The sequence below is a fragment of the Sceloporus occidentalis genome, unplaced genomic scaffold (genome assembly GCF_023333645.1).
Source record: "Sceloporus occidentalis isolate IW3139 unplaced genomic scaffold, rSceOcc1.0.p SCAF_117, whole genome shotgun sequence".
NCBI classification, from domain to species: Eukaryota; Metazoa; Chordata; class Lepidosauria; order Squamata; family Phrynosomatidae; genus Sceloporus; species Sceloporus occidentalis.
In genome coordinates, this window is record NW_028317097.1 from 2,587,057 (window position 1) to 2,875,414 (window position 288,358).

The 288,358-nt window shown below is 38.7% G+C and overlaps 8 protein-coding genes across 11 annotated transcripts; 4 read left to right on the forward strand and 4 right to left on the reverse strand.

Annotated features, from left to right (window-relative positions):
* Positions 1–12,188: 12,188 nt before the first annotated feature.
* On the reverse strand, positions 12,189–48,913 carry LOC149282407 (carbamoyl-phosphate synthase [ammonia], mitochondrial). The gene is made up of 38 exons (XM_089498278.1): positions 48,770–48,913; positions 46,993–47,102; positions 46,361–46,505; positions 46,117–46,206; positions 43,886–43,942; positions 43,509–43,601; positions 41,901–41,990; positions 41,206–41,334; positions 40,968–41,074; positions 40,337–40,478; positions 39,900–39,977; positions 39,663–39,761; positions 39,187–39,282; positions 38,674–38,863; positions 36,908–37,065; positions 36,427–36,555; positions 35,487–35,631; positions 34,881–35,091; positions 34,298–34,496; positions 33,799–33,975; positions 33,415–33,533; positions 26,898–27,039; positions 24,654–24,719; positions 24,171–24,234; positions 23,386–23,567; positions 22,272–22,466; positions 22,091–22,158; positions 21,699–21,774; positions 20,517–20,594; positions 18,923–19,030; positions 17,385–17,474; positions 14,799–14,969; positions 14,637–14,711; positions 14,349–14,447; positions 13,751–13,810; positions 13,496–13,608; positions 12,849–12,978; positions 12,189–12,287 (listed from the first exon to the last, which is right to left on the reverse strand). The coding sequence occupies exons 1-38, from the start codon at positions 48,893–48,895 to the stop codon at positions 12,189–12,191; spliced, it is 4,506 nt and encodes a 1,501-aa protein (XP_089354404.1). The 5' UTR covers positions 48,896–48,913.
* Positions 48,914–61,246: 12,333 nt separating this feature from the next.
* LOC149282408 (glutathione S-transferase LANCL1-like) lies at positions 61,247–74,037 on the forward strand. Its single transcript, XM_089498257.1, has 9 exons — positions 61,247–61,324; positions 61,724–61,841; positions 62,382–62,589; positions 66,887–67,034; positions 67,621–67,767; positions 69,372–69,554; positions 71,406–71,582; positions 72,262–72,334; positions 73,961–74,037. Exons 1-9 carry the CDS (start codon positions 61,247–61,249, stop codon positions 74,035–74,037), a joined length of 1,209 nt encoding a protein of 402 aa, XP_089354383.1.
* A 26,711-nt stretch (positions 74,038–100,748) lies between these two features.
* Positions 100,749–109,983, forward strand: LOC149282409 (myosin light chain 1/3, skeletal muscle isoform-like). The gene is made up of 7 exons (XM_089498232.1): positions 100,749–100,963; positions 106,278–106,305; positions 108,336–108,479; positions 108,906–109,079; positions 109,174–109,251; positions 109,333–109,375; positions 109,728–109,983. Exons 1-6 carry the CDS (start codon positions 100,847–100,849, stop codon positions 109,359–109,361), a joined length of 570 nt encoding a protein of 189 aa, XP_089354358.1. The 5' UTR covers positions 100,749–100,846; the 3' UTR covers positions 109,362–109,375; positions 109,728–109,983.
* A 7,830-nt stretch (positions 109,984–117,813) lies between these two features.
* Positions 117,814–125,954, forward strand: LOC149282410 (long-chain specific acyl-CoA dehydrogenase, mitochondrial-like). Its single transcript, XM_089498284.1, has 11 exons — positions 117,814–117,929; positions 120,323–120,493; positions 121,013–121,150; positions 121,453–121,617; positions 121,696–121,762; positions 122,254–122,418; positions 122,706–122,807; positions 122,917–123,030; positions 123,915–124,042; positions 125,474–125,560; positions 125,861–125,954. The coding sequence occupies exons 1-11, from the start codon at positions 117,814–117,816 to the stop codon at positions 125,952–125,954; spliced, it is 1,347 nt and encodes a 448-aa protein (XP_089354410.1).
* A 6,740-nt stretch (positions 125,955–132,694) lies between these two features.
* LOC149282411 (KAT8 regulatory NSL complex subunit 1-like protein) lies at positions 132,695–152,435 on the forward strand. Its single transcript, XM_089498279.1, has 11 exons — positions 132,695–133,731; positions 138,395–138,530; positions 139,265–139,456; positions 143,334–143,443; positions 145,555–145,666; positions 146,509–146,666; positions 146,886–146,934; positions 147,383–147,492; positions 147,672–147,834; positions 149,209–149,430; positions 152,271–152,435. The coding sequence occupies exons 1-11, from the start codon at positions 132,695–132,697 to the stop codon at positions 152,433–152,435; spliced, it is 2,454 nt and encodes an 817-aa protein (XP_089354405.1).
* A 134-nt stretch (positions 152,436–152,569) lies between these two features.
* LOC149282412 (ribulose-phosphate 3-epimerase-like) lies at positions 152,570–162,828 on the reverse strand. Of its 4 annotated transcripts, none has more exons than XM_089498251.1 (6): positions 162,707–162,828; positions 155,329–155,408; positions 155,066–155,205; positions 154,777–154,911; positions 154,316–154,402; positions 152,570–152,692 (listed from the first exon to the last, which is right to left on the reverse strand). In XM_089498251.1, exons 1-6 carry the CDS (start codon positions 162,826–162,828, stop codon positions 152,570–152,572), a joined length of 687 nt encoding a protein of 228 aa, XP_089354377.1. The 4 variants fall into 4 exon arrangements, with proteins under 4 accessions (XP_089354377.1, XP_089354378.1, XP_089354376.1 ...); XM_089498252.1 differs by having other exon boundaries at positions 154,882–154,911; positions 155,015–155,205; XM_089498250.1 differs by having other exon boundaries at positions 155,015–155,205.
* Positions 162,829–167,632: 4,804 nt separating this feature from the next.
* LOC149282413 (protein unc-80 homolog) lies at positions 167,633–235,126 on the reverse strand. Its single transcript, XM_089498243.1, is given in 64 exon segments — positions 167,633–167,892; positions 169,638–169,850; positions 171,338–171,449; positions 172,579–172,660; positions 175,947–176,003; positions 177,497–177,638; positions 178,258–178,437; positions 178,934–179,099; positions 179,569–179,753; positions 179,947–180,153; positions 180,261–180,384; positions 180,890–181,015; positions 181,692–181,815; positions 182,764–182,964; positions 183,126–183,359; positions 183,425–183,538; positions 183,740–183,910; positions 184,930–185,026; positions 185,576–185,717; positions 185,904–186,038; positions 186,361–186,629; positions 186,908–187,088; positions 187,265–187,366; positions 187,664–187,753; positions 187,897–187,991; positions 188,093–188,276; positions 188,424–188,510; positions 188,634–188,734; positions 189,133–189,276; positions 189,814–189,945; positions 190,109–190,295; positions 190,991–191,122; positions 191,227–191,408; positions 192,295–192,433; positions 193,293–193,400; positions 193,898–194,098; positions 195,029–195,126; positions 196,068–196,271; positions 198,671–198,836; positions 199,240–199,373; positions 204,554–204,689; positions 205,191–205,403; positions 206,427–206,599; positions 208,989–209,085; positions 210,591–210,697; positions 212,127–212,335; positions 215,804–215,902; positions 221,756–221,922; positions 223,062–223,210; positions 223,446–223,593; positions 224,860–225,021; positions 225,376–225,729; positions 226,828–227,096; positions 227,175–227,315; positions 227,415–227,631; positions 229,107–229,241; positions 229,344–229,605; positions 230,142–230,281; positions 230,512–230,585; positions 231,210–231,333; positions 231,440–231,735; positions 231,830–231,986; positions 233,559–233,607; positions 235,035–235,126. Coding segments are annotated over 64 exon segments (9,978 nt in total).
* Positions 235,127–241,385: 6,259 nt separating this feature from the next.
* LOC149282414 (microtubule-associated protein 2-like) lies at positions 241,386–271,160 on the reverse strand. Its single transcript, XM_089498280.1, has 12 exons — positions 270,899–271,160; positions 261,530–261,643; positions 258,814–258,891; positions 252,410–255,961; positions 250,236–250,442; positions 249,918–250,052; positions 245,850–245,908; positions 244,902–245,049; positions 244,414–244,754; positions 242,788–242,869; positions 242,160–242,272; positions 241,386–241,601 (listed from the first exon to the last, which is right to left on the reverse strand). Exons 1-12 carry the CDS (start codon positions 271,158–271,160, stop codon positions 241,386–241,388), a joined length of 5,307 nt encoding a protein of 1,768 aa, XP_089354406.1.
* Between the last annotated feature and the right edge of the window lie 17,198 nt (positions 271,161–288,358).

The window sequence follows — 288,358 nt, forward strand, 5'->3', positions numbered from 1 at the left end:
ATCAAAATTCCAATTTGAAAAATGCACTCCTCCCAAATGTGGCCTTTTAGTCCCCAAACAACCGACAAACCCATGCATGGGTGTTTTTACTGTACTCAGGAGATATTGCTGAACACATATTGAGGTATTGTTTGGCAGCGACATATAGCAGGAGCTGCATCCTTAAAGTAAAACGTGTGTGGGGAAAAAAACCACAAAAAATAAAGTGTTTAATAATACCTCTGCAACAACATAATGTTACTTTATATTAAAGAAGCTTTTTTTATTTTATACTCTTAACTTTAAAAAACAAAAACAAAAAGATGAATAAATATGGCTGTTCAGTACAAAATATACTGACAAACGCTCTATTAAGAATTTATTTCCACCAGTCACAAGTCTGAGCTGACCCCAAATAAATCACAAAGGCAGAGAAGAGCTGAGCCAAGATTGGTTTACCTGAGGTCACCAGGGACAAGAGAAGATTTAATTGTTTATACAATGACTGTCCATCATATAGTCCCTTTGTGCCACTCGAGTGTCTTTGTATTTCTTACTGAATTTGTGCAGTTTCATTTATTTTATTTATTGAACCAACAAGTAGAATTTGTATAGTCCCTGTTTTTGATATGATTTCGCTGCTTTTTCTTTCCTTCTTTCAAGATGATCTGATAAGTACCCCTTCTTTTTAAACCTCTCCAGTAGTTTAATAGATGTTTCTATTTTCTTTTTTCCCTACAATTACGGTATGTTTTCATTCTAATTACTTAACACAATTTAATATATATATATGGTATATATATACATAGTTTCAAAACAATTTGTTCTTATATGAAAGATGCATTTTAAATTTGTACTTCATAAATGTCTGTCTGTTGTGATTGCCCACTATGTTATTAGTACCTCTTAAGATAGAAAGGAACAAGGAGGGATATCTTGGAAGTTTCAAATACTAAAGGTATTGTTCTCCTCCCGGCAGAAATACATCTATGCTCATTAGTGCAGCAGTTGCTGTGTCAGTGTCTATAAGACATGTTGATTTGGCCTACAGCTGACGTGTTGGGATCAAATTAATGTTTCAGTGGTCTGATCACAACCTATTGGCACAGCAGCTCTGAGAATTAAGCAATCCTGGCCATTACGTACAGCAGGGGTACTGTGAGAGGCAAGTGGGAGTAGTTGAATGCTAGCCCATATAGTGCCACCCATGCATATTACTCAGTCCTACTTATTCTGCTGGTTAAATGTCTTTAATATGAACTATCACAACCAAAGCTTTTAGCGTATGTAGAGTCACTTCAAACCATGTGCTTTTTGTGCCTCGGACAGTGTAATTGTTTTGAGGATACTTGGTTTCAAACTATGGCACCATTTAAACATATGGAAGCTGATGCGTGTGAGAAGGTGGCAGAAGTAGCAAAGCAATTCATTTCCTGTCTTAATGTTAGGTCTCCATTTACAACCCCACCATTACAGAGCCTGTCAGAAGAAATCAGCTTCAACCCAAGAAGGACATAATGACAGGAGAGAAATAATTACTTGGATGTGTATATAAATATATATAAAAGTAGATGTATTGAGAGGCATCATTCCCATGAACTAAGTAAATAGAATGCAGCGATACTATGAGCGACTCCTAAAACAGACCCCATCCATCGCTGGGTAGACACAGAAGCTGTTACTGTGGCAGACGGCATGCGGCCAGCAGAAGGCTTTGCATTAGATAGATGAACTCTTTCGAAACAAGAAAATTGTCCCACTTATAGAAGATAATGAACAGAAAAGTGATACAGCGGAAGCAATTAATCCTAATCACTTAGAAGACAATGCAATTCAATTATCGCTTCTTTTAGGAGTTAAAATCCTCCAATTAATGTTAATAGGATTTTTTTCTCTCGTGATCACAGATAGCACAGCACACTTCCAGCCTTTTTCATGAAGATAAGGATAAATACAGACAGCCCTGTGTTTCCTCTGTAATTCTGCCTCCTCCATTGTTTCAAATGAAGTGCCTGTCTTTGGTTTTGGACTAAATTCAGGTTTTTCATGTATATATAACTATATATATATATAAATTGTATTTATATGCATGCTTAGAGTAAACAAAACATATCTCGAGAAAAAAGCACCTGTCTGGAGTTGCATGAACCAGACCTGCATAAAACAATTTTGCTCTGATTTTTAAGCACATTTAAAAAAACAATAAGAGCAACACTAACCCACCACGTGCCCAGCAGTCATACGCTGTGCACTTACCAGCAGCTCCAACATTACCAAAAAGGTGTAGCTGTCATTAATAAAATTATATGGAGCTACACTAGGTGAGGTATCCTGGGGGTTCAGAAGCACCTGATGCTTCAAACAACCTCAACCTTAATACTAGAGGACCAAGTATTCCTCTCCATCAAATTTACCACAAATAATCTTACCCAAAAAGGTCCCCGACCTACACTGAAGAGAGCTAATAAGAGCAAGAAAGCCGTGGCCCACTCATGTACAGCTAGCCACAGATTTAATATACATATAGTGAGCAAGTGGCAAATGCTCTCTACCATACACTTATATACAACCAATATAAAATACATGTCAATATAAGCATGCCAAAAATAATCATGCTCTAAGTCTTTTGAAGTGCATTTTATTGTCCTGACTCTACTTTTTAATGTGTATGGGTTTTTTAATTACCATAACCATACATCTGTGGCTCAAAGGTATTCTCTCTGGTGAGATTTAACCAGTTTTGGAGGTGCAACCAAGGCATGCTCCATGGTTTTGGCACCAATGTACCCTTCTTCTACAGCCTTAATTCATTTAGTTGCCCTGGACTCTGTCATCTGCAAGGTTTAGAGAACACGAGCCGTTCTGTCTGATGTGTTTTACATGGGGCTCCACTATCACAATTTCTGTCCAGCTAATTTATGTAAATAGTTTTATGCGTATAATAGTGGTTGTGTGGCGTTTACAAGGGAAACATATTATCACTGAGGGGCGACCGCCATAATAACAACTTTCATTTGTGTGTTTGCTGAGAACATCATGTTTATTTCTACATATTTTGGGACTTTGCCTGGGTTTTTTACTTCCACTCCAGATATTCAGCTGGACGGTACCGATGAAACAATCCGCCGATATCTATCAATAACCAGGTGAATTTGTAGTAACCGAAATGCAATGCTGAATTAGGTTTATCTTAAAATATGTGCACGATATAAGATTATAGATACATTTGACATTATAATACGTATTATAATGAATGCCAAAAGTCCTAAAAGATAATAAGCCTATTTTATTCAGACATAACACAGCAACAGCAGTCGGAATAGAACGACGGGATTGTAAAGTACAATGTCACACAGTTTGGGGCTGTCACATAGAGTTGCATAGAACAAGGAATCTGTTTTATCACTGATGCCGCATGCGCACGTGAATTTCTATATGGACTGCAGGGAAAGATGTTGATGTACTTTCAATGCAACCCTTGCTAGGTTCGCTATAACCAAATTGAATTTAAATCTAAGTTTTTATTTGTGATATGTTTGAAATCCATAAATTGTACAATTGCTTTTAGTAAAACCTAAGATTTCTTTTCTTCTTTTAAAAATAATAATTTGGATGCTTAGATGCGCATGGAAAGTGTGTCATGATGTTAAAAAATGTTTCTTAGTGATATTTTCAGCTTCTTAACTTTTGTTCTTCATAGGCTACACATCAATGGCTGATTTGACCCAAATTCAGTGGGGTTAAAACTATCTGCGGTTGCATTTCGTGTCCTTCCTGGTTAGTAGAACAAATTAGCTGTGTGTGAGAGTATATGATATGAGCTGGCATGGCTCACAAGCAAGTGGTATACAGCGAGAAACAAAGCAGAAGAACACAGAACAAGCGATCTGAGTCAATGGCGTCCCATTAGCAGCGTTGTAATGCGGGGTGTAATTAGTCAGCTTTATCTGGTTGATTGTGTTAGAGCCTGGCACCTGCAGCTGTGGGTATCTGGCACAGCCCGCCGAGCGATAGCACTTTGGGGTGTAATTACAGAACATTAGCTTTATTCAGCTCTGGATTGTCCTCAGTATAATATCAGCTTCCATTATCAGAAAGGACTACCGCATAGTTCAAGGGCTTACAGCAGCTGCTTGGAGTAGTGAACAAGGATCTGATCCTCTTTAATTTGGTTGGGTTTGGGAGCCGGCCTTGATGAAGATTTTTCTTTTTGTTAGCCTAATCATTCAACAGTGTTTTAATTTTTCTTGGTAGCTTTAATCTGTGCACCAAACGTATGATTATACAAGCATAATGCAGTTCCATATACCTTGAAAATAAAATGAATCTATGAATCAAGCTCACCCTTGTATTGTCTGATGGGGTTAGAGGAGACAGGGTATCCTGCTAACCTCAGTAACTACAAGGATACCAATCACACCTCACATACAAGTCCGTAAAGGCTTTGAAAAACTACAAAGGTTATCTGTTCTCCTGTGTATAAAAAGTAGCCTCGCATAGTTCTAGACTGCCCTAGGCAAACAGTTCCTTGGACCCCCACTCCACCCTCCCGGGCATTTAATCACTGCCTCCGCTCCCACACCAAAAAATATATTTTCTGCACTGACTGCAAATTAGGTGTTGAGTGTGAGTCAGTGCAGTCTTCCCTCCTTCTGACTGTGACTTTGAGAGGTCCTCTCCCCCATAATCGTTCGCAGAGTCCCTTTTGTCCCCTCATTCACTAAGCCATACCTCTTTTCCTTCCTCTCTGTAGTTATAGATCAAATAAATAACACATGTAAACAGCACTTACATGTATAGATTAACTGAATAAGACATATAAACCCTGTATTTGCAGGTATACATAAATAATATATGGAAACATAGCATAGCAGATACAGATCAACAGAATAACACACAAAGATCACAGGTTGCATACACCAAAGGCCAGCCCTGGCGTCCACATTCCCCACATAGAACCTGACCAGCACCCAGATTACAGTCCAGAGAACTTTGTCCCCAAACAGCCCAGCATGAGCCATGTTTGTCCCCAAACAGCCTGCCCAGTGCCATCTTTGTCCCATGACAGTCTGCCCGTATGCCATCTTGGTCCCCAAGGCTTAAACGCCCTGCTTGTGACATCTTTGCCTTTCCCTAAATCACATCTATGATACACATATCCATTAATGCATTCTCACAAATCATTCAAGCAATTCATCCACACAATAATTCATGTCACACTGGTGTTCCGTCACAGAAGCCCCAGAGGAAGTGCCTGGTAGGAGCGGAGGTTGTCTGCTCACATTGCACAAACATCCAGCGGCTGCCAGAGAGCAGGATCCAGGTCCCCTGCAAGTCTGCGGGGTATCTGGATCTTAGTCTTGTAGTCAGACCTCTATTTGAAGTCTGATTATAAGACGACCTTGAATATAAGATGAGGGGCATTTTCAGAGCATCACGCAAAAAAAGGTAAATAGCTTTGTTGGAGATCGTCCCTGGCTCAGTAAATGGATGGGACCTGCTGGAAACTCTTCTCTCTCCCTCGGGCACTCAGGCCTTGACAGATGCCTGAGATGGAGTATCAGACTCGCCACCCAGTGCTAGGGAAGATGGCATCACATCCACATCTGGGCTCAAGTAGGATAGAGGCCTCCTGGGTTTGGTGCTTGCCCTGTTTCTAGGTCCTGTAAGCGCTATCGACGCCATGAAAAACCCCTGGATCGAGCAGCCACTCTAAAGATGGAAAGCAGCATCTCTACATCATCTTCCATTATTCTTAGCTGAACACCAATCTCCTAATCTTCTTTTTCAGGTAATAAACACCCCAGTGTATAGTGCAAAGCCGTTATTTATACATGCTTGCCCTTTTTTCCTGACAAATAGGCTCTCTCACCCTAGTGCTATCATAGCCATTGACCCTGTTTGACCCCAACCTCCAGTAACAAAAAGGCAAAGGCAAATCTTTGTCACGCACTTTCTGTGTGACAAGGATCCAAACAAGTATGGACACTGCTGGTACATGTACTGTTGGCTACCAGCAGGGACAGAATTTGGGTTGTGTGACCCGTGCCCACGCACAGGGTGTTTCACTCTAGTGGGCCCTTCCTCTGCGGCTCTGCCAGAGTTTGGGGAGATTAAAATACCCCCCGTCTTCTCACTACAGGGGGAGGCAGCAGCCTCTCGCCCTCACTGCACGGATGTTGCACGAAGTCAGTCCTGTGGATGCAATGTGGGTACTTGGACAAGTCCTTATGTGTGTGTGATTTCGGTGAGGGGGTAAGTCATTATGTGTGCACCGTGAGTGCTGGGGCAAGTTCTGTGGATGCAATCTGGGTGTTGGGCTGGTACTGTGGATGCAATCTAGGTGCCAGGGCAAGACCTGTGGATGTAATTTGGATGCAGAGGGAAATATATGTGTGCAGTTTGGCTGTTGGGCCGGTCCTATAGATAGATTCTGGGTGCTAGGGCCAGTCCTGTGGATGTAATCTGGATACTGAAGCATGTCCTGTGTGTGCAATCTCAGTGTCAGGGCTGGTCTTTGGGACGTGATCTATACCTGCATGCTTTCCATGCATTATTTGTGCGATTTGTACCTTCAATGTTGAGTTGACTGGGTAGCCTTAACCTCTGAAGGTATTGCACTAACTATAAAATGTAAACCTCAAATTTAAAGGAAAAGGGTAAATCCTCATAGCTTCAAATATCACATTAAAATGTCACTTAAAAGGAAATTTAAAAAATAATGAACGGCTAGGCATTGGGATTTCTAAACATTTATCTTTTCAACAAAATTAATGGATTCTTACATTTGTGATTTACATTTACAATTTTTGTTTTTTTAAATAAAGCTGTAGTATTTAGTATTATGACAGTGGAAGGGTTAAATGTGCTTTGTGCTCAATGGAACCTTTCCCCCCAGCTATCATTGTGACATCATATGTTACACTGGATATCCACATACACAGAGAGTGCAAACAGTTTTGAAGGACAATCCTAAAATTTTATCCTAAAATAGCAAAGTGATCTGCAGATTTTTTTTAATCCAGGCCTTTCAACCCTATTAATCCCAATTAGTAGTTTTTGTTTTTTTCTTGTTTTTTTTCTTTACATTTTAGTTCTAGTCAGAGTTAACCTCTTAGTGCCAGGGGGAAGGGCAGAGACTTCCTTCAATAAATGAAGAGTTTTTTTCTCTCCTGTGTGCTGAAGAATGACACTTTGTGAGTCCAGAGGCAGCTCCATCTTTAAACCATCCATACAATATTTCCTATTAAATAAAAAAGCTTTGTTTGTTCTCATAATTGTTGCTGTCTGAGTAATTCCTTCGAATTACTATCACCTTTAGTTAAAATTGTATTATTCCCAAAAGTCTGCAATGACGTGCTAATGAACCTTATTTTTAGACTAGCAATTTGATTTTATGTCATTTAAATTTGGTGTTACTGTGAAATAGACATCAAATGTTTTATTTATTTATTGTAAAAATGCATTTAAATAATTTAACACATCTATAAAAACTAAAGCATATACAGTCATTAGCTGAATGTGTTCAATGACAATAGCAAAAGGAACATCTTTGTCACCCACTTTCTGTGTGACACAGATCCAGATGGGTATTGGCAATGCCGGCACCTGTACTATTGTTCTTGTCTCGTCTACCGTTTGCCAGAGAACTCGCTGCAGAAGCTCTTCTCCCAGTAAAACAGTACAAGGGGAAAAACCCCAAGTAATGTCCACCAGAGTTTTGATGATCCCAACAGTGAGGTGGCTCCAAAATAAGTAGATAAATATGTTTAACAGGTAGTTCTTGAGTATGCAAGGTGAGAAAACCGTGTCTGGGGCACAATTAGCTAAATTAGTGAAACCACAAAAAAAAACAGATGTAGTCAAGCTCAGAATCACAAACAGAGCGGGAAGTCAGGCAGGCCAAAGGTCATACACTAGATGGATAGTCAGATGAACAGGGGTTCAATTCCAGAGCGGGTAATCAGACGGACCGGGTCATACACAGGACGGAAACAAAGTCAAATTGTGTTCTGCAACACTGCAATCAACTTGATATCAAAGCAAGGACCACACCAAGGTAAAGAGACTGGAACTTCCTGATTTTTAAATCCTGCGCCAGCTGAAGCCACGCTCCTCCAGCAGGGGAAGCGCTCGCGAAAGAGGATCGCTTGCCTGCCACTTTCCCCTTACCCCGACGCAAGGTATGTCTAGCAGGAACCCTAGAGCGGGTGACAGCTCTGTACCTGTTCCAGCCCCCAAAACAGAGCCAAGACACATTACATGAAGTGGGTGGCTGAGTTTCTTTGCCTTTTTATATAAAGAGCTTTTTTTTATAAAACAGCTAACTCAACATCCAAATATAAGCAAGTGTCTCTCATAAACCCAAAATCTTTATGCATGTCATTTTCATGACATGATAGAACCACAGAATTTGACCGCAGATGAGAACCATTCGGCCCATCTAGTCTGTCTATTTTTCTGATCTAAGGGATTCAAAATGCTTTCAGTCCTTGGTCTGGTTCCATAATGAGGATAACTTAATGTCTACCCCATCCCTGTTTAACTCCACAGACTGTAATATCCCCACCAACTCTGCTGGGACACTTCCATTTATCTATTACCCTCTCAGTAAAGTAGAACATCCCTACATTACCCCTAAGGCTCTGACCCTCTAGGTTTAGACTATGACCTGTTGTTCTAACATTGTTCCTCCTTTTAAATAAGCTTGCCTCTTCTACTTTGTTAATTCCCTTTTAAGTATTTAAATTCTTCTATTGCATCTCCCATCTCTCTTCTTTACTCCAAGCTATATATATATATATATATTAAGATACCTTAATCTTTCCTGAATTTCTGCCTTGCAAAGCACTAAATCTGCTGCACAAGAGGGACCCTATGCACCAAGCAAGACCCCATTTTGGCCACCAGCTCACCCGTTCATCTATTATTTAAAATGATTTTTTTAAAATGACTATTCTCATAATCATTGTTTATGAATATTTCCTTGAAAATTATAAAATAAGGTAATTACCTTCAGTTAAAATATATTATTTCCACAAGGCTGCACTGATGTGTGAATGAATATACTGGGAGGAGGTCTACGCCAGGTACCACTCATCAGGGGGGCGCTACACAGAGGTCCCAAATCTCCTCTCCTAATTCTGCTCTACCTTGTCCGCTGACCATTACACGTCTTCTTTCTGGCAGCTCTACCTCTTCTCTTCTTCTTCCTCTATCTTTTACTTCTGTCTTCTTCCTTCATCCGTTTCTCCTTGGTATCAGCTCTGCTCCTGTCCGTACAAAGTTGTACCGTATTTTCTCGATTATAAGACGATTCCCCCAAAATATAAATATAAATTTAGGGGGGAAAATGACTGAATATAAGACTACCCTATAAGAAAAAGGTTTTACTAGTAAATATTAATTCACATGTAAACTATTATGTGTACACACCATACTCGGCCACCAGGATCACACTCAATCACACACACCACTGTCCTTCACACACATGGTATATGGCCCAACAAACCATGTCCAGCCACCCATACCGGTATATTTCATTAAAAAAAAAAAGTTTCAAAGTATTATACAACTACATGCATATATCAAAGGGTACCAGTAGGTGGAAACCCTTCATGAGGACCAAAATCAGATAAAACAAAGATGGACAAACAGGTTGCAACAACCTTCCAGCAAAGGTAGTGGAGTGAAATGCAATATGAGTCATTTGATTTAAAATATCTTGGAAAAGTGTAAGCTTCTAAGCTAATATTTTAAAGGGAATAATCTATCAAATATTTCATTTTTAGATGTAAAAGCTTGGCAGTTGTAAAATGGTTTTAGCCATAGATGTCAGAGTTCAGAACAGTGCGACTTCTTGAAATCTGTTTCTTAAAACAATAAATCTGGGTGACAGTTAGTGAGACTGCAATGCTGGCACCTTCTTACTTTTTCTTAAAAAATAATTCCAGTCAATTATTAATTCATTAATAATAATAATAATAATAATCTTATTGTTTTGCTATTATCTGCACTTACTAAATGAAATAATATACATGTGTAGTGCAGTACAAGTGTAAAATATTCTGTATTGCATTGCTGGCAATCAAATTGTAATTTGTCAGAGCTAAAGTGGATTTAGTCTTCTCAGCGCCTATACTGTGTGTTAATTTTACCTTTTAATGGTGCAAGTTTTGATCTACTGCAATCCATGGCCCTGTGGATTCCATTGAGCCATTCGGTATTGATTTGCATTTTGCTTTTTGGGTAGTTTCTTTCACAATGTGAGACCCTTTATTTTATTCAAGGCTGATTTTCTAAAACAAAAGGTACCAGGTTACATGAATTTGGGCTATCAGTCAGCATTGCTTAGGTCCCATGTTTGCTCACTAATGTCCCACTAATGTAGATTACCAAGGAATACACTGATGTCCTTTAACTGCAACTGGTTACAGGCTGCTCATACAATTCCCGTTTTCTGTCAATGGAAAAAGGTTTTCAACCTGGCACGAACTTGCGGAAAATCAGCTGTACCCTTATTAGTCCAATTCCTTCTCTCCTCATCAGCCATTCTTTTCCTCTCCAAGTCATTACTCATTCCAAAACCCACTTCCATATCCTTCATATTCCCTTATCCCTTTTCTTTACCCTTAATGCATACTTACTCTTTCCAGAAATCATTGCTCATCTAATCCCTTTTCATGTAAAAAACATTCCCAATTTTTCAGCTCAATTTTGCTATATCTAACCGTGCATCCCCTACCTCTATGCTTTTAATATCCTATAAATATTACATCCCCGTAACGTATTTCAACAACCTTCAATATATCCTTATCCTTTCCATGTCTCTCCAATATGTCTTCTTTATCTCCGCAGAAGCTAAAACTCGTTTTCAAAATATCACTTGCCTATTACATATCAGAACTCTCCCCCAATAATACAGACATGTTCAAGGTGGACTTTCATGTCCAGTTATTAAGACAAAAAAATATTAAGGATTGGCCATGGTTTATCTTATGTGTTTACCACTAGAGAGCACTTATTTCTCAGTATTCCTCAGTAAATGGACAGCAAATGGGGGTCAGCTAATGGACAGTTTAATACACAGGTATGGAGGGCACAGTAATTCCATGCATAAGGCCCAGAAGATTGTTAACTGCATTGTAATACAGACGTCCCCTTGACATGTATACACATTCTTTTTGTATTCAAAATTAAATGGTTTCTACCGGGGAGATGTAACTAAAACTACAGACCCTTAAGGTACATGAAAAAGTGATTTATTTACCAGTTACCATGATAAAAACAAGTGAATAATAAAGTCAGTCCTTCCACTGAAAAAGTCCAAGATGTTTTATTTTGAAAATTACATGTAATTACAAAAGTCTTCATTTTGTTACTATTCATCACTCAGCAAAACAAAATGTTGAGGTGCCTAATACAGTAAATCATCCCCTTTAGAATGATCACTATCATGAAATAGTTAATACATTCTTAAAATATAGATTAAGGAAAAAATAATCAAATAAACCAGAGGCTCTTTCCATTTATTTAGCTTTATTTCATATAAACCGAAAAGTGGATAGAGGTTTTCTACTCTTGGACTGTACACATAATACTTTTGTTGAACTTTAACTGCTAGTTTATTCTTTCTTTTCTTTCAATTAGAAGTCCGACTATATTTTACGTTGGGAGGCCAGTTATTTGTGCCACAAGTCTCTGTAGCCGCTGTAGGGTTATGATGCTCAGATACAAAAGATAGGCACACTATATGAGTCAGATAGCTCTTATCTGACATTATCTTTTATTTCTGAAAGACTAACATCTGATTTTTGTTTTTATTCTAATATAGTTTACAACATAGAATGTTTGAGGGTTTACTAATGCCTCCTTTTTTTGTATGTGAATTTCACATGGAAAAGTTAAGATGAATGTATTAAAACTTTTTTTGTTTTTAGTTCTTTCTGTTGAAATATATGCACTTAAATCTGGACTTCAAAATGCCTAGTCAGCCCAATGCCATATGCTTAGCTGACTGCACATTATTACTTTACTGTTGCATATGAAAAAAGAAGTTGACATTACTATTCATGAAAACAAATTAATAATCAAACTAAAAAATGTATCTCTAATCTAATAAACATAGATGGAAGTAAACAGAAGACAAGGTGAAAGCATTTAGTTTGTCTCTCCCGATCTCAAAGCTGCTCCATGATAGCTGCGTTTCCCTACTTGGATTTAGCGGCACCAAACTGTCTGAAATGGAAAAGGCTCTTGACATCCAGGTCTCCGGAGTATTTTATGGCTTCAGCAAACAACTTAACCACCTAGAAGATATACATAGAACGTAAACTTGTAAACAAGTGTACACTGTTTTTCTTAAATTGTGTGTATGTATTGCTTTAAAGGTTAAATGTGCTTTAGCTGGTGTACACTAGACAACCACTCAGGTTTTCTTCCGTAACTCCCCTACTATGTGTTACGGTATATTATTGATTGCCTGTTTTCAATTTACTGAAAACACCCAAGGACAAACAATAGCAACTCCCTGAGAGCATCTTATACACTCTAATTGACAAAATCAAGGGTATAGGTAAGATCAATGTGGAAGCATGTTGTATGATGAGGATATATATGTTATTGGTGTATGGTAAATATGGAGTTCGAAGCATGCCCTCCATGTATATGCATGGTGGCAAAATAGTCTAATTACAGCGTCAGTTCCAAAGGCAACTTTGGGGTGCGCCACATGAGGTTTGTCCATATATATATATATATATATATATAGTGGGACACACATTTTCCTGATTACTGTTTATTAAATAATAAAGGAAGCAAGAGGTGTGCATGTTACATGTAACATGTGATTTATATATCAGATATCCTACCTGGAAGTTGGTGAGAAGGGCAATGCCACAGTCCACTGCAGTCCTTCTTATCAGAAAGTTATCATGCACATACTTGGTGTTGTTATTTGGAAGATTAATCACCATGTCAATGTTGCCTTCTTTGATCAACCTGTGCCAATAAAGAAACGTATAAGTGACCGGAATGATTATTGATAATAGCGCATGCCCTGTAGGGTCAGGTCTTATCATTTCTCTTCAGTCTTTCAAAGCTAATAAGCTCAACAGCTGATGGCCTCCTGACATCACAGCATCCACCAGGATCTCAGCCTCTTAAAGTACGGTAACAATGATGTCACATAATAAGTGTACGAAATGGAGGATCAATAATGGTTAAAATGATTCAAGCTGTGCTAACTAGTAGGAGCAATAAAGTAATACACTTCATTGGCTTGAAAATGGCAGTGAGGTACAAATGTTTGCTTCATCCAAACAGTGCTATAGCGTCCCTGCATTAATCGCCCAACTAACGGTTGAATATAGAATATATATGGTAAGGAATGTACAGAAATATATTTTCTGCCTTTTGCATGTGACAAAAATATTGTTATATTAGTAATGTTGTTTTTTTTAAGTACTTTAAGCTTTATTTAGTTTGTAATCAGTGGTCATTTTTTTTTTCTTCTTACTTGTAGATGGCGTGAGGGTTGCTTGCGAGTGACTCCTGGGATGGCCATGGAACAGGTGTGGCAGAAATATCATTTGCATTAAGCCAGCTAGCAGTGGCCTCTGTAGCGTACAGCTGTAACATTGAAGACAATAAGAAGATCCAACGTTTTATTCAGAATGAGAGATTACACAAGTAGCGCTAAGTAAGGTGAGAAGCAATGAATACGTTAATCAGCTGCAAAAAGAAAAAGCTTATCGAAATTTGCATAATTTACCTTGAATCCCTCATCTTTCAGCTGCTGAGCTGTGCCAAGGAAATGGGGACGGAATGAATGCTGCAAAAGAGAATCAATGAAACACCTTGTAGATTCATTGTGAGAAGCTTTCAAACATAATAATCAGTGACAGGAATTCATATCCGCAGGTGAGAGTAATAGCAAGGTCAATTTACATCTCTAATCGGTGGAGATCCCCAGACCTCTGAAGTATGGATCCATAATTTTATTTCAGAGTACAAGCTATAGCTCACATTTGCCAAAGGAATTGGAACCTTATTTCCCTATTCTAGCCCAGAGCAACACCATGTTTTACCGTTAATCTTACTGTTATTTCTACAAACAATGTACAATAACAGACATGTTTTCATATTAAATTATATATAATTTTACTGCAGGTGCCCTTTCAACAAAGTAAATGCAAATATAATGCAGGAAGGGACAATAGGCATCAGATAAGTGGTGGTAGAATCTATTATTTTAGAGGGTAATATGGTAGGGCCCCCAATTATACTGTGTAAAACCTACAGTAAGGAAGACACTCGTCTTATAGTGTTACCCTATTATACCAAAGGTGCCAGGAATTTCAATCTCTAACCTGGATTCCAATCAAAATTCCCTTCTGGGGCAGCTTGAAGCCGGTAGAGATCATGGCCTTCAGGAAAGCAGAGTAGATGTTTTGTCCAAAGCAGGCCACCTTATTGGATAAAAGAAAGCATACACATCAAAATCACACTCTACTCTACGCTTTAGTATAAACAGCTATACCTTTAGTTCAATTGAATGCAATTAACTTAAAACAATATATATATATATATCAGTTACTACCTGGCTTACCACTTAACCTAAGCTATAATATATTGTCGTTCTAAAACTGTAAATTTACCTCGCCAGTAGAGGCCATTTCACAACGCAGGACTGGATCAGCTCCTCGGAGGCGGGGCCAGGAGAACATGGGAGCCTATAGAAAAGCATGCACAGTCAATGCACTTTTTCTCTTACCATTTGTCATTTTCCCTTCCATGTTCGTTCCTCTCTGAAAACTCACCTTGATCCCAACATAGTCTGCAGGGATAATGGGACTCTCCAGGGTTGGGAGAGATGCCTCATCCATTTTTTCTCCAACCATAACTTTTGTGGCCACATCAATAAAATCAACTCCTAAGGTCTTGGACACGAAGGGGAAAGATCTGGAAGCTCTCAGGTTGCATTCAATCACCTAACAGGGAAAGCAAATACATAATAAATTACAAAACCTAGATGGAGATGTCTGTAATGAACAAGCTAAACCTTTTTAATCCTTATTTTTCAGCAACATCCTTTTTACTAGGAAATACACTTACTAGTGGTCAAGAGCCACATAGCAAATAAAGTACAATTATCAATAATATCCAACAAATGTCATATAAAATGACAATGACAATGGCACACAGGAACTATTCAAATTAATGGTCAAAGTGCACAGCAATGGCTTAGAAATGCTTGTAGAACACAGCAAGAAAGGACATCCTTATATCTGAAAACCAGTTGATTTTCCCGTTATGAACTGACCCCACAGGAATGAACATGGGCATTTATCGTACTCTAAAAAAACCAGCCTCTTTTATTGCTTATTTGCCTGTTAATAGCCACCTTTTGATGTAATATTTATCCTCATTTACTACCCTGCACCTGTAAATTTGCCAGTAATACCCACTTCTTCTTTCCCAGTCATACCACCTTTCACATGAGCAATGATTATAATGTACGTTTTTATAACATGGGGCACTAGCAGCTATGATGCATATATATATATATATATACCGCATATATAGTTCAGAAAATGCAGAATGCTGAATGTAAGATACAATGTATTATTTTATATTGTTATTACCGCTCAGGGCTCAAAAAGAAGAAATGTGCTCAGTTACTGGATTTTTTAAATTCTATACTGAATGTTTTTTCCTGTAATCACAGTCCCTTCTTTCTGCTAATCCATTAGGTTGTCACACTCAATTGAATAAATATACCATGAAAAATGGATCAAGTATGCAATGTTCTGTATTGTAAAAAAACACTTTTTTTATGGCACAGACATTGCTTTTACTATTAAGCTAAATAACAAATTAAAAAAAAATTATTCTACCAGGAAGATGATGAATGCAGTTGTTGTCTCGTTTCTTTAACAATGTTATAAATACCTATAATAGTGGCTTAGCGTTCTTTTTATTAAAACTACTGTGTGTTCCGGCCATTCAAAAGGAACCTTCTTAAGACACTTTCGTCCTTATATTCCTGCAATGCTTTATTATTGCATTATCCAGATTGCTCTAATTATATTAAAATTGGGCCTTTAAAAACATCCAGTGCTAAAACAAACAAGCACCCATAGGACTCTGATCCGTGTCTAACACCAACGCACATCCTGACAGGTTACACGTTCTCTTTGTGACAGCACCCTGGTATTACGGTTTTATACAGTCTGATAGGGGCTCTTTTCTTATCAATGCCTTGTCAAGTTGCTCACAGAAAAGTGATTGACATATCAATAGCATAGAGATGGAGCACAGAAAAGGCTGGTATTATGCAGGCAGCCCACATACAGCTGTCTGTGTGTTGTATCAGGGGTAAGGGGGAGGAAGAAACATAGATGGGCTCCCACTTGAAATTAAACTGTTTTGTAAATTGAGTTTATCTCAAAGGCTGCCAGATCACAGCGGATAATTCTTTAACACCTGAATCTAGGTTTACAGGCTGGCATTGTCTGTTACAGAGTAAAGGAGAATAACACACACAGGAGCCTGCTAGGCAGTGATACCAAAATAAAGTATGGCAGGGCTGTTAAAAACCAACTACCCTCGCCAGCTTACTCACATTTGGAAGCCGGAGGGCTAAATGCAGCTTAAGTAAAAACAGGTACAGTGCCTATAAGGGACAAATAGGTCTATAAGGTGCCCATCTGCTCCTTCCATATTTCCAGTGGACCATGGACTACTGCAATATTACTGTAGAAGAATATTGTAATATGGATGGCAGCATATCATTGAGTGTTAGGCCTGGAAACAAGTGCCGTTAAGCTAATAATGTAACAACGTATAACCTATGAACTTTTTCTGAAAGAATCTCAAGCAATGTTGAACCTGAGTCCCATTCAGCAAAGTTCTGCATTATACTTTCCATAATAAACATCCTTTCTCTGAGGGTTAAGTGATGGCAGCTGTAGGGTGGGAACATTTTGGGTCAACTGGTTCTCCTTGCTTTGTCTACAATAAAGCACTTTGACTCCAACCAGCTGAGCAGCTGCTACCAGATTCAAGCCACATTGAAACTCCTGCACCGTTTCTACTGCTCCCCATAGGCTTTTAACAGACATGGGGAGTGCTGGGTTATGTCATCATGGGAAAGCAAAAGAGACATCTGTGCCAGAGGATGCATTGACCTCCATGCTCCACACTAGACCATCAGAGACTGACAGTCCCCGAGCAACCTTCCAAGGGGGAAGTCTATAATGATTATTTTATTACCTGTATCATAATCGGTAAATAAAGGCAGTTCATACATCTCACTGAGTTTATCTGTGTGGGTTTTACAATGACCTCTCTCATGAAGAAGTAAGGCCAGAATGCTGTATGTCATTGTGCATCCATTCACTTACCAGGACATCATTTCCTCTGACAAGGAATTGCACATTGAAGGGTCCAGAGATATCAAAAGCAGTTGCAATTTTCTTTGTAGCAATTTTCACCTGCAAATTACAGAAGATATTAATGTTGCAGTACCACTTTTCAATAATTTCAAGAATTGAAACAGAAATATTTCTCAGCCACACAAGGCAATGTATAATCTCCTTTTGTTTTATAGATTGAGCTTTTTAATGACTTTGCTGAATGAGGAACATGCTCTTCGCCTTACAAAGCACATCAGTAAATCCACCGGAATCCATAATTCACACCCCTGTCTTTAGATAGTAATCAAAACCTTTTTACTCCATTGATTAAATAATGCAGCACTGATTCTTCATTCAGAGCAATTAAGGAATTTAGGATTTTGTTTCCTTTGTATTTTTTAAATTAAAGATATGCTGAAATTTACAGAATATCCTAAAAAATTAGAGCTACAGAACAAGTTCTCGGCTAAATACTTGAACAATAATTTCATCAATTCAACCGAGAAATCACAAGAATAAATGAGATTTAGATCTCATCCACCGAGAGAAATCATGAAATGAAACTCACACCCTTCACGTTATCATTTGCTTGAAGAGTCAATAGGTAAAAATACAATAGGCTTTATTCACTAAACTGTGTTGTAAGAGAGTCGCAGATACATTTCAAATTTGATTAAATTGAATAGCGAACCATAATGCAAGAAGGACTGAATTGGCCCTGTATAATGGATAGTTAAATTAACTCTTTCAGCTCACAAATACTTATGGTTTAATGAATAAGCATCTACAACATACTTAATTATATTCTTATATTTGAATAAGAAAACGGCTGATAATGTTTTTTGGCAGGAAAACCCTCTTTCTTAAACACAAAAGCAGTAAGCAAACAGCAGTCTTCTTTGTGAAATATAGACACAGCTGGTAATAACATAGACATGTAATATATACTATATATACATATGTAATATCTATCTTTTCAAGTTATTTTTTGTTTTGTATTGACTAGTATTTTATTTTTGTATTTCTGTATACTGTAACGGTATCATTAAAATGGGAAATTTCTGAGTCATCAAAATCGTATTATTAAAAGAGAAGACAAGTGCTATGAAAAGTAAAGCCAGCATTTGTTCGTTTTTGTCTGCTTCGTCTCATGGTGTATAATTTAGTAATCATTGTCCCTGTGATTACGATGACTAGCTAGTGCCACACAAAAATAGTTAGAATGAAATAGTTAGAAGACAATACGGCGGTAGAAGGACTATAGCTAATTGTTAAAATATGTTTTTTTGAAAACTGCTACTGCATGATGAGATATGTTACTGTGACATGACTTGTGACATCCTGATAAGGGATGTCCAAGGTCTTTAAAGGTTTTGTAATCCACCATCAAAATAAATGAGCCCAGTTATACGTTTAAGATGGGTCTATAAATATCATAACATTTGATAACATTTGATAAATATCATAACAACAATGATAAGCAGCTATGTTCAATTGAATGATTGTAACGTAATGTAAACTGTTACCTTCTCCAGTGCCCCCTGGCTGATAGACTGTGTTGGGATCATGAGGGTTGCATCCCCAGAGTGAACACCTGCATCTTCTACGTGCTCAGAAATAGCGTGGGAGATTACCTGTTGTAACGTTAGAAGGTTGGAATTAATAAAATTACAAAAATCATAAAAAGAGACTATGTATCACCCGACATATAAGCCACATATACTAATAAACAATAAATATGTCTATATCACTAATATATATATATATATATATATATATATATATATATATATATATATATATATATATGAGATGTGATTGTATTTTGTGTTGGGCGATGTGTCTAGGCATTAACAACTCTTATTTCGATGTTACCCTACTGTGGTATATTCTGGCCAAGGATAGGGTGATTGGCTTGCGTAGTGCTCCTCAGCTCTTAATGGGCCAGTTGGAGAGTTCAAAGATCTGTGCAGACCTCCGCAGTAGTAGCTCTTCAGTGCCACCTAATGTGGATTGCCAGGATATGACATGCTAGTGAAAAAACACTAGAACTAAACCAACTTGTATATAATGTTGAATAATAATTCAAAGTTATTTTGGTGCTATGTCTGGCAAGTGGTCTTATCACCAAACCAACAAATGGCATGGTCTATTGGATCCAGCAGAAACATAATACTGGATAAGATCACTTCTTTCAAACTCTGCAGGAGAATCAGTTTTATACATAACCCTGAACGGGATAAAAAGCAACGTTTCTGGTTCTCACATTACTGTTTGGACTATCATCATTGAGAAGATAAGAAAAATAAATGGGATCAAGTCTGATCCAAAAGCTTTCAGTGGGAAGAAGTTTCCTTCCTTCCTCACAGAGTGGTGTATTCTTGTTTGGGACACCTAGGCTTGGCTCAGGGGCTGATGGTCTGAGGGGTGGCAACCACTATGCCATATTATTAACAGGGAGATCACTCTATTGGAAGACAAGGCCACAGCTCAACAGACCAATTGGGAAGATCAGATATATTGTACCCATTTATACTACAGAGCTGACACAGTCCACATAGAGTCTGTTCCCTTGTGAGTCCTTCTGAGGCAGAGAACCAATGTATGATATCATGTACTGGTGCTAAGCAGAGAGGATACATAGTATTGTATTTATCAGCTCTAAGGCAATATGGTAACTTTGGAGCAATTACCCAAATAGATCACTATCTTTGCTCAATGCTGCACTGGCAGATTGTTCCCCCAGAACTGCCTTAGCTTCATGTTGAAAATATGTTTTTATATTTCTGAGAGGCCGCGAGATTAACAGCCTCTCAACAGAAGTGGTAGATGTTATTACAGTGAGGGGATTTAAACTTGGATGAGGTAGGCATATGGTTATCCTGAATTTAAGATGAGACCAAGAACTGATTAATATTTGAGCTTTTACATCAAGAAAAAAAGGACAGACTTACTTGCCGTCAAATGTTTCTATGGCTCAGTGTTTTTTGTTTTGGTTATAATATCTGATTATTCTCATAAATTCTCATAATGTTAACATTATGATAAAAATGATACAGAAACGTCTGTCACCATGCAGTCCTATGCTCATTCTTTCCTCCAGACCAGGCAAAGACTTACTCGTCCTTCCTTTGCAACAGCATCCATCTCCACTTCTCGGGCTCCTTCAATGAACTTGGTGATCACTACTGGGTGCTCCTGTCAAAATAAGATTTGTGCCTCGTAAACATCCTAATTTGGCTTGACAAAGTGTTATTAGAAATCATTTTTTATTTTTCTCTAAAACCAGTCTAGCTTTTAGAGGGCCTCAGTTTGTAATTGCTGTTGGACTAAGACAGAAGAGATCCTCAGAAGGCTTCGTCAGTGAATAACCAGGGGGAAAGCTGCCTACTTTATGTCTTAGATCCTTGCAATAGTTGATCCTTCTGTCAGTTTTGTACAGCTGTGTGCTTGTACCAGTATCAGTCTTTTACGAAGATCAATCGTTCATCTGTGTAAATACCCATCTTTCCTTCTTACCACCTTGAGAGCATTTAAAAAGCTAAGCCAAAAGCTTTTATCTTCTATAAATCGATACCCCACTGGATACATTTTAAATGACTAAAACCCAATGCTTATGCCAGAAGACTTGAGTGATAACAAAACAAGAAATACTGCCTAAAAGTTGGCACGTGTATTAATATTCCCTGCTAGACTGCCAATTCATTATGCATGATGTATGATAACATTTTGATCCAGAGACAGTTAAATCAAGAAATGCAAATATCAGAATGTGCATCACATACTCTAGGCGAGATTTTAACTATGTTTCTACAATACATTCCAAGCTTATCCTCAAGACTGACCTTATATAAGGTCTGTCCAACAATTGTACTCCAAGGTTTTTCCAGGCCCCAGCATTTGGAGCCACTCCAGCCATATTTTGTAGGCTTTGATTATTTATTCTGTACAACTGAATTAACCATGTAATACATAAATTACATTTAAGTAATGTTTCTACGTAAAGACACTTATTTAGTAGATTTGAAACTAAGGTTGTATTGTATTGGTTGTACAAGTCTATGTAAATATTATATGTAAAAAATGTCCAACACTCTTAAAACCCAATAACAATTAAGACCAAACAGGCAGGGTCAAAACCTGCTCTTTCCATAAGCTATGCTTCTTCTTCATGAAAGTGACTAATGAAGATCCAGTGCTTGGGATCTTCTATGCTCCAGAAAATCCAAATGATAGCTTCTCATAAGCTTACTTTAGGTATAAGTCACTACATAATCTGAACAGGAGAGACTGCGCATTTACCTGTGAGACTCGTGTGGCTTCAGCTAGGAAGTTTTTCAGTTCTTCTTCTCCGTAGACTACATTCATAGCAGAACCACTGGGAGAAAGTTAATATTGGGTTAATTCCAGGAATCTGTCAGCTCTAGTTGAAAGTCCATTTATTAAATTTTTACATTTGTGGTCTCAAAGCTATTTTGAAAACCATTATTTACTAATATTAATATCTAATCTAAAATACTTAGACTACAGTATCATAGACCAATGTCCAATCTACAATAGACATCAAACCTATATTACCCAATTGGCCATTGGACTACAAATTCCACAACTTCCTATTAAGAATTATGAGAATTAAAGATAGGCAGGAGTTTTTCACCCCTCATTCAGACTTCATCATTACTGCTGTGAAGTACCTGAGTACATAGGAAGGACGGAGCAAACAGGGGTAGCCAACAGTCTTTGTAAACTGGAGAGCATCATCCTAGGCAAGAATAAAATATTTTGTTTAATGTATGCCTTTCTTAAATGATCATATATACAGCACAACTGACCAGCTTTGATGCGGTCTGGATACTTTAACTAAAGCAACCTTACCATGGTATTTACAGCTTTCCATGGTGCCTGGGGAATCTGAAGTTCATCAAGAACAGCAGAGAATATTGATCGGTCCTCAGCCCTGTCGATCTGCAATGGGCTTGTACCCATGATCTTCACACCATTCTTGTAAAGTGGCACAGCCATGTTATTGGGGATCTGACCTCCCACTGATATGATGCAGCCATCGCATTGCTAGTAAGAGACAGAACAGGTAAGGGCATCTGGCAATGATTATTAAATAAAACATTGGCTAACTGTTGGAACCAAGACATCTACAAGTTTCTTATATCCATGTTTCCTTCAAAAATAACCAGCTCCATGAGTGTAAATTCACTCAAGTCATTAGTAGATATCAGCATTTGAGCAATACTTGCTAACCCCCGTTGTTTTGCTAACAAACCAAATAGTTTAAATATACACAACTCAGTCGACCTTAATCAGAACTTGACAGTTTCTACCGAGTTAAGTGAGTAGCTGATAATAAACATAGCACTGAGTAAGGAACGGTGTTTTATCCTTGGAATGTGGTAAAGCTAATGGCTAGATTAATAATCTTGATAATGTACATTGTTACTAAATGTGATATTTTTTATGTATATGTATTTAAAATTAGCAGATTGGGCAAGGGTCAAATATCCATTAATAGCATTTTTTTAATCATCTTAAAGCAACTCCCACTAGTCAACTGCTTAAGCTGTAAATCATATTATTTACTGCATATTTATAATAATGGCAATAATAAAAATTCCTGACCACCAGAAAGTCTTTTTTTTTTATGTAGTTGTCAACAAATTACATTTTGGCCTCAGTAGTCAATATCAGTACACCATGAGGAGGAAGAGGGATGGAAGCTGATTGCATAACAAATTCTATTGAGGGAGACTACATTAATCATTTGGAAAGGTGACTTAACAAGAAACAAATGCGTTTCCAGAATAGAATATATGTTCTAGTCGTGAGCCAGAGAGGTGATCTTTGTAGCAAAACCTTTGGCTCAACCCTTTGGTACTCTTAGATTTACACTGTATCATACATAGTAAATTCAACCAGGGTTTTCAATGTGCGTGCTAATCTTATAATATCGCAAGGTTTTATTGCTTTGGACAACTACCTCTTGTTGGAAGACATCTAGGATTCTTTCTAGTGACAGCTCCTCAAAGTAAAGTTTGTCGCATTCATCAAAGTCTGTGCTAACGGTTTCTGGGTTGCAGTTCACCACCACCGTCTTCTTGCCGAGTTGGCGCAGCGTACGGATGCTGGAGACCGCGCACCAATCAAATTCCACGCTGCTGCCTAGGGATGAGAGATGAAGGTATCAGAGAAAGTTCCCTGTAATCATTGGGGATTGTGCATACATGGACAATAACTTGTATCTTTTTGCTTTGCTTTCTAGGGAAATAGCTTCCTGATCCATTCTGTAACCATTTGTCGAGATTTTTGGTTTAAACACAATGGGGTGTTTTACCAAAGGAAAGCTGAGATTTGTTCCAAAAGGTGAGAAAACTAGGATATCAATTTCTACTTAACACCAGCCTTAAAAAGGCAGCCTGAAACAATCAGCTTCCACCAAACAGGGGACAATAATTTAACATAAGAGGTGAGAAAATGTGTACCATTGTACACTGCTCCAGAACATGATGGCACTATATAAATAAATAAAATTAATAATACACATTCTGGAAAGTTGTTAAGATGACTGCATTCATAAATTGGGTTTCTAATATACTGTTTACATTGCTTATTTTAACCTGCCAATGCCATTAATGAACTGTAAAGTATACGGTATTTGGAAAATTGGCAGACCTGCTAAAGTACAGAGACTTTTCCTTCCCCTTTAAAAACCTGAGTATTGTATAAATGAAATGTGTGATGAAGAAAAAAAAAAATGGGTTGTACCTATGTGATACGGGCCACAGCCCAGAACCATCATTCCGTGGTCATCAAAGTTTATATCATGTTCCTGAAAGGAATAGATGAGGGATATTAGCAACAGCAAATGGAAGAGATCATAAAAACAGCGCTGCATGTTATACACCATATTTTATAACAGAGAAAGGTGCTATTAAACATTATGATTTCATTATATTTGTCAATGTTAGACGCAAAGTATCACATTTATCTAGCAGCACAGCCATTAATCTTAGTTTTACAGAAGGAAAACCACTCAATTTTTATTTCAACATTAATGAAAAGGTTCGGACTTTCTAGATTAGGACAACTTCCAGAACAGACCTAAGACCTTCATGACAAAGTCAGCCGTAGAACCACTCTAGAGTCAAGTACTATTGACCTTTCTAAGCTGTTTTCAATTTATCTACGTTTTGGAGGCCTACAAATGTTTCAAGTATAAAGAAAAGCTTTGCAACAATCTTCTGGTACCTGGCCGTTGTAGGTGAGGTAGAGATAGTTTGTTATCGCTGGATACTCGGCAGCCAGTGTATCAATCTGTAGAGAAAAATAAAGAAATAATAAGTTGGGCCAAAGTACACGTGACATAATGGAAATAAAAACATAGTGGTTAAAGTAATCCGTGGAATAACATATGGATACATGAAGACAACCGTTGTTCCTAAAAATTTAATTAAAAACTTTTTTACAATTCGCCATTACAGGAGTCATCTTGTTTCTGCTAAGCTTACAATCTAAGTAAATCAGACAGCGTGGTTTGGTTGTGTAGCTGAAAGGGTCTTTTGACAATGTGCCCGTCCTGCCGTCAAGAGCTGTTGCATTAATTAGCTCAGGGAGGTATTCTATTACCTCATGGAAAATGACAGGATCAAGTATACAAATGTATCCGCGTTCTAGCAGCGCATACCAAGTAACTTCATTAAAAATGAGATGCTTCTCATGAATACAAAATGACTTTGGTAATGATGGGGCACTTAAAATAAAGTATTAGCCCATAAAACAATGTTAGCTCCTCGGGAGACGGCTGCGAGGCTAGTTTTCTAGAGCCAGATGCTGCACGTTTAAACCAGGTCAGCTCCTGATGTTTCATGATTACAAGTTTTTATATACTGTTTAATTGCCACTTCAGCGGAACGCCAGAGTTTCGACAGGAGCTTTAGGAGAGCAGTTCAGATATTGCCTTGTGGGGGAAATAAGAATGCAGAAAATGAAATTGTCTGATAAAGAGCAGGTTAATCTGTTGGACCACTGTTGAAAATCAAAATTGCAATATTATTATCTCCTTAGCCAATCGGAACGGGCCATTTATGCACTTGTGTAGCCATCTTATTGGCTTGGACAATTGTTCCCTGAGCATGAGAATTCCAGGAAGTCGGAAGTCTTGCTTCCTGCCATTCATGTTGTCTCGATAAATATACTCATGGGCATGTTTCATTATACAGCCAGAATCAGCATTTTTATTGCTTCTAAGAATCCGCTTTTTAAGCATTATACGTGACAATTTCAGAAGCCAAGTCACCATATCCGATAACATTTTGAATTCAGGGAATCCCCTACACATTGCTAAAACTGTGGATCAGCTGGCCAAGTATTTCTAATTTAAACAGATGTATGTACACTTTAAGAGTGACGTAACTTAAAGTCCTTGGTCCCCACCTGTGAGTTCTGTTAAGGGGCCCCTCCCCATGAATATACGCTGTTTTGGATCTAGTTGGTTGTCTTTAAATATGTTATTGATCATATTAAATTAGTACTTATGTGCGCGTATGTTAAAAGCAAATAGGGTTTTGCTCATAATATGAGCCAGTGGTATGTTAACGAGCACCTTGTGTATGCTCGTTAATAAAATATTGCAACAGCAGATTAGGGCTAGTTTCAAGGCGCTCACTTCTACACCAAGAAGCCTTGAAGAGGACACCTAACAACCAGAAGCACCAAAGCAAGGGCTCCTTGCCGCTACATTTTGATGGCATCACAACAGCTGCGAGAAACTAACAACTGGAATTCTAAAACACATCTGTAAAGGCACTGCGGCCTCTATAAATAAATCCGTCTTTCCATCTTTTGAGAGAATTGTAGAGAGGAGCTCAGAAAAGGCTAGGACCTAAACCTGAAGGAAAGAGAAATATAGAGTAAGACGTAAAACAGAGATGGAGCTAAGTATTTCATGATTCTGCTCTCAGTGGAAGCTATACCACCTGAATAAATTATGATATAAAAAATTTAGCTTTAGACTGGATTAATTGCTTTACCAGCTCAACATAATTTGGTGGAGCATCTATCTTAATAATGCACTTGAATTTAAATATAATCCAACCAAACTGAATAAATATGATTTTAATGGTTTCATGGTTTTAATATTGCATTTTGTTCAAAGCATATAAAGGCACCAGCCAAGATCAAGGCATCTCACGAGAATGATAAACATTGTTACTGAGTTCACATACATGACTGGATAATCAGCTCAAGTACAATTCACAGACACAAACTACAGATGTAACTGTTATTTATTAAACCTACTTTATTATTTAAACAAGTATTTATATCAGGGATCACCTTGTATGAGATTCATGGATATCGCAAATGCTTTGGCCAACAGCATAACAATATTAACTTTAATTATGGATTAGAATACGGTGCAGTTAGGTTCTTCTATTTTATTGGTTCTTAATATGCCTGCAATTTTACTATATACCGTATCTTAATGCTCCTCACCTGTTTCACCCAAGGCTTGACATTCTTTTTCAGTCTGAATTCCCTGGCTTGAGCTTCATTCAGACCTAGGCATTTCCCAATGTAACGGTCAGAGAAACCAATCTGTTTGGCTCTTCTCAGAGTCTCTTCGGAAACAGACTCACTAGGGTGAAAAACATATTGTAAGCCTTAGATACAATACTGTGTGGTCATTGTTCATTATTGGTGAGCCCAAAAGACATCATCGATATACATAATGTACCTAGGAAAGGAACTATGTCTGTGCTGTTGTCTACAAACCTCATATAACTGGAATCTCAACTAACTTAAAACAGCTATGGTGGCTTCTCAGCCCCAGTGTTATAGATTTCATTTTCAGTGTTGCTTAATATCACCCCTCTTCTCTCTTAAAGTTTCTGTACTCCTTACATGTCGTGTTCAATAAAACATGATAAAAAGGAGGATGAATAAAATTCATGGTAATGAGCATGCTTTCACCTGTCAGACGGGGAGCTGTGGGAATCAAGGGAGGCACTAGATATATGCTTAATGCATCCCAAACACCAGGGGTGAAGCCAGTGTCACAAATGCCATGGTGCGCTTTTTATCACTAGTCATTCACCAAAGGGCTAATCATACCATGAAGGATAACGGAACACAGCAATACTGGGTGGTTTCAGAAATATCTCTTTGTAGGCAGATTGATGTCCAAACTTAAATGCTTACAGCTTCTGCCTATTAATTATACATATAATGCAGAAACAACTTCCCTACAGAATTGAGGACTTCTTGATGGCAAAATCCTCAACAGATTTATACACGTGTGCCCTGGGAAGAATGGGTCCTATCGACTTTAACTATTCATTTGTTTAAAAAAATATTGAAGTGGGTCATATAGATGGTACTTATCACAATCAGCACCCAAAGGCAAACATTATGGTGTATTCACACCCAGGACTCTGACATATTTATCCTCACTCGAATAGGGCCTGAAAGTGGGTGCTCCTCTAATGTTGGGCATATATGCATATATTGCCCATGTCCTGTGGCCCTTGCTGGACTCAGCATGATGGAAACTGTACATAACAGGACATGCATGAAACATGATGGGTGTTCTACACCAAGCTAGCTGGGTTATGCATGGTGGGAGCTCTAGATATAGACAGCTGGACTGAGCAAGATGGAATCTGTTTACTACAGCAGCAAAATGGAGGCTCCACACCAAAGCAGCTGGATAAAAACAAATATTTTTAGTGTGTAGTTTGGCATTACACAGAGGCGGGCTGGTTCAAGCAATACAAAGTAATGTTAAAAAACAAAAAGGAAACTTTAAAACATTGTCTGTAATCTAGGACTTCCATCTTGTGGTGACAGCCAGGAGGTGGTTGCCCTTGATATAATGACATTGGCTATGTGGCTGAATTCTCCGCAGCTGAGCCTCATGAAATAAGCATGACATCATTATGGAAAAGGTCCTTCAAACTCAACTATGCTGCTTCTGCGAAGCCCAGATTTACATCATTGAAATGTATTCATCATTTAAATCTTTGCGCCTGTTTCAAAAGAACGAGCAACCTATTCTTTAACCCTGTATCAAACAATAATATTTTACCAATAAAGACATTTTGCTGGTAAAACCATATGTTCTTTGGCTCAGCCAGGACAGAAATTTGACAACAACCAGAATTAATCCAGTTATATACCTCAGTGACCAAGGCAACCTTGTGGGCCATAGAAAAACCACATTGCTCTTAGAATACATAGCCACTGACTTGGTCCCATTAGCAGAACTCTGCACAGATGCAGGTAGCTTAGATGGAGGAACTATTCCGAACTGGAATATACACAACTATCGAGAGGCCAGATGAGGTTTAGGCTAGGTTTCCACTTGGGTTTTTGTCCTGCGTTTTTTTTCTTGATGAAAAACGCCAAGAAAACTGCCACTGCATTTTCCTGCGTTTTGGCGTTTTTTTCTGGAGTTTTTTCTGGCGTTTTAGCCTTTCTGTGGAAATTGCTTTTTTTGACCTTAGGCAGTTTTTCCAGCCTTTACAAGTTAGAAGTTTCACCCAGCTAAAAGAGATTAGGATAAATGGCAAGTATCTGCCCCCTGATGTCATTTACTTGGTAGAGTTCTACTTAAACGCCCCGGCGGACCCTTTTGTCACTTTTCTGTGGTTTGTAAGGCATGCTTTATTCCGAAAGTCCTCTAGGAAGATTGGCCCCAAATGATGGTGCAAATTGTTTGCTGTTGCTTTTGGCACGCAGGATCCAGTTGATGCGTCGCGTATGTTTGTTTGTAATGGCATGTTTGTTCCAAATGGTGTAGAATTCAATATGAACTTTGTTTTGTGTGAAACTGTTTGTTTCCAGCCTATTTCTCGTAGGACACACAGATACTGGGTCCATCCTCTGCATTGTAACTGTGGAAAAAACGCCATAAAAAACGCCAAGGCAATAAACCCACATGGCTTTTTCATGGCTTTTTTTCTCTCCCATAGACTTCTATTGGAGAAAAACGCCAAGATTTCCTTGCAAAAAACGCCAGAGTGTCAACATGCTGCGATTTTGAAAAACTGCCACAGAGCCCAAAAAAGCAGAAAAACGCCAAAGAGGACTGAAAAAACGCCAAACAGAAAAACGCCAAGTGGATATGGCATTGTGCGATTTCCTTTTGAAGAACAGCTAACATCTGGCTGCAGCGTTTTTTCACAAAAAACCGCCAGGTGGCGCTATTGGCGTTTTTATGGGCGTTTTTAGCAAAAAAAAAACAAGTGGAAACCTAGCCTTAGTGCAGTTTTTTAAAGGCCTTCTCATTGTTTTCACAGCCAATTTTTTTAATTTCAGTATACTGCTAATCTTAAATGGGGCTTCTCTCTTCTTGGAAGGATTTCCCACCGGTTCTAATTTTATTAAAGTAAAATTTTTTAGCCCTTTGTTATGAATATGTAATATATCCCGGTATTCATTAAAAATGCATTGCTCAACATTAAGGTAGCCACATCAGCCATGTTGAAATGAATAACACATGCATGTGTGTCGTCATATCTGTTGACTAATTAAAGATTAACCAATTAGTAAAATTACAACTCTGAAGATGCAGGGTGCAGCCATATTGTTTTTTCTTGCCAAGTCAAATTTGATGATAACACATTTACATAGTAAATGAAGTTTAAAAATGGCACTATCCTGGCAGAATTTCAAAGTTGAGTAATTCCTTCTGGATTCTGAATCCAGTCATATTTTCCCATGTGTTTAATTTAATAGTCTAATTCAGTATTCATGTGTTGATTATAAACCATTGTATAATGTAGTGTTTTTTTTGTAATAATGTCAGTATAAAAGATAATAAAAAATGTAGTCTTAATAACGTTAAGCAAAACTAAATTCAGTTATCAAACCACTAAATTTTTATCTTTTTATCTTTTCAGTAAAGTGTAATTTGTTTAAGATATTTAGTTTCAAAGAATTCCTCTACATAAAGTGGCCAGGTTAGCATATCTAATTGGTTTCCCATGCTGATACTTCATTTTACCACAAGCTAAACCAAATAACAAGGAGCAGCGTGCCAACAGGGGCAAGGACAACATAATGGGGAGGAATAATAAGATATCTGGTCTCCTGGAATTCATATAACATGGGGTTTTGACGCATAAATATTTGTGATATGTAAATTCAATTATATGGTTTTATTTAGTGTACTGAACTGTAAAATGTAGGATTTTTCCAAAATTTTAAAATCTGCTTTAAAATGTGTTTTTCTGCTATTGGAAATGTTCGAATAAACTGTATAATACAGCCACTATTTTCAAACAAGTTATGCTATTTCTGGAAAAGCTCCAACTGTTCCATTCATGCCCTTTCCATAACACGTTTTAATTATTTTTAAGTGGTGTGGGGGCACAACAGATGATGTGCTTAGGGGCATATATAAACCTGGCCAGTGTATTATCGTTTCAAGGTATTTTTATTAATAGAGTGTTCTTCGTTAACAGCATTCTAATACTAGATTATTTTTTTATCCTTACATTGAGCTGACTCCGCACCATTGATTTTTCAGTGTGGGTAGGACCCGGTATCTCTAAACCAGAACAGCTCTGGGGGCAGAGTAACTGCCCCCCCCCAGCTAATTACTAGCCCTCCCTTGGGAATATAGTGCCCTATTCTTGCTAGCTACTGATATACTCCCATTAAATCACAGAGTATATAAGCACACCGCTTTCTCTTCTGTCCATTCTTTTAGTAACTATTGAATACGGTTAAATGTGTACACATAAAAAAAACCCCACTGTTTCTTCAAACTCACTTCATTTGTGTTACATTCTTTGAGTCTGGAGTGTCCTCTTGTGGCCATACAAAAAATGGGAAAAATGAGAAATGGAGAAAAAAAAGAGCCAGAGGAACAGACAATAACTTAACAAGGGAGGATCGGAAAAAATCTCATAAAATATGAGAGGGCAAAAGGAGTCAGCAAGCTGCCTGGGATAATATACAGCCAGTCACACAGATTTACTGTTATCTGTCCCTCTGCTTTTTATATAGACACTAAAAGACACCTTCAGATTTATGAAGAAATTATCATCATCTTAAATGGAGATGGAGAAAAATGTACGGATGGAAAGAACATTCTACAAGCTGCTCAAATAGATTTGTAGACTCTGTATATAATAAAGAGAAGATGGCGTAGCATCAATATTACACTCAAAGCCTGTAACCCAACCATGCAGCTGTAACGTGCAAAAAATGAACCTCCAATGAATCTGTTTCCTACCAATGAATATAATTAAAATCCAAATTAAACCAAAGGGTTGGGATTTACTGTCCTGAGAATGATAAGCTCAGAGGTTCCTTATTCTCGGGGGAAACTGTAAACAAAATTTTTTGAATCGTGTGATAAAATTGGCCCTAGCACCATACATGAATATGCATTCATCATTGGTGAGGTTTTAGGACAGATTGTCCCGTTAAGAGAACTCTAACTTATCAAGAGGCAAATATACTTGGAATCTGCAGCCAAGTCGGGTTTGATAAACGCACAAGTTAAGTTACTAAGATGTCATTACATCTGAGAGTAATATCATGGAGCCAGCCCCAGTAAACCCCGAGTTCTGCAGTTATGCTGAGCATAGGCCGATCTACAGATAAGAACTAAAAGGTTAACCAGCCAGGGTTTTGTCTTGATAACCATGCATTGAATAAGTAGCTTAAAACATGTTTTGACCTTAATTTCCACAGGAGCCATAACAATGCTTGGCCATGCCCATTTTGTGGCTTTTTAGGGGTTAATCGTTTATGAAGAGGCTGCATATTCTCTGTACTTGCATACGTCACTCAGCCAAATCATGGAAATTTACAACAGAAAACGTTCAAGTGAATTGCTTTCCCCAAGGCACACTTAAAAATAGTTAAAATGTAATATATACACTTTCATTAGCTAACTTAAGAGTTAACACACTACTTGGCAAGACAGTATTTGTTTGCATCACAATCCGCATATAAATGTCTCATGTTGATGTAATCAAACGTATTAAAACAATATCCATGATACCAGACATCCAATAACTTAAGCAGCCTGATCAGTTCATCCTCAGCCTATCTTGGGTTTTATCCGCCTGGCTAGCATTCATCTTATTGTCTGCCAAGTACTGATGAGGTTAAGTGAATTATTTGTGCTCTCGCACTAAATCAGTTCAAGAGAGTTTGTCGGCTACCCACATATCTAAATCCCAGCCACCTGTGCGTGCATCTGCTTATTTGAGAATATAGTTTGCTATAACCAAGAAAGGCTTATTTTTAACAGATTTAGATTCTTGGAGGGCTGCCTCTTGTTGTACATTTTTCAGCTTTGCCTTCTGTGGACTATTTAGATGCTGTTGGAATTATATTGGCGGCATACAGTAATCAAAAAAGCTATATCGATGTAACATTAAAGCATAGTGTTGACTTTATTAGTTATCTTGCTTGGGTTCTGGGTTGTGAAATAAGCCGACATAGGCACATCTACGACATGCACCCAAAGGTACATCGCTTTTTGATTCATTACCCATGGTTACATGGGCTTCCTCATTTGTATACGCCTGCTGTTTCTGACAACAACATATCTGACATAACTGTGAAACAAATAATGACACGCTGAAGTTCCTTCACATATACCGTATATGTGCCATGCGGGCACGCTTCTCTCCATAAGCATCAGTTGTGGCAAGCTATGGCTGTGGAACTCTAAGGTCTTTGGAATGCTCTGCTTACCTATACTCCTTGTGAGTGGCTTTTTTATGAAACTTGCTAATGTTTTATTCCACTAGAATGTAGTCCCCTAAGTTTTTTTTTACTTAAAAAACACTTATGTTTGTAAGAACATATTATGTAGAAATGTGATACTTATGTGATACATATAATTAATTTACAGTGTTTCATTAATATTTTATCATTTGTTCCATCTATACATATTGCACCTTTGTGAGGATTGGAGTGTCCTATGTATATGGGTGGTGAGCCACTCTCATAAACTGTCAAAGCTTTACAAGTTCATAACTTGTACCTTTTGCTTGATTTGAGAGTCTTGCCCATGTTCAGGATGCCTTGCATCTTATAAAGGAACCATTTGTCGATGGCTGTAAGGTTGTAGATCTCATCTATAGGGATGCCAGTTTCAAGGGCCTAAAACCAAGCAAAGCATTGGGATGCAGACACTTCAGCAAAAGAAAATACAACCCACAGACTCTTTTTTTTTTAAAGAAAAAAAGTGATATTCTTAACTATTAATACTGGAGAAATTTTAAATCCTAACATGGCATGTCTACATGATGTAGATATTTGGAGTTTATTTCTGTCCAAAAGTGTTTTTTCAATTACCAAGACTCATGGCTCCTATATTTGTGCTTAAGTATACCAACTCCCTCTCCATGGACCTCTCTGTCATCACCTTAGCCATGCTGTAGACGCGGGTGCTAGTTGGTTCAGCCATTTCTTTTCTTAGATTCACATCTTCAGACCATGATTTATTCAGTGGAAGATTGGAGGTGAAGCCATCCACCGAGGGGTGACACATTCTGAGGGCCTTTTGGAAACTTTCCTCAAATGTACGACCAATAGCCATGACCTGCACAGAGACATCAAAACAAGTTTAATCTTTTATATGTGATAAGTAAACAGCGACATGAGCATACTTGCATCTTAGTTAGGTTATGTTGCATTAAAGGGAAACCTATAGAATTAGAATTCTATGACACACATTTGTCAAATATTTGTATATTGCCTTTGTCAGTTGTGCAGTGTTAACCAAATATTTTCGTAAAACAAATCTTTTCGAGAATAATATATACCAGGCATAGTCATTTTCCGATATATCTGGAAGGGGAACATAGAAGTGATCATCATGAACTGATATGGATTTTTATTTATATCACATTGGTGTTCAATACCTCTCCAACACTCTTCATGGAGCTACCGATCAATCCAGAGGCTCCGTGGAAACGGTCCAAATCAAATCGAGGTATCTTGGTTACCATGTAATCCAGACTGGGTTCAAAGCAGGCTGTGGTCTTCCCTGATACAACATTCCTTATCTGAGGCAGCGGGATGCCCAAGGCAATTTTAGCAGCAATGAAGGCCAATGGATATCTGTGAGAAGAACAATAGTTTCTACCTTCATCTAAATGTATAGCATTGTTTTACAATATGGTTTATTTATCCAACGATATGTAATGTACACCAAACATAACATGCCCTATATTTCATTCATGATTACAATCACAACTGGTGTATAGATTTTGATCTTTAATAAAAAAATATAACTTCATAAACACAATGAGGAGCTAATGATTTAATCACAAGTATACTTAATATATTACAAAATGTGTAAGTGAACAGTACACTTTACCACAAGTGAGAATACCTGTGACCTTACTGTGATATTATTAATTGTGATACTCCAAAAAAGTAAGCTTTACTCCCTTGACATTACCCAATTATGATGAAAGGCCCAACTCTTGACCATAATATTACCCAGTAGCCTTGGAAGCCAAAGCAGAGCTTCGGGAGAGCCTAGCGTTGACTTCAATGATGACGTATTCCAATGATGTTGGGTGCAGGGCAAACTGAATGTTACATTCTCCAACAATTCCCAAGTGGCGCACGACCTTGATGGAACAGGCTCTTAACATCTGGGCTTCCTCATTGGATAGCGTCTGGCATGGAGCCACCACAATAGAATCCCCTATTCATTAGTAAAAAAACCGAAATGATGCATTAGATACACAGCAGTTAACCATTGCAGCCAATTACAACACAATATTTAAATCAATTTAAAGGAAGACTATTTTAGACTAGGAAATAATAACAGTAAATCTTAAATGATAAAATCTCAGGTTTAGAATTGCATGTCACAAAACAGAAAACAAGCAATCAACTGGCTGGATACAAAAGTATATTCAATTTTTTATGTGCATTTATTATACCTTGACAATTCAGATTATTATATCTCTCTAGGATCCGGGTGGGCAAACTACTACTCTTCAGCTGGGAAGCAATCAATGCTTTGGGGTAAAACAGATATACAGGTTTATGTTTGGCAATTAAGCCATAAGATCTTTGCAAGTAGGCCAGCAATACCTGTGTGTACACCCATGGCATCCACGTTCTCCATATTGCACACTGTGACGCAGTTATCGGCAGCATCTCTTACCACTTCATACTCAATTTCCTTCCAGCCAACAACGGAACGCTCCACTAGAATCTGGTTGGTCATTGCTAAGGCCTGAAGAAAAGAAGGATGGAAATAAGTTCAGAGTTTGAAATTGCTTCTCAAATAGACAATTATATAACGACAACATACCAAACTGCATGGTAAAGAAAACTAGGAGTATTTTTTATAAACAATCCCTAGTCAAAATTTTTAATCATAACATGCATTATTCTTGCTGTAGGTATATAATTCCCACCTCTTACATATGTGATATCCCACAAAATACAAAAAGTTGTAGTTGTAATAATTTTTATATATTTATTTAATTTCTTTAGCCCCTAAATTACTATGCCGGGGTTAGTTCACAGAAGAAACTCCAGAAACCCTACTTTGTTGATTTTATTAATTTATATAACATTGCAACTAACAATAAGAACAAAAGTTACAGGCTGGAGAAAAAAAACCCACTTATTAGAGTAATTAAGTTAGTATTTCCTTTGAAGAACATTTAATTCAAGATTCTTGCAATTGCTTTTTATATTTACAGTATTGTTTTTACATTAATCCTGCTCTGGCCTTGCTTTACCCCTAAAGTATTTCCTGATTATTACTATGACCCCATACAACATTATTATTTCTAAGTACTTCATTCAGTACAAGCTCCATCCGTTTCAATGCTCTATTTCATATTTCTATATATTCGGATTTACTTTATCCATTTTAGTTTTTTTCAACTCCGGATATTCTTTTAGCATTTGCAGTCAGTACGGGTGCTTCTTGTCCATTAAGTGAGTACATAGAGTACTTAAATTGTATGGTAATGCTTGGGAGCTAATTTTTCAGTCCTTAAGGGCTTGTTTTTTTTACCTTTGTTGCCAAGTCAGTGAGTGTTTCCTTGTCTGGACATAGTCCTGACCCCAAACCACCCAAAGCATACGCAGATCGAATCATGACAGGATAGCCAATTTTGTCTGCTGCGTCCAGTGCATCGTTCACCTACAAATACAGAAATAGAGAAATAATTCCTGAATTTCATTACAATTACGTTACAGACAATCATAATTGAATCTTGGTTTATTAGTTTATTGCCAAGAAAGTTCATAAAAAACAAAACAAGACAAATAGAATAGCCGGTGAGATTGGAGAATGTTTCTGAGCTGTGCTTGGTTTACGATATAGACTTACAACACAAAATAAATGAAAACGGTAAACCAGTCCTGCATAGTTATTATCGCTTGCAGTCAAAGTGTATATGTAATGAAAATCCATCTATAAAACAACTATATGATCACTAATGTATCCGGTTCTGATTTTCTATTAGCCATTGTAGGACAAGAGAGAACGTTACCGATTCCACAGCGAAGCTCGGAGCAATGCATTCATTAATCTCTGTCAATTTGTCAGAGAAAAGCTGCCTGTCTTCTGTGGCCATGATGGACTCCACAGAGGTTCCGAGAACCTTGACCCCGTATTCTTTCAGTACTCCTCGCTGGAACAGCTCCACACCTATTCAGGGATCAAAACAGATTTCAAAAGGAGCATAAGTCTCCATACAAGATTACAGGGCCCTCCTCACCTGTTGTATCCGTAAATCAAATTGTTATGTTATATACTACTTTTTACCGTCTACCCATTGTACAGCGCTACGGAATATGATGGCACTATATAAAAAAATATTTTATAATAATAGAACACGGACCACTCTTCCAGTCTTACAGAAATAATAAATATGATGATTATTGAGTATTATAATTTATTGATTTATATAACACCATCATATTTACTTTTGATTTATACAGCACCATATTTACATATAGCCTCCCAGCAGAAGCAGTAGAGTTTAACTCAGTATGGGACTAAGTTTCTATATTCTGCAGCACTGTTCCCGATAACACAGACACAGAAGTCTATAGACTATACTATACTGCTCGGGGGCTTAGTATGAATGGATTCATCTATATCTACTCTCTACCTGCAAATGAAGTAAAGCAAGCATATTTACAAACCAGTACGTGATTCAATAAATACATGTATACCATTTCTACTAGAGTAGGGTATTATTACTAAAGCTGCCTTTTTTTGTGTTCATTGCCCTGCAACTAAGCAGTGCTTGAGTGCAAGGTAAGAAACGGAAAATGAGAGCCTTTAGTCCAAACGTATATTTAAAGTGATTTTTAAGTGTTCTCGTTCAATTTTAAAGTGTGTTTACACATGTCACACTATTAGGGGTTTAAGTGGTATTTTTCATTCTGCTGACATAAAATAGTATGTTTGCTTTAAAAGACTCTCAAAAATGGCGTTTAGATTACAGGTTTCATAGAAAAAGCAAAGCGCAATGTGGCATATTGAAGGTGATATAAACCCCATCATTAGCAAAGTAGTAATTTATGGATATAGGTCTGTTTCTCGTGTAGCAGTTTGTAGATTACTTTTTATCATTATAAACAAATATGAATTTAATTCGGACCGGGCTTTTATACTCGAATATAAAAGCATTAATGAACACCCCTGCAGAAAATATATATTTCAAATGCTGTTCCTTGGTATCTTAAAACCCTCATATAATCTGTGAAATGGGCATTTCCTTGTGTGTGGGAACAGAAATATTCAAGATCACGATTCTTCCTTGGCTGCCAACATGTTAGTGAAAGATCATCAGGGCTGTAGTTTAACAGCCATTTGAATGCAATTATCTACTCATCGAATGTGTTACAAACTGAAAGCCCTATATGTAAACCTAAATCCTTTTATAGAACACAAAAAAAGTAATCCCTGCTGGAGAAGAAGGCAAAAATAAGAGCGGACACCTGAAGCCCATGGTCATTGTGGTTATTTCATTGGTGAATGCTGTGCAGGGTCTTCTTGAAGGGCCATTGAAGTTCTACAAAATGTCATGTTTGCAAAGGTTTCCGAGAAAGTATGGTGTGTTTTAAAACATTACAGTTGAGAATGTTGGGTGCCTGCTTTAGTACACTCCGAGGAGGAAACACTGTTCTAGGCTTACTCACTCTAACTGCTCTTGACATTATCAATGGTGAACAGAATGTTTTGTCTAAATTGTGTTGTAAGCCAATAAAATTACAGGCAAGCCCCAGAAGTTAGTTGCGTACATACCACAATTCAGGGCAGTCTGGCCACCCATGCCCAGAATGATACCATCGGGTCTTTCAGTCTTGATGACCTCAGTGACAAACTGCGGTGTAATGGGCAGGAAATATACTGTGTCAGCCTGCTTAATGCCAACCTCATTGGTCTGCACCGAAGCGATGTTGGGATTCATGAGAACCGTTTTTACATTCTCTTCCTGTGAACAACATTTGTGTTAGGAAATCAGAGAAACAAATGTATCATACAACAAACAATGCATTAATTGTAAGTGTAGTTGCAACTGTTAATGACAAAAAATTCCAGTGATTAGTCTGATGGAGAACGCAACTTTTTCCCAAAGTGTTTTTTTTTATTTTTGTGGTAATGCAACTTTGAGAAAAAAAAAAGTTATTCCAAACTCTTACCAAAACACTGTTTGTTTGGAATAGGTAAAGCATGCACGGTTTCTGTTGATATCAGATTGAAAGTATAAAACCTTTATCCCAAATAGAAAATGATAGTCCGCATCACTGGTCTCACCTTCATAGCCTTCACAGCCTGAGATCCAGAATAGTCAAACTCTCCCGCCTGTCCGATGGAAAGACCTCCAGAGCCCAATATAAGGACTTTAGACACCTACAAATTGGAAGATTTAAAGACCTATGAACAACTGAACATGGAAAATGAGCCAAGCCTTGAGGCAAAAAAAATGAAATTAATTTAAATTACTTTCATTTAAGACAGATGAGAGATGTGATTTTATCAATTTCAAAACGCTCATTAGTTGAACTTTAAAGGAAATTACAATGAAAACAGTAATAAGTGTAATAGTTAAAGGATTTGAATGTAATAGTTGATTTTGATTAGGGAAGAATATATTTAAAACAGACAGGGACATGAATTAACTGACAGATTTAATTCTGTAAAGGAACACCGGTATTTTCACTATGTCTTTCATTCTACAGTTCTTGTTATATAAATTACCCTAGACTGGAAGACTGGAAGAATGATCATACCTCAATCCGTTTAGATTCCAGGCCTGGTTTGGGCATTACTGAAGCCAGAGTAGTGCCTTTACCCTTCTTTATCATTGACATAAAAACATCAAAAAGGAACTGAAATAAAAAAAATAGAGAGTGAAATGTAGAAGAGTAATTGTGTTAGAGACAAATGCAATGATGGATACATTATATTTTGACCGCAGTATTCCCCGTGGCAGTAAGTGAATGATACCTGGAGATTTAGGCACGTACCTCTGTGTCAGTGGGTCCAGGGTTGGCCTCGGGGTGGAACTGTGCTGTGAAAATTGGTTTGGTCTCATGCATAATTCCCTGTTAACAGAAATACAGGTTAAGCTTAAAAATAAATCTAATGCAACAATATTATTTTATGTTGTGTACCCTGAACCAAAAAACAATGTCATGTACACATCTCAAAATAGAGAAGTTAACAATGTTCCTCCCACTGGTGATGTATCCATCATCATACTGGAGATGGAAGAATTTGGTTTAGAGGTGGAATTTAGGTTTTTTTCAGGATGTAGTCACATTTGAGAGTGGTTTTGACTGGATTGTCCAATGCACAGAGAGAAGACACTGTCACTAGTCATCTGCCTTCAACTACAAGCTACTGGGTTGGCCATGTTTTTGTTTGTTCACAGCAGATAAAATGGTGTGATTTGCCTTCTTACCTCATTGCTCTGATCATTGATGTTTACAAACAGTGGTTTCCATCCTGCAGGCAGAGATTTGCTGTCTACACCATAGGCATGGTTCTGGGCAGTGATAAAGGCTTGACCATTCATTGTGTTCATAACAGGCTGATTCTGTCCCCTGCAGCACAATTCACACAAAATTATGTTTTGTCTAAAAGCACTTTTTATGATCATGGGTATAAAAAAAATAATTAACATCTTCCTTAAAACTACATAATGTTCATTACAGTTTCATTTTGTGACTCTGTAGTAAAAGTCTGTTTATATCAGGAAACCTCTGAGGTCTTGAAAGCTTATGTCACTCTAAACTAAGTTAAATGAGAAGTACTGTGATCCATGTTTTTAGCAGTGGTAAAGAACCATTGTACAAACTGGCAAATGTATAAATTTGATATAATATTCAGTTAGAGCTACATCCCTGGATAAGAAACATAAAATTTCAGCTGGAAATATTCCCTTTTAATGTCTATAATTTCACAGTGGGGGTGCTATGAGGGACCTATAGAAATACTGATGTATAACCAGTTACTGTATATTCTAATGATAAACCTAATGCACCTAATCTCCAGTGTTTGGAGATTGTGTTCATCTGTGCTTTAACCTGTACCTGTTTGCCATGGGCAGCCGGTAAGTTTTGCCACCTGCTGCTAAAGCTGCAATTTCATTTCCCATGCAGACACCAAACACTGGCTCAGGTCGATCACTCTTGAAGACCTGAAGATAAAAAACCCCAAAGCTTAGCATTCTTAGGACTTGGTCATATTTAATATTGTTGCATGACCAGTCAGTTATGCTTGTATACTGTATGGAACTAGTGCCAGTGAAGGCCATAACCATTGACTTACCTTTTTGAGGTTTTGAATGAGTGGCTGTGCAAGCTCTGGGTTTCCTGGTCCACTTGTAATAAAAAGCCCATCGTATTCCATTTTGGAGAAGTCATGGTTCCATGGAACAAGATGTACTTCTGCTCCCCTCTGCATTGAAATGGAGAAAACATTGTTCAACAATGTAGTTACTCCTACAAGCATTTCCATGGAGTCTTTAGCTCAGCAGAGGACAACAAGTAAATGCGGTAAAGAGCTAAAATACTTATTCCCAGTCTACATTTATTCAGTTCAAAGTGTGGACCAAATAATAATAAATACAGTGGTGGGTCTGAGCCAATTTTCCTACACAAGAGAGCGAACAAAGGATTTGATTTAAGTCGTCTGTCTCTAACTGCACACATATAGCCAACAACCAATATAGATTTCTTACTCTAGCAATGGAACTGAGCCTTGGTGCCTTGCATTGTAAATACATCATACAATCTAATTTGGGATTTTATATGTTCCTATGAATGTTGTATTTAAACAAAGTAGAAGCTAAAAAGAAATTACTTAACTTTTTATAGCCACCAATGTTAAATACCAGCCTCAGAACATTGAATTTTTTTACTTCAATCCAATTAACTTGTATTTTAAGATAGTTTTAGGTTTGTTAGACGAGTTTGAGACGAGAAGAAATGTTTGTAACATATTCCAAATAGAAACATATTTACCTTCACCAGATGGCGGATGATGTTATGCTTGACACCACAGTCCACAGCCACGATTCTCACTGGATTCCCTTTGCCATAAACTTTGGTCTCCTAGAATTACAGAAATAAATGTGAAGTAATGTAATGATGTCACTTGCAAATATTCTTTTCACATATAAGATGAGCTTATACGGTTTAAGAGTTCTTGGCTCTTTCTACTGATACATTTCTTTGGCCCCAAGGGACGGTGGGAGGCAGCCTTGATTAGAACTGGCACATATAACACATACTGGATGGAACTAATAAACTCTTTCTCCAAACCTAATCCCGTAAAATATTTTCCGAGGGGTTTTATTGGTGTGAACAGTTCCTTAATGAAAGAGGCAGAAGCAGATGTTAAGAAATCAATTTTTGGCTCTAGCTGAAAACAAATGCACCTCACGCTGGTTTTTATTAAGTGGCTGTTTGTCACTAAAGCAGACAGATTACAGTGTTTGCTAATTACTGCCATTGGTAAATTCCATTATTGTCAACTTTATTTTACTAGATGGCTTTTTAAGCCTGGAAGACGCTGCTATAAAATATTCCTCCTTTTGTCTCTGAGATCTCTTGAAAATGTGTTATGTTAACACCTCACAACAGCCAGCCTCATTAACTAAACATAACCTAGTGTTCTTATTGTGATCATTAGAAAACAAAAGCAGACTCTGTGCAACTGATTTCATATTCATATGCAGCTTTTATTATTATTTTATCATTAAATCACTTATCATTTGTGGTAATATGAGGATCTCATAATAATGAGGATCACATGAGTCTCTGAAATGTTGAAAGTTTATATGATGCTACATGTTACTCAATGAAGGTTGGCCAACTATAGGTAAAAAAAAGTATTTGTCATTCTAGCAACACATTTTATCAACAAAATTATATATATATATATACATACATATTAGTACTTAAATTAGTATGCAAACAATATCAATGTGATGATAACGTGTAAGAGTTTTAATATATTTTTTTATAAATATATATATATATATATATATATATATATATATAAAGCTATGTATCCCTGTTTAGTTTGTATCAAGGGGATATGGACACATTTTTACAGCTAGTTTATCTTAATTGAACCTAATTTAATTACTTTAATCTCAATTGGCTGCCCAGAGGTTTGATCTCTTTAGACAAGCAGTGATTTTAAAGTAAAAATAGAAAGTTCTGTGTTACATTCGCTAAATATGTACACAAAGTTGAGTGGTTGGTACTTGTCTATGTGTCCTAGGAGTTGAATCACTTATTAGTGAGAATAGTTTTTAGTGTTCATTCTTTTTTTTTTTCCTTCTGGATTTTATATGGCTAATTGTCACTTGGACATGGATAAGACACTTGACAGTGACAGACACAAATACTAAATAAATCATAGATAAACACTCACAAGAAATAAAAATAATAAAGAAAAAGGTGTTGGGTAAGGAAAATGTGTAACAATTTTTTTTCCACAGGAATATTAATACTTGATCAGTTCTGAAACTAATAAAACTTGTGTGACCCCTTTATGCCTGTTTCTGAAGGATAGTTTCTCATGACATATGAACATACAGTATTGAAAACACTTTTACTAACCTTTGTTGATACTTCGGCAATCAGGTTCCTTATGTTAGGATCTACAAACTCCACAGGCTGTCCTTCAAATTCAATTTTTCCCAGCACTGTGCCCTACAAAAATACATTCAATAACTAAATCACAATTTATTTGGAAATCAGAAGTGGTGGGTTCTTAAAGTTGCAGCAATTCCCCATCAACTAAACAGATCTACAAATAACCAAACCGACAATTCTTGTGTGGTTAGCAAATAATAAACCAAATTAGACATAACGGACAAAATAAACCAAATCTGCCGAGTTCTAGAATAATTGGCAGGAGTAGGATCACTATTTCCCTTTTGATATACTTTTTTGTTAGTCAAGTAGCATATACGTTCTCATCGTGATCATCGTACCTTGTCTCGAATCTTTTTAGCCAGCATTCTTGTGTCTATTCCACAAAGGGCAGGGATCTGATGAAAAAGACACACCAGGAACAGGTTAATGTAACACGGTGACCAAAACATCAGAATGCCAAAGTAACTATTACCCTTCACATCTTTTCAAATTGGCCATTTCCAATATGCCGAAAGAATAAACTTTATTACGAGCAACACAGGTATTCTTATCACCTCCTTAGAGTTACTACATCGGAGCCAGTCATGTTGAATTACAAGCACGGTAGATTTGGCATGGTCTGAAATGTCAGACGATTATTTAAGAAGAGGGGATTGCTTCAATGATTTAATACTCTGAGCTAAGGTTATGATTTTACCGCAACTTGCAAGGAAATTTAGTGCTTCTTAAATAGTGCTATTTAAAATATTACATGGCGTAAATGTGGTAAGAAAACCTGTTATTTCAAAATGTTTGCAAAGTTACTGCTTTAGGCTACAAAAAATTATTAATTATAATCAGGCAAATCTTTTTTTTTTAAAGTATGGTTTCCATTCAGTGGATCCTCCTGATTAGCTGCAAAAGTGTCAAAACAATTTTAGATTGACCCAGGAGGGGAGCTTTTTTGTTACTAGTATCAGATTAAAAATATGTTTTTTTAAATGACTGTGCTGTTTTCTTTTTTTTTTACGTGGTTCAACATTTTCATAATATAATGTTTTCAGACACTGGTCATTTTTGTGTTCTAGCTCTGTTATTTTAGCCCAATCTACCAAACAAACACTCTGTCTACTTATCATACTGCTTTGTGATAAAATAGCTCAGTATTAATCACCCAACCAGATGCTCTGACTAATCGGAGTCTTTGGAGGAAAGGCTTTCATTGTACAAGCAGGGCTTCATTAGCAATTGCCATAAAGGATCAGCTCAGTGTGGTATTTGAACAAGCAAAGTGACTTTACTGGTAACAATTGCAGAGCCCATGTCTGCAGAAAATGCTTATTGGGGCAAAATTGGATAAAAGCAGGTTTTTGTCAATGCTGACTTCCATTACCGTATAAAGTACTGTGTTTTATGTTAAAAGAGAAAAATATTTTTCCAGGGGACCAGGGGCATAACCAGGGCCGGCCCTACAATGGGGCCGACTGGGGCAATTGCCCCAGGCGGCACTTCAGAAGGGGCGGCACTTTGCCGCCCCAAGCGGTTTTTTTTGAAGCGGAGGAGAGAGAGAGGGGCACCGAGTGGTTTTCGCTTACCCGCTCGGCGCCCCTCTCTCTCTCCTCTGCGGCGAGTTTCCCTGTTCGGTCTCGGTGCCGGCTTGTAATGCAGAGCGCCGGAAGTGACGCGAATTTCCGGCGCTCAGCATTACAAGCCGGCACCGTGGCAGCACAGGGAGACTCGCCGCAGGACTGTTTAAGGGTAAGTACCGGGGGGGTAGATAATGCCGCCCCCCCGGCGTCGGCGGGGGGCGGCATTTTAAACTTCGCCCCAGGCGGCGTTAAGTCTTCGGCCGGCCCTGGGCATAACAATCATGTTCGCTTGCGTCGCAACTGCGACCTGGCCTCCCGTGCAATCACTTGTCTAGCTTGTTTACCCCTTTAAAACCGCTAGGCAAGTGTAATACCTGCAGCTAGCGGCACAGAGAGTGTAGAGGTCATCTGATCGTTTGGGGGCAAAGATGGCACAGACAAGCTATTTAAGAACAAAGATGGCACAGACAAGCTGTTTAGGAAAAAGATGGCACAGACAAGCTGTTTAATAACAAAGATGGCACAGATAAGCTGTTTTGGGACAGAGATGACAGAAACCAGCTGTTTGGGGGGAAGGTAGACTTCCCCTTTAAAGATGTTTCCATAACTGATTAAAGAAATGCTCCTTTGTAATTGTGGAGGAAAGAAATTACTTTTTATGGAAATAATATTAATTTAAAAATCAAAATATTATTTGTTATTTAAAGAGAGAATAATAATTGTGTTCTAGCCTACGAAACATTGACTTTGTAAACTATACTGTAAAATCTAATCCACCAGATGGCAATATTGTAATATTATTCACATAATGACCATGTTATATCTAATACCGTTTGTATCCTTAACTTTTGTTGGTGGTATCTTGATATGACAAGTAAATGTTTGTACTTTCACCAAAATAAAGTACCAAAGTGTAATAATTCAATATAACCAAAGAGCATAATGTATCTCTTCATCCAAAGGATGTGTCCCATTATCTCTTCATAATAAAAGTTACAAACCTTTTCCTCGTGCAGCCATTCTGATAGAGACTTGACAGCTCTCCAGTGACTGTACTCATGGCTGTAATCGAGAACCAACAAGCCAGAAACCTACAGAGACAGAAGAAGGGATAATACAATCACTCTACTACCCACGTCCCAAAGGTACTGGGTCTGATGAATTAAAAAAATACTCTGACTACACAGCAATTTCTGTAAACCATCACTCATATAAAGACAAAAAGCAAACATCATGTAGTAGTACCTGAATATTCTCTGACTCAAGGAATTGCATGAGACCATATGAATCCACCGCCTTGGTGTCTGGTGCTCCTCCATTTCCAATGATTGGGTTGGTAAGGGTGAGAATCTGGCCATGGTAGCTTGGGTCTGTGATCGCTTCCACATACCTGGGTAAATCAAGTGTTACTGTAAATAACTGCTCCCAAACCTAATCTTTCTTATAGGTTCTCTTGATGAAGCCAACTTTAATACAACTAATGAAGGATCTTACAGGTGTGATCAGTTAAATGTTTAAGATTCTTTTGGATGGGATGTATCAGTCTGAAAATAAAGACTCATGCAGCACTTTTATTTCTGAGGATAGTCCAGTCAATAATTTGGTGAGTGACTCCAAGTAAAATGTACCAGTGCAGACCGCAAGATGTTCTACTGCAGCATAACCCAAGCTTAACACACCTATGATTCCCGGAGCACTGTAAATCCCAATTTATGAAAAATTATTGCTACGACTGAGACTGGGATTTCAGGGATCATTTAAAGGACCTGGAAGCAAATAGGAGTAGAATGTCACGTGTCCGTTTCAGATAGTAGCACACAGGCATTTTGTCACTTTAACCCGGGAGACACGCCGAGATTTGGAAAAGACATACTAACCCTGACAAGCCAGTGTTAAAAACGACTTCTCCAGCTACAGAGGCTGGATGCCCAAAAGAGTATCCTTTGATCCTTGTTCCATCTTCAAGCACTAAATTAGCAGTATGAGCCTGCAACACAAAATAGGGTTAGAGTAACAGCCACAGCTTTGCCTCTTCGCTCTTTCCACTACTCCGTGTCTGTTTTACCTTCTGATTTGAGTGAGAAAAGATCTTGCCAATTGAACTGCCTCAACGTCTTCATACATTAGGTCAACTAGGTTCGGTGACAAGTCTTGCCCGGCACTATGTAAAACCCATAACCTTTATACACAATGAAGGCAGTGGATGAGTTCAACATACTGCTGGGCAGTGCTTTTCAAATTGCAATGTGTAGAATCCATAGGTGTACTGTTTCTAAAGGCTGAGGTGTCAGGTTTATTGCACCTTTAGACCTAATATTCATTACAGTGGCTGCAGTCAGAATCCAGATTCTTTGCTTATTGCAAGACATTGGTTCGCACTCCCTTGCAGCGCATGGTAAGGCTTATTTACTATCTCAACATCATTTTGATAGATTGTGAGGGATTTGTACCTAACACCAATACTTTAATCATCTTTGTGAAAGAAGCAAAAAAACCAGTGTTAGTATAAAACAAAAAAGCTAAAGTGAGAAGGAATTACTCTCTACTAAACCGAGACATCTTCTCTCATATGACACACATGAAAGTGTACACTACTTAACAGAGTTTAAACCCACCCATTATTCACTAAATTGAACTTTGGCTCGTGAAAAAATGTATAATAATTAACCTTGAGGTTCTAAACCGTGAACGACAAGACAATTGTTAAAAGCTGAATAAAATGAGTTTGCCCTGCATAATGCATATGCCATCATTAAGGTGTCCTTCATAATGCAGAACAAGGTTGATGAGCTGAAGCTGGAAGCCTCCTGCAAACTCTTGCCTTAGTTAAAAAATGCCACTGAGTCTTCTGGATCTGTATGTCTCAACATGCTCAGCCATTTTTCTATAAGAGGAGGGGAGGCCTATGGATACATGGAAACCATTGATGCACAAGTTGTGCAACAGCTAGGGAGCTGCTTGAATTAATTGCTATATATCCATTACATTACATGTATATAAAAAAAAACTACAGTTTAATTTACATTTAATTTAAGACCTTGGACATAATAGACATTTTATCCAAAATGTCACTTGAAAGAAACAAATGAGTTCATGCGTATTGACTACTATTGAATTCATAACATGATGTGTATATTAAACCTGTTTGAACTTTGTACGGTTTTGGCATCAGGATATGAACATTTTGGATGTTTTCTAACAGATAAGAGCCACATGGACATTCACTTTGATAGAGCATGCAAATATTAAAAAAACAAACAAAAAAAACACAAAGTCCATCCAACTTAACCTTGTTGACAAAAACAAATAAAATATTCATTATTTTTAAAATCATAGATCAAATGGTAAATTATTTACCCCTGGCATGTTCAGCACTTATTATTGCCAAATATCCTGTAGTTTGAACAAAAAAACACTTGTTTTGTTATGAAGCTCTATGTGTAATAAAAAAGTTTATGGTATGAAGTGTCATCGATATATCCAACACTGCTGCTACTACTTCAATGCAATGCACATTTCAAAAATGATACTCAATGATTACGCCTATAGCACACTACTAAAGCAATATACAATAAAAATGTGTTAAATGATACAAAATAATAGGGGATTACTCATTGTTACTATACGCCTTTACAAAAAGAAACATTAATATACCTTTACACTCATGAACCGGACTCCAGCCTTTGAAAAGCCCAATTGACGATGGGCAGATGTGTTGAGAACCCCAGCCCCATCTTTTAAGGCCCTGACAGCCTTAAACACGGACAAAATCCTGGTCATCTTTAGGATTCTGTGGGGCTGTTCCGCTCTTCTTTTGCAGTAGAGGCACGTTGACCGAGGGGCAGGAAAGGAGGCTAAAAGCTGGGTCACCTTTGCTGATATATGCACAGATGGGGGCATTTAATACATTGAAATTTGACTCCACCCTCACTTTTGCTCCTCCTTTTGCTGTAACAAAACTGCAGCATGATTTTGACTTTGCTGTGATTTGGTTGCAACACAGGTAAACCATTATCTGTCTCGTGAGATGTTCAAACACATTGCATTACTAGCCTTGTCCTTTTTATTTTTTTTAGCAAAGTATGCATTTGCTTATTTCGGACATGTGGCATTCGTATTATTTGTTCTTTATCATGACCTAACAGTAAATCAGGACTTTTTTTTTTACCTTTAAATTAACTGAGAACACATGATGAAGAGTTATCCAAATCACGTCTCAAGGACCAAGAGATCCAGAGATTAAGTGGAAAAAAAAGCCCAATCTACGTTTTAGAAAGACAAACACAAAAAAATGAAAGGATTGCAAAAACATAGATATTATTATATTATTATACAATTACATTAATATTATATTGCACAAATGTCCTTTTACTGGTTCAAATAATACATTTTTTGCGCACCTTTCATTTTTCATGTGTTTGATTGAGATACAGAGATTACCTGCACAAGTGCGTTAGTAAACCCTGGGAATCCTGTTGCTAAACGCAATATTTTAGCCACTCTAGTTGGGGAGCAACAACTTTACTCATTATTATCTTTTATTTATATAGCGCCAACAAGTAACGCAGAGCTTCTTGCAATACATACATTCAAACGGTATAAAAAAAACTAGTAATGACAGGCTGAGACAATCCACTATGGCTCTTACAAGCCACATTTTGGCACTGGCTTTTTTTTTTTTTCAAATTGAAGCACTGAAACTCCGAGCTTCAATAAAAAAAAAATCAGCTTCTCACAAAAATGTCTAAAAGGATATTGCATTTATGTTATTCAAAAAGTATGTTGTACTATTTCACCTACTGAATTTAACATTTTGAAGCTAAATGCACATTAGAAACACCATTCCTAGCATTGTTGAATGTCCAGATTCTTCCCAGAAATATTTAATAAAACTTTGCCTCATATACTTTTTACTAGTCATTAGTCATGTGACCCAATAGCTGGCAATGATAGACTGTTGTCAACAAATCTTAAATGGCTTCTTAAAATTTTACAGTACTATACAAAACTTTAGGCAGATGTGTTAATAGTTTATTTTTATCATGTAACAAACGGAGGAAACATCTAAATCAAACCAATATCTGATGTGACATTTGCCTTCAAGCAATCAGCATTAATTCTTCTAGGTACACTTGGACACTGGATTTTAAGGAACTCGGCAGGTAGGTTGTTCACCATCTTGGAGAACTAACCACAGTCCTTCTGTAGATTCAGGCACCCTCAGTTAATTCTCTCTCTTCATGTAATCCCAGACAGACTCAACGATCAGGTCTCTGTGGGGACCATACCATTACTTCCAGGACTCCTTATTCTTTTTTGAGCTAAATATAGTTATTGATGGCTTTGGCTTTATATTTGGGGTCGTTGTCATGCTGCAGAATAGATTTGGATCCAATCAGATACCTCCCTGATGGTACTGAGGAGACCATTAATTCTAACCAAATACCCTACCACCATTTGCAGAAATGCAGCCCCAAAGTTGCAAGGAACCCCACCATCCTTCACTGCTGCCTGCAAACACTCATTCTTGTATCGGTATCCATCCCTTCGGTGAATAAACTGCCTTGTGTGACAGCTAAATATTTCAAATTGTTATTTATCGGACCAGAGCAATTACTGCTGCTCTTCTGCACCCCAGTTGCTGTGTTTTCATTATTAGTTGAGTTGCTCGGCCTTGTATCCACGTCGGACGTATGACCTTTTGACCGCAAGCTTTACAAACTTCTGACCAGACTTCTCCACACAGTAAATTGGTGTACCAGGGTATTCTGCCAATGCTGAGCTGATGGCACTGCTGGACATCTTCAGATTAGGAAGGGACGTACGCATGATGTGTGCTACATATTAAATTAATGATCACTAGCACCTATTTGGTATATCCCTGACTTTGTGCAAGCATACCTAGAAGAACTGATGCTGATTTGAAGGGCGGTCACACCAAATAATGATTTGACTTTGATTCTTCTTCTGTTCGCTCACTTTGCAGCATCTCTATTTTTGAAAGCATTCTCACTTTATAGCCTTTTTTCACACCTGCCTAAAACTTTTGCACAGTCCTGTATGTGAATTCTTTTGGGATGATTAAACCACCAGAAAAAAGAAACGGATAACAGATTTGTATAGGTTTATTTGCTTAATGTATTAGAGAGTGTTATTAATTTGGAATGATGCCTTTAAACCATCTTGCAAGTAGGACCAGGTATTTGGAAAGTGCAAAGGGGTCGACTTGCCAAGTTTGTGTAGTACTTTACAGAGGTACTTCTCTCTCGCAATGATCATTTCAATCGAATTTGGCTTTTAGTGACAAATCATTTCCAGCATTGTCTACACATTTTTTTCTTAAAGACGTTTTTATTATTTTTTTACTTTGTATAGATAGTTGTTTCTCGTATCACAATATTTTTCTACACTTTTTTATTTTAAAAGCTATAGAAATCATATCAATTGTAACAGTACAATTTAAAAACACATTTCTGTTCATAAAAACTGTCCTCTTAAACAAATATTACCTTCTAATTTTTAAGGGTGAACTTAGGTTAAACATATATCACATGTAGTTAGCATTGCATACAGAGTAGACTATAACCTATCCATATAGTCAAAACCCCTTAAATTAAACAGCTAAAAGGTATGTTTGCGAGGTCCCATCATGTTTTTGTGAGGTTTTGCAACAGTTGTAAAAAGATGGTCTGAGGCTACTGGTAGAAATGGAGGGTGTGTGTATGTCGAGGGTGCTAAGTGTTGATTTGGAGACTTTCCATAATAAACCTTTACAAAATGGATAAAAGAAAGCTGAATCCACAGGAGAGTTTGGAAACCAGTACATTGTGCAATCCAGTTTGGGGTTGTTGATCATGCGGCGTATAACCTCACATGACTGGGTGATGGAAAAATTTATTTTTTGCAAGAAAAGACATTTACTAGGGCAAACTTTATTATGTAGAAAATACTTTACAGTTATAATTGGCCTATAGTTGGCTTTTTTTTAAGAATGAATGGATCCATACGGGTTGTAATCTTTTGACTCACCTGAATGAAACTACTGAGATACTGTCATGAAGGTTCTCAGGTTTTATTCATAAAATAATATGAGCTGGACAATTATCTCGGTTTTTCATATTAGGTTTAGTCCTTGGCTTGAGGTAAGTGGGCTACAGTAAATTGTTATGAAGTCTAAGGAAGGACCTCAAAATATAGAAGGAGATGAGGGCCAAGTGGTGAGCTGTGTGGGGCAGGGTAAGCAACTTTGTGCATGGACAAATGTCTCCCTCAATGCCCATCCATGCCAAACCCTTATGTCTAGTGGTCAGATTGCTTGATGCCACATTATTCCAAGAAGTATCCGCTGTGCCATCAATGTGTTCCAGGTGAAAGTGAGGCATGGAGTTTCCCACAGAGCCATTTGTAATGTCTCTTGGGTCCCATGCAAATAACACCAGATATGTCACCTTTTTATTCCTTGCTCGCTGTTACACAGGCTCCATCATTTGCACATAGTTCCCACTGTATACATGGCTTTGAGCACAGCTCAGAAGAATGAGCCTGTGTTAAGGAATCAAAAAGTGAAGTGGAAGGGTATTTCCCCTATGGGCAGGCCACTTTCAAAATGGAGGCAATAAAAAACTGGAGTGTAACAATGAACAAAGACATGAGATGATTACATTTTGTATTCTGCCACCAAATTATTGATATCCATAAGTACTTTGTATCACTTCTACTGTGAAAAACCCAATCCATACAGTGTCAGACATGTAATGGAAGCTTATTTTTTGGCATGCTTCTATTGCATAGAATTTGTACAGCTAATGAAAATAATGTTTACTCACAAGTAGATTTATGCACTAAACAGCGAGTCCTATGTGAGTTGCGGTGAGATTAGATTCAAGTTTACCACCACCTTAGCGATTAACTATGGAGGGTACGTTTGTCAAACAAACAGGACAAACTGGCCCTTTACGATGCATAGGTAATGCAGTAAATCCACTGATTAGGGATGAAGTCCCAGTGTTCTAATTTTTTTTTTACTTATGACCAAAGCTACCAATATGATTTCAAAAGTTGGTGCCATAAACACTACTGTACCTCTTAATTTGTTACTGATTTCCAAATTGAATTGATAATCCATAATATTAGAGGCCAGAAGACACAGGCCATGGTTTGTAATAAAAGATGAATGTCCACGAAGTATTTATTTAGGGCACCATTTAGCCTCGACCTTTCTGTCACATGACGAATGCTGGCATGAGATCTAATAATGCCTTCTGGCACAAAGTAAAAGAAAATTACCTGTTGTGGATCTGCTAGTGGTCAAAGTGCTACTGGTTTTGATAAGAGATTTAAGTATATAAGGATTTTATTTTTTATTCAACAGGAAAAAATATAGGTGCTTTTCCTGAATAACCTCCAAGCTAATTCAAAGCTAATTACATTTAGTCTTTTCTATTTTAAATGGGTCTCCATAGTTGTAGTGCTCCTGTTGAAGTCAATGATAATTGCAATATTCCAATAGCATATACCGGTATTTAATTGGTTGCTGCTATTCTGAGGATTCAGGTGGTCCACAATCTCCCACCTGCCCAGGAGGCTAGGCAAGAGGGTTTAGATGTCTGTCTCCCCTCTCAAACCTCTGAATGACTTCCAGGAGAGTTGGCAGTCCTTAATTTGCTGTTATAAAATGATGTGCTTGTTATAACCCATTACCAAAAGCCAACACATTGTGCACCTACAGGAGGTTTTTTAAAATATGTATTTATTTCAATACCATAACAGCTTAGGTAAATCACACAATGTCCTGCAATATCATAATCAAAACAATTCAATCATATAGTCAGAAATACAAAGTAAGAACACCAATGCATTATATATCCAAAGTGCATAGTACATTATTTGTTATATAAAAAAAATAACTGGGGAAATGTTGTGGTGTGTGACAAGGGATGTGTGTGCCTGGGTATGTTAGTGTGAGTGTCTGGGTTTGTGTGTAAGTATGTGTGTGTGTAAGTGTCTGGGTGTTTTAGTGTGACTGTGTGTTAGTATAAGTGTCCAAGTGTGTGTTAGTTTATGATAGTGTCTGTGCTTGTGTTTGGATGTGAGTGCCTGGATGTGTTAATATGAGTTTCTGGGCGTGTCTTAGTGTGTTTGTTTGCGTGTGTGTGTGCGTGTCTGGGTATTTGTGTTAGTTTGTGTCTGTGTGTGTTAGTGTGATTGTCTGAAAGAGTTAGTGTGAGTATCTGGATGTGTGTGTGTTAGTGTCTGGATATGCTAGTGTGAGTTTCTAGGTTTGTGTGTTAGTGTCTGTGCATGTTAGTATGAGTGTGTGTGTGTTAGTACCCCACCCTAGATCAGCCTCTAGATCCAACCACTTGCTGGGATTTACTATAATTTCTGTTGCACTCTGAAATCTTTTCATTTCTCTTTGTGACGAGTCTCTCTGATGTGATGATGTCATCCTGGTGATACGTGATATAGCATCTGCAATGAAAAGAAGACTATGCTAGTAGCTTTCAATAGTATCAGTTCCAATGTAGGCATAAGAGGCTGTTGATGGTGCCTTATATGTGTGGGGGGTACGAGTTGTAGGCTGTAGAGGAGTAGAAATTTGGTGGCTATGGAGGAGTAGAAATGTGGTGACTGTGAAGGGGGGGCATTTAGTTGCTGGCAAAGCAGGAGGCAGGAGTGTGTATAGGTAAAATATAGTGTATATGTATGGGTAAGGGAGAATGTGTGTGTTTGTAGGTATAACTGCGCAAAGTGGTTTTACGTAGAGAAATTTGCTCAATTGAACCAAAAATGTGCACTATGAGATTTTGGGGGATAGCTACCCTTAAACATCAAAATAAACCCCCATCTGGAGGATTTCAAAAATACCCTACTTACCTTTCTAGGTGGCCCCTCCCTAACACAAATCTAACAGTAACACACTTTCTTTCTACTTTTTCACGTGTCAGGCACATTTTGGGCTACCTGGAACATTGAAGAAAACACAACAAAAACCCACTTCTCCTCAGCACCACCTCCCAAATGATGAGTGTTCAAAGTGGTTCAAATTTATTACAGTTGAACCTTGAATGTCCACCTCATGATTTTAGGGGACTACCCTAAATGGCCACCAACTAAATATTCCCTGAAAGCACATTAACTGAGTATCTTAAATACCTATTTTACCCATTTCTAGATGGACCAGCCAGGAATTTAATAGGAACACAGGGTTTTGAGTTTTTCCCTCTACTTTTTTTTACATTTTGTTTGTATATCACGATGAAGGCTGCACACTCCTCCTTTTTTTCTTACACATTGGCATTGGCTTTGCTGGAGTTACTTCTAGGTTTGGGGGCAATTGTTTTTTTTTTTGTGTCTCTCCTTACCTTGGTTTTGGGTATAAGATTAGGGTTTGAAATTAGCAAGCAGATAATTTAACAAAAGAGTTCAATTGAGTTTATTCAACAACTGAAGATACATTACATACAAGGTAGACTGCAACGCAGAGCACAACAAGAATATCAGCAGGTTAACCAAATACATAAAGTGATGGTATTTGTATACTGCAAAAAAACAGTATACCTAAACCAGAAATCACATGTTAGATTTCTGTGCATGATATGTACAATTAGCCAGAGTTTTCAAAGGCAAGGCCATCACATTGTGCAATATTAAACATCAACCAGTGTGCCTTGCTCTGGCTAAATCACTCAGCAGTGTTAAGTGGGTGGCAGTGTGACATCATAACCTGCTTTTCCTATGTAACCTGGAGATGGCAAGATATCTCACAATGCTCACAAGAAACTACCATTTTGCACATGCTCTATGACTGTGTTAACTGGAAAGTGGACTCTTCAGTAGAAGGTTCTCAAGAAGGGTCCCAATAATTTCAGCATCCTAGATATCTATCCAAGAATGGGGTAGCTTTGTTATACAAGATGAATCCACCTGTACACAGAGTGGGCAAACCCTGATGTACATTATTGCAATTTCTTTCTCAAAGTGCTTCAGTCAGCTCATTTTACTCTTACTCTGTTTCAGCTGACGTCAGCACATTTCTTTTAGTCTGATTGGTTATTTAATATATATTTTATAGGAGAACCCACCAAATCACTACCAGCCTACAATTTGAATGCTGATTTGCCTCAACCCTATTGGATGCTATCTGTTTCCTTCTTCATTGTCCAAATGCAGAATGTTACGTACATTTTATTACGCAATAGGCACTTGTTCAAAAATTAAAACATTAAACGCAGATAGAATAAAATCCTTTTAATAAAACAAATATAAAGAGTATGTGCCAGAAGGAAGTTTATGATATGAGTAAGTGGAACAAACATTTAAAAAAATAGGAATTAATTTTTGTCAGTAAATTCAGACTTATGTTCTTTTATGCATTTATATTATTTTTGTTACAGGTGTTGGTATTTCATTGTTGATGGTCTAGACGAGGTTCTGGTGATCAGCAGTTGCTGCATCTCCCAGAATTGTTCTCCCCATAGGATTTTTCCTCTAGATAAAATATTGGAGCAGTGACACAATGACTTTTTACGTTATTAGGTTTATCAGTAACAACCAAAAGAAATCTTCTATTTTGAATGACCAAGAATTTAGGATCACATTTCTTAATGCTCTGAAAATCCTATTTAAAATGTATGATAGTGACACATAAGATTTTTAGTTGGAGAATTCACTTTACTTAGATTTTGTTAATTTTATGTGTCCCCTTTGTTTTGATGTACTGCTGCTAGAACATAATAATCCTATCTACATGAACACATCTGTGAGACTTAAAATATAAGCATTGCTGTAATTCTGTTTAAAGGGCACAAAGACCACTTGAGATAATTAACAGAATAGCCTAGTATGGCAAACCATGTGAGTTAGAATAAATGGTCAACAACAGCAGCAACAAAGGAAATTAGATGATTTGGCAATTAAATAAATCTAGTATTTTAACCCTTTGCAGTCTACAATAATTTTTTAAGATGAAAAATGGTAATTTTAATTCAAGTTCTCAGCAAATACTTATATTATTTTTTCTTCACCGTGTTTTTTTTGGAGGGGGGTAAGGCTGTAGTGGGTGGAGACTATTATATTTGAAACACATGTGATACTATCTGGCTCTGTGACCTTGCACAGCAGAATGTACTGTACACCTTATCACTAAAGTTCAGCCAAATTTCTTCATCCATCGGCTGGTTGAGTGTTACCTTTCCAGCATCTGTAATTAGTTTTTTTGAAATTCCGGAGACTGAACAGTCTCCTCACCCAGTTATTTATGCATAAACAGGGACAACTAAGTCCTACTTGCTGGAGAAACCTGCCAGTGCTAGCCCTTCATAATGAATAGTGAAATAGTTAAAACCACAACTCTCCTGCCTACTCTCCCTTTAATGAATACAACCCTGTGAAAGGCTGTCCTGCTTAAAGAGGACACTTGGGTGCTATTGAAGTGGTCAAATGCATTCTTGGTTGCTCTTTAAGAGAAGATACATTTTATTTTGTTCCAGAAGTGTGTATCAGATCAGGTGCTAAATAAAACAAAAGAGTGATACTAAGTAAAGAGGAAAAAGTGATTATATGTATATGAACACGTCTGTTTAGAGGTGCCTTCTATCCAAAACACGGTCCTCTGGTGCTTTCCTCAGCTATGAAACATCCAACATGAGTAGTTAGGAAACACTTACAATTGCATACTACTGGCATAGACATGTTGCTAGATGAAATGTAGCTAAAAGGATGCAATGATTTGCAAATTAAGTAGTCCTCTACGCCAATGGCACATTAATTACAGGGCACTAATATCTATTAAACAGGGGGAGGGCCTTATCTTGAATCAGCCAAATTGACTATTAGAGAGTTTGGCAGAAATGTTCTTGGCTTCCAACAATGGCTAATCTGAGGACATCCAGAGGTTCAAAGTCCTTCCCATTTATCCTGCCCCTGATATTACATAACATTAGAGGGTTGTTCACCAGGTCATATGGCAAGAGACTGGGTGGAGAGAGTACGGGTAGTAAAACACAAATGGGGTGGGCATAGAAGGATAGGGAGTGAAGCGGAGGTAGTAAAACAAAAATAGGGTGGGCATAGAAGAATAGGGAGTGAAGCGGAGGTAGTAAAGCACAAATTTGGTGGGCATAGAAGTATAGGGAGTGGAGAGGAGCTTCTTTTCCTGTGCTTGGAGGACAGAGTAATTCCAATGTTCGGTTTTGGAGAATGTGCTAACTTTAAACTACAGTACAACAGAATATATTTAATTTCTCATTAAAAAATATGTATTTTGTGTACCAATTAACTTTAATTGAGATAATACTCCCATTTCTTAAGTATCTACATGATTATTTATTTAAAAGGGTAGTGTTAATAAAGACTTCCTCTCTTGTATTCCTACACCTATGAGCTATTGCATTTTAGAAAACCTTACATGTGCTGGAAAATCAAATCTGCCACCCCGACTTATGGCAAACCTGAAGAAAATAAACGATTTGGCTGATCTAAGCGGACGCAGACAAAAAATGTTTAATCCTTCATCGGGGGAGCTGGCATGGAGGGCTGGGGGAACTACCCCCTGAGCTGATCTGATTTAAGCATTCCAGGACACTACGCACTTGCTTGTCCACGTATACAGTATCTACCAGGTTGCCTAGCGTAACAAGGACTTGAGACAGCATTTACACCCAGTCTGGGTCTTCTCCTTTACATGTTTTCTATACATTCTCTTTCTGCATATGTTTTTTTGGCTGTATAGTGATCATTGTCCTTTATTCGATAAATAGTTATGTTTCTTTTGCCCAACGGTAACAAGTCTTTTTAGCATTACTTTCACCATAAAGACTGTTCATATTGAAAGTTCAATAAATAATGTGCCACAATCTAGAACATTGTGAACAGAGCTGGTCTTAGGCGTTGTGGCGCCCTGTGCGGACTACTCCTCTGGCGCCCCCCCTCACTACCCCCCCCTCTCTGCTCCTTCAAACTACCCCCCCCTCTGCCCCTTCAAACTACACCCCCCCCTGCCCCTCTTCCCCGCAGTGCTGCAGGGGACCAGTAACCTCCTCTCTGGCAACCAGTGAACGTCTGCGCGCGGACAACCTCCGCTGCTACCTGGAGGATTCAGGTGTTGACCCAGAGTTCCCAGGTATGCCCATTAGTGATACCTATTAACGTAAAAGAGAACACATATTCCTCGCTGTACGTTATTATAAGTTTCAGGGCTATAGAGCGCTGCGATACGTTCATACCCAGCAAATAATGCTGCACTCCCTCAAAAGAGGGACATCAGGGGACGAAAGAAGGACAGATCCTTCCAATGTAAAAATAAGTTTGAAAAAAGTGTGTTATACGTAGCAGGGTGTCAGTCACACCTTGGCCGGTTCACTATGGGTAGCAAGAGGCAGGTACCTTGCACCAAGTGAGCAGGGCACATAGCGGCCTCTAGTGTGCATATGTACACGGGGGGGGGGGCACTTGGATTTATTTGCCCTCCAGGCCAAAATGTACTAGTTCTCCCCTGTGATATATGCAGATCCGTGTATAGTGTTCACATGAGCAGATATATACGTGTGCCCACGTACTGTAAAGTCAGTGGCACATGCGCAGTGGGGCCGTGAAGAGTAGAAAGCGAGTGGTGCGTGTGGGCTTGAGCGCAGTGTTTACAGCGTAAACCTTGCGCGGGTCCGTGTGCGATGCGTGTGCACCGTTCGCCAGTAAGAGCGCTGCTTTTTCCCGTGACGTCGTGTAGTGGGCGGAGCAGTTGTCAGAGGAAGCTTTGTCGCGCGGGGTGTGCAGCCTCTCCTGCTTCCTTCCTCCCCGAGACTCACCTGTCAGCGCTGTGAGTTGTTAATGTGATGCGCGGTCCTCCTGCTGCCCCCACACCGGGCAGGGCTGCGCCCTCTGACAGGGGCACATAGCTGCAGTTAATCACCCCTGGACCCGTATGACGGGATAGGCCTGGGTCTGTGGCGTTTACGTGTTCCCCGTACCTCCTGCATTAATGGCCCCCGGGAAGCAGAAAAGCAGCGGAAGGGAACGGAGTCGTGTTTTGTTTTTTGTGTACTGCAAATCACAAATAAATTGTCATTTCCACGCGAAGTAGTGGTTTTGTGTGTGTTCAGCATGCAGCCTGCTGTATACTGACTCGTAGCATTCACTGCCTCATTCTGCTGCATTAGTCTTCACGCAGTAATAAGACCCCCTCATTAAATCCCTCTGGCTGTGAAGCATGCAGCGAATGCATGTTGGCCCTCGGCGTGTTAGAAGCAGTTGCTAGGGGTGCATAGACACCATACCCGATTAACGACGCGAACCTATGTGAACTGCCGTTTTAAACCGTTCTGGACTCCAGAATATGAGTATTTTCAAGTCAAAATGGCTTCACACCCGGGTGACACGAACGCTTAAGTAGAGATATGAACACTGGGTGTTTTGGAACCATGCCTCACTTTATCAAGATATTAGTGGCTGCTGGCCCATTCTGTTACAGAGAAAAACTACTATCAGCGAGTGGCGTGGACTTTCTTTAGGCAAAGATTAAATGCTGAATGCCGTATCTGAGGGAATATGTATTGTCTAATGTTTGGATGCCTCTCTCCAGCGCTCTACACCTCGTATACGTAGGCCGGTGTAAATATGTCAATTGAGACATTGGGGCATAAAGTTTGGATATTGACCTTATCGTTATAGCAACCAGTGGAATTGTCCAATCAGCAGGAGCGTTCCTTTGGATGCTGTGGCGGAATATCTTTATGCATGACAACATATGTTACTCTTTGGTGGAATGGACACAAAGTATAACTTCTAAAACTGAAGCTACTGCTAAAATGTAACAAGATGCATCCCTTTGTTCTAATAGTACGAGATATCATAAGCCTTTTAACAATAGAGAAATAGGTACTGATATTTGACCGCCGTAACATATGCCAGAGGTTTACTACAGGAGGGTCTCGGAGTACACCTGGGCTGCCCCATGTCCATCTAATCATTAAGATGAAATTCGGTATGGAGCTGTAGGTCTCTCTGTTGCCACATATTCTTATGCTAGTCTCCGATATCGTTCATATGAAGGATACACAAGAAGTTGCTCTCTAGTTATGACTGAAGACTAACTCTGTAATCAGCCTTCTATTTACCTTAGGGCTTCGTTCTGTCATGGAGGAAAGATGTTTCCAAAATCCCTATCCGGATTACAACCACCAGGCTTCACCGGCATTCAGTTCTACGGGACAGGTGAGATTTGCAGACATTATGGAGGTAGTTGTGTAAAAAAATAAAAAAGTTCTGCTCTAAAATTTAAAACGTGGTCTTATCTCATTAACAACAATTCAAATTGCCCCATTATGAGAAGAGGGGGTGATAGATATGTTGCTTTGGGATACAGAAGACACATTCATCTCTTTTTTTTGTCTGTGGAAGTACGAGGTATATATATCTCTGGTATTTGTGGGTCAATTGGAAACTGCGGTCACGTCCCTCTGGAATTTTAGGTTCCGTGGTTGGTTTGAAATGTTTGTCACTTACACCACACAGAATTCCTTATTGGGTTATGTAGATGTTTGGCCGCTGCATCATTGTATTGTCAGATGAGGTGGGACAGATACTTTTTATCTGTTTTCTGTGTATTTATAGCTGACCTCTGACTTTGTACACCTCCTAAATGGGAAGATTAAGGAGCTTCTTCAACACTTGGAAGTGGGACTGAAATCTGTAGATGCTGGAGACTGTACGGCTTATACTGGTTGGGCAGGTAAAATATCATTTGGAATCCAACTGTTTTTCTTAATAAGATTTTAAATATTTCCTTCAACCTTGTTTTGTATTTTGTAAAGGCACACTTCCAACGAGAACAGCAACTAATTATTTGAAATAGTTATGCCCCTCTTCACTACATGATTCTAAAAGTATCAATGAACAGAAGGCAAAGAATACTATAAAACAGTAGTCCTCGCTTCTGGTTCTTGATTTCTGAACACACATATCAGTTCAGGTCTAAAAATGCCAGGAGTGGTCTTTCATTTGCACAGGGGCTTTTGCCCACAAGTGCCACTAATGGAAGTGCTTGGCCAAACTGGCCACTTGCATAGTCTTCAGAAGTGGGAACCACTGAGCTACAGCATTGCTTGACAGACCTTTCTTTTTAGGAGTCATATAAAATGTATCAAGGAGGAGGTACTTTAACACCTTGAACATTATTGTTATCATGAAGGTGACTGAAATCTACATGTATTTTCTCACTCAGCAATGAATTTATATCCATTCATGTTTGGTTTTTGCTCATACATTTCAGGGATTGCCCTGTTATACCTGCGTCTCTCAGATGTGTATGGGGAGCCAACTCTCCTACAGAAAGCACAAGACTATGTCACCAGGAGTCTGCGCTGTCTGACCAGACGTGATGTCACTTTCCTTTGCGGGGATGCAGGGCCGTATGCCGTGGGGGCAGCTGTGTTTCAGAAGATGGGTTACACAAAGGAAGCAGAGGATTGTATCCGGAGGTAATACATCTAGAGATGCATAACCGCTTTGTTTCTACGGCTGCACAATGTAATGCTGTTATATAAATTACTAAATAATGATTGTTGTTTTTTTTGGTAAACAAATCATCACATCGGTTTACTGAAAAAGTAAACTGTAAAGTGACAGATGTATAAATTAAGCAAGTGTCGTGTTACTGATTTATACTTTAGGTGCTGTAAAAGATTTTAGAAATATGAAGTACAAATCGTTGGATAGGTCCTCTAGTCTTTACTAAAAAAAACATGAAGCTGATAAAAGAACGATGTAGATATCTCCATCTTGACCTTCTATTGTTAGGCTACTAAAAACAGAGACTACCTGTATAGATATACATCTATATACAGGCCCGGACTGGGACAAAAAATAGGCCCGGGCATTTAAGCCTGAGCAGCCCATATTTATTTATTTATTTATTGTTAAAGCCCACCCTTCATGTACCATCTTTGCATTTAATCATTCACACAAATCATTAACACATTCATTAATGCAGTCTCACAAATCATTCAAGCAATTCATCCACACATGAATTCATTAATTGTCATACGCATTCACACAATTCATCCACACATTTATTCATTTATTCTCATACGCATTCACACTACCCCCTCTCATCATCTTATCTGCCCCTTCTCACTATGTTCCCCCTTTTCACTATGTAACCCCCTTCCCCACTTCTCAATATGTACCGCCTCTATCTATCCCCTCTCCCCCTTTCTCACTACCTAACCCCCCTCTGCCCCTTCTCACTGCAGCCCCTTCCCTCACCCTATTTACCTTGTTGCCAGAGCAAGCAGCAACTGCGACCGCGCCTGTGGCAGGGCAGGACTGACTTAGGGGCTGATGGAGCTGCAGCTCCAGGCTCCTACCTTAACATAGGCCCAGTCAGGACCGGACTGACTGGGCCTATATGGCCGCATTAAGGCAGAGCCCCTTAAGCCCGCCGCAACTGCAACCGGGTCCGCCACTCTAAGGCAGAGCCGGCCTTAGGTGTTCTGGCGCCCTGTGCGGACTACTCCTCTGGTGCCCCCCCATCCCAAAAAAAGAAAGGAATAAAAACTTGTAACAAAACTCCCCTTTCTCACTATCTATCCCCCTGTATCTACCACCTCTGCCTCTTCTCACTGTTATCATTATATACTGAGGCAGACATTGACGGTGGTACAGCATAATACTTATCACTATATACTGAGGCAGAAATTGACGGTGGTACAGCATAACACCTACCACTATATACTGAGGCAGACAATGACGGTGGTACAGCATAACACCTATCACTATATACTGAGGCACACATTGACAGTGGTACAGCGTAATCCCTATCACTATACATTGAGCCAGACATTGACAATAGTGCAGCATAACCCCAATCACTATATACTACGCCAAACATTGTTGTGGTGTAGGCCTACCACTTCATTGTCTGGCTTAGTAGTAGGGATGCACCGAAACGAATTCTGGACTGAAACCGAAAATGCAGCATTTACCTGTCCGAAACCGAATATGACCTCCCCACACCATAAAAAAAACCCCTTTTATTTAAAGTAAGTAACACACCAAAATAGGACAAAACAATTAAAAAACAATATTATATGTATATATATATGATTGTTAACAGCAATCACATTCCTATCATGCCCAGGCATACCCAGATTCCAGGATGTACTCGCAGACTTGGCATGATAGGAGTATGATTGCCCTATCTACCCCTTCTCACTCCCTTCTGCCCCATCTACCCCTTCTCACTCCCTTCTCCCCTATCTACCCCCTTTCCCCCGTCTCACGCCCTTCTCCCTATCTACCCCCTAACTATCTACCCTCTCCCTCTTTGAAGTTCACTTACCTTTCAGGAGTCCTGCGGTGAGGGTGCAAGGCCTCTGCCTCCCAGCTCTGCCACTGTATGGAACAGTATAGAGTGATGGGAGTTATGATGTACTTTTAGAGCATAATTAGATCATGAAAAAGACATTGGAAATGGTACAGCATAACACCCATCACTCTCACACACTTACCAATCCACACCTATATACCAATCCACACCTATATACCAATCCACACGTATATACCAATCCACACGTATATACCAATCCACACGTATATACCAATCCACACCTATATACCAATCCACACGTATATACCAATCCACACGTATATACCAATCCACACGTATATACCAATCCACACGTATATACCAATCCACACGTATATACCAATCCACACGTATATACCAATCCACACGTATATACCAATCCACACGTATATACCAATCCACACATATATACCAATCCACACATATATACCAATCCACACATATATACTAATCCACTCTCACTGAATATTTTCCTACCTTTCCTCTTTTCTCCTTACAGCTCCTTTTCCTCCTCTTCGCTCCTCTTCTTCAGTTCTTCTGTCTTCTCTGTCTTCTTCCGGGTCAGAGGGCACGGACAGCGGTGGGCGCGGCTTCAGTGTTGTGCGCCGGGATCTAACAACAAACCCCGGCGCACAGCAGCTGTTGCCGCGCGGATCACAAGGGAGCGGTATCGGAGGTCTTTAGCAGACCTCCGGCTCCCTTGAGTGATTTTAAGCCGTGTTGAACCCGGCTTAAAATCACTCAAGGGAACCGGAGGTCTGTTAAAGACCTCCGATACCGCTCCCTTGCGAGCCTGCTCCTCCAGCGGCGGACATTACTGTCCGTCTCTGGAGGGGTGCCGGGTGCCGCAAGTTGGCACCCCCTGATGAGCGGCACCCGGCGCGGACCGCCCCCTAGAGTGTGACGCCCTGTGCGGTCGCACACCCCAAAGGCCGGTCCTGCTCTAAGGGGCCGGGAAGCCCCCACCAGGGCCGGCCTTAGGGGTTTGCGGCCGCACAGGGTTTAAATTAAAACATCGGGGGGTTTTTTCAACTTTATTTAACATCCTCCATGTTAAATAAAGTTAAAAAAAACTATATTTAACATGGAGGATGTTAAATAAAGTTAAAAAAACCCCGATGTTTTAATTTAAACCCTGTGCGGCCGCAGACCCGTAAGGCCGGCCTTGGTGGGGACTTCCCGGCCCCTTAGAGTGGCGGACCCGGTCGCAGTTGCGGCGGGCTTAAGGGGCAGGTGCCCCTTATGCCCTGCGTTAATGGGGCCGTAGGTAGGGTAGGGGCCTGGAGCTGCAGCTCCATCAGCCCCTAAGTCAATTCGGCCCTGCCGTGGCCCGGCCCGATGGCCAGTCCGGGCCTGTCTATATAATACAAATCAGTTTTGCATATTCAACAAATTCAACAGATAATATTTGCCACTGTCTTTCCTCATTACAACCATAGCCATTTTTCATCCTGGAATGGCCATTGGGCACCCCTGGCAAATGCCCACTGAGGGCCACTGCCCTTTGCGCCTCCCACTTAGCGCTCGTGCGGCCAATCCAGAGCTTTTTTGTATACCCATACGGTACAAGATTTTGTGGTTTGTGTATCAGTAGGTGGTAGCACGTGTTATTTATTGGCCACTGGCCTTAAAGTGCCAGGACTGATTGTCATCTTCAGTCTGTTCTTTTCCTTGTGAGTGCTTCTCTGGAATGCTTTACACCATTGATGCATTATTTAGCAGACAAAAAGAAATTCTACTGGAGGAATGATTCTGCACTTAGTTGTTGGGGGGTTGTTGATGAAAGAACAGAATGAAATCAAAACAGTGCTTGAAACCATCCTGTTTTCTTGATAGGTGGAGATACAGTACCATATGTCTGGTATATTGTCTGTTCTAAGTATATTAATTTTTAGTGCAATCTCTCCGTAGGTGTGCAGAGGCCTTTATCAGCAACCATCACTCCTGTGTTCCAATAGCACATCATGTTACATTAAATTTTAGTTTAAAAGGCTAACTGATCATTAAAGCCCATTTATAATTATGTCAGCACAGGTACAAGTCTCCTTGTTTTGTATGAAAATAGCTTTGTGACAGGTATTGTGTATATATATATATACAAATAGTAGAGTTCATTAAAACTGTCCTTGCATATTTCATCACATCTGATATTTGGCCTTTCCAAATATTTAAATAGAGTTCCCAACCTTTCGCATAAACAACATATGAAAGTTAAACTTCAACAGATATTTTTAGGAACTAATTAGTTAAGTAATAATATTCGCATATACATTCCTGAAATAACCATCAACATTATTGTTCTCAAATTGAGTGTCAACTGTAGAAGAAATTCTCATGCACTGCTATCTTCTCTGATGGATAGTTATACCTTACGCAGGCTGCTTTATCATGACTTCTTCTTTTTACAGTCTTCTCCAAATGCATGCCTCAGTGGTAAGGGTGGACTCCAGACTCCCAGATGAGCTCCTGTATGGACGTATGGGGTACCTATATGCCCTGCTTTTTATCAACAAACAATATGGAATGGAGAAGATACCTTCCAGTTACATCCAACAGGTTGGATACACTCAGGAAATGTCAGTTTTGCTTGTTTTTTTGGGGGGGAAATTATGTCACCTTGTCATAATTTGTTCCCTTTTAGTAATATTTTCCTTATTCTTACACCCCATGTCCTTTTATAGTAAATATTGATTACTCACAGAGATAGGCAGCAAAAGACTTTGACAGACATTTCACCAAATGACCCGTAAGCACCATTGACTTCCGCAAACCTGAGACACTTTTCTGTCTGTTCACTAAAGGGAGAGTTGCCAGGAGAGTTTTCAAGTAAGCGTCTGCTGCATGAAGAACTTGGCTGGCCCTGTATAATGCATAGTTAGTATCTTCACCCACTGAACTATATTTCACAAGGCCAGCTCAGCTCTTTTTGTTGAAGTGAAAGTGTTGGTACTGCAACTCTCCTTCCAAATCTATAATAGAGAGATCTTTTCCTATCCCTAGCGGTAGTGTAGTCTAAAAGACCAGGTTTTGTTTTCTAAAGAAAAAAAGGCTATTTAATTATGTATATAGGTTCGTGGCTCACATTCAGAGCATAAAGGGAGTCTCAGGAACCTCATAATCCAAGAGTTTGTTCTCTTGTCAGGTATGTAATACAGTACTGGACTCAGGGGAACGGCTGTCGGTGCACAGAAACTTCACTGCTCAGAGTCCACTGATGTATGAGTGGTACAGAGAATATTATGTGGGTCCTGCCCATGGCCTGGCCGGAATATACTACTATCTAATGCAGGTAAGCAGTAACCTCTAAAATATAAGGCAAATATTGAAGCTACAGTTGACTATCCTGTTTTACATTACCTATTCTAATAAGCATTACAAATTAATGTGAATTTGTTTTTTCTTAGTTTTTCTAGGGTCTTGTCCCATAGCCACATCAAAAGACACCTTCTCATGAACCAATAAATAAGCACACCACCCTCATACCTTGTGTAGTAACAAGACAGACACGAAAAGGCAGATCCAAAAAGTTTAATAATTATAGGGAGGGAAATAAACGGCTAAGGATGTAGTGAGGTATCTGTGGATTGGTTCTCTCAGAGAGCTGCTTGCAGTATGCCGAGAGCTGCATCTGCCGAGGCCGCAATGTCTGGCTTGTAGTGTCTAGAAAATGCATGCACGCTGGCCCATGTTGCTGTTTTACAGATCAGGTCTACGGAAATGTTTGCTTTTTCTGCACAGGTTGTTTCCTTAGCTCTTGTTGAATGTGCTATTAGAAGCTCTGGGGGGTTTCTTATGAGTATTCTCATATGCCAGTCATATAGTTGACTTAATCTATCTGGAAAGAGTAGGGTTGGATGCTTTTTCAACCTTCTTTGTACCCAGATAATTGATGAAGAGGTGTTCTGACCTCTCATATTACGACCCAATTCCCCCTTCTAAATATGGGAGAGATCATTATGTTTTACAATGTAGTGACAAACTCATGACTAAGCATGCAAGTGTGAAACATGTCAAGCAATTGTTCTTGTTAGGCCTGAAATAAGAAGACATAGAGATCCCAGGTAGCATCTGAATTCATTTTTCTCTTGGTGTCTTATTCTTGATCGCCTCCTCAAGTAGATCAACCCAGATCTCTGGCAACAGTAGCTGCTGTAAGAAGCTCCTTGTATTAAAAGGTTAAGCCAAATAAGCTCGTATCATGCAGCTGTCTGTCAATGGACATACATAGTATATGCAGACAACAAATAAATATCTAGACCTGGAACTGCAGCAATAGGACCCAGCAGTTATAGTCTAGGAACGCCACCAAACTGATGTAATTTCACCCCCCCGTGTCTTACATTCCAGCGCGGATAACGGACATCTGGTCCCAAACTGACACCCATCCTCCTAAGAGGCTACCGGACAAGACCCTAGATTTGGCTGCCGCATAGGTTTTTTTTTTGTGATATGTCTGTTCTTTTATCTGTAAAATCTGAAACGATTTCCACCTCTCCCAGACCTTCAGAGTGTGATTATCATTAGGTCATTGTCTGACAAGTGTTGGAATGTCATTCACTGCGTTCATAGAGAGAACAATGCTCTACTGTTGAGGATTAAACACAGTTGATACGCAGGCTAGGGTGGATGACATAGTTTGCAGACAATGTTCCATCTAATTTTTGTTGTTGGCGTGCGCAGAAAATTTCTCTTGTGCAAAAATTTTCACGGAGCAAAAATTGTGTGCGCAAAATATCCGCGCCGCATAAAGTTTCCAAAAAATGATTTCTTTCTTTTTTGTGGAAAAACTGTTGTGCGCACAATTTTTGTGCGCTCTCTTAAAAAGCTATGTGCGCGCGCACAAGCTTAGAGAGAACACTGTTTGCAGACCTAATATATTTCTGTTGCCCTCAGCCTGAATGTGGTGTCAGCAGCGAGAAGCTTCAAAGCCTTATCCGTCCCAGTGTAAATTATTTCAGCCACCTCAAGTTTTCATCTGGCAACTACCCAGCCTGCGTTGGGGACCATAGGGATCTACTGGTACACTGGTGTCATGGCGCTCCAGGGGTTATTTATATGCTAATACAGGCTTTTAAGGTATGGTTTAAATCATTCTTGACAGGAAACATTTTAAAGATTGGCTCCTCCTCCTTTTATGATGAAGTTTGGGAACATGCTTCTTTTGTGGTTTTTAATACAACCAGGTTGGCCCCAAAAATGATTGCCTGCCACCTAATTATAACAACATTTTGTCAACCTCAAAAAGGTGACGTACTACATGAGGACAGCGTGTAGCAATTTAATTGTGATTAGAAGGATATTCTAAAAGGGCAATAATACCTCATGGTGTTTTTTTAACAATATACTTTCATTGACTGCCCTGTGAAGTTCATTGTCATAGTGGCTTTCTGTGCTCTGTGTAAAATTTGTTTCATTTCCTCCTTGTATTAACCCCTTGATGACAATTGACATGCCAGGCACTGAAAACCAACCCCAGGACAACCTGTGGTCGCTCTGGAGAGCAGCCACAAGCACCATAGCAAGAGACATGTTGCCTCTCGCAAGACGGCCCACTACAACATAAACAAGATCCCCAGAGGGTCCGCCCAGACCCTCCCAAGAACTCTGAGCTTCCCCTACAGGTTAAATACAGACACTGCATTCAACCATGCAAGTCAATGGTTGGGGTGTTGTTTGGCAGAAACATATAGCAGAAGCCATATATTCAAGCCTACAGTACAATGTGTGTTGAGAAAAAACACAAAAAATACTACCACAAGGTTTCACAAAGGCTGGTAGTAGAATTAGTGCATTGAAAGAGTTGTCTACTTTTAATCATATAAGGTACAGTGGGGCAAAATAGTATTTAGTCAGCCACCAATTGTGCAAGTTCTCCCACTTACAAAGATGAGAAGCCTGTAATTTTCACCATAGGTACACTTCAACTATGAGAGACAGAATGAGACAACAAAGTCCATAAATCACATTGTCTGATTTTTAAAGAATTTATTTGTTATATACCCTTTGTTGGCAATGACAGAGGTCAAATGTTTTCACAAGGCTTTCACACACTGTTGCTGGTATTTTGGACGATTCCTCCATGCAGATCTCCTCTAGAGCAGTGATGTTTTGGGGCTGTCGCTGGGCAACACGGACTTTCAACTCCCTCCAAAGGTTTTCTATGGGGTTGAGATCTGGCGACCTTGAAATGCTTCTTGAGATCCAGGACCTTGAAATGCTTCTTACGAAGCCACTCCTTCGCTGCCCGGGCGGTGTGTTTGGGATCATTGTCATGCTGAAAGACCCAGCCACGTTTCATTTTCAATGCCCTTGCTGATGGAAGGAGGTTTTCACTCAAAATCTCACGATACATGGCCCCGTTCATTCTTTCCTTTACACGGATCAGTCGTCCTGGTCCCTTTGCAGAAAAACAGCCCCAAAGCATGATGTTTCCACCCCCATGCTTCACCGTAGGTGTGGTGTTCTTTGGAGTACCTTGGTTTCATCTGACCATATGACATTCGCCCAATCCTCTTCTGGATCATCCAAATGCTCTCTAGCAAACTTCAGATGGGCCCGGACATGTACTGGCTTAAGCAGGGGGACACGTCTGGCACTGCATGATTTGAGTCCCTGGCGGCGTAGTGTGTTACTGATGGTAGCCTTTGTTACTTTGGCCCCAACTCTCTGCAGGTCATTCACTAGGTCCCCCCGTGTGGTTCTGGGATTTTTGCTCACCGTTCTTGTGATCATTTTGACACCACGGGGTGAGATCTTGCATGGAGCCCCACTAAATGAGTTTTTCCTGAAGACTACACCTAAACAGCAACGCTACAAAAATGTTAAAACAACTGTTGTCATGAAGGGTACAAGAAACCATCTCTGTCCTTAAGGGGTTAAATAACTGTTATTTGTTTATTGATACTTTTCACTGACTTTCCTTTGTAGGTCTTTCGGGAGGATAAGTACCTAGCAGATGCCTTGCACTGTGCCGAGGTATCTTGGCACCGTGGGTTACTGAAGAAAGGATATGGGCTTTGCCATGGCACAGCGGGAAATGCCTACAGCTTCCTAGCACTTTACAACTTAACCCGTGATGTCAAATACTTGTACAGAGCATGCAAGGTATGTGCATAGGAGCTAAACACTAAAAAAACGCAAAAAAGCCACCACGTCAACCTCTTGTGCTGTAACAAGCATAGTGCCCACAGTGAAACGCTAATGTGTCCCCCCACGTTCCAGCCACAGACAGCCTGTACCTTTTACAAGATTTAAAGAAGAAAAAAATGAAGGACTTCTGTCAACAGTTTATAGTTCATTCGATCCAATATTTCAATGATCCAGTTGAATTTTGGTTCCGACATATACATTATACGTAACATGACATATTGAGTCCAAACATAATCCTTAAGAAAAATAAAATAAAAATTGATTTTGTTACTTACAAAACGGTCTCGCATAATGGTGAATATGGGATTGTTGTAACCCCAAATGATTGTCTGAATTTATAATTTTTGGAACAAAATTAGTGCATTTCTTCAGAAATTGTCTCTAGCCACATATATGATATGCTTTATAGTCAAAAGCTAAGTATGGTCTTATGCATTTTAACATATAGACAATAATAGCTGTGTATCGCTTCATACATGGCTTACCTTCAGCTCATACCTTAAAATGCCTGAATTGTACCCGACCTTGTTTTTGGGACAATGACAAATAATATTTACGTTCCTGTGTGTAATATTTGCACGTTACTAGTTTTGTAATGTGTCCCTGCTCTGAGTTCACCTGTCTTGTTCTTTAGTTTGCAGAATGGTGTATGGATTATGGTGAGCATGGCTGCAGGACCCCAGACACTCCATTCTCCTTGTTTGAAGGTACAATCAGATTGTATGTCAGTTCACTCTTGATATATTTGCATATGTTCTGTTTAAAGCATACCTGACATTAGAAAAAGCCACTCTTTTAAACAAATATATAAATAAAGAGTTACTTTAGCTTTAGTCTCCATGCTGTGAGCGACTGATGAAATGAAATAGGGTAAATATATATTTAGATGCAACAGCTTCAATAATGACTGCAAAGTGGACTGCGTCAGATGTGGTCTTTTGGAGACAGAAACCTGTGTATTGTTCCAAGATATTTTTGTGCCTTTTATAACCCCTTTGCATTCATAATGCACACTGCAGGGTTTTGTCATGTGATCACCGTGATTAGCCAATCTCAGGGCTCTCAATCTTCAGCCTGCCTATAACCCTGTCTTTTTTTTTTATTTTTATTTTTTTATTTTTTTTTTTTTATTGTGGGTATGAAGGAGCTGATAAATGTGGTGGGTAAAGTGAGATTAGATCTAGGGTACCATTTATTATTAGAAAAAATGTTTTGTTTTGTTTATTCTCCATTTAGGAATATATTTTTCAACTATATAGATGGAAAAACATAAGGGTCAAATAAAGCTAAAAACCCTTTCCATCCCCTTAAAAATATATTATTCATATAGGTGTAATAAATAATTAAATGGTTGCACAAACACAGATGAAATGGACAAATTTGTTTGGTTGAAATGCGTGCTTATTCCCAGTGTGAAGGGGTTAAAGTGTATATAATTCTGCTTACACGTACTTACATTTCTTACCTATGCTCTTGAGCAGGGGGTGTCTAAAGGTAACATTTTAGCTCCCATAACGCTCAGCCAGCCATAGACACTCGTTTGATTCATGTTCCTCTTGAAGGTCACTGCAATTGTTAGTGATGTTGATTCCTCTCAGTCAAAGATATAAAAGTACATAAGGGTCTAAATGACCAAATATTTTCTCATACCTCCAGCTTCAGGTGGTGGCATTATCACCGCAGTTCCAATACGATGATAATAAGAACGATCATCTCCTTCTTGAAAACAATTAGTAGAGACATTTTTATCACAAATGTCCCAAGCTTTATAAACTGCAGAAATCAAGTGTCTATTAACATGGTGTCTACGGCAGAGACTATTAATCTTCGTTTTTCACACCCAGCATTGCTATTGGTTATTTCATTACCTTCTCCGTCCAGGGTAACAGCTTGATGGATTTGATGGTAGCGTTGCCCTTTACTTTATACTCTTGACAAATATCACTTCCAATTTTGCTCACTTATCGGCAGATAGCAGCTGTGTAAAAGTCTCTTCTCATCCAACTTGCATTCATTTACAAATGTTCTTCTATACACCTAGTGTTTTAAGCACAGGTCACATCATAGATCAGCTGTGACATTTTAATAAATCACAGCCCCGACATGTTTGATCAGTATACAAGCAGAGCTCTGCCTTTATCTAGATATTGATAAAAAAGAAAAACAATCCAGTTCTAAGTGTATTCTTGTGTGGCTGGGTAGAAGTTTCCAGGTCTCTACGTAACTTAATTATACGTCTATCTGTGCCAAGGTTGTTGTGCATCTGTTCCCACAGTCCTCAGATCTACCATAGTGATATAAAATCGTATTGTTTTCTTTTTTTCTTCCAATAGGTATGGCTGGGACTATTTATTTCCTTGCAGATCTACTAGAACCGGCAAAAGCCAAGTTCCCTGCTTTTGAGATCTGAAAACATTCATCCGCTGATGTATGCCTGTTCCGTAACTTTTAACTTCTTGGGACAATGCTTGATATAGGAGTAAGCTAAGCATTATTTAACTGTGCTCAGTATCATGCGTCTTGGTATTAGCTATTGTAAATTGGCCTTTGTTCAGAGTAACCTTTTCCCTGTTTGAATGCCATCTTATCAGACATATATATAACATAAAGCACCTGACTGAGGATAGCTGTAAGTAAAAGTCATTGTGCTGCGTGATTATATGACACTAGTTGAAATTAAATCAGAGTTTTATTTTACCCAATTAAGGGTGCAGTTCCACCTTCCCTGCTCACTTTAACACTTTTGTAAAGAAACGTAACATTAGAAACATCCGTCGCGGTAATTCTGAATTCTCAGCACCATTCTAGGAATAATTACTTAATTAAGTTCAATTTTGAGTCATTCAGAATTTTTTGGTGAACACTTAATTGTCACCCGGTAATGAAAGATTGTTGACATAAACACATAAAGCCTTTAAAAATTGATAATGTTACAGATCTAAGAAGGTTTAATATTTTAAATGAATGTTTGGATGTTGTGTTCTCCTTCCTTTTCCACGTTGTACCCTTAGTAATAATTTATTGTCTCCCAGATTCAAACTTTTCTTAAATAAGTGTTTGTCTTTAAATGTCATTTACTTCTGAATTTAAACCAGTATTAAAGTGCAGTTTTGGGGTATTTCTTAGAGGTAGATATTGTGACTAACCAGCATTCTGTAGTAGAAGCTTGCATGGATCGCTTATGTAGTAAGAAGCGTGTACCGCTTACAGCTTTTCGTAATACCCAACTACTCATTTTCATTGCCAGTGACATTTGCTTTGAAAAATATGTTGGAGATGTATCGGATCAAAGAGCTTTTGTTAAATTTGGGAGATTACGTGGAAAGGAGGTTTGTATTTCCATGTGACGCATGTTCAATAAATATCTATACCATCTGGATCTGGCATCCTTATTAGAGATTTAAACAATGTAAATTAAAAAATGTAAATAGTGCCATTAAAATGGACAGTTTACAAACAGACATGCAATAAGATAAAGATATGTCTCTTTAACAAAGTTTAACAGGGATGGATTTGGGATTAAAATTAGTCCTGGAATCCTACGGCCAGCGGCTGATAAATGATGTACATGCAGCCATCTACTGGATACACAGAGCTGCACACTGTGCTCGTAAATTATGTGAACCCCATTAGCCAAGGGCATTTGGCAGATCTATGACATTAACGGTTCAGGTCTTCTTGTAATATAAATGCTGCTGGTATTAAAGGTAGATCGCCATATAACAAAACTACATTTTCTGCTGGTGTTTGGATTAGCTTCAGGTCTGCACGACCCTAGCTATTTATTATGTTGAAAACTAAACAATAAAGTATACTTAACTATATATCTCCCTGTCTGATTTGTAGTTCTCACTGGGAAATGTATTATCTGCTGAAGCAAATGTACCTGCAGATAAAATGTAGTCCAGCAGAGGGCAGCAAAGCGTTGCAGCTTCCTGTTCACACTTTTTCACTTTTATCATAGTTTTACCTAAAGTTTAGGATTTTTCTTTGTCAATCAGCATATTTTCTTGTAGGGTATGTACTGTTATGGAACCAGAATATATCAGCAAGAAACGCTTATTGCTTTAATGAATATAAACTGGCCTCGACCAATATAAAGGGTTACACCTCACGCAGATACGTGGGAGACGCAAGTAGCAGTGTATTCAATTATCTATGTTTTACTAACCACAAGCGCCATCCGGCTATATCTAGTTGCAGGAAAGTATCTAACATTTATTTCTAACGGTTTTCTGCCTATTTCCGCATAGTTTCAGGATTAACCAATTAATAAGCTTTACGTAACCTGACGTCTCTCTTTCCGGACACTATATAATCTATAATATAAACAAAATAAAGCAGAGTGATTTTGGACCTGACCCAGAGTGTGTCGTGTGTCTTATTTCTCTCTCTGTGCACGTACATTTATATTCACATAATTTGGAGCAGTTCAACAATTGAAGAAAGGCTTTATTGGAAAGCATCCAAAACAGTACTAAGATTGGTCACAGCCTGGGGCAGGGCCAGCATTCTATGAAAAATGTCCTTTCCTGACGTTCTCTTTCCTTTCTTCATCAATTCTTACAAAGGCTGCCTGAACCAATCAACAACAACCAGGAACTTAACAATAGTGGGGAAATATAATGGGAGGAATAATCATAGATCCTGAGATAAAGGGACTTATGATACTTTTCCCCATGATAGAAATATATATACTGGGTGCGTGCGTGTGTATATATATATTTACACTGACTATGTATAGATAGATATACATACAACGAAATAAGCCTTGCACACAACCTTCATTGCCTAAATACATGGGTGCATCATCTGGTAATCATATACAAGTAGGAGAACATGAGCACACAAACTGATTTTTCTCATTTATTTATAAACTTCATATAATTATATTAGAGAACATGAAAGACTTAAAATATGTAATATTTGTTACTCGTTAAATAAATAAACAACACAGGAAGAAACGAACAGCCTGGAAGTGTAACATATCAGCAAGGGACGTTTACCTGGTAGCCATAGTAACAAACGTGCGTATATTTCATCAAACAAGAATAGGCTTAAACTTCTGTTTGTTGTTACAAATGTTCCTTAACACCATGTTTCCTATTATCACCAGATCATCCATTTTGTTAACCAGAATTATATGCCATGATATGCACACACGTGCATACATACATACACACGTATATTAACTTGCCGCTCGAGCACGTGGCTTCCGTACTTGTACTACGGGGTTCAAGAGACCTCCTGGCTACAGTAGCCAGCACAGTGCAACTTCTGCCTTTAAATATCCAGTAGTGCACCTGGGCCCCGTAGCTCGAGGACCCCTAGACATGTGCTAGTTTGCTTAATGGATAATGCGTCCTTGCTGTTAGTTGGGTTGTTTTGTGTGTTTTCATTGTTTTTAGCATGATTTATAACTGACACAGGATTCAAGTTGTATATACACATTGCTAGAATGAGTTCAGTGTCAAGTAAATTAAAATGCACCTTATTAATATGGTTAAAATATTTAAAACCAAAATCGAGACATTATTTACTTTATTCTCAATTTTTATTTTGGGACGTGTTCACTTTAATTGCCTCAGAAATGTGACAAAGAAAAATCTTTCAGTGGATATTCAGCTAACAAAGATGTGCAATGTTTCTGGCAATTGTTCCTTTAGCTCTATGATTAATCAAGTCTGGCCTCAGCCTAAATGTAATCCGTACTTGATCACCTTCATTTATTTTTTACATTGACTTTTTTTACATTGACTTTATTTGGTTTTTTTTTCTTCATATTACAGTACATAAGTGGTTAGATTGTATTACCCTCCCTGTCTATCACTGGATGTCTCTGATGTGCATTAAGAACAGCGTCTTTTTCTGGAAATCATGCCACCATTTCTGTATCTGACAAATACAATGTCGAACTGGGAATGAAAAGCAGCCCTGGAAATTCTTGGACACTAGCCCCATTTATTTTATTGTGTGGTCGAGCTTGTGTGCCATCACACCACACTAGGGACATAACTAGAAACCACAGGTGCAAAAATTGCCCTGGGGCACCACAATTTCACAAGCAATATGCCCCACAGTGTCACATTTGCTCCCAAACAGATTGTCTGTGCCATCTGTTCCCCCAAACATGTCTGTGCCATCTGTTCCCCCAAGCAGCTTGTCAGTGCCCCTAAGCAGCTTGCCTGTGACTGAAACAGCCTGCCTATGCCATCTCTGCCCCTAAACAGTCTGCCGGTGCCATATCTGCCCCCAAACACCTATACATTTATTCATTTCCTTACTCACTCATTCATGTGTCCTCTGCATTTCAAGATGAACGCAGGTAATCCTTTCAGTAGGTGGCGAATATTGTTTAAGCATGAAGGCTGCACCACACACACTCCCTTTGGTTATCTGGAGCTTGATCTTACAATGGATATTAGACAATGAAATGTGAATATTTATGTATTAAATAGATTTAGACCTCCCCCAACAAGCTTAATCCCAAAGGAAATTTATTCAGATTAGGGTTTGTGGTGCCTGGATACAGTATTAACTCTACCCCTCCTCTTCCCTGTAACTAAAACAAATTCACTATAATGCCCACTCTCCCTAACAACATACAGTAACACACAGTCACTCTAACACCATACACTTAGACATACATAAACACACTCTCTTTCTTACTCTTCTCTGTAACTTTTCCCCCCAGGAACCGTGTAATTATTCACCTCTATTAACTTATCTCTTACTAATTTGTGTTAATGTATTGATAATGTGGGGAAATAAATATTGCAGAGGTAATGTAACAGATCTGTGCAGACCTCCATAATGTAAATGGTTTAGTTATAAGGAAGATCTATGATCTCCTCAACAAGCCCATTGAGCAGCGCACCACTTGAGAGCCCAGTAGTGCAACACATGGGCTATCACTCCCTGCAAACCTGCTGCCCAAGGGTTATTTAGCACTGAAACTAAATAACCCTAAAACATTTACAAAACCAAAGCTATAGGTAGTTATAAGTATCCTAAACTGTGACGGTGACAATTCCTTTTCAGGAAATGATAGAGTAACAAAGCCATTTTTTCCTCTAACACCATAAATAAAAGACATTGTGTGTCATTGTGTTCTTTATAATAAATCAGATATTAAACTTTTGGGGAACTAAAAATGTTATGGTTTGCGTTTCCATAAATGGATTAGTCTGCACCACTCGCAATACAGCACAACATGCTGCATATATGTCAGACTTTTGACTTTAGATAAAGTTTCATTCTAAGCTTAGAGAATGGGCTAAAAACCATCGGGTTTAAAGCAAACCATATTTATCACATATTACGTAGACGTTAGTGACCCTTCTTCTGTAGTCCGTACTGATTTGTGCTTCCCTATGTATACGACAAATTCTGATTCCATTCCCACACACGGTGTATATTTAACGCTGACAGTCTGTTACAATGACCTCTGTTATCTTTTCTAGATCTTCTATGACATATAGGAGCAAAGGTACCTGAGTCACTTGGCTACCAGATTTTTAAATGTGGCTTTTATAAGGACAGGAAATTATCCATGCTGGTCAAAAAAAGATCTCTTTTTAGGTTCACTGTTTAACGGACTTAGTACTAAGATAACGTAGAGCACGGTTTGGAACCTAACACTCATGCCAGGGTGTTTGGGATTTTTTTGGTCCTGAGAGGCCCGTGATTGGTCATCTCTTGCCGTTGTGCAGTCAATGGATTTTGTCGCAGTCCTTGCAGTGATGCAGAGGGGGGCGTTGGGCTGCTGGCAGTAACTTAATATGGGATTTGGTCATTTAGCTCAAAGGCGTCTTGGAGCGGAGCCCATAAATAGATGCTTTTGGGGAATGTAAGAAGTAGAACAAATGGCCTCAGCTAGTGAACGCCATAGAGCTATAACCAACTCCTTTTGAGCATAGTTAAGCAGCTGGTAATTCTACTCTATGTTTTTCCTGTCAAGTCACCTGATCAGAAAATGCTTCTCCTCCGATAAGGATTATATCACCCATAAATACTTTTTTCAACTCTAATATCTAAGCTTTCTCTTTATAGATCAAACATATTGAACTTTATTTTCATTTATGCATTGTCTGTTGTATTGAATACAATATTTACATATGCCAAAGTACTATACGGTTGTGTTATATATACACCGTTCAGCCATAACATTATGACCGCTGACAGGTAACGTGAATAACACTGATAATCTTGTTATTATGGCACCTGTCAATGGGTGGGATATATAAGGCACCAAGCGAACATATTATCCTCAAAGTTGATGTGTTAGAAGCAGGATAATGGGCAAACGTAAGGATCAGACCGACTTTGACAAGGGCCAAATTGTGATGGCTAGATGACTAGAGTCAGAGCATCTCCAAAACTGCAGCACTTGTGGGGTGTTCCCGGTCTGCAGTGGTCAGTACCTATTAAAAGTGGTCCGAGAAAGAAAAAGTAGTGAACCAGTGACAGGGTCATGGGCGGCTAAGGCTCATTGATACACGTAGGGGCAAACCAGTCAGGGTGCCCATGCTGACCCCTGTCCAGTGCCAATGGCGCCTACAATGGGCATGTGAGCATAAGAACTGGACCATAGAGCAATAGAAGAAGGTGGCCTGGTCTGACGAATCACATTTTCTTTTGCATCACTTGAATGGCCGAGTGTGTGTGCGTCGCTTACCTGGAGATCACCTGGCACCAGGATGCATCCATGGAGGCCACACCTAACAACTTAAAGGACTCAAAAGATCTGCTGCTAACGTCTTGGTGCCAGATACCATAGCGTACCTTCCAAGGTCAAGTGGAGTCCATGCTTGGCTGCAAAAGGGGGACCTACACAATATTAGGCAGGCGGTCATAATGTTATGGCTGATAATATATATATATATATATATATATATATACTGTATACATATACAGCTACAGACATAAATACATCCATGAATATTTTTCAGTTATTAAAGTAATCTTTTTTTTTACAGTACTCAATGGGAAAGAGAAATAACATAAAAGAAAACTCTACATTAACCAAAGTGCGAATATGAAAATCTATTTTTGTTTTTTTTGTGCATTTCACAAGAGTTATTTATCTTTTTGGAGTGCATACAAATATATGCAGATTGATACATGCCGATTTTTCTATAGATCTTTTTCCCTATAAAACATTCAATACAGCAGCTGTATTATTGCAACTAAAATGTGACTTAATAAATACAAAAACCTGCCCTTGTCTTGATGAATTAGCGATTAGTGATTAGCGATATTACAAAATAATATATATTACAAATAGTAAGGTATGTTTTCTTTCAGATGACACAAAGGTCTGTCATAGGGTAGACATTCCTGATGGAACAAGCCAAATGGCAAAATTAAGAGACGGGTCAAGCGCGTGGCAGCTGCAGTTAAATGTTGATAATTGTAAAATAACGCACTTGGGACATAAAAATGCAAAGGTAAAATATAGCACTGGGGACAACAGAGGGACTTGGGTGTAAGTATTTCTAAGGACTTAAAGGTGAGCCGACAATGAAGTGTTGGAAAAAGCAAGCAGGGTGCTTGGTCGTATACTGTAGCTATACAGTGGAGCAAAAAAGTATTTAGTCAGCCACCAATTGCGCAAGTTCTCCCGCTTACAAAGATGAGAGAGGCCTGTCATTTTCATAGGTACACTTCAACTATGAGAGACAGAATGGGGGGGAAGAATACAGGAAATCACATTGTAGGATTTCTAATGAATTCATTGGTAAATTCCTCGGTAAAATAAGTATTTGGTCACCTACAAACAAGCAAGATATCTGGCTCTCACAGACCTGTAACATCTGCAATGTTATCTGCAATAGGCAAGCAGCTTGGTGTGAAGAAATCAACTGTGGGAGCAATTATTCGACAATGGAAGACATACAGGACCACTGATAATCTCCCTCGATCTGGGGCTCCACGCAAGATCTCACCCCGTGGTGTCAAAATGATCACAAGAACGGTGAGCAAAAATCCCAGAACTACATGGGGGGGACCTAGTGAGTGACCTGCAGAGAGCTGGGGCCAAAGTAACAACGGCTACCATCAGTAACACACTACGCCGCCAGGGACTCAAATCATGCAGTGCCAGACGTGTCCCCCTGCTTAAGCCAGTACATGTCCGGGCCCGTCTGAAGTTTGCTAGAGAGCATTTGGATGATCCAGAAGAGGATTGGGCGAATGTCATATGGTCAGATGAAACCAAGGTACTCCAAAGAACACCACACCTACGGTGAAGCATGGGGGTGGAAACATCATGCTTTGGGGCTGTTTTTCTGCAAAGGGACCAGGACGACTGATCCGTGTAAAGGAAAGAATGAATGGGACCATGTATCGTGAGATTTTGAGTGAAAACCTCCTTCCATCAGCAAGGGCATTGAAGATGAAACGTGGCTGGGTCTTTCAGCATGACTATGATCCCAAACACACCGCCCGGGCAGCGAAGGAGTGGCTTCGTAAGAAGCATTTCAAGGTCCTGGATCTCAAGAAGCATTTCAAGGTCGCCAGATCTCAACCCCATAGAAAACCTTTGGAGGGAGTTGAAAGTCCGTGTTGCCCAGCGACAGCCCCAAAACATCACTGCTCTAGAGGAGATCTGCATGGAGGAATCGTCCAAAATACCAGCAACAGTGTGTGAAAACCTTGTGAAGACTTACAGAAAACGTTTGACCTCTGTCATTGCCAACAAAGGGTATATAACAAAGTATTGATATGAAATTTTATTATTGACCAAATACTTATTTTCCACCATAATTTGCAAATAAATTCTTTAAAAATCAGACAATGTGATTTATGGACTCTGTTGTCTCATTCTCTCTCTCATAGTTGAAGTGTACCTATGGTGAAAATTACAGGCCTCATCTGTGTAAGTGGGAGAACTTGCACAATTTCGTGGCTGACTAAATACTTTTTTGCCCCACTGTAGGTATTAGTAGTAGGAAGAGAAAGGTATTCTGCCACTTTACAGATCTCTGGTCAGACCTCACCTAAAGTGTTCTGTATGGTTCTGGAGACTCCAGAAGGATATTGACATTTTGAGAGTAGTGTAGAGGGAGGGCTACTGAAATGGCAATTAACAAAGTAAAGGTTTATTTCAAAAGAGGAGAAATGCTAGAACAAGATGTCATAATCTAATGTGTCAGAAGCTTAGCTGTAATATACAGAAGCTTTACTTTAAAGAGAGGGTCATAGGTAAGTGGAACAGCCTCCCAGCAGAAGTGGTAGAGACGAATGCAGTGAGGAAATTTAAATATACATATCCTTAATCTAAGACAAGAGCAAATATTAAGTTGTCTCCCCAACTCATTTCTCCGCTAAGCCATGAACAAATGGGAAAGAGTGACATGCTTTGTAGTGAGGGCAATATAATTATTATAGGACATTTATATTTCTGATGTGCCTGGCCAATGACTACTAAGTATTGTCTAAAATTAATGGTGCCTTAGGCTGGTGGATCCATTGTCTTGTAAGAAATCCAGCCCTGTCTAACACCTGAACCTACATACAAATGAAAATGCATGAAATGCTGAGTGCCGTGAGCTTTTTGGGCTTCCTAAAAAAAATAATACATTTTAAATGATTACAAAATGTTAAATTTGTGTTTAGTTATTAGCACGCACCCTTCCTATTTATACAATATTCAAGAATTTTTTTCATAAATTCAACATATTTCTCTTCTCCTCTCACCTCACCTGACATCACATTAACTAACCTCTTTGACCTAGTCCTTGTCTTCTGAAAGTCCGCCGCACGTCTTGCTATGCGTGGCTGACAGGTAGCGCAGCGCCAGATATGATGGCATATGAAGTGCGGCGCTGACTGGTAGACGTGTTGTGAGAGCTTGAGTAGGAGACCTGTGCATCAACCCGTACAAATCTCTTTTGCCCCTGTAGCTGCATTGGTGGCCGCACGTATAATTAGATGGCTGGCCTAGGGGAAGATGCCTACTGTGAAATTTCCCAGTAGGCCAGTCCGGCTCTACCGGCCAGTCCCGGTAGGCCAGTCCTGCATGAGTTGAGAGGGATCTCTGATGGTTAACTTCACGGTGTGGTCAGTTTCATAATCAACAGAAAGATTGTAAAGCTTTGCATCTTAGGAACATGTGGGTAATAACGAGGGTTTTGGTGTCACTACTGAAGCTCAGGTATGATATATTGAATGGCTGTTAAAGGACATTTTAATATGCTTCAGCGTGGCTACCCTAGCTCAATAGTATATCTGGCCCTTGAGAGCTACAAACACAACAGCTTTCCTAGATGACACATAATACATGGCTTTATATTGTTATATTACTGAGATTACATTTGGTTTAGCATTTAGTTATGTGACATTTTCTTTTTGTGGAATATTATTTTCATCTTAGATTCTGAAATGCCACAGTCTCAAGAGAACAATTCTTTGTATTCATATTAAACAATGTGGCACTGCTGTCCTCTGTGTGCTTCCCAGCATGTGTGCTTATAACAAAAACTTTTTAAGGGGGCCGGTCATCAATAAATATGTGTATGACAAGGTCAGTGGCGTCGGCAGGGGGGGGCCAGAGGGGGCCATGGCCCCCCCTAAATCATGCTGTGCCCCCCGGTGTGCCCCCCCAATTGAAACGCCGTCTTTTTTTTTTTTTTTTTAATAGATCCGGAGGAGAGAGAGAGAGGCGCCGAGCGGTCGCTGAGGAATAAGTTCTCAGCGACCGTTCGGCGCCTCTCACTCTTTTCCGCGACCGCGAGGCCTCTGCCTTGGTTGCAGTGCCGGCATTTCAAGCCGAGCGCCGGTATATGATGTCATATCCGGCGCTCAGCAATGAAGCCGCGCACACTGCGGCAGAACCAGGAAGACAGAGACCTCGCGATACCGCCGCTGGACTTCTACAAGCCCAAGGTAAGTGAACTTCAAAGGGGGGGGAGGAGGGTAGAAAGTTAGGAGGGGGTTAGAGAGTGAAAAGAGGTAGATAGGAAGTGAGAAGAGGTAGATAGGGATACATTGGGAGGGAGAGAGGGGGTAGATAGGATAGATTGGGAGGGAGAGGGGGTAGTTAGGATAGATTGGGAGGGAGAGGGGGTAGTTAGGATAGATTGGGAGGGAGAGGGGGTAGTTAGGATAGATTGGGAGGGAGAGGGGGTAGTTAGGATAGATTGGGAGGGAGAGGGGGTAGTTAGGATAGTTTGGGAGGGAGAGGGAGATATTAACATATATTGGCAGCAGGGGCTAATATTAATATTAATTGGCAGCAGGGTCTAGTATTTATATTCATATTGGCAGCAGGGTCTAGTATTTATATATATATCGGCAGCAGGGGCTAATATTAATATATATTGGCTGCAGGGGCTAAGTTTATATATATATTGGCTGCAGGGACTAATAATATATATTGGCAGTAGGGGCTAATATTAATATATACTGGTAGCAGGGTCAAATATTAATATATATCGGCAGCAGGGTATAATTTTTATGTATATCGGCAGCAGGGTATAATATAAGTATATATCCGCAGCAGGGGCTAATATCAATATATATCCGCAGCAGGGGTTAATATTAATATATATCAGAAGCAGGGTGTAATATTTCTATATATTGTCATCAGCAGGGGCTAATATTAAAGAATGAGAAATAACTGCCTAACGTGTGTGTGTATATGTGTGTATATATATATATATATATATATATATATATAGTGTATATGTACCGTTTTATAATTGGCCCCCATACTTTGGTTCCTGGCCCCCCATGTGCCCCCCCTAAATATGAAAGCTGGAGACGCCACTGGACAAGGTACACTGAAGGTAAGCATTACATCTAATATATATTAAGCTGGCAAATAAATGTAGCTGGTTTACATCCCAGGAACGACAGGTTGAGAATGGCTAATATAACATGTCTTCTGCCCACCCTTGCCACCACAGTTCATTTGGGGGGTGAGGGGATGTACTGGCACCTATTCTGAGTGTACCCTGACTTCACTGTGCCAATAACTCACATTAACAGTTAACTACATTGCAATTAATTGAAATTATAAAGTAGTGAGCTCTGTTGGAAGGATTTGGTCAAACCTCTAGCACTTCAAATGACCTTCCAGCAGAGTCCTGGGCTGTAACTCTGCTCCAGGTAAACTATGAGACACCAGAATGTCCCTATGTGGCTGTTTCCAGTAGACACACTTCTCCGAGACTGAATTAGAACTCCAGAACTAAAAGGACCATTAGTGCAGAGTAAGACATGAGCTATTATCAGCTTCAACAGTTGTTCCTCTGCGCTGCTCTGTGGCTGCTAAATTAGGGGGGAATTTACCTTTAACAGAAGACATTAATAATACATCATGCAGGGTAATACAGCCCTTCAATAATTTTTCCTAAGTGTAGCACTGCTTGACTCAATTCTTAATCAGTCCCTTTTAGATTCAGGATAGCTTTATGCCTGTCCCATGCATGTTTGATTTCTCTTGCTATATTAGCCTCTACCACCAATGCTGAGAGGCTTTTCTAACCTCTTAGTAAAGTAAAAACATCCCTACATTCCCTCTAAGCTATGACCAATTATTCATTATTCTAACATTTCTCCTGCTTCGAAAAAAACGTATCCACCGTACTTTGTTAAATCTGTGTTTGCATTTACACGTTTCTGCCACAATCTGCAATGTGTATACATTTTGAGTACATTTTCTCGTAGAACTGTATAATATAGTAGTACATAATGCTATCATATCTTATTGTTAATTACAAATGAACTATTTTGGTGGCTCTTCAAGGGTAAATCAACATTGATAAGTTGTTAAAGTGCTCAGGTCTTTCCCTGGCTTCATGTGATGTAGAACACAGGCAAATGCTGACCATATATCTCAACAGGCAAATAAGGCTGTGTCCTGGTATGACTGGACCTTGAGTAGGGACTCCCAATGTCAACCCTTTCAGTATCAATCCGCTGATAGAGACATCCACAGCATAGAACTTTGCCCCTAAAGTCATTTAGGGGTACTCCTTTTAAAAATCTAGATACATTTTAATATAAAACAAGCCTTAAAATTAGCACGGGCCTTTTATTCAGATAGTGTAAAACATAATTGATGAAAGAATGCAACATTATTAAAAAAAAAAAATTTTTGTACCAAGTAGGATTTTTTTATAATAATGCCATGCTCCTATTTTAATAGGCATATAACTGGCCAATAGGGTTCAACCAAGGTGGCAATTAGTAAAGTTTTTGTTAAGCCTTTATTTTGGTTCCTTAATGAAGTAAAATGATTTTATAATACATTGATACATAAATCAGTCAACATTGCCAACTTCTCACTCAATGCCACATCTAGCTAATAGTATATTACTATCACTGATCTATTAATCGTTTGAAACTCAAAGGTCGTTGTTAAAACCGTTCTCTATTGCTGCACCAATATATTCTTGCCCTCTAGCTCCTGCGTTAACTTCTTGTCGTTTAAGTCTCTACCAAGACTCCTGTCACACAGACAGAAGTCATCAAACTATGTTTCTTGGAAACCTTCATAACCACCATGGAACTGGATAGTGTGCTGGCCCATTGGGTGACACATAGCACACAAGTTCCAGGATGTAAAATGCATATGTTCCTAAACTAATTCGCCAATCGATACACTGGCCACAAATTCATATGAGTTTGGTTACCACATAGTTGGATTTAATATTTCTGTGTGTGTCAAACATGTTTTTTTAAACCTATGCCGCAGGCATTTAACACATATCTGTTTCCTTGGATATTTGGGGTAAAGCAAAATTATAAAAAAGGATGTTGTTCCTAGGTAAGGTCAAGACAGAGGATCTATCAGAATTATTATAGCAGACACATCACCATGTCACATGAATTCCATTGTTCGCTCATCCAAAAACTCTACCACTGTCTTCCCATCACATGTCAGGTAAAACCACCAAGCAACCTACCATAGTGTCTCCACAAGCTACCCAAGGTTTCTTTCCCCTGGTGGAAAACAATGTTCAGTTTTCCAGACCTCAAGCAATCATTATGCAGATTACAACCAAGAGTTATCCTACACCTCTATCGATGAGATAGAGCCTCATCTTTACCTAAGTACCTGCCACCCATTCTACAGACCCTCACCCAATCACCTCATGACTCATCTTCAATCAATCTATAACCCACATACATTGAATCTTAATCATGCTCCTATGCTTCCCAAACATCATCAACCAATCTGTTACTGGCATTCCCAACCAATCAATTTCATAATCACCATCAGTTCTCCATGACACCTTCATCATCCTCATTGAAGCTCCTTGTTATCATGCCTTGGACCTAAAAAATACAAACAAAACAAAAATACTGAAAAATCATGAATGCTAAAGTCAAAGCAATAAGTATTTCCTTCCAACAACTTTTGTGATGCCTCATATGTTTTCCCATTCCCACCTTAATTTTGCCATTTCTAGAACTCATTGACAAAAATTTTGATTATCCATTGGATTCCACAGAAAGACCAAGATATACATAGGCACTGTTTTCCTATAAAATAAAAGGGTAAATAATATATATATATATATATATATATATATATATATATATATATATATATATATATATATATATATATATATATAGACACATAATAACGTAAGATTATTCAGTATTTATGCCTCATGGTAAATGAGATAATCCCCAAAAATATTCCTAAACATGGAACATGGTATAATGGAAATCTGGATCTTTAGTAATATAGATACGAGATATGGTGGCCATATGTGGAATTACACGTAAATGAAATAGCTGCATCTAGTGGTCCAAAATCAGTATAGCTTAGAGCAGCCCAGGAGATGCCCCTTTGCCAGCCAATACCATTTCCCTTTTTACTATGATTAATAAAAATAGTCTTCTGTGTTTTCTTTTTGCAAAAATAATATAAAAATAAATACTACCCATAAGATTATGGATATCGTAGACCTGAAAATGTGTATTCTCAAACAAATGACTTGCATACTGATGTACAATGTGTGATTAGCCTTTAAAGTCAGCGGGTAATTGACTAAAACGGATATAAAGTTTGTGAATCTGAAAGAGATTACAACTGAGGCAGTCCTTTAAATAACAGGCATCCCTAGAGGATCTGCTAAGGATTTATGAGCATTTCGGAAAAAATGATAAGAATGTAAGAATCCCAAGGGAAACATTCAAAATTAACTTTGTTCTTCTGTAATAAAACCATTTGTTAATATAATATTGTGCATATGAAGAAAATATGCTTGATAAGCTTTCATAAGATCTGTACTTAATGTGATGTAATTGTCTTCATTATGAAGTCTATATTCTTCTTTTAATAATCACAATGATTGGAGAGCACCATGCATCCTTATCAGCTTTACAAAGGATGCCCGTATTGTATTAGCAAAATCTCCCATAAATTATTCTTGGGAATTTGGGGGCACATTTCCAAAGACTAATTGATTAAATGGTTTTATCAATGTTTAGATTAGTATGGATAAAATAAATTGGCTTAAAATGAAGATTTATGAAAGAAGATTAGATCTAATGTTGCCCATCCTGTTTGACTCCTCCATAGAAGATTAGAAATTGCTTCATTTACTTTTAATATGTGTCTTAAAAGTATCAATTTTGTTTATAAGCTTGTTACAATTATCAATAGTCCTAGAATTTGGAGAGAAATAAGTTGATGTTAAAAAATAAAGGGGAGAGATAAAGAGAAAGGAAACAGATGGATAGAAATATGAGATGTAAGGAGAAAATGAAGAGATAATGAGAAAAGGTAGGATTAAAGAGAAGGGGAGAGAAAAAGGGGTAATGAGAAAGAGGAAAGAAGGACATAAAGAACTGAGATAATAAGAAAGAGGAGAGATTATGAGAAAGAGGAGAGACAAAGAGATTTTATTTGTGTTTTCATAATCTCTGTATGCTAGGGCAAGTGTGTTGATGCAATCTTGGTAGCTTGAGGGAAATAAATTATATTCTAGGATGGAAACCTACTGCACATTTAGCTGGGGTTGAGAGGGTCCCTGTAATAGTGGAATGCTTTAGATTGTCTTCCAATGGTGCACAAGTTTGTACCTTACGGGCATAATGGATATTTATGGCCATACCACAGGCTCAGGAATTCATTTTGCCAAAAAGATAGCAAAAACCCTTAAGCTGCATCACAAATGTACAGCTGAAATAATATATAATTCATATCTCTGCTCTAAAATTCTCTTTCACAGTGATTTAATGCTCACCATGCGAACTAATAATATATTCTCATATTAGCATCCATAAATGATAGAAACTTAAGTGAGCATACAAGACTATTAACAGAACTATGAAATGTTGAGCTGCATGAATGCAAGAATTGTCCTGTAAATCCCTTCAGAAAAATATATGCATATTTGAGAGTTAAAACGTTGGTTTATGGGCACTTTGTGCTAATAAACTTTATTTGCATATATCGGCATACCTTGCAAAAACTAGGACTCAATGACCCTCTTGTCAGCCACAGACCTCCACTGCCCATTCCTTCACACTTTTAATATATAATCCGGATCCTAGTATTTGGTCCATTTAACCTTTCTTTTAATGTTATTTCTAAGGTCAAAAATATTAATTGATAACTGGCATTGTGCTAATAATTTCAAATGGTTCTGCTGTTTCTTTTTTGACATCACGTGATGGTGTGGAGCTTATTAATAAAGTGGCCACTTGCAGCAGTCCTCTAACATGTCTTCTCTCTTGGTATTTATACCAGCTTGTTATTAGTGGACAACCATGGCTACCCAGAATCCTCTACTGAATAAAATCTACCAAAACTCACTAAACAGATGTTATTAAACAACAAAATGTCCATACATTCTAACAATAAATTCAATCCAGGTGGCAAAACTCTCCTCCAAGATAGGCCCTGCATGAATTGATTTCTCTGTGGATTTCTAGGACCAGCTACAATGTCTCTTATAAATATGATCCACCTTACCCAAATATAACAACCCCTTCTGCCCTCACGATGCAGCCAATCATAGCCCAGACCCCCTCCGCCCTGACATTACATATCTCCAGCCCTTCTTGGTGGCATTTGGACCTTACAGCAGGGGCTCTACTTAGAATGTCGATGAATGAATGACGCTGTTATATTTTTAAACACTGAGGTAAAATAACGGCCCCCTTTGCTTGGTGCTAAAATAAACCCTTGTAAGGAGCAGCAGATTTCAATGTGAAGAACATGGGAGGAGGGGAAGCCAAGCAGGCCAGCTGCTTGCAGGGCTATCGTTTCCTCAGCTGCTGCCATTATTTTCGGTTACACGTCCAAGTTGTCAAATCACTCCAACAAGCGTAGGGACACTCTTCAGATGACTGAGACTTAAACACAGAATTAGGCAACAAATGAAAAAGTCTTAGCCCAGCGACTCTGCTATTTTTCTGTCCACTTAAAAATCTTAGACCGTATTTTGATCTGTGACCTTTTTTATATTCGATACCCGATGGTCTATCCCAAGAGGTTATAAATTCCCTCACTAAATTAGCTGTCGCAGTGTCTGCTGGAAGGCTGGTCCACTAATCCACCACTATCTCTCTGTGCCAAGTTTTTCATTCTAACATGTCTGTAGTCTAAATAAAGGTAAAATATAATCATTTAAACTATCTTGATGTTCTCTGAAAAGGTGTTACGTCCAAATAATAAGATATGTTTTTTATTACAGAGAAACATCCTACATGGGAAATAATTCCTCCTGTGAACTGATCTGTTATAAGGCATGGCATGAAGCACACAAACCAATATACCCTTCTTGACCATAATTATTTCAATATCCAGAATACTGCAGCCCTACTGCATACCCTTGCATGAGCATAAGTGATATATGCTGGCAATTATACAGTTCCTAGTCCCTAGGCTATATAAGCCGTGGCTTTTATGCATCGCACATATTTTTAGCTTGTGTTACTATTTACCATGCACAGGTGGCTCCTCCAGGAGAAAGGAGGTTTTCACCTCCACTAGCCCAGATGTCTATAGCTAGCTACCTTGAGTGGTTGTACAGTGTGGAGCTTATGATATGACATCATAACCTGAATCTTTAGCGCAATATAGCAAATTAGAGAGATTTTTTTCACCAGCGCAACAGATTCTGGGCCCTGGCTAGTTACAGACGTCTAAAGCTTAAAAGTCTGATTCCGATTATGGCAATGCCCACTAGGCATGACCCTGCAATGCCCAACTGGAGAATTGGGCCTGGATCACATAGTTATTGTGAATGACAACAATTGACAACGGCATGTTTCCAACATCACTTTGTTTGTAAATGCTACATTTTAATTAACTCATTGTTAATTCCAAAATACTTTAGATCTGTAAATAGGACTTAATAATAGTTATGCCTAATATTTATGCATTCTTTAATAACACCTTAACGACATTTGTCCTCTATAATCAGGGCAGCACACAGCACGTAATAATGCAGAAAAACACATTCAGTGCACATTACCTAGTCCTGCTCAAAACACACATGCAGAAAGGGAATGCATAAAAAGCCAGTAAAAGGTAACAATCAAAGAAACATAGAATTTTCATGTCTGATACGAACCATTTGGTACATCTAGTCTGCCATTATTATTCTGATGTAGAGACTCAGACCTTCATCAGTTCTTGGTCTTGTCTTAGATGCAGGATTGCACTTCCGATAGGAGGCATCCCATTTATCTACCACTCTCTCGGAAGCACAGGAAGGATCCAATCTGTTGCAAAACCAAGGGGCAGATTGCCCACTTGGGCTATGAGGCCCTTTCGGGTCACTCTGCTTAACTGGCTGATTACAGACATTTTGTTGCTATTTTTTTAGTACATGATCCTCAGAGAGATCAAATGATAAAGCACCACCTTCCCCAAATTTGTCAGGAGTAGTCACAGCGGGGTGTATCCGACAAGCAGATGGAGGAAGAAAGGTCCTGAAGAAGTTAAATCTTGGAAAGCAAAGTCCTGTTGGCACCTGATTGCACCTTGGAACGGGAACTGGTGGTGTCTATTTGTGAGCAACTGCCTTTGGAGAGGCTTACCTCTGAAGCTGGCAGGTTATTGGGTTCTTGCTTGTTGGCTAATGGTCCAAAGCTGTGGCCATTGTCCTTACCTCACTAATGGCTGCCTGTGGTTATTTGGGGTCAGGGTTGAGTGTTGGTTGTGGGATTGGCTAAAGCAGGTTAGACCTTATCAGTTAAAATAGTGGACAATTTAAGTCGTATTAAACATCTCAATAAAGCTGAAGGCACAGATGAAAGCGGAATGGTAGACTAAAAGGTCATGTTCTAAATTGGGATGGTTGAAAGCTCAAAAGTAATGTCAGGAAATGCCATTTATCAGAAGGATACTTAGGCATGTGATGGCAGAAATCAGAATAAAACAGAAATATTTGATTATATATGTTGTTATTAGTATAATATATTTAGGAAAAAAGACTAATGCAAATATCAACACTATATACAATTGTACTTATTTGCTTTAAGAGTTATACTTTTCTGCTATATACACTCCTCAAGGTCATATGAGGCACTGCAGAGGAAAATATATAGATCACTACTGGGCCTGTCCCAAGTCTGATATGGAAACCAAGTTCCAAGACAGACCCAAGAAACATGATTCTCCAGTGCAAAGTATTCTCAAGTAGGTTGAAAAGCTGGGCAGTTTTCCGGCAGCAGAAATGACAAACCGGGGGTGGACATCATAAGTTCCTGTCTGGATCTTTGGTTATTTGGATTTCTGCACAGGATCAAATTTTCGTAGTGATGATGGTGTGCCCTTTGCTAATCTCCTGGCTGCACAAAGGTGCCAATGAGAGCAACAGAATAGAAGAATAACTATGTCTGCACATGCAGGCCTTTGTCTGAGAAATGATCATGCAATGAAGCCTTATTTAAAATTCTAGTAGGAAACAATGCTGATGCTTTCATACAGTGGCTCATTTATGTTCGGCACTGTCCTAGGTGGCCCCCTCCAGGCCACAGTTATTCCTAGTTGGGTGTCAGGATATGACATCATATCCCAGTACTCCACTTGCAGTGGACTGCAGTGCGAAAGAAAATGATGAAGGACTGTGACAACTCAGGATAGCCCTCCATAGTGTTGATGGGCAGGTTGGGGAGATCAGTTCTCTCTCTAACCAGCCCATTGACTCGTATTGTCCAATAGGGCAGTAAGGTCTGTGTTATGTAGCTGCCCCTCTGCACTTTCCATCTTAGCCTGGATCTAGTCGGCATAGCCTAGAATATGCCACTGCTTTGGGTCTTAAAGTAGAATAATGACCCAAAAACTAGTTTTCCACAAGTAGGCTACTTCTGACATTCTAGATTCACATTTATCAGTCTTTCAAAACACTCCATGGTCCCACCAAAAACATCAAATGGATCACAGAGTCCACCATGTTTGGAGATTCCATTTGCCACAAAACATATAACTCTAGTGGATAATTCCACTCATATCTCTCCTTCTCTATTTCCCTGCCCTCATTACCAATCATCTCCTGAATATAAATATAACTTGATGTTCTTCCACAGAGATCTTATTGTCATACAACAAGGTTAGTGTAGTAGTAACTTGAAATGAATCATTGCGGTAGCAGGTCATAGGAGTCATACAGAGGAAAGAATGTGATTAAGGTGAAGAAAATGTATTTTATTATGCAATAAACTGTGATAATCCTTCATTAGAATTATTTAAAGCTCTGGCATAGCTGAGTGACATTATTCAGACATTGCAATACACTGCCTCCAAGTATCTAAATTCACTGGGACATGAAGTGCTAATTCCACTGTGATCCAGGGATTAGCCTACAGAAAAGCATTGTGTCCACTGGAAAGTCATCCTGGATTGTGATATATAAGTGCTACACAATTAAATTGCTGTTACCTATAGATGATTCCTCAGCCATAGGAAGCAGAGCCTGCGATAACTATCTTCTGAAGGTTATTACAATAATAGCATCAAGGACATTATTGCTTTCTTGCTGAGAATCTCCGACTTGCCTCTTTATAAATTATCAAGTGCATATTTAGGCAGATACAGTATGAATGCGGAATTAATTTAGAGAGTCTACCTGCTTCAAATGGGAATTGTTAATAAAATGCCACATTAACTCCAGCTTTTGTTAATCTTGGTACGCCGCTGACATTGTGGCTTCCATATGTACATTTCTTTATACTGTATATTTATATATACACTACAGTGTGTGTACAAATGTAAAGGAGCACACAAAGGATTTCTGCTGGAAATAGGAGACAACTTATTCACACATTGTGGGTATCATAACAGAAACTCTACGTTTCATCAAGGGCTTCCTTGATCACCGGTTTGCTCTTTTATTTTCTTATATATGGGCATTGGTTTGAAGATGCACTTAGGTATAGATTGAGACTGTATGAATGCTTAATTTGGAATATATATATATATATCGTTAAATATATTTATATTTTATCTAGCTTACAGCAAGTGCTTAAAATAAAATGCCCAGAATTTAGTCCATGGAATTTCAATGTGATAGCACAGTATATGAATGTCTGTCTATGGCTTCACACGGTCAGCACACTTTCCTGATGACTGTGATGTCACAGCAACCCTGCCAAGTCATCATTTCCAAAAAAACACCCAAGATGAGGTAGAAAAATAAGAAATACCTTTTCCTTATTTAGAATTTCCTTTGTAGGTTTAGCAGAGCATTGGGTCTCAATCCCCACTGCTGATAAAAGCTGCTTTTACATTGAAATTCTCACAGAGTGGGATGTATTTGGACTCATCTCATCAAGAATTGGTAATGATGTGTATGCTACTTAAGAGCTGGAGAAGAAAGCAAGCCTGTACCCATCTCAAAATGGCATATGTGGCATGAAAGGTCATTCCCATCTACATATTCCAGCTGAGGTTATCAGAAGAAAGAATTCCTTTGCTCTGTTCATGCATAGAAGTGTCACATTGTATTATGTTATAGAACACACCTACATCTCTTCTGCAAATAATATCCAGGGATGGTCTCATCCACATTAAAGCAATTAATGATTGATAGTAAATGTTCATTAAAGTCAGTGATGTTTGAATTACTTATAGTTTAATCAACACTAACAAAAACCGGGTTTGATCTAATTTTGTTTCAATAAAACTCTGAGCCGATGGCAACACTTATGAAGTCCATTCCTTCATAGACATTAACATTTCTGGATGGGCGATTAACAATAAGCTGTTTTTTACCACTGTGTCAAAGTCTCAGGGTGTTTATCTACTCCACTGAGCTGAAGTAACAGAGCTAAAATGCCTACATGATTATGTAGGTTAACTGAAAATCTTGTATTATGCAAAAAGCGGAGCTGTTTTTAAAAAAGAACACAGCACAATATTCTTGAAAACATATTTGTGCCTTTTGGTTGCACCGTTTCTTAAAGACGTCACAGGGTACTTTATTTGCAGCAGGCCCTAGAAGATCTGGCCCTCCATTGGCTTGGACCTGGAAGGAAAGAATGAAGTTTGCATATCTGCCTGAAGAGCGTTCAGCCCCTAAAGAGGATATTGGAACCTAGTTTTCACTATGGCACTACATGGCCATACTGACCTACTGGGAAACCGTGAACGAGTAAGTGAGTAAATGGGTGAATGAATCAATGTATAAGTGTTTGAGGGCAGAAATGACACACACAGGCTATTTAGGGGGCAGAGATGACACAGGCATGTTATTTAGGTGGAGGAGGTGGCACAGGCTGGCTGTTTTGGGGCACAGGTGGCACAAGCAGGTTGTTTAGGGGCAGAGGTGGCACAGGAAGGCTGTTTAGGGGCTAATATGGCACATGCAGGTTGTTTAGGGGGGCAGGTGTGGCGCAGGCAGGCTGTTTAATGGGCAGAGATGACACAGGCAGGCAGTTTCGGGCACAACCAAGCTGTTTGAGGACAAAGATGGAACAGACATGCTGCTTGGAGGCACTGACAAGCTGCTTGGGGCAAAGGATAGCACATACATGTTTGAGGAAACATAGACAAGCTGTTTTGTGGCAGAGGTAGGCTGTTTAGGGAAAGATGTGGCACAGGCAGGGTGTTTATGGCCAGAAGTGGCACATTTAGGTTATTTAGGGGAAGAAGTGGCACAGGCAGGGTGTTTAGGGGCTTAGGTGGCACAGGAAGGCTGTTTAGGGGCAAAGATGGCACCGGCAGGCCATTTAAGGGGGCAGAGGTGGTAAAGGTTTAGGGGGTAGAGATGGCACAGGGAGGCTGTTTAGAGGCACAGACAAACTATTTGAGGACAAAGATGGAACAGACTAGCTGCTTGAGGTCACTGACAATCAGCTTGGGGCAAACAATAGCACAGGCATGTTTGGGGGCAGAGGTGGCACAGACAAGCTGGGGGCAAAAGTGGCACTGTGGGACATGCTGCTTGTGACATTGGGGTGGTTTCTAGTTATGACTCTGGTGCGGGGTGTGGGCAGGTGAGCTTGACCATGCAATTAAAATGTATGGGGCTGTTGTCCAAATATTTCCCGGGGTGCTTTTCATTCCCAGTCCAGCCCTGTGGCCCTATCACTTGGAGCACCTGTCCTGTTACTTACCAACAATGAGAAGTACCAGTACTTCAGTGAAGAAACAATACCTGATGGCTATACCTGTGAGAGCAGAAAAAGATTAATCATCTGGCCTTAAGGCTGAAGATGCAGGAAAGTCAGAGTTTTCCTTATTAAGCGGCCAGATTAGGGGGCTTGCTACTAGTGTTGTTTTGGGTGTGAGGTATGTGAGGCAAATGTGGCCCCAAAAGAAGAAGAATGGAGACCTGGTGTCACCATTTCTATGGAAAAACACCTCAGGCTTTTAAGTTTGGTTCTCCGCCTTTAAGGCTGAGCAGTTTTTGGAGCCCGTAGTTTGGACCACAATGACGCTCAGCATATGATATGGAGGCATCTTCCACAACACTGCTGGGTTGATATGAGCAATAAAAAGCTCTTTGGAACCCTCAATGCACCTTTTTTTTATGTTATCTGTCATTTAAAAATGACCTAACCTATGGCTGATTGATGTTTGGAGACATTTTTATAACACCATTGCTTGGGGTTATCATGGCACTGGTACACACAGGTGTTTTTGTGAGACACCAACCATGTGTCACGACTAGGAGTTGCAGCCTTGAATTATTGTAACAGGAGTTTTCTGTATTATTGAAGATTGTATTGTGCGTGAATTGCTATGCCCTGTGTCACAGTACTCAGTAACGCATGGGAGTAATATTGATACATTTTGACAATGTATGTTGTATTGATAATGTACTTTAATGTGATTACTTTTTTTTCTCAATCAAAAAATTGTGGCCAAAAAACCCTCAGCTGGTGTAAATAATCTAAAAAAACAATCAAAAAATTGTGGGCAAAAAACACCAGAATTAGCCTCCTCTGGCTCAGCTGGTGAATAATCTAATTGCTATTATTAAAAAAGATGCCCATTTCTTGTTGGGCAGGGTGGCCTTGGAGGCTAAGTAGAGGTTACCCAACACTTCAAAAATATTTTGTAAGGAAGGGGCTTGTCCTTTCCTGCACTCTTCCCACTTGAGTAGATACTGTTACGGGTAACCTTAAAAAAACCCTTGTGAAGGGAAGGGGCTACAACTGGGATGTTACTCTAGAACTAAGATTCAGTATTGCAGAGCCATGCACACTCACGCCCTGGTTGAATATTGGTAAAATGGTTCTGGGGTTTTAGTGCAATTACCAAAACAATCCCTGAATATGTGATTAACTAAATGTTTTTTTTATCATTGCATATTTTAGCTTACACTATAGAATAACAGGACATCATGTTTCCCATATGGATATCTGTATGCCTGCCTGACAAGTTGTAGCTAAAGATAATGATGTAATCCTTGCTCACCTACAATAACTGCCCATATGTAAATTATATATGTAAATGTACTATTAAAAGTTATATTTTTATTACTAATTTATACAGCATATTTCATTTAAAAGAAAAAATACATTTATTGTATTAGCTTAATGTTTAATGGTATTTAAATTGGTATGATTTAGGGCTGAATGGATATAATACAGGAGATACTGCAAAACAAAATAGTAATTGCGGTTTCATTAATTTTCATTATTGTCAATATTGCAAATAAGAAACTCATTTGATGTGTAACTGAAACATAAGAATACCTTCAGTGCAAAAACTGGAGCATACATATAACGTATTCTTTCTTATTTCCATATTAACAATTATATTTTTGATAAATTAAAAACAAATGGAAAAAAAAAAACTTGGAATATTTCCAGCATTCTCATAAATTAATGAGTATTTATTAGTTTGTTAAAATCTCATTTATTTTCCTCTGGTTGTCAGCAATCTATATATAACATACCTTGCTTTGCTTTAATGCAGTCTATCCCTCCAGCCCAACATGTGCTCCAGATTGTTGCTGTTAACCCCTTACTGCCTGCTTACTGACCCATGGTGAAGAAGTTTATGAGGTTTAGAAGCAAGATGTTGGCACAAAGATGCCAAAGGTGTTTTCTAAATATAAAACCTCTCCCTGCACGGATTTACAAGGACATGAATTATGACTGTGAATACTGTGGACATATTAGTGGGAAACAGCTGGACTCTGCCTCCCTATTTAAGAGTCAGATTTTGCCCCAAAGTCACAAGAAAAATGCTTCATCCTGGAGGAAGGAACTGGGGGATCCTTGAGAACCTCTTTTTCATTGACAGAGAGATGATCAGGCAGAATGGGTTTGGCACAAAACTCTGTACAAATAGACACCCCAGGAATACAAAAGTTTCCAGACTCAATAGGCAATCAGATAGGAACCTTCACTCACCTGCACTTACAGATGTACTTTAACTGACTTGCTTTCATAACATAATCACATTGCTACATGGTAACATCCTAGCTCAAATAATACAGCTAATATAAACAGACTAACAACACAAATAGACACATACAATGTAAAGATGCATATGTAACGTAAAGTGATTTCTAGACACAAAGACATATATAAATAGGATAGACAGATGGATAGATGGATGGATAGATAGATAGATAGATAGATAGATAGATAATAGCGATGGTAGATAGATAGTGATGGTAGATAGATAGTGATAGATAGCACATCTAGCAAATATAAAACTAAATACATTATCTATAAGCAATTATTTATTGATCTATCAACACCATTATATATGTATATATATATATTTATCTATTTATCTATATACATATCTATTGCTCTACCATCATCATTATCGATCTATCGATCTATTGATCTAGCGACACCATTATCTATTTATCTCTATTTTTCACTTTAGGATCTAAGATACATGAGCTCTTGCAGAATATTTGCTTCAGCTTTTAGGTCAGGAACTCTCATTGTGAGTGTCAGGCAGTGCCCAGAAAGTCGTTATCTCCTCTTCCACATGTAATTAATATAGAGAGGCCGGCGTCGGATAGGATGGGGCTTGTGCGTACAGTACATTCTCTATGAAACAGGAGGAGGTGACAAGGACGACTTGCCATATACGACTGCTTTTATTTTTAAACCCTCTGCTTGATCAACACTTTTCTGCTAATGAAAAAAAAAAAATTGGGGGGAGGGGGGTTAAAAGAGACTGAAATTGGGGATTTGGGGAGGGCTTGAGGACATTATTAAAACTCTTGCTTATTCTAACCGAAAAATTATTGTTTGAAATCATACCCATTAAGTGTTCTTGGAATGTAGTAGTGATGGGAGGAGGGTGGTGATGGTGGTGTGTGTGTGTGGTGGGGAGGAGGGGGGTTGCTTGAGGGATCTGTAATTTATGGCTATGGAAGATCCCAAAATTCCAACATGAAAAAGCGATCATACCGTCCCCACCTGTAACTAGATGTCAACATGAGCTTCTGATGCTCCTTCATCGTATGTGTTTGTCCTTTACACTTATCCCAAAAATCCTAGGAGGGTAAAAAAAAATACAAGGTCCCGTGGCTTGATGTAGCTCTTACCCCCTTATATTCCATTTATAGTCTTAGTCTCCTTATGACATCCTCCTTGCCTGGGTAACTGTCCAATCCTGCAGCCTGCGTGGAGATTGTGTTAGGTAGGAAGCGAAATATAAATATGCCCTTATAGTGAAAAACACACCGGGTTCCACACTTCCAAGCTCTGGGCTGAGGATCATCTAGATCTCAACTCCTTCCTCAACACTCAGTGACAAAGGCTTGTTTCTTTTGGATCCTTCTTTTTTACTTCATCCCTTGTAAAACTAAATCAGAACAATGGCACCCAAGAAGGATGTGAAGAAACCTGCTGCCCCGGCACCAGCCGCTGCACCTGCCCCTGCCCCAGAACCAGTAAAACCCAAAGAACCAGCATTTGATCCGTCCAGCATCAAGGTAATGGGGGGCTGCAATGGGATGGACTGTGTATGGTCACTGGAAAACCAGAGAGGTTTCACTATATAGGGGACCCCAATTTGCCCATCTATTTTACTTTAAAATTGGTGGTGAAGATCACCTCCATCTCTCATTCCAGATTTGAAGACAATAGTCTGTAATTGAGGAGTTTTGTGGTTCAAAAATCTGGCTTTCATTTTGACCAGAAATTGGGATTGAGATTGAAATTGTTTATTTTGCATTACTTTCTCAACACATTATTCAACATCTGACCCAGTATGAACCTATCAATACTCCAGTGCTAAGCACTATAGTTGAAGGTTCCTGTGCAGTACCACCTCATCCTTCTGTAATTTATTTGGATAATTTTCTGGATTTTGTAATTTTACCTTTTTAATCTGATACATGATATCACTAAAATATACCCAATCTAAAACAAAGTTGTATTTTAAATTGAATTTCCTTGTGATTTCCAGTGACTACACCTCTCATCTCTGTTGTAACTTATTGCTGTAAACTAACGCAGCCTAGGATGTGCAGTGTTTTACTAGAAACTTGCTCCTTTCAGTGCAGTAAGAGGATCAGTTAGAAAATGTGGACCCTTGACAGGTGGCAATTTAGTGGCACAAACTATCCCAATGATGACCACGCCCCGTGGCTGTCTGATTGGTCTATAAATGGGGACCATACAGTATCTGTGAGTGGATTCCCTAATATAGCATATGAAGGGGTTGGGCTTTTTAGGATGATAATAGAATATAGAACATAATCTTATTTTGTGTCCCAGCAATAGTCTTGCATGCCACAAATTGACACACTAGTGTTTCATAGCATTTAATTTTTAGGAACTGTAAGGAGCAGGCTTTTAATTACTAGCTTGGGTGTGAAACACTAATCTGGGAATATATTGTTTTCCTTATGTTACAATTACATGTATCTAGATGTGAAAGATACAATATGCAAGCATGTTTCATTCATGATAGATGTTGTGCATGAGGTCATTAGGAATGTTAGTGATTAATGTTTACACACAGGACACCCACCACATTGTCACTCCCTACTACTATCGTGTTTAGATTTAGATAAAAAAGCGATATATATATATATATATATATATATATATATATATATACTCAAGTGTATGTGATCAAATTTGATAGATAACTAATAATCACCATTCTATTATTAATATTTACAAATTTTACATACATTTGTATGTATCCTTTTAATTGTTAAATGCATTGGAAATCCCCTTTGTCACTTGTAGGCTTCACTTTGTCAACCAGAGTAAGACTGAAAAGGGTTAATTTCTGTAATTTTGTATTTTTGTACAAGGATGATATAATATAATATACATATATTTACAAAGCAGAATGATGACTAAGCTTAAGATAATTGTTTAATAAGTTAAATGATGATGACTCAAAATACCAAAAAGTATAGTAAAAACATACTAACAACAATGCAAACATTTAACTGTTGCTAGTAATGAATATCTGACATTAAATTAATCCATTGAACAACGGTACGGGCTGCTATCGCCACCTTCTGGCCGCATTCTGCAATGCTAGTGCACATGCAGGTCTCAGAATAACTACCCTTAAATAGTATTTGCTATTATATATATTTAGAAAACGTATAAATTACAGAGAGTGACATCTTTTATGTAATTAACCACAGGATTAAGAGAAGGATTATTATTGTTAGATTACGTTATATAGACGTTATACTTATTAATAGTCAGAAAGCCAGTACATCAGTATGCTGACACCATCTGGGGAAAATTACACCGTAAACAACTATGTCTATATATTACCTTGCTCTCAATAAGTGCCTTAAATAGCTTTTTAGTTAAATTCTCCTGAGACTTTGTTCTGACCCAGACTGAAAAAATCATATTCTGACCCATTAATATAGAGCAGGTTTATTAAGATCACTCTGGTCTCAAGCAAGATTCAAAATTAAGACCCTAAAAGCCTACAATACACCTACACTATAAATTCCAGAGTAACTTGTTGGGGTCATGTGCTGTTTGCTGTGACCCATGGCAGGGCTTTCATCTTATCACAGAACCTAAGCAAATGTGCTTTATTTCACTGTAGAATATGGACCATTTTGGAATCTTTAACAGCTACTACATGACATATAGCCCTTACAGTGAGAAGAGGGGGGATCTCGTTTAAAACCTTTCAGTGACTCTGTTTGGATTGGCAGAAGTGTCAGTTATGTGAATATTGTCAAGCCATGTAGCAGAATGAGAATAATGTTCATATTGTGTTTCTTGAAACTGTTCTCAGCCCCCAGGGCCAGATTCCAAGAGATAAAAAAGGCTTGCTAAAGGCTTACTGTGTATGTGACACTATACATGGTACTTGAAAGATGATTGTCCTCAATGGCAAACAAGTTTTGTCAACATTTAATCCATTGATTGCTAAATGGGTGCAAAACAACTCCAGAAATACTTGATTATTTCTACAAATGGGTTTTATTTAACACACATACATATTATTCCAAACAATAACAATATGGTCTATGAGATAACCATCAGATAACCATCAGTTATTTGCTAAAGACACTTGAATCAAAAGTGTAATTGTATTAGAATAACACACCTTGGTTTTACTAAGTATGAAAGCATGTTTTGCACATTTCTATTATCTAACCTTGCATATAAGCATGCCATGTCTATTTTGTTGACCAGTTTATTTACCAGGCTATTATTGGCTGAACAAGCCCTGCAAGATATGGAACAAGAAAAGGTATCTAAACTATTAATGTAATGGAGTGAATGCATTGACAGATCCTGGTAGAGTGAATTACATTTGTTACATTCACAGTGAGATTATCTCATTTGCAAAGCGGTGACTTTAGACCCTTTAAAGCATGTCAAACATATCACAGATTGCATTCAGACACGTTGGAATAGGAGACGAAAGGACGCAGGTTTTAAGGTTGTAAAGAAAGGTATCTTTATACATGGCCTCTGGAATTCCAGCATTGTCAATTGTGATTCCCATCATGCTAGGAATTGTACTTCATTTAAGCTCCAGAACCTACCAGGGTGAAACTTAGCTATAAGTCATTGAAGTTTAAAATACATTGACTAATCAGCAATCTCAAACTTTCCAATAATTAGACAATGTAATATGTCATAAATAAAGTGTCATATTTTTGTCACTACACAACATGGCCTCTAGGTGGCACAAGACACCCTCGCATTTATGTCACAAATATGTCTGCTGGTCTGTATCTAGTACCCAGTAAAGTTCATACTAGGAAAATATTGTGGGCATTTTTATTATTTTCTTATCTGCCAGTGGATAATTTTTTTCCTATTAATTAGAAAATGTTGTATTGATTAATATATATATATATATATATATATATATATATATATACACAATGGTGACATGCAAATTATTAAATTAGGTGCCAGTACAAATGTACCAAAGATGAGGTCTCTGCAAACTAGACCATAGAGTACAGAGACATTATCGCATTAATTACTGGATTATGTAGCCTACAAGAAATCCCATATAGAATATAACAGGAAAATGTGAGAAAGGTGTCAGCTGTACCCTGGTGGTTGAAATTTTAACACATGGTAGAAGAACTTGCATACAGAAGTATAAGAAAATTAAGTCAGAGATGTTATTAAAAATGGAAAAGACTTACTACAAATAATAGGAACTTCTGTCCCACTAAACAGACCTAAGAGCTCCAGGGATCTGTACCTTTTGTTGCAGGCAACCGTGTTAAAAAAACACCTTAATATTAAGGCAAATATAATTACAGTATATTATGTTTTTAAATACTAAGGGTATACAGGGAAGCGCTGGTATATTTTTAGAATCTTATTCTCCATTGTGAGTGAGCTAGACAGATAGTAGACAGCTCCCCTAAAAGACAGGCCCAAATTAGGCACATCCAGAATCTCCTCTTCATGTAGAAAAACTGCTGACAACCTTTAAACTCATTAAAGCCTTTCAAACTCATAACCTACTAAAAATAGGTCGCCAAACTGGTGGCTCTGAAAAGAGATCTCTTCTTTCTCTTTGCCCTAAGAAAGCCAAAAACTCTACAGGAGGTGGGATTACCTCCCCCTGACATCTGATCTGGGCAGTCAAGTCACTGCCCTCAGATAAATAAGAGGAGCAGGCCAGAGCAAAAGGACCACAAGCTCCAGACATCAACAGGACAACTTCTCCTCTCCAAGCTCATCTCCCAAACCCAGGCTCAACATGGTGGGTGCCATAGCACATTTTACTATTCTGCGACCCCTTATCCTGTAGCTTCTTTTATACTGCCAATAGCCAACTACCCTAATATTAATAATTTTATTTTTGATATAGCAAGATAAAATTGAAGCACGAGGGGTAGAGAATTGTAGATCATATTTACAGATAGTGATAAGATAAACAAATTATGGAAATTAAAGTATACCGATTTAAAAATGAAATTAACTAAAATAGCTATAACATATTAACTGGGCTTTTTTTCTTTTCTTTTTTTTTTTTATCCACCCGTTAAGCACTCAGTAAATATTTTACTGATTAATGTAGAAACTTGCATGATATTGGTTTCCCAAGAGTTCTTTGAGACCAAGTTTTTAATTTGAAAATGGTTGGTGGAATTTTAACAGCCTCGCAGACCTTTTAGAATTGAACCAGTCTAGAAAAAGATTGATGAGTATATTGTTCAGTTTTCTTTGAGCTAAAGCAATGAGGTTCTAATAATATAGTATCCCGCTGCCCCAGAGGGTTATGGGTAAATAACAGAATTGTCTGCAGTGAAGCCATTTAACTTATGCATCTAGTTAAAAATGAATAAGTATATATTTCATCCAGCTAGTGATGAATTAACAGTTTGTTGTTTTCTAGTAATTAGTATTCATGATACAGGACATATAATATAAAGCTTTTATTACATTCTGTCAATGCATTTGCAACCATACTAGTTTGGGCTTTTTCTCTGTTTTTCTTGCAGTCTTTCTCAGCTGATGAGGTTGCCGGTAAGTGAACTGGTTCTGCTGGAAGTGAAGCAATGCCTTTCAAAGCCGCTTGGATTTCAATCTATCAGGGAAATTATGTTTTCCCACAAAACGAATCAGAAATATCGCCTTCATGCACAAAATCATTAGAATTTAACAGGCAGGCATTTCCTTCATTACTGGCCTGATTTAGATTCTGGTTTCCTGCGAGTTCCAAAAAGCATGGGTTTCCTTCTCGAGCTTCAGTAAACCGTGAATCTATATCTCAAACAGGCCCTTAATGGTAATAACAGCAATGTTTTGTGGCTGATTTTCTTTTAACAGATCGAGTTCAGCCAAGATCAGCAGGATGGTAAGTTGAGAAAAAGGCCAAATTACCCTCATAACAAGACTTTATTAAAAAAACAGAGCTGTTATATAATAATATGTGTTCAGCTGTGCCCCCTACAAGGTAACCATTTAAAACTGTTAAAAATAACACTGGAATGGTGGGTGCTCCATGCAACCCTTACTAGCGCACCTTCCATACAATTCTGTTCATGTCAAATGGAACCCTTCTACATCTAGTCAAGTCATCTTACAGTTGCATAGAAACGCAAAGTGACATTTATATTTTAAGAAATATCTTACATAATAACTTTTTACATTATGGGGCAAAACAAGTAGTTACTTTAAACTTCAAACAGGTCCAGAGTTCCCTGTTTTTACACCACCATATAGAAATGGCCGCCCATAGCGCAGATTATATATTATTATATTTGCCTATTCTGTAACAATACCTAATATGTCCTTAATATGAGTCTTGGGTAGAAAATGATGTCACAATTCTATATAACAAACACGTGCCATTAAACATAGAGACATGGATATTGATTTTGATGGAATGCTGTAGCCCATGGTAGATTACACCTCATTAATTGTGTACATTATGGTTCATGTAGGTATAAATCTGGTGTGCGCTATCATGTTTAGCTGTCTCAACATTATACGAGTTGTAGTTAAATCGGAGTGCCATATTCTTTCTGATCTTTATCCCAATCCATTGCAAAATGCTGACAACCTTCTCTGTAGATCCAATAAATGTAACATTAACTGACTGTGTTGTGAATAGTAACCTTCTATTCAAGTGTTTCTATATTTCCACCTGGTGCTCACTCTGAGAGTTAAGGAATGAAGCAATGAAGCTAAATGACATTGAATTACAGTACTTTTTAGTTCTATCTGAGCATAAAGATGCCAGGTGCAGGAATGTACGCTTCGTGTTGTGAAAGCAAATGCTGACACTGTGGAAGGGACAGGTGTATATGCAAAGCATGTTAATTATAGGCTGTTTGGCACAGAACGGGTTACAGGACTGTCCATCTATGAGATGACTCTCGGAGGGTGTCTTGTTACAGGAGCCCTGACCTCTCTAACATTAGCAGCATTTACAGTGCGCTTGTAAAACCATCTCTGGCTTGATTTGGAAGCCACTCTCTGCTACCCAAAATAACCATGTTTCAAGTATCCACTCTGAAAAGCAGCAGAATGTGCTACGAGTGATCTGTGTACCGTGGACATCAAACCTTTGAATTATTTATACTTATTGTCTCTTCAGTTTTATTGGAGAACTGAAAAGCACAATTCGAGCACAAAAACTCTAATCAATAAAATACTATTATACATTGTCAAGTATACAGATCACCTCAATTTAGGGCGTTACTAGTTACTAGTTATGTATTGTTTGGTGGCAAGGAGGACGTAATGTCACTGTGTACACCGTGTTATGACCAAGGAACGTGCTGCTTACTACTACCTATAATGCAATCAGATGTATCTAGGAAAAAGGGCCGATATGGCAACCGTAGCCAAATGTTATGCCTTTTCAACCTGTGAAAAAATGTTGCCAAATGTAACTTATTCAACTTGATATAGCAGCTATAACTTTGTGTCATCCTATTAGTTCCCCAGCAGTCGAGAACATCCTGCAGCTAAATTAAAACTTGAATTGCCTATTGATTTTGGTAGGAAAACTAGCAGGTGGATTGGCTTCAGATTTATTTTCTGATTTCACTCCATAGAATTTTAAACTTTTTTATAAAATTTAAATTTTAAATGACAATCTCTTTGTAAGTCTGTCTTTTTTCTTCTTTTTTACCAAATTTGGTTTTTAATTGTTTTTTTTTAATAATAGACAACTACAAAGGGGTTAATATGGTTACAAGCTAGGGCGTAAAGGTTTTTCAGACACATATTGGCAATATTGAGAGTTGCTAGGAATGCTGCAATCCCATGTTTTAACACAAATAATTATCTACTTAAATTTTTTACTTAGTGGCAAACCAATGCTCTTTCTTTTTGTCTTTCTAGGTCTCTAAATGTCCCTTTTCTTTCTCTCTGCAGACTTCAAAGAAGCTTTCCTGCTCTTCGACAGGACTGGTGACAGCAAGATCACCCTAGGTCAGGTCGCTGATATCATGAGGGCTCTTGGACAGAACCCCACAAATGCTGAGGTCAAGAAGGTTTTGGGAAACCCCACTCCAGAGGGTGAGTAACATTATTCGATACACTCTGCAAAAGCTGATTTTTCTTTTAATCAAAACAAATAATAAAGAAAGACATTTCTGTAAGTTTTTAGAATGTTAAGACTGATTATTACCAGTGAAAGATTCCAAAAAAAGTTCAGGTTGATGTTACTACCGGTAGTAGTACTTGGAGATACTGAAGATGATAATAGTTGCAGTGGCAATGTAATTAGTTTTTGTTTCTCAAGAGGTTCTGTCAATTAGTTTCCAGAAAGGGGGTTGGAATAAATGTAACTTGTAAAAATACTAGGGAAATATTGAGCAATGTGTGATCTCTACCAGAGAGACACCTCTTCATCCAATCACCACTTCATAACTAGCTTTTTGGAGAACGAGTGGAGGGTTTTAGGTTTCCATATTGAAGTCCCACTTTCTCTTCTCTCCTCAGAGTTGAATGCCAAGAAGATTGAGTTTGAGCAGTTCCTGCCCATGCTGCAGGCCATCGCCAACAACAAAGACCAGGGCAGCTATGAGGACTTTGTTGAGGGTCTCCGTGTCTTTGACAAGGAAGGCAACGGCACTGTTATGGGCGCTGAGCTTCGTCACGTACTGGCCACACTGGGTAAGGATTGTATTTTGGGCCTTCGGTAGGTGATAGTTCCTGAAATACTGTCCATTGGAATAATAATGAATACTATGTATTTCTCTGCTAACAGGTGAGAAGATGAGGGAGGAGGAAGTAGAAGCCCTTCTGGCAGGTCAGGAAGATTCCAATGGCTGCATCAACTACGAAGGTAAATTTTCAATAGTGCATCATGGAACATCGGTAAGACATTATTTCTGGTATTGAATGTTACCTTTCTTCTGTTTCACAGCCTTCGTGAAGCACATCATGTCCGTCTAAACAAACCAACCAAGGTATGTACATTTTTCATGAGTAGAAAAAGTTTTTAATGTAATATATAGCTATCCATTTGAACCTACTGATAATTATTTTAGTATTAGTTAACTAAATAAACTCTAGACCTGGTTTGAACCTATTATCATCAAATGACTGAAGCTAGAGACAGATGTTCTTGGAGAATCATTGTAGTGTTTTGTGTGGCTCACTCCTGGGTCAGATAAACACCTAAAGGCCATGAAGAAATCTATTGAATTTGCATCTGCTTTTCAGGTGCTTGATTTGATTGAGATACATTATTTTTGCTGATTTTTAATACACAATTTCTTCTGTGCTAATCTTTCTCTCTCATTTTTACCCCTTCTGTAGCAATATCTACTAGATGTCTCGGAAGATCCAGAGGCATCAAAGCCATACAAAGACCAGCAACTGGTTATTGCAGTTTTTTTTGGAAATGTACTGTACAATACATTTTTTTATTTTGAAACATCTGGATTTTGACATTTCCTTCCATGAACCATGCGGTTATATAAAGAAAGATCATACAGGACATATGACCCCAGCAAAGCTGGGGGGAAATCCAACCAAGCAAATCTATGTAACTTGCATTGGAGCATTGTAACAAGACATCACAATAAAACATCCTTTTGCTTAGTCGGTGGCTACAAAGTCTCTCTCTTTATTTATTTGCCCAACGTTTTGGGACACTGCATCATTCGCTGTCCGAGGCACCAATAACTTAATATGCTGCTGGTGCCTTGGACCGCAGAGTGGGTTATTTATTATCTTTCTGTATTCCATACTGTCAAAACAACAACATTTTATTGAAAATTATTAAGATGTTTTTTCATTGTGGGAGAGAAAACAAAAGAGATGCAAGTTCATTTTGTATCTCCATTATATACATATATATTTTGGGTCATAAAGGAAATCTTTTTTAAAGACGTTGGTATAAAGTTTTTGAGCAGTTGCCTTGAAACCCCTCATGCTACATTTAGTTGAGACACAAAACGTTCCTCGTATTGATGAGTGGCGATCATATAGGTTGACCACATCTGCCATGTTTTCCAGGACGCATATTATTTTTGCATATTGATGATCCGCCCCGATTAAAAGGCAGTACGCAGGATGTATAGACTTATGGAAGGGAACCACTTAGTCATTTATGCATCCCCCATACTGCAGGGCAGCATTACCTGGGCTGGTCAGCAATATGTAAAAATGATATGCTTCCTGGAAAAAATAGCCACCCCATGATCATACCTGGGAACCTTTTAAGTGAGCTGACTCACTGCGTCCAAACAGGGATATCAACCATAACCTACTGGTAACAGAAGTACCTTTTAGGTGTCTGATACATGAAGTCTGTGATCCCCAAGAATCCCCCTTCACCCTGAGACCCCGAGATTGGGACTCAAACCACGAGAGTTCCCAGGGATGGCGGTGATCAACATTATGTATTAAAGAAAAGAGACAGATAATGTGCGAATATATAAGTTATTATTAATGAATGAATATTCACATAGTAATATTTCAATACAGCAATACAGCTTTTAACATTGCATATCACATTAGCAGGATTATCCAAAACATTGTCCTCTTCACACCCAAATACCATGAGGTTAGCTAATCAGACTATAAATGAGGCAGATTATCTATGTAATGAACTGTAAAAACATATTCAAGTAGGATTAATAATTATAATCCTTCTTCCATATCAGTAAATCCAGTATTACCATGGCTAAAAAGACTGGATTAAAATAAGGAATGCGTATCATGGAAAAGTCCCAGCAAGGGAATAGAATTGACTTCACAACAAGGTGTTTGAGCAAAGCGAAGGGAGAACAAGAACAATTCCAATAAAAATGTCCTAAAGGAAGCATTATAAACCTATATTACCTATATTTTTAAAACACGTCTTAATGGAGCACTCAACAAAATTATTAACTATAAAATAGTAATTTTATGACATTTAAACCATGAGAAATGCTCTTATCCTGTCTTACATTACATTGGGTGTAATGTATGTTAAATGGCTAACATTGAGCAATCCAAACCGATTGTGCCTTTTTTGTTCCTAACATTTAAAACTTTACACTAGAAGTGCTTTTTTTTAACAATTGTTAATAATATGCCTTATACTTAGGCTTTATTTTTAATTAATGGTACACTAATTAATGTATCTCTTGTATCACTAAATCTTATGAAAATATTAGTAGCTTCCCATATAATATTTAAACAGTAGATCAGAGCGTATGATATTGTGAGTGGGCCTGTGCTATTCTTAAACCTTCATTCATTTACACACGTGTTTAAAATTTAGCTGAGGTTCCGCTTCTGTTGCTAAGAGTCAACCCCCCCAAATCACTAAAACAGCATATTAACAGAACTTTGGGGTTAAACTTTTTACATGTGCAATTGACATGCAGTGTGACCAGAATTAAACAAAAATGAAGGGTCTCTGACGGTTTGCTGTCTACAGCAGACATGGCTGTGGCGAGGAGTAATAAAGCCCACCTGTTCCCCATTCCTCTATAATGAAGGCTGACAGCTGACACTATGTCTTTACCAGGTCACGCAGTTCAGTTTGCATTTAACCTCTGACACGCTGGAGAGGGTAGTTATGTTTATCAAGGGACTTATTCAGAAAGGGTTGAGCTGGCAGAATAAAAACCCCAAGATGATGACTTTTAAGAACAGTCATCTAAGGGTTTCTGCAGCCGGGTCTCCTGAACCTGGAGATTAAACTAGGCGCGATCTGCAAATTTCCATGCAAGGTATATTAAAAGACCCTAAGTTGACCAAATCAATTAACACTTTTCACTCACTGACTTCACCTCCTGAGTTGGATCCATTCTTTCATCAATAAGGAACTCACTAAAGTATGAGAATTTTGAACATATATGAAATTATTCTGTTCCAATACTGGTTTTGTATGTTCTTTAGGATGTTAGTAATTGGTATGTAACAATGTGCTAAAGGAACTGCAAAGCTTTCAGGATTTTTTTTTTAAATCATACTAATTTACTACAAGCAAAGGCAATCCCTATATCAATGTAAGATAAAAGTCAAATGCGGACAGGTGTAGAGCTGGAAAGAATGGGTTGCTGTATTTATTACTACCTCTAAAGGGATCCTTAGGTATATCAGAGATATAATACATAAGTCTTTGCCATCTCAAGAACATCAAAATAAATAACATATATCCTAATTGATGTGTTAAAAGACCTATTGACTCCTAAGAATGTTAAAAACATGTATTTTTACATTTGATGTTCCATCCATGTAACCTGCATGGTGCTTCTAGAATTGGATTCCTAGAAATTGGGGACAGAATGGACCTAGGGCCCACAACATTATAATACACAAAGGCACTCCCGGTGCATACCAGTCACGAAGCGCAGTAAGTCTTGGAAGATTTTGTTAGTCTAGACGACATATTATAATTTTCTTAAAACAAAAAAAACCCAAAAAGCTGAAGATACATTTACATGCTATATTTAAGACATGAACACATAAAAAAAGAAAAATTCAGCAGGTAAAAGATCTGATTGGTCTACCTCGGTTACTATTTGTCGAGACATGTTCTGCTGCTATATATATATACATGTTAATGAATTTTAATAAAATCATGTCTCCTTTAATAATACACAAACGCAGACGAGCTGAGATCTGTAGGAGGAATTCTGAGACTGCGCTGAATTTCCGTTGGGTTTAAATTAAACCAAACAGCTGTTACTTTGCAGCAAGTGTAAAAGTTGACTTCTCCTTCTCCAAGTTCCTTAGGTTGTGGCACAGCTGTCATTTCTCCAATACAGAATATCCCACACAGAGTTACATAAACTGGTATTTGCAATATGGCGCGGCTTTACGCTATAATCTCCGAAAGCCTCTGCTGTCTCAGAATCTTGTAGGGGTAATTATTAATTGGGCCATAGCGGTATGCCCCATGGAGAGTGTGCACAGTAATTGGGTGAGGATGTACTCTTTTGGATTTGGCAGTACAATGGTGAAAAGCTATCCTTGCATCACAAGTATACATAATGGCCTATGGTGATTTAGGACCTGGTCGACTGAATTGTTAGCCACCCAGAGGCAAGCATTTTAAAATGCTGTGTGACTATTTAGTGCTCAAGAACATACTACCACGTAGACAACTGTATCAATACAGGCCGGTATGCGCTCAGCAGAAACATCTGCATCTTAAAGACTTTATAAAGGTAAATATTGTGACAGAGGTAGAGCTCTGCAGGATACAGTAGCAAAATCGGGACAGTTGGGAGGCATGCTTGTTAGACCATAGACTTGGCTCATGCTCAGTTATTTAATCACAGACTGCCAAAGATGAGAAGCCTTTAACTTTTTGAGTTACTAACAATGTATGATAACTGTGTATCTTGGAAGAAAGGAACATTTTTGGGATTATTGGAAACTATTTTGGTTCACTGTATATCCTGTAATACAGGAGCACGATGAAATAGATGTTTGGTTTTTTATTCCCATTTTTAGGCAGATCTCTGATTCCTCTTTTGGTTAGAATTAGGCTGTACTCGATTGTGCTTATGCATGCTAATGTTGAAGCAGTATATGCTAGCTTTTGGGGTCTATTTACTAAACAGTGAGTTGACAGGACAGTTTGACGTCATATACCAGCGCTCTGCTTTTTGGAGGTACGCAGCACCTTTTATTGTACACTGACCATTGAGGTGGAGGGGACTGGGGGTGCTGCCCTAGATATGGGCAGCCCCAAAGGAAAATACACCACTCATCCTATATGAGATCTCTTCCTTACCCATTGAACAATGCATTATACAGGGCTATCTCAGCTCTTCTTGATGGATCAAATCAACTTCATATGTAAACAGTATAATATCACATGTTTTCATAATAGTTATATTTTTTTACCCAGGGCCCTCCCGTGATGGCTGTGCCAAATATCCTGTGCCCATCAGGGAATTAAATCAATTCTTGTCCCCCAACTTTTTGTTGAAATCTGGTTGAAATCAGAAAATAGTGATTACCAAGGCAGGAAAAATGCTCTCTCTTGTGGCTGACTGCCTAACTGCAATCCTAGCATCCTTTGTTATACACAATACAAGATAAGCCATATTTATGTGACTGAAGAAACACAACCATAGCAGAAACTATTTACAAGTTGTCTTGACTTAATTGTTTGTCAAGTTCACTTTACATTTAACAATTGTTGGGTGAAAATTTAACAAATATCAGATTGGGAATTCATTTTAGTGAACTCCAAAGAAAATGTGAATAAAAACTGATTTCTAGATTATTGGTTTATTTCTAGATTATTTAAAATCTGAACTGGAAAATATAGATTAGAGTAAATAACATTCAGCATGTTATATAAATAAAAGTAAGTGCAGGTCTGTTGTCAAGAGTGGACAGCACTTAAATAACCTTCATACCCTCGTCACCATATCAGACTACTCTCATCAACAAGAGTAATCTAGAACAAAAATACATAAGGGAAACAACGACCCCAGGAGGACTTTTCATCTGTGCTTTTACTTGCACCATAATTATCCATGAAGACTTCAGTGGTTGCCCATTATGAGCAGAGAAGATAGAAAATCTCTGAAAAGAGAAGGAAGGGGCTGCATATCCCCGGGTAGCACCCTCACCTTTTCACCATTTTTAGGATTGAAGCCCAGCCCCTCTGGGTTTAAAAAGAGGTTTTATATATATATATATATATATATATATATATATACACCATATATCTATAATTTTGGGCATGTGAGTATCTGCATAACTCCCAACATTTCAAAATGTGAGACACTTTTTTTTTTTTTTATCTCGCAGAACTCACCAAAACAAGCAATTGCACTTTAAAATGTCGTGCTTGCATCGCCACTTAAAACACGCTTCATTTTTGTCAGCACAGTTATGCATATTAAAAATAACCAACACATTGAATTGAATTCCCATAAGGCTCAGCCAGACATACTACTTCCATGATGCTGGCTGAGCGTCATGGGAAGTGCAGCAACAGTAAAGCTGCAGATGCTAGCTGTGAACTAAAATTCCTATGATTCTCAGCCAGCCAGGTGTCCACCATAATGCTTGCTGAGCATCATTGGAAAAGCATTATACACCTAGCAAAAAAAGGAGTTCTACGCAAGCCCTTATATAAAATATATTATTTTATTGTACAAAAATTAAATTCATAAAAAACATATAATGCATTTCATTGTGTAGACAACAGAGGTTTGTTTAGGAAAACAATCAGAGCATATGGAGGCAATATGGCTATATATATATAAAGTGTCTTGAGTGCATGTAAACCATCATAAGAATTATAAAGTGCTGAATCATTCAAGTATAATTGTATCTTACTCTATATAGAGTGCACCTATCCATTCTGTAACTTTTTTTGCTAGGTGTATAAGTTTACAGGAGTTCCCCTGTTTTGAGGATGAGATCCTTCATACATGCCACAATATTTATAACATTATGTTATTTGTGAAGAGTGTGGTTGGATTCTTTTGTGTTATCATTGGAAAAGCAGTCCACAGCAGCAGAGATTTTTTTTTTATTATTAAAAAAGGCTAATGTTAGCCTCCCTCCCAGGACCCCTACACACTGCCTTTACACACACCTGCCCATAAACACACATACACTGCCTTTACACACACATATACACATACACTGCCTTTACACACATATACACATTCACTGCCCTTACACACATATACACATACACTCCCCTTACACACACCTGCCCATAAACACACATATACACATACACTGCCTTTACACACACACATATACATGTACACTGCCCTTAAACGCACACATACACATACACTGCCCTTACACACACACATACATGTACACTGCCCTTACACACACACATATTCATGTACACTGCCATTATACACACACACATACATGTACACTGCCCTTACACACACACACATATACACGTACACTGCCTTTACACAGCAGCTACCAAATAACTATACTGCTCTTACACACACATCGGCCCATACACATACACAAGCTTACAAACACATGCATATACATACACTGCCCTTACATCCATCCTGTATCCTGCATCCTGTGGTGAGGGAGTGCTTTACTGCTCCCTCATTACTACGGCTTTGCGCCCCCCCCCGTAGCTGCACCTGAGGTAAGTGCAGATCTCGCACCCTTACCCTTCCTCTGACAGAGGAAAGGAATAGGCGGAATGGCGGGACAGAGACCCAAAACCGGGACTGTCCCGCCTAAATCAGGACAGTTGGGGGGCACAAGGGTAAACCTGATTCTTTGGCCATAAGGTTGAGGTAATTTGAAGCCTGTGGTCCTTCTAAGCCCCAGGGAGGTTCAACCAAAACATGCTTGTTTGGCTCTTGATTGGCACAGTTTTGGCTTGCTGAAGGGTTCACCAGTCTCTTCACAGTTTGGGGTGTTGGTAAGTATACAGTGTACAGATTAACTTTTCTGCTACATACTTTTTCTTCACTTGCCCTGACCTGGTGGCTGGTTGTGTAATGCCAGCCATGGACTCTATATTTTTATTTATAGAACATTGCACTTTTTTGTGCATGTGTTTCACTTGGTATGTTTAAATGGTTTTTGAACTGGGAATGCCAGATTGTATCTGGGTTCCGGAATACTTCGTTTTTGGTGGGAGAGATATGCAGGCATTCCAGCTGCCACTGTCCCTTGGACACCTCAGTGGCTCCCCTCTTTGGAGGGGGCCTATAGGGTCAAATGCATCTCCAGAAAAGAAAGATTGGGGACCCAGTGATCCACCATGGTCTTAGTATGGCACTTGGCACCCACACCTTTGTCTTCACTGATGATTGACAGTACAGCATCATGAGGTCAGGCGTGCCGTCCCCTATAGGTTTTTGCTGGGAGTTAACCGTGTGGCTATGTATTGTACAGAGGCTTTTTCTTTATGCCCACTGAAGGTTGCAACAACACCCCTGAAAGCTACAGCCCCTTGTTAAACATTTCATTTGATCACCCTACTTGTGTCGCTCCTTGACCTGTCTGACCCTGTTTCTGCTAAGGACTTTTTGTCTTGCCTGAGATATTTACCAATTCAGGTGTGCTTCTTGCTCAAAGAGGTGCCCCTGGGAGGTGGCATACAAGATTTGCGGTTGGTAGAACTACCTGAAGTGGGTCAAGTCTTAAAAAAAACATGTTCCTGGGTGGGACCCATAAATTCCACCATAATTCAACGATACAGCATATATATTACTAGCATCGCTCTAATCCCATCAGCAGGGACAAAGCTACACCACAACAATTACAACAATAGGCCACAAGAGGGCGACCTTGCCCTATAAACGTTATCAAAGGAAGGGCGTTAAAGCCTATATTTCAGGCACCATCCCCTCCCCCTTCTCCTCCTCTTCTCTTATTTCAACTTCCTGCCTTAGGACCTGTCATTTCTGCACTTTAGAACAGAACAATATCCACAATGGCTGCGAGGCTACGTCTTCTGGGGAGATCAGTTCAACATCTCAATAAAGTCTGTTCCAAGCATACCCCATGTGGGTCTACCAAGACCCCCTTATGGAGTGGAGTTCAGTCTAGGTAAGTTCTTATATCCTTCTATAAAAGCTGAGATTCACTTGCATAATACATAATTATATAACCATCTGCTGCAGAATGATGTCACGGTTTTCTGTACACATCATCATTCTGCCTTACCCAGATCTGTGCGATTCCCCTTGTGCCCCAAACAAAAGGCATGCTGTGTGAAATAGGTGCTTTGGAATGTACAGTGAAGTTCAGAAATAATCAGCATTTTCTTAATATAATCTCAATCATTCTAATAAATTCCCAGGCAGTAAATATGGTGAGCTCACAATCTACTCACTCCTCAAGGACCTTTGATATTCTGTTTATATCCTTCTCTGTCACTGCTGTGACCTCTGTCCTACTTTTTCTGGCACTGGGAGATAAAGGGGCAGGTACAGCATGGTGTGCAATGCTAATGTGTTGTGCAAAGCTTCAATTTCACACATTGGTTTATTTAATCTATGAAATCATCAATTTTTACTACTCCTAACACTGCCAGCCAAATGGATCCAATAGCAAGCAACCATTTTCCTCCAGCTGACTTTAAAATAAAGCATGGTTGATTAACTCAATCACTCCAGGGGCTCATTTTCCCATTAGTAGTGTGGATTGATATGTTTGATCCATACGGTGAGCACAGATCTTGGGCGTCGATTACAATATGCTTGTTTATGTGTAACCCACAAATAGTAACACGTGGAAGCCCCTCAGAGGGTTAGTGCAAAGAATGGCAGTAGCGTGCCATGGAGCACCATGTGATCCGTTCTGTGTTGGAGATCATTAATACCCTCGTAGACCTCATTTAACCTTCAGGCCTATACGTCTGATAATAAAATAACAATTAAGGAGTGGCCAAAAGAGAAATAGTGAAACCCTGCGGCGAGGATAACAATAGTACACAACACCTGCAAATAATAACAAAATAATCATAACTTTGCGCCAGATCAAATAATAAATAAGCTTACAATATTCTATCCACAATACTGAGAAACAATGTATATCTAAAAAACAACATTCTAATATTGTAAGTTTTTTTATTTATCACTTATGGAGCCAGCTTATCATTATTTTGTTGTTACTTTATGTCTGATGGCCCTTAACTGCTTGCATATTCCTCATCTAAATCTTGCAACTTGTCCTCTGTTGGTTTCATTCTTTAGATTGCATGTCTGTTAAGACCTAAAGTGAGAATATCTGGAAAAACCTAATGTAGAAATGCCCAAAACCTCAATCTTACACATCACTTTTCTTAAAAGTAACAATCTTTAAATGATTTAATGGCAAGCAGATTTGAAATCAATTCTAATTTATGAAAAACTAAATGTTGAAGCTGAAAGCCCACTGGATTTGTGGGAAGTGTGTACTTGGCGTCATGCTATAATGCTCAGAAACACTATTGGCGGTGGGAGTATTCAAAGCAATCTCTAATTTACTTGTTGATATGAAGGCGATACCATTGATGTAGAACATCCTTATGCGACCTAAACAAGGAGAGGTGCGGGTGATGTTTTGACAAGAACTACATCCTATATCATATGAAAGCATGCGTAGTGTTTAGACCGGCATATGCTGAAAGCGCATAAGAACGTTATAATGTGCAGCGACCGTACAAACCTAGAGGATTACTTTTTAATTAGTAGCAATCTAAAGAGAGACCCCTGGGATTCTCTCTTGGACTCGCTTGGTTTAAAGTTGTCTGTTGATGACCTTGGAGTGGCACCTTCATGTTTACCACTGGTATAAATAATTGTAAGGGATTAAATTCAGAACACGATGTTTCTTCTCTCCAGATAGCTACGCTCCAGGAGAAATTAAATATTATATTACTCTATATAGTTTAAATATTTATTGATATTTAATAATGAACTTTCACAGATGCATAACCTTAAACGGATGCACTTGAGAAAAACAATGAAGTACATGGGACGGTTACGTGAATATATGACAAGAAGAGCTTTAGTTCTAATTAGGATTTGCTAGTCTTCAGTGTCCTTTAGATAATAATCTATAGTGACTTTTAGAAAGAAAATACAGGTTGGCTTCTTATTAAATTATTGGAGATTCAAGGCCTTAAGCATAAGTATGGCATCAAAATGGATAAACATTGCTGGTGAAATTAGATGTAATTTATAGAGCACCTGCAGATTCCGTAGCACTATTACAATAGGGGAGTTTAAAATCAACAATATCATTAAAATATAATGCGTACAACAATTGGCATTAATCCATGAGACAGAGTCCTGCTCTTGTGAGCTTACAGTCTATCTTTATGATGTTTATTAAGCTGAGCATAATTCTAGAAAATGGAAAAATGTTCAAGAGAAATGTAACTACTGATATTGTATGATATGTTGTATGTATTTTTTATGATAGAAATTTAAATATAAATATTTTATTTATTTAAGGTACCAACACAGCCAGCCGGATGCCGGAGGCGAGCCGCTACGCCCAGAGCCCTCTCATTCCAAGACCTTAATGGACATAGGCACAAGACGTATCTTCTCTGCTGATCATGACATTTTCAGGCAGAGTGCCAGGAAGTTCTTCCAACAGGAAGTAGTCCCTTACCATGCAGAGTACGTAGAGGAAGTTTGAGTGAGAATTCCATGATGATGTCATACATTGACACTGGAACGTGAGACAGAGCTTTGTAAAGTATTTCTGAAAACTCAAATACTTCTTAATGGCCCAATAGTGCTAGTCCAATGCACATTTTGTAAAAAATTTAGGGTTTTATTAGTGCTGACATTTTTTCTGTATATGCAGCAATAAACAGGCAACCAAGTGGTGTTATGACCATAGCAACTAATCAGCAGACACATTTATTTCTTTGCTATGTGATAATCTGTGCCCCATAATCACTTTTGTTATGCATAATCCTGTGTATATTGTGTTTTTGTATCCTACTGCTACTGACTTTGATTAAAAAATAAATTTTCCCTCTAATGTTATAAGCGCTGAAAATGTGCCCAATGTTTAGTTCTTTTGTGTGCCGTGAGTAGAGGACAGTGGTGGGCTGATATTTTGACGGTAGTACCCATTGATTCCACTAGGGGGCAGCACTGTCATTACTAGTTCTCTTTCTATATTTGCAGATGGGAGAAAGCTGGTCAGGTAAGCCGGGAATTGTGGGAGAAGGCTGGACAGCAGGGTCTTTTGGGTACCGCTATTCGTGAAGAACATGGAGGCATTGGCGGTGACATTCTGTCATCTGCAATCGTATGGGAGGAACAGTAAGTAAAACAGCGTTATGTGATAAAATCAAACTGGCTCGATAAATATCAGGTGCTGTTCTGCTGAACTTAACACTTTGGTAACTAACTGCAGTATTGCAATCTAGTTCCTTATACTATGGAACACCTAAATCCTTCATTGAAATAATCATTTAATCCAGCCAAATTTCTCCTTATAAGAAGTCTTAATAGTAAATATTAAAATGACAGCTCAACAAGGGTTTGATTGCCATTTTTATTGTGTGTGACTTTAGGGATTTTTTTTTCTTGACATTTTTCTTATTATATTTGTGTTTCTTCAGGATGTATGTGAATTGCACCGGCCCAGGATTCAGCCTTCACTCCGACATTGTGATGCCTTATATCTCAAACTATGGCAGCAAGAGCCAGATAGAGAAATATATTGCAAACATGGCTGCCGGCAAATGCATTGGTGCTATTGCAATGACTGAACCTGGGGCTGGAAGGTCAGTATTGCCTGTTTTTAATATTCTGCAGGAAATGAAACAAGCTTAAACTAACCTGACTCTTCCTGTTGTCTTTAGTGACTTACAAGGAGTTCGCACAAATGCCAAGAAAGACGGAAGTGACTGGATACTCAATGGCAGTAAGGTATGGACGTTTCACGGTTTGTTCGTTGACATTTCCTTCAGACTCTGTAAAGGCAAACTATCGTCCTTGATCTCAGAACCCATCGCACATATTAATCAGCATTTACCAAGGTTTTCTAGCCAGATTTTAAATTAAAAAGAAAATATTAAGCCAAGGTTGGCAGCAGCTTATGGCAAGGTCAACGTTATCTAGTCAGTGTCCTGCCATGAGGTTCTCTCACTTCTTCTCGCAGCACTTTTACAAAAGCTGCCTGAACGAATCAACAACCAGTAGTGCAACAATAAGTGTGAGATAACACAATAAGTAGAAATAATCCTGCACATCCTGAGGTAAAGTAGGTTAAGGTATATTTCGCCCTGGTACTCATGTTAGGTGGGGTTTTCATAGCTCTACCTTGCTTTTTTGAACCTGTAAACACTATTAGAAATGTCAGATTTGAGAAAAAGGAAACAATCCACTTGAAACTGATTCTGTTTGCTGCCTTTCCGCAGGTGTTTATTACTAATGGCTGGATGAGTGATGTAGTTATTGTTGTTGCCGTCACAAACCGTGAAGCCCGTACCCCAGCTCACGGCATCAGCCTCTTTCTTGTGGACAATGGCACCAAAGGTTTTGTGAAGGGCCGGAAGCTGGAAAAAATTGGTCTGAAGGCGCAGGTACTAAAACCCCGTTTTTATAAGCTAAGCTTGCTTTTTCTTCCACCAAAACTTGCATCATGTGGTTCAAATAAAAGCTCACCATGCATTAAAATAATCTATTTTATATATCTCAGGCACCTGAGTTTTGGGATCTATTATCTAACTTATATTCAACATTGGTAATACTTTAAGCAAATACTAGTTTAATGTTATGTCAGTGGTTTGCAGTAAATATTAAATGGCTTATAAGCCCCCTCCCCTATAATGATGCTTTTAATAGGGTTCTACTTGACATCTCTTTTCAGGACACGGCTGAGTTGTTTTTTGAAGATGTCCGACTCCCAGCTGATGCTTTACTAGGAGAAGAAAATAAAGGTTTTTACTACTTGATGGCAGAGCTCCCCCAGGTGAGACTTAAACACACTGAACCCAATTTCAAAGAGAGAAACCCATTTCAAAGCCTTGTGGTCTCTGTCTCCGGGTCATTGCCAATCTGTCTTCTTGCTCTCCTTCCAGGAAAGGTTATTGATTGCGGATATGGCCCTTGCTAGTTGTGAATTCATGTTTGAAGAAACCAGAAACTACGTGACGCAAAGAAAAGCATTTGGCAAAACGATTGCACATTTACAGGTACAACATACATGCGCCTCCGCTGTCTGTTCAGATGCATCTGTAGGCACCTCGTTGAACAGGTCCAGTTATTGAACCAGTGTCCTGATGGTTGGCTGGGCAGTGACTGAGAAATGCTGAGAAATGGACAGATATCCCTGGGGGGGGGGAGAGGGAATGGCTGCCCCATGTATACATATCTAATGTATCCTTATTGTAAAAAATGTGCGATATCGGTACTAATTATAAACTGTTAATCTTCTGTTTTGTTATAATCTGTGTTTTGTTAGATGATTTGAACGTGCCGTGCAAATTGGGGACACATAGGCCACAAAATCGGCTTTCACTACCGCCTTCTGCGTACGCAGGAAAATATAATGCCTGCATATTGGAGTCCATTTTGCATGAACTGCAGTGCATTTGCATATTGCTGCGACGTGCTTTACTCATAGGACTCCTATCCTGGCTGCGTCTACTGAAAGCATTCATCAGTACTCTTTCTGCGCATGCTCAGAACTCCAATGCTATTCAGCGGGAGTAACAGCAGCCAATGTATGCTGTCTGAGCGCCGATCTTTTGAGGGCGCACACGTGATTGGCTGCTGCTTTAATCAATGACCTACTGAGTTCAGTGGGAGTGCTACTGAGCATGTGCAAAGAGGTGTTCGTGCAAATGTTTCCTTGTTTCAATAGAGGCAGCCGCCAGAGGATTTGAATAATATATAATAATTGTATAATATACAATAAAATTTTAGTGTTTTAACAGTACTATTGTTTAATTTTTTTACAATAGGGTGTGAAAGGGATAGCTTCACATTGAGAAATCCGAATCTTGCATTAATAATTCATTTTGGTGCTTGATTTATTTATTTTTATTATACTTTCCTTTTTTTCTTTCTTTTCTAGACTGTTCAGCACAAGCTGGCAGAGATGAAAACACAGATCTGTGTGGGTCGTGCCTTTTTGGACAGCTGTCTCCATCTTCATGCCGAAAAACGTTTGGACTCTGGCACTGCTTCCATGGCAAAATACTGGTATGCATGAGAAAAGTACTTGGAATAAAAATCCACGCACAATAGAGCATCCGTGTACTGAAGATTAACCGCATTCTAGAAAGGGAAAGCTATGATTTAGGTACAGAATGTTAAATGGAGAACATTTTGGTGGACACAAGGAGGTTGTTGACCTGGTCTCTGAGTGGTAGCGGCTTGCTTGCTGAGTAACCTATAACTATTGATTGGGTGAAGCAGTTTCACGTTGGCCTTGGTCTCCATGGAGCTGTCCTTGCAGCTCTTTCACAAGTTGGTGTTTGTTTCCACTTGAACTTTTTCAAGTCATTGTCTTCTGAGGGGAAATTGGACGTCAACATTCCCTTCTTTATAAGCCTATAAAGCCCTTTGAGTACCACGGGTGCATTCCTCCAGCTTGTGCTAGGTAATTTAGTCTGGCCGAAGTTACAGAATTTGTTTTTCTTAATCCAAAAGGTCACCAGGCTCTGGACAGATTTGTCACGTCTGGAGAGCGGGGAGGGCAAGATTCTGTTTTTAGTTTCTTTAGACAAAACAACAAGGAGGGGAGTGAAATGATATGTATGTAAAGCGTGTGCATCTTTTATAATGATATATCGAAGAATCATTGCACTCAAATTCTCCATCGGGGTTAGTACAGGTTGAGAACCTGCTTGGAACCAGAAGTATTTCGGATAAGGGATAATCTCGGATAATGGATCTGTGTCCGTTCTGGTGTTCAGGCTTTTCCCCAGGACCCAGAGCGCTTCGGGGTTCCCCAGAGCAACAGACCAGAACAATGGACCAGCAGCGCTCAGGGGCCACAACGAGAAGCCTGAATAACGGAGTGGACATCCTAGGAAAAGACAAACGGGGGGGGGTGTCTACTAATTACAGGAGAGGTCACACCTCTTTCCTGCCCCCCCACCTGTGAGTATCCCTTATCTGAAAAAGGGATCCTCAACTTGTAGTACAAATGTCAATCAAAAGGAGCTCTGGTGGGACCCCGCTTAACCAGATGAATGATGCAAAATACAGTTTATGTGAATATTACAGTTAACAAGAATGTTAACCCCTTAATGACAAAGCCTGTACATGTACGGGCTCAAAATGCATTGTTTTCAATGGGTTTAGGGACTGCCCATTGTCCTTAAAGGGGTTAATCATGACATAAAAAAAATTGTATATGTATGTGTGTGTATAATATATATATTTGTAAAAAGTTGATGTGTATATTGTGTATGTTTACTAGGATACGACCGGGCTTATGTATATAAAATGATTCTGGTTTGAAAAAATGGTCTATAGCAAACTTAATGATCTAATGAGAAAGGACAGGTCATTGGTTCCTATGGTGATTAAAAAAAAACTTTACCAATTTTACATCATAAATAAAAAGGGGTATTACTGTACTTGACTAATCCTTATGTCTAAATAACCTCCGATCATGTGTTTTAGGGCCTCTGATCTCCAGAATGCTGTGGCAACGCAGGGTGTCCAACTCCATGGAGGATGGGGATACATGTGGGAGTACCCCATTGCCAAGTAAGTGTGATACAATGAATATTGCATTTAAACTACTCACTTTAGCCTGCCATGGACATTTCTATGGTAATCTATACATTGTAAAATAACTTCACTAAACCTTTCAGGTTTTTATAAGCAGTGTACTTGGCCTGTGATGGGAAGAAGCAGTAAAAAATGTTTTATGTCCCCAAAGATATGTTCTTTGGCTATAAAGCTGATACGTGTGTGTGTGTGTGTGTGTGTGTGTATATAAACTTTCTTTTCAGAGAATATTCTGATAATAATATATTAACCTTTTGTTTTCCCGCTTTATTACAGAGCTTATGTAGATTCTCGTGTTCAGCCAATCTATGGTGGTACCAATGAGATTATGAAGGAACTCATTGCAAGAGATATTGTGAAGGACAAGTAGTTCTCTTTTGCAGCCCGTGCTTGAAACCTGCCATAGAGACTTTCTCACTTGAAAATACATTTTTGATACATCATCCTGATTTAACAAATACACATCTAAAGTTTGTTGGTAAACCTAATACAAAGGGGGGAATAAAATGCAAAAACTTTAACCATCTGTGTTGTTTATAATTATGAGCATTGTCAGGAGTAATATCTTTTTTGAGATATCACAACTACTGTTCTACGGTTGCTGACCAAGTTCTTAATTGTTTGGCTACAACTTTTTATATTCTTCTAGTGGGACACTGATTTATGTTCCCCTGCAGTCGCAAAAAAAGGCAGGACCATTCAAATTCATGGTGAACGACATGGTAACGCATGGTTTTCATACAACAATAATGGGCAGTATATATTAGAGATGTTTGTTCTTACATATGATGTAGAATAATGGGGATTTTCGGCAGACTATCACAAGAGTTTGTAGGGCAGGGGTGTCCAACCTGCGGCCCTCCAGCTGCTGCAGGGCTACATCTTCCATAATGCTCTTTCAGAGAAGGGGCTGGCTGAGGAGTATGGGAGATGTAGTCTTGCAGCAGCCAGAGGGCCGCAGGTTGGACAACCCTGTTGCAGGACATAATTGTGGTTCATTGGCTCAGTGGGTAGTAAATATGAAAGCTAGAGCTGTAGTGTCGCCTCGCTCACTGTGCATTATGAATGACTGACCTGTCCCCATCTAATGGCTAGTGAAGTCAGATTTTTATCCTCAAAGAATTCTCACTATGGTTGTACAGGGTTAACCAAGCTTGCAGGAGGAAGCTGGCTGGTGATAGCCCTTTTATGATGAATAGCATAGTCAGCTGAAGCTCTCTTGCAAAATACATTAAGTAATGAGCCATGTTGTCTTAATGTTCATTGAATGAGCAAGCAGAGGATTTAAGACCATTCAGTGCAGCCAGGTGACGAGATGTTCTTCAAGAACCTCACTGCATCTGCTCCTTTTAGACACTTCAGCTAAAACAACTATTGTATGTGGCAATGCGGTGCATATAATACTTAGGTAGACTGTTTAATTTCATGAAATGTTAAAATACTTTTTCCAAAGTCCAAGAAAAAAAATTACAATAGGATCCCACAACAAATAACGTTTGTTTAAAAATATATAAAAAAAAAAAAAAGCCCAAACGAAATTACAGCCTTAAAATCATAAGACTGCTTCATGCTGATGACTCGGATCGGCAGCGAATGCATGCGCAAGCACCTGGCAGTGCTGACTGATGTGTGGGATCGCAGGTAGGCGATGATCCCTGAAGAAAAGATTGATGTGACTGACCTTTTAATAGGCTCTAAAATGAGACCTCACTATCTCACATCGAATAACTTAATCTAGAGTGACCCTTGAGCCGCGTCAAATGTCCCTTTTTCACGTGATGGTGCATTCACCATGTTCATTACAGAGTGATGGCACATATTCATGTTTTGTAGTTAAACTTTAAACAAATTCCTATTATTAACACAAACGTATATGGTGTAGTTTGCACTTGTTATTTTTAGTCGTGATTTTTCTGTGCTTTCTCCTGTTCGGATGGAATTTTCCTTTAAAGTTTACCATCCTGCGATATGAACACCACATGTGGTTGTCTCTTTACAGCCACACTTGTAACCGTCTCACATTTGCTTTAACGACTATAACCAATAGACGTATAACTACCGTGATCAATAGCTGGTGTATAAAGCTTGTTTATCACTGGGACATATCTATAAACAAACAAAATGGGTCCTAATTCCCCTGTTTTTGGAAAAGAAAGAACATGGAAACAACAAAAGCCCAAGCTAAGCCCTCCTGAAGGAAGTCCAGAAACAATGGGAAAGGACTACATGAAGCAGAGCAACCTTTTGACTTCTAGGTCTTCAGGTATCTTAAGGAAATGAATGTACTTCTGTCCAGAAGAAGAGTATCTGTGACTGCAGGCAGTTCGTCGGCTGAACCATTCCATTGGAATAGAAGGCCTTGGTAAATGAAATCTTCCCGTACTTGGTAGCCTTAACTGAGCCTGAGAGCTGAGGTTGAACAAATCTGCGTACCAAAAGCTCTGTGGCCAACTCGGAACTACTAGGATGACTGAAGCTTCTCCTTGTCAGATTTTCTAGACAACCCTGGAGATATGATGGAAGGGAGGAAAAATATGAATCTGAAATGAAAATTCCACTACTGAGAAAGGGTGTCCAGAGCCGACGGCCAAGCTTCCAAATTCATTCAAAGGTGATTTGGACTGGAGACTGTAAGGTCTGTTTTTGGGATACCCCATCTATGTATGATCATCTGGAAAACCCATCCTGCCTTGAAAAGAATCTGAGCCTACCATGTTGTAGCAGAATGCTGAAGACCTGCTGCATCTTGGGAAGAAGAGCCCAGACCTTCTACCTGTGAAGTTCACCTCTGAAATCTTGCTTTCTAAAAAACTGAAACATCTTGACTCTATCTGGACCTCTAAATAATTCTCCGCATTATTCTCCTCTATCGATAGTTGATGTAAATGGGTTTGAGGGATTCTGCAGAATACACATAATTTGCACGCTATTTGCAGTGTAGGAGAAGCGTTCAGCCAATCATATCTTCCTGCACGTGCTGGCTCGGTGAACACTTTGGGTGAGGGTCTGCTTAGATTTCAGTGACAGTCCTTTGCTGCCACTTATTGGCTGCTTCAAGCATCCAGTGGCAACAAATGAGGAGAAGCAGGGCAGCTTCTACAGCAGGGCTGCAACTTCAAGGTCAGGTAAGTGCTTCTTTTCTATGCTCAACTTTAGTATGCATTTTACTTTACAGGTGGTCAGGGACATTAGACTTTCAGGGGTCAGGGACATTAGTACTTTTAACCACTTAGCGACAAATAACATACCACGTACGTCATGAGAAAATGTCCCTAGAGGACTATTGACTTACCTGGGAAAGAATGTCCACAATCACATCGATCACACAGGCACTGATGTCTGCCGGGCAAACCAGCCCCTCACGCTTTTGATTGCTCCTACGGGAGCGATCTTGCAGGCTCAATCTGTTCTTCACCCAGTTTTATTCCTTCCACACAGCTGTTTCAGTTAATTATTGCGTTTCAAGCTACATATTAAATTAATGATCATTAGCACCGGTTATTGTTTAATCGTACACCTAACTATATGCCAAATATCTTGCGACTTGACAATTGACGCTGTTTTGAAGGTAAAGAGTGTTCACACCAAATATTGATTTAATTTAGATTTTTCTTTTCACTCACTTTGCATTTTGTTAAATTATTTAAAAAAAGTTGCATGTCTATTTTTTAAAGCATTCTTACTTTACAGCATATTTCACACCGGCCTAAAACTTCTGCACAGTACTCTATATATTTATTTATTTTTGCAGTTTTAACCTAAAAAAATGGTGTGTGATCAATGATCAGTCTCACTGATCAATAGCTAGTGACTGAATCTGAACGTCATCCCTATCGCTAACACTATACACTAACTATAACCTAAACTTAACATCTAACCATACCAAATACTATGACAAATCCATTAACAGGACCCAGGCGCTATCTCCTAACCCTTAACTGGTAGGTATATTCACTAAACTGTTAGGTTAATTATTTGTGTGCTAGAAGGTTGGGTCACTAAAATTAGCTATAAACCCAAGGAAGGAAAGACACCAAAAACATTTTAAAGAATTGCTCCAAAGCCCAGGGAAGGAACTGCCTTGTATGCAAAAAAAAATAAAATAAAAACAATTCTCAGGTGATGTGTTTTCACATTTACATAGAGTTTATTGGGTTTTTTGGTGTTTAGGAGTATTTTTACATAAGCTCCACCTTCAGTATCCATCTGTAAAGAAAATGAAACCACTTTGCCCTCCAATGATTTGGGGGGTCTCTTGTGATTGTGTAACACTGACATACCACAAATATTTGCTCAGTAGACATATGTGATTCATTTGTTGTATTTCCTTTCTTTCTTGCTCCAGATAGCCCAGTATGATGCATTCCAAAATATGCATGGCATGTGAAAAGGTGGAGGAAAAATACTAAAATTCCTGTGCTCCCGCTAGGTTTGTTGTAGTAAGTGGGCCACCTAGTAAGTGGGGTAGGTGTCTTTGAACTCTTTAAGGGGTGTGCATTTAGGGAATATATAGTCTTATGGAGTTAAATTAAAATATGGGATCTCTACTGAGTCTCAAATGAGACATGGACCCTGTAGAGCGATCTGTCAAAATTACAACTTGGAAAACTGAAATACGCAAGCTTCAGTTTTAACCCCACAACGTCTGAGAAACATGACTTATTGCTGTACTCGAGGGAGTGTTTCTAAATACAAATCCAAAACTTTTTTGTTATTTCACATATCCATTCTGAAAAAAAACAACATAGTGTAACTGCAAAGTGCATTTGATAAATCCATTTTTGTTACACCAACTTTATCATAATTATCATTTTAATTTAGAAAGTAACGCTTGTGATATAGGGTATAATCATAAATCCTCTGCCATTGATAATCTGTACAGACTGACAGCACAAGCGCTGTAGTGACAGTCAGGGCCCGGCTGCGATCGCTCCATTCATATTTACTAATGTACTACTTTGTGATTGTCTGTAGCCCCGCCTACAACACTACAAGCGCAGTAGAATTCATTATGCGCAGTTAGCAATTTCTATTGGCTAGTAGATGTCCAAAATGTCCTTAAACAAGCCTATTTACTATGCGATTGGTCAAGTGTGAATAAAACCTTGAAAGCAAAGGACGAGATACTCCCCGCCCACGACATATGCGATTAGTCAGATTTACTTAACTGCGGCTTCTGATTGGTGCTCTGCCTTTGCAGCGCCTCAGCCCTCCGTAGTGAGTTCTAGCCGTCAGTTGGGCAGCGGCGGCTGTCAGGCGGGTACTGTGTAAAGGAGTAACGCAACAACATAAAGGAGGGCGGGACTTGTTCTCAGTTACAGTGAAGCTGCTAACGGGTCGGTTTCACACGCCTTGGGCTGCGCATACAGTGCCTGGTTAAATTCGGAACAGTCGGCAGAAGGGCAGGTGAGGAAAAACCCTGGGCTCGTTAACCCTTCTTTATCATCCTCTGTCTCTGCCGTTCTTTCTCCCTCAGTAAATCGGGAGCGCGTGTAGTGCCCGCGCAACAAATCCGAGCGCGCGACTTCTTAAGGCACGAAGCGCGCCCTGCTGGAAGGGATGCGGACTATTCTTAAATGCGCGAGATGATTGGACGAAAGCTTTGTGCGTGGGTGGTGCGCAGGGTGGGGCCAACTGGAAACATTAAATCGATGGTTTTTGGCATGATAACGATCGCAAAAGGTGGTGTGACGTGTTGCCGTTTATTTGGCTCATTAGCCTTTTTTATTTAGAAATTAGGGGGGATATAGCAAAATACCTCAAAAGGTCTAATTCTTAGTAAAAGTTTTCAATTGTACGCTTTAACCATTTTTTATGATTTAGGGTTTTTGAAGGGGGTTGTCATGGAAACTTTGATCATTCTGTATGGATAGACAGTTTTATTTCAAAAAAACAATGCCAGGCATCCGATGCAAACGCAGGCCTGTTAGGGAGTTTCAAATGTATGCCTAAAAAAAGTACTTCCTAATATCCAATGCTTCTGGTCACTGATTGGCTGGTTGAAGCAGCCAATCACCAGCAGGAAAGTGTTCCTATTGAAATTGATAGGAGCGATTTCCGTGTGTACGCATGAGGCTCATGTTAGGGAGCACGCCAAGCTGAAGTGTGGTAAGTATATCATGTGCCAGGAGATATGTTCGGCCCAATGCATCTCCTGCACTAAAGGTAGCTGGGGCAGGTAAGGTTTAGAAATTCTAGTGGTATTCACTTATGGGGGATCTGTATCTCACCCCTCTTACAACCTCTGATGCCCTTAGGCCAGTGGGGCCCTAAGCACCTGCTTATATAGCAGCACACTATTGAGTACTACAGGATGCGTGATTGTGATCTAAGCACTAGTAGGTAAAGGCATGTTCACCACAAAACTTTGCAACTTTCCAAAGTTGTCGAATTCCATGTTTCTTAACACAGGTTTAGGGTCTATAATGTTTCTGTGGGGATAAAGGCTGCCTCTCATCTCATAAATCGGTGTACTTTTGATTTTTGTTCATCCTGTTTTCTCTGTATAGAATGCTGATGGGGCTTGGTGCCCATCCCAATACTTCTCAACCTGCATCTCACGATGCCGTCTAAGAACCTAACCGCAAAATAAAGAACAAAAAGGGAAGAAACTGTGATGACTGAGAAAATATTGTTTTTCTGCTGCGTCTTCTGCTAACTAAGCTAATGAAATGTAAGTAATGTGTATGAAAATGTCAGTTAAACACTGCTTCTTACACTACCTGATCATTTAAATGATCACTTCCGATATTAACAGATTGAAAAATCCCAGCAGTCAGGTAGCCCTGGCTCCTAGATTTTAAGATTTGGTTCCAAATGTTTTGTACTTCTCTCTGGCTCCTAAATAAAAGTCAAGCTTGCTGTCAGATTTGTCAGTCTGTTTATTTTTAATGCTGCGTTTTGTCATCTTATAGTTAATAGTCTTTTGTTGTATTTTGAGTGCACAAATGTTTGTAAACAGCTTGCTTTGTCTGCTTTCCTTTTGGATTGTTATGGATCACTGTAATAAAGGCTTTCCCGTTGTAAGGGGATTTACAGTTACTGGTGTGTCTCACATAAATGCTTTGTTTTCTACAGAGCGCCTACCACTCCCTACCCCGAGAAGCCATAATGACTCCGGCCCTTACTGAAACAGCAACACAGGGACCTGAAGTTAATTTTTCCCCTTCCTTGACCTTAAGGAGTCTCTGCTCTGATAGTAACTTACATGCGGATAATTCCAAGGCTGTGGAGATCAGCCTTCCTAAAGCCAACGGGCCCAGCATGGTACGCACTGATACAGAGCAGAGCCATCATACAGATTTTACAAGCTTAAAGAAAATTGGCTCCCAGTGCTCTTCACATTATGAAACGGTCTTTTTTGTGACCTCAAGTGCGGCCTTGAATCTACAGCGTAGTGGTCCTGGGTGGAAGACTGAGGAGCAGGACACATGCAGGCAGATGTTCCATGCGAAGAAAGACATGCACCCTCTGTTAATCAGTATGGCTTTACAGCCTGAAAAAAAGGTGAAAAGAGAGCTGTTTCCGGAAAATATGAGCCATCTTATAGCGGACGTGCACAACTTCTGGAATATAACCGTGACGGAGACTCAAGACATAGGCGGACTCCTCAATACAAACTTTATGTTGAATGGGAGCCAGAAGGAAGACCTGCTCGCTTTTCCATGTGCCAGTAGCTGTCCTTCGCCTGATGGTGTTTCAGATTTTTCCGAGGATGTTTCTCACAAACGAAGTGAGATTAATTCTCGCCTCCTGCACTGCCTCAAACAGCAACAGGCGCTTGTAAACCGAGCAAAAAGAAATCAGAAACGTTTGCAATCTCTTTTGGCAAATCATGCTGCAGAACACTGCAGTCAACAGATAAGATGTTTTGTGAGTCATCAGATGCGAAATACGAAGGTCCCCAGCACGTCTCTCAGACACGATAATAGTCATTCAGGAAAGGATGCGGAGAGCAGTTCAAAGGTCATCTCAGACAGCGGTTTCAAAAATGGCGCCAGTCTCACAATGTCGGCTGATATCAGAAAGTTCTCTGCGTCGTCAACGGAGATTCTAGGCCGTATCAAGCAAGACTTGGATTCTGACGTCACCGAAAGCAGCTCTGATGAGGATTGGGATGGAAAAGCAGGGGTATTTCAAGACAAGTGGTAGGTGTGCAATGGCCTTTAATCTAAGAATTACCATTGCCAATGATTTCATTCATAGTTTAAAGAATATGAATGTCCGTGTTTAGTGGCAGGTGGGCCGTATTTGATTCATTATGTGTAGAATCTGAAAGTAATTACATGCTAGTGGGTGGTCTGCTTGTTCAATTAGTTATTCCACATATAATAAAACTGGGACCTTGCACATTATTTTAGGTCTTTTTTTTTATTGTGTTTCAAGTGAAGGCTAACAAAGTAATTGCCAGACACAGCTGGTAGGGATTATAAGGACTCCTACTCAATGTAGATAATGATATGGTGACCCGGCCTCAGCAGGCCGGAGATGAGAAATAGTGTTTACGTTGTTGGAGGCAAAAACCCAGTTCAGTGTTTGTGGAATATAACAACGAGAAGAAACATTAAGCTGGTTTAGCCTAATTCAGTTATCTATTATCCACGAGACAGATGCTGCCGCACATGATTCTTTCAGTACCTGTCTCTTCCTGAAGGGTACTAATTATACCATTTTGTTTACCAATGTCTTCACCTGTTGATTTCCTTCTGGGAAATCATAATCCTGGTGTGCAGCAAATTGAGAATGAAAGACTGAACGCATTGTACCTTTCTGCTTTCATTACAGTGAATGAGACCGGCAGCGAATGTATTGTGTTACTCTTGGTGAAATTACCGAACTAAATTGCTTGCCACAGATCTGATTGTGGGTTCTTTGAAAATGGAATGCAGTTTAGTTTTTTTCCCCTCCGTCTCGCTCTTGCGCTCGCTATGTCTCTTTCTCTCTCTTGCTCCTTTTCTCACTCTTTCTCTCTCTCTCTCAATATTTTTCTCTCTCTCATTAAAGACATGTTCCAGCGCACTCTTTCCTGCACATGCCAACAAGGGTTGTATTTCACTAGGACCCCATCCCAGAAATCTGGCAAATGCATATGGCGTGATTCTGTAAAATCCCCCCAGACATTACAACTGGACCAAAAAAATAAATAAATTAAGGGAGCATTCAGCTATCGCACACATTAAAAATTCATATGATGGCTGGAGCATCCCATAAAAGCCTGTATAAGGAGGTGAATGATTTAATGTAGAAGAACATTCAAGACCGGTTGGTGTGTAATTCAGATTTTATGATTTGCAGACACTAATTTAATCTGCTTTTATAACCTGTGCTTAATTATATTAGCCTAATTTATTTACTTTTCTTGAATAAACTAGGACTCCCAGCCCTTCCTTACTTTCTAAATGAATTTTACATATATGAAATTGCGCTATTGTGAGTTGTACTTATAGAAGACAATAACTTCATGTTAATACATTATATGGGAAGGAAGGTAGGAGAAAAAAGTATGTGTTGTGTGAAATCTGATGCATTGGCACTGCTGAGCCCAGCTGTTTTTCAGCCACCCCCACACTCACAGCCTTCCAGTATTTCTTAATGCGCACAATTAAAGTACTGTGGCAAGTTATGGCCTGCTCCTAGTCATGGATTATAAAGTTCACTTAGCACAGCAGAATCTGTAAAGCAAACAGCCTTCAATGCCCCTTAACCGCTCCGCAATCCTTACGATACGTTAGCAAATATTTTTTATGCTATGATCTCTGGAGCCAGATGGTGTACCTCTTTGATAACTCATTCGTGGGTATTTGGTTATCAAGGAGGACAAACCTGTAATAATTTATGTTACACGGCACAGGATAATCCTGCTTTATATTTTCATATAAATGTCTGCCATGCTGTTTATCTCGTCAAAAAGGAGTTCTTTCAGATGGGAAGGTAAAGGATCATTTGTGTTGCCATTCTTCCATCCCAGACACTTGGAGCGCATCCTCTTCTTCTAGGCAACACTCCACAGGGTGGTTGTGGGAACTTCGGTTTTATTAAATTTAAAGTTGGGAAACACACTTTTGCTGTTGTTTGGATGACACACTATAGAGTTTCCATGAGAGTTGAGGTTTCAGCTCCCTCACTACGTCATTCATAATGAAGCTCCAACAATGACAAAGTTTCACCTTCAAGAAGGGTTAAGCTGGCCCTAAATAATGCCCAATTCAGTGGGTGAGGATCTGAGCATAATCTCATCGGTTAAATTATCCATTGTACAGGACCAACCACACTGTTCTTGCAGCAGAAGCTCACTGGGAGTGGCTCTTCATAATGTATAGTGATACCACAGCATGGTGGCCGAGTAATCCACTAGTTACTACTATTCCCCAGGATGGATGGAATACTCCAGGGCTTAACATGGAGCCTGAAGACCAATGGTTTTTCTTTGGTTTATCTGGTGATCTCTTTTCCTCACCAGTGTTCATACAGGCTGCATAATGATGGTCCCGTAACCTACAGAACAGTAAAAAGCACATCTTTTTCAGAGCCCGGCGACACTTGAAAGCTGATTCGCACAGACGTGTTGTGTCATATAATTGGACTCCGAGGTCGTATTAAAAGTGCTTACTAGTGTATTAATTCCCAGCTGTGAGCTGGGCTGTGTAAATTGCAGTACCATGGAAACTTCGCGTTATCTTTCAATACGCAGCTGGATACAGGGGTTTGTTATCAAAAGCAGACGCTTATTATGCTATTTTCTCGGTGGTGAGCCCTTTCTGATTGCCCCAGATTGAGACAGCATAATGTTTAAACTGCCTATAAAGTAATAGATGGTTTCATATTTTCTGCAGCGGATGGCAGGCTGGGATTTTCAATGTATCATTTATTGTCGGCAAAGGTAGCATTAGGATTCGGGTTCTATGTTAATGGAAGCAGACATTTTCACAGCCAGTGCTGACGACTGCTGCTCTGCATACACAATTCCACCATAATTACAATTAAAAACTTTGTTTACTTATAGACATTTATTGTAAGGGATCCTATAGATAAAGTAACAATAAGAGGAACAATTTTTTTCTTTGAGCTGGTAGTCCAACAATAGTTATTCTTCATCATCTATTTTCATTAGCCCCTAATTAGGTAACACTTTGATATTCAAATCTAGCCTCCTGGATTAGTAAAAGTGTACTTTGCTCACACGTTAGGGCGACACTTTTAAAATACGATCATACAATCACTGCGTTAGAAAATGGTGTTTGCTTTTAAAATCATATTGATTTTGAGAGATTCACTTGATCCCAGATAAATGTTATTACAAACACACAGCCTCTGGGACTTTGATCTGTGAATTTGTATCCTTCAATCTGTTAGAAGTCGCGAGGCTGCTATGGTTTGCCACAAAGGGAAACCACAATAGGGAGCTGCATAAAACAATAAGAAAACACCTCAATGCGTTTCAAGTGGTGACGTCCGTCACGTGTTACGATTTCTAGCTTGGAGGCGAATCGATGGCACCAGCCGGGTCCTGTTTAATATCCCTAAGAAATGTATCAGTAAGCTATCATTAGAATGTGTAGCGTGATTATAATTCTAATGATACAAAGAGCGCCCAAGTAGTGAAATAGTGAACATGCAGCGTGTGTTGTATTTTTTGGTTCTGGAAACGTATGTGCTAATACATACTTTCTAAGCTTTTGAGAGGCATGCTTTATCTCAAGAACCTGTTAGTCTAGGATCAGCCATGCCTGACATGTAGTAATGAGTGTCTGCATTATGTCCTAGGAATTGTCTCCTACTGGTATAGAAACCCCTGTGTTTAGTAGGTAAAATGTTAAGCCTTTACCGTGTGTGTGTGTGTGTGTGTGTGTGTATATGTATGTATGTATATATATATATATATATATCACACTAAAGGACTATCAGTATTATTGAATGTGTAGTGTAGTGCAGCTTCCCCATATCAAGCCATAAGTAACAAATCAGTTGAACAGGTCTATCACCGTTGTATCTGTCTAGTGTCCTTAAGATATAATTGTGATAGATATGTTCATAGTGCTTAGCTCATCTTTGCCTTAAAACATTAGAATGGAACTCCAACCAACTTATTTTCATTACTGGTATTAGATTAAAAATATGCTTTTTGAAATATCATCCTGTTTTGTTTTTTTTTGTTCTAGCTTTTGCATATTTTAATGTTTTTTTAGATGGCCACATATTAGTCATTTGTATGTGTTCTGTTAGACAAACACTCTGCCATACCATACCAGTAAACAATGGAATGGCTCAGTACAAATCATCCAACCTGATCATTAGATAACTGGGCCTTCGTTAGCATAGACATAAAGAATCTACTGATTGAGCACAAAAAGTCAACCAAAATATCACATGACTGCTGACAATGGCAACCTCCAGGTCTTCAGATAACGTTTATTCAACAAAATGAGATAAAACCAGGTTTTTGTAAATGCCAACCTACATTACTGTATAATGCACCAAATTTATAATCAAGGAGAAAAAGACTTTTTTCCATGGCACTTCCCCATTAAGCATTGTTAGTGTTACCAATATCCCTTATTTCCAGAAGATCCAAATCTGTCAGATACAACACAATAGGTAAAGAAATATCTGCATTTAAGTACATTTTAAGTATCAAATAATTGTGTGAATGAATATGCGGTTGTCTCGAGTCTGTAGTTGAGGCAGATAATTACAGGACAGTTTTAGTCCCAACCTCTGACCTCAAAGTGTGTTATAAATGAAATACTGGATGAGAAACTGCTTGGAAAGTGTTTTCAGTGCTAACGGTCGCCCGTGTCTTCTGTGTTTCAGTAATGCTGAACAGAAGTGGCTTTCAGTCCGAGCAAGCGTTGGAAGTCGCTGGGTCTGGCTTCAGGCTCAGATCTCGGAGCTGGAATACAAAATCCAGAAACTCGCAGATATTCACCGAGAGATACGCTCTACAAAGGTATTTTCAATGACGTGCATATACACAGTGCCACTTTGCATAAAGTGTGATGATACTCCCAGGTCAATGTTCAGATTATTACTACATGTTATTTATATAGCACCACCAATATCTGAAGAGCTTCATACAATACAAATATTCAAGAGGTATGACAAGACTAGAACCGATGGACTTAACCGACCAACCGATACATTAGCTAGAGAGGACCCTGATTGTAATCTTACTATCTAGACATTTGCTTTCGCTTTGTATATACAAATCCATCCTTAAAGGCCTCCAACAAATATCTAGATATTCTGTTTATATGTAGCTTTTGGTTCCCTAATAAATGAGTATGACGCTGCCCCCCCCCCCATCTTTGGCTTGCATTATAATTCTTATCTCTCCCCACCAGTTCTGCAGCAAGCTCCGTGTGGCGGTGACTTCGATTCATGTTCAGACTTAAATCTCCACATCGTGCTCGCTGTCCTTATTCGTCTGAAACAAACAAAAACATAAACTATTCTAAACTTGACTTCAGATATATGTGTCAGTGTGTAAAAGTTACCGTGTTGGCTGTATTTATGGAAACAAATAACACCAATTTAAAATGTGTATGCGGTCTATCGGTTGTGTAAAAGAAATTCCCTGCACTTGGTGAAGCTCTGGTTAATGGGATTACTACCTTTTTGAGAAGAAATAGTTGAAATGCTTATTAGAGTGCTAAACCAGATGGTTTTATTGTTGTTTCCCAGGGAACTGTTATGTTAGACAAACCCTCTAAAGGCATTTGCAGGCAGGAGCAAAGTTTGCCAGATCCTGGAGCTTTATTGAGTTCTCCGGGGAGATTGCCGAGACCCTCAATGGAAAGAAATCAGTCTCCGGTGAAGGATTTAGAAATGTCGCCAAGCAGCCCGACTCTTCTCCTGAGAAACATAGAAAAGCAGGTAAAGTAGCACACCAAGGCATTAAGGAATACACGCGTTGGCATAGCAGCATCATGGTGAGCCACATAATTATAATGCACAGAACCGTGAAGGTATTTCACCTCCGCCGTGACGAACAGTAAGCCCTCTGTGCCAGCTCCCCATCCACGGCTTCTTGTAAATTAAATATTAACTCCTGCTTTTCTTCACATGGTGAACTGACCTGGATGTTTTTTTTAATATGGGCAGTTGTGTCCCATTGGATGTCTAGCCTAAAATGGGCTTCTCTGACGCGGGTTTATGACCGGGTGTTTAAACATAAATGGCATTCTTGTAAAGTGTTATTCTTAGAGCGCACTAGTCTTCGCTGTATAACAATTTTATTATTCAAGAAGATCAGTAGCAGTGCCATTGACGTTATTGATCTTGCTAGTGGTCAACTAAAGAGCCTTCAAATATTTGCCTTTTTCCCCAGCCATTTTGGAATAACGCTCAAAAAACTGAGTATCTACCCACTTTTGGGAGATCACTCCCCATGATGCGTACCCAGTGCTAGGTATTAGGACTGTGTTTAGACATTTTGCTGGTTGAAGTCAGAAACACATTACATTATTGTTTTCTGACAATGCGAGTGTGTTCGGCTTAATAGTTAAATCTTCATCCTCTCCTGGGGATGGTTATTATTTTCTTCTTCTTTGGATTACGTGTAATAAATAATACTTAGAGCGCAAAGCTTACATAATCTGCTGATACTGCTGTAGGTCATTGTGTTTCAAAAAAGTAACTATGGTGACCAATTAAAAAAACAAAAAAAAGTACCCCTTATATCAACCAGTCATCACATACCCGTTACGTACGATTAACTCAAGTACATCCTTTGGGGTTCGAGCACACCCATGGGTCCCAAAATATTACTGCTGAGGCCTAAATGACTGTGCCATTTTCTAATGAACTCATGGTTCCAATAAATAAATAAATAAAATAAAAAAAATCATTTAGGTTCCTTATATAGTCTGTTTGGCATCTTCATTCTAAAGACATATGGTCATCCCTGATCCCTGTCCACAGAGGCCGTGCATATACCACAGATTGAGACACCCTGTCCTCGGTGACCATTAAATGGTTGCGATGGTAAATATGACCAGTGGGAGCTGACTGTACAAAGTACCGGTGTGTTTAGAGGTGCACCCGGTGACTGGGCTAGCATACAATGGTGCTTTTGAGCTTTATATTTGTGCTCATACAACATGCTAGTTAATTATGTGTTACTTATTAACAAGAAATCAATCATCTCAAATTCTTCCTCTGCTAACAACCCTCTCAGATTTGTTTTCACATAGTAGGGTAGTGTGCAGTAGACATTTATTAATTTGAAAATTGCTCGGCTTGGTCATGTAGAAAAGAGACATTCTTGGGTTTTAAAGCTCACGGTGGATGTGCCTTATCAGATGTGGAAGAGAGCTGATAAAAATTAGATCTGTTATCTTACCGAGATCTTATTGTTCTTGTTCATTTAGCATTCTTTGCTGGAGATCAACCAAAGCAGTCTCATATTGTGCAACAAACTAAAGAGTATTGACGGTCGTTTATATAAAAAAAATTGTATATAATAACTGCACACGGAAGCTGTTTTTGGTGTATTTTTGTGTTTGGTTTTTAAAAACATTGGGTATTAAAGCAACCACATTAGCTATGTTTTTTAAAACAGCATTTTGCTGACCAGTACAGGTAAAGCGCTGTAACACACAGTATGTGCGACGTGTAAACTCAACGAAAGGAACCAATTACCCTGTTAAAAGTCTCACACGTTACAGGGCAGGGCTTCAACTGCGATGATCAGCAATGTGTGAAAATGTATATGTCCTGGAAAACATATGTGGTCAACCTGTTTGCCTGCGGGTATCTCACACACAGAATAGCCATCTGTGTTCATCCTATGCATTTGTATTTGTGCACATTTCCAATCAAGGACATTTTATATATATATATATATATATATATATATATATATAATTACATTTACATACCTATTCCTAAGTAAGACTTAAGTAATGACAGGGAGATAGATCTCTGGCTCTGGTCAAGCTACTGTCTGGATGGTTGAATTCCATGGAGGGGTGGGAGAATGGGGACACGTTCATCCTGACCAAGAGTGTTCCTCTAGACCAGGGCTTGACAAATTTGTTGTGAATCTAGGCGCCAGCTAAAAAGTTAGGAGCCAGGATTTTTTTTTAAACTTAGGAGTGATCTGATCATCATCAGCCCACTTACTAAACTCACAGCATTTGACCTGGAAGCACCCTGGACTTTCAGGTCAGTGCTGTTTTTTTATTTATTTATTTTTTTTGATATATATATATATTTTAACGCTTTCAATGCTGATGATGTTCCATTGAAGCACAACATTGACTGATATTTAGTCCACACAAGCTTGTGGGGACAAATGTTAACCCCTGCAATGCCACGAATGTGTTATACACAATTGTGGAATTGAAGGGGTTAACGCTGCACTGTCTCTCTCATGGAGCGATCAGGCAGCAGGGGGGTGTTGGGGCTGGTCTCCACACTCATGTGGAGACCAAAGAACCTTCTCCCCTGTCCCTGAAGCTGCCCCTGGAGTCTCTGATGACTGCTGTAGGCTTCCATGCCTACAGGAATCATCAAAGGGCTTGTGGGAGGCTCGTTTTTGCTGCTGCTGGTCTGCCAGACCACCAGCAGCAGAGCCCCTTACAAAACGGGAATTAACCCCTAAATGCCGCGATCGCGGCATTGAAGGGGCTAACGCTGCCCTGTCGCTCTTACGGAGCGATCAGGCAGCAGGGGGATGTTGTGTCAGGTCCCCACACTTGTGTGGGGACCCAATCAACACCCCCTCCTTACTCCTGCTAACAACACACCAGCCACCAGTGTTTGCCTGAACGGATTGGTTTATGCGTAGTCCAATCACAGGCTTGTGTGAGATTTTGCCATCCAGAAGTCAGGCTGGCAACACCTCAGTCCTGTGATTTTGGACACAAGGTGCTTTTGTACGTGTTTCTCACACACATTAGTGGCTTCTATGGGTCCCTGCTGAACAAGTGGGAGTCCTAGGCTGCCTCCTAAACAAAATGGGAACGAAAGGATGGGGCTTTGCCTGTGTAAGTCGTTACTAACGTAAAACGTTGCTTATGATGGAGGGACTTGTGATTTTATAGGGATCCTGATCTGTAGTCCCTAAAGCAGGGCTGGAATCAAATTATGTAGAAGTAATTAGCAGTAGAGTAGTTTTAAAGGAATATGTCTATACAGAGCAATATAGAATGGCACAGAAAACCAGGGTTCCTTGCAGACTTATCACTCCTACAGTTGTTGCATGTTCCTGAAAGATGAATGACCTCTGATGATAACTTCATACTGACGACACAATTTTATGTGATTGAGGCCATTTAAAACTAATTTACATTGGTATCTACATGTTGTGGTTACTTTCTGCTTCAGATATTTTTACCAGTACATTTTCGCTTACGTTATTATGTATTTGCATTTTATAACAAACCTTAAAGGCAGGATTTGCACCTGCCCGAGGACTACCTGTGGCACGCACCATGCCCTCAAAGAGAGAAAATGTAAGATGTGATTTGTAGTTGGGTTGTTGTATTTGGGCACCACATTGAGGAATTGTCCATACAGAGTGGCTTGTATAGCACTAAGACACCTGCTTCTGTCCAGTGCTCATGGCGCTGGTGGAAGGGTCATTTTGTTGTGTGAGTGATGGCATAGTAATGCTTTCAGCACAGGCAGTGTGAGATGTGTTACTTCTGAGGTGTTGGCTATGTGGAAGCTGTAATGTACAGTGGGGGATTTATTAAAAGACATGTATAATGGGATCTATAAATATGTTAAACCTATTGTGTTGCAGAGTGCTCAGCTCACAGAGATGGTCAGCAGCCTCATGGTCCCTATTAACGTTCCCATGGATTCAGCTACATCCAGTGGACATAAAAGAGTGTCCGGTGGATGCCCTCACATGTAAGTGGACTTAAGTTTTTGTAGATCATGGTCAAGGTGGGAGCAGTCTTTTATGTCTTATAGCAGCTATGATGGACTGCTTCTTTTACTGACATGGTAAAGTTTCAGTGAAAGCTCTTTTTGCAAATATTATTTCCTCCTGCAATAGCTCAAGATGTTGTATCCTTCTAGAATGTCAAGACAGCACGGTGACGGATCAGTCTCATTGAAAGGATTCTGTGAGCATCAACAAAAAAAAAGGAAGAGGGTCCGTGTCAAAGCTTCTTCTGCTCATGGGAGCAGCACCAGCAGCTGTGCAAGGGCCAGACCCCTACAGGCCTTCCAGAAACGGAAGCTTTATAGGCCAAGTTTGAATAGGTCTCAAGCTGATTTGGTAAGCATTAAGTAGTACAGGGTCAAGAACGTCCTGAACGACTTTGTTGCTTTTCAGTGGCAAACATAATCCAGTAACCACCCTGTGTGCCTTAAAACCTACAAATAAAATGATCCTCTATGGCTTCACAATATGTCCTGGTTCTCGCCTTTGCCTTGGTGGTCGGGCATTTTTCATGCACTGCCCTTCTTATCCAGGCACTGCCAGTTTTTTGCTATCATATAAGGGACCAATTTTTCCACTGCAACACTTTATGCTCAAATAAAGAACATCTATTTACTTATCCCTTTCTGTCTAATGCCATGTTCTTTGTGCCAGTGGCATGATTGTTGCTTCTCCAAACCACGTGAATACCAAATTTATTCTGTAGAAGAAAACAATGAGACATATTTATGTGTTATGAATTTTTATTGCCACAGGTAATGTCTTGTTGCCGGTTTACTTTGTTTTTCTCTACATCTCTTCTATTTGACAACCATTAACCTTTCATTGCTCATAATAATTGTCTTGCCGCAGGCTCTGTTCTCCCACAAAACTTTAAATCCATGTTATGAGTCGCTATACCACCCAGATCGCGGCCCCACCTGGACCAGTTGTGACAAGCAGGAGAGCTTTGCTTTAATGAACAGAAGTGTCTGTGAGATAGACCCTTATTTTCACCCTGCCTTATCTTTGCCGTCTGGTAAGCTGTTATACTGTATGCCCATTTTAGAAACTATGTTTAGTGCCTCTGTCAAATTTTGCAGTTTTCCCTCTAAATGATGATTTAAATTTGTATTCTAGACCTCCCTCTAAATTTCCGCTTTGATGCATTGCTGAAGCAGAGTGACGTTAAGGGGGAGGCTGTTCTGAGCACACTATTCACGGAAGAAGTGGCGAGAGAATCCTCATGTGGTGCGTCTAATCCATATAGTTTCACTTTATTTCAATATTTAGCTTGTGGAAATTATGTTGCCTCCGGGGGAATTATTGCCTTTAAATGTGTGCAGTTACCATCTTGTGATGCATCAATAAAATGTGGAAAGCCTATTCTCTTCTAGTACGGTGCCACCGAGACTGCATGGAGGCTATCATACTAAGTTAACATTTCAAAGGGGAAAGTACCAATGTAATAAAAAAAAAATCACACTGTGGAACGAAATGGTCTCCCTTTGCCCACCCATGTCACTTAAAACCCTGGACCTTCTATACATTGAAATGCTTGTTTTCTTCAAACACTTTATTGACCTGCTGCCCCCATCATGGCTGTTTTCTCAAAATGTAGAAATATGTCACCTTGTCAGAATCACTTACTTCAAAATTAGATTAGAAATGACACATAGAATACGTTTCCAATATGAAGAAAATCGGACACGGGCATGATGTTTTTTGAAAAGTTTGGTGCAACTTTTTAAAACCCCTGGTTTAAAACCCCTGGTGGTGGAGAGAAAAAAAAAACCAATGCAGAAGCAGAGAGGAGTGATTTATGTGTTGTGTTTTCCTCTATTTATTTATTTTTCTCTGCCAATTTTTGCAATATATCCGTAATGTTATATAAAATATATTATTTATTTGTCTCTAGTTCCTGAAAGTTGGAAGTATCACACCACCTGCAGGCCACAGACACGCTACGAAACACGCAGGAGGCAGAGGAGATATATGAGCGAGACGGAAGCTGGTAACAATCTGCTTAATGACCACAGGTTGAATTTGTGCCGTTCCTAGAGACCCCCTTTTTGTTTTTACATTCATAATGCAGAGTGTCTCTCCTCTTTATCACAGATAGCTGCATATCTTCCACATTAGAATCCATAAAACATGCTGCACCAGTTAAGGATGTTTCTCCAGCTCTTCAGAAATCATCGGCACAGGTAGAAATGTGAAGCCACCAGAGGTGGTGCATGCTGCAAACGGTGACGGTTACAAAGCTTTTCCTCCCCTTTGTTTCACTCTGCATCCCTAAAAAGGTGACGCTGGCCATATGTCTGGTCTGCAATGAAGTTATTTCTTTATATAAAAGGCACACACCTCGATCTAGGGTCATTTCTCTTCGCAGCTTAAGCAGACATGGGAGCAGCTTTGTCCCTCAATATAGACTACAAATTATAGAGGGAAAAAAACAGTGTGTCTACAGCGCTTAAGTGACCATGAAGCTGCAAGGTGTCCAAAAAATGCATAAAAGGGTACAACCTTTTAGAGGACTTGGAAATGTCCTCTAATTTGCAAAAATCCTAAACATAGGATAGTGTTGAGCATTGAGTGTAATATAGGTGGTCTTTCTGTAGGGATCCCAAGTCGTTATCTTGAAAGCTTCCCAGTGTGATAATAAGAGAGCCTCCCAATAAGGAAAGAGCCAAAATCAGCATATATGAAAGCAGTGTATAATTTAATAGTAGCAAATGCCTTACATGAGGGTTTGCATCAATGATGAACAAGTCAGCAACGCGTTTCACCCGTCACAGCGGGCTTCCTCTAGACTAGACATCAAGTCCTTTAACAGTTTGTACCTTTTTATGCATTTTTGGACACCTTCCTTTCCTATATTCTTCACATGGTGGGGACACCAGAATTCTATTGCATTTTATAAGAAGCGCATCTTGGCCATGTGTATGTTTTTTGATAGACTACAAATTATGTTATAAAAAAAAATCGACTCACTTTTGGGCATTCTAAAAATGGATTTGAAATAGACGTTTGTTTTTTCTTGTTGCAGAGATACGTTATGCGGGACTCCAATACTATGTTCAGTGCGTCAAGACGCAGATTAAGAAGTGAAAGTTCTTATGACATCGATAATATTGTAATCCCGATGAGTTTGGTTGCTCCTACCCAGTTGGAGAAATTGCAGTACAAAGAAATCATAACCCCCAGGTTTGTACTTAACATTCAAGTGTTTTTGCTTTGTGAATTCCATCTAAAAAAATCCGCTGTAGAGGGGGCAATTTACAACTATCCGTCTGACTTTTTAGATGGTGGTGGATTTATCTCATGTTTCAGGAATGCAAGTATTCTTTAGTCAGCAATGTATGTTGTTTCAGTGCGTTCTCATGCTCAAGATGTTTTTTTTATTTTATTTATTATTGTTAACAGTTGGAAGGAAGTGATGCTTGAACCTCTGGAAACCAAACCCGACGAAGAGGCAAGAATTCTTCATACTATTTTGCTGCAGTTTTGAGTTGTTTTGTCAAATACACACTTCACAAACATCACAAAAAATCAGTAGTGTCAGCCACTTAACTTTCTGCCACACATTGATTTTACACTAAATGCCACTTTTCTGGATTTCTGCAAAAAAGACCAAAGTCATCTTTGCAGTTTAGTGTTACTATAAAATTTGCATTTTGCTGTTTAAAAAATGAATAGTATATACCCATAAACAATAGAAAGGATGGGTCTGACCAGGAGTTATATTCATTGTAGTGTGTAGGTTGACTCGGTGATCGATGAAAAAAATAGCTGAGAAAACTTCAGCCTTGTGGAAAAGTAACATACAAGAAAAGGGACCAAGCAAAAACCACTCTACTACCCCGCTGTCTTAGCTTCTTGACTTCAGTCCTCTTCATCTCCAGTATGTTGTTTAATTGTAGTTGGAAGACTTGTCAGATGAGGCTTTTAGCTGCCGACATGAGAAGTGTGAGCGGAGAGAAAAGGCTCGCTGGTCATTCTGGGAGCAAAGCAAGTGGTCCAAGCGGAGCAGGTCAGTCCTAGGAGCTCGTTACAACCTAGTCCTGCAAATGCCGTAAATTAAACAAAAGAAAGGTGGCTTAAATATGTCAAAGGAAAATAACAAATATATATATGTATGTGTTTGTGAATGGCAGTAAAACACCTTGCTACAATAACCCATCATATTATAAATATGGTTTATGATTTCAGATCTTCAAGCAATGGCATCAATGCCTGGTCAGGAACTGTGTTGACTTCCAGTGAGAACGCCAGTAGTCCTAGTGATTTATTACCAGGTCCTCACAACACTCGCTTAACTGATGAAGATAATTCCCAATCCTCACAAGATACAGATGACGCTTTTAAAGTGAAGGTATTGATTAATCTTGTTTTGTTTCATGATATACGGCAGGGGTGTCCAAGGTTTCTCTGCAGCGGGCCACTTCATCAGAATTGTATACGTGCACTGTGAGAAAATATGGCCTTTAATAAAATGTGCAGATTAAAATAAATGACACAAAACCTTTACTTTTCCTCTCACTGATTTCTAGAAAGTTTTGTGACTACAAATTCAGGATAATTAAAAATAGTTCTATTTATTCTAGGGATGCACCAAAATGAAAATTCAGGGTTCACTTTTAATTAAAGTAAGTAACACACCACAACTGGACAAAAAAATTCAACAATATGACTTGCCACGATAGGAGTGTGATTGCTAACAGCAATCACACTCCTATCATATCCAGACAAGTAAATGCTGGAACCTAGGCATGATGGGACTGTGATTCCTTTTTTGCAATCACACACTCCTATCATGCCAAGTCAGCCAGTACATGCTGGTACAGGGTTGCTGTAAGTGATGTGCAGACCCCATACTGCTGGCAGCATCAATACAGAAGGGGGGCAGCTAACCAGGTTTCAGCATGTACTGGCTGACTTGGCATGATAGGAGTGTAATTGCTAACAGCAATCACAGCTATCCCATCATGCCTAGGTTCCAGCACTTACACATCCATGCTATCACATACACACTCATTCATTCATATACTCATTCAATCACGCATACTCATTCAAACACCCTCCCCCACCCTCTTACCTGCACTACAGTTCTCAATGCCGCTCACAGACTTCAGCAGGGGGCGCGGCCTCCCGCTGTGTTCTGTTGTACTGCACAGAGGAAGCCGGACTGGAGCATGTGATGTCATGTGAACTCTGCTGAGTCTCGCTTACTCTGTGCAGTACAAAAGACCCTCCCACAGGTAAGCAGCCGATCTCACGCAGGCCGCACCTTGAGGTCTCGCAGGCCGCATTTGGCCCGCGGGCCGCATGTTGCATTCCCCGATATACGGTGTGTATTTTTAGGTACTTTTGCTCATGGTGCCAAAGATGCAAAATAATAGAACTATATATCAACATATAATAGTTTGTTGTGCTATGTATGACTTTTACTGTAGCATCTTATGACATAAACATTGTCCAGATATAATTTTGGGTTCCAAATGTGTTCTTTACATCAATTAGGACTGGTACGAGCAACACAAAATTTCATTTGTAAGTATATAAAGGAAATTTTAACAACCACTTGACAAAAGGTGATAGTGTCCCACAAAGCTCAGTATCCCGCATCATACCATCCGGATCCTATAACACAACGCTATATGGGGAGGTAGGCAGTCAGAAGATTGAAGGGGGAAAATATTACAACACAACACCAATAGACTGGTGACCTTTTATATCTGTCTGGCAGACGGAGCAGTGGGAGCGCAGGACTTTCCCAATGACAGAAGCAGAAACAGACAAATTGCTTGATAAATCAGGGAAGCAAACACCCTGCGCTCCGAAATCTCATCTGCTACAATCACCCTTAGAGAGGGAACGACGTTTCCACTCAGCCGGGCTTCCGATGAGACGTGACAGGATTATCTGTGTTCACACTAGCAGACCGCCACAGAACCGGGAGAAGAAAAAGGTAAATTGGAGAGCTCGATATAGCTATATCACACACTATTGTATAAAACAACATTTAACATCACACACATAAAAAATACTGTGTTTGTATTATATATCATTACCGCTACAGATGGAATAATTTAGTAAAAACATGTTTTTTTTCTTTCCTAAGACTCTTTCCTCTTTGGTGACAGCGAGCGATTGTTGAAATTGTGTTCACAGTTCTGGCAGCCATATGAGAAGTGCACTAGTTTTAAAAAATACTTACGCACTGATGTAAAAAGGAATGTATTATTCAAACTACAGCATGTTTATTTTAATGTGATTGAGTAATGTTGGGAATGAACCATGAGGTCATCGCCTTCTGCTTAAATTCTTAGTCTGATGAATTTCCACTCTTGTGATAACATGAAAATCTTTATTCTATTTATTTGTGTATATGTATGTGTGTGTGTGTGTATGTATGTATATAATTATATATATATATATATATATACACATACACACACACACACACACATATACAGTGCATAAAATATGCTATTGTGCTATGTTTATGTACCACAAGAACATAATACACGTGTGCGGATGCCAACCACAGCTGATTAAGAAGTCAATTTTTGGCATTATTTTTAAAAATCTTCAATATTTCCAATGCTGTTTAAATATTTCAGATGAGTACACAGTAATTATGGGAAATGCAATAACCGCTGTAGATTAAACCATTTAAATGCTGGGACTTCATAGCAAACAGTTGTTGTGACCCGTGTTGGATAGAAAACACTTGACTGCTGTCACCTCCTGCTGGTAACAGGTGGTACTGCGGGTATCGAGGGTCTTTTCCGACGTGTTCGTTAGTTAAGCAAACTGCAGCAGAATTCACTTGTGTGTGTTTGGGGAGATTTTGATATTATGAAGCAAGTGAAACTGCAAAATATAGGGGGCTTGGTTTCCTCCTGAGTAATTTTGAGGTGACATTAATGGCCCTGGTATTCACTAAAGTTCCAGTGAACTTAACCTGATTCTCATGGGCCCAGCAGGCATTATTCCAGTGTTTAAAAAGATCCAATGTTACCTAAATGGGTCGCTCTGCAGCTGTCAAATTAACAGAAACAATACTCACCTTTTACATCTACAGTATTTCTCTTTCTAAAAAGTAGCATTTGTTTAAAAACAATCAGTGATTGGTAATGGAAGCAGCTATAAACATTAACATTGCTACATGTTTTCTGTATAAAGGTGCAGCTTGCGATAACTACGGACCAAATACAAGCGACCTTCTGACGAGCCTGTACTCGGTGGACGCTGAACATTGGTCCAGAAGCAGCCTCCCTGAACTCTGAAGAATTAAATATATTCTCACGCGAGACCCTAAATTTCAGAAACCGGTACTTCAGGCATAGAGGTCAATACAGTTATATTGTGCTTCAGGGCTTTAAAGAATGGGTAAAATGCTACGTGTGCACTGATCGTATTTTTGGAATATAAGATGCACCAAACCCTTTGTAAGAAAGTCCAAAATAGGAATAATTATTCACTAGCTGACAGAAGCCATGACGCCTACTGCATTTCTTATACAAAGAACAATCGTCAAATATACCTCTATCCTTCCTCACGCCATGTCCGACTCCCTTCTTCTTTTCCTCCTTCATTCCAGGCCTCGCTATTGTCTGCCGATTCATTTAAACAGTTTTCATGTTCTCTGCATCTCACGATACTTGAACCTCGCTGTGTATGTTTGGACAGCGCAGGATCAGTGATTCCGCTTCTCCTGCGGCTGCTGAACAGGGGGGAAAAAGTAAGCCCTCGTATCTCGGTCTTCATCAGTGAGGCTCGTCTTTGTTCCGGGTGTAGTAAAGATGGGGCATCTTCATGGCAGCGTACACACACACGCTGTCACACCTGTACCGCACCTTCTGTCGCATAAAAAGGGCATTTTTCTCTAAAGTACAACAAATGGTTGTAGAAAGTTGATTTTCTTTTGCGGTTACAGGGCCAAGCCTTCTGTAATGGGGTTCCAGTGAAGTCTTACAGTAGCTGGACTGTGCCCCCTTTATCAGTTTCTTAACACTATTGTATTAATTTCATTGTCAATATTCACTCACATTTCCGATTACACGTTGTGTATTATATTACTTTGTTTGTGGAATGTATCCCTACTGATTTTGTCCACAGTGGGGAAAGTTTCTAATTAATTGTAGGTGTTCGATGTCCTGTAATACCGTATCTCGCACAGACAATGATCTTATTCTGCAGGTTCTATTTTCTTATTAAAACTGTTCCTCAAGTCAATGTGTGGCGTGAAGTCATTGGAAACCACTTAGCATGTTATACATGGAAAAGCATAAGGGAGGGAGAGTTGTTTAAACTCGTTAACTGTACATCATCAGCCCTTGAACTATACATTATACAGGGCCAGCTCCCCTCTTCTTGCTGGGTAACCCACCATAATTACCTAAAGGAGTTAAATAAAACTCAAGTTGTGGAGTTAGCAGGAGCGATGTGACTTAACTCACTGAATTCATCATGTATTATAAATGTCCTTCCTTCAGTGCAGGAACTGCTGGGCTGTGTATAGAAATCAGGGAGATTTCCAAGAAAACTCACTGATTGAAACATGCTTCATACAGGGCCACCCAACACTGGAGTAATCACCTCACAACATATCATGCAGTCAGTGTGATAATACTGCAGTTCTTCCAGACTACAAACCCCACTAAGTAAAACACATCCATGATCACCCCTTTGTGATTGTAAGAGTAGACAGTGATCTAGGGCTGAGTAAGAGCTGATGTAAGATTTAGAAGTCGGACACAAAGAATTTGATAAATTCCATAGTAATTTAAAACCTTGACATAGGCTTGTAAGACTGCAAGGAAACATGAATACAAAGATCAAATAATTCACAATTATGTAGATAACGCCTCTGCTGGTGAAAGTAAACGCTTGGACAGTATAACAGCAGGAACAGAATCGGCAGTCAATGTACCTCATGTTTGTCAGTTCATTGTCATGGAGGGGTAAAGCCCCTGTGCCAGGACTGGGGTAATAGGCTACCCGGCCCATGGTCCGAGGACAGGTCTGTGTTGGAATGGTTCCCCAGTGTAATGGCTTAAACCAGACACTGGATCCAGGATGATTACATTTGTCTCCGGGTTTCACCGGTCCAAGGAGCGCTTCTGGGCAGCCTCAGAGCATGCATTTCTCAAGAGGCTGATCACTGTGCGGGGATCGTCACTTTTCATGATGGCGCTTCCAGAGACAATCATATTTGCTCCGGCCTGTAAGAAAAACAAACCGGTTCTATGTTGGCCCGATAAAAAGGTAAGCCCTTTGACCAATGACTCCACATGGACCAAGTTCATTCATTTAACCACCAATAGGAAAATCCAGCAGTACTAGAACAGCATTATTCATTGAAATGATTAAAGAACAGACCATCTCTATTTACCGTATTTGCTCGATTATAAGACGACCCTGATTATAAGACGATCCCCCAAAATCTGAATATTAACTTAGGAAAAAAAGAAAAAGCCTGAATATAAGTCGACCCTCAAGGAAAAAAGTTTTACCAGTAAATGTTAAATCATTAACTATTTTTTTAAATAAAAGCTATGATTGAGAAAAAAAATTTGGTTTTTATTTCCTTGTATTTTCCAACCTGTCCCCCAGTTACGCACATCTGCCCCCAGGCTTGCCACACCAATATGGCACTGTGCCCCATAGTATGCCTTTTGACCCCCTATGTGCCACTCTGCCTCCAGAAATGCCTTATACCCCTATATCCCATTCTGGCATTTAGGGGGTTAAAATGCATATTATGGGGCAGAGTGGCATATAGGGAGGTATAAGGCATTCCAGGAGGCCGAGTGGCATTAAGGGAGTTAAAAGGCATTGTATAGAGCACTCTGCCTCCACAAATGCCTTATACCCCTATATGCCACTCTGGCATTTAGGGGGTTAAAAGGCATATTATGGGGCAGAGTGGCATATAGGGAGGTATAAGGCATTTCAGGAGGCAGAGTACTCTATTAAATGCCCCCTTAACGCCACTCTGCCTCCTGAAATGCCTTATACCTCCCTATATGCCACTCTGCCCCATAATATGCCTTTTAACCCCCTAAGTGCCAGAGTGGCATATAGGGGTATAAGGCATTCCAGAAATGCCCTATGCCCCCATTTAACACACACACGCGCACACGCACACACTTACCGGTGCTTCCAATTTCCTGCTGTATTGCCGGGGCAGCGGGTTGACGTCTCCTTCCGCTGCAGCCGGAAGGAGGTGGAGTTGGCAGCGGGGGTTTGTCTGCGTCCGTCGCGGATACCTTCCCCGGCTGTCGCACCGGTGCGGGGAACTCTGATCTCTGACAGTCAGGGAAGGTATCCGCGACGGACGCAGACAACCCCCGCTGCTAGCCACACCTCCTTCCGGCTGCAGCGGACGTTGTCTACGCGGATCGCGTAGACGTCAACCCGCTGCCCCGGCAATACAGCAGGAAGCACCGGTAAGTGTGTGTGTGGGGGGGGGGGAGACAGGAGGATCCAGGTCCCCTGCAGCGGTGCGGGGGATCTGGATCTTAGTCTCATAATCAGACCTCTATTTGAGGTCTCATTAGAAGACGACCCCGATTAGAAGACGAGGGGTATTTTTCAGAGCATTTGCTCTGAAAAAAACCTTGTCTTATAATCGAGCAAATACGGTATTTCACTTTCAGAGCGGAGAAAAATAAATATCTAAAACTTTATGGACTATGAAACAAGTTTGTTTTCAGAATTGATGGAGTCTTTAGTTGAAGTTGATACCTTTTATAGGATCAACATGTTAACGTTTCTATGTTCGCCCCCCAAAAAGGTTTACACCTCCAGCCGAAGACGGCAATAAAAATAAAATCTGTTCTCACCTCTGCACACCTATGAATGTTTTCAGGTCCTACACCGCCATCCACTTCTATATCCAGTGAAGGGAACTGCGACCTTAACCAATGCACCTGGAAGCACAACGTGACGTGTGAACAGCAGATCATCATCTATAATTCACAGCCAACTGAACACTTTCTTAGAGCCCTTGCCGTTTGGTTATCCCAAACCACCTTCCACCCATCAGAGCTGGAGGTATTGTGCGCCAGAGCGAAAAAAAAAACAGCACCTCCACCTTTTCAGTTATACAGGCTGCAAAATCACAAGGCATTTTGTCTAAATATGGTTATTTAATAAAGGGGGGGGGGGAAGGCACTCCATCCTTTACTTCCTGACCCAAACCACACGTTCAATCCGCACAGCATTATTACCGCTCTCCGTGGAGAATTCCTCGCCGTTAGAAAGGAAACGATAGTATAATACGCACTTACTGACAAGTTGTTACCTTTGGCATCATGTCCTCCATAAACTTCTGGCCCCCGAAACCTGGTTCCACAGTCATAACGAGGGCCATATCAATCTGACTAGCCCACGGCGCAAGGTATTCCACTGTAGTGTTCGGCTTTATACCAAGTCCCACCTCGAGAAAAAGAACAGAGTCAGCCTCGAACAAAGCCAGACGCGGCCAAAAGTATCCCGTGTATCTGGACTATATATGGTTTCTATCCCAAACTACATATGACATCAAACCCTTCTGTTACAGTGCCACTCGCCGTCCGTGGCACGCCGCTTACCCTCATACCGCTTTCACGGATCTCCTTGATCAGGGCTCCGGGGTTGTTGGTGGCTTCCAGGTGGAAGGTGTACTGGTTGGCACCGGCGGCTGCCATGGGTTTCACCCACTGCTCTGGATTTGCGACCATCATGTGCATGTCTGTTGGGAAGAGGGTCCCAGGAATACATATTAAATACGCGATTCCTAAACTCATACAAAAAGATGTTGCATAAAATGCTGCCCCAGTTGAGCAGTCAGGACTTCAGGCTCTGGACTGCTTACCAAAAAACGGGTCTTTGCCCAGTTGCTTCCGTAGACATTCTACCACCGGGTGTCCAAAGGTGATATTAGGAACAAAGTGCCTGCAACAGAACGCAAGCGTATGAACTGCTGTCCTGTGTAAGCCACGTGCCTGTTACAGAGCGCAGCAGAATACCATGCGAGGATATGCATCAATAATAATGTACATTGAACTCAAATAGGGAGTCTGTCAGTATGTACAGCACTGAACAGATCATTCCCATAAGGTCAAATGTCCCAAAGCTCCTCCAAAGTCACTATATGCTTTCCGCCACAAGGGGGTCTGACAACGGTACAGAAGCGGAGTCATTCTCAGACTTAAAGGGACACTCCTGCCCCACAAGCACTTTAACACCCATGACAGCTGCAGGGTCCCTTTAAATGTTAGCGTGGGGGGGGGTTTCTCCAGAAGCCCACCATATGCATTTGCCCCTTCAGCAGCTATTCTCCATGCACACGATATACTCAGCTCCAACGCTGGCTCGCCAAACGCTACGGGCAGCGGTCTATGCAGTTCTCTGTGCGCATGTGCGACAAGCACTCCCATTGTGCCAGGTGAGGGTTTCTTCTTTTTTTTTTTTTTTATTTCTTCTTTCTTGCGAAGAGAAAATAGTACTTTACTATCCATTCTTCCGTGCGCAGACCCCGGGACTTCTACAACGTATTGCACATCTTATGCAATAAAAACGGACACGATTACACCACGGCCCAAAACATTCTCTATTTGTTTATTTGTGTGACAGTCATGTAGCCGTTTGAGCCAAACCACAATATCAGATCAGAAGCCGTGATTTGCCATTTAACAAAACATATGCCTTTCAATGTTCTCTCTTAAAATATATAAACAATTTAACATTTCCATCTGAAGAAGAGACCTCTGAGGTCCTAAAAAATTTGATTTTACTACTTTTTTTACATCGGCCCAATAAACAGCATCAACTAAAGTTTCCGTTTCCTCCTTGGGCTAATACAGCAATATCCATTCTTACTCAACTTTCTAAAGTTGCAAAACAGCAACATTCTTACTGGTCGGCACCCAATATTTAATCTTAAAGTAAAATAATATCGTTTTATTGGCATTTAAGTGGCAGCGGTTTGAATGCCTCCGATCAGCCAAATGTAAATCAGGGACAATTTCTAAGTGCGTTCTTGCGGATCACAGGGAGGGGAAAGAAGGGAGCGTTATATTTACAGGAGTATTTATAAGATAAAGACTTATTTAGCTATTGGCACAGCTACAGATGGGGCAACTAAAGTAACGAATGCCTCCATAGCCAAGGTAATTCCTTAATATATATATATATACATATATATATACATATATATATAATGCATATAGTGCCATCATTTACAGGGTACAAATATATACTGGAGTCAAGCTATCAGACAGTTTCAAATCAGTGGTCATGCCATCAGACGCTTTTTTCTTAAGATTAGCAAAAGGTGCCTTAGACCTGGAAATGTGATAATAATCATATAATGTTACAATTTTTAGTGGATTTTGCAGAGTTCTCACACAAATATATCTCCCTGCAAAATTAGATACGTTTATTAAACAAATTAAAGGTAAATATCCGCTCATTTCTAGCAAATTACCTTTTATAACATTTCTGCATCTATTACAAAATTCGACCGTTGGACCAACACATTTACACTGCACATATCTCACACACACACCCCTATATAATATCTTACAATATGGTGCATTTTTACTGTGGAAATTTAAAGATATAGCACCCCAAATAGCAGTGCGGTACATGATAAATGTCATATTTCAACATTCTACATGGAATTAAAAAAAATTCCCCCATTGGACCAATACAGTTACACTGCAGATATCTCAAACACATGCCCCTCTATTATTTCTGAGAATATGGTGCATTTTTACTGTGGAAATTTAAAGCTATAGCGCCCCAAATATCATGCCAGTAGACAGCAACTGGCATTTTTCAGCATTCTACAGAGGGTTAAAAAAAATTCCCCCATTGGACCAATACAGTTACACTGCAGATATCTCAAACACATGCCCCTCTATTATTTCTGAGAATATGGTGCATTTTTACTGTGGAAATATAAAGCTATAGTGCCCCAAATATCATCCCAGTAGACAGCAACTCGCATTTTTCAGCATTCTACAGAGGGTTAAAAAAAAATTCCCCATTGGACCAATACAGTTACACTGCACATATCTCAAACACAACCCCCTCTATTATTTCTGAGAATATGGTGCATTTTTACTGTGGAAATTTAAAGCTATAGCGCCCCAAATATCAGCCCAGTAGACAGCAACTGGGATTTTTCAACATTCTACAGGGGTTTGAAAAAAATTCCCCCAATGGACCAATACAGTTACACTGCAGATATCTCAAACACATGCCCCTCTATTATTTCTGAGAATATGGTGCATTTTTACAGGGGAAATTTAAAGCTATAGCGCCCAAAATATCATCCCAGTAGACAGCAACTGGGATTTTTCAGCATTCTACAGAGGGCTAAAAAAAATTCCCCCATTGGACCAATACAGTTACACTGCAGATATCTCAAACACATGCCCCTCTATTATTTCTGAGAACATGGTGCATTTTTACTGTGGAAATTTAACGCTATAGCGCCCCAAACATCAGCCCAGTAGACAGCAACTGGCATTTTTCAACATTCTACAGAGGGTTAAAAAAATTCCCCCATTGGACCAATATATTTACACTGCACATATCTCAAGCACACCCCCTTCTATTATTTCTGAGAATATGGTGCATTTTTACTGTGAAAATTTAAAGCTATAGCGCCCCAAATATTAGCCCAATACATAGCAAATAGGATTTTTTTTTAATCTACAGGGGTTAAAAAAAATTCCCCCATTGGACCAATACAGTTACACTGCAGATATCTCAAACACATTCCCCTTTACTATTTCTGAGAATATGGTGCATTTTTACTGCGGAAATTTAAAGCTATAGCGCCCCAAATATCAGCCCAGTAGACAGCAACCGTCATTTTTCAACATTCTACAGGGGTTTGAAAAAAATTCCCCCATTGGACCAATACAGTTACACTGCAGATATCTCAAACACATGCCCCTGTATTATTTCTGAGAATATGGTGCATTTTTACTGTGGAAATTTAAAGCTATAGCGCCCCAAATATCATCCCAGTAGACAGCAACTGGGATTTTTCAGCATTCTACAGAGGGCTAAAAAAAATTCCCCCATTGGACCAATACAGTTACACTGCAGATATCTCAAACACATGCCCCTCTATTATTTCTGAGAATATGGTGCATTTTTACTGTGGAAATTTAAAGCTATAGCGCCCCAAACATCAGCCCAGTAGACAGCAACTGGCATTTTTCAACATTCTACAGAGGGTTAAAAAAAATTCCCCCATTGGACCAATATATTTACACTGCACATATCTCAAGCACACCCCCTTCTATTATTTCTGAGAATATGGTGCATTTTTACTGTGGAAATTTAAAGCTATAGCGCCCCAAATATCATCCCAGTAGACAGCAACTGGCATTTTTCAGCATTCTACAGAGGGTTAAAAAAAAATTCCCCATTGGACCAATACAGTTACACTGCACATATCTCAAACACAACCCCCTCTATTATTTCTGAGAATATGGTGCATTTTTACTGTGGAAATTTAAAGCTATAGTGCCCCAAATATCATCCCAGTAGACATCAACTGGCATTTTTCAGCATTCTACAGAGGGTTAAAATAAATTCCCCCATTGGACCAATACAGTTACACTGCAGATATCTCAAACACATGCCCCTCTATTATTTCTGAGAATATGGTGCATTTTTAATGTGGAAATTTAAAGCTATAGCGCCCCAATTATTAGCCCAATACATAGCAAAAGGGATTTTTAAAAAATCTACAGGGGTTAAAAAAAATTCCCCCATTGGACCAATAAAGTTACACTGCAGATTTCTCAAAGACAGATTTCTCTGTAGAATGCTGAAAAATGCCAGTTGCTGTCTACTGGGATGATATTTGGGGCGCTATAGCTTTAAATTTCCACAGTAAAAATGCACCATATTCTCAGAAATAATAGAGGGGGTTGTGTTTGAGATATGTGCAGTGTAACTGTATTGGTCCAATGGGGAATTATTTTTAACCCTCTGTAGAATGCTGAAAAATGCCAGTTGCTGTCTACTGGGATGATTTTTGGGGCGCTATAGCTTTAAATTTCCACAGTAAAAATGCACCATATTCTCAGAAATAATAGAGGGGCATGTGTTTGAGATATCTGCAGTGTAACTGTATTGGTCCAATGGGGAATTTTTTTTTAACCCCTGTAGATTTAAAAAAAATCCTATTTGCTATGTATTGGGCTAATATTTGGGGCGCTATAGCTTTAAATTTTCACAGTAAAAATGCACCATATTCTCAGAAATAATAGAAGGGGGTGTGCTTGAGATATGTGCAGTGTAAATATATTGGTCCAATGGGGGAATTTTTTTTAACCCTCTGTAGAATGTTGAAAAATGCCAGTTGCTGTCTACTGGGCTGATGTTTGGGGCGCTATAGCTTTAAATTTCCACAGTAAAAATGCACCATATTCTCAGAAATAATAGAGGGGCATGTGTTTGAGATATCTGCAGTGTAACTGTATTGGTCCAATGGGGGAATTTTTTTTAACCCTCTGTAGAATGCTGAAAAATGCCAGTTGCTGTCTACTGGGATGATATTTGGGGTGCTATAGCTTTAAGTTTCCACAGTAAAAATGCACCATATTCTCAGAAATAATAGAGGGGCATGTGTTTGAGATATCTGCAGTGTAACTGTATTGGTCCAATGGGGGAATTTTTTTTAACCCTCTGTAGAATGCTGAAAAATGCCAGTTGATGTCTACTGGGATGATATTTGGGGCGCTATAGCTTTAAATTTCCACAGTAAAAATGCACCATATTCTCAGAAATAATAGAGGGGGTTGTGTTTGAGATATGTGCAGTGTAACTGTATTGGTCCAATGGGGAATTTTTTTTTAACCCTCTGTAGAATGCTGAAAAATGCCAGTTGCTGTCTACTGGGATGATATTTGGGGCGCTATAGCTTTAAATTTCCACAGTAAAAATGCACCATACTCTCAGAAATAATAGAGGGGCATGTGTTTGAGTTATCTGCAGTGTAACTGTATTGGTCCAATGGGGGAATTTTTTTTAACCCTCTGTAGAATGCTGAAAAATGCCAGTTGCTGTCTACTGGGATGATATTTGGGGCGCTATAGCTTTAAATTTCCACAGTAAAAATGCACCATACTCTCAGAAATAATAGAGGGGGTTGTGTTTAAGATATCTGCAGTGTAACTGTATTGGTCCAATGGGGGAATTTTTTTTAACCCTCTGTAGAATGCTGAAAAATGCCAGTTGCTGTCTACTGGCATGATATTTGGGGCGCTATAGCTTTAAATTTCCACAGTAAAAATGCACCATATTCTCAGAAATAATAGAGGGGCATGTGTTTGAGATATCTGCAGTGTAACTGTATTGGTCCAATGGGGGAATTTTTTTTAGCCCTCTGTAGAATGCTGAAAAATCCCAGTTGCTGTCTACTGGGATGATATTTGGGGCGCTATAGCTTTAAATTTCCACAGTAAAAATGCACCATATTCTCAGAAATAATAGAGGGGCATGTGTTTGAGATATCTGCAGTGTAACTGTATTGGTCCATTGGGGGAATTTTTTTCAAACCCCTGTAGAATGTTGAAAAATGACGGTTGCTGTCTACTGGGCTGATATTTGGGGCGCTATAGCTTTAAATTTCCGCAGTAAAAATGCACCATATTCTCAGAAATAGTAGAGGGGCATGTGTTTGAGATATCTGCAGTGTAACTGTATTGGTCCAATGGGGGAATTTATTTTAACCCTCTGTAGAATGCTGAAAAATCCCAGTTGCTGTCTACTGGGATGATATTTGGGGCGCTATAGCTTTAATTTTCCACAGTAAAAATGCACCATATTCTCAGAAATAATAGAGGGGCATGTGTTTGAGATATCTGCAGTGTAACTGTATTGGTCCAATGGGGGATTTTTTTTTAACCCCTGTAGATTTTTAAAAAATCCCATTTGCTATGTATTGGGCTAATAATTGGGGCGCTATAGCTTTAAATTTCCACAGTAAAAATGCACCATATTCTCAGAAATAATAGAGGGGGTTGTGTTTGAGATATGTGCAGTGTAACTGTATTGGTCCAATGGGGGATTTTTTTTTTAACCCTCTGTAGAATGCTGAAAAATGCCAGTTGCTGTCTCCTGGGATGATATTTGGGGCGCTATAGCTTTAAATTTCCACAGTAAAAATGCACCATATTCTCAGAAATAATAGAGGGGGTTGTGTTTGAGATATGTGCAGTGTAACTGTATTGGTCCAATGGGGAATTTTTTTTTAACCCTCTGTAGAATGCTGAAAAATGCGAGTTGCTGTCTACTGGGATGATATTTGGGGCACTATAGCTTTATATTTCCACAGTAAAAATGCACCATATTCTCAGAAATAATAGAGGGGCATGTGTTTGAGATATCTGCAGTGTAACTGTATTGGTCCAATGGGGGAATTTTTTTTAACCCTCTGTAGAATGCTGAAAAATGCCAGTTGCTGTCTACTGGCATGATATTTGGGGCGCTATAGCTTTAAATTTCCACAGTAAAAATGCACCATATTCTCAGAAATAATAGAGGGGCATGTGTTTGAGATATCTGCAGTGTAACTGTATTGGTCCAATGGGGGAATTTTTTTTAATTCCATGTAGAATGTTGAAATATGACATTTATCATGTACCGCACTGCTATTTGGGGTGCTATATCTTTAAATTTCCACAGTAAAAATGCACCATATTGTAAGATATTATATAGGGGTGTGTGTGTGAGATATGTGCAGTGTAAATGTGTTGGTCCAACGGTGGAATTTTGTAATATATGCAGAAATGTTATAAAAGGTAATTTGCTAGAAATGAGCAAATTAATTTGTTTAATAAACGTATCTTATTTTGCAGGGAGATATATTTGTGTTAGAACTCTGCAAAATCCACTAAAAATTGTAACATTATATGATTATTATCACATTTCCAGGTCTAAGGCACCTTTTGCTAATCTTAAGAAAAAGCGTCTGATGGCATGACCACTGATTTGAAACTGTCTGATAGCTTGACTCCAGTAAATATATACAGATATAACCAACCCCTGAAAAAATTATGGTATTTTTTTCTCATTAACATACAGTTCAGCGTAGTAATGTAAGGAGTGTTGCGCACACGTGTGTACACGGCATGTACTGAACTCGGGGCAACCACATGTCCAGTCTCACGAGCAGATCACACTCGCAGGGTCTAAGCCCCCTGCACTCGGGCCCTTACCCGTCCATAACGTCCAGATGCAGGTAGTCGGCGCCCGCCTGCAGCATGCGGTCACACTCCGCAGCCAGGCGGGACAGGTCACTGTTCAGGATGGACGGTCCGATCTTGCAGGCAGGCGACATGACGGAAGACGGTTTCTCCGCTGCAGACACAGAACGCTTCCTCCGGCAGCCGCAAGGCGTTAGGGGAAACGTCGCTTCAATGGGCGGGGCTTGTTACACTTAGCGAGGACAAGGGACTACATTACCCGTCATGCACCATAACCCAGTGCTGTCAGGAGAAGCGGAGTGTTCTAGGGCTCCATACTCTGTATGCTGAGGGGTCACGGAACGCGTCCCCCTGTGCGGAGGCAGCTCGATGTCCGCGGAGCTGGGTTACGTATTCATAGATTCTTCTTTCTTCTTGTCTACATGGACAGATGAATTCAGAATTTGGGAGTCAGAGGGGGTTTTGAGGAGCCGGGAAGGGACGCATCCATGTTTTATAAAGTTTTATAAATTTGTGGGGTTCCCAGTTAAAGGAATCTCTTGATTTTTTTTCAGGGAATTTTCCTCTTACACTGGAGCAAATTTGGGGGTTTGCTGAGGTAACCGACATGAAATGTAAAAGGTTTCCTTAAGGTGCGCCTGTCATTGGAAAATGATATTTGGATCAATTTACTAATGGGAGAGATGACAGGAGTCCGCAGGAGGGTCCTCTGGAGGGGATACCTGAGAACTTTCCGGCTTTTGCCCAGAGACTCCGGGAGAAGCGCCAGTTCTCCGGGTCACAGGACTTTAACCCCTTCGTGACAAAGGCTGATTCTATTTTTTGTACCCTTCGTGACAATGGCTGTTTTATCGTTTCTGCGGTGTTTGTGTTTAGCTGTAGTTTTCTCTTAACCCATTTACTAAACCCACACAAGTTATATATTGTTTTTTTCAGGACAAGAAGGGCTTTCTTCAGACACCATATTTTTTTTCATATGATGTAATTTCCTATAATAAAAATAATAAAATACATTTTCTCACTTTTATTTGAAAAATCTTTTATTCATCATAAAAAACTACTGAAAAAACCTGCTAAATAGATTCTACTATTTGTCCCGAGTTTAGAAATACCCAATGTTTTTATGTTTTTTTGCTTTCTTCTACACGTTATGGGGCAATAAGTACAAGTAGAGTTTTGCTACTTCAAAACCATTTTTCTCTGAATCTGGTAATTCTGTCTCTATGTGGTATTTGGGGCATCTTTGAAGCCAGCAAATTAAATTTACCCCACCAAACCATATATTTTTGAAAACTAGACACCCCAGGGTATTTTAGATGCTGATAGTTTAACCCTTTCCATGCACAAATCCTACCACCAACCCTTGTCAAAGTTTGTGATAGTAATTGTTTTTGGTGTTTTTTTCACATACTTTGTACTTCAGGTGTGAAATTACAGCTCCTGGTATATGTTGCTGTCACACAACACCCCGATATGTGTTCAGCAACATCTCCTGAGTACATTGATACCCCACATGCATGGGTTTGTCAGATTGTTTGGGGGCAAAAGGGCCACATTTGGAACATGAGCAATTCAAATTCAGTAGGAATTTTACATCTGGGTAAAGAAAAATGCTTGGCTATAATAAAAACTAAAAAAAAAAAGTAAAAAAAATATGTAAAAAAAAATAAAACCCCAAAAACAATTGCTACTATGCAAGATCACTGTTTATGCAGTGATCAATGGCAATGAAGGGGTTAATATTATATGGGTGGCTCTTATAAGAGCCTTTGGATCAATATATATATATTTTTTTATTAGAGAATACCTGAAATACCAGAAAACACACCGATCTGTCTCTCTCCCTCACTAGAAACAAGTGAAGGAGGGAGGCAGATCCAATACTGATCAAAGGCAATGTTTAGAAAACATTGCCTTTGATTTAGCAAATCATGATCACTCTTATGAGTGATCTGACCACTAGGGGTGTTATTCACTGGATGTCCATGACATCCAGCAACACCCCCCCCCCGATGATGACAGCAGGCTCCGCCCCCCGGCTTGATGGGCGCCGCCATCTTGAAACACCGCGTGTGTTTCGAAGACGCCGGCACCGGGAAGGTAAGTTGAGCATTTAGGAAGCGATCGCGAGTCGCTTCCTTTGCTAAACAGGTGTTGCAAAGATGCCTCGATACTGAGGCATCTTAGCAACACCAGCTAAGCAAAGGAAGCGACTCGCGATCGCTTCCTAAACCCGTTTTTCGGCGGCGGGCGCCGCCATGTTTGAAAGACGTGCAGTCTTTCAAACATGTTTTTTTATTTGCTCCTAGGAGCGATCGGGGGGGGCCGGGAATGTTTTTTTTGGTGTTGCTCAATGCCTCGATGTCGAGGCATTAGAGCAACACCGTTTGAGTGAAAAAATCGATCACGGATCGATTTTTTCACCCGTTTAAAGACGTGCCGGTCCTGGCACGTCAATTGTCATAATCGTCACGATTTTCGGTGACGTGCCCGGACCGGCAATTGTCATCAAGGGGTTAAAGAGGTCTCACTGATAATATATCTTTATAAACTCATATTTGAAACTTTAATTAAAAAGAAAGGAACAATCTTTCCTAGTATGCTGTCATTATTCTACAACTCTTTGTACAATTAGTACATTTGCTCCAACAAGTCTCTCCTTAATAAGGAGTTACAGAATTTGAGATTACGTGTGATGGCGAATGCCCGAAATAAACAATTTTTGGATTTTACATCATGTTTTATGTATAAAGCACCAGCAGATTCCAGATGTTTCTAGTAAAGCCTTTTGGTTAGTTAATAAAACCCAAATTCTATTCATAATCAAAGTCAAATGGAATTGATTAGCGGGTGGAATCCTTGGCATTTCTTAGTTGATGTAACTTCATGATTAAAGATTAACACGAGGGAATTATAAGATTGGTTGAAGAATACAGCTATGGCTATCACACCTGACATAAACTGATCTCCCTAAATGTGGAGCTGGTTTTAGTTGCCATTAATATTAAAACACGCTTATTCTTCCTCTTTTTTATGTGTTCCTACAACCACAAAGCTTGTTTTATTGTCGCAGTGAATCAATGTGTAATTGTAAACAGTTGTGAATCTAAAGTATGTATCATTTTCTAACCATTAACAAATTATTTGTGACACAAAGTATTAACGCAACGGCTCAGCCTAACTACACCTGGATTCTCGGCCAACCTTTGGCTGACATTGTAGATGCCCCCAATTCCAATAAGCAGTGTAGTTGGATTTAAAGTAACATTTGCCCCCCCCCCCGCAGAACCCCAGGCCTTACGCTTACAACATTGTTTTTTGTATCCTTGTGTTGTATGAAAAACGAAGAAATGGGAAAGGAGATGTAGACGTGTGTGTCATTAGCGCATGAAAATTTCATGAAAGGGGAGCCCAAGCAGGTACAGCAATGAAAAGCGTAGTGGAGAAGAAACTAAATGCAAAGATAAAATACTATTGTCCCTCCAGTAAAGAGCAGCGTCTGAGAATTTGTAAGGACACAGCTCAGACCGTGCAACGCGAGTCCAACACAACACCAAAACCTTGTTTTCTTTTTAAATAGGTATTTATTTTTTTATACATCTATTTTTCACATATAGATTTTTTTTACACCTTCATACAATAAACCCCATCAGAACACACATACATTTATATTTTTATATAACAATATAAATATATATTTATTGGCGATAGAGAACAAAACAGAAACCACCTTATTTTTTTTTCCTATAAGTCGCATTTCATTTGTATGGCTTTGCAGACTGGATCAAATCTAGAACGGTTACAGGCTGTGCCATAGGAAGCCTGGTTGGCTCCCAGTTTTGTGGAAGAGGGGTTGCCGGCATAGGCCAGAAAATACCACTATGTGTATATTTGTGTGCTCAGGTAGAAAATGAACTTAGATATCAACTAGGCCTCAGCAAGCCAAGATCTTTTATTCCATAAATGAGAGGTCCATTGTCTTTATTGTAGTGAAAGAGTCAAAACTTAGCTGGCCTAAGCCATGTCACATTTCACCAAAACATCTCCGCAGAGTGTATCTTCTTAAAGAAGGCTTTAAAGGCCAAACATTTACATTATAGTATGTGAAAAGGAGTCTTACTGGACATGAGACAATATTAAGCCAGATACAAAAAGCAGACACGGAGGAGTCTTAGGGATTCCTCTGAAAACTGCACAGATGAGCTGGAAGCAGAAAGAATGAATTCACAAGCCTGCAGCTGCTTTCTTTAGCTTTTATCTTTTTGCTGAAAACTGGTTCGCAGACACAACAAACATGTAACGTTGCTGATGTTGCAAGTAATATTGTTCCACAACAAAATAATTCTTTTTGGAAACAGTACAGAAAAAACACCAAGACGCAACAATATGGAAAAACAAGTACAGTGAGCCAAGGGAACGCCACGCACATTGTACTCTGCAAGGCACCGGTAAGGCCTCAAACAAAGTGGAAAGCAGCGTTTGTATCTAATTCTCACAGTAACAGGGACAGCCCCAGGTCCAAAAGCAGGAAGAAAAAGGGGGGAAAGCACTAAAGCGGTTGCGGATTACAACCCCCACCATGTCACCATTGTGGATTCTAGGTACTATAATCCACAGCAGATTATGCACACTTATTTTTTGTGGCAGTAATGAGATGGATAAATTCACACAAAATTCTCTAAAATTCTCAAAATCTCTAGGAATCTATCAGGAGCACATTAACACTGACCACCTACTTTTTTGGCCTTAAACAAGGTAGCCAATTTGACATATTTGAACTGGTCACGCCAAAAAAGCACAGCATCGAGGCCACAGCAGTCATCACAGGAAAAGAACATTAAGTGCTCTGTGCAGGTGAAGCAGCCTAACAAATGAGCCTTTTTACACGCTAGTGAGAACATACCAGTCTAAGCATAGGCAGCTTTTAAACTCTCGGTATTACACATGAGACTCATCCAGGTCAATATCTGTCTCCCCCAACTCAATATGGGAGAAGTTAAAGTGTCTTGAGACGAGAGGGTTCTCCATTCCGTTATCTTCTGTGATGTGTAGAACAGTGTCTCCATACTGAAGAAGGCTGCTAGTCTCCAGGCCTTCAAAGTCTTCGGGGTCTGAAAGATGGGAGGCTGGGGAACTATGTAAAGTTGGGGTTGCCAGTCTGTTGGGATCAATGACCTCCTTCACCAGGAAGTGGCCCCCTCTCTGGAATAAATCAAATCATCAATGAGGTCACCAAGACAATGCAGTTAAAAAGTACCCTAAAGTCAAAGTTTCTCACCAAATTAACATGTAGATGTCAACCACAAGCATGTGAACAACACAATCTATTTCTGATTAATTATTAATCTACAGCAGACATGTTGATATTGAAATTGACAGCTGTAATAGCCTCACTATAGTCTGTAACAGAGTAGGGGTGCATTGGAAGAAATAGTTGCTTTCTTATTGGTTAATACAATGTATGACCCTACCATTTTTTCCCAATTTGATGCCACTTTAAAAAAAATAATAATGGCAACCAATGCAGAAACATTTAGGAGGTTAAAATATTGAACACAAATTGAATTTATTTTGAGGTAGCCATCATCCCTGCAAACAAAGATTTATATAAACCATACTAGGGAAATGCTAATGGTGGATCATCTGCTTGCTACGGATTGATGATGTTGCACACTGCATCTATGAAGACAAAGGTGGGTCATAGTACGGTTATATACATTGGCCTGGGGAGAGTGACACATGTTACCCTAGGGTAGCTCTGACTGACCAACAATGGTTTATCCTTTATTTCCAAAAATATAGCCACAGGGAGCATTTAGCAAGAGATAAGATGTAGCCATGTGTTCATACAATTCTTTCTCTTAGGATCCTTTCTGTGTCTAGTGGTCAACACGTTGGCCCTGATTGGTTAGTGTATGTGTGTCACCTATGTGCCAAAGTTATACCCAGGGTTCTATATTATAGTTTTCAACATACTATGGGCATCGGTTCCTGAATCCCTTTGACATGACGTCTGTAGTAACATCCAAACCGCTTGGATACCACTAACTAGAATATATTTCAGTCCCCAAGTGACTAGGAAACATTAGCTAAATCTAATTACATGCTTTATTCATACTGTTTGGGCATATAGTGAATGTAACCTCAAAGCCTGTACCAGAGCACTACATGTGAGGACACTTCAATTGCTAAAGACTGAGGTCTTCACTCTCCAACTTCTTTGGTCTTGGTAAATCTATTTTCAAAACATGTTATCTCTGCATTTACACCACGACAGACACTTATAAGATCTTTCAAAATCATAGAAACACCCCTGAGATAGCAAAATAGCTTAATATTATAACAACTCACACTCATGTTCTGCCAGAGAGACCTGCCGTGGATGAACTGTAGTTTCAGAACTCAGAAAACGAATAAAATTAGAGGCAGAGAGTTTAAGCCTGAATTGACTTGGCCTACCTGAGGCAACCTGCAATCAAGAACGTGCCTCATGGTTCTGCACAGTGCAAAGAGCAAAAATATGATGTCAGTAAGGCTGCAGATGAAGTTAAAAGCAAGAAGGACTTAGAAAAGCAAGGACCCGATTTATGTCAGATGAGGGTTGTAGCTTCATGTGTACTGAAGTAATGGAATAATGTCGCAGAACATTAACAAAGATAGATTCCGACAAAAGTATTAAACTGTAATATTTACAATATATATATATATATGAATCATTTAGTCAACTGTATTAATACCTTGTTAGGTCGCTTTAAAGTGTAACATACCTAGGATCTTTGAAATAATTTGCACATAATGTACCCAGCCTATCCTCTAAAGGCTTCTTTCCCTGCTTCTTTATTTATTTATGCTAAATTGTGATTGTTTGGCCAATGTCCCCACCTGGCAGGCCTCTCCGGCACAATGACCACTATGAAGGAGGTGAGATACACGGTGCTCTAACCTTCTTGTGGTGTTACCTGGCTGTCATTTGGGCTGTGGAGATCAGCCACGGTGATGGACGGTGAGGAGGTGAGCAGAGGGCTATCTGTGGATGCCTGTTTGATGGATGCTGCAGGGCTACATCCAGAACGAGTAGCCACAGTAGGGGCATCAGCTTGGGATGTGGATGGCTGTGGCTGCGTTTCAGTAAAAGTTACTGATCGCTTCTGATCCACTGGATGGAAGGGAAAAAATAGGTACAGGGAATGAGATGTGCATTTGTAAACAAAAAGTCGAGGGCCACACACATTTGTTTTGCCGGTCACTAGCTATATCTCAAACCTTCTCTTACTCTCCACATACTCTCCACGCACAGTGAGGCATATGGGGCTAAACTATAGTGCCTGATTAAATTGTGCCGTAAGTCTTTGCTTTCCATAGTGATATAAAGTCCATGATTAGAACATGTGGTAACCAGGAAGGAGACAACATGGGATTCAGGGTAATAGTCTCAGCTGCACTGTCTGCAGATTTATTAGTGAATGTGATATAATTCAGCACTACCCATGGATCAGGGTGGATCTCTTACTTTACCGATTTATCTTGAAACATTCTTACTTATTTTTGCTAAGCAGTTTTAGCAATATTAGAGATTTTATTTACTAATTCCCCTGAGCTGAGCCCTGCCTCTCAAATCCTATGTATTCATACATTCACCTGTCCTGAGCTCACCTCTGGACTTAAACAGAAAAGAATAAGCCTTTTAATAAGCACATTGAATGCCCCTAGCATCTGGCAATTTGCACTTTAAGCTACAATGAAAAAATAGTCTTGATGTATTTGTTACCGGTAGAATCGCCACACTGTCCATTTAAAACCCGACAGCTATAAGTTCTGCATACTCCAGTTCACCTTAGTATGTCGGATAAGTGCATTTGCATGTCTTCATAAGCTCAGTTCATACATTCTACATACTTCTCAGCGTCATGTGTCAAAACGACAGCCTGCAGCATGTCTGTACATTAGTCCTGTCTATTCCCATCCACCATCTTCAAACTCTGAAAGCAGTCCACCCATTTGGACGTATGCAGTACCCAACTGGAGCCTACATCATGCCTACATGTGTGAAACAGCACAGGGACCACATTGGCCATTCTGCATGTAACCTACTTTTGGACAGTCCATGAGAATTTTCTCTTGTTAGAAGGATTACTTTCAGTTTGCGCTTTATATCACCGAGTCACCGAGTCACTGTGCTAATTAACTATGTATATACTATGATATAAAAATAGCGGAGGGCTTTACCGTGGGCAGTCGACATTTGACACATTTAAGCATTCTTTTAAAATGTTGTGTCATGTTTTCTCACTCACTCGTGATTAATTAGGTAATGTGCATCTTTTGTCAGTCTGTTACATTACGTCTTCCTTATGTGATTAAATATTACACAGTATGAAAATGGTTTAGCCAACATCCCATTGTACAGCGCTGCAGAATATGATGGTGCTATATAAATTAATAAATAATAATAAACCTTCTGTGAAACAACAGGGAGAAATTGAAATTATAATTACATAATACAAAAATGTAAATTATCCCACTTTGAAGAGCTATAAATGTAGCTGTATTTCGGTGTAACGCTCACGTGGTTGTATTTCCATTACCTCTGCATGTATTAAGCCAAGACACAAAACATGTATTTATTATATAATTTATCGTCACCTATTTGCTTGGTCCTGGGCTGTATGCTTCTACGTGTGGTTGAAAGCCTTGCCCCGTGCCGACTTCTTGGTTCAGTTTGTGTTTTTTGGCGTGAGAGTAGAGGTCTTCGAAGCTGAACCAGGTGAGAAGGAGAGAAAGTCCCCTGTTACACCACAATACAGGGGAGATATTATCACTCAGGAAGACTCAGACTCATAATGTGCCGAGGGGGCATTGGTGGTTCTGTGAACCTTGTGGTCAGTGCTGTGCCCCCTGCATATCTATGTTCTCTCCATGGTTGTCTAGGTATAGCTCCACCATGCAACTGGATGCAATAAGTAAAAAATATTTCTCGAAACATAAAATATGTCAAGGAATAGCTTGGGAGAATCCAGTGCCAGAGTAGCACTATTAACGTGGGTATCTGTATAGTTGCTTTTGCTGATTTCTTAAGTCTTTTTGCTATAATGAAGCCCGGTAATGGCTTCCTTTTTTGTACTTTTTTATTTTGGTGGAACATTTTCTAAGACACCATTAAGAAAATAGGGAATATCTAAGGAGCTTACGCTTGCACTGCCAACCCATGCCTAACCAAGGCATAAATCACTTCAGTGTGACTGACATAGGAATGAAACACCAACACATTAGTGAATAACTAAATATTATTAAGAGCCAACTCTGCTGTTCCTAAAGGGGAAATTTGCCAGAGTTGTCTCTTAATAATGCAAAGTGAAGGCAATCATTACAATGACATCTAACATTTTATTGTTAACAATGTTCTGTGCTGTCCGACCACCTGCAAATCAGATATAAAAATAACTAATTATTTTGACTTGTTCGTCGCATTAATTAACACCACATTTAGCTTGCGGATAATTGTTTTCAAAGTAGATCTTGCATTGGGTCTTGGGCTGATATGTTACCATTTTAATATGGGACACTTATGGAAAAATACATACCAGTAGCTTTTTTGTTTGGAAGGGGTAAACTAGCTGGTAAACCAACAGACTGGTAGCTACTGTATTGTGTTTTACAGCTTCAGAGATAAATTCCTAATTGTGTCTGAATGTACAACTGTTTTATTTAATGGTTGTGTGTGCAACAAATGCCATCTTGATATAATATATTATGCACACTGCAGCACACTGGTTTTCATGGATGCTACTGATATTAGCTAATATTTCACAGCTTTTTCCCTAATAAAAGATCGCAGATGCCCTTGATATATTGAGGTTTCCTTTGCAGTAGCATCTGTTTCTTACCTGTCTCAGGCCTCGCTTCCTTCCAAGCGGCTGCTGAACGAGAAGGTTCTGGTGGCCGGGTTCACTCTGCACACTTGCTACCCTGTTAAGTGTTAATAGTGTTAACGTGAAATGTACACATAAGAGCAGGAAATGTCCACATGGAAAAGCACCAGAGAGTCAAGAACATCTAAAAGCTGTTTGTCATTTATAAACATAAGTCACCTAACACAAGGTTTGAGGTCCTCATGTACCACCCAGCTGACGTATTTGGATACTAATAAGGGCTACCTTGTCACTTGTCAACTAAGGACTGATGTTGCCTATGTCTCTTTTAATTACTTAATTGGTATTTGATGAAAATTAGAGGACATACCAATACATGTTATCTAAATGGCAATTGCTTTCTTAGATACAATCTGACATTAGTAATGCTGTAAACGTGTGTTGGCCTGACAACTTTGTTTACCTGCAGACTGTTTTCCAAATGTTGTAAGTTTAAACTAATTAACACAGAAGACACAAGCAAGGCATGTAAATGGCACAGCACCACTGCGATCTAAACCCAAATTTGAGAAAAACTAGAGCCAGAGAAGTTCATATTGACCATTGTTATGATAACACTCAAAGTACGCGAATGGAATAGATCCTCATGTTCCATTGTGGCCAAACTCTATCCATTTGTGGTTGTCATCTAGTCTAGGCATAACCTAATCCTAGTCTTTGTCAATGTGGTGGGAACTGTGACTATGCAAAGTAGTGAGGCAATTTGGGTAACTCAGCCCCTACCTAACATTAGCACTGCCTATTAAATAGTAATTATTAAATATATTTTAATCTGTAGGCCTTAACACAGGAATAAGGGAAATTATAGGTGGGTAGACTGAAAGGAGGAAAGAGAAAAATAGTGAAGCAAGTTAGTCCCCCGTCCCCCCTCATCATAATGATTTCCAACAACATACATGTAGTTTGGATTTTGAGTGATTGATATTATATAGAATTTTGTTGCATGAATGCTGGTATAGTAGGAGAATTCAAACCAGGGGAGGGCCGACAGCTTCTGGTCCTAACTGGTAAGTAACATACCTACTAGCATACACACACTCACACTAACACATACTTTATGTTACAGCTCTCACCTCCATGAGTGGGCTGGTCCAAGACAGATTGGCCCTAGTTAAAGAATATGGACCGGCCAGGGGGCCAATTTGTGTAGAAAATAAGATCAAAACTCGGTAGACTATAAAATGCTTGTATTCAGTTTTCATCTCCCTATTGTGAAGAATTTGGATAGGTGATCAGGAGGTATTTGGCCCACAACCATCATCTTCCAAAATTGAACTTATTCACCACACACTGTACACTATAGTTACATCTACTTACAGCTTGAGTAACACTTCACCACAGACTTGAACAATCTAATAAAAATATTACAGCTCATTAACTGAGCAACACTTCAACATCCGGTAAAATGTTTGTTACTTTCAACAAGAAACCACTTCCCTACTCACGATCTGAGTTTGGGGAAGTTTTTCAGTCTTATAGAGCTTTAGGGTAGGGGTTTATCTAGGAGCAGCTATAAAGATACATTTTATTCATATTATTATACTTGGTTATGGCATGTTTGCTCCACAATGAACACAATAATAAAGATGTTTAATACTGTGATAAAAAGTCTCATTCATGGCCTTCGCTCTGCATTTATAGAAAACTTTATTTCTCCTCATAAAAACTGGCAAATGAGCAGATATCGGTTATGTTACTTTTAGCTCAGAACGAGCCATTTATCAATAATCAGAGCTCCCTGTGGCAGTGAGAAGTGTGAAGTATATATACTTAGAAAATGCACAAAACCTAAGGGGAACTCACACTATAGGTTTGTACGATCACCGGGACATTTGTATGTCAGCCAATCTATTCATCTATCAGTATGTCTGTTGCATTGACTGTGTTAGTAAATCGGTGTAGTTACAAATGTTGACAATGAAGACATGACGATGAGGCACCAAATACACCAGTTTAATGACTAAAATACTACAAACAATGACGATTCTAAGTGTGTCTCTCAGCTTCTCCTCGTCTTGGGGAGGCATGAATTGAGTGTTCGTGGATACCCAATAACTCTAAGAATAACGCTAGCCTGTTAGTGGAATTTCCACACTAAGCTACAACTGGGACACCAATACTTTTAGAATGGGGCAGAAACTGTACTTTGAGAAAAAATACACAAATGGCCAATATCTATTTCAGGAAGATATTAGCGTATCTGTTTAAATCAGTCCAAAGATGTTTTATTTTTCAAACAGTTCTTAACATCTCAGACTGTCTTTGGAGCTACAAAACTACATTAGTGTTCCTAAATGTAGTTGTAAATTTGTAGATATAACATTTATATTCATATAAGATAATAATATTTGGGGCTCACTCCTCCCTTGCTCCTTTCATTAGTTCTTCACTCATATCTCAATCCAATTCCTAAACCCCAGCTATGGCTTTACTGCATAAGCATATTATATTTTCACCAAATTCTTATATTGCATATTGATGTTTCATGTAATCTTAGCTGTATTTTAGAAGATCAAATATTACAGGGTTTTTTTTCAGTAGTATTAAATATCCCCTCGGTAGGAAGAAGTGAGAGATAAAAGCTCTAAGTGCACAATCACAGTCATAGTGGATCACACATTAAACATTAAAGGTGCAAGCTGTCTGTGTAAAGTATCATTGTCTATTTTTTAGAATACATAGGAATACATGCGCCCATCTATTAACAAATTGTGTTTTTGCCTTTCCTAAAAAGCCCTATATCTGGCTTCCCATAACAATCACTTTTTACTGTATCAGAAAACTTGCATAGGATGGGAACTTTTTTCCTCTTTTTCCATATATTTTTTCTAAAATTCCGCCAAGTAAATAGATAACATATGTTAATAAAACGTTAAAGGGGCATTCTTCTTTTAACATTCTGTGTCTAATACAAAAATGCCTGTGTAGTATGTGGGATTAACTTGCATGTATATATATTTTTTTTACACAGAATCAATTATTAATTAATAAAAATGAGAGGCTATCATGAGTCCTAAAGCAGAAACATTCATTTAATTGTAATAACATTCTAACCTAGGTTAAAAAATAATATTTGACATCCGTATCAAATTAAGGATCTGGTCATGAGTAACACGGAACCTATTGCATTACACATAGCAGAATCTGAGATCTAGGCATAGGGACATTTGCACCTTTAATGTCCATGTTGTAATAATGCATGGCGACTGGCGAGAATGACTGTGAGACAGAATGAGAGGGAGGACACGCTTCTTTAGCAGTACTCTGACCTCTATCCTCTCTTTCCCTGGTACAGCACAATGACAGACAGGTAGCATTCATACCTAGACAGGCTCATCTCGCCATCACGCCCATGGGAGTCGTCAAGAACATTAGGTTCGCTGCAGGAGGGGGAGCGAGATGAAGCATTGAAGGGAAAGAAAAAGCAAAACAAAAATCTGCATGCAAAACTATCAAAAGGAACAGAAATATATAACAAAACAAAAATACAAAACAACGGCAAATTGTCTTTGGTTTGGGCCATACCATTGATATAATGCTACAGGCAACGGGGCAGAGAACAAGCTCCAAGGGTGGAGAAAATGGCAAAGTAATGCTATTGAATGGAAAATAGGAGGGAAGGAGAGGAAGCAACAGCTTAGGTGCTATGTTTTAGAAATTAAAGCAGCAGTACCGGGGGATTTGAAATTTAGTCCTACCAATGAGTAAATACAGTAACCAATTTCAGGCGTACAAACAGTTAATAAAAAACAACACCAGCAGTGCTTAGTGGGATTGTTCAGGTTGTTCAATTGGTTGATAGGGCCATAGGAACAAATCTTTAGGCATTAGGTTACTCTTATACAGAACAAGAAGTCCCATTATCCTTTCTAGTGGTCTGTAACATCTGGAGAGGGTGCCTACCAGTTGCCCCTGCTGTAGGGAAAGACTATATTATTCATTAAAACAAGTGAGGTCTAATCTAATTCTTAATAGATTATACCATACATGGGCAAACAATGGTATTTGCCATGAAACATTTATTGTGGTTGTTTATATCACTCCTGAGTTGACCACTTCGCACAGGACAAAATGACATCATCAACAATGGCCAAAGTACAAAGCTTTGAGATATTACATGGACCAACACGTGTAGCTAGTTCTGCTGCTTTAATTACACAATAAACGAACTGGATAACCATTTTAATCCTGCACATAGGAAAACAATGATTTCCAATGTGGTACCATAGCATGTGTTTCTTAATATGTCCTTGATTAAAATGGGAATCTAGTCAATTTATCAAATAAAAGCCAAACTACTTGAATATCATGGCAGCTCTTCATATGGACTTTCTATACGTAAATAAAACATATCATAGCTCAGACAAGACATGCCTATCTGCATATATTTGTTCTCCTGTTAGTTTGGGCTCAGGAATAACTACTTTTTATGAATAGGGGAAGTGCCTAAGTCAAAATGTTTCAATAAGGATGTGCCCTAGGCATTATGGCTCTGTGTATGTTAGGAGCATACAGTTAACAAGTTCATTAAACAGAACCTGTAAATCTCAATGGATCACATTGATCACAGTCCTTTTAGTAGCCAAGGCATAAAAAGCAAAGATAACCGTATGGAAGCAACATATTACTGATCAGCAGGGATTCTGTAACTGTCAAGGTAATATTCTGAATGTCGTGCAATGAATGTTTTATAAAAATGAGGGGTTGAAACCCTGAAATATTTGCTTACATGTAAAACCTCAATGATGACAGTCACTAGTTAGTGGCACCAAGATCAGCTTCAATTAATGGCTACAAGCATGGTATGGTTATGTCATAGTTCCCCTTCGATGGTAATCAGCCCACTAAGCAATGGATGGACAGCACAGTTTACCTTTGACTTGGAAGCATGCCTCCAGCCTCAGCCTGAGGGACAGACATGCTGGAAGTGTGACTGGAGAAACGTCTCCTCCCAATGGCACTCAACAGGTAAGCGTCTTGCTCACTTACCACACTAGGCATGCTCACCGAGTCATCTAAAAACACAAGGAAGAACTTTAATATTTTACCTGAAAAATAGGTAGAAGCTATACTGCATTAAACCAGGCAAAGACTGAGCCTCAGATTATATCAAAGAGCAAGACTACAAAGGAATTACCACAACGCAACCAGCAGAAATGTCTTCATAATGATGGCATTTATGATTGCCTCTGGCTCCACATAGGTTCTTTAAGCACTTAGCTATTAACTGCATAAACACTAAATGTTATGGGATATTGTTTACTAAACAATGTGCATCCATATACTTAGTCCAGCCAACAATATTCATATACAATACTCTCATGCTTGTTTTACTGCAGTCCCAAATGCAATACTAAGCTCGAATAACCAAGTTTTTAAGACGATATTAATAACAGACATCAATTTTATTTTCCTGTTTTCTGATGGATTACACATTCTGCAATGTAAGTAGCCTCCCCTTTACTGGCTGATTTCTCATGTAATGGGTTTTTCTAGAAGAGGTCCCAAAGGTTTATTCAGCTATACATTATGTGTTGTCCCAATAAACAATATCACCCTCAGCTAGAAGCTTAATCTTTTCCTTAGAGTCCCATAAAGAAATAATGAATAACCTTCCTGTTTTTTCCCACTTACTTTCTTCTTCCTCCTCATCTGTGCGGCTGAGTGTGTCCTGTGAAGCTTGTTGGGAATGCTCACTGTCCTGTTCCCAGACAGTCCCTGTGCCCGTGTTGGAGCGGGACATTGTAGCTAAACTCAAACGGTAAGCAGAGGTGGAAGTACCAGCTGTGCTGATTGAGGTCTTCCCTTGGTATGCTAAGGAAATAACAAACACAAGCTCATCAGTCCCATAGTCGTTGGTATTGTCACTGTTAAATAATAAGCATGAGTAATAATGTAGTTTTGACATTACTGGGATGGTGTTCATTACTACAGTGGATACAGTAGTATTGTAAAGTGAACAATAGTCATTACTAGAAACAGTTATGTACTCTGACATGGGCCAATAGGTCCAGAGGGACAGCAGTCTTGTGTGATCAGCTACTGGGTGTGCTGTTACTCAAGGATACAGTCAAAGGATTTGTGTGCCTTTAAGGCACAGAGCACAGGCATAAGATTTCATATCCAGGTGCTCAGCAGTGAGTATAGTGGCCACAGTATGGACTCCTGTGGGCACTGCCCTGAGTTGTAAAACTTAAAATGTGATATATTCAGATGTGGCCTAATTCATTTCATGAATCCCACTGGTTAAAGAAAGTCCTATCACCAAACTGTTGTATTTTTGGCCACCCGTTAAGCATCTTTAGTATACCTGAACCACTATGCACAGCCTCCTTCAGAATCTTCAGTTCATTATTGAACTCATTGATTAGTGAGCTCTTGCACAGGGGTCTTGGGATGAAGCGGCGCTCCAACTGGTCTGCAATATGCTGCCGCGCACTTAGTTCATCCTGGGTTTCAGCTGGTTGTGCCAATAGCTGTTAAATGAAATGAAATCAAATTAAATTCTAATAAGACAGACTGACTCTACTAATGCTTTTTTAACAGTATTGAGGACATAGTGTTGAGTTAAACTGATATTTATCCTCTTGTTAATGAAGTGTGTCTCATATTATGTAAAATATGATTAAATATTTTCTAACTGCTAACATAATCCACAATATTTTACATTTCTAATGTTTTACATTTCTATATGGAAACACATGATGTTAATGTTCTTGATTAGCTTATGTTTCCAAAAAAACCCAGGTGAAAATGTTATGGTTTGCTCAAATACTATCATACTCGTAAAAGCCATAGGTGCAAACCCCACACCGATCTGTGCTCACCAGAGAGTACCTGCCTATGAGTGTGTATAACAATTCAGCCACAGTTGGTGTTCATGTCAGTATGAGGTCTGATGTTGCATGATTTAGCTATACTTTTGTCTTTTAGGAATAGGCTTACCTTGCATTGTATGAAAGGTCTCAGGAGGACGAATATTGGGATACGAGTTCTCACAATGAAGTCAAGGAAGTCCCACAGGGCTAGTCCTCCCACCTTCCGAAGGGCCATCTCCTTCACTTGCAAGCTCAGCCTATACCACTGGCTTCCCAGCTGCCTCTCAAAGCAGACCAATATGACTTTGAGGGCTGCAGAGATTGGTTGAAGAAAGGGATGATATGCATTAGAATCTCAAATAAGAGTCTCAAAAGTATGAATCACAGATAATGTAGGGTGGTAAATTACCAGAACACCAGCCTACAGAACACTATGCAAGTGATTAATCCCTTAATGTAGGGACGCTAATGTTCAATGTTAAACATTGTGTTAAAATGTCCTCACCAAGATAAGCAGCCTGGCTGGTAGACTCTGCAAGCCCTTCTCTGCGCAGATCTTTCCCAGCATCCCCTGGGGTGGAGCAGTGAGCTGGAGAACTTTCCAACATAAAGTTCTTGCTCCGGGAGGTGCTGATGATTCTTGGGGGTAACAGGATGTTTATCACAGTCTGCAGTAGCAGGAAGACCTCAGGCTGCTCCAGCCAAGGACTATCTAAGAGAATATAGACATAGCGATCATACCATAGCTCACCACAAAACCTTTAAAATTATTGAACAGCTGTGGTTAATATTTTACATCTTAACTATCTACTTTAGTACCTTTGCTTCCTGATCCAACTGTCAGCACAAAAGGAATCAGGAGGTTCAGGAGCATTCCCTCTCGCCTTTCCTGATTGGTAAATGGCGAGATCACGTGACTCAGTGGGAAGTCTTCTTTTAAAGCCTATAAGAAAAAGCTAAATATATCGAACAATATTGTTTACTTTTATATTTTTTGCATTAGTGTGAAAAATATTGGTGCCTTGAATATTAAGTCTATGAAATCCCACATTTCACAGAGCATGGCCTGAATTTCACCACTTGCACACAAGTCACTCCAATCCTTCAGGAAACATAGGTCCAAGAGGCGGATGAGGCACTTATGCCTTCTGGCTTGGCCCTAGATCCTGATAAACCAGGCAAAGGGCTTGTGTCCACAGTGGATAACCCAACTCTATTAGAAAACTTTTTGAATGCCCCACTCCCACAAAGATGACAAACGTCTTTAAAAGAACATGGACATCTGGCCGCATTAGGATGGTAGCGAAGAAAACTGTGGTGATCCGATGACAGGAGAAGTAATTAGTTTGACTTTTGACAAAACATACTTTTTATTCGTTCTTCTCTGTCGTCTTCCAGTATCATAAACCACGTTTCAGCTGGTTACATAAAAGACCCCATATACTAACCTGTATCTGAAGAGCCACCAGCCTAACAACTGCTGTACTGAATGGCAAAGGAGGGGAGAGGTATGGGCTGAGATGAAGAAGAGGCAAGCCATCTGCAACACTTGAGGGCCCCACCACACCCATTACCTGCAAAGCAAAAACCATCAAGCCAAGGGTTAACAGATTTATATGGGACATGGAATTCCTGGCCTGCTAGTCTAGTTGTCTCTCTAAATACGTTCTGGAATCCTGACAGACATTTTTATACACTGATCACAGTCTACGGAGCTATACAGCTTGATGTAACCTGAAGACCAACATCAGGGAGCAAGCAAACAGAAAGGAAAAGACAAACTTCATAAGAAACCATCCCTACGGCCTGAAACTTAGAAGGAAATATACGAAGACATGATAAACCCAAGTTTAGTGACTTGAACCCTTTTGGTTTCTGGCAAAACCATATGTTATTCACCCCACATGCACGCAAATGATTAGGAAACCAGAATATGATCTGTAAGACATAGGTAACTACTAAGTTAAGATAATGATATTGTTAACAGCTGACACATAGAACTATATTTACTGATGGAAGAATTGTGATAAAACTAGCACTGTAGATGTCGTCGCACTTTTGAGCCACAATGAGACCAAGAATAGACTGTTGCATATGGAGTCAGAGCGAAACACAAACACTTCCAAATAGTATGTGACACACGCTGCGGTTTTTCCTCAGGTGTAGTCCTGTGAAGCATGCAGCACAGATGAGGGACTCAGACGGCAGCCTTGAAACAGAAGGCAGGGCCCATGGTTCATGGTTACTCACCAGGTTGACACAAACATTGATCAAAGACCTAAGGTGAGGCAGGAAGGATATGATTGGCTGCCTCTGAAGTGTCAAACAAACCCCTTCTATCAAATTGCTGGCAGGTTCCCACTCAACCTGTCGCCTGCAATACAACAGGAGGAAGAGTTAAAGAGAAAAAAACGATGGCCAGTACTTTATGATTGTTAGGGGTATCCAGCAACAAGCTTTCATAACACAAGCCTTCTCTCGGAGACTTATCCCCGAAGATCACACATAGAGCAGTTCACATATATGTTTATGTCTTGAATGATTTTTTTTTGGTCCTGTCTCTTCATCTTATAGCAGGCATGAAACCTGACAGATTTTCTTTAGACAGAAACCATCAAACTGATTAGAAACTAGTTTCATCATTTTTTTCGGTCAAGTCTCACAATAACTGACTGCATCTTAGGCGCCATGTGATCTTTCAAACACTTCGGTAATGCGTGTTTCTTATAGAATTATCATACTGGAAAAACAAAATTAATTATCTGTTAATACTAGTACCAGCGATACTAACATTGAATACATTATATGGTATTATATGCATATGTATGTGCTTCTTTTCTAAAGCTGGAAAATCCTAAAATGAGCAATAAAAAAAAAATAACAGAACTCCCCTAAACAGCACACCAGGAGATCAAACTATACGGATAGAAAAATATAAACAAACGTATTTATTAGAAAAATGTGTAAACATGAGCACTGCCAATGTAAGACCATAGCAGACTCCCCACCATAAGGGCAGAAAACACCCCAATTATACCCCCTTTATAGGTGGAGATAAGATGGGCCACAAAATTTAAGTCATTTGAGCTATATACGTATTGGTTTTCAGTATGCTAAATACTAAAATGAGCACAGAATTACATTTCATCCCGGTGGTTTACTTACCTTAAGTTTATGGGTATGTTTCCCCTGCTGTTGCCCTTTCAGCCACCCAAGATCCGGCGTGTGAGCAGCAGCAGAGGAAAGTCGTTTTTGGTCATGCCCTTACTTCAAGGTTTGCAACATGAGAAACGCAAACCACGTTTCTGCAGCACCTGCTCACCTTAAAGTTGGCATTTTGTGAATTTTATTGAACATACGATCCAGCCGCTTTAGGATGAGGATAAGGGCTGGTCTCACTGCTTCAGCTGTCCAGTCTGTGATAGGCAGCATCTCCATGATGTAACGTTTCAATCCCCTGCTCTCCATTGTCTGTGTGTCATAAGGTGCCAGCTTCAAAAGCGAATGGGCAATTTCAGCCAACCTAAAAAAAAAATTTTGGACATTTGATGTTTTTTCCACACTGAATCCTCTTGCTAACCTACAATGTTTAGGAATCAATTTGTAAACCATTTATTACATCAACCATGTAGTAAACTTCAAAAGCATGTTACATATTAACAAACAGTATTTTTGACAATATACCTCATATGTGATTTTACATCCAGTAGTTCCAGAGAGGTGACTCTTGGCTCTCCTGCCAGGTTCTGTAGAATCTTCAGTCGGGGCCCGCAGTGTTTGTAGAACTCAGTGCAGATGTTGAGCAGGGACTCTCGAGGCCTTCTGAACTCTTCTCTTGCAATCCTTTCATCAAGCTCTTCCCTGGGCAGGCCTTGACCTTCTTCAAGAAGATGGAGATTATCTCTGCAAGAATTAAGAATATACATCAAGTTGTTCAATTTAAAATACAGATTGCATTAGAGATCATGTGTCCCATCATCACTGATGAGTCCAATCGTTTCTACCTGAGGTTGACCCCAGCGGACATTGTGTGATTGGCAGTTGTAGCTCCTTTGTGGCCTTGGTCACCCCTACTCATCTGTGGAGCTGTCATAGGCCTGTAAAAGAACAATTAACTATAATTAGCAGATTATCTCATTTAATTATTATTACTTACAACCCTGCAGACCTTTTTCATCCAAATTTAAGTTTAAATATCATAAATGAGGATAACCCAAATTTACTCCCATTTGGTAAATAATATGACTCCTGATATTAATATGTAAGTGCAGTACGGTTTACACTAATCTACATATTACCTCGTCAGAGCCTCAACACTGTATAACAAGGCCTGAAGAGAAGTAGCCAGAGCAGCGGTGGCAGCTATTTCTTCTCGTGCGGCTGACACCGTCTCCAGCTGAGATGTCTGACGCTTCAGCTTCTGCAGGTAGCAGGGAACCAGTGCTTCCAGGACCATAAGCATCTGCAGACTGAGAAACATAGCGGCAGAGTCAGTGAACAGTCCTTTTCTGTGAATTTCACAAATACATTGCACATCGATATTTCCAATGATTTTCTTTTTAAAATGATTTATATTCAACTACTCTGAAAGACAGATTTTTGAAGTGATAGTAGCTCTAGGACATAGAGAAGACCCCAGATGTTTAAGTCATTTGAGGCTACTGGGCACATTTACAGAATCAATTTTAGAAAAGAGTTTTGAAATCCATTAAATGTTGGGCAAAAATACATTAAGTAACCAGGACTCCAGAACTCTACACAACACTTTAGGTGAGGTCTGACCAGAGATCTGTAAAGTGACAGAACCACCTCCCTCTTTCTGCTACTAATGCCTCTAGCTTGCTATTTCCAACACTTTTCCACTTAACTTTAAGTTTGCCTAGGTCCCAGCTAATGGTATAGTTACCCAAGTGCAATATTCTACATTTATGAACATTAAACTGCAGCTTACCTTTCAGACCTATTACCAATCCCTGAGTTACCCCACTAGTAAAAAGGCCTTTTGTCCCTCTGTCTCTTGTCACCCAACCATTGCTTTATCCATTCTATTTTTAGAATCCAAAACCTAACAAACCCAAAGTCTTCTACAAGAAACCGTGTTAAATGCCTTACTCAAATGTAGATTGTATTTATATATATTTCTAAAATATGTTAAAAAAATAAATTATGTTTTAAAAAAATTAATTATGTTAGTTTGACAAGCTCGCCCTTTAGTAAAAATGTGTTGTTTCTGACCTTGCAAACCATTTACATCCAGATATTTAACAATTCTTAGAACACTATTGTTCAATGGCTGTCCATCAATTCCTTTTATCCACAAGTGTGAGTTTTCTTATCTACGTCTGTTTCTTTTGTGTGTTCTTCTACTTATGCTTGTAGTTCAATATTTAATTATTCACATTTCTGTCTTTTGTGTCTGTCCTTTAGCATCTCCTTGCTTTGCCTCTTCTTTGTTTTATTCTTATATAATGTCAAGGTGTCTCCTTACCTCCTGAATGATTCTGGAGCATAAGCTACAACTGTCACACACAGCTTGATGCACTCACTGATGGAGAACGCCATATCTTCATTTCCATAGCAAAAATCTAAAATAATATACAATAATAATAACAATAATAACAAAAATAGTTTGTAACTGGTGGATTGTGTGGACAATTTACTGTTAACAACAATTTCAAATCAATTTTATATGCTTAGAATGTGACCTTGACACAAACAGTGATTTCACATTTTCAAGTTTGTTTTGGCAAAATAAGAAATTCAATAGAACCAACAAACCGAGCAACAATGCCCTATAAAACGCTTGTGAAAAAGCTCTAGTTCACAATATTGTTCCTGGAGGTCATTATGAACATACACCTTCTGTTTTGATGTTAGTGGATGCAGTTTCATTTTATTGTTGGACAGAAGACAGAGTAACTAACTATAGGCAAGTGACAGAAGACAATAACAGAAACAAATGGAAGGAACATACTTAATACACTGAAGTTTATACAAACCTCATCTTAGTACAGTCAAGGAATTACTCTATATTTTTTTGGCAGACACAACCTTAAATTTCAAAACATTTCTAATATTCATGGTGGATAAAACATATATAAACTAGAACACTGAAACACCTCTAATAGTGTTACCTAATGATTTCAGAGGGCGTTCTGCTTTCACTAGTTCCAGGATATCTAGAATGTCCGGGGTATCTCCTTCCAATGACTGTAACAGGTCAAAAAGGCACTGAGAAGATACTCCTTTACTGGATGAGGAGCTGCTCACTCCGTCCTGGGAGACATAATGTCATATTACAAGCAGACATAATATCTATAATAATATCTCGACATTCTGAAAACATTTTGCATGGAATTTTGCATTACTAAATCAAGTCTTCAGTAGGTAGCTTGTGCTACATGTTGAATGTTAGTTCTATGCATAGGGAACGCCAAAAATAATTTAATAATAAACTCTTACAGGAAGGTCTAGAAGAGGAGCAACACTGGCAAACAGCTGCAGTACAAATGGTTTACGGTGAAGGATGTAGAACTGCCGGCAGGCAAACTCAATGGCTTGTCGCAGCTGAGGGTTACTTTCATAATCGGCATATACCTGGAGAAATTAATGAGTAAAGGCAGCTGAATACAATGGATTCACGTGACTCTCCAATGCCTTTATGTTTAGTCAGTACGCATCTGAATGCAAGTCTAGTATCTCCCACACATACAACATGGCCAAATATGCTAGCATTAGACAATACTACTGTAAAGCATTATATATTTGTAGAGAAAACTGAAATCTCAAATTGAAGCCAATTCGTGACATGTCCCAGCACTGGCTCTATGATACTTTCAATTATTATGCAAGTCATATACCCCTAAATATTGATTGCATGCAATCATTTTCCCACCCTATCTACCAGTAGCTATAGTACCTGTAGCATTGTGGGAAGAATCCACTGGTATCCACTGAGTGAGAAAAGGTGGTTGAAGTGTACAGCAGTGTTAATGACAGTAGCAGCATACTGCCTGATGAGGGCACTATCTTCTGGGTGAAGAATCAGAGCTCCATTGAAGACATTCAGGAAAAGCATAATCTCATCACCCCAGGGGTATTCACTAGGCATCCCCAAGAACATCTCCTCTAAGAGCTTTATCCAAAGGCTCTTGTGCAGGGTGTCCAGGCCAAACAGCTCCTTTCCAGCTAGAAGAAATGCAGAGGTGATGTAATATTGGATGATTACCTTGTCCCAGTGACAGATCTTTATTCAAAACAAAGGTTGAGATGTGTGGACACAGGCCCCCAAAATGGGAGATATGTGTTATTAGACTGAATAATGTACTTATGTTATTGTTAATACTGATAATATTATTGTATTGTGTACACAGAGTATTCTTATGGTGACATTTAGGTATATATATAGGTGCTAGACTTGGATAACAGGACTAATACTAGATTAAATATAAATATAACAGAAGAACCTTGAGGGTCATTGAAGAGGGAGAACTCAGCATCAATGGCACTTCGAGGGAATGACGGCAGGCGCAAGAGATCTTCTTGCAGCATGGAGACGTGGGACTGCTTATGGGCAGTGGGGATCTTCTGGGTCAGTGATATCAAAAAGAGGACTCGCCCAACCTCTTCCAATTTTCTTGTAAACACCTGGTGAAACAAAAACATCCATCAGAGGACTTCAGAATCTACAATGGAGGAATGCATTTTCTTCATAATACAATAATAGCACTTGAAGGACTATTCTACTGCCCAAGAAGTATCATGTTACTCATAACGTTATAACTAATAGTAACCATGCCAGGAAAAGGTCTGGGACTACCTACCTGTTTCTGAATCAGCTCCTGACCCTTTTCTGGTGGCATATGGACTAAGTTCAGCTGTGGGGAAACTGACCTCCGAAAAGGATAAATGTCACGAACATATGTCTGAGTAGATTGAAAGATGAGAAGCAGGGGAGAGGACAGCAGTTAATAACAGTTCATGACATGCCCATATAACTCATAACTCTTTTAAGCTTTACCATAAGGTCACTAAGAAACCATCTGTAAATCACGGTAACTAGATTAGTGTTTATTTTCAGTTCGCCTGGGGTGCATGGGATAGGCCAAAACCTATCCTGAACCTAAGATGAGATCAAGGACTGATTATGGTCATGAAAAAATGGGCAGACTAGATGGGCCAACTGGTTCTCATCTGAGGTCAAATTCTATGTTTCTTCTTACCTTGTTATAATGAATCAGATTCCACCTTTTGTCCATCAGGAAGTAATTGGCAGATTGAGAATCTGCTATATTGAAAAACTCCAGGCATTCCTAGAAATATAAAAATAGTTATCTTACCAACCCACCTACAGTGTTATGTCATTCTGCTAATCTATAGTTATTCTATCAACAACTGGACATACAACAAAAATGTATCTCAACCTTCAAATATTGTAACTGTTTCTCTTTCTCACCTTCAAGAGCGCCTCAAACTGTGTGTCTTCATGTACTGGGAGCTGTGTGGGGATATCACACTCATTCTGTCCATGTACAACTAGAGTCTTTGTGCCTATAGTAGGAAAAACACAAATAGTTATATATATATATATATATATATAGTTATATTTAAATTAAATATATAGACAGCAGTGATTGTAACAAAAGTCTCACCTGGCATGGATGCAGTCACTAAAAGCTTAACCTCACATTGTTCCTTCTTCATGGTCTGCTTTAGATCCTTGAAAAATAGACCTTCAACGTACCCGACAACTTCCCAGAGGAAGGTCAGAGTTGCTGATATGGCATCCATGCCCCATTCACATGGAGTGCGGACAAAGTACATGATCAGGCCAACCTAAGGCAAAAAAACATTCATAGGCCAGACTTCATAGCTGACATAAAGGGACATTAATGTATCAAAAAATTAAAAGCTGGGCCTAAGGGCAAAAAGGTTTCTCTATAACTGTAACCCATTAGGCAATGTAGCTTGTGGTGTACTCACCAAGTAGTTGAACAGAATGTGTGAGGTTTGGGCAGGGAAATCTCCAATATTTAGAAGAAGCTTCCTCAGCATGTATATCAACTCATCCTGCAACATGAATATCATAGACCTCAGTCTTTTAATGTTATAAGGCAACATTATTCAAGTCACGGATTATGTACTGAGGTTAAATTATAACCTCTTTATTGACAGCATGTTTTTGACTCTCACCTGACGGTTACTGATGGTAAGTTTCTCCAGAAAATGTCGGAGGACAGTGGAGGGATCCTCAATCAAACAATTCCATAGAACCTGCTGTGCCACTGCACTCACTACACACATAAGTAAAGAAATACTAAATATATATTTATTACACGTTTACTGAGGTCAAGTGTTGGTTGAAAACTACCATAAGAGTAATCAAACCTACACATGTGTACAATGTGATACTGTGGATTCAAAATCTTTTCGAATCCTGTATTTTACTTTAAAGTAAACTGTTTAGAACAGTGAATTTATTAATAATTTCCCTGTAGTAGCCTATGATAGCATGTTAAAGGGACCTACTGAATTATTTTACCAACGTTGTCATGCGTTATCAAGATCTATCTCATGTTTAGGATACAAAAATTGGCAGACTGAAAGAATGAAAACCCGAAAGCACAGTCAATTTAGTAATCATGGATTTATTAGGATAGGTTTTCCCCATGCTCTCTGTACAAGCTAATACCTGCTACCCCATCTTCACGGACATCACCATCCTCCATAAGGTGAACAATAGGCAAGACCGCAGCACAGATACAGGCAGGAAAGACTGGTTGGGGTGGCTGAGACACGTGATGATTTGCCGAGTGGTCTGTGGCATGTTCCTCATCTGTAACATAATGGTCAGAGAAACAAAGGCTCTCGCTTAATGATAGTGAAACAAAAAACATGCTCTAAAGGATCTTCTGTCTAGAAACGAACATCCAGGAGCATCACTTGGGATGCCTTCAGATGGGGCACTGCAAGAAATTCATTTCTCCAGTTAGTAAGTCTTTTTAAACTGTGTATGTATTTGATAAACATTAAGGTATAAGTGACGGGGCTGACCCCACCACATTGGTGGGCTAGGGGTCTGCCTAGTGCACCAAGCTAGGAGGGGGTGCCGCCACATGATCCTCTTCTATGTTTGTAAACATGTGCATGCAGGAATGGAGGTGCCAGGGACCACCCTTGGTAGGTAAGTTGTCATCAAATGGTTTGTCTCACTGCAATCCTATAAATCATCTTGCAAGAAAGACTCAGCTGAAACATTTCATCTTCCCAACGCTTCACCAGTGAATATCCCATTAATTGTCTTTTGAATATCCAACTCACCCTTGTTGTAGTTGGGTTAAGATGTACAGATTGAAGGTAAAATGAAACTCACCTTCAGCACTCACAGCAGATCTGATAGACCACACGGACCCTCTGCGGAAAGAGTAGTTGCGATGTGAGGTACTGGAGGTGCAGGATGGGCTCACTGAGAGTCGGCGAGAGTTCAAATTTGGGGCTTCTTCTACTGGCAAAGAAAATGAATGAGGTGAAACCTATTTTTTCACGTGACAAACTACCGGTAATTTGAAACCTATTATATTAAGAATCACAATAGAACTTTACATTAGACAGGGTTTACAGATAATCATTCTAACTGATTACAAATTTAATAGCAACACTGGACGAACCTTCTTCCTCTTGCTCAGAGTTGGGTGAACAGGTCGGTTCATAGCAGGCCTCCTGTGTCACTGGGATGGCTGTTATCAAACTGGCCTCTCTTCCCAATCGCTTCTTCTCCTCTTCCTGCTGAAGGTTCTTGAGAATGTGTTCAGCTCTCTGGTGGGACCGAGACACAGCACGGGCAGAGAATGATTTCTGGATATGAAAAATGGGAGACAAAGATAGGAGCGAAGGATCCTGTCTCAGTACCTTGGTTGTACATCTTTGTGGAGTCAAGGATTAGGATAAGAAAAATTGTGCTAAAGGAGTGGATGCGCTGACCTGGCTCTTAATAACATTGAGGAATATTAAAGTAGTGAAAAGGAGATGTACTTACACAAATGTGATTGAACATTGTAGTTAAGGGTAAGTTACCTAAGTATCGGATTTAGCATTTCAGTGGCATAAAGTAAATCACCCTCTGCAAATCACCTTCATTTTATGTATACATTCTATTTTGCATTCTGAAACCACCCTAATTGCCGCTACAAGAGAGCAACTACTACTTTTCACCCCTCCTTTTGTCTCAATTACCCAAACTACTCCCTTTGATTGTTCACAAGTGGGGCCCTCATAAGCCCACCATTCCTGCCAGGAACTTTGTATAAAAGAACCATAAGGCTAGATGACAAGCTTGCGGGCAGGGCTCTCAACTCCTGATATGTCTGTATGTGTAAATGTATATTTGTTATGTTTGTATGTTAACTGCCCCAATTCAATTGTACAGCCGTGCATAATTTTTTGGTGCTTAATAAATAAAATATAATAATAATATATATGATTATGATTTGGCATTCATTTAAAAACAAGAAAATGAACCCGATAACATTAAAACTATTTCTACTACTCACTGACTGGTCCTCGTTGATTGGGTCCTGGACACTTCCGCTGCTCTGTGGAACCCAAGGTGGGTCAAACATTGGAACTGAGGGCATTCCCAGGATAGGAGAAGGCAAGGTGAAGTTAATGCTCGGAGGAGGGATCTGTCACAGGATAAAACATTGCAGCATTACATGACCTGAATGAAAATGTATACTGTATGTGTGCAGACAGTTAATTCAGTAGCCAAACAGAATGTTTTATAAACCTTATAGATCTGTTGGGCACCTTCCTCCATCCTTGGCCAGACCTGGTACCTGAACCTCCAGAGTGTATGGAACTTCAGGATGGCATTGAGTCTCTGCCCTGCTTCCGGGTGCTGGAATTCACATGTTAGCATGTCGGAGACAGCATCCGGCACCTTCACAGCACACAGCAAGAACATGGCCGCTGCAGGAACGCAGATGTATTTATATTTAAAAATATACTTTTGTACAAGGAAGACATGGTAGGGTCATTTAGCTAAAACATTTAATTTTAATTTAAGTAATTTGAAACATCAGCAATACAATGTTTACTGTGTCTCTGGTCGTCTGCATTGCCAGGATTGTTTTCCGTTCAACATGGGTACCTCCAAACTGTAATATAAGCTTTGTTTTAAACATTTTTCTAAGTAATGATAAGTTGGAACTGACAAACCATAAAACACAAGCTTCCTTCGCATTGTTACAGCATCAGTGAATAAACTATTTGCTGGTGAAGATGCAGTATTTCTTGGTCTAACAATTATAAGGATGGGTGACACGATTCACACTGTGAATGCCTCCAGGAAGTAACAATGCTATAATGATCATATTGATTTAAGAACCTAAGGGTGTTGAAGTGTATAAACCATACCTGAGTATTAAATGTAACGGTGCATGCATTTAATAGCTGAGGCAAAGTGGAATGGCTAACATGGAGCAGAAGCCATGTTCTACCCCATTGTGCCTACAGACGACCAACAATGTCTTACATTTTCTTGAGAAAGAACTTGCAACATAAAATGCTGATAACATTACAAAGATCCTTGCTGGAGGAAATTGTTATCTATTTCATTTTGAAGTCAGGAAGGATTTTTCTCTTTGTGAAGCACAATTGTGAATCTCTTCAATGTGTTTTTTCTTGCCTTCTTCTGGATCAACTGCAGTGTTGCACTTGATGGACTTGTGTCTTTCCAAACCTAAGCTACTATACAACTATGAAATAGTGTGGGGTTTACAAATGGAATTTGGTGTTATAAGACTCAATAATACTGAAGATAGCTCTGTACAAACTATCTGCACTAAACAGATACCTGCAGCTCCAGCCATGTGCTCATCCACACTCAGTAGAAGCTCCCAAGCAGCTGGTTGGATGTCTCCGTACATCTCCTCTGTTAGGATCGGTGCCGCTTTAATAAGCAATGACAGGGGTGCTGGAGACAAACTCATCACCTACATTGTACAGAAGGGTATTTCATTATAAGAGAATAAAGCATATGTGTCCGGTGTCCCTTACAGAGTTACAACACAAATGGGAAGCCAAGTGAACCATTAATGGTTCAATTCTACCACAATGAACAAAGCAGGTCCAATGGCCTGATATCTCCAAAACTACCAACTTTATGCTATCAAACTACAGAAATAAGCAACCATGTACATTATACCACAAGCTGAGGGCAATGCCAAGAATATTTACTTCACATCTTTACAGAGCCCACCATTATTGCATCTGAGTTAATAAGATTTCCAACCTAAACTGTCTCTCTGAAGGTGCTGACTACATGTGTGTCATCTCACAATTACTAACATATGCACATCACACCTTGGATTAATCATTTAAGTAAAAAAGGTACTATGCATGGTCGGTGAATGCATTTTAGACTTTGACCTGGAAGTCTTGCTGCCTGCCTTAGCACAGCTTGGAACCTTGTTTAATTCCTTTATAACCTCTAACCTAACACAAATCTAATGCTTTGATCCCTATAACTCCTACTCAATATAATATTGCTAATTATGTCTGAGGTCAATCCAGATTTTGTTTTATAGAAACCTGATTCTCAATACTGAAGCTAGCTAAAATCATTTTTCTCTATTGCCTTTTTATTGATTAATTCTCTATTAATTGGTTATGGTGATTATTGTGGGCTTTATTAGGCCAATCCTGTTATCGGAGCAACTGAGCAATTTAATAGGGAGTTTTTAAATGTAATTTCAAATTTCAGAAAATCAAGTCAGATCCATATTACATGATGTCCCAGATTGCATTCTAGATGCTAATATGTTTCTCATTTTTATTTTAATAATAACTTACCTGATGCCTTATATATTTCAGCATTCCACTGTCTTTCTTTCCTTCCAGGTTGGCCTCTGTCACTCTCTTTTTCAGAGAAGGAGTTCGCAGGCAAGACTTATCAGAACACTATGTAAATTATTTTAAAAAATCACATGTATTTACCCTTAGTATTCAAACCTAGAACACATTGACAAGCTACACAATGATCAATATGAATAATGAATGGGAGTCTCCATCCTAAAATTTAATGAGTGTACTTTAAATTACTCTTAACTATAACATGTATTGAAAACTTTTGTACTTTTATGGAAAAAAAAACTTTTGTAACTGTAGATTAGTTGTGCTGGAAAATCTAAATATAACACCTACTTTCCTCTAGACATAATGTGTTTCAGAGATGCAGTCTCCATAAAAACTAATAGAAATTCAGTGATAATTGGCGCACGCTTATCATCTGCCCTATTATTGCTCCTTGTCTTACTTTTTGCTATAAATTCTATAAGGACTCAATTTCTTTACACATACTGTATATCTAAAAATGTCCCTGCAGATTACTAAAATTATGCAACAGAATTCCTGCATGGAGTCTTAACCCTCTTTCTCATTTTGGATGAAACACTCACCTCTTTCACCTTTTTGCCCCTAAGTCCAGAGCCACAGCCCAGGTTGTCTTCTTTGAGTGAATCCACGGTGTCTCCATAGAGCAGCTTAATTGCTCTTACCAACCTGGCACAGGAGCGACTGTGATGAAGGTAGCAGTGAGGGTGGCAGTAATCCACATGAGTACAAATGAAACTTTGTTGGTTGCATAAAAGGATCATGACCTAACACCAAAGAACACCCCTTAGTTACATGTCTAGACACAAAACCTAATGCAAAATTGTTTCATAAACAGTATGAAAAGCAGGTACCAATAGTTGTAATGCATACATTGATAAAGTACAGACATGCACGTGTTTTATCTTCTTGAATAAAACATACTCCCATTGCGTTAGTATATGATTTAAATATAGAAGCATCAACATGTTTAACCAGAGAGGTTCTGATTTCAAGATAACTTGGTAACAGTTACACCTCCACTCAACATCTGTAAGCATGCTGAAAACAAAAATTATGAGTTATTTCCCGATTTGAAGATAAGGATATTGCCATTACACTAAATGGAAGATCCTATGGATCCACAATATTCCATGTTAAATAATAATATACTCTAAGATGGGAATCTTTGGTATGACAAAAGGGCTAAGATAACCCCTGGTTTTATATATATATATATATATATATATATATATATATATATATATATATATATATATATATATATATATATATATATATATATATATATATATATATATATTCTCCCAAGTTATTCTGGGGAAAATAAGGGAAAAAGGACAACTTAAGGACAACACATTACAAAGTAGAGATTGCACAAACAAATTATAATGACTTTTCTCTTAGTAGAACTTTGAACTATGAACTATGAACAATGGTTATTGAAGTTGCTTTTGTATTGGCCGTTTGGTTGTGTTTCATAGCATTTCGATATAACAAGTTAGATGAATATACCCAAATGATCACCATTTTTTGTAGAATGTACTTTACACTGTAAATACATTATTTAATGGAATTTGATGAAGATGCATATATCCCTGTTGAGCCTTTGCATCATATTGATGGTGGCCTTGGTTTGCCGGTACACGATGGAAATCTTTTTCAGCTGTAAGTAGTTTTTCTTGCATACTACTCACATGCAGCCAGGACATGTTACGATGGTAGCTTTCCTCTGTGCCAATGTTGCTTCCCTCTGGCTCAATACTTGGTTCACTAGTGCTCCAAGGACTCCCTTCTTCTCAGAGACAAACATCAAAGAAGCCATAAGGTTACTTGGTCTTTTTTTGGCTTGACAGCACCATGATCACACCTTGCACAGCCATGCACAGATGATTTCACAACACAACACAAAGCTTATCCCCCACTCCCATTCCCTCTGACTACCATCTGGGTTGGCGACAACAAGCACATGGTCACATGTCCCTCAAAGGGATTGGGAAAAAAGTGGAGAACGAATTCCCTGCATCTTCAAGATGCTGCAAACCATTTGACTGATCTGCAGTTATAGAGCTTTAGGGCTAAATAAACACATTTGGGATTTTTTACTATCATCATCAGACTAGCATTAAACTATAAAAACAGAATAAAAATAAGTTTCTATGATGCTTTGTTTTACAGTCTTTGAGGGAAGAATATTGTGTCCTCAAAGATTTCACACTATGCTCTTGAATTATGATAATGGGATTGTGAGTCAAAATTAAAGGCTGTTATGACCACAGAAAATCTTGTTCCTGGCAATGGGTGGGGGTCGTATTAGACCAAAAGTTGACATTGGAAGCACAATGCTTTGCAAAATTAACTAGGTGGTACATATCAATAACACATGGAAGATTTGTTGGCATTTCTGCTTGCAAATATACTTTTTGTACTAAAAGACCTAGTTTTTTTCCCATTCTTACAAAAAAATAAATTCAAAATAGAATTATGCATCCAAGGTCAATATATATTATATATTCCAAATTCACCCATTGTCTTGATTGTCAGCAATTGCACATTCAGTGCCAAACAGCTGATCAGCCCTTTCCAGTACATCTGGTTGCCTGAATATTAGTCCTAATGGTGGCAAAAGATTTTTCAGATTGGCTATTGCAACTGTTTATACAAGCTGGTTGTAGATACCTCTATTAGTAAGTAAGTCTGCTATGTTTTCCCTTTGGAGCCTCTCCTCCGGGTTACCTATGTCAGTGACAGTGTCCCTGCTCTGTGACAGCTGGATGTCCTCATTCTCGGACCCTGAGTCCTGCCGTGTTAGTTTGGTGCTCTTTAGGCTGCCGGCCCGGCGAATGCTGGACAGGGAGCCCCCTTTCTTCACCCGGAAACTGCGGGTTCCTTTAATCTGGAGCAGGCGGGAGCCTCCTATCCTGATCTTCCTGCTGGGAACTGCATTGAAAGAACAAAAGAGGAATTTTCCCTCCTTTTAAATGTTTACCAATTTTCTCTTATTTGTGCAAAGTTTTTTTTTTTTAACTGGACCTAATTCTATTATTTTATTTTTTTTTGTCAATTGAGCAAGTTTAATCAAGGATATTAACAAGACTGCACAATAAGTATCTGCCTCTCTGCAAGCTTTCATTACTTATGATGCTTCCAGATATGGAATCTTCAGATATTTGTCCTGCGGGTTAGCAGTCTGATTTTGTACCATATTGTCACTTTAAAGGATTGTACTGTAGGGCATGGATGTAAAAAAAAAGTAGGATCCAATCTCTTCCAGTTTTCAATTGGTGGATAATTCAAGCTCCAGAATACATTATATTATGGGATGAGAAATAAGCCAATTCTAGTGGACTGGATAGAGCTCCATCTAGAAATACAGTTTCCCATATCCATCAGAAAGTTGATATTAACATAGTATCTGCCAGAACATGCGGTGGAGTGGTAGAATAGGTCCAAGGGCATTTAAACAGGTTTACGAGTTGAGTTTACAAGAACCAAGGCGTAACGGGGAACAGGGTAAGCCTTTGGTCTGCATCATTCATAGCATTTGAATTGGTTCTCCTTCTTTATAAAAAGAAATAAAGGAAAAAAAACCCAAAACACAAACAGTATATCATATTGTTGTTTATACCACTGTTATCCTTTCACCAAACTCTTTAGATATACATAGATATAGCTATCAATTAAAATAAAAAAATATTTCTTCTTCACAAAACATCAGCAAACAAAAACACACACAAACTTTGTGTTTCTTATGAAAAGTTATTATATTCTATATTCTAATTAAGTCTGATTATCTACTTGCATAGCCACCAAACACTACTGAAAGACTCTGATCCAAATACAAGAAAGAGTTTGATCAAAGGAACAAAGATTGTGTGGCATAAACTATGTGTAATTGTCAACTGCAGAGTAAACTTTTTATTATACTGGGACGGAGGAACTAGTAATGTTCTAAAGTTGAATGACATTACAATTCTGAAAATCATGATGTAAAAAAGGATATCTTGGGGAATCTACAGTTACATTATCCAGCTTTAAAAAGTTTACATATTCAGCCTTCATCACACATATCACAAAATGATACACAAAAAAAAAAAATGTCCCCCCCCCCAAAAAAACCCCCAGGGCTTTCTGGAAGACGACATCCAATGACCAAAAAGAAATTAAATAAATTACACCACTCACCGAAAAAACTGACAAAATATGGCACAAGGAACAGATTGGTATGTACGGTACACACTCTGACCTCCGATCTTAGAACATTTCTACTGTATGTACCGGATGATACCCTGATTAACTCTTCTGGTAGCAGGAAGAAAAGTAAAGGAACCCCTTTGTGTTTGGGTTTATGATCACCAAACACGGACCAGGCAATGGTTATTTGAGGTTAAAAGTGGACAGGTTATGTGCGCTATTATCTCAGTCCCAGAGTTATTTAGAATCGGACGTACACAGAATGTGGAGGCCAGAGAGGTTTCTTTGTGTATGAATCCCAAGGATGCCTAACACTGTAGCTGATTGAAAAAGCGATGGAGACTGTGGGAAGCCTTTTGTCACTGCAGAAAGCTTAACACCACTCTGTTAAATACTTTTATACGCATTACTATTCACAGTGGGACAGGAAATCTCAAGTTTGGTAAATATGCATTAGCAGAGAAAACATTACCCACAGTTTTGCAATAGTATATGGGGCTCCATGAAGTGTGATTGACATTGTTATAGACAATATTCTCACAAATATAGGACAGCCCGGCTTTTGTATTTGTAGCCTTACTGGGATGCAATTCTTTGAAAAATCTGAAAATGCATTGATTTTTCCATTTTTGTTTAAGGCACTAAATTGGGAAGCAATTACCTTGCATTAACAATTCCAGCCAAACCATTATTAAACATTATCGGAACAATCAAGAGATCCTTCCAAAATGAGATTCAGTCATCAAGCCCAATATACCACACAAAATATATCAAGAAAGCCTGTTGAATATTATACTATCAGGAGCTGTCTGCATTGGGTAAATGGCCCAGTGCTCACATCCATGAGCCGGTTACATAAAGTTCCTATTTAATACATACTGGATTAATTTACCTAGAACAAATACTCATTTGGCTAACTGAACCCAGAAGGCTCAACCTTAAGCAACGGTAATGCGGACAACATATAAACGACAATCCCTTTCTCAGTGCCTTCCATGGTTCAGTGAAGATGGGCTGGAGCGGTTATTGTAATATACTATATACCAGCCAAGCTGTGAATATGCATCTCACAAAAAACATGATGTCACCTTACCAATAGCCTAAGTCACATTGAACAATAATGCTATGGTCCAGGAACTCCCTACCTTTCTTCTCCTCATAGCCTGTGTCCGACTTTAGAGTGTGGCTGCTGCTGTGTAGAGAGTCTTTGGAATCTTCATTTTCATCCAAGATCCCAGCAAAGCTGATCTTCCTCTCGTATCTATGTCGGTCCATCTCTGGGTCCAGTCGCAGACGGCATGTTTCCAGATCCTGGAATAGGGATTAGATCACCAATTTGATATCTAGCAATATATTAGGTGATATATTATATAATCCAGAATAAGTGCAATTAATTAATAAAAGGTGACACCCCAGCTGTAGATCCATGAAAACCAATCACCTATATTGAGTTATGATGTAGGCTATATTATTTAGCACTAAGGTTGTTCTAAAACTCCATTGCGTCAACATCTGGATAGGTATGTTGGGATGTTTAGACTATCTGGGAGATAATAACCAACTTCATCGTCTCAGAACTTTTTGATCTTCCACTTTGAATATAATGAATCAAGGTGACTCAGTCCTAACACAATTAACATTTACCTAAAATACAAATAAATGTATACCTGAAAGTTTGAACAATGAGCAGTTTGAGATTAACGCCAAAACATACCGCAAGAGGTTCGGCTCGGGGCCTTGGCAGGCATGGGAATGTTTCACGTAAAAAGGTGGTGATTTCCAAGAGCAGCTGACATGCTGACATCTTCAGGGCAAATGGACAGCCACATTTGGTTGGGTTTACGGAACCTATAAATTGAGAGTCTGGGTAAGGAGAGCAGAGCATACTCAGACCTGGTAAGGAGAAGAACCAGCGTGCGAGTGACAAAAACCAGACACCCAACACCAGGGGTCAGAGATCAGTAGTCATAGAGGTGCAAAGGAATGGAATCCATGAGATCCTTTGTACAAGAATTCCCTCCTACATTTTAAAACTGCTGCTTGTAGCGTGTTAAGGAAAATAGTATCTGAAAGAACTGAATCTGGATCATGGAAGGTCCTAGTTTCTGCACAAATGCCTAAACCTTGTTTGGAATTTAATGGTTTGTCTCTGCTTGTTTTATATTATGTTCTGGAAAGCTGCGCCATTATGTATTTTAATTTGTTCTGGGGCAATTCTTGTACACAATGTTCATGCTCAGTGACAGAATAAATCCAGAAATCAATGACACGTGATCGCTGGCATGGTGAGGGTATCTGTCTTTCCTTCCCTTCCTGTCCGTTGTGACATAAGTAAGGTAGGTGCAAAGGATTGATTTAGCCTGTTCTTGCTGTAGAGGGAAGTTGCATTGAATACAATTTTCTCCACCATGAAAGATAGTGAGAAGGTAAAATCAGAATGTCTACCTCAAGAACGAAAGTGTCTTGAACGTTGAGGCTGAGGGAAGTCATTTTCTGATTGCACTCTCCTAAAAGCTGAACTGTGTCTCAACCAACACAAAGTATTTTTTTCTGTAAATGTTCTAAATCATCAGTACAACTGAAAATAGTTTCCCTCAGTCTGCTAAAATAACACGTCAACTTAATTATATCAACACATAATTAAAACGTGTTTGTTAAAGTTACAAAATGTTCTTTCATAATGGAGACAATTGCATTTTTTGTTTTCCCTTTAAATGAATTTCACATGCAAAGAGCGAAATTAGCATCTTCTTCTTTATAAAGACTTGATGAAGGTCTCTCACCCGCTTTGGTGCTTTAATTACAGATTGTCTTAGAATAGAATTTTATTACCTGGGAATTAATCATGTTTTTTTTTTGTTTTTTTTATTTAAAAAAAAATTCTCAGACTCTCCCAGTAGAACATAGATTATATTCTGGAGATAAAAGCATTGTGTACTTTATCACAGGTAATATAATTCTATGCAAGACTGATTAACATCTTCTGTGAAAAATTAAAGTGGGAAAAGGAGTGTGGGCTTCAGATATGTGGAGAGCCGCAAATCTGAAAAGAAGAGGAAATATGGAGAATATGTAAGAAACTAAAGTAAGTAGCAAAACCAAATGCTGGGCTGGATTATTTAGGATGGGTAAATATGCAAATTCATTTACATATGAGGTCTGATTCATGATGTCACGATTGCTATAGAATTTAGAAATACATTTTCCCCATCTCTACATTATCCGTGGCTTTGTAAATTAATGAACACGTTCAAGAAATAATTTATATGTATGGTTCTTTTTAAGTTATAGGAGGCAAAGGTTACTTTTCACAGATAAATAATCCAGTCCACTAAATAGAAACACAGCAAGTAAGAAAAATGTGCAAACATCGAACATTTACCAAAAGTTATTTAATTCCACGTGCAATAGGACCCACATGCTGTGCAATTATGGGTATGCATTTTCTACTTGTTTATATATATATATATATATATATATATATATATATATATACGGTATATACTGTATATATACACATACATATACAATAAAAGGTAAAATTTGGTGGTCATGATATTGCACAGTGATGTGGGTGTACCCTTGCACTTTGGACATGTTGAGAAACCACAACTCATTATTAAGAAAACTCACCATCTTCAATTATATCATGTCTTCACCAGGATAAATATAGGTTGTTAATAAGAGATAATATTGCCTGATCCCTTAACAAGCTGGAGTTACAGTTTATGTTTTCCATAAAGTGAACAGTTTTTTGGTGTAAAATATTGACTTTTTGGCCCAAACTCAGATGAAGTGCCAGAATATGAGTCACACAGCCTGGAATGGACTCATTTATGCTATAGATGGATAATCTAATGATTCCTGAGCCTCCCAATTAGGGCTTTTGCTACCAGCATGTCATGGATGATATCCCTACTTTAAAGTAGGTGACTCATGAGTGCCAATACTAGAGCCATTTGGTTAAGGTATCTGGCGAATCGCTTCACAGAATAAGTGTATATTTAACGAGCCTTGAAGTCAGCTCATTTAAAAAGTTCTCTGGTACCAGTACATATATATCCCTTAAACAACTGGTGCTCATGTACATTAAATAAAAACGTTTGGACGCACTTAAAAAATTACGTAACAGGGACAATTTAATTTCATCTAATCTAAATCACATAAAATTGCCCTTTTAGTAACACAAATAGATAGCTGTTACAAAAAAAACTATGTTGATTTAAAGCCTTTACATTTAAAGAACTACTTTGTAGTGGTTTTTGGATTAGGAAGAGAACGTATGGTGTTGTCGATTCCCTAATCTGATCATATGGTGGTTTCTCAACATGTTACAGGTTATGTTCATGCTCAGACGACATCATAACCTACATCAGATGCATGCGTTGTTCTATGGCTAGATAGGGGGAAAGCCATGTTATTAGCCCAGACTAATGCAACCAGAACTCAACGTCTCTATCAACAAATGTGAAATCTCCTAGTAAGAGAATCCAAATCCATACAAGATCTATTACCATCTGTAATATACATATTCTTGGTTATGATCACTGGACTTATGTTCATGACCATAAATATAATCGGTAAATAAGTCACAATATTTGAACTTTGTGTTGCCTACTCCATTTGATTTTATAAAATGCGATGCCTTTGCTATTAAAAATCTATTGAATCGTTGAAAATTGCGTTTTTCAGACATTAGGACTAGAATTAATGTGCTTCCTTCAAATTAAACATATAGTATATGACTATTTGGAGGAAAGGGCTCTGGTTGCACTTCTGACCTTAAGAATATATTGTAACATAAACATGATAAATACAATTAAAGCTTTGACAAAGACAACATAATCAGCCTAAGATAATAGCTTTAACCTGAGCAAAATTTCTTTGTACCGGCATATCCTTTGTGCAAAAATACACCTTTATTATTTGAGGAATTTGCACAAACCAGATGTTTGTGGGCAGAAATGTTATGAACATGCTGCTCCACCAACAAAATATTAACATGAAATAAACTCTAGCGGATGTGTCATTTCTTCCAGATATTGAATCATGTTGGTTTCTGTGACAACAACCTCTCATCACCAGGTTTTGTGTCGAATGATAAGTGTTCCCAGCAACAAAAAATACATATTTTTTCTAGGAAGGGTTTAGGTATTCAACAGTACTGGGAATTATGTTTCCAATGATGCCTTTACTTGGAAATGTGTTAATTTTTTTAAAAGAAAGAGCACATTGAAAGGTGTGAATGATATTAATATTTTCATGTACAAGATGTACCTGTCTATTTCAGCTTTATATGTACGTTGTAACTAAGATTTTAGTTATAATCTTCTCCATGGCTGGTAATCATTATCACATCAATAATTATCAATGTACTTTGGGGAGGGGGGCCACCTTCTTATTTTATGTCATGTTTTTAGGGGTTCTGCAGAAGTATAAAAGCTTAAATGTAACCCTGCCCAGGGCAACTCACATTTTATGTGTTTAAGGTCTCCCGGAAGGTAAACCTGTCTTTATGCCTATAGTATATATTTATAGACATCTGCACTATGCATTTTATAAAGCTATTTGAAATTAATTCCTCTATGTTCTTCTGCTAATGACATCAGACATGAATGACATCAATGACACAGTGATGACATCCCCTATACATGGCTAGCCACATCGCCGTAATGTCGCATACAGCCACTTTTCTTTTTATAAAACATCTGGATTGTACACATCTCTCAGGAAACCTTTATTAAACTATTATTTTGCCAGTTAAAGTATGCAAAAATCATTTACTTTTCACTTTGCTTCAGCTGTAGTTTCTAAAATCCAATACCATGTAGAAAACGTTCAAACGTGAATCATTTTCTAGCCAAGGAAAATATATGGCCAAGATATTATTTATAGCTGTACATTTTGGTATGAATTAGAATGTGTTTCTGATAGACGCTTCCTTGACATGTTTTATAATTTAGAGATTTGGTAAAGCAGTCCTAATGAATAATATCTTGACAATATATGGAGACAGACTGCACAGAAAGAAGCCTTAAGGACAGATAACATAATATTTTCCACAGAGCAATAAGGCACACAGCACAGACCCGTCTGGACACAAACAGATGCTGCACCTCAGTTTTGAGGACGAGGGAGCTATGGCTAATTAGATAGAATCCAAATTTTATTCTTTGGAATATGAACATTTTAAGATCGCTAACATCTTAGAAGAATGTATCTGTGTAAATGCGTTTGGGGTGGACTCGATAAATCCAGTTCTATTTTTTTCTTCTGATATTTGAGATCTGTATTTCTTAATTTACTGGTTGTATGCGATTTATATTAAAGGGATATTTGGAACTGCATTTGAATTTGAACTACAGCTAACTTGCAGAGGGAGGGATAACATGACAACCAAATAGGTTCATTTTGACTCCAGTTTGGACCTAAGAGAAGCACAAAATAAATTTAGTCCATTTCTTTTCCTTTAACAATCAGGAGGCACAGATCACCAACAAGCCTGTTACAACATTGTTCATTAAACTAGTGTATTGCCTGGAAGGCCAATCAATTAACAATTATTGATATAGCTAGTATTATATCTATTATTGAGATAGCGTTGATGAACTTGAACACAGAATCTGGCGCCCAAGGGTACGCTCTGGGGCCGTCTCTGTTACTCTGTCTTCCAAAGGCACATGCAAATAGAATGGAGTTCTGTGCACACAGCCTGTGACAAGGATTGCCACCTGGCTCCAGATCACATGATACGATCTAACCATACCAGGCTTTAGAACCAGGTCAGGAGAAGTACACTGTACATTTATTCCACCGAGGAAGTACAGATGTATGTTTCTCATTTCCTGACCAAATGCATAAAACCATGGTTGGCATAATCTGATCAGAGAAATAAGGATCAGGTGATAAACCTGCCTTTAAAAAATCCAAGCAAGAATCATCAAGAGAAATAGAAAGTAGAAATAGAGTGCTCCTAAAGCAGAGTTCCTTACAAGCAGGGTTTCTTGTAGTAAAGGGAGTCTCCTTACTGTCATCTAAAAAGTCTTCTTCCTCATCCTCCTTCCTCAGACGCCTCTTGGTTTCTTCATCATAGATAAGACCCAGCAGGTTGGCTGGACTTTCACTCTCGCTGTGGCATACCTCATTTAAACGGGCGCCTATCACCTGAAATACAAGCATGTTACGTACCTCTTAATCATGCAAAGGGATGGTACAAGGTGTGATTATGAGTGTTCATCCAAGTTAATAAATGACTTTTCTTATACATTAGTACATATACCAATCACTTGTCAAACTTCCCTGCCAGAGCTCATCTGGGTAGATTCTATTTTTAAACAGAATAACATAGGGTTAAAAACATTAAGAGAATTATTTTCTGGAAATAACTAATCTATCATAGATGTATGGCTGTGCACTTTTGGACACAAATCGATTTCCCAATAAAGTAAGGGAATCCCAAGACAAGCACAGATAACATGCCAACTGGCAACCCTATATATAAAAGAGTTTATGACTATTATATCACGTTGTTCCTCGGCCTTCATCTTCATCCATTGTACAGCCCTGCAGCCCACTGACCCAATTCTTGAGATACAGGGACCATGTGAAAAAAACTTACTTACTAACAAAGCTTCTTTCTGATAAGATAGAAGTTCGGTAACTCACATCTCCCCACTGGTAGAAGAGCTTGGCAGCGTTCCATTGCAACTTCTGGTTGCGTTTGTTGCCGACTATTGGGGAGCGACCTCGTGACAAGCCCTTTTTGGCAATGTTCACATGATGTCCCTTCATCCACTCTGGCCAGTTTCCCCGATTACAACGATGTACAAAACGGGCACACTCCAGGAAGAGTGCAGCTCTGGCCACCACAGGAGCTTCCTAATATTGAAAGGTTTGGAGATTAATAGACAAAAGTAAACTTTATATCAGTATGTTAGCAATTCGCAGCTCACTACTGCAGGTCTATCTCGTTTGACAATAGGGTTTATTCACTAAAGTAGATGTTGTCAGGAGAGATGTAGTTTCAACTTTGTGAATTCACTATGTATTGTAAATGCAAAGTTTTCTACAACAGTAGCTGAGCTGGCCCTTCATAAACCATAGTTCCATCAACAAGGTAACTTGATTTGGGTATGATTTATACAGGACCATCTTAGCTGTATGTAATGAAGTCAGGGAGATGAAACTGTAACTCTCCTGCTGGATAATTACAGAAAACATTAATCTGTTCTTACTAAATATAAATTAATTGAAAATAATAATAAAAAATCAATATATACTGTTGAAAAGCTTGAATGACTGAGAAAAGGTTTACTGGGAAATTTAGAGACAGTCTATGCGATGGCGTTCTACAGTACAGTATAGGGCTTAAAACAAGGGCTATGGGCAAATGGTCCTTCTAATATTTCGTACACAATGTTTTCTTACCTGACACCTGTAGAAGAGGCAAGTGAAGCAATGGAGATATAAGAATATAATGGATAGAGATGGAATCACAGGACACAGAAACACACCACAAATGGAGAAGAATGGACGATGCAAAGCTGTAAAGAACCACATATTGCCATTACCACTGCTTACATACAGAGAATTATATGCACAGATGGCTACATCAGACAGGATCATAACTCCAAAATTAAGGATAATATTGGAAAAAAGCTAAATATATACAATAACCATAAAATAGTCACAATGTGATTGCAAAGCATAAGATGATAATTGATTCTGGAAACATATGGCAAGTGGGCGATTATGTTGTCATATGCATTATATATGAATTATGTTATAATACCGGTATGTGATGTCTTAAACTGGGACGCAAAAAACAAAAACAAAAAGAGTATGGGATGTACTGGTCAGAATGCATACAACTGATGATTTTATGCAATCGAACTGGCTTACCAAATCTAGAGCTGCTGCCAATATTGAAGCATCAGGTATGGTTCCTGGCTCACAGCAATTCAAAAGAAACTGGAACCGTTTCATTCCTTGCCTTATGGCGCCCAAGTTGACTACATTTTTACTTTTCCCACCTTCCTGGTTGGATGTCATATTGTCATCAAAATTCTGACACCCTAAGAAGGCAGATATGGAAAAAAAGAGGGAAGGGGAAGACACAAGATCTCACAAATAAAACAGCCATTGCAGAATGCCATCATATTAGACTGCCCAGCTCTCTAGACTTATGCGTGATCTGAAGCTTAGCGCATATGGTGGCATCACCCACAACACCCAGCAAACTATGTAGAACACAGACGATGATCATTAAAGGTATTCCACACACTTTAAAAGTTAGCAGTTACCATTCAAGAAAGTTGGGATCTAGAACATCAGTCTACTTGTTACAGACATCATAAAAAAATTTGATTTATCAGTAGAACAAATTAACAACACTTTACGCACAGACGAGAACCTGTATACCCTTGACTGAGTATCATTAATAGTGTGTGGAATATCTTCAGTAAATCAGTGCATTATCCGTCTTTCAGTTTGGTTCAAAGCTAGATAACATTAACTTATATTTTCTGCAGTTTTACATCAGGTAAAGAACTAAAACTAGGTTTACCCACTCTGTTGAATAATAGTTTTATGTAAATTCTCTGTACTCAATACACATCAACTGCTTAACTAAAAACATCTAATGCTGGATCTTATACAAAGAAATTTGGAAAATGTTTGCTCACGAGGACCTTCTGGGATCCACCAACCATTAACTGTCCCTCACCAAATTCTAAAACAATTAAATGAATCTGGTAAAATTAGCTGTAATTTCCATAACTGTGTAAATATATGGTATACGAAGCTAAACTTGAAATTATTATGTCATGTATGGTTTAAAATCCTAATTCGAATTCAGCCATGGTTCTTTTTTCATTAAATATTCTGTAACCTGTTTGCATATGTGTTGAACATAACGATAAAGGCAACATTTGGCATGCCAACTCATGGTGCAACCCTCATCATGTTCATCATGTGTGATTACATTATTAGCCCGCATGAGATGGGTTTCAAAATGCCGTCCAACCCTGATGGTATCTAAAGATATTGTGCCTTTCATTCTCAGCACATGGCAAGGCATGATAAAGAAAAGCTAGGAGAACAAAGCAAAGCAGATTACAATAATTCACAAAGCACAGCACCACATGGGCAGAGAGACAGAGATGGAATGCAGCCAAAGGCAGTGTCCTGAGGTCAGCTCCATCACAATTGTCTTCTGCTTAGCTCTCCATGTCAAACACAACTGATCCAAAATTGATATATGCTGAGTTGGTGGCTATGGTAATAAAAGCCCTGTTGCTCAACACAATAGATTTCCAGTAGAAAGATGTAACGTGATTGCTTTGACTTATTTTACAAGCATTCTCGTCTAAAGTCAGTTTCTCACTATATAAATTTGTAATCACCTATTCATATCTGCCCTCATGATCCCTCTAAAGATATCAGTGCTTTTTAAGGAAAATCATATTAAAATTTAATTAATGGAAAGCATAAAATGCCTTCACTTTAGATAAAACAGTGAAATTACTGTAAAAATCTTTGTAGTACTAATTATGAGTTTCTCTTCTTGGTAGGTATACATTGTAAGTAATGGATAACCCCACCCCCCCAAATTTAAATCATACTGTTTCATTATTTATTCTGAATACTTTAGGAGAAGGGCTCTATTTTCTTAACCCTAAAAGTTCTACGGAACCCATGAGTAATTTATATATGCCCAAGGTACCCAATCACAATTCTTAGTAACGTTTATTTGTGCTGATGGAAAAGGACAGTGTCTTGTTTGGAAATGGTTATGCAAATGCTAACATGCAAACACAGAAGAAAATAGATAATTGAAACAAGGTATCTGGGTGAGATTTTTTCATTTCATTAAATCTTTTAGGGGAGTGTAAATCAAAATATACTCTAGTAAAACATAAAAAAAAATGGGGAATAAAATGGATGATTCATCAATTAAGGATTTAATGATGCCATTTTAATTAGTCTTGGCTTTAGATCTTGTTAGTGTCTTGGGAGGATGAAGTGGAATGATTCATGCTGTGAAATGAAAAGGAGGTTCAGTTTCGTTGTGGATTTCAAACATGCTCTAAAGTCTCGTTTTTGGACAATTTTTTTTTTAATCAATATTTGTTTTTCCTCTTCAATTTGAAATTGTTGCATGCAGGATGAGAAACCAAGTAAATAAGCAAGAAAAGATGGAGGGATGAAAAGTCCCTTCTGGGCTGGATAGAGGAAGTATGGGAAGGTAAAGGTTCGGAAGAATTATTTTTTTTGCTGATAAAGGGGGTTGCAATGAACTATTTCTAAATCCATTGCAAGTCCCTTCAGCAGCAAATGGAGTTAAAGTAATGAAAAAGGGAAATAATTGCAAAGGAACAGAAAAAGAGAACCCTGATGTCTAACCATCTTTTTCTTCTGTGTGATGAAGCTTGGATGTATTCCTTCTGCTTGAGCGCCATTTACCAAGACGCTTGAAAAAATTCTCTTCTTCATCTCTTCCGCTTTCCAGTCCGGTTCCTGGTCCAGCTTCTGACAGCTTTACAGCACTGGTAAACTTCACCTGATGCCAAGGAGAAATAGGAATCCATTTGTGAATATATTAAATCATTACAGAAGAAAACCCATAATGTGCTTATAAATGGGTCATTTTATACACACTGTTTTGGCTTATTCACTAATCTGTGAGTTTACCTACTATTTGAGTAGAGGTTTGTACTGCAAAGTATATCAAGAGTGTTAATTAGTGCCTGTGAGTTTTGTGATTGTCTGAAAGTGCTGTGAGTTGTGTGAGTGATTGTCTGTGAGCACTGCGAGTTCCTTGGAATTGTGGGTTATCTGTGAGTTCTGTGGGAGTAATGTGAAGGGTGTTCTCGTGTGAGTGCCTTTCATTGCTGTCATTGAGTGGTGTGAGTGAGTGGTTCCTGTATGTCTATGAGCGTTTGAGTTGTAAGAGTGTCTGGGAACAATTTCAGTTTTGAGTGTCCATCACTGATTGTTGAATGTATTCTGTTTTTATGTTTGCAAGTGTTGAGTTGTCTGTGTTGTTTTGAGTGTCTGTGTCGGATTTTATGAGTGCCTGTCAGACTGAAAATGTGTTGTTATGCATTTACGCCTCAAATAACTAACCACAGCTGTGGACCGGATTATCTTCTGGTGGACATTTTTATACGTGTGTTGTCTTCAGAGCCGGCCTTAGGCGTTGTGGCGCCCTGTGCGGACTACTCCTCTGGCGCCCCCCCTCACTACCCCCCCTCTCTGCCCCTTCAAACTACCCCCCCATGCCCCTTCAAACTACCGCCCCTCAAACTACCCCTCCCCTCTGCCCCTTCAAACTACCCCCCCTGTCCATTCAAACTACACCCCCCCGTCCCTTCAAACTACACCCCCCCTGTCCCTTCAAACTACACCCCCCTCTGCCCCTTCAAACTACACCCCCCTCTGCCCCTTCAAACTACACCCCCCCTCTACCCCTTCAAACTACACCCCCCCCCTCTGCCCCTTCAAACTACACCCCCCCCTCTGCCCCTTCAAACTACACCCCCCCCCACTTACCTTGTTGCCGGAGTCCTGCGGTGAGAGCGGGAGGCATCCGTCTTCTTGCTCTGCCGCGGTGCCGGCATTTCATGTTGAGAGCCGGAATAGTCCGGCGCTCAACATGAGATGCCGGCACAGCGACGGAGTCACGGAGAGTAAGGGGCGCCGAGCGGTTGCCGAGAACTTCACGAGCAACCGCTCGGCGCCCCTGACCGGGACTTAGATTTAAACATCGGGTTATTTTTAAAACTTTATTTAACATGAATGATGTTAAATAAAGTTTTAAAAAAACACACAAAAAAAAAAACAGATGCTTTAATCTAAGTCCCGGTCAGGCGCCCCTGCAACCATGGCGCCCTGTGCGGTCGCACAGGTCGCACACCCCTAAGGCCGGCCCTGGTTGTCTTTGTATTGAAGCCAACCATTTGCCCAATTGCTTTTGACACCCCTAGCATTAATTTAATGTTAAGAATCACTTAAATCTGCTTAGAAAGATTTGTGTTCAGACATTATATTTAACAGTCTGTCTACCTTGGAGCTCTGTCTGATGAATGAAAGTCGATCGACTGAACTTATATCCAAAAAATCTTCAACTCCATCTGTCAGCCCAGAAAGGGAGGAACGTTTCAACCAGTTGCCTGGAACAGAACATTAGGAGATTTAGAAAATTACAGGGCAATTTTTTTGACCCCTTTAAGGATGATTGCTGTCATTCCAACATCTTTGCTATGTCTTTGTTCAACAGAAATTTCCATCTTTCACATTTAAGACACACAAATTATATATTGTTTTTTCTGGGAAGATATTTCCTTTAAAGAGTGTTCTCATATTTGACACCATAGTGGGATTAAAATATACAAAATTAAGAAACAGATTTTACTGTTTTACCCTTAAGAAAATGCAGATTGAAAAAACATAAACATTTGGAAATACCTCACAGGGTTAGGGCTTTCATGTTTTGTAGTTATTTACAGGAAAACATTAGGTGTTGCGTGTGGTGGTTTACAAGCTAGAATTTTTTTCAAATATGATTTGCTGAGACCTATGTCGTGGCCATAATAGAGTGCGCAGATTCCAAAACCCACCAACGTATATGTTTCTGAAAAGCAGGCCTCTAAGTCATAAAAACATAGAATGTGACGGCAGATAAGAACCATTTGCCCTGTCTAGTCTGCTCCGACTTGTCTTTTAGATTCAGGTAATGCCATGCATGTTTAACCCCTTAATGACAAAGCCCGTACATGTACGGGCTCAAAATGCATTGTCCTTAAGGGGTTAAATTCCCTCACTGTAATAGCCATCTACCACTTCTGATGGAGGCTGTGCCATTTATCTATTACCATCTCAGTAAAGTAAAACTTCCTTTCATTCCATCTAAGCATCTAACCCTCTACTTATGTTCTAATATTCCCGCTCTTTTGAACTTTTGTCCTTAGTTATATCCCTTTAAGTATTTACATGCTCTGACGTAAGGGGATTAAAGGGCAATTCATAGGCGAAGTACAACTACCATAGAAACTAACAGAACCCTATCGCAGACTGCCCCACTTTTAACACTTTGTGCCAGAATTGCACTGTAGAATTTGGACCCTTAGCAGATCTGTCACGGTATTCTTTCCTTTGAAAGTTTTATCACATAAAATGAAGTTGGCTCTTAAGAAGCCTTTTTGGTTTCTATGGCAACATTGAATCAGTGCCTGCTGTTGTGTCAATTGTTTACAGTTAATTTATGAATAAGGCAAAATGTTAGGTTTAGGAATTTAGGTATTATGATGTTTCTAATGCTCCTTTCAATTCTAAAAATGTTAAATTCAGTACATGGAACAGCACCTTTGATCTCTAAGACAGGCAAACGCCTTGTGGACTGTGTTGTCTGTGTTTATTTTTTACAGGAAAAAAGGGACAATATGATGGATCTTGGTGACCTTTCATAACTTCATCAAAAGAGTTATTGGTAGATTCCCATTACAGAATATCTTAAAATGGAGCGCTACACATTAGGCAGAATGATCTTTCCAGTGCAAGCGTAAATAGCTATGGATCCTTTCATAGATAAGCCGTACCCACCCAACGGTAATTTAAGCTTTTTGCGAAGTGAGATCCTGCGTGACCGGGATCGTGATCTCCTTTCATTGGTGTTTCCAGAATGGGCAGTAGTGCATTCCGAGGTGTCTGGCTCTGATTGGCTACTGGTGTCACTGGCCGCACTCTGGGATTTGAACATCTTGCGCCAAAAATCTTTTCTGCCAAGTCCCGCGCCTTGCATTTGCTCATCGCTGCGAGATAGATCAGGGTGAACGTTAAGATTTTCTGCATTGCTGTAAAACGAGAAAAGGAAAGCTTGCATTCAGTATTATGAACATCACTTAAAGATGTTTGGATTTTTAAATAAAGGAAGTCAATGGATTTCACTCACTAAAGTGGCGGTTTGCAGGATAGTTTCCACAAGAGCTGTGGTTCCCAATCAAGGAAAGTGTCACTTCATATAAATCTGCTTTATACAAGGCCATTCATGCTATTTTCAGAGCTAAGTAGGATTAGCCTTCCATAGTGTATCGTAAATCAGTGGAATGAAATTGTAACTCTCCAGCATAGTCTCCTGCCAACTCCATCTTTAGTAAACAAACCCTAGTCTGCCAATGTAAACCCCTAGGTCTGCAAGCCTAGCCATCCAGCTGTGATCAAGCGTAGACTTAAAAACCGCTACACAGCCAAAGGTCTGGGTCCATCACCTTGGTAACAATCGATCTTATATATATATATTATAGATTGATCAGTAAACAATTGTGGCTTAACTCTACAGACCAGATTGAACTAATGATATGCTACAACTTGCAAAACTACTTGCAAACTCAGCAATCGGTCTATTGTTTGCGAGGGTATGCAAAGCAACTTGCAAACGAGTGAATTTGCGTGTTCTGTGCTTTTTTGTAAACTTGCATACACTCGCATCTCCTGCATATATTATAAAATCTCCTGTATTAAACAGTGAAAAGGATCATAGCTATTGATATGGCTCTGGGCAAAAATGGCATGGATATATAATATTAATAAGCATGCATATTACCTTTCAAATATTAGCAAACAGATGATGGGCGACAAATACAGCAATAATACTGAGTACCAGTAATGTGTCTGATCAGAGTTTCTTAAGTTCAATTTTCAAATACTCCAACAACAAAGCAATATCACGGATGAGGCACACAGTGGGCATGATGTATAAAATATCTTCTTGTCACCATAGCAACCAATCCGCAGAATCAGTTGATTGGTCGCTATGGTGATAAAATCACTTTTCAAACATTACACCATAATTAACCTTCATACATAGCAACCTTAGTAATGTGCCATCTAATAAACCTGACACACAAATCAACAAGACAATTGGACTTTAACTATAATAATTGTGAAAAACTTCACATAAGTACCAAGGTTAAGAGAAGGTTGAGAGGTACATCTATATAAAAGCAAAAAGAAAAATTCAAACTGATAAAAACAAAGAATAAAATAACCCAATACCTTCAAAGGCCTCTTTGCATGTTGACTGGTGGATCAGTCAATGTTTTTTAATAACTATAGCCCTCTTCTGTAAACCTTCTCCCATGGAAGATCATAAGAGTTGGGTTTGCATGAAAAATTTGTGTTGTGCCATGTTGTTTAAAATTGCATTGAATTTAGTGAACATACAAGATATTGATTTGATCAAAGTTTTCATGCTTCCTGACTGCAAACTTATAACGATATCGTTCTCAAGCGATTACATCCCAAAGTGTTTTATAAATGCACACTTCTTCTAAGATGCCTTCTTGAAAGAATGATAATAATCCAGCTATTTTCAGGGGCTTCATTTAAAGTACTAAACGCTACTGGGTTTGCACCGTTAATAAACAATGTCTGTGATTCAACTCTCTGACTAGCAAGGGAGAGCTGGCACCTTCTGACCCCAACAACACCTTGCCCTCCCAGAAACTAATATATACACTGGCACATATATTTACACATACTTAAACACACTTACACGCTCACACTAATACACACATACACATTCATGGGACCATTAACACACACTTACACATACATACTGCCTCTAGCACACACACACACACACACATACACACTCATATTGCAGATGCACATATTTACACATGGACAGGCACTCTAACTTACATACATACACTTCTTACTGTCTCCCTCACACTCTTACCTCCTTACCCCTTTACCTTGCCTTCTTTTCAAGCCTCTCTTTTAATGTGAGGTCACATAACATCTGTCTCGAGGAAAAATAGTTTTGGACCGGCCTGGGATGCCCTACCCCCTGGGCCAACCCTCCCCTGCCGACAAGAAACACTACAGTAGTCGTGGATTCTAGACTATGGTAGATGTAGCAAACAGCTTTTACTAAGTGATTAAATGCATTTTCAAACAGCAAGATCTAAATGTATATATTTTTACAGGTGCATTCCAAATCCACACACAAAAAAGTATTGAACAGTGGTTCCAAACCTAGTTCTCAAGGTACACCAAATAGAATGTGCAGTTACTAAATCCGGCACCATTCGTGTGCCCTGAAGACTGTGTTTGGAACCGCTAGTTTGGAGTTCACGTGACACTTAACTGGATCAGTTAATAAATGGTATTAGTTGCAAAACCAAAACAAATATATACACTTAACACAGGCAAAATGAATGAAAAGAAACATCAGCAAACATTAAAGTTCTTTCTACAAGTTGTTATACATTGAATTTAATGAGCTTCTGCTGTGGCAATGACTTGTTTCACTTTATATTATCAAGTATGCATTGGCTTAGATGTGGAATTGCAGCACTATGCTGTTATATGCTTTCTTATTGTGTGGGTCCATCTAAGCAGTTAGCAATTGTTTTTATTTTTGGATATTTGCTCTGGTAGTTGAATTGTTAGTGAGTCTGACTTTAGTGTGCATTTTGTTTGTTTTTTTCATAAAAAGTATACGTTTTAGCCCTGGATGTTTGTTTCTGATGACGATCTGTCTTCCTGAATTGATAGTTCGGAGTAAAGCCTTGGTGCCGTGCATTGCCCTACTTTTGCTAGTAAATGTATAGGTAATAGGGTGTTTTTTTTTTTGTTGAAATAATATTAAGTCTAGTGAAAAGAAAGTTGTCATTGATAAAAGCTATGGGCTGTAATTTACTTATTTTTAGGTTAATTAGAATACTTTAACCTTTTGGTTCTCTTTCCAAATAAGTTGAGTATTGACATGCAGATGCATGCAACTGGAGTTGAGCCTGGTCATTTGAGTTAATCTTTGCAAATGCAGGTAAGATTATACAAATTAAATATGAACTCATATGTCCTCACCAATAACTTGCAAAATAAACCCGATCCACTACATTCATTTTTATTTAAAAAAAAAAAGGAATAAATTATTAAAAACAAATGAGGGGTGGGCTTGCTGATGCATACTCACTTGAAGGCACTCACATTTTACTGAATAGATTTGCCTGAGAAGCTTTGTAAAGTGCATTGACAGTGTAAGGCACTCAGTGTAAAATAGAAAGTAAATAAAAAGTTTCTTATTGTCCTCACAAAAAAACCCGTTATGCATGTCCAATGCAAAGTTATCCCTCACAACAACAAAACTGTTTTAATTGGATTACTGACAAAGGTTGTAGCAGTGTTTCTTAGCAGAGAATGGTAATACAAATGCTTATGCCAGAAGACACAGTGCAGGAATAGGATGAGCCATGTGATAATTGCCTACTTACTGCTCTGGTGATTGCGGGGGGTGGCTAGAGATGTAACTTCGGCACTCCTCGGGCGCATAGGAGACACGGCCCTTTTCAGGAGCACTCCCCTCTTCCGGTCTAAGGGTACAATAGGGCCAACCACAGGAGAGAAAAGTCAGCCACTGGCCCAATCCCTTTTTTAGTTGGCTTTCAACTGTACTGTACACGCAATGTGTTTTTTTTATTTTACTTTATAGACTCCAATTAAAGCACTAGCAAGCACCATGATGAAGTCACAAGAAAATCATTACTTTAATTCATATTGGTGCATTCATTCATATTCATTCATTCATTAAATGGCTACAATACTAATCTTGGGGACAATGCTTGCACTATTTCTAATAATGACAGGCTATTTTCTTAAATAAGCAAGGCCGCTGCCAAAGTTGGAAATAAAAAAAACAATCTCTGCACTGTAAGTATCACTGAAGGCATTCAAGTTACAAATAGATTTAGGTTTAGAATGGAGACTGTATGTTGAATTTTTCCCATTACATGTTTCCCAAGGCTCAGACACCATTGCTCCTCTAGTAAACTTAAATGGGATGGCTCGATTAGTGAGAAGAGTATACAGAGGAATGGGTTTTTCACCAATAATACTTCTCCTTTGCCTCCAAAATTTGTCACTGTAGATCTGCCTTACAAAAAATTCAGCCTTTGGTTCAATATTTTAACTGTTTTGATCAGTTGCATGGCCATTAGTCATAATCACTGGCATAAAATATTATAAGAAATGACAAACCTGACAGGTCAATATGCATTATTTATTTTCACTGATTTAATTAAAGAGAAAATGTCACCTTAAAAGCAACTCTATATTAACATTTGATGTGTTTTTAAATTATTGTTTTTTAATTGTTAAAACACAATCTTAAATGGGTTTGCTGGTTCCCTCATGCAGTGGAAAAGCAGGGTTGTACTATAGGGCATGCTATTAACTTGTTGTTTCTTCTTCTCACTTGAGTTGTTCTTTACAGCTCTTGAGCTATGGGTTCCGGATTTTCAAAAAAAGAGTTTGATGAGTCCTGAATTTGCTTGCCTTATGTTCTAGGTGTTGTCTGTTTGGACCCAAGTCTCATGTATAGGGACTCATATGCCATTTTAAACATATGAGAAAAGTAATATTGGGGTTCATCTTTTTTTTTTAACCATGAAAATTGCTGAACTATTTTGAAATATGTTTACATAGCATAAAGCATGTCATTGATATTTTAGTGAATAATGTAATATGTATACAGGGGGCATTCTAAATGAGCTGACCTTTGGATTCTTGCACCTATATGAACATTTATCAGTTTATAACAATTAACCAATTGTATGTACAGGTAGACTAAGAAGCAGTCAACTCCAGATGCTGACAATCTGGCAATTACCATACATTCGGACGTTGAGACAACCCTGGGACTCAAGGTCAAACCCCAGGAGTTACCATGTATGATAATATATAATAATTTTCTTATAGGTGACACTCCCTCTTTAACATATATTAAAGAAATGTTAACAAACCATATAATTCAATGGTTCCCAGCTCCTGTCCCGAGGTTAAGGTTGTCTATACACCAGCACAAATAATCAGTTGGAAGGGGAGTAGTGGTTAACTCCCTCACCTCACTATTCATAATCAATACTTTCTCCAGTGTGAAGGTCTAAGAAGACTTTGGAGTCCATTCACTAAAGGAAGAGTTGGCAGTATAGCTTGTTGGCCTCAATAATGAATAATTGGCCTCAAAAATGAGAACTCTACCTTTAGTGAATAAATCCCTTTGAAGAAATCTCGCTGATTTTAGGGATATCGCACCAACATATATATTTATATAAGTGCAGTCTTAGCAATTTAGAAGGCATATAGGTAAACCCCCCCCCTTAAATGTTGAGGCTTTAGGTACCAGAGCTGGGAACCAGTGATTTAGAAACCAATGATCTAGACAGGTGTTATCACATTTGTATTAAGGTTTTTGGGTGCAATAGGTTAACGGAATATGATGGGGAACAAATGATATAAAATGTGTACATTTACAAACATAAGTATTGTTGCACTCTAATAAAAGCATTAATGGTGAAGCAAAAAAATTAAATATAATAGCAGTGCAAAAGCTGATAGCAAGTAGCAGTCACACAAAAGGCAGCCATGAATGTAACACCAAGAGATAAAATGTGTGCTTTAAGTATTCATATTAATATTTTCTCTATTTTTCTGTATGTACTTATAAAGTTGTGCATGTACATATTAAATGTCTGTTTAGGTCTGTAAGGTCAATTACATTGTTAAGATTTAGAGCATTTTTAAAGGGGCAGATATATCTGTTTATTCTTGTAATATTAATATATATATATATATATATATATATATATATATATAATATTAACAAACTACATTAACTGTGGTTTGTTAGCATACCTCCCAACTGTCTTGATTTCTCCAGGACAGTCCTGATTTCCCCACTCTATCCCGCTGTCCTGCAGAGGTCTATCTCTGCTCCCCTTCTCGGGACCATATGGGGATCACAGAGAAAGTGAGGACTCGGAGGACCTTTATGTAAAGGAATCTTTTGTTCCTGCAAAGGACTTTACTACAGGTATAGCTGAGCTGGAGAGTTTTGACCAATCTCCTATATTATGTATGCATTATGCATGGCTAATGTTCTTGAAGGACAAGCTCACTGCCCTTGATCATGCATAGTGAGGATGATGATGATGAGATGTAGCTGAAATGCTTAACTTTCCTGTAGATTTCCTATTTTGCAAATACACCCGAGGCATAATTCCTATCAGTGGCCACTGGAGGAACAGTATATGGGGGGGGGCACATAAGATACCACAGTCAAAACTGGGGGGAGCCAATAAGTTCCACAACTAAATCATGCTCCTTTTCCCCCGAGGCAAGAATGGAATATTGTGCCCCCTCAGCTATTTTTTTTAAAGAGGTAATTTTATTGACACTGCCTTTACACACAGCTTCCCATAAACACACATATACACATACACTGCCCTTACACACCTCTGTCCATACACACATACATATATATATATATATACACTGCTGTTACACACGTTTGTCCATACACACATAATACGCATTCACTGCCCTTACACACCTCTGCCTTTAAACACACATATACACATGCACACACCAGCTTACAAACACACAAATACCTACACTGCTCTTACACACTCTTGCACATACACTGCCTTTACACACACCAGATTACAAAAACACACATATATCCACATATACTGCCCTTAAACACACCAGCTTACAAAAACACACATATATACCCATACACTGCCCTTACATCCCTTTCTCCCCATCTCTAACCTTTCTCATCCTCCATCCTCCATGCTCCATGCTGTCATGGGAGCTCGAGGTCTGTCATTTCAGACTTCTGCTTTAATGCCCCCTAGTCAATAGGTGTAGGCTATTGAAGCAGCGCAGGGGGGTAGCTCCATCTGCCATCACGATCATGGTCTAGTCTGGCTGTGTCTGTGCAAATACCTCTGATGTACGAGAGGGACATCATCACCAACCCTTATGAGCCCCAATATTGCCTAGCACAGCAAGCAATCTGTTTATGCTGAGCAGTGCAGGCAAATATGTAAATGACACAGGAGCACGTAAGCAGCAAGTGCCCTCCTCTTGCCATCAGAGGGCCTGGGGCGGAGCATGCTACTTAACTGCTAAATAATGGTCATTTACATAAGTTGCTAATTAAAGACCCCTCATACTTGAACAAGTTTGAGACCTGCTCTATCTGTTGCCCCCTCCACAGCTATGTGGACTGGTCAAGTGTCAAGTGACTTAATAATCTCCTGGAAAGGCACAGACCACTCTATTGCCCCAATTGTGGCTCGGTATATTTTGTAAACGATGGTGGAATATAACATCTTAATCTGGAATCATCATTCACTGCAATAACAAAGTACAACGGAAAAGAAATCAGAGGGTGCACGAAAAGATTTTACAGTTTCGGCCATTCGTCCAAATAACGAACTAACAAATGGAACATTGGACGAAAGAAACGAAAAACTAATGTGCGTAATACAAAAGTCTTTATTTATTCGTTCATTCAATCATCGCCACAGCCGCCGTTTCATTTTGCCTGCACTAAGAGGAGGGAGATTGAGTGAGCTGATCTCTGCTTGTCCAATCAGCCCATTCCTGTCACATCATGCTGAGGGCTTGTCCAATAGCTGTGCTGCATCTTTCAAAGAAAAAAAAGCAGACTAGCAATGAAGAAAACCTATATAAGAGCAGAGCAGGCAGGGGATCCGTTCATTTCAATGTGACTGCTTTATGTGACACTGCTGTGCTGCATCTGAGCATTTTACAGAGTGAGATTCTTCTTTGTGAGACTTGGTGAGCCTCGGCCTGCCATTTCTCACAGTGTCTAACACTCTCTAAAGTTTCCAAAGTAAAGTCATTTAAGAGGATTTTTTTCAGTGCTTCTGTCAGCTGTGTATTCTTGTGCTAGTGCTGTTGAGCTGACGGTTTGCCTCACAGTTCCTTAGAAAAATTCAGCACAGTCGGTCAGTCAAACCAATAAGTTAGTTAACGCAACTAATTTGGTAATATCAATAATATAACTGTTTTGCTGTTATATTTTTTTTTTATTATTTATAGGAAGATGGACTGTGTGAGGACGACTGCAATACTTGAAGGTAGCTCCAATAGTAACAAAGAAATTAGCTATTGTAGTATTAGGCTTAGCAGAAGTAGTACTACTGTATCTGGAATTTGTAACTAACTTCAAATTCTTGGTTGTTTAACCATAATATATTTCATGAATATCAAAGTATAATATTATTATTAATTAATATAAATTAATAATATTAATTATAAATAATATAACTTCACTTTAGCTTAGTGAGCTTGACAGTAGACTTGGGTAGACTTTGACTTCTTAGAGTAAGTAATTTATTATTCTAATTCTAATTATAAATAAATAATATAATAAGTTAATAATAAATAACCCCTAAGTAAACTCTTGTCAAGACAATAATAAATAATAATAAACGCTTGTATTAAGACAATAACCAGGCAGGCACTTGCAGTAGTAATATAATTTTTTTTTAAATATTTCATTCATTATTATTAGTTACCTAGATTAAGTAATTTAAAATTATATAATTGTATTATTTAATTGATAAATATTTGGTTATTCTTAATATAATCATTAATTATTAGGTTATAAACTTATAAATTAAGTTTAAGGGTGGTAGTGGACTAGTTAATCTTTAATACATGGTGTTAAATATTTTTTTAATGTAATTATTAACACCTATTAAAAATTAAGATAATTTAACCCTCTTTCTTCCATCCATTGGTCTCAAAATCCCTATTCAACGTCTTCGACGTGTTTATTTCTTGTTTCCATGGCAACCAGACTGATGAACATAGCGACATACGAATTTCGAATTCCATCGAATAAGAAGCACCCCCCCAAAAAACAAACATGAAAACTAAAACAAATGTTATGCCTGCGCCCAAGTCTAATCTGGGCCTTCTAAAGCAAAAGTCTAACGTCTCTTATTTTAGGGTACCTGGAAAGTAGCTTTAATGCATATGAAGCTTCCAGGGCCTATATGATTTGGACCTAGGTCTTAACTGTAGTTTATATGACATATGACTCCATGTATAGTTGTACAGCTGAAATACAAAGAAGCTGAATGAAATGAGGGAGTGGCGGCCTTGCACAGCAGAGGACATCTGAGCAAAAGCAATCTTAGCCACACACAATGCTGTAAACAAAATGTTGAATCTTTGCAACCTCCATAGCAAAGCAAAACAGCTAAACCCAGCTAAGCAGAACAAACTTCATCAAGCCTCAAGCAGCAGCAGCAGAAGAGCAAAATAACCAGTCACAGTGGTGTATAATCATGGATAGTAACCAATTAGTTAGCATGAGTACTACATGCCCACTTTCACACGCAAACCTTTTGCTTCCTGAAGGTCTTGGCTCCTGTTCTCCGTCTTCAGATTTTTTCCCTGGTGTCAACTTTTCTGCACTGTCCAGCAAAGCACTCAGGGCAACCCTTCGAAAAACATTGCCATGAGCCTCTTTGATAAACTGTACCAGCTGTCGAATGTCACAATATAGACCCTGAAAGGAGAAGATACACTATGCAATTAGCTCTCCCAAAAAAACCTCGTTTTGTATGGATGTTCCCATGTGTTCTGGGGTTTTTTTTTGTTTATTCAGTGACTGAGCATATGTTTTGAACCAGGTTTGACAATGACATTTTTATATTTCACCACCTACTTTTCTGAATTATCATATTAAGCCACTTGCCATATGTTAAGTAAACAGTGACACCATAAGAACAGAGTCGTGGGCTTTGAGTATTTTCATGCATAATGCACACAAAAATAAACATGAAAATGTATATGAAATAGAAATACATATGAACAGATTAGCACCATCCCCTCCACGGTGATCAGCCTAACGCTGAAACAATTAAGAAACCTTCCTCCCTGCAGTGTGTATAGCCGCAACATTGTTTCTACCTTTTGTTAGATCTCAAACCTTACTCAGTTCTTGGTCTTGTCAAATTAAACATGAAATCTTCGTAAATGCGATTAGCAAAACATTTAGTGGTAAAGACAGGGATATTCTTAAATAGATCAAAATGGGTCAACTTTGCACTCTTGATAAACTAGGTGACTCTGGAAATGTAAGGGAAAAAACTACCCTATTAGATGTTAAAAAAGTTCTGGTTTAGAGTACAATGGCTTCTAGTGCCTTTATCACCTCAAAAACATTTGATGACTACGATAAGGTTGTGGACGGCTTGTTCTAAGCCCATTAGGTCTTCTGGAGACCTGAAGCATGGGGAGAACTTCAGTTAGCATCTGCCTTAAACTGGGTCCAAATTTACTTGATCTCTGATCAAAGTTATCTGCCATGAATACCACCTCTGCTCCTTCTAACAATTAATTTTGCTGGTCCAGATTTCATGTCACCTATCTACTCCTCCAGGATCTGGACTCTACATTTAAGTGACTTTGCCTCTTCTTTGAACTAACATCCTATCAGTGCATATGAATATGTTGTGTTTGATTGTAGCTAAAATTGTGAATTGTCTTTAATATTTGAGCAAATAAAAATATAATATATAACACAAATATATATATATATATAAATAAAAAAAAAATATATATATATATATATAACACAAAAAAGAAACATCTAGTAAAGATACATAATGTATCCGTTTGTCACATTAATATGGATACTCTTACCAGGTTCTCAGGACTGTGTAGCTCATGAGTAGTTGAAGCACATCGTGTAATCAGGGACTTAAACATGGAGCTCACGATAATGCCCTCCACACTTTGGGCTGTAGACTTGTTGTCCATTGTGGTGAAGTTGTTCCCAAATCCAGCCCTGTCTATCAGAATACAAGGACAGTATTTAAATTGGACACCTATATCATAAATACACAGAACTGTGTAAAGGAGAGTTATTAAAATTCAGGTGAATTAGATGCCTTCAGGTGACAATGCTTACTTGTCATAAATCATGAGGTCCAAACCAAAAGTTTGATGATAGAAAACACAATTTCTGCCCTAAGTTCACCCATACATTCATAGACTTGTTGTTAGCTTTCTTATCTTTGGACTTACTGTCAGTAACTGGCTCCATGCAGAACCCGAGAAGAGCATGCAGAAAGTCCACAACATTATTGAGGGAATCCTTGTTAACATAATCTCTCATGGTTTGCCGGAACTGTACTTTATCCAATTTATATAGCTTGGTAAGGCAGCTCTGTGCCTAGACAAAAAAAGTAATATCCATTTAGTATTATCAACCCTGGATGGGTAGCAAAGGAGCTTGCAATCAACTATCATAAATCAACATTTTAGCCATGGAGATCAGCAAACCTTATACAGGTTTATTATGTCCCGGAACTTGTGAACCTAACTCTGATTAGTAAGTTATGAATGGCTTCCTGAAAGTGGGCTATTTACTGAACTGCTTAAAGGTGATTTGAGGTGAGATGAAACTTCTGAGATGTGACTTTGCAACGTGTGCTAGAGGGCCAGTGAGTTTCTCCTCCAAACTGGCCAGGCAGAATGCAATGTTAAATTGGTGAGATGACTTTCAAGAAATTTTATATCTTCAAAATGCATGGTGAAGTCTGTCAGTTGAAATATTCCCTAACCTCAACTCACTTCCTAAATAACAGTCTGATTATCTGAAACACATTTTAGCGCCCGTGAGAGAATTGTGGGTTAATGGTATGCTGATGGCATGTTGGTGTAATGGTTAATGGTTGAGAAAAAGGTCACAATGATATTTTTCAGTTATTCTCTCTTCCATTCTTCTTTTATTTGATTATTATGCATGTATTTTGATTTGGATACTAAGCTAAATGCTTGATTTCATCCTTTGAGTGAAAGCGTCATCTCTGTGTCCTCATACCTGTTAACCCCTGCCTGCCCACGCAGGTTAAAATACAAGTTTTTTCTGTTAATGTATGTATATTAGGAATAAAAAAGCAATACTTTTATCAAGTTTTAAAAATGGAGTAATTGGCAGAAACATTTCATTGGTTGCTATGGTGATTGCATTACGTTTACTAAAGCACTGCACTCGCTCTTTATACATAACCTCACCATCATCCTTGAACAAGCAATCCCTAACTTTCTGTCTCATCCCCATCTTAAACTCTTAATGAATCATAAGTATGCAACATCAGGTCGCTCTCCTCCTTCTTTATCAGTGTCTTAGCAAGTAGCCATTTTTATTTTCAAATTGGTTTCAAAAATTCAATTTTTCTTTTAAAATACTAATGTAATAATAACCTCAATTTTTCTTCAATTTTTACTTTTTTCCTGCCTAATAACTTGCCTGGTTGTCCTTGACCATAGTTAGGTATTTACTATGTATTGTTATTTTGTCCTACTTAGCATTTGCGCAGTTTAACCACTTAAGGACAATGGACGGTCGCTTAACCCATTGAAAACAATGCATTTTGAGCCTGTACATGTACGGCCTTTGCCATTAAGGGGTTAATATGCAGAAATGATGTGATACATTTTACCAACTTCATCGCTCTCTCCATACCTGGTTTCTTAGGCGATCCCCAGACAGCCCTCTATGCCCCTCACCGCAACCATATGCACAACCTAGAGACTTCACCAGTTTTATAAGCATGGTAAGAGCCAGATTGTGGGTTGTTACAGTGCCATTCTCATCCTGAAAACACAAAGAGCATGTAACAGAGAAAGGAAAAATTATTTTGATCAAGGCAACCAGCATACATAAAAGTTTAACAATTGTGAGTCAATTATCAATCCTCATGTAAGAAGAATTAACACAAAACTGCCTGAAGATGTCATGCCATTAAACCCCACCGGTAAGTAATACTGACGTAATGTCTCAGATCTGATAAAGTGGGAAAAGTGATCTTGATTATTTTTGGAACTCTGGTGGGTATGAAACTTTTGGTTTAAAGAAGATATTTGCTAACTCTATCTTACTTTATTAATTATTTCAATGTGCGTAGGACATTTTTACCTTGGAGAGTGAATCTGATTTATGCCATCATACCTTTTCATTGTTTTTGTCATTCTTGTCAAAATAGCCATCTCCACCACTTCCTCCATCTCCTCCTCCTCCACCACCGGCTGCCCCACTAGGAGCTCCTCCAAATCCACAATTTGATCCTCTGGCTGCCCCTTTCATCTGAAAATTCCCTTCACTCTGTCTCTTCTCTGTGGAAACTGAGGCTGATCCTGATAGAGAGGAGGAATCATTCTCTTTGTTGTCACTTTTCTTCCTCTTTTTCTCTACACAGGGAACAACCCCGAGCTGCAGCAGGCAGTCTACAATATTGAGGGCCACATCGCATATACGAGAGCTGATGTCATGGTTTAAGACGAGATATACTGCTTTAAGTACAAACTAAGGAAAAAAGTAGACAAAAAATCCATATGCATTTGTGTAAAATACGCATCTGCTAAAATTGTACATGAATCATGTCTTTATGATTACATCGTCACCTGAAAATTCTTAGAAAGGATATTAATGTATTTTATAAATGTTTCTTTGATGTTCTCCATAAGAAATATTGTCACTTATATAAATGGCATATTAGAGCTCATTTTAATTTTTGGCTCTCCTAACTTTTTCTCTTTGCTCATTGTTTGCATGGAAAATGCTAAATTTGTTAGCCAGCATTTTCAATTTCTATTCAGCTAATGCTCATATACTATCCCAGAAATACCACTGAAAATTCCCCTAAGGGTTTTCTCCACGAGGAAATACATGGTAAACAATTCACCATTGAATAGGAACCAGAAAGGGTTAAACAAAAATACACAAAGAGGGGTCTCCGGGTATCCTTATTAGGGTAATTAACCTGCGAGTCTCTGGGCTGCAGTATTTCACACTAAAAGGAATTAAATACAAAAAGAAAAAGACAGAGCTACAATTATACAATGCCACAATATATTTATATATAAATATATCAACGCTGTGAGGCTATGCAGAAGCACCAATATACATATATGGTAAAAATCACCACAATATTCTATATGATATAAAATATAGTATAGAAAAACACAATAAATATCAGGAAATATTTATAATAATAATCATCATAATAATAAATAAGGATACAAATTTAAAAAAAGGTCCAATAAACTCTAAAAACAAACCTCTCTGTCCCCCCGCCAGGATAAACAGACATTTTGTTTCTTCCATTAGCAGTGGCAAGATCATATAGATCACAATATCATATAGTGTTAATATTTATTTCTGGTATATACCTCCATTGTGTTTATTGATCTTGATTTGTTTATTATATATGTATTGAATAAAATGTATTTTTATATAAATGTATTATGACATTGAGTATTGCTAGCGCTGCATTTTTATTTTTGTATATTTGCCTCCTCTTCTGGCCCGACTAGATGAACCATCTATCTTATCTATCAGATTCTGATCTATTGCAAATTCTTTTTTTCTGTTGTAGATTCCTCCACACGCTGCCCTGCTTACCGAGAGATCGAGCATCCCGTTCTTATGGACAAAATTGTTGGTTCCATCTATGTGATCGGTGTCCTCAAGGCTGCTGTAGTTAATGCAGGAATCAGTTAAGCTCCGTGGAAGATTGGCACAGGCCAATGGTTCATGTGGCAATTCAGGAATGGGCACTTGGTGGCACAGCTTTCTCATGTGCTCAGTGAAAAAGTCAGCATAGCCCACATTAAAAGAAGCCAACGTGGTGTTGAAAGTGGCCACCGTGATAGTGGAGATTTGGGACCTCACTGGAAGGAGTAAAAATAAATGTATGAGCATTATTGACTCTGTGCTAAAACATCAAAAGAGGAAACCAGTTCACCTACCCTCCTTAACGGTGTTTTCTCCATGGCTGTTGGAGTGGTCAGGCAAGTCACTCAATAAAGTGTGATGCGAGTGAGAATGTCTAGCACTTAAGCTTTCCATTTCCGTAGCAGTGTCTGAGCTTCCACGTCTGGTGAATTTACCTACGGAAATTTTGTGAAAATTATTTGAAACAAATTTTTTTACATTAATGTTTCTGCACAGTGAAAAAAAACTATATTATAACGTATTCTAGAACTCACCAAGTATTGTAGTCTGCCATCCGGCCTTTTCAATAGTACGCCTGTCCTCACCGACACCAGAAAAACTCCCGAAAGAAAATGTGCTGCGTGTTGGAGATACATCCAAGTGGTCTTCGTGAAGTAAAAATGGCACACCCATTCTTCTCTGTCGCTTCTTCCCCTGATGATGATAAGGGATAGAACCCTTGCGTTCTCTATCCTCCCGACGGCTTTTAAACTAAAGGCAGATAGTAGATAGCGTTGTGTAACCGCTCGGCACTTCCACCATTAGCAATGCTTAAGTATCAAAGAATGAGACTTGGGTCCAAAACACTGATTCAATAGGCCTACGAGTAAGCGCCATTTTTGGGCGTGTAACGAGTAAGACGTTCACCTACCAGATTTCGAGTCCCATAGAGGTTGGTCAAATGAGGTAAATAAACATGCATATTAATTGTACTACCTTGTTAGACTTTTATTTTCTCCTGTGTTTTGGATCCAAATGCTATTCTTTGATACTTCATCATGTGGCAACCCAGGCAAAATATTCTCTTGTCCCCTCCCCCTTTCATTGCAATATTTTTAAATCCTAGTAAGATTGAGAAGTGAAAAAAGCTATACAGACTGTAGTATGGTGCAGGGGCAGCTGAGCCACATGGTGACAGACAGGAACAGGAAATAATTGTTCTGCCCCCTACTCTGTACAAACTTCTTCACTGCTCTGCTGCCTGCATGTAACTTTGCGCTCTACCTTCCTGGCTCATACATTCCAACCTTATAAACAAACACACTCAGTAATACAATACACTAACACACATTTTAACACTGTACAGTGACACTCAAGCAATGCACACCAATGCACACTCTAACACTGTACATAGGCACTCCCCCTAAACACTGTATACTACCACCCTACACTTACATTCACTCTAACACTGTACACTGACACCCAACACATTCTAACACTTTACAATGACTAACACTGTACACTAACTCACACTCAGTCTAACACCATACACTAATACCCAACACGGGTGAACACTGTACAATGACACCCCTTAAAAACACACACAGTTTAACACTGTACACTGACACTCGACACTCCTCACACACATACCCATTCTAGCACTGTACATTAACACACATACACTCATTGTAACACTTCCACTGACTCATGTTCTAACACCGTACAATGAAACATACAGTGTTTAACTTGTACACTGCCCCACACACACACTTAACCATGTACACAAATACCCACACACTCTCATTTTAACCACTGATAGACATGGACATGGTTTTTACAGTTGCTGGACCCAGTGAAGGACACTATCAATTGTTTATTAATTTAAAACAAATCTAAATAGTTCCCTGGGTTAAACATGTGTTAAAGTGAATCAGTCTATTCTCCTTAGGTCCAAAATACCAACAGTAATGGTGTGGTAAAATGCACAAATATACACTGTCCTTACAAATGCCTGTCCAAACACACACACACCCATTCACACATACATACACACGGATATTCACGCTTGCCCCTACGCACAAACATCCGGGTCTACACTTGCCCTGTCAGGTGCTTACTTGCCAGTAGCAATGATATTACATTCAGTAAGGTTACATTCAATATTTCATTGTTTGTACAACGTTCAAAGTCACATTTTGCAGAGCCATAAGGATTGTGAAAATAATTTATAAGGTAAAGGGTTTCACCTTCTTGAAGATGTTTATCCCAATATCTGAGGAAAGATCAGGAATTGCTGATCGTCTAAGGTTGGACAAGGAGACCTTGGCATAAGGTTCAGTCCCCAGGGATCTGTCTTCTTCATTACACTTCATGGTGAGATCCTTTATATGAAAAATAAATCAAATTAAATCTCTTATTCGAAATGTCATAATGATTAAGATTGTCACTAATAACTAAAAAAAACCCTCTACTCTTTTTCTTACTTGTGTTTTGTGAGTGTTCACAAGGGAAGGTGCCGCTGCCACCATAGAGCTGCTCCGTGGACGAGGAAGTGGAGGCTCCTCTGGTTCAGGAGATTTTTCTGGCTTCTCCTCCAACATATGCCGGAGCCGTTGCAGGTAGTACATGAGTGACCATTGCGTACCCTCTTCTGACCAATGAGGCTGTAAAAGGCACCTTAGAACAGCCACATCAAAATATGTGGCATAGCGAGATTTTTGGCATGGCGGAATCACCAAAGATGCTCTGAAAAGGTGGTATAGTAAAATATAACTAGTTTCAAAGTCTGAGAAGAAGTCAATGATAAGAACAGCATTTTCTCTGATTCGATATACAAATGTACAGCAAACAGTAAATATTAGAATAGTGCATTTGGATTTGTACGAATGTTGGCCAAATTTGTGCTTTTTTACATATCTACAAAAATGAACACAAAACCTCAGTTCATTTGTTTGTTTGTCTAGAGAGGGACTGCCCCAAATTTACATTTGAACCTGAAAAAGCCTCCAAATTCTGTCCGAACTGAATGGTCAAGAAATTAAATTAACTGTCCAAAAATGTATGTTCTGAAAACTAAACGAAAATCAGCCAGAATTGATTTTGCTCGCTGTGCACACGTCTAGTAAATATTATAGGCTACAGAACTATTAAGAAACACCTGCATATGAAAGAAGGTTAGTTAAACTAAACTAAAATATTATTTAGAAGGTCCCCAAAAATGTTTAAAAAACTAATATCTCCACAGTTGCAAAGTGTTTGATTCAATTTGTCAAAGAAAGTACCTTGGAAATGGTGGGCCTCTCTCCTGTGAGGTCTGAGAGGTGGTGCAGCCATCAAAAGAGTTTGCCCTCTGACAGCTGGAAACAGCAGCTCGGGGAGAGATGGAGTCTGGCTGGGCCACTTCAGACACTACCTCAAATCCCTTTTACGAAAAAACAAATTACTCAAATATAACACCGCCGTAGAGTGAAATGAGGATCGTTGGTAAAACCATCTTATTTTATATTATTTCACGTGGAAGTCAAAGGTTTCTTATTTCATTTACACTGAAGAAGGGTTGCCTTGTAGTTTTCCCCATGAATTGTGAAGGACACACAAATATGAGAAAAAAATGTCATAACTTTCTAAGATGCATTGTGACGAGTTCCTCACCTGTGAAGGTCCTACATCCAACTTGGGCGATTCCACCACTTGGCTTTGACTGTTACACGGGGAACTTCTTTTGGCTAAAAGACATTAGACTCAATATGAGAAACTGACCTGTTTTCCTATAAAGTTAATGCTTTTACCTGAGCTTGTGCTGTGTTGCAGTAAAACTCTCAATATTTAAAGCTTGGAGGGAAGAAGAGAGGGGATATGATGTAAACATTTAAATACATAAAGGGATTTAACAAAGTACATGAGAGAAGTTTATTTCTAAGGAGGAGAATTGTTAGAACAAGAGCTTATATGTAACGTAGGCAAGCTTTACCCTAATTTTTCATAGTTCCTATGTTATTTTTCATATTTTTCCTTTGGTACGATACAATATTGGCAATTCACTTAATTGTACATTTTTTAGATCTGAACACTGCAGACTCCTGCCTTAGTGACTACAACCCTCTATTTTATTACATCACAAAATTCTCTCACGTTTTTCTCTTTCCAGGTTGTGACCAATAACCGATAATTCAACCTTGGCACTTTAGTAACTCTTTAAAAAATCAGTATGCTAAATTACACTTATTTTATTTAATAATGACATCTTAATAAAAGTATTTAACAAACCAACATATACTGGACTTAAATTGACAGTTGTCTATAAAACATGTTTTGAATAAAATGTTTCTAAAAATTTAACCTCAACCTACCTGTTATAATGTTGCGAATGGGTTTCACAAGTGATGTAAAAGCAGGAACTTCAGGATGTCTGTGTTCCCACATTGGCTGCCAGATCACCAAGCCACTCGCCAAGCGAAATGTTAGGTCTGATTCCTACAACAAACAAAAAAATGATGAAGTATAGACAGTTAAGCCACATCTTTCACAATTAAAGAGCATCCATTTTTGTTTAGCATTGAAATGTAATTATATTTGTTACCTTAATCCTATGGACCAGAGGAGCAAATAAGAACACAAAGAGCTCCACTGTGGCCATAGAATTCTGCAGGAACTTCCTGCGATTGTTCTCATCTTCTTCATTGGTGTTGCTTGGCCTGGAATGTCCTGGAGAACCTTGATTTTCTTGGTGAATAAATGCTCCACTGCCTCCTCCCCAGCTGGAGCTTCGATCAGTCCCAAACCTATCATTGTTGCAATCTTGAGGGGCTTCCAGGAGCATCCAATGAAGAGTATGAAGAAGTTTTGTTTCTGCAACACCAAGCTTGTCCTGATGTCCTACACAGTAAAACAAACAGCACACAGAGAATACAGTAAAATCGAAAGAAGATGGAAGAACGCACTCAAAAAGATGGGTGAAGTGATAACCAACCTAGCTTGTTTCTGTTGGAGAGCAGGGTTGCTGTACAGTGTAAGACATGTGGTAGTGCAGCCTGGACCAGTTCCCAGCGGGAGATACTCTGGATTGCTTCAGACAAGGCAGGTGACAGACCATGTAGTTTATTCTCCACCAGAACTCTCTCAAATGACTAAACACAATGAATAAAAAATAAATCCACAAAGAGACAAAACCACATGGCAAAAAAGGAACATGAAAAGATCTTATTATACAAAACTGAAATATGAATTAATTATAAGCTTTCAGATTTCATAGCCTGGCACACAGATTGCACTGTACTTCTTCTTTATCCTAGTTGCTGTTTATTGTAACCTTGGAACCTTATGTATTAGTTGGTCCCTCTTTGTCAGTTTGAGTACGATCTACCGCATATAATATATAAAACCCTACATAAATTGCTATTGTGCTATATTAAGACATTATGCAAATTTAATACTAATATGTAGTCATCAGAACTGATTTATTTGACTGATACTAGTTGTATATGGTATGTATATATTATTGCAGTTGCTTAATTGCCTTATTTTTGTTATTTTACTTTTTAAGTATGTTTTACTTGAGGGTTTTAGTAGCTTGGACCTGACTTGTGAGTTTCCAAAGTATTTTTATTAAATTATTTGAAGGGACATTGGTGGTCTCATGATCCGCTGGCTACTGTCTTTTCTATGCACCCATAACTTCTATGCCTTATAAAAATAGCCATACAAAGAATACAATCCCGTTTTATTGATAGGGGTGATCGTATTAGATTTCCGACACAGATTTCCATAATGTGTGAACTGTTGGTTAATATTCTCAATAATCTTAGTATTTGTGTTTTAAGAGTTAAATAACTGCAATGCAACATTGTTACACGATAAATCTTTATCACTTTTATTTATATGTTTATACTTTCTCCTATCATATTGCCCGTTAAGAAAAGGGTTTATGGATATTACTTTGAAGCATACACTATAGGCGGCAAGTCTTCCTAATGTAAAAAAGAGTCTATACAAATTTTCCTCTCTTAACTTTGAGACAAAGATATCTCTTTTCTGGGTTTGGATTCATAGACAGGCATTAAGTAAAATACCTAGTAAGAAGGCGAGGCCCAGGGGAAGGGGGGCAATTCTTCAAAAAGGGTTGCTCCAAGCCGCAGTGCATAAATGTGCAATGTTACACAACCTTGTGGTAAAAGCAAGGATGCTCGCACAGTGTGTGTGAACAGCTAGAAAGAAGGCTCTGGGCAGGGAGGGAATAAATATGTATGTATGTTAGAGTAAGTTTGTATTGTGTGTGTTAGCATGAGAGTGCATGTGTAAGAGTGTGTTTATGTAGGTACAGTATGTGTGTGTTAGTGTGAGTGTATGTGTTAAAGTGAGTGTGTAAGTGTGTAAATATGTGTCTCAGTGTGTATGTGTTAGCGCTTCACCAGGAACACCTCCCCCTCCCGGGCCAAAAGGTGCCAATGAGCATGGTACAGCTGAGATCTAGCATAAAATTTGGGCAAAGTGATCTACTGGTCCTTGATTATCTCGAAGAATGGCTGACAATGTATTATTCAGAAGGGCCACTCTAAATATAAATTTCGGAATTTTTTGTGCAAGCCTTTAGCTTATGACAGAAGCATTCAATCAATGAAAAAACATTTTGTTACGTAAATCTTTACTTTTTCTTGGTTAGATTTATTATTTGACTCATTTAATAATGAACTAGCACGTACCACACATGAGGCTTCATACTGTTTGCCCAGCTTTGGTCTCAGAAATGCACTGCAAAAATCAGATGGGTTTGTTACTTAAAAACCTAGAGGATCCATAAAAACTACCGGTGAAGACGGACAGAATTGTTACACACTTCGGTACATGACCTAGAAGTCCTAGGAAATTAAAATGCTGTTACTGATTATGAAACCAGATAATAACACATGGAGAAAAGGGGAATTATCTAGAAGGGAAACAAACATGCATTTAAATGGAAGAATACTCAGACACACGTTTTAACATGACTGGGATTCAAATGCAAATAATTCCTAATCCTGTCTCCATGGAGAGAAGTGGGACGGGTCCGATGCTGTGTCCAAGGTTTCCTATTTCATTGTCCAAGACTGTCCGCCACCAGAATGACACTGTATCTCAAATACAAACTCATATGTAAGTCAATCATTAACAGGACAAGGCAGCCTAGCACTGCCGATGTTCAATACCGAGGTATATAAATAGGTTAATATGGTTAATCTGGTTTTTTACACCACTGGAGGCAGAATGCTGTGAATCTTGCAGAGAATCAAGTTATATATATATATATATATAGATATATATATATATATATATATATATATAAATAAATAAATTTATATGCAGTATATAGCGTGTGCGTGTGTATATATATAAAAAAATACAGATTGATTATAGATAGATAGATATATATATTATATATATATATATATATAATTTCTGTGAATGTTTTTTGTATGAAATGTATGTATTTTATTAACTCATAAAGGATGATGTGTTCTGATCCTCGGAAGAGCTTTGTACGATATGAAATCCTGTTGATTGGTAGGAAATAAAGATTCAGTGACAGAGAAAGGATTCTGTAGCCATAGAAAGATGGGATTTGATAGAATCTGATGTACGGTGTTTAGATTATTAACTCTCTTAGGAAAGTAATAAAATATGAGTGGTTACCATGTAGATGAAGGAGATACAGAATGGATGATAAGAGGAGGATTCTCTAAAACGATGTCTGGGGTTGAACAGAAGTGGCAAGTAAAATCAGCATGGGGATGAATAGGAAATATGTGAAAGAAAGAGACATATGAGATTACTGCTGTGATGTGAAGCCATTTAAAATGATCAGAGAAGTCATAGGAAAAAAAGGTAAGGCAAATGTGTAGGTAAGTTATAGAATATATATATATATATATATATATATATATATATATATTTGCTGTAGGGTGGGAATATGGTATTGAACATAAGGAGTAGAGGGAATAAATGCACTGCTGTGGTTATTATGATGCTGGATGTTTTTGGAGGAGGTAGGGTGGGAGATTAGTTGGATGATGGATAGAGATACTGGATCAGGTGTTAAATAATATGAGCAGAGGGACAGCCATTGACAGGAGATCATCAGAGGATGAATGTGAATGCTAAGCAGATACATTGCAAGAAGTATCTAGCAGGGGCATCTGCACCTTGTTTGTCTCCACAGGAAGATCTGTATAGGGAGAGGGATTCCTCGATGCCTTTCCTGATCCGGACCCTCCGAGCTCTTCCTCTTCACCATGTCTGGAGCTGCTGGGCACCGGCCCTGGCTCGTCCCCTGCAGCCGACTGCAGCCGTTCTCCCGGCTCTCTGGATGCAGCTGAGGAAGATGTCCGCTTCTGTGATTTTCTCCTTTCAGCACCTCCCCCTGTGGACAGCGCCCTGACACCAAGTGGCCAAAAGTTGGAACTGCAAGCAGCTTGGAGTCAGAAGCAACACGTCGTCTTATGTGAGCATTGGAGGAGGGGTGGGGTGGGTGTAGATATCATACAATACTTTTGTCTGCTACCAGGGTTAATAGGCACATATACAGAGATCACAGCTTTATTCATGATTAGTTTGGAGCTGAAATGTATTTTATAAAGTATGGTAAGACTCAAATTGTGTAATGCATGCCCCACCCCATCTTAATATTTTTATATCTCCATATATTGCAGGGGCCCTGAAAGCTTCCTAAACCTCTTGAATGATAACAGCTGAGACTTTGGTCAGAGAAAGTAACTGAAAAGAGACATGTTCTAATTTACCTGAGGAGTCGAATTTCAATGTCATTTGATTAGTCTTATGTGGCAATGGAAAATAAATATTTAGGAATATATATTCTTGTATGTTCTTACATAGAGATCTTAATCTTTACAAAACCAAATGCCTGTATGTGAAGGAATATTAAGGTTTATATGCAAAAAGCAATTTTTGTATTGTGGTAAAAGCGGTGCACCACATTGCACCTGATTTTCACTATATGTGTAACTCCTTTTCCTGTTAATCTTTATCAGGTTCAATTAGTGGAAAATATTATCCAGGGTTTGTGAATATTTGTAGATTGAGCTACACCAATCACCCATAACATTATGACCACCTGCCTAATATCATATAGGTCCCCCTTTTGTCACAAAAACAGCCCTGACCCGCCAAGGTATGGACTCTACTAGGCCTCTGAAGGTGTGCTGTGCTTTTTGTTATCATCATGTTAGCAGCAGATCCTTTATGTCCTGTAAGTTGCAAGGTGAGGCCTCCATGAAGGCTTCCTGGTGCCAGGTAAGCAACGCACCTGGCCATCCACATGATGTAAAAGAAAACATAATTCATCAGACCAGGCCACCTTCTAACATTTCTCCATGTGCCCATTGTAGGTGCTTTCGGGAGTGGACTGTCACCTCTTTTACAGTTCATTAGAACAACCTCCTTATATTCTGTAGACACTATGCACTACCACGTTGTTAATATAGCTAGGGTGCTAACATATGATTGCATCTTGAAATTGGGGAGGAGATTAAATATTATATTCACTTGAAAATGGTGGGATTTACAGCGCTTTGTTTTGATGTCTGTTGATCTGCTGCTTGCGTAGAGTATGTAAAAGTATGTGAAATCCATAGTTATTGTGTGCTTTTCTCCCTTCTGTTGGATAATTATTAGATTATTGCATCAAAACCCATCTCATCTGCATACAATGTTGACGTGTATTGCTGCTTACCATTTTGGGCTAATATACAGTCCTTACCGATTTCCCAGGTGTAGGCCACTAACTAAACTGCAAGTTTTTGATGAACTAAAACGCCCAAGATGTGTCACCTGAAGGTGGGAGACCCTGCAAAACAAGGAGCCTATTGCCTGTTAAAAAGGAGAAATGTGATCTGCCTAGCTGATCCACTAACACTATGGAGGACTGTGCCGAATCCGCACCTCCTCCATAGTTCTTGCCAGGATATGACATCATTTTGTGGAGCTCAGCAGTAAGGGGTGCAGCGCAGAGAGGTCTCGCTGGTGATGCTGCCATGGGTTAGGCATAAGGCAGTGCTGAAGCTAGAAAGGCCACCGGCTACAAGAAATGATGCTGCAAATGTTCCTGTCTTTGGTGCTCTAAAACCACTTTGCATGAGGAAACAAAGAAGAGATAGAAAATAATATTCCCAATAGAGTTGGGAAATGGGTTAATACATGGAGAAACTGTTAGGAGTTGAGTTTCATTTCATCGTGATACTGTTCTAGTGCATTAGCTGTAAATACCTGTAGGCTACTGCTAACTAGGACTCTACCGCATAAAAAATGGAACTGATCTGAGACAGCACATAGAATCTCGAACAGAAGGCATACTGACTGCGTAACACGCTTTGCGTAGGCAGGGCTGTAACCTAGGAGGTAGTTTGTTGAAAACATTAAATCATTATGATATCATTATTATACATTGTAAAGAGTCAACCCTGTTGAATTTCCTCTGATGAGTTGTTTCTGCATCATTAACTCCTTATGTGCCAGATGGCTGTTTATTGGGAGATTTATTGGGTTAATAGAAGGTGCTGTGGACCTGTCAAGCGCTGTCTCTGGCTTTGCGTTCTCTATTGTCATTTGTTTTTACATTTCTGCAACTCTCAGCACGGGGCAGTTCAATGGCCAACAGAATAGGGTGATTAGTAAGAGTTTGCAAAGAAAAGAATGGAATACAGACCATGACAAGCGGTTTTATTTTGCAAAACAATCACTATACAGCAACAAATACAATTGCAAATTGGATTGAAAAACATGAACAAACTACCACCAGCCATTCAATAAACACCTCCCTATGTTTACAGGCTTTAAAGATATCATGAAAATGCACAGTTTGTTAAAAGAGTATTGTACCCCTTGTATCTCAGCCGAGGTGACCTTTCCCTTTTTGCTAAAGTTGAAGTGTTTGACATTGTTTGTTGAATATTTCATAAATTATACTCAAGTTACTGATCACTAGAATTGGAGGGTGGCTTCCATATAATCTCTATGGTAGCATTTGTTATGGAAAAAAATGGCAGCCACAACCATTATTAATACAACAACCCAGCAAATATAATGTGAACATCCATAATCCCTATTAAACGCTAAACTGTACTTAAGTTATGTCTTTAACTGCTAGACAGAGACAATGGCTGGAAGTCTTCTGTGACATGTCAAGTACGGCATAGAATACGCCAATACAGGATACTTAGGATTCATGGAGAACGGGTATCTACATTTTAATTAACACACGATGTTCTTCTCATTCCAGAATATAACACGTTCTTCATTTTCTCTAAGAAATTTTACTTTGTAAGCCCACATGTACATCCACCTAGGATAGCTTGGCTGCCCTGCTGATGGATGTCACTGCCCCTACATTGGTGGCGAGCCCTTCAAATACTCCTGTCTGATGATAGGGACACTACCGTAGCATGCTTAAGGGTGCTCACCAAAATATAGCGTACATGCTTAAAAAAATCTGCTACTGTTATTACTTATCTGGAAAAGGATCATAGTATAAACTTCACCCCATCTCCTATACCTGCTCTAATGCATATCCAAAGTACTGAAGGATTGAAATATAAGGTACATGAGCGGTAGGGGTTCTAACCCAGGCTAGATAATGTCTCCAACTATTTGTACCGGCCTCCTATTAGATCTGTTTGATTTTTGATGGTGGCTTAGGTACTTTTATTTACCGGATAACTATACGATCTTGCCTGTATATTTTACTTTTGGTTCATCTGCTTGGTTTAGGAAATCTATTTGTTTTAGACCACAGCAGTACCCTCATTATTAATGTCGAGTACACAAGAAATGGTATACCCCACTGTTTATGACTACACCTGACCTACTTCTTATTCAGAAGAGATGTAAAATCCAAGGTGTCCGGCTATAAAAACGTATTAAAATTAATGACTGGCTAAGAAAGGGAAAGCACCTGCAAAACAATATTCATGGTCAATGTTATACCTTGAATAATACTGCTGAGTGCGCCTGGGGAAATCAAATGTGGCAGTGTTAGCAAAAAGACTGTTGTATTTTTGGAAAATCTTTATTAGGGAGATAAGCTATACATTTAGGTGCATGAATGCTCATCATGTGACGAAGTGAGATTCATTCCTGCACAGTTATTAAACTTTTCCAGTTGAATGTATGACGCTGTATGAAGTTGGAAGCTAAAACAAGACCAGCTCCTCCCAATAATACATACAGTATGTCTGTTATGAAGCAATCTGGGCTGTTTTCTTGATTTTATATAGAATTTAATGACAGATAAGAGCCATTTGGCCCATCTAGTCTGCCCATTTCTCCTAATGTAAGAATTCAAACCCCTATCAATCATTGGTCTGGTCCCATAGTGTTGATAGCTTTGTGTCTATCCCATGCCTGTTTAAATTCCCTCATATAATAATAATATTAACCTCCAAACTGTTCCATTTATCTACTATCTTTCATTAAAATTACAATCTCAATGATCAGGAAAAAATGTATGCTTACGTAAATCTTCATAGGACAGTAGAAAATCCAGGCTACTTGTAGTCACTAGCTAAGGTTTTAGTCTTTATATTATGTACGGTTTCTTGCCCTTAAATTAATGATGCTGGAATCTAACATGTAGGCCCAAAAATGGTGGTGTAGGGAAAAAGGGTGCTCGATTTCACTCACCCCAAGAGAATGTATATACTTACCCAGTGCATATTTAATAAACTAAAAGAATGGCTAAACGCCCAAGCATCCTTGGTGTTTCCTACAGCGAAATGAAGACAATCTTGGCAATAAGAAAATCCTATGGAATATCTGGGCGCTGCCACACAATCGTCTCCAACTATACGATATATACAGAGTTACAAAAACAGGTTAGTATTTGTCTTGTACACTTTTCTTGTATCATTCTAGAATGTATCTCCGTACCATTCATTGAAGGTCATCCTTAAACCAAATCACCACTTAGATATATTGTACGCCAAAGTTACGTTAGATTTGCTGTAGCACACATAAGCCACTGCATCACTTAGAGGTGATGCCATAAGCCTTCGGAACGCTGTGACCTTTTACAAACCCCTTCACCTTAGCAAGAGTTCAAAATTCTCATGCGGATGAGCAGAAATTGGTTCAGTTCAACTTTAGCAAATAGGGAAAAAAAACATGAATAAAACCTCATTGGTTTCAGCTCATAAAGGGGAAAACAGATGACACGAACCTTCAAGGTTAAAAAACCAGATCATACTGCAGCCCTTTAAGTCAGAAACTAGAGAAAATGGTAAATTCAATCACAAAACATTCTTGCTTTCAGAACCTTCCAGCATAGAAATTAAAGTCAAACTGAGACAGCCAATGAGTCTAAAGACCTCATAATGAGCAATTTCATGCTAAACAGCTTTGCTGTTTCATGTTTTTTTTTCTTGTTTTTTTTCTCAATGCATGTAATTAATTAATTTTTTTTGCATTTTTTTATATAGGAAAAATGAGAAGCGTTCCTAACATTAAATTATGCCTACCTAAAACTGCTTTACCAAATGGCGCAATAGACACAGATACTGTGAGTAAGAAATGGAATTTTCAAGTATATGAAAGGGTTTCGGGAGAGTGAATGAAAACATGGCCACAGAGAAATATATATACATCTAGATTAATAATACTGTATCAAACGGGTGGAAAAAGGTAGCGGAAATGTTTTGCCTATGCACAAAGCTAAGTTTCTTTTCATGATCTCTGCTGCTTGAAGGAGTTTGATGCTCCACAGAGCAATGCAGGTCATCTGAGCAACTACGAGTCTAACAACTATACAGGAACTAGTCATAAAACAAGTGCTTTACGTTTGCTGTTCCTTATCCACCCTGCATCCCCATTTCTTCTCCTTCAGTGGCCCGTTTTACCATTAGCATGGTCAGCTTGCATGCTGACAACGATCCGGCTTCTATGACATGTACTAGCAAGTGTGTTTATTTCTTTTTAAAACCGATCACATTTCCTGGTGGCGCACGGCAGAAAAGCATTAATGGTAGTCACTAGCCAATGGGGATTGGTTTATGGAAGGTGGACCACTATCTGAACAGGGAGACGAGCAGCCTCTCTTACTGCACATGGCTCTTATACAAACTTTGCTTGGGTGGTTGGCAGGCACATGTTGAAGTTACACTAAGTACTTTAGGGCTCCATGCAAGACTAGTCAAGAGCAGTGATTACAGCTGGGGTGATGTTTTGGGAGTATTCTAATATGTGAAGTTTGCTCTTAATTCAGTGAACGTTGATAAATCAGAATGAGGAAACCTGTCTATCATAATCATAGGATCCCTACTCTCCATGGAGGATTTCAGTGGAAAATGATGTACGTAATGAATAAATCTTGACATAGATGTTGTCTTTAGGTAATATCTGTATGCTGTGTAGAAGGATCTGTTAAGTAATGGATGGGATACCTGCTCTGAGCCCAAATCCTGCCAAGAGCTCATGCGTAAATATTATCATTATTAATATTATTAATATTTATGTTTAACTTCATACACTGCTAAATTAAAACACATTCATAAGCCCTGTTTGGCCAGGGCTGCAGTGACGTCTTCTGCTAGGGTAGCAAGCTGTGGGGACTCTAGCAGATTGATGCTTCCAGAAGAGGACACATTGCTGAGACGGCGTGGAGAAGCGAGGCTGGAGCGACCTGGAGATTGTGTGATGATTTCTGCGCCATGGTCAACACGGGCCTTAGCACTGTCTCGGAAATTCAGCTTCTGGCTGTCAATCTGTGGAAAGATGAATATGCATATATAATAGCGTTCTGCAAAGACTCTTCCATATTCTTTGATACCAACGGCAGAACGTCACCTGAAAAAACAACGTGGACCCAATTTAGCTGTGCGCTTTCTAATTTATATTGAAAGGAATCGATCACATTCCAGGTTAATCCTGATTGTTATATCTACATGCTAATGTAGTGCCCAAAAGAGAAATGTGATGCAAAAGGGTTAATAGTGTGAAGACATGTTGTTAAGGAAGGGGTTAATATGTAGTTTTTTTAGCTATCCTATACATAAACAAGTATATCAGGAAATTTTTGATTTGGTTAACATATTATATGCATTATTTAATGAAAGTGTCATCTCTTTATCTGGTTGTTCCTTCACGATGTACGTTCAGTCTTTGTCGGTTCTACCATGCTGGTTGGATTTTCGTGGCTAATTTATAGAAAACATTTATGGGGCTTTCATGGGGCTTTACATTTCTAGAATGTTTCACATTTCAACCTATAAATGAACTCTTAGTGGAGAAAATTTCTTTCAATAGTAACAGGGTGCACATACCTTAATGTTACCACCTCCAGGGATATGGTGAGCATTATCCAGAGAACCAACCTTTGCGTGGGCTTTCTCCTTGAAATCCAATTTCACACTCTCAATTCTCACATTCCCACCTCCTGAAAAAAAAGACAATAATACAATATCTAGAACACTGCAGAAAGCTATGGTACTATAAAAATAGAAACATCTAGACACAAGTAAGTACAGGGCAAGGAATAAAAGATTATATTAACACAACACGGGTATAAGGTTTCTTCTACTGAAAATACAATGTATCCCAGCGGGCAGTTGTGGCCACATGCCCTTGACATGCCAGTCCGCACACTATATGAGCATAAATACTTGGATAACGTGAGGCTTTTTTTAGCTGGCTGTTCAGATCAGGACTGTATGGAACAATAACTTGTAATAAAATGTTGAGCACCCCGTACATTTAAAGGAAATCTAGAAGCAAGAACATGGAACAGTTGAATTTGTGTGTTTTTGCTTTTTTAACCAATTCAAACAGAGTGTTTCTAGGAATTTCAATTACTAATAAGTAGGATAATTTTGACCTGGCCACTAGAAATGTTTTGGCATCCTCTTTTGCTTATCCTGGCACTTGGGTCTTCTGTTCTAACTTATTCTTTACCTGGCCGGTGGTGAATGTTCTTCAGAGATCCACATTTGGATGTCACATGACTCAGGTCAATCTTCTTGCTTAAAATGTGGACCTGCAAGAAACCAAAAACAATGTTAAAATTAGAAAAGCAGACTAAAGGGTGAACCAGGGAGAGGAAATGCTAGGGAGTGCAGGATTCATTAATGCATGGCAGAATGAAGTTGAGTGCAGCAAGCTTCTACAAACCCATTTAGACATTAGTTTCTCTACCAAGGAAAGTTAAGACACAAGCTTTTAACAGAGGAGTTCCCAGCACCGGTTAATCTGACCTTGAGCAAGGCTTGAGTGTTCTGTGCCCCCACTGCCCCCCTGCTCTGGTACATTGAGTATGTGAAGTGCAACCGCTATGATATGAAAGGCCACCAAATGGTTCAGTAGTCATGACATGGTCCTAGGGTTGTCAATATAGCTGATAGCGATTAGTGATAGCGATCTTTTAAATTACCCCAAGACAGGTTTTTTTCCTTTCTGGTTGGTAGGTGACTTTCATTAATACTTCTGACTTCGACTTCTGACCCCACATTTCTCTTGCGTGTATTTCTTTGATTTATCAGAATTTAATTGTAGCCAATAGTTATCCTATCAGAATTTCCTAAGCAATATTAAAACCTATATCTCTCCTACATCCATGCATTTGAAACACATGATAGCTGACTTCAAGAAACCTGCTCGCGTCATTAGGTTAGTTTTGGAAGCTCCCGGGGTGGGGACAGGAGTAACAGTGACAAAAAAAGGACAGACCAGGTACTGACATCTAAGGTGTGCCCAAAAGTGGATACAGCCTTGTAGGATCTAGAGAAGAGTCGCCAAGGAAGTGGGTGGAGGAGATCCCATACCAAAATGTACCCTTACTTACATTTCCACCCCCTGCACTATGACTGATGTTATTCTTGGAGCCACAACGAGACTGAACTCCACTAAAATCAATCTTCTCATTTAAGATCTTAACCTACAAGGAATGGGAGGCAGAGTAAAAGAGCCAGAATAATGTATGGGGGACAGATACCATCAGGAACACCGCTGCTGCCTTACAGTAGATATAACGGGAGTGATCCGGCCTTTTTGATCATTTTCCGCAATTTTTTATTTTATTTATCATAAACCATAATTTATAAACAGTGGTGTATTAAAAACGCTGGAGCCCCCCTGGAAGACTTACAGTAAAGACCCCAAAGCTCCTCCTATACACACAGTAATATAGTTACACACACTGTAACGTAACATACTTACACATACATTAGCAGACTTACACACATACATAGTAACACACAAACATATTTATACGCTAATGCACACACACCATAACATATCTACACACACACCATAACATATCTACACACACTAACCCACGCACGGTAACCTACTTACACACACGTACTGACTTACTTACACACAGTAATATACTTACACGTACAAACACAGTGCTGACACACACACTTACACACTAAAATACATACACTGTAACATATTTAAACACACACTTACGCACACACACACATTTTAACATACACACACACAAACTGATGCAGTAACATACTTACATATGTAAATATACATTGACATACTTTCACACACAGTAACATATTATTCACTCACCTGTCCACCCTTAGGTTGATACTTGATGTTTTCTGTGGATCCAATTTTCGATTTAACATTTTTCAGGTCTGGCATGGGTTGATTTGAGACACGCATTTGTTTAAGTGTTGCAGGAGACTTTGGAGGTGTGCGGAGGATTGCCACTTTTTTCTCCGCATAGTACATGGCAGATTTTGGTGTACCTGGAGTGCGAGGTGTGCGGGAGTAACTTGGGGTACCTGGTGTGCCAGGTGTTCGAGAAGCATAGCTTGGTGGTGTACCAGGTGTAATAGCAGTAGAGCCTGGGGTAGTTGGTGTAGAAGTGCCACTCTTACCCGTTCTACTCCAAATTGGCTCAGACCCTACAAACAAAACAAAATATCATCAAAATAACCAAAATACATGCTACAAAAAGTATTTGATAAGTGATAGGTTTGAAATGTATTTCTTACACTGGTTCTTTGTTTAAAGGTAATTATAGTCAGTAGAAACTTTAAGAAAACACTTACTGGTGGTGCGTCGTGCTGAGGATGACACAGACATGCTAGTAGAAACAGAGTTTTCTTCTTTCTCTACAGGGAAGATTTTCCGGGTGGGGTGGATGGAGGAAGGTCTTGGCAATGATGAGCGCTTTTCTGGACTCTTGTTTGTACTTTCCTACAAATGTTCAAACTTATTATGGTATCTGAAGACTTATCAGCAGAATAATGACATATAAGTCTGCCTGGACCTAAGAGGGCTTTATTAAAAAAAAGTTCACCCCTATAAGAATGCTATTTCTAAAACGTCAAACTAAACCATAAGACTAAATTTCACACCCAACCCTGTTCCCAAGTCTGGAATATAGTAATGCCAACCAACAAATTTACATTGATAACATGAAAGGCATTTAACCAAAGCATCTAATGTAAGTATTGCTTTGTTTTGTTCTATTTACAGATGTGTGGTGTAAGCCAAGAAAGGTACATATTGACATGCAAGCAGTGGATGGCTGGCAAAAAGACTGGGTTCTTCAGCAAGTCATGGTAGATCTTTCTTGTGTCCGGTCAATTTCTGTGTTAGTGTGCAGTATAGGTGTGATTATTGTGCCACATTATATACCGTAATAGAACTAGGTGTTTTGTAATGGGCTATATGTAGGCTACATAGATCATTTCTCTCTCATATTTACTTTTCTATCATCTGTTTTACTTTGATTTCCCATTTGAGTGCCAATTTTTTATAGCAATTCAAATATTTAAGATATGTACAGTAGAAAGTTGGGTGTTTTTTTAAAATGAAAACAAATACTGGGGGCCACATTTTGTAGAGCATTTTCCAAAATGTATTAATAATAAATTATGAATTAAACAAGTTGTTTTATGAAACAATTTGATATTTTTCATGAGAACCCGCTGACTTATAGCTGAAAACCTAAACAAGTAAAAGGTAGAAGGTGAATATAAAAGGCTACTCACCATAACCTTGTCTTTGGCCTGGCGAACAGCACCAGAGGCATGCTGTGACTCTCCCCCTGCTGGCATCAATGCAGGAAAAAGAAAAGGGAAAACGTAGTGGTTATGGCAAGATCCATGTTAAGTGAATTGGTATTTACCATGGTGGGGAACACGTGGTCCCCTCAACACTTGAACTTTTATCATTCTCAAACCAACTTTGGATGCAAGCTGTAGTTCAAGAACATGTAGATGGTCCACAGGATCTTTATCCCTGGTCATCAGGTGACATCCAAATTAACATTACTTATTAATGTAAAATTCTGTGACTTTTATTTGCCTTTCGTTGCAGTCTGTTTAGGGCTGTCCCCTGTGTAGCAGTCTACACTTTAATACACAATATAATCACCTGCCATTTACCTTCATCTTTCAAATTAATTCATTATTATCCCTAATTGTGAAGCTGTCTTTCCAAAACACACAACATGCATGATGTATGAAAATGACAACGAGCATCAGAACTAGAACATTACGAAGCAAAATGAACTACGGAGTGTAGGCTTATGTTTATTACCCCCATATGACATATATGGTTGAGATCACTATTGGTGATGAAAGAGATTATAATAAATAATAATATAATATATCTGTAAGAATTAAAGCAGACTTGCTTGAACCTAGCAACTACTAATACAGTGTTAGAGAGCGTGGTAAGAGGTGGGTTTAGCCTTAGCCAGACCTGGGAGAGGAAGGACCACCTGCCCACCATACCAGAAGAGACACCTTGCATGTCTCAGCTGCAGAGGGTCATTAGGTGGTCTGGGAGCTGCAATGGAAGTCTGTGCTGCAACAGCATAGACCTCCACTGGTTTTACAGCACCCTAGGATGGTTAGGATAGATCAGTAGGTTTACGCAGGACAGCAAGATGAAAACTGGAGTCCATAAACTGCTTGGACAGTCATATGCAAACTATACTTAACACAAGGGCAGTCGATGCACAGTTGCTTGACATTCCGAGGCTTAGTGATACTTATCGCAGGTGATTACTATAAGATATCCTATAACTCAATAAAAAAGAAAACGAAGAAAGACCAAGCTTGTGAACCTCAAAACAAGTGCACAGATGTGCAGGAAAGTGATTCTAATTTAGGTAATTTTGATTTATTTATTATTTTGATGTACCAGTGGTCCATATATATATGGCTCAAGTATAATAGGAAGAATTATTTAAAAACGTCATCTGCTCAAGTGTACTCAAAAAATCCGGCATTGCTGGTAAAAATGCACCAGAATCTAAATTATTGTTTTAAATGCTATGTTAATGTATTTATTACACTGCTTAGCCAGAGGTTCTAGAAATAATGTATTGCCATTTACTTTCATAAATGTCAAATAGATTTTATGTCACTTGTCTAAACACATAAAATCAAAGTGGCAGCAAAAATGAAAAAAAACAGTCTAATGTCCTTGTGCCTTTTTGCTCCATCTGTCCCTTTCAAGAATATGGCAGGGGAAAAAAAACAGCACAACAAAAATATTAGTGAAAAATGCATGGTACTAAATAAGATGATGTACAAAGCTGGTATTTGTAAAGAGATTAAATGAGTATAGATACATAAAATAAAGTTGTATGTTATGTTATGTTATTTTGATGTATTCTGTGCTCAAGTTGTATATTCCTCTCTTTCAGTATTCAATATTTCAACAAGGCGGATAAAGAAAACCTTATTTTGTTGTTTTAGTAAAAAGTTATTTTCCTGTTGCTTTGTGAAAAAATTACGTAGCTATAAAATCTTTCTGGTACGAACAATTCTGATGCTCGAAAAAATTACCTAACACAGAAACAGGACAGGAGATGAGAACTATTTGGCCCATCTAGTCTGCCCATTTTCCTGATGTAAGATACAGACCTTAACCCCTTCAATCCCAGGGGTTTTTGGTACCTCAAAGCCCAGAGCAATTTTGCCATTTTTGGGGTATGTCGGTTTAGCGATGATTCTCTTTTCCTGTGAATAGTGTACCCATATAAACTATATATTGTTTTTTCAAGGAGAGATAGAGCTTTCATTTGATACCATAGTTGGATGATTAGCTGAAAATTTAGAATGAGAAATTTAGTAAAAACTAGCGAAGATTAGAAAATTAAACACATTTTTTTTTACATTTTCCCTCTAAATCCTCACAAAATTAGGTAAAGTGATGGAAAATCCCCTCCAAGTTTATTAATTCAGGTGTCCTAATTTCAGAAATACCTAATTTATATAGATTTTCCAGACTTTCCCAGCACCAGGGAGCATACTATAAGGTGTACAGTTTTGTATACGTTTTATGCCTATGGCTTAACGGGTTTGGGGGTTGTGAACGGGGGCAGAAGGGTTATACTGGCTAGATGTAATGCTAGGGCAATGGGAAGTAAGGTTTTTTAATAATTTTTTTATTATCTTTTTTTATATATTTTTTTTAATTTTTTTTTTATTTTAATTTATTAATTTTTTTTTATTTTTTATATATTATTTTTACACAGAAATGGTTAGAGGTCCTTCTAGGGACCTCCTGAACATGCCAGTGATGTCACAATGACATCACAGCTCACATTATAATTTTTTTTTGTATTATATATATTATTATTTTAATGATTTATTTAATATTATTTTTTAAATGAATTAACTTTTTTTTTTTCTGCTTTTCTCTTTCAGGACGGGAGGGGGAGTCAGAGAGATGGTTTCTCACTCCCCTCCCCGCGATCCCCCTGCACCGATCACACTGTGATCTCTATGCAGGTCCTCACAGATCGCATCGCATCGCATTGTCTCTGTGCCTCATCGGAGGGCAGGATATCCCCGCAGGGGATGACCTTCCGGGTTACGTCAGCAGTGAATGCCCGATCGCGCGTTTGCAACTGCACGATCGCGTGATCGGGCACTTTCAACCGTAACAGCTTACCGGCTTTCATGCCGGAAGCTGTTACGGGAGATCGGGAGATCTGCTGCCAGGGGGGAGTCCAGGCTGTCAAACGACAGCCTGGTCTCCCGTGCAGCAGCAGGGATGTGTCCCTGACGCTGCACGAAGGGCTGGACGTACCGGGACGTCCATAGGGGTTTCTTTGTGGGCGTTTTTTGGACGTCCTGGTACGTCTATAGGGGAATGAAGGGGTAAATCAGTTCTTGATCTTGTCTTAGATTCAGGATAGCTTTATGTCCATACCTGGGAACTTCTGGACTCCGGCTCCCGGGTACCTTCCCTTGCGGGATGCGGCCAGGACTGCCCACTGACGTCAGCGGGCGGTCCCGGGACGTCAGTGGGAGGTCAGGGGGAGTTCCCACTGACAGCAGTGGGAAAAACCCCAATTTTAAGGGAAAATGGGCGGGGAGCGGGGAGTGTCAAGACCCTGCTCCTGTGACCCGGAGGATTCGGGTCTTGACCCGGAGAACCGGAGAAGTGGTGCTTCACCCGGCAATCTCCAGGTCAAACCCGGAGAGTTCCCAGGTATGTTTATGTGTATCCCATGCGTGTTTAAATTCTCACACTGTATAAGCCTCTACCACTTTTGCTGGAAGGTTGTTTCACTTATCTACTGTCCTCTCAGTAAAGTAAAACAATTATTGATCCCCTATAGAACTAAATGTAGATAACAAGTTGATGTATTTTAATGTATGAGACGGTAGCAAATCAATGAAATGTATACCATGGATGCAATCTTTCATGAAGTTTCCACCAGAACAGAGACATGGATATACAAACTTCTAAGAAAGCACTAAAGTCACTATGCCAAGATACAACCAATGAATTCTTATGGCTCTCGCAAGCGAATGTGATCATGAGGTCTGCAAAGAAATGAACAAGATTCCATAAATAAACAAATACCACAAGAAATCAAATAAAAGCGTAACAGAAAGAAAAAAGTTGCAAGGCAGTTTTGTGGAAAATCAGATTTCATGGAGCCTGGACGTACTCTGAAGTAAAATAAATAAGAAATAAAAGGAGAAGAAATTCGGCAGAGATGAATTTTGCAAGCAACACAACATGGAAACCAACTAAAATAATGTTTGCCAGCCACATTTGCAAAAACAAATACTGAACAGAGCAGTCACCTGCCGGCTTCCTTCTCGCACAGGCCAGTTGGGCAGGTCTAGACTGCTTGACGGCAGGTTTTAAAATAATTTTCCTGGATGGAGAGTGGGCCTGAACATCAGACTTTTTAGAAATTTCAGCTTTCTTAAGTACAGCTATATGTAGGGAAAAAAAGAAGAAGAGACACACAGAGAAAGGAGAGAAAGCACATAGTCAGGGGGGGGGTACAGTCACAGTTTATACATTCCTTGGACCTATATTATATTCATATTAAAAGTAACCATATTTAAGTTCCTTGGTGGCTGCACCAATGTGTATTAAGAGAAATGATGATGGACCTTTTTTCCTTCTCACTTCATCCCTGGAGGTTGCGCTGGATTCCCTTTTGGTTATTTTCCTCTCTGGAGTAGACACTCGACCTCGGCCAGATTTGAGAGGCTTTTCTTTTCTATGCTTCTCTACGGGAGGCCTCTGCAAGTCTCGGTCAACCTTCTCTTCCTTAGGGATGGGTTCTATAGCTTCAGTCATAATGCTCCTGTCATCATCTGTATGGTATAAACAATTAGGAAAGTAGAAGAGATGGAAAGAGAAGGCATCTTGCAACCTTCAGAAGGATTATATAACCCACTTGTATGTGTCCTCTAACTTTTTTGATAACAAAGTGTACTCCTACATTGAAACTGACGATCGATAAAATACTGCAGGGCTCGATCCATATGTAACGCTTAAACCTTATAATCTGCAGGGTCTCGGTAATACGCAGATATCATGTGGTGATTCAGGTAGTGGAATCCATACCAGTGAACAGCTGCACTAATCCTTTAATAACCTATGTGAGCTTAATGCATCTTGTTTTTGTACCATGAATTCATTTACATTTTATTTACCACCCTATGGTTTAATTTTTGTGTGTGTGATTCATGAATATGAGCAAGTGCTAATTATATTGTTCAATAACTTATTTAACTGTCTGCTGTCTAACCCAGTACGCCCCCTCTTCTTACTAAACTACTAATTATGCAGATTTGGTTGGACTCCGAAAGCCAACAGCTGCTTGTTGTGTTGAAATTACTTTGTTTCTACTGTTTACATGTTCATTTCAGTTGTCCTGACTTCTATACAGCAGCTTTGTGCACTAATAACCCCAAACCCCACTTACAAACCAGAATGTTTCCATAGCCTTCAGTCATACACTGATAGAAGGGGCTTCTGTAGTTATGCCTTTTAACACTTGACTTTGCTGACACACAGGTTTTAAGTTGAAAAAGTACCTGTGTTAATGCAGCCAGAGACAGCAAGTTTTGTGTTAAATATAGATGGATATGTAATTGTATTCTAGCATGAATCAGTGTAAGTTTTTTTGTATTATTATTCTGGGTCTCCTCTAAAAATGATACCATCAATGGAACACAAATTTGATCCACCTAACACTGACATATTTTGCAGTTTAATGTGGCTAAAGGCAACTTAAATAATGTCTCTAGGAGGAATCTACTATTGTCATTTGAACTATCTTGGAACCCTGTAATGAGGCTGTCGCTGATACCTGGAACTGCATTAAACCTGCACCATTGTGACATCCGACCACTTGAAAAGTGTTTCAAAGGGTCATCAAAAAGGAGATTGACTTATTTTAATTGTATCAACAAAATCAGGTATTCTTGGGTTAGAGATTATTCAGTAGGTCGAAATAAGCAGGTTTAATGAAACAATTTACAGAAAAATAACTCCTTATGAGGCAGCTCCCAGATTTCTTAATGGGGAGGGTTCAAAGGAAATGCAAATAATCACAATAAATGAAATTATAAAAATAGCTTTATACTATATGACCTGAAGGGCAGGGATAATCTAGACACATCTCCATCTACCGTGTTTCCCTTAGTTTCCAAATTTGGTTTGGTTTTGTGTTCAAAGTTTTGTACTCTGTCCTGGTGAGCGGGCAAATAGCACAGTAGAAGGAGTAATCTCCTTCCATATCTTCTTGCTTTGTTGCTGCAAGATCTATGCCTTTAGTGGCAGCTGGTGAAGAATGAATTAAACACCTACAGTAACAACACATTACAAGCTTGTTAGAGTAACTGTTTAAAGTAAAATGATTTATATAAATCTGCATTAATTGTTTTATTTCCACAAGTTTGCAACACGGTTGTATGTAATGAACATTGTTAGGGGCCAGGGTAATTATTACATTGGATCTAAAATGTTTTACAGTGAAACCTTATACTTTTTAGTTTAGTGTAGTTTAGTGTATTCCCATTTTGTTATATCTAAAGACTGAAATGTTACCATATTTTACTGTTTTACAACATTTTCAACAAGTACGTCCAGATGTGGTTGAATCGCATCTCTTATGACCCTCTACAAATGTTTGGTAGAATCGTGGCAGTTCAAGCACAATTGCCCAGTATTCTATTTGTATGCAGCTTAGCAGGCCATACGTTGTTGAAGCCTTGCTATGTTGTCAGGCCTACATATGAATAAAGAAGGTAAAAGAATAATTAAAGAAACCCACCGTGTGCATCAACCCAGGCACTGTCTGTATCCAACACAGAGTCATCTATTGTTGTCTCATCTCTGTAATCATCTTGTGTTTCTGTTTTGTAGTCTGTGAGAAGGGTCTCTTCTTTTTCTGGAGAACCTGGAATGGAAGGTGAGCCTTCCTTGGGTTCATCCTTAAGCTCCTCTTCTTCTTCCTCCTCTTCTTCTGTGTAGGGCTTCTCTTCATTTTCTGCTGGTACCACAGCAGCAAAGCGAACACTGTGAGCCAATGATTCACCTTCATCCACGGTGGTCTGGACCACCTTAATAAAGTCATCTTCAACTGTGACTACAGACTCTATGACTCCTGTCACCTCTTCTGAGCACTCAACTGCAGGTTCTTCATCAAATGTCTTAGGTTCTGCCTCCTGTTCTGGGACCTCCAGTGTTAGGTCTTTGCTGCTTTCTTCTATCACTTCCATCTCTTCTTTGTCATACTCTTCATCAGCTGGTTTTGTAATCTCTTGTTCAATCTTCTCCTTTTCAACCAAATTTTCTCCTTTTTCATCAGTTTGGGACTCAGTTAAGTTTTCCACTTGGGCTTCCTCTTCAACATCTTTTTTGACATCCTTTGCTTGAGAAACCAATACATCACAAGGTTCTTGTGGAATTTCAAGAGTTGTGTCTGGTTTGTCTAATTCTTCAGGCAGGATCTCTTTGGCCACTTCCAGTGAAGATTCCTGTGTCTGCTCTGGCTCGCCACTGGATTCATATGATTCTTCTTTATCCATTGCTTCTTGATGGACTAAGTCTGGCTTGGCACCTTTCTCTTTTAAATCTGTTTCAGAAAATTTAGCACCCTCCTTCATTTGTGCAATGTTTTCATTATTAATGCTTTCTTTGGCATCTTTGACTTTACTGGAATCAATGGCCTTCATACTGTCTTCAGAGGCAACAGCTGATTCTTCTTTTAAAGCATCTGTTGACTGTACCTCAATGTTAGTTGGTTCATCGGACACTGGGTGATCTTTAATTTGCTCAGAAAGCTCTGGGGATGCTTCTTTTTCTGATATCTCCTTTGCAGCTGTCTCTGCTGTTGCAATGGGGTAAGCAACTTCCGATAATGAAAGACATGTATCTTTCAAATCTTTCTCTGGCACTTCTTCTTCTTGTGCAGTGTGTTGCGTTTCAATAGGTTTTTCATTGTTTTCTTCTGCTAATGGTTTTTCTACTATAATGCTCAAAGCAGGCTCTGAGGTTTGCCCATGTTGTTTGGTTCCTTCTACATTTTCAGAAGTATCTTTTGTATCTATGTGTTCCTCACTTTTTTCTAAGACTGTGTCAAGTTTGGTCTCAGAGGCTTTTTTATCCAGTTCTGCGTCCCACCCTGGTGTGACTGGTTCACTAGGCAGATCTTGCATGTCTTTTTCCATTTTTTCTGCAGCTGCCAACTTGATCTCAATGATTGATGGATCCACTCCAAGACCTTCATAAAGTGTAGACATGCCCCCAGTTAAATTCTCACTATCCTGTACTGGTGAAGGCAGAGGCACAGTGTATTTGTTGAAAACACAATAGCCCAGTTCTTCTTGCTGACTGTCTGCCTTTACAAGAAGTTGGCTTCCATCAAGAGCCGTAGCTTGCTGGATAACACTACTTTCATCAATAATGATCTCAGAAGCTCCAGACTTTCTCCTGGCTGCATCTGGATCAGCACTTCCTGAATCTAATCGGGACCGAGATCCAGTTAAATCCAACATCTCAGGAAGATCAGGTGCCATTATTGTGCCATTTTTATAGGATTCTTTGGCTGGGTACTGTGATTCACACAACGGTTCAAGCTCAAACCTTTCCTTTTCAGTGGTCTTTTCTGTCTCAGTACTATACTCTACTTCTTCATGTTCTGACTCTTCTGGGAATGAGGGAGCCTTCTCTAAAGCAGGGGTGGATGCTGGTAAATCAGATTCATCCCCGTCATCTAAACTTCCACTTGTATTTGAAAGTATATCTGTTGCTAAGGGTGAGAGGTCATGGGCACGAGCATAGCTAAAGCCTAGTGCTATGGAGTCAAGACAGGACATAGGGAGGTTTATTGACATACTTCTCTGTTCAATTGCAGATCTACCACCAAGGCCAAGGCTTCGACTGAGAGTGAGATCATCTTTATTTTTGCTAAGGAACTCTGATTTGTCTGCATAGATATTTGGATCTATAGTAAACAACCTGTCACCTTTAGAGATTTTAGATGCTAGCTTTGTAGATGTGAGCGTGCTATATCCTGCTTCATGACCAGAAGTGCCCTTCTCTTCAGCAATTGGTTCTAAATCATCATTGTCTTCATCATCCTCACCTTTATCTAAATGAGGCATGAAGCAGGTCTCATACGGAGGCTCTTTTACATCAGTCAACTCATAATAATCACTGCTTTGCTGAACTGCACTTTCTACATCATCTTTCAAAGCAGAAGTCTCAAAATAGGTGGACATACCAGACTTATCTTCCTGTAGTTGTGTTTTATTGTCAGTTTGCTCTTTGATGTCAGGTTTAGATTGGGTTACGGTTGTTTTTAGAGGAAACTCAGACACTGAAACATTAGTAGCTTCAAGTACTTCAAATTCCTCAGTCTGATCTTTAGGTGATGAGTACTGGGTTTCCATATTATAGTCATCATCTGTATGGTATGCAACATTTAGATGACTTGACTCATCTAAGATACTTGCTGCATCCTTTGTTTCAGATTCTTTGCATGTGTCTACATTATCATTAGATTTGTTAATAGTAATGTCATCTTGCTGGGGCAGGAGTTTACTTACAGCCACTGGTTGTAAGCTCTGAATATCGGACTTTTCATCTTCATATACTTTTTGATTGAGCACGTCTTTCTCGCTCACAACACCTGAAGTCGTTGATGTAGGTATGTCATCTACAATATGCTGTTTATGTGTAACAGATTTATCATCATCTGAGAAAACTTCCTCGCTAGCTGTTGGGCTACCCTTGGCTATATCAGTTTTAAATGGTTCTACATTGGCTGAACTTGTGGTATCTTTATCAATTTGATCTGTATTTGGTAATAATGAATGTGAAAGAAGTTCATTTTTGATTTCCTGTCCTTCCTCAACCAACTCAGGCCCTGATTGCACAGAAGAACTTTCACTTTCTTTTGAAGGGTAGCTAGTGAACTGAACATCAGTCTCAGTGTTTGGATTTGAAAGATTATTTTTGTCCTTGCAAGAAAAATCTCTGATTGTGTCTGGGCCTGTATCGCTTTCTGGTGTCTTTCTATCCTTTGGTATTTCAAGTTCTTGTGTTTCAGCATCAGAAGACTTTGAAGTGCATGGATCCAATGTGGAGACATCAGCTTCCGATGGTTCCATTCCTACAGCAGTGCTTTGGAGACCCTCATCTTCCTTGTCACATTTCTTCATGTCCTTTTCGGGTGTGTGCACAGCCAAGGTATCCTGTTTCGCATCATCTTCAGTCTTTTTAATTGTTGTCATATCTTCGACAGTGTCCACAACCTCCACAGAGAAAGGAATTGAATCCAACTGTTCTCGTGCTCCCATCTTCGAGGCTGTAAGTACATCTAAAGCAGGTTTTGTTCACAAAACATTAATCATAAATGCTTTCAAACAACATTTTCATTACAAATTGGAGGAAATGAGACATAGAATGAGAGAAGCATGTATTTAAAAATAGCAACTCTTGCAATAACAAAGTATAATGTAAGTATAAAATAAAATGATTCATGTAGCTTTAGTTATACGAACTATTAAAAAAATATTTTATATAAAAGGAAAGCCGTATATGCATGCAATGTAGAATCATCCCAAATCCCAAAATTGGTGACAAAACATGTGAAAGTGGTCTAGTGGACTCACATATATACATTCAGCTATCTCTACCACTAAGGCTTAAACCTCAACTAGTGTTAACTATTATGTAAACTCTATTTAACTGCTGGACCCAAAATGCAAGTACAGTATGGTTATTTAACGGGATTCCATAAATAGTCAGGTTGGTGTATAGTAAGATTGACAAATGTGGTTCAACCACTTTGGTGATTACTTAGTTGCCAAGCTGCAGGAAACTTGCATTAGAAGCTAAGGAATTTTTTGTAGTACTGACCTAAAATAACACTGACGTACCATTTAATTTCATTAAAGACATTTTGATCTGGGTCAAGGAGCAACTTTAGGACAGGAGCATGCTAGCTGGACCCATTATTTTCTCTTACAAGGATGTAGATACAGTCTTACAAAGTCAATTCAGTATATGTACTTAATAAAATAATAAAATGCTTCAATTATTAGTGCAAGTGCAAGTATTAGTGCATTTTACCTGCAATGTATATAATACTTACAAACACATTTGATTAAAGCTGTGTTACAGATGTCTCTTTAGATTTTAAAATTCAATACTGACCTTTACTAATTGCAGATATGGTGTTAAGGTGAGTATCAGAAAAAATAGTTACTAATATAATCAATCTCTGGCCTATTTTTATATTTTAACTTTGAGTTATACAAATAATCCTTGATCAACAGAGCATGACACATTTTTGCAGTTCACTAGATCCACAAATACAAAAGAGAAAAAGAAAGTTACAGAAAATATCAAGGCAAGAAAAAGAATACCAACTCATAACCTAGCAATGGGCAGCCACAGACTGCAATGGATGGGAATAACACATGCCAGAATAGGATAGAGAAGCAGAAGTTGTTGGTAGAATAAATGTTACAAAACTGAAACAAACACAAAAACCAGACATAAAGAAGAAAGAAAATCAAGTGTAGCTATTGAAGGTCTACATGAAAAGAGTTAAAAATTAATTCAAAAAGTTCAAAAACTATTAAATTAATAAAAAAATAAACAGATAGTATACAGTTTTCAGCAATGTGACTGGCAAACACATCTAACATGGCAGAAGACTAATGTGAAGCATTAACTTAGCAGCAAAGCATTGTTGTATCATGGCAAAGTAACCTGCAAGTCAATTACTGAGCTTGGAAACCATGTCATATTTACAATGGACACTGAGCCCATTGAGTGCCAAAGAAGTAAATCGGCAGCTCACGTCTTTGGCACTCAAAGGATTAACGTACTGCAGCCAGCATAGCAGAACAACGAAGCCAATCATTATGACAACATGTAAGGATGGAGCAGCCTTAGATAAGCGTTGACGAAAAGCTGATTTGAGGCATAGGTACATGCAGAGTTTTTACAGAACACACCTTCCTCTGGTAAGGAAGGCAACGTAATGGGAGTAGACTCTGTCTTGATTTTTGTTTGACCTTTCCCACCAGGTAATTCGCATACAACACTTTCTCCACCAAGCTGTGTGACATCAGAGCCTGAATCAGCTTGGTCTTCACTGAGCCCTAAGACAGAGGGCTCAGTTGACCTGCTTTCTGTCCCCTGAATATTCTTTTCTTCTTCCTCAGTCACAGGGCCCTTAACTCTCTCTTCTTTTGGAATGAAAAACAAGATGATAGCAAAAAAAACAGACAAGACAAACATAGGAAGGTGGTTATCCAAGGACTTGTTTTTTTATACTTGAGGTGGTGAGTTATTAGTATATACTGTTGGAAGTGGTGTCACTTGGAGAAATGCTTATGGCCAAGGCTATAGATTTCTAATTTATTATGCAGCCTACCATTCATTATTGAAGGAAATAATTCTTAATGGTGATCTCAGAATAAACCTGGGTGAGCACTGAAGAACTGTTTAAAAATCCTTTTATATATGCTAATGACTCCTCTCAGTTTATTTCTTCTTGCTAAAAATCAACTAAGGATATATATATAATGAGACACACCATATAGATGTTCAACCTGGTATCATATGTTTATGCTTATGATTAGTATATATAGATATACACATATACTGCCCCCTGGCCACATAAACAAGCTGGTTGCCCACAGTGATCATTCCTATCATGTCCTTGTGTACACTGGATAAAGACCACAGTAAGTGGTCACTACTGTGACATGACCTACAATGGCTGCATTTCTTGGGGGTAAACTGTTACTGGTAACTTACAGCAGAATTACTGATGCTTCCATAAAGCATAAATAAGAAGAACTAGTGTACTCATTATAGGATGTAAATCATTGAAAAACATAATTTAAAGACCTCGTTTTTGTATCCAAAAAGTAAAACCTTGTTTGGTGGATGGTTAAAAAAAAATCCCTGTCCATGTGATTTTTACAGAAAACTGCACAGAATACGTGATAAATGTTTATGAAAAATGAGTATTAAATACAGAATAATCTTAACATTCATGCCTTATCCACAAAGAACAGAGGAGAGGTATGTTGATCATCCGACAAGTGATAATTAAAGTTTATCATTGATGCATGATGGGCCCATCTCTGTTGGCCCAGATGGATTATATCCAGAAACACAGAATGGAAGCTTCTTATTACAAGGCCTTACCTTCCTCCACTGTAGCCATCTGTTCAGAAGCAGGAGAAGGAGGAGGAGAAGGAGGTAAGTTGGTCGTATCTTCAACAACTAGAAATTGAAGAGACGACAACAGGTGAATCAAATGTTAAGGGCCATAAAAGAGTCAACATAATAAACAGTTACATGGCAGTAGGTATAGAGTATGCACTGGTTCGTATTTGTATATATAATGCTACATGGGAGACATTGAAGTATTCACAGATACATTTTTTAATGTGGTTCTTTTTTAAGAATGACGGGGAAGAATTTATTTGAGGTGTTCACATTTGCTTGGAAAACTGAATTTCATATACTGTAACTAAAGCTGCATGAAACTCTATTACCGAATGTTACGTTATGCTTTCACACAGAACATTACATAATGGTCATCAGGGATGGACTAAGGATGAAAACTGGCACTTTAAGGTCAGGTACCAATACATATATATGTTCTTACACTCTTGCAGTGGCCATAAAGGTATGTGGGAACCGTCCAACATGTATTGGTCTGGTTTGCCCGATGGGTAGACTGTTCCTACTTTTCATCCACAAACCACAAGTAGTAAAACCATTTTGATGTAGACAGTCATATTGTAACAATAGGTGAGCGAACTCCAAGCAAGTGAAGGTAGAAGAAAAAGGGTCTATTAAGAAGAGATTTAATTTTTCAAATCCCTGATATCACTACGCATTAAAAAGGGTGAATCCCAGAGCGTTTATACTGCAAGACAGTTAATGTTGGCTCTGCATAATGCAAATATAGCGAGGGACAATTCTTAAAACTGTCCTTAGTGATTTAATTATGGATTGTACAGCAAAGCCTTTCACTGGGGTTAGCCTTTCTTAATAAGTGATAACAGAACTGAAAAATTAGTGAACATACACTGAAGTCTTCATACAAGTCTTGTAAAAACACATGGCATCTCTGGAAGATTTACTGAAATGTCCTCACAAACCATGTTGCTACCTACCCATGGCCATTTGGAGCCAGTCTATAGCTTAGGTAGTTGGTCTTACCTCCATGGTCGAAAGTCATCAGCTTTCCTCATGCACATAAAGCTCCTCAGCGTTACGGCAATTAGCAAAAAATAAAATTGCAATATAAACTGTACAGAAGTACCCTGTACAGAAAGAGCTTTGCTACTCAACTCTGCTACTCTGTATTGGTAAATGGTAACCCCAATTACTCAATCAAATCATAATCAAGCTGGGACATATTTGCAGTTTACACCAGAATGCAATAACGTACTTATTTTTCAGTTACATTTCATTTATTACTAATTGTGATCACAATAGGAATGTTCTTTATGCCCACACATTGTCTCCAGTATTTGAATATGCATCTATAAATAAAACTGCATGCTTGACTTTGTCACATATTAACAGTTAATGTTATCCATTCACTGCTCTCACAAAGTACAAACCCCTATTATCATTTTCAGCTATCCTTCCTACAGAGAAAAAATACTTAAAAAGTAATTTTCTCTGTGTATGCCTCACCATGACCACTTTCATTCTTACAAGCTAATTTTGCCATTGAATGCTGGCAGCCCTTCAGGAGATTTGTAAAAAGATATAGCTGAACAAATTACCAAATGTAAGACTGTTATTGAGCACACTGCAGTGGTTCAATTGTGTGTTCCTTTTGCAGAAATCAGTACAGGAGACAAGTATTTAACTGCCCACTATTCACAAAATACATTTCCAAAGAAAGCTGGTAAACCATTGTAGATTCATGTTTGATCATATTTCATATTTCTTTTGTATTCTCTTCCAATGCGTTTCCAATGATAACCTTTATGGTTGATATCAATTGATCTTTGTACTTGCTTTGAAAAATCTATTAACACAATTTTCCTGTTAATGCAAAACATAAAATGCACTTAATTTGATTTAATATATACTGTATATACAGTACATGCTGTGTCTGCTTCATCGACCAGACTATATTTTTCAAGTGGGTCTCAATACCTTTGGAGTTAAAACGTAGAAAACAATGTAAAAAGCAGGTAACTCTGCCTTGTTCCTGTGTTACATGGGTTAAACCCTGGCACTTATCACTGTCAATCCATCTCTTAAGGTCCTGAAGAGAGCTCCCTCCTGTCCACAGCAATATTGTGGTCTTTTGAGAAGTGTTTATTCCATGAGTCAACACTTGGTTAAAGGGAAAACAACAGGGATTCTTTATCAGGTATCTTTAAAAGATATGGATTTAAATGATAAATTAAAAGGAATTACATTTATGAATGGACTGCTTGTATTCACACATGACAAACAATGAATAGGATATTCGGATTTACCAATTTTACCAAGTTTACCAATGAAAAAATGGGGGGCTGGGATAAGGTAGCCAATGGGAAACAGGCCTACCTTTAATGGTGACCAATGATAGGTGTGCCTTCCTTCTCCATATTAGTCTATGGGGAAGGGTGACCAATCCGAGAAGCACCCACTCTCTCCATTTTATTCAATGGAGACTGGCACAGGTAGTCCAGCTTAATTCTTACTGTATGCAGCTACTTGAAGCCATAAATAAGTGTGCAAGTGTGTGTGAGTATATGTACAGTATATGTTTTGTACTAAAATGGAAGTAAATTAAGAAACTGGTTGATGAGGGAATGGAACCTTATAGCTTAAGGAAGTCCCTCACTTGATTTGACACTTGGTCCCACAAACACTCCCCTTCTCCCACTGCTCCCTGTGTTACCTAAAGGCAGATGTCCCGGAGGTCCTTTGTGCTGGGCTTCCTTCTCTTGTTCACCTCTCAGGACCGCTACAGCATCAGCAGTTACTACTTGGACTATTCGTGCAGATACCTCCTCTGCCGAAGCACCAAAAGGGGCAAAACAAGAGAAGCAAACAATACAGATATTGTTAATATGGTGTTGGGGATTCCCTCGGACTGGACAACATTATAAAAAAGGGCTGATATTACCTCCTTAGCACAATGATAAAGATGTACTAAATTGCTATAAAGCCATCTCTGTAAATCATATTGATTAATATGCACAGGGCTACACGCCCTCCAGAGTAGCCATCTAGCTGCAAAACTACACCTCCCATAATGCTAAGCTAGCATACTTAAAGAAAAAATAAGCCAAATGATAGCATGACTTCATGGAAGTCGTAGTTTCACAAATTCCCAGATCAACAAAATGTTTTTCATGAGTTTTTTTTTATCTAGGGGTATTTCAGACTATGTTAAAATCATTTTAGCAGTATAGCAGACTACTGCACTATTTTTACTCCAATATGGAAAAGCATCAGCACCTTCTTTCCTATAAAATAAGCCTCGGGAATCCACAGAGTAAGATTGTTTGTGAATTGTAACATTGTATATCGTGTATGCATCTTTGTGTATGAGACAAATTAATTGGAAATCGTATGTCTGTTATAAAGTAAAATTGATCAAACAGTTCCCTGGGACAGTCGGTGGAGATCAGTGGATATCCCCAACCAGCCCATGATCCTAATGCCCGAAGTGTGGGAGAATGTCCAAAAATGAGGGGGAAAAAATACAGGATTGTTGGTAGGCGTATAAAATGTTTCCCCTTTTACTGATACTATTGCTTTAATGCAAAATGAAATATGTAATATTGTAGTCATGCGTATATGAACTTTATAAGGTTGAGTCGTCTAATCCAGAAATAAATCTTTCTCCATAAGCTTAGCAAATAAGACACTTTTTTTGCCTACCTGCCTAGTAAACTACAAACATCTGTCAACATACAGTTATTTGCCAAGATGACAAAATAATAAGGTGAACTCTATTGTGCTTCAACCAGCTGCAGAAATGTTTTCATATAAACATATTGGATATGATTTCTATAATAATACCAAGGGCACAGTGGAAAAATACAGATTTCCGACAGTATGAAACAGCGTAGACTTTAACAGGAGCTAGAAGTAACCAGACTGCCTCTAGGGGTTTCCTCAAGAGGGATGTAAGCTTTATATCTTCCACTTTGATACATATTTTAAGAGACAGGAGGAATGAGCATTGCGGTGGAAATTGTGTTTTTACTATTAATGATGCTGAAAAAAGGACAAACACTTTGAAACTAATGGACAGGCTCTAAATATAGCAGTGCCAGCCAACCCAGCATATCCTTGAAGGCTTGATGCAGAGTTTCCTTCTGCTTTCCTTTGGGTTCATTAAAAGTTCAAGGTACAGAAAGGGTATGCCGTATATTCTGCGGAAATATCATGCAGCTTGCCAAAAGCTCATGAGTTGTGGAAGCTCATGTTTTTGGATGTATGTATTTTAATGCTTTTTCACCTCATTCTTTCATGTTCTATTATTTCCAGCTGAATCCCAATTTTTGCATTACCTTTAAACATAAACAGTAGAATATATGAGTTTGCAAGTTCTTCCAGTTATATTATGATTTTTTTGCTGTCGCTCATCTGTCACTTGAATCTCAAAAATAGCTCTAGGACGTGATTTCACCAGAAATGCGGTGACAGAAATGTCCGCCCCTTACATTCATCAGCAATTATTTATACAGTATTAGAATCAAATTATTTTCGTCATTAAAATTCCACCCCTTGGCACATAGCGCTTTGGGCATGTGTCTTCCACTGTATTTCTGATTTTCTTGTTACATATGTCAAATATTCGGAGGACAAATGGGCATAATGCCATCTTTAGTACAAAAAGTCAGAAAGCAGGAACAAGCAGGATCAATGATAATGTAGGGAGCAGAGTATGCATCTACCTGTAAGTACAACATTAGAACATCATATTATTTAATGAATGATTAAGGTAGTATTTCAAGAGAGATGTAACAGTTGGAACTGCACTCCAAATAGATCAAATAAGCAAAAAAGTGTAGGCTAGGGAAAAGGCAGTTGCTGAAACATTGGGAGATCTCATACAGGGTGTTAGATTATCTTTTTCTTAGTCTATTTATTTTGGTAGGTAATTTCTGGATTTGCCAACTCTATATTCTTATACTTAAATAAATATAATTTAAGCATATTTTTGTCTTCCTTTTTTGTGTGAATGATTTTCAATTTACATATATCTATAGTATTTCAAGAGAGGTCACAGATGTTCAGTGGATGGAAAAGAGAAAAAGCTGTATTTTCAGGCAATACGTACTAAAATGATTATGTTAACAACTTGGGTAAAGGTAGGAGCCAAATTAACATATTAAGTTAAAGAAATTTGATTAGTTGTGTCATGAAAGTAAATGGTAACCGAAAAGAAGAATTGTGCCATTTGGTGCCTTGTAACAAGACAGACAGATCCAGCAATGAAACGGAATAGATGTAATTGGTAGTGATAGAATGAGGTTTGGACGTTATCCAAGTAGTAAGTGCAGGAGCTGAGCCACAGAAGAGTTCAGCAAATGTTCAAGAACAGAGGTCACAAAGCTACAGAATGAAGAGGTATTACATCTAGTTAAGTGTTCTGGACAAGAGTATCTGAATCACTAGTGAAACAGAGTACATGGGATGTACCTCTGTTACCCAAGTTCTGAACTAATTTCCACCATTATCTATAAAAATGGTGGCACATAGGGTACTGTACTCTTTGGCAAACACCAAATTAACTATATTTACTTCAAAATATTAAAGCACACATTTGGGGGTTTTACATATGATTTATTTAGAAAAATGGTGCAATCCACACAGCAACTAATGGTATTTTCCTGAGAATTACTCCTCAAATTTGCCAACACATTAAAAATGTCTTATTAGTATGCAGCAGTCTAGTTGAACTATGATAAGGCTGGACGCTTGCCTAGGGATTCCTAAGCTCTGGGGGCCTATGTACACTAACGAACAATCTGGTGGTGCACCACAAATGGCCGCACAGCGGTAACTGCACTATGGTTGCTACTTTAGCTGGGAGGTGGACACAGTATGGCACTGTGTGTGGCTGGCTAGGGGCCCCAATGGTTGTTACTTGACAGGTAATGTGGCTAATGTCTAAGGGCTATTGTGCCTGATCTCAACATGCAGGTAGGAGTATATGAAATGTGTATTGGGAAAACATACAATTCTAGCGTAGGAATTTTCTTTATCAATTAGATTACACTTCTACTTCTACTTACTGGCCTCAGCTCAATGTGCTTCATAAGATTATCCTAATGAGTTAAGCAATGAGCATCACAACCTACATCCATAAAATAACTACATAAATTAGATACTTACCTAAATAAAGGGTATAACGCATATGGTCTTGCTCTAATATAATTTTGTAATTGCAATGACAACTTATGATTCTTTGCGCATAAAACCTGTGCTTGTAATTTCAGTTGCGTAGTCAAAACATAGATGTCTTAAGCTAGCAGGGTGCCTTGAGTTTCCATGGTAACCCATGGTAACCCTTCATTGGTTTAAAGCTAGCACAGCTCCCCAGTTCACCACTTGACAGCCTTACACAAATAGAAGCAAAATTAGCAGAAGTGGCACAATTACACTTTATTCAAACAGTTACTTGTGGCTCAATGCTCACGAACATATCCATCAATGTATATACATGCACATTTCATGCGAAGACTGTTCTATGGTGTGGTCTTATGCTACACTATAGAACATGAAATGTACTTACTCAATAGAACAATAACTTATGTATGATAATAATGATAATAACATCTTGTGTCGGTTACATTTTTTATATAAATAAAGATGTAACTTCTCCTGCCAGTTATCATTGTGCTGTCACAATGGATATATATATATATACTGGTTCTCCACACACAGAGTGATATTTTGAAGGATCATCCAAGACAGCTGGCTTCCTGGCAAAGTGACACGCGGGGTGTCGGGTACCTGGCAAAGAGACTCCCAGAGTGCCAGGATTCAAGCATAAAGTGCATGTACTATGTGTAGATCTTTTTGTATATGGCAGCTTAAGTATTTTCTGTTTGTTTTACTGTAGTTAGAGTTACCCTCTTAGTGCCCAGGGAAGGGCATGTCTTAAAGCCAAGGTTACCCAGAGGTTTCCTTCTGAAATGTTTTTCCTCTCCTGCGTGTTGAAGAATAACTCTTTGTGAGTCCAGAGCTAACTCCTTCTCTCTCCCCCTGCCTAATCCATACAGTGTTTTCTATTATATAATAAAGCTTTGATTCTCACCATAATCATTGTTGTCTATGAGTAATTCTTTTAAAATCTAAAGTATAAATAACCAATGTATGTTTAGAAAATAAATATAGAAAAACTACTTTGATCCTTAAATATATGTGACTTCATCATAATTCCAATGAAACAGAGCTTCTTTTTTCAGCTTTGAATAAAAATGCACACACATCTCCATGTGATAAAAGTACATATGATTTCTTACATCAAGTAGATCCAAAAATAAAACATTTATTTTAAATTAGGTAGATATCTATTAATCACAACAATGGAAAATCTGTGGCTCACAACCTAAAGAGCAAGTGTCCTTAGAGATGGACCTTAACATCAATGGGTATAGTCATATTAGATTTATAAAACAGTTCATATTACAAAAAAAATAGGTTGAATACAATTCTATTTTATATTGAAACTTAATTGACAAGAAAGCCTTTCCATAGTACCTGTATTTTGTATATGCAGCCTCCATTAGAGATATTTGTGCTTTTTGACATGAAGTGATGAAGACTTTGTATTAAATATGTGCATTAAGGAGTATGCTGAATGGAGAACTTTGCTCCCATCACCCACCTTGCACAGCAAAAAAAGGTCTACAGCTCTGAGGAGGGTCGTCATGACAACATATTAAGGAAGCAGCTGGCCTTGGCCATCAAAGCAAACAGAGGCCTTACTGCCTCATCTTATCCAGTGATTCAACTGGCACAGCAGCTCTTAATTTCCTAAAACACTTCTTAAAGCAATTACCCTATAATGCATCTTAAAAATTATATATTTCTAAACACAACTTTCATATAACACATTGACAGCGAAACGCAAGTAATTCTATTGTTAAAAAAGTTATGGTGGAAAATGGAGAGCTCTCCTAATTATATTACTTTTTATATGTAAGTGTTTTCATCATCAAGATTTGGAATGATGAAGATAATCTAAAAAATATGCATAAATGGGAAAGGTTGTGGAAAGGTATACCGACACTCTCTTCAGGGACAAAATTAGGCTTAATTACATTGTTGCTCTTTGTATCCACTATTCTAATCTTACTGCATCACCATCCTTTTATAACATATATTAAGTAAAAATAAGTTAATGCAATTTTTAACCTGCATTATCCATTCCAAAAGGGTAACAATAAGGTCTTAAATTCTGAAAAAATACAGATATAACAATGGTGATTAAATTTAATTTCATTATATTTAGAAAACATGGATACAACAAATGACATCTCCTGCTTAGAAAGTATCTATCTAGATAGATAGATAGATAGATAGATAGATAGATAGATAGATAGATAGATAGATAGATAGATAGATGTAGATATATATCTATATTTATACTGGGAAGAGGGGTGATGTGGTGACTCGTGCTTAAATGAAATAACTAGAGACATGGGTTTTCAGCCTCTGGTTGTCATGTCAACCTATATTTTGATGATACTGATTACAACATCCTAGAACAAACCCTGCATCACATGGCTGGTTACTATGACAATGGGACCAGGTGTGTGGAATTTGAGTACCAGGCTTAAAGGGACACCATCATCCATAATTCTATTGTCTGGGCCATTTCTAATTAAGCTTTGCAATAAAGCTTGTATTATGAAGGTTGCAGAGTACGTAATCTATGCTTCTATTTTTCAAATCAAGTTCTTCATTGTTTTAGCGTACATACTGTTGCATCACTTCAGTCTTGCCAACAATGATGATTGCTTTTGTTAGATTATCCTGACCCATAACATATAAGTGGTCCTTTATAGCAGTAATGGTTTCCCTACTATCCACTTATAACTGCAATATACAGTGCAATATACAGTGCAGTCTGATATCCACGTATTTTTGTGTATTGTTTGAACAAAAGGTTAAACAATAAAGACAATTTTTGTAGCCTTCTTTGCTTATAGTTATCAAAGCTGTCAGTATTTGTGGAGGACACTGCATGTTGTAGTTAGATTCATATTATGATACATATAACTATCGCCAACTATTGACTACTTGGACTATTAATCAGCTACACCTATGCATTTATGCCTCACCTTTTAACAATATGGACTCAATAAACAATCTCACCATTAATTAAACTGATACATTTGTTCAAGTATGCTTATAGGGCTCCTGAATTTCTCTGAGTGAAGCACAGCTGCAACCACACAAACCACATTAGACGTAGGTGCACTCTAATGGTTATAGATCCATCAACAGTAATTGCAAGCCTAGAGCTGCTAGCCCTGTTATAATGCCCAGATGCAGGCTTCAGGAGCAGGTGTTAGTATAGGGCTAATACAAGTAAATTAATCCTACTTCGTGTTTCTCTTCTCCCTTTCATAAAATACCCGGTTGCCTGTAGGCACAAATAAATTGAGTAACATGTAATGGTAGCTGCATCAGACCAGGATAATTTGCATAGCCTTGCAATATTCCAGTGATCTGCCTGTGGATATACAGTTACATTAAAGACAATGTCTTTTTTACACATATCCTTGGTAAAAAGTGTGCCTTTAATTTGATAAAGCAAAGAGCAATATGTAATGAATCAAACACTAAAACCAGGGGAAGCAATTACAGTGCAACCGGTGGACTTATGATAAAAGTTGTCTCCATAAAGTTAATAAAAATGTAAATCTTTGTACAGTGGAAAAGAAATAAGTAAATAATGGAATGTCATACATGTATAGCATATGACATTTGCACATATTCTCAGCTCTCCTTAGGGCCTGTCAAACTGGTATGTTGGCCAATGCATACGTTCCTCGATGAGTTTTGTGTTGACTTCACCCTATCAAAAAATCCCCAAAAATGCCCATAGCAGTATATTAGTAATTTCATATTTTCCACTCCAAACTTAAGCTTACGAAAGTTATGCACTACCATAGTGGACAACACGCAAAAGAAAATCACAACATAATCATAAACAGAAACATGTCCAGACTACCCCATGGTTTGGAAAGTTTTCCTTCAACAGCACTATAGAATTTACTATTTAATGATGAGCGATGTTTACAAAAATAAACATTTTCAAATTCAGCATTATGCCTATCTCATGCAAGTTTGAATCCCCTCATTATATAAAACTCTACTACATCTGCTACCCTCTGGCTGAAAATAAGTGACTGCACCGAAAAGATCCTCGTAAAGCTTCCAGTCTCCCTGAAAACGTCTACACGCATCAGTGACAGAGGCCACCAACTTAATTTAAGACAACGGCATGGTAACATAACGTACTTCCACCTAGAATAGAACATTCCTTCCAGCCAAACATCACAACAAAGTTTAAATGGCACCAGGGATGACCTTTTCATACTTCAAAGAATTTCAGAAATGCAGTTTGGAGCCTCAGGCACAGAATTAATTTTAACAATCCATCCACTGCCTGCTGGATGTGTTTGAAAATACTCTACTGTTGGACTCTTAAAGTTCCCTTGGACTAATGGTTTTTCAGTAAGCAGGATGCTTTGAGAAGTATCAAATGGGAGATTTTTTAAGGGTTCAAAACATTATCCTACAATATTTTTTGCAGGATATTCACAAATCAGTAATTACATTTACCTTGAGAGAGAAGATTATCTCTGGCTCAAGTATAAAAGCTCTCCTGGCTTGAAAATCTTTCCACATGCAATTATGTAGCAGGTCTCATGAGAAGTACAACCAGAAAGCAAAATATCTCCATGTCGAGGGCAACATAAAAGGCACTTTAACTATCAATTCGATAATAACATACAATTTATGGATTTTCTTTTATTAGAAAAAGGGCTGTTTCTCCAACTGCTGGGACAAACATTATGACAAAGACACAGCGTTCTTTTTTATTAACTGGAGAGAGATTTACAGTCAAGAAATGCAGCATTCTATTGACTTGGGTGGAAGAAGAAGAAGACCTATGAGAAGACAGATGGCCAGCAGTTTTTACATGGGGTTAATCCATGGTAGCAAATTATGTTTGTAGACAATAAACTGCCCTAAATTTGTTTTACTAAACAGAGGAGTATTCTCTGCAGAAGTATTAATGATGGCTGGATTTAAATCAACCATTCTATCTGAAGAAGAGACCTCTAAGGCCCCAAACGTTAAAGTTTATTGTTTTGTTCAACCCAATATACGGTATCACCATTCATTGAGGATTCTGTGAACAGGTAATCTGAATATACAGGTATCTTGCAGATCTCCTGGATATGTGTGGTAACATGTCTGTTTTTTTCTCATTGAGCATTCAGTTTAATCAGGTGTTGGGGGTAGCCAGGGCTACATTGCTTTACAAAAGACATGGACAACAAAATATTCTGTACATGCACCAACATATACAAAAGGTATTTGTTTTTCAGTTTATTGATATACAATCTGGGCAAATGTCTATAGAATAACAGACTGTGACAGTCGAATCGAAATAGTCGGATCCAAAATCGCATAATTGAAATGACATGGCCAAGTCTATTTGCCTCTTTCTCTCTCCATCCTTTCCCTTTTCTATCTGTTTCCCCTTCTTTTTTCACTCCTCTGTATCCCTCCTCTCTCTCTTCTATTTCTCTCTCCCTTTTCTTTTCTTTCACCTCATCCTCTCTTCCTCTCCATTTCTCTCTCCTCCTCCTACCTTCTGTTTTTCTTCCACTCTCATCTACTTCTCTCTCTCCCACCCTTCTTTCTCCCTTCCCTCTTTTTACACTCTCTATATCCCTCCTTTGAACTCTATACCTTTGCTTTTTTTTGCCTGGTAACCATCTCCCATCCACCTTCTCTTACATGACATCATTTCCATTGTCACATCCCACCTCATGACGAGAAGAAAAGGGAGCAATCACAGTAGAAAATGTGCTCATCTGAGTAGTTTAAGTGGATCAAAATGGGTTAATTACTTTCACATGTATTTAACTATTTGAAGTACACCAGTTTTGTTTTTTTATGTATGGAAAGGTGTTATGAAAGGTGCAATTACCTGTTATGCTGGAAAAATGTTTATTAATTAAACGTCTCTAGTTTGAGTGACTTTAAATATGATTACCTGCCGTTTCGGAGTCTGCAGATGGCATTTCCCCATTAATGCCATTCTCCTTGGTGTTGGAATGAGAGGCCTGGAGAGCCCGCTCCCCATATCCTCTGTCCTCTGCCTCTCTGAAGGGAATGCCATTGGAGCTGTGGACTACCCCTTCTCCTGCCCCTCCTTGTTCTTTCATGTCTGTGGCATGCGGGAGAGAGGAAGCTTCCATGAGCTGTCCAGCTGCCCAAGGAGATGACTTGGGCTCATCCTGCCTGTTGTCCGTCATGCTTTTCCTTCTACCCAGAGACCTAGAAAATAATATTCAAATCATTCTTACAAATCCTGTTTTCTCTTAAAGCTGCTGTTTTAGATGATGCAATTTATACGTTCAAATAGAGTGTCTATTCATTAAACTAAACATATATTTTTATACATAATGCATATTGTTCCCTTTCTCTATTTTTGTAAAAGGAAATATTTGACTGGGTAAGGGACAGATTTATGATACACAGAAAACAATCACTAAACATAATTTAAATACTTAAACTTTTGTGTATTATATGAGTTTAAAATAGGAAAATTATTTGTTCAACCACTGGAAATAAAGCATTTTATGTTGGCTAATTGCTAAAACTGATTATGAAAATGACTTAGTAATGTAAGCTGCAAAACACATTACAATCACAATCTTTGGTAAGCCCATTTTTGTGGGCTATTTGAAGCTTAAGTGACAATTTTGATGCATAACACAATAGGTTAATGACAGTACCTGGGCTTTAGTTTGCATGTTACTTTGTTTCCCTATGTACCAGAGCCGTAACTAGAGCTACTGGAGTATTGGATGGGATCAAAAGCCCTACCTCATTTCTGACATCCCACCTGGATCAGGATATGCAAGGGAATTGCCCCTTGGTGACTCATACATGTTCAGTTTGTGGCACTTAGGGCACCTGCCTCTCTTGCCTCATGGAAGTTATGTCTCTGCTGTACATGAATAGCAGTCCTCTTCTTGACAAACAAATGGCACGCCTGTTTTAAAGTGTCTGAATGTGGGTCCCAAAGTCAGTGTTTCACTGAATATATAGTACAGCACCAAACAACTGTGTTCAACATGGGCAAAAAAGGTCACATTCTGACATACAGAGTCCAGTGACCAAATGGAAGCCTGATAGCTAATGCATTCCAAAATGTATGCCCTGGAGCTGCCCCAATCTATTATTGGTTTATGCCTGTTGGCCAACTAAATAAAATCCCATAATAAATTAACTGGCAACTTTTTCAAGGACTCATATGGCCATAAGTGTTTTGAATACTTTGAAATATTTTATACTTTATGACCAGAAGTTTATCACTTATAATCCATTATTTAAACAATACTCTGCTTTTATGGCTTTTTTCAAATAAATTTCAAGATGTAGTTACCCAACATGGCATCACTACAGACATTTCTATTGCCCTAATGTGTTGCCTAATATATTTTTTTTAGTGGTTTCAGTGAGGGACTAAGATTACAATTAAACTTAATTTCTATCAGTGAAGACTTCCACTACCTGCCCGTGAGCTTGCCATCTAGCCTTATGGTACTTTTACACAAAGTTCTCGGCAAGAATGGTGAGTTTATGAGGGCCCCAAGATCTTACAATCTAAAGATGCACAATGTACTATAAAGGATTCCACTATGTTTCTCCTGAATGGCCTTGTATACAGCATAATAAAATGTGGGCCAATTATTGTGTCAATTTAATTATGCATTATGTGGGGTCAGCTCAGTTTTCCTGCTGGCTATTCTTCATAATGCATAGGGCAGTCACCTTTACTTGGCTAAATAATAAACCTGTTCTTGATATTAACCTCAAGTCATCCCATGGAGAGGGTAAAAATGACTTTAATGTTCCCATTGCACCAAATATCGTATTTCCTACTCCCACAGTGAAAATTAGCTGAGGTACAGACAGTTATGTGCATAATAAAGCAGCAGAACTGTGGCTTGAAACAGACTAGCATTGTTCCCTGGTAGCTGAATGGGAAACCTTTAACCCAGCTTCTACTACTGCTAACAAAGCCCTCTTTTGCTGTCTACACTATCAAGTTGAAATAAGCAAGGAAACTACAAGTGTGAATTGGTGAATGGAGAGCATTGTGTAGCAAGAAATGACAAAGCTGGAAACTGTACACTTTAAGGGAAAGAGAATTAATTTGGTTAACTTGATTCTTTTGATCGTTTTTTTTAGAACAATCTTGCTTGATGATAGAGATAAAATAATGGACATCTCCTCCAAATACAGTTACTGCCCAATATTCGGCCCAAATGGCTATTAAACAGCAATTTATCTAGATTTCCAAGAGGCCAGAAACAATAGTACAGTTCTTTACGGTGTACGGCATTCAAGAGGCAAGTCAATGCGGCAGCCGTGAAATATCTTGTTATTGTATGACACAGGGGTCTGTTAAGTTACAGCAGAAGACGCATTTGGAAAAGAAACTCCCTGTAAAGAGCGTCTTTCTGAGTCATCCTGATACTTCCTTTATCCCCAGAAGCCACCTAAGACCGATGGGAAATATAGCTCAAACTTATTGTTGCTGAATTTATATAAGTACCCCGAATATTGAGTTCATTAAAGCGGGGGGTTCCCTAAGGGTCAGGTGGGAGTTGAGCAACTTCCTGTTACCGAGCAGTTTCTGGAATGAATACTGAATGGTGGGCCAGAAAAATTCTATGACATTGACAATAACATATTTATCAAGCTTGGGATTACAGAGCAGACCTTTGCAAATATATTTATCATTGGGGTTATTTTAGCATCTCAATATAGCTACACGAGCCCTGGGCACAGCATGGCCAGGCAGGTTCAGGTCACTAGCGTTCGGCGTAGCTCCCTACCTCCAGGCCGTGTGCTACAGTTCAGTGAATGCACAGGAATCAGGTCAATTTTTACGTCTTGTTAATCACTCCTGCTGACTACTGGCTTCTGCTGAACATATGACTCCTTCAGGGATGATATTTCTAAAGTGACATGGTAGGCTGCACATGGATGCATTCTGCCTTCACTGCCAAAGCTAGTGTTTGTAGAGCTCATCCTTTTACATGTAGACTAGTACTTTTAACGTCCACCAACCACAGTCTGGTGAAACTCATTGTTTAATCCAAAATCTATTTTTCTGATTGTCACCTTTGAAGCACGGTGACACTTAAGGTTTCTCAGAGAAAATAAATCTCACTTAACACGTTAAATACTTTTCTTGTATGAGTAGGACCATCTTCTCCTTCTATACCAAGTTGTCTTAGCATGTGTAAATGTTTCTCAATATTTAATGTTATTGTTAGATGTTCATTCTCTCTTGATTTTAATAGTGCTATAGAACCTGTTGGTTCTCCATAAAAATATGTAATGTAATAATGGGGTTTTTTTCACTAGCTTTAAACAAGTCTATTTTAGTCCACTAGTATATACATGTATTTCACAGATGGTACTCAAAATATGAGGCAGCATTGAGGGCATTCTTTTTGGTATGACCCATACATTTAACGGAATCCTCCATTGTGTACCTCCATAAGAGCACATATCAGCACTAATTAATGATATTTTAGTAAAATGCCAAAATGTGATCAACAGACAATGCTGCCAAAATCTGAGAATCCCCTAAATGTACCTAAAGGTTAGAGTTACTCAATGTGAAACGAGAGATCACCATAATCTTATATACCATGGATATACTTTCTAAGACATCTGTGTTCATGATGATTTTTAACGTTCTATCTCTTCTGACAACATTCCTTACAATTCAACTAAATTATAGCCAAGCCAATGACTATTGTAAAGTTACATAACCACAAGCATGCATAATGCAGGACCATTATTTTAATAGGTGTCATTGTTTTTTGTTTTTCATTTATCTTTCAGTTCTACTGAATATAATAGAATAATAAATATTAAATCAGAGAAAAAAAACCTATTATTTATTACATCTATTAACCAGTAACAAATGTTTCCTTTATCTGGATGTATTACATTTGCTGTACGTGATAAGGAGCACTGCTGCTGTACAATTGCATTTTACGGATGATTAAATTACGCTGTTCAATTTAGAGTTTTCCGCATGATCCTTCTTCCTTCTTGAACATGGGAGAGCCTGTGTAGAAAGATCCTACATCCACAGGAATTCTAAGATTTTTGGATGTGTATTGGAGATTGGCAAATATTAATGAGACCTGATTTTGATTAGGTTTTTCAAAAGTGTCCCTTCTCTGCCATCAGGGTCAATTTTCACTCATGGTTCCAACCACAAGTAATACAATCCCCAATGGGGGGTATTTAGTGTTAGGGGAAGGCTCACACAATTCAGCCTAGAGGGGCAAGTTTAACCAGGTGATCCAGCAATACTGTGGCCCAAAAGGTATATATGGTATGGTAAATATGTATTATCCATTCCACTATCCAAACACATTCATGGAATAGTATGGAATGCATAGAATAGAATGCACAGAAAATCCATAAAGAGAGGAAAGAAACTGTAAAAGAGAGGAAAGATACTGTGGAAATGCTGCGTAAAACTCTTGTTATGTGGAATTGCACAAAGACTAATGAAAAATACTTCAGGACGTAGAAGTGTCCTCCATATATGATAGCGTTCAATATCCTAAACCCAGGAAGTTATAATCATATCTTCTATAGCTAGCAGCCTCTGTAAAATACGCTAGATTCCACTGTTCTGTTCCTGCAGTGATTCGGACTCAGGTTCTTCGGATACACGGTAGATGTTAAGAAGATTAAAGATGAGCGACAGCACAATTTGTGGGGCTTTGTGTTACTAAACAGCAGGTGGGAGATGCCATCAGCTTTTAACCAGCAGTTACAGTTTTGAAGACCTGTTGGAAGTCTTTGGTGTATGGAATGAGACTTTCATGCCGTATGAAATTACTTTAGCAGACAATTGATTTTGTTTATGTAACCGTCATGTACACAGTTTCAGATTTTCCATTTTAAATGTTTTTGCTTTAATTCAACATGAATATTTACTCTGCTAACTTAAATGGAAAAAGGGTATAATTGCTTAATAACAATAAAAACATAGAAAATTTTTATAAAATTGATAAAATTCACTGTTTTTAGTAAATCTTTTTTTGGTTGCATTTGTCAAAAAGCATTTCTCACTATAAGTTTATATATATCCCCTAGAGTGTCAGTTATGTAGGAGATACATAGGTGGCAAAGTGGGCGCAGTTGGCTAATTACTTATGTCCTGTGTTGTGGCATCCTAAGCTCTATTTTTAGCAATCACATAAAGTGGTCATAAAAAATACTTTTCTTTATTGCAGAAGGGCCAAGCCTTCCCCTACCTCCTCATGGGAAGTCTTGCATGTTTAAGAGAGACACACACACACATTTTATTTTATTAAGTACATTTTTACCACAGACAGGGCTGGACTTGCAATGGGTTGGTCGGCCCTGGCTCTTTAAGGCCAGTGGCCACCTCATGATGTAAGTGCAGCCAACGTTGATGTAGTGTCCAGCCAGGCACATCCAGCTGCTTGCTACATCCCAATCTGTCACTCCAGTGATTTTGGTGGCTTTGCCAGCCAGTGGCCCACTGACATTTGCCCAGTGTGTCAGATGGATAGTGCAGGCATGAGGACAGGGATAGCAAACTGAAAATCATTCTCTTGAGCAGTGAAATTAAACCAAATGCTGCACCACATGTGCTATGGGGGCCTACATTATGATCTTAATATTGATGCTAAGGATTATAAGCCAACACCAGTTGGTTGCCTTGTCTCCTGGACATTGAAGGGCTCCAGATTGTCATGCAACTATGATCTTAACTATGATTAGTAAAGGCAAAATAATAACCAAAAATATAAATATCTGAGGCAGACATAACTCTATCTTCAGTGGTAAAGCATGAATTTTATAGGGTGCTTTAAATGAGATGCAATGAATAATGCTGGCGGATGAGCAAAGTAATGCTTCTATAAACATTATGATTCCGTACAACAGAACTGGTTGCAGGAGATTTGCCCTTATGTGTTACATTCTTAAACAGCAACAAAATGGTTAAGCTTTACTACAGTAACTGCAATGCAGTATTTCAGCTGACTTCGGTTCTGCAGTGAGACCTTTCTCTGGCTAAGCGCGGGTCTAAAACACAACAAGGGATTGCTATTAATAATCACTAATTCTTAACTCACCCTAGACAAACAATGTGCATATTAATACTAAAATATCCAGGAAAAATAAACCCAGGTGCTGAGGTGTGTAATGAGTTAAAGACTTTTTCATTGCCGATGTTAGATTCTTAGGTTCTGGATAGAGTATGTAAACATCGTAGAATAACAAAGAGTGAATAAGAGAATAAAGCTCTGTTGTGCAAACAATTAAAGTAGATTGCAAACGTTTTAGTCTTCAGCTGAAGTTGATACTTTTTATTTGGCCAACATAGAAAGAGATGTATAGTTACATAAGGGATAAGGACCCAAGAGGTCTCTTCTATAGATGGACTCTAAGGCAGATCACTCCTAGTGTTGGTTTGATTTTTGTCCCTGTCAAATTTTTGTCACTTTACATATGCGGTATGAGGCTGATAAAAATAAACTTCCCCTCAACGGAAACATTTTAGAGCTTCTTACCCAGTGGGGCAAATCAAGCAAGGGCAGAGGATATCCACTATCGACTTTAATTGTTTTATTGCTTATAATTTGGTAGGAGCTGCTAATAAAGCTATTTGGTGGATAAAAGGCTGCCATTCTGTCTATTTGGTAAAGCAAACTTGTTACTGTTGCTAGTTTGTTGGAAAATGATTGAGAAACACCGTTCAAGCTTATCAAACCGCTCCCCCAAGATTGCAGTAATAGCGACTTGAACAGCATATCTAAATTGCTGATTTGCATTTTCCTATGAAGCGTGTCTTAAATACAAGACACTGAACTAAATAGAATAATATATCTTTGTTGACAGGAATCAGGGACAGATAAAAAGGACAGCCTGACAGTTACACGGATCTGCTGCAGCAGAGTAAATGAATATCTATCTCACTCTCAAGGCAAGGAGATGACTTTGTTATATCAGCCAAGCAAGCTGCTGAGTTTGATCAACACAACTGCTCACAACTGCATTCATAAAAAGTGTTAAATCTTTATGTGCGACATACACATGTTCAAAATATTGCTAAGGCGATCGATTTTAGCTTTGTAGCCATCTCTGGACTTTCATATAAACAATACCAAATGAATGCTTGGGCGTATTATGCCTCTGGATGGCCTGCCTTATGGTTGAGTTGGCTTACAAAGTATAGGGACTTTTTGTTTGTGAACTTTGGGTATTTAATCACATTAGAAGTTAGTTAGAACTTGGAATATGTTATGTCAGTCTACACTTGGGTACCGAGTAGTGTAAAACATGCACAGTGTTTGTTCTCTGTCTCAAGGTTGGTTTTATCTGCATGGCAGACAAGTATTCCACTGATTAAAGGAACTTCAGTGGAGTATCGAAGAACATGCTGCCTTGCACTGGTTTGTTCTACCAGAAGTAATAGGGCTTTTCCTTTTTTCATTGCTTTGGACTTGGATCTTTTATCTACTACAATGTTAAGCTTTGATGACGATTCACTTACAACAGAGGCTCCATCATACTAAAAGTATTACCCCAAAATGTTCAGAAAGAATAAGGTAATACAAGAGAATCCTGTTCCAGTGCTGTCTATGCTTACCTGTTCTAGAAACAGCTGGGGTCCTCTCTGCTATTGAAGAGCTAAACAACAGGCTGCTGTCAGACACAAGGCACCTAAAAAATAATAATAAAAACATATAATAAATAAATTAGCAATTGATGTAAGTTTTAAATTCGAAATTTGGTGCCAACTTAAACACACCCTACTGTGACTTAACATCCAGAAGTCTTAAAGAAAAATATTAATAATCATGATTTTATTACTCGTCACTGAAATATTGGTAATTTTAATGGTTATAGTGTAATTCCTCCCCTGCCCCAGTTCAGTAATTCCTTTCCTCCTGCTGTTAGCATTTGTGGGATTCACTGGTATATATAATGCCCGATGGTCTGATTGTCTATGAAGCTCGCTGGCTAGCAGTGGAGTTGTAGCAACAAATAGCAGAGATCCCCAAGTTTATGAGAAATTCATAAGGTTATTATACACATCTCAAACAAGTAGCATAGTATCTAAGTATCTAAGCATTTTGGCCAATTGCTAATAAACTGGGAGGGTTATGGTAAATCATAATGGAATAAAATATTCCAAAGACATTTTGTAAAGTAAATACATACTCATACTTTATCATTGTGAATGGAGCAGTACAATTACTTCATGTGGAATAGCAATTAACAAAGAAGCTATTCCAGGTAATTATTAGTGCCATGGGAATTTAAGAAACCATTTTCTCCTATCCCTCCAGTACTATACACACACAACATATTCACGGCGAAACAGCTCTATCCTCTGGTTGCTTTGGAGTTAAACGAAATCCAAGTTTCTGTTTAAATCTGGAACCAATTACTACCCATGGATTTTGTGTTCATTTGCATAGTATTACCCATAATTCTCATTATGCTTGTTTAATCTCTTCCAAATTGAATCTCAGTTCAGCAGACGAATACTGGGTGCTGGCCTTTGCACGAGATAAGGTGTGATGCCTAAAGCTCTATATAGGTTTCCAAGTCACCCATCATTAGCCTCCCGCCTTAAGCCTACTTAACAAAGCTTTTTAACTGCTAAATATTATCTTGTGATTGTCCTTTCCTACAAAACAACTTGGTCCTCTTACTATTGATGGCTATGCAGAGTGAATCTAGAAAAGATTAGAAATTATTTATAGAGTTCTATTTAGGATATGGGAGTTTGTGGAGACATCTTTAAAAGGTAACATTTAGTGCATCAATTTCTTTGTACATATACATTTAGGTCCTGGGGTGTTAGACAAAAGTAGACCCTAACTAGGCGATCCCTACTAGTTCTTGGTACTGAAAAACAAAGCTTCGTATCTCATGGAAAAGGGTTTTGTCAAAAAAAATGAAAACAATATTTGAGGAGAAACATCCGACCTGAAACATTCACCAGGACCATAGTCAGAGTGTTTCATTTTTTTACTTTGCTTCTCGCAATCTCTTGGTTAACAAACAGAAGTTGTAATAAAGTTTCTAGCTTCTATCTGAAATGGGTTAAAATCATGTTTGAAACCAAGCAGATCTTAATGCTCTCTGTAAAGCAATTCTTATTAATATGTCAGGGCAAGCCACCACTTTAAATTGCAGTACAGAACCAAGATGGCAGCTCTGGCATACTACACAACAGAGAATAACATCACTTAAGTGGAAAGGAAAAGAAAGCATGATGCACATTGGTGTAAGAATGTTATTATGTTGTTATCAGGAATCATCTGGAATGCATTATATATATATATATATATATATATATATATATATATATATAAGCATACATTGGCTTCTAAATAAATTGGTGTAATTCTTCTAAATACCTCACAGCATAACCTTATCTACATCCTCTGAAATAAGGGTGCCCCTCTTTTTTAGCTCAAAAAGTTGGAGGGTATGTATTATGAGTGCGAATGCATACCACTATTCAGAGTTTATAATCATACCAGAGAAGTTCCTTGATTTCCCTTAAGTCTGGCATTTGCTTGCAACACCTTGCAGGCAGTTCATTCTTCTCAATACAGAAGACTATCTCAGCCATCTCCTTGTTCTGACTGTTCCCATCCCCACTCTATTCACAATGAAGTCATCCCCCAGAGTAAAAAGTCATAGGACTAACACATACGTAAGCACCACTCAGAATACACGGTATCAGCTACAAAAGCTAATTCTAAACCATCTTACTGTCAGTAAGTAATAGCAGGGGGATTGAACTCAAAGCTGGCCTAGAGCTTGGCACCCCCAGGTGAGACCTTTTTTGTCGAGGAGGTTCACGTGATTTATGAGTACCCAAAATTAGGGATTGAAGCCCAACTAGAATATAATGTTTCATTATTGTATCCTGGATTAAACATGCAAATTTATCACTTCTCTGAGTTATTCACAGCAAAGGGTACTGTAAAAGCCCAAAGTGCCAGGTCAGGGTGGAGGGCAACATCTTACTATGGGCCATACTAAGTATGGGCCATCTGTAATATGTTGGTTCAGGTAAAGTCTCGGGGGTGTCCACAAACAAAATGAACAAACTAGGCTAAGAAAAGGTTATCTACAGAATGAGGTCATAGGTTTGATTATGGGAATAAGCCTAACGCCTATTAAATAAGAAAGGTACATTTTTTAACGTTTATTTCTTTATAATACAAAATACAATTTAGCAGTATTACAAAAAAAAATCTTTCTGGAATCTGAATTATGTGAAATATCTGGATGATATTCTCTCTTGTGTAGTTTAGACATCTGCTCACAGAGCATAAATATTGCTTATTCTGCTTTAAAGGGTCCACACGGATGCTTTCTGGTTTCCTTCTCACAGGTGAGGTATTTTATTGTGCAGAAATATTGTTGCCAGAGGCCGACGCGGAAGACGAATTCAGGCCAGGAAGTGTCCACTTCAGGTAATAGCCAATTAAGCATTAAAGCACTTATTGCTAATGTAGGGTTAGAGAAGGATGATTTTTGATTAAATCGTAATATAATGTGTATGTGTTGCTGGTGCAGCTGCTTTTTTACCCTGGATCTCCGGTGTAGTAAAACATGTATACAGGTAGATCCCCATAAAGGAAAAGCAGCATAGAAACTCTCAAATTGTTTAATGTAGATAAATAACTATTGCTGTGTAGAGGGACTTCCTCCTTTTTTAAATATATCTACTATTCAGTCCCTGATTCCCTCGCTTTGTCTTCCGCTTCTCACCTCCCTCCTCCTATTTTAGTCAGTCATACACATACCTGGGAACATTCTGACCCAGTGCTGACCCTTTAACAGCTTATATAGAAAACTCTATATAGTGTAATGTGAAATGACTCATGGGAACATTGATTTGATCATTACTCAAAAATGCACTTATTTGGGATATCAGCAATGCCATACTTGAAGCAAAAGCATGAATTGGGAGGCTTGGGTATCACCAGATCTGTGCAGAGGGGGTGCAGAATGAGTCAGCTCCAGAATTTGGGATTATTTTTCCAACTGTCCTGTCTCATCTTTTGATCAGTTATCTCCTTCTAAATCACACAGGCCTATGAAATAGGACTGATTTGTTTCTTTATCCCATATAACATTCAATATATCTATAAAGATAATATTTTTTCTAAAGAATGAGAATTGCAATCTATACCAATTTCAAATGATAATTACATTATACATAATACAGTAACTATACAAATGAATTACAAAATAACTATACAATTTCTTACATTACGCAGAGAGACATTTAAGGAAACAGCCACTTTAGAATAGAGCATTTACTTATTTGGTTTATTTGTTACTCTAGGAAATAGTGCCTTACCTCTTTCCCTCTGTGTATATATATATATATATATATATGTGTGTGTGTGTGTGTGTGTGTGTGTGTATGCATGTAGAATGCTTGTTGATTAGCGTTTCCTTCCATACAAGCAGCTGTTTCAGGAAAAGGAGGGGTGATATTAGAATTAGAAAGTGGACAAGATGTGCAGTGAGGCTCAGATATTATTTTACTATGCGCACCATTAATAAATGGATCATTAAAGTGACTTTACATGGGTCACATGGCAGCCATTTTGTGTTGAAATCTAAACAGCGATATCCATAACCTAAGATGGAGTCTCACTTTGTTGAATTACTACGACAGGGTCAGTATAAAGCCGCACAATCACTGGCAAGCTTTGATAGTGTTATTATTCATCCAAAATCAAAGTAACACAGATTGGCGTCGCTTTTCAAGATGTCTGTCGTTGTGACACATTAACACTGACATAAATTTGTTTTACTAAGCAGTGAATGACAGAGGTTCTCAGGCTGTGCCTGTAGAAGCCCAGGCTTCCCTGGAGAGTTGTTTTACAGAATACATTTGAATAATGGTGGATAGAGGACAATCAGTCGAATAGCAAGATCTAAGTGATATAAATATTTAGCATGAATGAAGAGTGGGCTATGTATGGTGCAGCAGGGGGTGACATATGTTGTCATACATACATATGCTGACATGTCATGAGAGACACGCAGTACAAAAGTACTTAATTTTTCCTTTAAAGTCCTATAACACCTACTCTGCAGAATGTAACACTTTTTAACAAATTTCTAAAATTGTATCTCATTCAGAATTTTTGCTGGGAAAGTTTCACTTGTGATACAAAAGCTTCAGATAAAAGAATAAAAAAACAAATCCATTAAGCTTTATTTGCTTAAGAGAGTGACGTAAATATATTTTTTGTAGATATCTGATTTCAACATATTAACATAAATTAATGTGGGTGCTGTGAAGGTAGGCAGCAAGTCCAACTATTAGTCTGTCCAATGCACTTACAGACAAAGTACATTTTCCACGTTTTATTATTTTTCTAAATTAACTAATATGGCAAGGTGGGAATAACGTCTTTACCCTACCTCGCTGACTATGTGACTATGTAACATAGACAAATATTTGAGAACCTCTCATTAAAGGACATAAACGTTACACCATTTGGAGCTGGAAAATACCAGATTTACCAAAATACTGAGTATTGAGTAAATAACAAAAGTGGAGACACCAGTGGCAAGACTGGCATAATTGAGTGGCAGTAAAAGTTTATTTTTAAACACTTAAGAAATTGATTAATCTTTACTTATATGAAAAGTAATGAAAATGAAAAATAAAGTTTCTAATCAAGTAAAAAAAACTGCATGACTTATACCATCGATCCTTTCCTACAGATTGCTTTACCTCTTGGCACAGACACCATCAGCTTCCACCATAGGGAGAAAGACTTTACCATAAAACTGAAGAATCATTTACTGGGGACAGATAAGCCGTGAAAATAGTTTACTGTTATACTTTTAATTATCTCAAATTATCAAAGAGCAACATTTTGGTTTAAGAAGGTATGGTTAGATGTAGGGCTGGGTTTACTGTGACATTGTGACCCACTGATATTTATTTGTATATGGCATTTAGAAGAAAAATAACTTTGTTAGCAACATTTAATTTATAAAAATGATTCCTGCTGTTTCTATAGACATTATCGAGCTTCTAGGTGTGTAGAACCCTGCGATGCACTCATATTCCACAACCATTCTGAGCTCCATGAAAAGATGGACATCGAGGGAGGAAAAATGAGAAGAGACATTTCCTTCTCTCATGTTTATTTCCATTATGATAGCTATATCCACTATGTCTTCTCCAGACATGGACTATGCCCGCCTCACTGGTAAAGTGACGAAGGAGTATCACAAGCTAGCCTGCAAGATACCTGCTGGAGACAGCTCCAGCAGGTCTTCAATTATATATACTGTTTAATTTAATCTGTTTATTAAATGCATGAATTTGTAAAGCATAGGGTATGTAAAGTGACATATCCTTTTTAAGCAAACCAAAGAAATGTATAGGTTCACATGTAATTCAATGTTTTTATTTAAATTAATAATGCCATTATGTTTCTTAAAGACTCTTTGCGTCAGTAAAAGTCAGTTAACAAGAATACAAATCGCAGATTGTATGTTAGAAAAGAATCCTCATAGACTGGAGAAGGATCATGGTAAATCCATGGTAAGGCCGTCTTCTCACATCCTTTCTCAAGACAGAAGGTCGGTCTGTATAGCCTTTGGCTACAGCAAAGAGATGGCAGACTTGTACGTCTTTGGATTTCTTCAGTCCTTGAGGCCAGTGACTCAAGGAAGAATAATTGCTTTGGCTGTAACATTCATCACTCTGCTCCTCTCAGCAGTAACCTTCCCTATCCCAAGGATCTTAACTCACTAATTGCTCTTTGCAGAAATGTCAGTTTGTGTTGGGCACATAATTCATTCCTTATACCGACCAGCTGAGTTCTCCTAAACTGAAACGCACTTCAGCCATTCGAATGTCTACATTGTATATAATACAGGAGGTATCAACATATCGATATCCAACAGCTGTACTAAAATGCCATTAAACCTTTGGCTGTGGATCATGGAAGCTGCAGTCCAACCACAGCGAGAGGGGTTGATGTTTGTAAAATCTGTGGTCATTTATGCAGTTTTAACTTTCAAATGACTTGTATTGACCCAGACCAGTGGCATATTATAGCCTAGGCCTAGGGAGGTAGGTTGAGGGGACCAGCCGCCTGTTATGTCACTACTTGATGGGCTGTTTAAAAGGGAGAGTGCTGATCTCAACAACTAGCCCTTTAACAATATAAGGGTTTTGCAGCGTCAGTACAGTCCACCATAGTTTCCTTCATCATCATGATTCCTTCAAGTGGGTTATGGCATATGATTCCAACACCCAGAAAAAAGCACAGCGGTGTGGAGGGGTACACTGACTTCATATATATATATTCTGGGTAATATTTTCTTTAGCAGCTGCCAAGATGGTAGGAAGAGCTGCCCAGTGGCATGAATGGCAGAAAATGTCAATGTTCACCAAGTGAAGCTGTCAACCTACTCAGTTACTCAAAATAGTTGTTACTTGAACACAGTTAAATCAGTGTTTGGGAAATGCAGTTCACACACCTGGATTGTAGCTATATATTCCATGTTATGCTGTTTTCCCCTTGGAAGTTAACCTATCACTCAGCTTTAAGAATGATTCAGTATATTTCATAATGTGTAAACACAATTTGCATTCAGCTCTCACAAGAGTTCCATTGGGTCTAACCAAATCTCTGACGATTTTGACGAGAGCCATTTCTTGCCAGTGATTGGCTGCTTAATGCCGCCAAAACTTATGCCAATCTCAGACAGCAGAGGGGGAGGTAATGTTGCAGCTCTGAAGCAGCAGTGCTTTCACCTATTTGCTTTTTTTTTTTTTTTAACTACTCCCATACTTCTTTGTCGTATGGGACATCAGACTGTCACCTTAGTAATTTATTTTTTAAAACTGGGTAGAGCAATAACTGCATAACTACTTCCTACCTGGAACTTCCCATCATTCTTTGTATCCCTCCTTGTCAAGTTACCAGAGCCAATCAGCTTCTGCCAAAGGGGAGGAGTAACCAGGTGGCATGCTTATATTAATATATTGCATATTTAGACCTATATACGCTTTAACATAAATTTATTACGCACACTGAAATGTGATATTTGGGAAAGTTACCATTCTGCTGAAAATAGGAGCTGCCATCTTTTCCATTGTTCTCACACATAGGGACTAAAATGTTTTGATGTTGCTGCAGAATATAACTCCCATCATGTAGCGCACTACAATGCCAGTTCTGTTTGGACAGCTGAGCATGATGGGAGGAGCAGTTTACAAAATATGCACTAAAATAAATTGCTTGCTCCTGCGTGCAATGAAACAGCTCCTTTAATTTGGATTTTAGCTAAGCTCAGTTTAATTAGCACACGTTGCGTTCGCATGTTTTATATAGTGAATTTATGCACTGAGAGATTTGTCGTTAAACTTGCCACTGAGAGGTGATATCTGCGGAGGTGATAGATATAAAGCAAATTGTTAGTGGCTGCGCCGTATTTCAGTAGCAGCCATGTAAATGTGCACACTCATCCTAGCACTGCTAAGGATGGGCAGGAGCCGCTGGCAAGACAGGGAATTAACACTGTGGGTTAGTGAGAATACTCGGGTATTATCCATCAATACATTTTTATTTACAGACTGAAGGTTGTAAGAGCACAAATTCCATAATCGTGCAAAAAAAATCTATGTTTTACTGAGTAAAAAACAGTATAATACAACATTGGCATCACAGGTAGTTTAATCTTATATATAATGTAGTCCCATCTCTTGAGTTGACTTTTCCTATATATACTAAGAAAGCCCGACCTCAGGAATAGTCTAGCACCGTAGAACGTGAAGCCACCTCAGGAATAGTCTAGCACTGTAGGACGTGAAGCCACCTCAGGAATAGTCTAGCACTGTAGGACGTAAAGCCACCTCTGGAATAGTCTAGCATAGTAGAACGTGAAGCCACCTCAAGAATAGTCTAGCACTGTAGGACGTGAAGCCACCTCAGGAATAGTCTAGCACTGTAACACGTAAAGACAACTCAAGAATAGTTTAGCACTGTTAAACGTGAGGCCACCTCAGAAATAGTCTAGAACATAAAGCCACCTCAGGAATAGTCTATTATACAGCACTATAAAACATGATCTTGCATGAAAAACAGTGTAGTCATCCAGAACACTCACAAATATTCTAGCACTACACAATGTTATCTAACGTCAAAAAAAGCCTAGTTGTATACAAAATGATCCCAAATTACATTACAAACCACGTTGCCCCTTGAGAAATAGTCACCCCAAGGACTATTATTCTAAATGACTCCTTAATCCAAGTATAAAAAAAAATCAAGGGTGATCTAGAACCAGAATTTAGTTTTCCATAAGTCATAGTCTTTAGCTACCAGGAAAACGGGAAACTGCACAGAGCCTGGAATGATCTGACCCCTTGGCTTGTGTGCGTTAAATGCACAGGTATATATACTTGCTAACGTGTACTAAACCAGTGCACTCACAGCTTATTCGCCAACAATACAAGCACACTCCAGGTAAGTGTGTGTTTTAGCTATAAATGTGCAATGCTGTTGGTCCTACACTAATCAAGTTCATTCATCTTAGCAGTTTAGGTAGCAGCGATACATGTTATTGGCAAACTAGGTGAGAAGAAATAATTTGATATTAAAATAGGTAAACTCTGGGAGTATTGGTTTTACTATATGAAGCATCAAGAATATTAAAGATCAGTGGAATCTTACATTTTTTAAGGAAATAGAAGTAAACCTTTCAGGGTATGCATTTCTTAATAAACATCTTATTTCACTACCCCAGTATAGCTAGACATCTTATTGTCGCCATCAACCCACCAGCATCCCACAAAACAGATGTTTTCCTAACATTTATATACAACTAAAGGTCTTGTATACCATACACATAATCATACTTCTCAATGTATATTGTCAAATATAAATATGTGTATTTTCCTTCCCTCTAGATGTGCTCATATATGGTGAAGCTATGCCATTACGATTTATTGACAAAAAGGATCACATCTATATGTATTATAATTGTGCAATAGGAAGGAATTGTGAATTATTCTAAATAGATAGAGCTGATTCTTGATATGAAGGCCCTCTGGTAGCTGCTGATTCAGCACCAGATCCGTCTGTACCTCCATCATCCCTGCAACACGCAGATGATGCAGCGAAAAAAATACAAGAAAATTAAAACGGTGGTGACAGGGCATGTGGCAAGTGGCACCATCAGCGTAATACAATATTTAAAATCCTTTGTCAGTCTATTGTCACTTTAACCCCCTATCAGCCATCACATTGCTTATGTACATGCTAAATACATGTTTACCCTTTATGAAATACGCTAGCCAACTGGAAACTGCTGGCCTTCGCAGGCATGAAGAGACAACACTGAACAA

Excerpts from the sequence above, each read along its gene's own strand:
- LOC149282412 (XM_089498250.1), bottom strand. The coding sequence starts at position 162,828 with ATGTCGCCTGCCTGCAAGATCGGACCGTCCATCCTGAACAGTGACCTG. Across the intron at positions 155,409-162,706 it reads CATCTGGACGTTATGGACGG|GCACTTTGTTCCTAATATCA; the intron begins GTAAGGGCCCGA and ends GTTCTGTTGCAG. Across the intron at positions 154,912-155,014 it reads CTGTAACAGAAGGGTTTGAT|GTGGGACTTGGTATAAAGCC; the intron begins GTCATATGTAGT and ends CTTTTTCTCGAG.
- LOC149282408 (XM_089498257.1), top strand. The coding sequence starts at position 61,247 with ATGGAGGAAAGATGTTTCCAAAATCCCTATCCGGATTACAACCACCAG. Across the intron at positions 67,035-67,620 it reads CTTCCAGTTACATCCAACAG|GTATGTAATACAGTACTGGA; the intron begins GTTGGATACACT and ends TTCTCTTGTCAG. Across the intron at positions 71,583-72,261 it reads ACTTGTACAGAGCATGCAAG|TTTGCAGAATGGTGTATGGA; the intron begins GTATGTGCATAG and ends CTTGTTCTTTAG.
- LOC149282409 (XM_089498232.1), top strand. The coding sequence starts at position 100,847 with ATGGCACCCAAGAAGGATGTGAAGAAACCTGCTGCCCCGGCACCAGCC. Across the intron at positions 100,964-106,277 it reads TTGATCCGTCCAGCATCAAG|ATCGAGTTCAGCCAAGATCA; the intron begins GTAATGGGGGGC and ends TTCTTTTAACAG. Across the intron at positions 109,252-109,332 it reads TGGCTGCATCAACTACGAAG|CCTTCGTGAAGCACATCATG; the intron begins GTAAATTTTCAA and ends TCTGTTTCACAG.
- LOC149282414 (XM_089498280.1), bottom strand. The coding sequence starts at position 271,160 with ATGACGGACAACAGGCAGGATGAGCCCAAGTCATCTCCTTGGGCAGCT. Across the intron at positions 244,755-244,901 it reads CTCAGCACGACGCACCACCA|GGTCTGAGCCAATTTGGAGT; the intron begins GTAAGTGTTTTC and ends TTTTGTTTGTAG. Across the intron at positions 242,870-244,413 it reads ATCAACCTAAGGGTGGACAG|GTCCACATTTTAAGCAAGAA; the intron begins GTGAGTGAATAA and ends GGTTTCTTGCAG.
- LOC149282410 (XM_089498284.1), top strand. The coding sequence starts at position 117,814 with ATGGCTGCGAGGCTACGTCTTCTGGGGAGATCAGTTCAACATCTCAAT. Across the intron at positions 120,494-121,012 it reads GTAGTCCCTTACCATGCAGA|ATGGGAGAAAGCTGGTCAGG; the intron begins GTACGTAGAGGA and ends CTATATTTGCAG. Across the intron at positions 122,808-122,916 it reads TGATGGCAGAGCTCCCCCAG|GAAAGGTTATTGATTGCGGA; the intron begins GTGAGACTTAAA and ends CTCTCCTTCCAG.
- LOC149282407 (XM_089498278.1), bottom strand. The coding sequence starts at position 48,895 with ATGACCAGGATTTTGTCCGTGTTTAAGGCTGTCAGGGCCTTAAAAGAT. Across the intron at positions 33,534-33,798 it reads GCGTCTACAGCATGGCTAAG|GCCCTTGAAACTGGCATCCC; the intron begins GTGATGACAGAG and ends GCTTGGTTTTAG. Across the intron at positions 22,159-22,271 it reads GGAAAGCTGTAAATACCATG|GATGATGCTCTCCAGTTTAC; the intron begins GTAAGGTTGCTT and ends ATTCTTGCCTAG.
- LOC149282411 (XM_089498279.1), top strand. The coding sequence starts at position 132,695 with ATGACTCCGGCCCTTACTGAAACAGCAACACAGGGACCTGAAGTTAAT. Across the intron at positions 133,732-138,394 it reads GGGGTATTTCAAGACAAGTG|TAATGCTGAACAGAAGTGGC; the intron begins GTAGGTGTGCAA and ends TCTGTGTTTCAG. Across the intron at positions 149,431-152,270 it reads AGAACCGGGAGAAGAAAAAG|GCTTGTAAGACTGCAAGGAA; the intron begins GTAAATTGGAGA and ends ACCTTGACATAG.